Genomic DNA, 278,200 nt, shown 5'->3' on the forward strand with positions numbered 1-278,200 from the left:
AAAAAAACCAAACACTGCATGTTCTCACTCATAGGTGGGAATTGAATAATGAGAACACATGGACACAGGAAGGGGAACATCACACTCTGGGGACTGTTGTGGGGTGGGGGGAGGGGGGAGGGATAGCATTGGGAGATATACCTAATGCTAGATGACGAGTTAGTGGGTGCAGCGCACCAGCATGGCACATGTATACATATGTAACTAACCTGCACATTGTGCACATGTACCCTAAAACTTAAAGTATAATAATAATAATAAATAAATAAAAATAATCAAATTGCCAAAAGCAAAAGACAAATGGAGAGTCTTTAATGCAGCAAGAGAGAAGTGACCCATTACACACATGTGAATAAGATTTATGGCCAATTTCTCATCAGAAACTATGGAGGCCAGAGATGGCAGTATGACATTTGAAGGGCTGAAAGAAAAAAAAAAACTGTCATCCATATAGAAGAATTCTATATCCATCAAAGCCGTCCTTCAAAAATGAGGAAGAAGTTAAGACATTTCCAGATAAAATTAGAGGGAGTTTGTTACCACTAGCCTTGCCCTACAAGAAATGCTAAAAGGAGTCCTTCAGATTAAAAGGAAAAGATGCTATATTAAAACATCACATTGTGCACTGTGAATATACAAAATTTGTATTCGTTAATTATACCTTAATAAAGCGGGGGACAGGGAGGAAAGATGCCAGACAGTTGCTTAAAGTCATATGAAGAAGTAAAGATCTCCAGTAAAGGTAAACATATGGGCAAATATAAAAGTAGGTATTATTATAACATTAGTTTGTAATTCCACTTTTTATTTCCTGTAGAATTTAAATGTATAAAAATAATTATAAATCAATACTGAGCACACAATATATAAACATGTTAATTGTGATGACAACAGCAGCATCATGAAGGAGGACAGAATGGAGCTCTCCAGGAGCCAAGTTTTTATATGCTATTAAAGTTAGGTTGGTATTAATTTAAAATAGACTGTTATAAATTGAGGATGCCAAATGTAATACCCATGCTAATCACAAAGAAAATATCTAAAAATTATACAAAAAAGTAAATGAGAAGGGAATCACATGGTTCACTACAAATAGTCAACCAAACATAAAAGAAGGCAGTAATGGAGGAAATGAAGGACAAAAAAATGTATAAGATATAACAAAACCAAATAGCAAAATGGCAGAATTAAGTTTTTCCTTATCAATAATTACTTTAAATAGCTTAAACTTTCCAGTCAAAAAGAAGATTGGCAGAATGGATAAAAAAAATGATTCAACTATATACTGTCTAAAGAGTCACTTTAGATTCAAAAATACAAATAGACTGAAATTGAAATGATAGGAAAAGATATTTCATGCAAATAGTAACCAAAAGAGAGCAGGGGTGGCTATACTAATACCAGAAAAAAATTGACTTTAAATGCAAATTGTTACAAGAGACAAAGACATTATATATTAATAAAATGGTTAATTCATTAAGAATGTATTAGTATAACAATTATAAACATATATGCCCCAAATAAGAGGTCACCCAAATATATGAAGCAACACTGACAGAATAATCGGGAGTAAAAAATTCTACAATAATAATTGGAGACTTCAATACTCTACTTTCAGTAATAGGGAGAATAACTGGACAGAATAGCAATAAGAAAACGCTACTTTCGGCCGGGCATGTTGGCTCATGCCTGTAATCCCAGCACTTTGAGCGGCTGAGGTGGGTGGATCACCTGAGGTCAGGAGTTCACAACCAGCCTGGCCAACACGATGAAACCCTGTCTCTACTAAAAATACAAAAAATAAGCTGGGAGTGGTGCGCATGCCTTAATCCCAGCTACTCAGGAGGCTGAGGCAGGAAAAACGCTTGAACCTGGGAAGCAGAGGTTGCAGTGAGCCGAGATCGCACCATTGCACTCCAGCCTGGGTGACAGAGCAAGACTGTCTCAAAAAAAAAAAAAAAAAACCCCAAAAAACTCTATTTTCAATAATAGAATATCTAGACAGAATAGCAATAAGGAAATAGAGGATGTGAACAACAAAATAGACCAATAGGACCTAACACACATATACAGAGCATTCCATTCAACAGCAGCAGAATGCACATTCTTAAGTACACATGGAATATTCTCCAAGGTAAACCATATAGTAGGCCATGCAGTTGACTGAATGTTCCCCCCAAATTCATATGTTGAAAGCTTAATCCCAGTGTGATGACATTTGGAGGCGAGGCCTTTGGGAGGTAATTAGGTCATGAGGGTGGAGCCCTCATAAATAGGATTAAGTGTCCTTATAAGAAGAGACCAGAGAGCTAGAGAGATAGCTAGCCCTCTTTCCATCATGTGAGGATACAATGAGAAGTTGGCAGTCAGTTTGCAACTTAGATGACCAGAATCCAATCTTGCTGGTACCTAGAGCTCAGATTTCTAGCCTCCAAACTGTGAGAAATAAATTTCTGTTGCATAAAAGCCACCCAGTCTATGGTCCTTTGTTATAGCAATTCAAACTGACTGTGACAGGCAAAAAAACAGTTCTCAGTAAATTTAAAAGTATTTAAATCAAGCCAGGCATTCATGCATGTAGTCCCAGCTACCTGGGAGACTGAGGTGGGAGGATTGCTTGAGCCCAGGAGTTTGAGGCTGCAGTGAGCTATGATTGTGCCACTGCACTCCAGTCTGGGTGATGGAGCAAGACGCTGTCTCTTAAAATTCTTTTTAAATACTGAAATAATATCTTCTCTGACCACAATTAATAAAGCTAAAATCAATAGAAGAAAAATTGGAAAATGTAAAAATATGTGGAAATTAAAACACTTTAAAATCAACCAGTCATCAAAGAAGAAATCACAAGGGAAATTAGAATTGCTGAGGGAAAGATATAGCTGTAAATGCCTACATTTAAAAAGAAGAAAGATCTCAAATCAATAACCTAACTCTATAGCTTGAAGCAGTAGGAAAAGAAGAAAAAACTGTACTTAAAGCTACCAGGAGGGAGGAAATAATGAGAATTAGAGTAGAGATAAATAAGAGAATAGAAAACCCAGCTGGGCGTGGTGGTTCACACCTGTAATCCCAGCACTTTGGGAGGCCTAGATGGGTGGATCACAAGGTCAGGAGATCAAGACCATCCTGGCTAACATGGTGAAACCCCATCTCTACTAAAAATACAAAAAAATTAGCTGGGCATGGTGGTGGGTGCCTGTAGTCCCAGCTACTTGGGAGGTTGAGGCAGGAGAATGGTGTGAACCCGGGAGGCGGAGCTTGCAGTGAGCCTAGATCGCACCACTGCACTCCAGCCTGGGTGACTGAGCAAGAATCCGTCTCAAAAAAAAAAAAAAAAAAAAAAGAAAAGAAAACAATAGAGGGAATCAACACAACCAAAGATTGGTTCTTTGAATAGATCAACAAAATTGGTAAACCTTTAGTTAGACTTAGTAAAAATGAGAGAAGACACAAATAACTGAAATCAGAAATGAAAGTGGGAACAGTAACAGTTCTATTACTACCAACCTAATTAAACAAAGGATTATAAGAGAATGCTACGAACAATTGTATGCCAACAAACTGGATAACCTAGATGAAATGGATAAAATCCTAGAAACACACAACTCCTCAAAAGTGTATCATGAAGAAAATCCTGGATAATCTGGATAGATCTATAACTAATAGGAGATTGAAACAATAAAGAAAAGAACAAAGAAAAGTCTAGGATCAGATGGTGTCACTGCTGAATTCTATCAAACATTTAAAGAAGAATTAACACCAGTCCTTCTAAAATCTTCCAAAAAAATAGAAGAGGAGGGAATACTTCCTAATTCATTCTATGAGGCCAACATTGCCCTGATACCAGAATCAGATAAAGAAAATCATAAGAAAATTACAGACCAATATCCCTTAAGAATATAGATACAGAAATCCTCATATGAATATTAGCAAACTGAAGCTGAGCACGGTGGCTCATGCCTGTAATCCCAGCACTTTGGGAGGCCAAGGCGGGCAGATCATGAGGTCAAGAGATCGAGACCATCTTGGCTAACACGGTGAAATCCCGTCCCTACTAAAAATACAAAAATTAGCCGGGCATGGTGGCGCACGCCTGTAGTCCCAGCTACTTGGGAGGCTGAGGCAGGAGAATCGCTTAAACCCAGGAGGCGGAGGTTGCAGTGAGCCGAGATCACACCATTGCACTCCAGCCTGGGTGACAGAGCAAGACTCTGTCTCAAAAAAAAAAAAAAAAAGAAATATTAGAAACTGAATCCAACAGCATATTAAAATGATCACACACAATGACTAAGTGGAATTTATCCAAGAATGCAAGGGTGGTTCAACATCAGAAACTTAATCAAAATAATACATCACATTAGTAGAATGAAAAAAAAAATCACAGAATCATCTCAATTGACACAGAAATGGCCTTTGACAAAAGCTAACACTGTTTCATGATAAAAACACTTAGAAGTCCAGGCACGGTGGCTCATGCCTGTAATCCCAGCACTTTAGGAGGCCAAGGCGGGCAGATCACTTGAGGTCAGAAGTTCGAGACCGGCCTGGCCAACATGGTGAAACCCCGTCTCTACTAAAAATACAAAAATTAGCCATGCATGGTGGCACATGCCTGTAATTCCAGCTTCTTGGGAGCCTGAGGCATGAGAATTCCTTGAACTTGGAGGTAGCAGTTGCAGTGATCTGAGACCACGACACTGCACTCCAGCCTGGGCAACAGAGTGAGACTGTGTCTCAAAAAACCAACCAACCAACCAAACAAGCAAACAAACAAAAAAACCCACTCAGAAAACGAGAAGTATATGGAAACTTCTTCAACATGGCAAAAGCCATATATGAAATACCTAGAGCTAACATCATACTCAATGGTGAAAGACTGAAAGATTTTTCTCTAAGATCAGGGTCAAAACAAAGATGTGCACTTTACCACTGCTATTCCACGATGTACTGGAAGTTCTTGCCAGAGCAATTAGACAAGAAAAAGAAATGAAGGGCATCCAAATTGGAGAGGAAGAAGTAAAACTCAATTCGCAGATGAAAACTCCCATATATAGAAAATCCCAAAGAATCTATAAGAAAGCCACTAGCACTAATAAATGAATTCATCAAAGTTCAAGGGTACAAGATCAACACACAAAAATCAATTGTGGTTCTATATATCTGCAAGGAACAATCTGCAAATGAAATTTAGAAAATAATTGTACTTAATAATACCATCTAAAAGAATAAAATACCTAGAAACAAATTTTACCCAAAAGATGACTTTAACCAAGAAGATGAAAACTTACACAGTGAAAAATTTTAAAAATGGCTAAAAGAAATTAAAGAAGACCTAATGAAATGGAAAGACATCATATGGTCATAGGAAGATTTGATATTGTTGTCAGTACTACCCAATGCTATCTACAGAGTCAATGCAATCCTACTCAAATACCAACAGCGTTTTTGCAGAAATAGAAAAACTGATCCTCAAATTCATTAAAAAAAAAAAATCCCCGCAAGGCATTAAAACACACACACACACACACACACACACACACACAAACTTGAAGTTGCCAAAACAATCTGTAAAGGCAGCACAAAGTCGGACTCACACTTCCCAATGTCAGAACTTACTACAAAGCTACAATAATCAAAACAGGTTTGGCATAAGGATATATGGTCCAATGGAACTGAGAGTCCAGAAATAAGCTCATATGTCTATGACTGATTTTTGACATGAGTGCCAAATGGTGAAAGAACTATCTTTTCAACAAGTGGTACTGTGACAACTGGATTTCCACTTGAAAAAGAATGAGGTTGGCCTCTCCCCTACATGGTTCATAAAATCATGTAAATAAAATATTCATAGAATTATTGATCAATGGATCAACAATCTAAATATAAGAACTAAACTTGAAACACCTGGAAGAAAGCATAGGGGTAAATCAGGTCCTTGGAGCTGGCAATGGGTTCCTACATATGACACCAAAAGCATGAGCAACACCAACAAAGAAAAATTGGGCTTTATCAAAATTAAAAACTTTTGTACATGAACGGACATTACCAAGAAAAGTTAAAAGACAAAGTACAGATGGGATAAAATATGCAAAATATATAATTGATAAGAGATGAATCTCCAAAATACATAAAGAACAACGCTCAACAAAAAAAGATAAACAATCCAATTAAAACACAGGCAAAGGTCTTGAATAGACATTTCTCTAAAGAAGATATGCAAATGGCCAATAAGCACATAAAAGATGTCAATATCCTTAATCATTAGGATAATACAAGTCAAAACCACAGTAATACAACTGCATCATCTACTAGGATAGCTATACATTTTATTTTATTTATTTTATTTTATTTATTTTATTTTATTTTATTTTTGAGATGGAGTCTTGCTCTGTCGCCAGGCTGGAGTGCAGTGGCGTGATCTCAGCTCACTGCAACCTCTGCCTCCCAGGTTTAAGGGACTCTCCTGCCTCAGCCTGCCACATAGCTGGCATTACAGGCACGCGCCACCAGGCCCAGCTAATTTTTTGAATTTTAGTAGAGATCGGGTTTTACCATGTTGGCCATCATGAGGTCTCGATCTCCTGACCTCATGATCCGCCCACCTCGGCCTCCCAAAGTGCTGGGATTATAGGCGTGAGCCACCAGGCCCAGCCGCTATACATTTTAAAAAAGGAAAATGTTGATGAAGACATGGAGAAATGGGAAACCTCATACATTGCTGGTAGTAATGTAAAATGGTGCAGGTGCAGCCAGTGTGGGAAAGAGTTTGGCAGTTCCCTAAAAAGCTAAACATAGAATTTCCATATGATTCAGCAATCCTCCCCCAAAGCATATGTTCACTAGAGTTTAAAACAAGGACTCAAACAGATACTTGTAAGTCAATGTTCACTGCAGCATTATTCATAATAACCAAAAGGTAAGAACAACCCAAATGTCCATTAATGGATGGATGGATAAATATACAATGGATATACCACATGTACATCCTACAATGTGTGTGAATCTTGAGGACATTATGCTAAGTGTGATAAACCTTATACGAAATGACAAATACTCTATTATTCCACGTGTCTGAAATATCTAGAATAGTGAAATTCATAGCGATGGAAAGTAGAATAGAGGTTACCAGGGGTTGGGGAAGGAAGGGAATGGGAAGTTGTTGTTTGATGGGAACCCAGTTTCTGTGTGGGATGATGAAAGGGTTTAGAAGTGGATAGTGCTGATAGTCGCACAACAATGTGAATAGAATCAATGCCACAGAATCATACGCTTAAAATGCTTAAAATGGCAAATTTCATAATTATATATATACACACACACACACATACACACATATACATATATACATGAGTGTGTATATATAAAACTACTCGGCCAGGCACGGTGGCTCATGCCTGTAATCCCAGCACTTTGGGAGGCTGAGGCGGTTGGATCACCTGAGGTCAGGAGTTCGAGACCAGCCTGGCCAACAGGGTGAAACCCCGTCTCTACTAAAAATACAAAAAATTAGCTGGGTGTGGTGGTGCTCACCTGTATTTCCAGCTACACGGGAGGCTGAGGCAGAAGAATTGCTTGAACCCCAGAGGCAGAGGTTGCAATGAGCCAAGATCATGCCATTGCACTCCAGTCTGGATGACAGAATGAGACTCCATCTCAAAAAAAAAAAAAAAAATACACACACACAAGCACGCTTACAATGGTATGTGACCCAGTTGAGGCCAGTGAGATGGGAGAAACTGGCTAAGGGCTTCGGGGGAACATTTCCTCATTCCTAGTGAGAGCTGATGGATGAGACGTGGTCTCTCCTGTTTCTCTGGACCTGGTCTCTGGAACTGCTGCAGCCATCTTGTGAACAGACTGAGAATTAAGCCAACAGGGGGCCACAGACAGATAGATGTGGGTACCTGAGGATGTCATGGAGCTACTGGACAGCCTAGGAAACATGGTGAGACCTGTGTCTACTAAAAATCAAAAGCATTAGCTGGGCATGGTGGCATGCACCTGTGGTCCCAGCTACTTGGGATACTGAGGTAGGGGAATTGCTTCAGCCTAGGAGGTTGAGGCTGCAGTGAGCCATGATCACATTGCTGCACTCCAGCCTGAGCGACAGAGCAAGATCCTATGAAAAACAAAAACAAAAAAATGCTACTGGACCAGCGGACTGCTATGAAGTCAGTCCTATCTGGGCTTTACAGTTTCATGAGATGATTTTCTTATTTAAAAAAAAAGGAAGTGTTGGAGGCAATTAATAAAGAGCTCGGCCGGGGGCGGTAGCTCACGCCTGTAATCCCAGCACTTTGGGAGGCCAAGGTGGGCGGATCACGAGGTCAAGAGATCGAGACCATCCTGGCCAACATGGTGAAACCCTGTGTCTACTAAAAATATAAATAAAACTAGCCAGGCGTGGTGGCACATGCCTGTAGTCTTAGCTACATGGGAGGCTGAGACATGGTCTCTCCTGTTGGGGAGAGGCTGAGGCAGGAGAATCGCTTGAACTCAGGAGGCGGAGGTTGCAGTGAGCTGAGATCACGCCACTGCACTCCAGTCTGGTGACAGAGCGAAACTCCGACTCAAAAAAATAAATAAAAATAAAGAACTCAAAAAGTCCAACTCTTTCCTTAAGCTTAAAATAGATAATTTAGAAAAAAACCTGAAAGATGAGAAATCTAAATGTTTAGACAAATTGGTCTGATGTCTGACCTTACCAGATCAAGAAGATGAATGAAAACCTCCTATTTCAAGTAGCTGCAACCAAAGCAACCTTCAAAATCCATCAAAAGAAAGAGCAAGTGCACTTTGAGAGGCTGAGATGGGCAGACCACCTGAGGTCAGGAGTTCAAGACCAGCCTGGCCAACAGGGTGAAACCCCGTCTCCACTAAAAATACAAAAATTAGCTGGGCGTGGTGGTGCATCCCTGTAGTCCCAGCTACTCGGGAGGCTGAGGCAGGAGAATTGCTTGAACCCAGGAGGCAGAGGTTGCCATGAGCCGAGGTCACACCACTGCACTCTAGCCTGGGCAACAGAGTAAGACTCTGTCTCAAAAAAAAAAAAAAAAAGCAAGTGTAGACAACATTAGAAGATGCTTTGGAGGCCAAGTTCTTTCTTCAGGGAAGCCTGGCACTGCCCTCTGGCAAGGCCAAAGAATGGAGAGGAAGAATGAGCAAGCTTACGCCCCAGAAGGAATGGCTAGGAGGTAGGAGCTTGGGTTTAGATGTATCGAAGGAGAGATGACCTAGAAAATGAACCAAAAGCAGTTTTAAAAAAATATGTGTAGGCTGGGCGCAGTGGCTCATGCCTGTAATCCCAGCACTTTGGGAGGCCAAGGCGGGCGGATCATGAGGTCAGGAGATTGAGACCATCCTGGCTAACACAGTGAAACCCCATCTCTACAAAAAATACAAACAAAATTAGCCGAGCGTGGTGGTGGGCGCCTGTAGTCCCAGCTACTCAGGAGACTGAGGCAGGAGAATGGCGTGAACCCAGGAGGTGGAGCTTGCAGTGAGCCGAGATCGCACCACTGCACTTCCAGCCTGGGCAACAGAGCGAGACTCCGTCAAAAAAAAAAAAAAGTGTTGATGTGGCTGAGTTATATACTTATTTGAAAACTCTTAGGGGAAAAAAAGAAACTCAAGGAATACTAAATTAACTGAAGCAGCTAAAATAATGGATTGCTTCAAGACCACGTGAAAAAAAATCTCCAAACCGAGAAATCCATACTGCAGTCAGAAAAGCACAGTTAGAAGGGGAGGGGCAGAAACAATTCTGGCAGAAACTTCAAGTCCTTTCTGAACTCGTGAAAAAGAAATGAATTTTCACCCAATACTCAGTCTTTCCAAAGCAGCAAGCAGTCCCTGCATTCCCAGAGTGACTTTGGGGGAAGTCAGAAATTGCACAAGTGATTATGGTAAAGACTGAAGAGTGTTCCAGAAAGAGGACCTATAGGGCACCCCGCGGATGAAGTGCAATTATGTAACTTCCTAGCGTGCACGTCATGGATCATTACAGGGACCCGGGCACCTGGACAGGGCTGAGTGGCTCTGGGGCACCTTGTTTCTCTAGGCTGCAGGAAGCCTCCAGGAGTGCCGCTGCTCAGCCCTCCACTGCAGGCACTGACCCGCCTCCCCTGGCTGAAGTGGGAAAGACTGAGGTTAGCCAAGGGTCTCTGTCCTGAACTTGCCTCAGTGACCAGGAAGTCAGTCCAGCCCCTCCAAGTCACAGGCAGCAGCAGGACTTCCTGCCTGGGCTTGTGTGGTGGGGAACACACAGCCTTTCCCTCCCTTTCCAGGTCCCAGCCATCACTTTCCCATGCTTTGCTTGTGCTTTTGAACTGAGCCCATCCTGTCACATAAAAACACATCAGGACGGCCTGTGAGCCCAAAGAGGGTACAGTAAGTCCCCCTGGGGTAGCACTGGGGTGAGGAGGGGCTGCTGCAGTTGGTCCAGGTCCCCACACCACTGCACTGAGCCAAGGTTCCATGATTCCAGCCTCCTGGTACTTCTGGGATGAGAGGGCCACTGGGAAACGAAGGTGCTCGGCCTGCGAGGGTGACAGTTTGTGTCTGCTCTAGAGAGGGTGGAAGGCAAAGATGTAGCCCCAGGGCTTGAGGGCAGCCAGGACCTGCCGCTGGGGGAGCTAAGGAGCCTCAGGCCACCCTGGGCTGGAGAGCCCAGGAGTTCTCAGCCATGGCTAACAGGTGGGTGACACGTTCTGGAGGACTGGGTTGTGCTGTCCAGGCCAGGCTCCTGCTGGTCAGAGGGCCAGCTCCGCTCATGGCCCCAGCCACAGCTCCCTCTGGCTGAAAAGGTGTATGTCCCTCTGGCAGAGACTGCACTGTCCAGGGAGAGGGAAGGTCTGGGCCATGCCAAGAAGGCACTGGGCTTTGTCTGCTGTGGGTGTGGAGCAGAGCTTTCTATTTCTGGCTGGCCTCTTGGGGGTAGAAGCAGTGAGCCCCAGGGTCCAGAGCCATGCTGGCTACAGCTCTGCACCCTCTGACCCCAGCCATGGGATGAGGTCCCCTGGTTGTGCCCAGCATGTATGTGTCCATGGTCCAGCAAGCACAGTGGCTCTGGCTGGCCTTTGTCTATCTCTGTGGCCTTGGAAACTTTGCCCTTCTACTGCCACTCCCAGCAGCTGCCCTGCTGTGGCTGCCCAGCCCAACTTCTCTGCCAAGGGGCTTCCGGGTGCTTCTCACTGCACCCATGCCGCGGCTGGCCACCAACTTCCCTTCTCTATGCTCCAGAGTCTCCACCTTTATCCCCTTTGGACAATCCAGAAGCTGGCTCAGGAGGATGGGCAGACACACTCATTCACCCATCCATTTTTTTCTTACATTTACAATATGCCAGGCCTATCAGGGACCCAGGGAAAACCAGCGCAGCCCAACCCTCAAGGAAGTCACAGTCCTGTGATGGAATCAGACGTAGAAACAGACCGTGCTGAGGCCGCAGGGTAAGGGCTATGACATGGAAGCCAGGGACTCCCCCGCCACCCATCCATCCCCATGAGATTGGAGGTGTCAAGGAAAGCCTCCTGAAGGAGGTGGCACTGTAACTAAGACTTGAAGGAAGAGCAGGAATTTTACCATCAGCTACAGACCTTCATAGAACCCCAAACAGAGAGATGGACTAGGGTGAGGACTGCAAGTTTAGCTTGGTCCTTGAAGGCATGGCCAGATTCTGGAAGCTGCCAGCATTCACAAAGGGGAGAGGCTGCTGAGAACCCCACGGAGGAAGAGTTCAGAGGGCATCTCCTCCCTCTGCTAACAGAAGCTCCCACTGCCACTGGCACCGAGTGGTGCTGGGGATGTATGTGATGGCGTTTTTCCATTCTGGTGCTTCCAGAGCTTCTGTGGACACGCTGCCGTCAGTCACTGACTCTCGGGGAAGGGACCAGTCGGGGGGTTTCTGGGTCAGCTGTGCATTCCTCTGTCAGGCAAGCCTCCCGCTCAGCGCTCTGTGACCCCACACTGCCATGAGGGATTCTTGGTAGCAGAAGGACCCTGGTCACCCTGCCCCGAAGTCTGGGAGAGAAGTCCTGAGAGGCAGCAGGGAGGCTCCCAGATGACCCTGGAGGGCAGTGGCTGTTCCAGTGGCTGAGAAAGTGTCCTCAGGCTGGCAGGAATCCTCCTGCTTTGGATTTAGGCCCGCTCATACTGGGCTAAGGTAGGGCTGATAGTGGGCAGGTTCTAGGGCAGCTGCCCTGTGACCCTTATTGCTGGGGTTGAATTGTGTTCCCTCCCCACCCCCAACAAAAGATGTATCCAAGTCCAGCCCCTGATACTTACATTTGTAACCTTGTTTGGAAATGGGGTCTTTATTGATATAATCAAGGTAAAATGAGGTCATACTGGATTCGTTTGGGCCCTACTTTAGAGACTGGTGTCTTTATAGGAGGAAGATTTGGACACAAATGCAGACATATGGGGGGAGAAGGCCATGTGAGGATGGAGGCAGAGATTGGAGTGTTGCAGCCACAAGGCAAGAATGACAAGGATTGCCAGAAGCCACCACAAACGAGGAGAGAGTGGGAGAGGATCCTCGTCCAGGGCCTGACAAGGAAGCAGGGCCTTGCTGACACCTTGATATTGGACTTTTACCCTCCAGAACTGTGGGAGAACAAACCTGTGTTCAGTCACCCAGTTTATGGTATTGCTGTGGCCGCTACAGGAGACCAACACACTGTATCCCTCCCTGGGTGAACTGCCTTTGGCTTGTGCCTCTGTCCCTTGTCCTAGCAGCCAGGGGTTGGGGGTGTGTCTATCAGTGAGTCACCTGGGGGCCCACACCCAGTGCTTGCTTCCCTTGCTTAGGAATCATTTGTTGATCACCTACCAGGCACCAGGCACAGTGGGGTTATAAACAGGCAGGGCCCAGCTGACACTCAGGCTCGGGGAGGAGAGCATGAGAAACCCAGTGATGTCTGTGGCCCACCCAGGGCAAGCCACTTGGGGGCGCCTGTGAGCAAGTGCAGGGATGCTCTGACCCACGGCATCATGGACCACCAGCGTGGCTGCACGCTGAGGGCGGGCACAGCTGCAGGGGATGCCTGTAAGGCTGGCAGGGGGAGCTTGGTGGGAAACCCTTGGGGTACTCCAGCCCCACTCAGGAACACTGGAGTTCAGCCTGGCTCCTCTGTGTCTCAGGCCGTCTTTGCTCACAATGGTGACCACGCTGGTGATTTCACAAAGTTCACCCCCCAAAGATGACCCTGGGAGAGGTCAGTGGCCTGTCCTGGGTCGCACAGCTCCCCTGTGGGTATTTAAACCCAGGCCTCATCCCCTGAGCAGAGAGCTCTTTTTCCCGGGACCTTTGCTGTCAAGGTGTGTTCTGGCTCTGGCTCTAGGATGGTGCCAGTGCATTCTGATAGCCACATCTGTGTGATTTCAAAGTGCCAGAGTGAATGGAGGGGAACAGCCAGTCTGCACCAGAGAACCGTACACCCTAGATTCTCTCACTCTGAAAGTGCTGACAACCATGGCAGCCACTTCCTCCAGAGCCGAAACAAGCCCCATGGCTGGACCTGGGAGCAGTCTTTGTTGGGGCAGGGGGCCACTGCCCACAGGGCTTGTAAGAATCTGAGGCTGCTCAGGGTGGGCTCAGGTTCCAGGTGACACCACACAGGAAGTAATAGGGCCTATGGGGAGACCCCCTTTCAGCTATTGAATGTGGGCTGTGACCAGGCGTAGTGGCTCATGCCTGTAATCCCAGCACTTTGGGAGGCCGAGGTGGGAGGATCACTTGAGCCTGGGAGTTCAAGACTAGCCTGGGCAACATAGGAAGATCCCGTCTCTACTGAAAATTAATACAAAAGAATAAAAAAAAAAAATGAATGCAGGCTGTCACCAGGGGGGCTGGCTGTGTTAGGCGCAGTGCAGGGGGAGAGGAAAGCCCTGCTGTGAGCGGAAGGGGAAGCCTGAGGCAAGGACCGAGGGCCCGGGGGCCTGGGGCGGGGCTGCTGCTGCCCTCTGTCCTCCTGGAGGTGGTCCCTCTGGAGGCCCCTTTGCCTCCCCACCAGGAAGTGCTCCTGAATTGTCCCCCGCCTCAGCACCTGGGTCACATCTCAGTCTCAGCTTGTGCTAAATTCCTCATTCTTCCTACCCTGCCCCCTCCACCTTATTAGATCCGCCACACACGTGGCTCAGACCTTCTTCCTCTGTGTGCTCACTGGCCCTGGAGCAGTCTTAGAAATTACCCTCCTGAATATAAAAGTTAGACATGCTCATTGTAGAAAAATGGTTCAATACAGAAAAGTCGAAAAATAAAGCACCGGTGTCACTTTGGCTTATTTTCTTCCAGACTTCTCTTTCCCACACACCTTAACAGAGTGTTTCAGGCCGCATTTCCCTCTTAGCCCCTGTCTTGCCTCCCCCAGCTCCACTTAGTATAATATTGAGTTTTCTTGGACTCAGTATTCAAAGAATTTACTCAATATTCAATATTCAAAGAATTTACCAAATTCTGTGTAAAACATCTTTTTAAAAGACTGCCTAGGCAGGGCACGGTGGCTCACACCTGTAATTCCAATGCTTTGGGAGGCCAAGGCAGAAGGATCACTTGAGTTTGAGACCAGCCTGTGCAACAAAGCAAGACCCTGTCTCTACAAAAAATGAAAAATAAAAATTTAACTGGGTATAGTGGTAAAGTCCCAGCTACTCAGTAGGCTGAGGTGGGAGGATCACTTGAGCCTGGGAGTTCAAGACCAGCCTGGACAACATAGAGACCTCGTCTCTACCAGAAAGACAAAAATTAGTCAGGCATGATGGCACATGCCTGTAGACCCAGCTACTTGGAAGGCTTAGGTGGGAGGATCATGAGCCCAGGAGGTTCCAGGCTGCAGTAAGCTATAACTGTGCCACTGCACTCCAGCCTGGGTGACAGAGCAAGACCCTGACTCAAAAACAAACAAACAAAAAATTCCAGCATATGTATGTATAATATATTTAACTAATCCCCAATTCCTGGGCATTTAGGTTCTTTTCCTTTTTTTTTTTTTTTTTTTTTTTTTTGGCAGTCCCCACTCTTCCCCTGCCATGCATGGAAGCCCTCAGCTTGGGAGCTCATCTTCCACACCGTCAGGTGGGAACCATGGCAGGCCTGCACCCTTGTGGCGGCTGCACCCCGTTTGCCAGGATTTGTCTGAGCCCTGACCTCAACCTAGGGGAATAAAGGAAGAGTCCCCAGGGGTTCTGCGGAGGGTTTTCCTCCCTGATTAAAGGAGATGCTTGGGTAAACTGTTCCCTTCTACTGGCCATCCCCTCATCTGTAGGGGACACCTGCAGCTGTGTCAGGTGACTTGGGCAGCTATCACCAACAACTGAGGATGAGGGTGACACGACAGAGAGGTGGGAGACAGCACTGAGACCCCTGGTGAATTGTTGAACAAGGGACCCTGCTCACTGGCCACTCTGCCTCTGGATTTCTTGTAACGTTCCTTATTGTTTAAGTCACTGTCAGTGATCTCCAAAGGTACCCTGACTGATGCGTTCATCGTCCATCTCTACTGTCCTGGGCCTGCCCATGCTGCGACACCCCATTTCTGCACCAAGCTCACCTCACACTCAAGCACTACCTCTTCCTCCTCCCTGGGGCAGCTGTCCACAGGTCCTGCTTGGTTCCAGGTGGTCCCTCCCATACTTGTATCACTGGATATCCCTCCAGTACTTGTATCACTGGAGGCTCACAGGCCTGGCTGCCCTCCTGAGGGCCGCACCTGTACCTTTTTCCTTTCTGGACAGGCCAGCCATGGACCCCTGGGTGGCCTGCATGAAATGTCTCAGCTTGTGCTAAATTCTGCCAATGGCCCTCAAACAGTTCTCCAGGGACCTCCCAGGCAAGGCCCTCCTTCCCACTAATGGCTTCTGCCTGATGCCTGTTGGGAGGATGGTAGCCATCAGGGACTATGCTAGACCAGACACCCTGGCCCTGTCTGGCCTCCCGAGGCTGAGACTTGGGTCTAGGTGGCCCCAGCTGATCCCTCAGCTATTGAGAGTGTGGTTAACACTTTCAGAGCCCCTGTGGGTCATAGCATGCACCCCTGGGCTAGAGCAGAGTCCAGTCTGGTTCTCAGGGTCAGCTGGGAGGCCAGGTTCAGGTGTCCCATCCAAGGGGATAAGAAGTGGGCAGGGAACAAGGACTGGATGTGAGGCTGAGCCCAGCTGGAACCCAGAGGAGAGCAGGGCAGGCCTTGAGTACAGCAAGGAGCCTTAAGTGATGTTCAAGACAGCAAGGGCCCCAACCAGGGAGTCCTGTCACTGAACAGGCTGCAGAGTGGGAGATGGGGTGGCGGGAGTGGCGGGCAGCTGGGTGGTGGGGGTTTGGGTGCTGAGGGGCAGCCCTGGCTGGATGTGTCACACTGGCCTGGAACCCTGGCCTGTTCTCACTGGTTACTGCTTACGGAGTGTGTAGGGGGCTGGCCTGGGAGGGTCTCAGGCTGGTGAACGAGTCTGAACTTCCCACACTACTGCCGGCACTGGGTTAAAGCCTGAAAGGGCCAGGTCAAAATGCCAGCATGGCCGTGAGGGATGGGACTTCTGCCATGCATGAGTGGCCAGTCATATTTCAGCTCTGCTGCCTAGGTCAAGAGGGGGCCAGTGTAGGAGGCTTGGTGTGGAGAGAAGAAGGAAGGCAGCTACACGTCCAAGAGGGCAGGCCTATGACAGGGCTGGGAGGGGACAAGAGACATGATGGAACATGTCGTCCAAGATCCTGTCCCAGAGTGTTGCTGATGCTCTGCTGGAAGCACACGGCCCAGCTTCGAGGGCCCAGCATGGCCACACCGCAGGGTACCGGGGCTCCAGAGCCAGGGGCGAAGCAGGGGTACAGGCAGAGGGACTGGGAGGGAGCGAGAGAGCTGCTGCGGTGGAGGAAGGTTTCAAAACCCACTTCCACCCTCCCTTCCCTGCAGTGATGCTGTTTAACAAACAGGACATCCTGAAAACAGAGAAGGTGGCTGGTGAGCTTTGGGTGTGACTGTCCACCCGTTTCCCCGTGGTAGTCAGGATCAACTACCCCAGCCCACGGGAAAACCCCCACCTCCCCCTTTGACAGACCATCATGGGGAAAAGGCGTTGCCACTGCAAAACAAGGACAGAGGCTCATGGCCAGCTTCCAGGGGATCCCCCAGGCTCCTCTGAGCACGTCCATGTCTCGTGCTGAGATTAGATGGAAGATGCCAACAGGACCAGCAAAGGGTTCAGGCCCCCGAATGAAGGTGTGAGTTATCCTGCTGTGTTCAGTGACCTGACTAACCGAGGTGCTGCAGAGGACAAGGATCAGGAGTGGAGAGAGGCTGTCCTGTGCTATGTTGCAGAAATAAGGACAGTCACCTGTGTTTTTCCTTCCCTGCTAGGCCCTGAATAATTAACCTTTGAAGTTAAAGACTGAAGGGATCTATACCCCTCTGCAGTGAATGCCTCAACTAGACACTTTCACGTGATCCATTATTATCCTGTCATAAATTTATTCACCATTATTCAGTTAAAATTATCAAATTTCATTTATCATATTACCCCTGCACCAAAAATAGTCAAAACACAAAAGCATAAGACCCCCTGAGAATTAAAATGAACAAAAATCTATTCACCTCTTTTACTACCCCAACAATTCTAGGTCTACCCACAGTAATATTAATCATTCTATTTCCTGCCATGCTATTTCCAATTTCCAGTCATCTAATTAGTAATCGATTAACTTCCATTCAACAGTGATAATTCAACTTGCACTAAAACAAATAATAATTACCCATAACATTAAAGGATGAACCTGATCCCTTATACTGATATCCCTAATTATCTTCATTGCCTCAACCAACCTCCTCCAGCTTCTACCCCATTCATTTATATCAACTACCCAATTATCAATAAATCTAGGTATAGCAGTCCCCTGTGAGCAGGTGCAGTAATTACAGGCTTCCACTTTAAAACTAAAATCTCCTTAGCTCACTTTTTACCACAAGGCATACCTATGCCACTTATCCCTATACTAGTACTCATTGAAACCATTAGCCTATCCATTCACCGATAGCATTAGCTGTGCAATTAACAGCCAACATTACAGCCGACCACCTGCTAATACATTTAATCAGGGGACCCACACTGGTACTATCAACTATTAGTCTTCCCATAGCTTCAATTGCTTTCATTATTCTAATACTACTAACCATTCTCGAATTCACCATAGCCCTTATTCAGGCTTATGTCTTGACACTACTAGTAAGCCTTTATATGACAACACATAATGACCCACCAAACACATGCCTACCGTATAGTCAAACCCAGCCCCTGACGACTGACAGGAGCTCTCTCAGCTCTCCTAATAACATCTGGCCTGGCCATGTGATTTCACTTTAATTCTATCACTCTTTTAACCCTAGACCTACTAACCAACACACTAACGATACACCAATGATGACATGACATTATCCAAGAAAGTACATTTCAAGGCCACCATACAACAGTTGTCCAAAAAGGCCTCCAATAGGGAATAATTCTATTTATTATCTCAGAAATATTCTTCTTTGCTGGTTTCTTCTGGGCATTCTACCACTCTAGTCTAGCCCCGACTCCAGAATTAGGGGGACATTGACCTCCAACAGGCATTTTTCCCCTCAACTCCTTAGAAGTACCCCTCCTAAATACGTCTGTATTACTTGCATCAGGAGTTTCAATTACTTGGGCCCACCACAGCCTAACAGAAGGTAATCAAAAGCAAATAATTCAAGCATTCTCCATCACAGTCACCTTAGGTATTTCCTTCACCCTCCTACAAATCTCAGAATATTTTGAGACCGCTTTTACTCTTCACCCTCCTACAAATCTCAGAATATTTCGAGACCCCTTTTACTATCTCTTATGGAATCTACAGCTCAACATTCTCTTTTTTTTTTTTTTTTTTGAGAGGGAGTCTCACTGTGTTGCCCAGGCTGGAGTGCAGCGACGCAATCTCAGCTCACTGCAAGCTCCGCCTCCCGGGTTCACACCATTCTCCTGCCTCAGCCTCCCGAGTAGCTGGGACTACAGGTGCCCGCCACCACACCTTGCTAATCTTTTTGTATTTTTAGTAGAGACGGGGTTTCACTGTGTTAGCCAGTATGGTCTTGATCTCCTGACCTCGTGATCCACCTGCCTCAGCCTCCCAAAGTGCTGGGGTTACAGGTGTGAGCCACGGTGCCCGGCCCAACATTCTTTATAGTCACAGGTTTTCACGGACTTCATGTTATTATCAGATCAACATTTCTCACTATCTGCCTCCTCCGCCCATTAAAATTCCACTTTACATCCAACCACCACTTTGGCTTTGAAGCCGCTGCCTGATATTGACACTTCATAGATGTAGTAGGACTATTCTTATACGTCTCTTTCTACTGATGAGGATCCTACTCTTTTAGTATAAATAGTACCATTGACTTCCAAACAATTAGTTTCCATAGTATCCAAAAGAGAGTAATTAACCTGACACTAGCCCTAGTAACCGACACCTTAATGGCCCTATTACTACTAATAATTACATTTTGGCTCCCACAACTTAACATTTATATAGAAAAATATAGCCTCTATGAATGCGGATTTGACCCAATAACCTCCACCCACCTCCCCTTTTCCATAAAATTTTTCCTAGTAGCCATCACATTTCTCCTCTTTGACTTAGAAATCGCTCTACTACTGCTCCTACCATGAGCCCATCAAACAACCTGACACTAACAATCAGCACAGCCCTTCTACTAGTTATCATTTTAATCCTAGGCTTAACTTATGAATGAACCCAAAAAGGATTAGACTGAGTTGAATTGGTAAGTAGTTTAAGTCAAAATAAGTGATTTTGACGCATTAGATTATGATAGGCCATATTTGCCAAATGCCCTCTATTTATATCAATATTATATTGGCATATACCATAGCACTACTGGGAGTATTAGTCTATCGATCCCACCTAATATCATCCCTATTATGCCTAGAAGCCATCATACTATCAATATTTATCATAATTACTCTTACAACTTTAAATATACATTTCATTCTAGCATCCATAACACCCATCATCCTCCTAGTATTTGCTGCCTGTGAAGCCGCAGTTCTTGCCTTACTAGTTTCAATCTCTAACACATATGGTCTAGATTACGTACAAAACCTACACTTACTTCAATACTAAAAATTATTATTCCAACAATTATACTGTTACCAATAACATGATTCTCTAAAAATTCTATAATCTGAATCAACATGACTACCCACAGTCTACTCATCAGCCTCATTACCCTATTATTTGTTAATCAATTCAACGATAACTCACCCAACTTCTCATTAATCTTTTCTGACCCGCTGACATCCCCCCTTCTAATCTCAACAGCCTGACTACAAACTCCAGCAAGCCAATATCACCTGCCCAATGAATCACCCCCATGAAAAAAAGCTCTATATTTCTATATTGGTTTCCCTGCAGATTTTAATTATAGCATTCACAGCCACAGAACTAATTATATTTTATATCCTCTTTGAAGCTACACTAATTCCTACCCTGATTATCATCACCCGCTGAGGTAGGCAACCAGAGCGCCTCAATGCCAGCTCATATTTCCTATTTATACACTAGTAGGATCCGTCCCTCTACTTGTTACACTTGTCTACATTCAAAATACCTCAGTTTCACTAAATATTCTAGTAATGATATTTACCACCCAAGAACTATTAGCCTCCTGATCCAATAATCTTATATGACTAGCATGTATTATGGCTTTTATAGTGAAAATACCTCTATACGGACTTCACCTGTGACTCCCTAAAGCCCACGTAGAAGCCCCTATTGACGGCTCAATAGTACTTGCAGCAGTTCTCCTAAAGCTAGGCGGCTGTGGTGTAATATGGCTTACCCTTATCCTCAGCCCCCTAACAGAATATATAGCCTACCCATTCCTCATATTATCCCTATGAGGAATGGTTATGACAAGCTCTATTTGTCTACGACAAACCAATCTAAAATCACTTATTGCCTACTCCTGCATAAGCCATATAGCACTTGTTATCACAGCTATCCTCATCCAAAACCCTTGAAGCTTTACAGGTGCAGTCACCCTTATAATTGCCCACGGACTTACTTCATCCTTATTATTCTGCCTAGCAAATTTGAACTACGAGCAAATCCATACCCGAACCATATTACTTACCCGAGGCCTTCAAATACTGCTTCCACTAATAGCCTCTTGATGACTTCTAGCAAATCTCACTAACCTTGCCTTACCCCCTACCATTAATCTAGTAGGATAACTCTTTGTGACCATAGCTTCATTCTCCTGATCAAATATCACTATTATGTTTACAGGACTTAACATACTAATTACAGCCCTCTACTCCCTATATGTATTAATCATGATACAACAAGGGACACTCACATATTACATTGACAGTATTAAACCTTCCTTTACACGAGAAAATACATTAATATTTATACATGTCGCACCTATCCTTCTATTACCCTTAAAACCTAAAATTATTATGGGGTTTACATGCTGTAGCTATAGTATAACCGAAACCTTAGACTGTGGATCTAATAATAGAAGCCTGCAACTTATCTACCAAGAAATTACGCAAGGACAGCTAACTTGTGCCCCCATGCCTAACAACATGGCTTTCTCAACTTTTAAAGAATTAGAGTTGTCTATTGGTCTTAGGAACCAAAAACATTGGTGCAACTCCAAATAAAAGTAACAAATATGTATTTTTCCACTACTATAATAGCCCTAATCCCCTTAATCCTACCAACTATTATCACCTTAGTCAACCCCTGCAAAAAAGGTTCATACCCAAACTACGTAAAAATATCTATCGTATGCGCCTTCACCATTAGCCTCATCCCAACAATGTTTATATGTACAGACCAAGAAGTCATTATCTCAAACTGACATTCAATGACAATCCAAACTCTTAAACTCTCACTAAGCTTCAAACTACTTTTCCACAATATTTATCCCAGTAGCACTATTTGTTACCTGATCTGTTGTAGCATTATCAATATGATACATAAACTCAGACCCTAACAATCAATTTTTCAATTATTTACTTATTTTCCTCATCACAGTATTAATTCTGGTCACCACCAACAACCTCTTTCAACTCTTTTTTTTTTTTTTCCAGACGGAGTCTCGCTCTGTCGCCCAGGCTGGAGTGCAGTGGCGCGACACTCACTCACTGCAAGCTCCGCCTCCCGGGTTCCCGCCATTCTCCTGCCTCAGCCTCCCGAGTAGCTGGGACTACAGGCGCCCGCCACCACGCCAGGCTAATTTTTTTGTATTTTTAGTAGAGACGGGGTTTCACCGCGTTAGTCAGGATGGTCTCGATCTCCTGCATAAGCAGTGATCCGCCCGCCTCGGCCTCCCAAAGTGCTGGGATGACAGGCGTGAGCCACCGCGCCCGGCCCTTTCAACTCTTTATCGGATGAGAAGGCGTAGGAATCATGTCTTTCTAACTGGCTGATGATATGGCCGAGCAGATGCTAACAAAAGCAGGCCTCCAAGCAGTTCTGTACAACCGCATCGGCGATACTGGCTTTATTTTTAGCTATAGCATGATTTCTCTTATCCTCCAACACATGAGACTTTCAACAAGCGTTTACTCTAAACCCTATCCCCGACACCCTTCCATTACTTACTTAGCAGCAGCAGGAAAGTCAGCTAAATTCAACCTCCATCCCTGACTCCCATCCGCCATAGAAGGCCCAACCCCAGTCTCGGCCCTGCTCCACTCCAGCACTGTAGTTGTAGCAGTTTTCCTACTCATCCGTTTCTACTCTTTAATAGAAAATAACCTATTCATCCAAACCTTTACATTATGTCTAGGGGCTATTACCACCCTACTTACAGCAATCTGCCCTTCAGCGCCAGGGGAATGCCCGACAGCTACCTTCTCCCCCGTGACCGCCGGGCTCCGTATCCTGGGCGAGCCGCCCGGCTCCGGATAGCAGGAAACTGGGGAGGGCTCCGGCCTCGCCTCGTCAGCCCCGGAGCCTTCACCAATCCCGGGCCCGGAAAGACCACGCCCACTGCTGGCCCCGCCTAGCACCTGCGCAGGTGCAGTCTCCACCTCAAGCCAGCTGGGCCTTATGATAGTCAAAATTGGTATTAATCAGCCACACCTAGCATTCCTTCACATCTGCATCCACGCCTTTTAAAAAGCTATATTATTTATATGTTCAGGCTCCATTATCCATAACCTCAATGATGAACAAGATATCCGTAAAATAGGAGGACTATTCAAGACTTTACCCTTCACTTCCTCTTCCCTTATTATTGGCAGCCTTGCACCTACAGATATGCCTTTCCTCACAGGCTTTTACTCTAAAGACCTTATCATCGAAACCGCAAATACATCATACACCAACGCCTGAGCCCTTTCTATTACTCTTATTGCCACCTTTTTAACAGCTGTCTATAGTACCCGAATTATTTTCTTCACTCTAATAGGACAACCTCACTTCATAACTCTATTATTAATGAAAATAATCCCTTCCTAATTAACTCAATTAAGCACCTAACAATCGGCAGTATCTTTGCTGGATTCCTCATGACCAACAGTATTATTCCTGCTTCATCCCCCCCAAACAACTATACCACTTCACCTAAAGCTCACAGCCCTAGGTGTAACCACCTTAGGCCTCTTACTAGCAATAGAGCTCAAGCTCATAACTAATAATCTTAAACTAAAGTACCCATTACAGATATTTAACTTCTCCAATATGCTAGGTTTTTATTCAGCCACAATTCATCGTTCAACCCCCCACTCAAGCCTATTCAGGGGTTAGGCTAAAGGTTAAAGCACAGATTTTAATTCATTAAACTTCTATTTTCTTTATCCTCTCTTTCCCCCATGATAATATAGGACAGCAGTTCTCAAATGCTTTGGTCACAAGACCCCCTCACACTCTTGAAATGACCGAGGACCTCAACGGGCTTTTGTTTATGAGCTACGTCAACATTTAGCATCTTAGAAGTTAAAGCCAATAACTCTGAAAAACATTTATTCATCCATTTGAAGACTATACATCCATTACATGTTACCTTAAAAAAATTTTTAAACCTATATTTTCCAAAACAATATATTTCATCAGTAGGAGTGGCATCGTTTTACATTTTTGCAGATCCTTAAAGCCTGGCTTAACAGAAGGCTGCTGCATCCTCATAGCTGCTTCCGCCTTCGGTCTGTTGCAGTATGGTATCCTGACTGAAGAAAACCACGTGGGGTTGGGAAAGGAAGGACCTTGAGGACCCTCAGGGGTCCTTGGACCACACTGCCGAGGGCATGGTGTGGCAGCCGACTTTAACCCATACATTCTAGAACAGAGAGAGCCATGACCAAACCAGAGGGAGAGACACCTGCAGATATCCTGGGTTGCGGGCTGGAAGAAGTATTAACAGTTGATGAAGCAGCTTGGCATTGCCTCTCTTTTCTCCTAGGGAAGGGATAAACCACTGTCTTTTTGTGAGGCATGGTTGTGTTATGTCAGGTGGGAGCCTGATTTCTGAGGTGCGCGCATGGGAAGATGGGGGTGCATCAGATAGCCAAGGAAAGTGGTGTAGTGGACTTTTGTCATCTGAACACCCTTCCTTTTGGGAAAATCTTTTATCGAGTGAGTTCTGGCAGAGTCCTGCCCCCTCCTCCTCGAGACAAAGGAGCCAGATGCTCTCTCCTCGCATGTTCTGGAAGCTACAGAATGAACACATGCCTGAGGTTTGCCCAATCATATCCTCCCTCCTGGTACTTAACCTTAAGCTCATGGCAGACAGCTGAGGAAGTACTCGCAGCAGCAGGGGTGCAGCTGGAGGCTCCCTTTTTGTGGGTGTCATGCTGTCAGTGGTGGTGGCTGTGGCAAGTGCTGCATCTCCAGCAAATGGTCCCTGTGGTGCAGCCCTGCCTGGGTTTCCAGCCACACAACTTCCCGGATCCCTGTGAACTTGCTGGGCTTCATCCCATCTTTCCTGCCCGGCTGAATGACCTGTATCCCAACAGCTTCCTTCACTGAGTCAGGGCCCTGGCAGGGCCAGGTGGGGATGGCCTCCCTCACCGTCTGCTGCTTCTACCTACATGGCTGGGCTCCCTGCGCCCAGGCTTCGCCTTTCCAAAGCGCCTTGCATAGCCCTCCGGAGAAACTTTGGATTCCAGCACTTTCCTAAAACTGTCCCGTGTGGAGTACTCCGGCCTCACCACTGCTAACTGAGGGGCTGGAATGCAGGGTCTTTCTCATCTCACCTCAAATCCCCAACAGATCCCTTCTAATGGAAACAGCTTTTAAAAATTTCAGGATATTCGTAAAGCACACGGGAAACAAATCATGGATGATCTGCCACACATTTTGCGACTCCTTGAGAACCATTTTGTAATACTGAGGTCACGGAGTGACAGCCCCCTGTGTGGACTGTGCTTGTTCCTTGGCCATGCACTGCCTCACCCCACAGAGGTCAGGCATGGCCATGTGTTGTGGCCAACAGAAAGTGAGCAGGGGCTGTATTTGTGCTTGCAAGGTAGGGCTTGGCCTCCTGTGCTTCTGCCATGAGAAAGAACACGGCCCAAGGTAAGCTGCTGCTTCAACCAGGGACCCAGAATACGGGACATGTTGTGGAGCAGACGTGATCAGACCCCCAGCCTGGAGCATAACCTAGAAGCCAACTTGTAGACTACCCAAGAATGGGAATCTAGTTGTAGACCACTGAGATTTCTGATGCTGTTTTGCAGCAAAAGCTGACTGATACATCACAGGAGAAATAGTTACAGAATCTGACACATGCTGAATGCTGGATAATCAGTGTTTCATGGCAGTTAGGTAAATCCCAGGCACTGAAGTGCTCGCAGCCTCACAGATCGAACGACTTCCTACAACCTGTCACTTCTGTTTTTACCTAATGGTCCTGACAGCGGATGGCCTACCTGGTGAGAAAGCTTGTTTCCACACTAGATGCTGGCTTTCCAACACCAGATAGCTTGGGGGAAGAGGAAGTTAAGATGGGCTGGGGGGTTGTGGGGACCCCTCAGGTTTGGGAGTTTGCACCAGGTGCCAACAAGCTCCTGGCCTGAAACTGTAGCCAGGAGGGGCCAGTGGTCCCACTGCAGCCTCCAAACCTGCCTCCCAGTTCCTCCAGCACTGCCTGCCCATGCACCCCTAAATCTTACTGAAATGAAAATCCACGTCTTTGAGATATTCTTTAGGGGTGGAGGGGAGGCACTGGGCTCCTGAAAACAAAGATGAGCTTAAAGTTCTAGGTCACCCTGAGGCTAGCAGCATCCTTCCCTGCATTTTGCAAAAGCTGCACTGGGCTCTTTCCCTTTGTGGGTGCAGCTCACACTTCTCACCGTACAGGACACTTTGCATGGGCAGGGCTGTTTGCTCTCCACTGCATCCCCACTGCCTGGCACCATGCTTGGCTCGGGGTAGGTCTTCAAGAAATATTGAGAATATGAATGAATCAATGAATCCTTATTTATAAAAAGTTACACCCACTGCTGCTCAGGGCTGCCGGCTGGTGTAAACTGCCAGTGTGAGAGAGACAGAGCGAGCTCCCTCAGACAGCGAGCTCAATCCCAGCCAACTAAGCCCAGCTGTAGCTCCCTCAGGCATTCTGGCACTCAGGTTCCTAGAGCTGGCTTTTGTTGACAGCATGTGTACAGAGCATGTTATTTTAATGTTTTATATAGGGCAAAAATAGTGAATTTAGGGTTATGTGTTTTTCTCCAAACCCAACAAGTTTGCCTCATGGCCAGGGCAAAGTGTGTGGAGCCCATTTGAGATCATTTTTAGTAAGTTACTAATAAGAAAAGTGGACTCCATTCAGTCTTCTCTGCAGTAATAACACCTACACTCCTTTTTGTTTCGACCTCCTTTCGAAAGTATTTATTTGTTCTCAAACATTACTCTTGCAGGATCCAGCTTCTGCCCTGATTCCCTGGTGTACCACCAGCACCTAAAGAAACACTGTACCTGCCGGGTGCAGTGGTTCCCGCCTGTAATCCCAGCACTTTGGGAGGCCAAGGCGGGCAGATCACCTCAAGTCAGGAGTTTGAGACCAGCCTGACCAACATGGAGAAACCCTGTCTCTATTAAAAATACGAAATTAGCCAGGCGTGGTGGTGCATGCCTGTAATCCCAGCTACTCGCGAGGCTGAGGCAGAAGAATCGCTTGAACCGGGAGGCGGAGGCTGCGGCGAGCTGAGATCAAGATTGTGCCATTGCACTCCAGCCTGGGCAACAAGAGTGAAACTCTGTCTCAAAACAAAACAAAACAAACAAACAAAAAAACAAAAGAAAAGAAAAAAGAAACACTGTTCTTATCTACAAAGATAATTTGAACAGTTGTTTCCCTATTGCTGACAGATTAAAGTTTGGCCCTTAAAATGACACCTGCTTCTACTGACCACTTCCGGTTAAGGCCACTCTCTCCATCTTTCCAATGACAAGTAATGCTTCACACTACAGCCAACTAATAGTTTAAGATTCTTAGAAATGGACAAACCACTTGTTGCTTATTTCCACACAGTTACTACCTGTGTGGAAAAATTCAAGTTGCTAAATAACAGTGTCACTTTATGGCCTGGTACCACACTAGAGCCTGTCACAAGTTCCCAAGGGCAGTGGCCTCTTCCTCTACTAACGGGTACTACCAGAGACCTTGGTTACTAACACCTAAATATTAAGACCCATGGGATTTGCAGTCCCTACATTCATGCCTAGTACTTTGGTAAGATCCACACCAGGCACATACTGTTTTATGCAGTTTTCAAGGACATCTGCAATAGACACATATCTTCACACCTAAGCTTTAAAAAATACTTTAACGTAATAATGGTAATGCAGAGAACTAGAATTCAACATATTACACTGCTAAAATATTCATATAAATACTATATATGCATGGGTTCATTCCATTAGAAAAATTCACCTATCAGAATATTAAAGACCAGTATCAGCAAAGCCCAAGGAGAGAGTATTTTAACAGTAGGAACACTAAAAATATCAACTATGAGGTTTATAAACAAGTGGTGGGAAAGAGAACTTTTTACATTTGCTATTGTTATGACAGGCACAATCTGAAATACAATTTTAGATTAGCAGTGTATAAAAATACTTTTTAAACAATAGTTTTGATAGGTACAGTAGCATTTAAACAAACAGCTGTGTGGTTATTCCTTTTGAGGACCTACTAAAACAATTCGACTTACTGCCCCCAGCTACACCTGAAAGTGCGAACCTGGAAAGCAAGTCTCTTACCCAGGTACACATCACACACACCCACATACTGAAACCACCTCCATCTATGATGCATACTGATGAGGCGGTGATCTCAAACACGGCGTGAGACGAGTGTTTGAAGCCTGTTTCCATTTCCAGGTTTGGGATGAATGAACAAGAGGCGAAGGCCAAGTGGAGTCTGTGTGTGCCTGGGTCCTCTCTAGGAGTTTAATCTGGCATATCAATATTTAACTTGGGAGGGGGGGGAACGTATTTCCCAGGGCTCTGGGTTATAACTACTCTGGCCTTCTTTCCAAATATTGGAGCAATTTTCGGAGCTTCTGGAACTGATGTTTCTTCAGCATCTTCACTATCTTCGTGATGGAGATCATATGAAATGTTCCCATATTCTCTTAAAAATGGGAAAATTTCAAGCAGAAACTGACAGAAGTCTCTGCGAATGCCAAACCACCAATGATTGCCCCCCTTTCGCCTAAATGTTGTGGCCATTAAAGTTAGTAAGGAAAGCCAAAGGGGGACAAATATGGAGACGTAGGAGAATGTATTGTGGCCATCCAATCTGTGAACCAGCAGGACCTCAAAAGTGAGCAGAGGCACGACAATCGTTATCCAACTGATAGCCATGGTCACGTGTGTTCTCCGCTGCTCGGCAACCACATCCAGGGACCGCAGGAACAGGAGGGACCAGACGATGTAATAGAGGACGACCAGGCAAAGGAACGACATGAGGATCCACAGGGGCACAAACACCACCAGCCACGGCCAGTGAATAATCCTGTCCAGCTTTAGGGCGATGAAGATGAACTGCAGGATGTTGACCGAGCACAGGATCTCCAGCTCCAGCGACCTATCGTGTCGAAAGCCCCAGACGCAGGCAGCCACGGACACGGGGGACACGAAGAAGAGAGGCATGAAGACCAGCAGCCAGAAGTGGGTGCCCCTCTCCACCCTGTCGCAGACCAGGACTTCGAACATGAGCAGCAGCAGGTGGATGCCCACAGCGATCAGCATGGCTTTGAACTCCACACAGGCCTCTCCCTCGGTGCGGTAGCGAGGGTTGCGGGCCCAAACGCCCGCGCCCACGGAGGCGCCTGCGACGACTAGAAGCTTCCACAGCCATATGGGGGCAAAGACGGCCCAGTAGCTCCATTGGATGATGCCGTCCAGGCGGAGGGGCAGCAGCACCGAGAAGAGCAGCAGGCAGGTGTAGATGAGAAACTTACTGGGGTTGAAGTCCTGGAACAGGCCCCTGGGGTTCATGGCGGAGGCCGCCGCTTGCCTGCCCGGGCCTGCTCCCTCGCGACGCTCGGCGCTCGCGTCTCCGCGGCTTCTCCGGCCGCCGCCTCCCGGGCCCCGCCCAAGCCGGCTCCGCGTGGACGAATGCCGGGACGACCAGGAGGAGGTTCGGAGCGGCGAAGCGGAGAGGCCGGAACACGTGCACGCGCGGTCACGTGGCCCGGCCGGAAGCGCGCTGGGGTGTGGCGCGCGCGGGCACGGGCGGCGCGGCGGTTACAAACTGGGCGCTGCCTCGGTCCCGCCGCCGCCCGCGTTCACTCCGTACCCATCAAGAAGGCACCTAATGCGTGTGGGGCCCGAAGGGGCCTGGCGCGCTGCTGACTCCCCAAGCGGCCCGCGACCTTGGGCGGACGCTTCCAGGCGACTCCGGGAACATGGAGGCGGGAGTGAGCTCACATCCTCCCTGCCGGCCGGGGCGGGCCCTGCGGGGGCGGGGCCGGGTGGAGAGGGCGGGGCCTGGGCGTTGGCACCCTACCCATCTCTGCCGGGATCCTCGCCTCCCCGCGCTCGCCGCGGCTTCCCGGGAACCCGCCCGGGGCTAGAGCGCCCGCGGTGAGGCTCCAGCACCCCGCGCGCGCGAGCAGAGGCGGTGGCCGGGCTAGTGCGGGAGTTTGCGAGCGAGGGAGCGGGTGCCGGTAACTGAACGGATGCAAGGCGATGTGCATGAGCGCAGACCTGTGGGGGCCGGCGGCGGGTGTATCCCTGGCTCAAAGGAAAAGGCCCGCGCGTAGACTCAGGGCACGAGGTGGGGGGGCCTTACCTGGGATGAAGACTCGCGGGGCAGAACTCCGCCTGGTGGAGCAACGGACGTTTCTCAGGCTGCCTGCGAAGTGGCTGTGCAGAGATCCCAGGCGGCAGCGGCGCTCTTGTACCTGTCCCTCTCACTCCAGAGTGGAAGGTGCTGGTGAGGGTGTTAGACCCCACTCGGGAGGAAACTGGATCCAGACCAGGGTTGGGGGTTGCTTTCTGCCCCAGGTCACCCGGCAGGTTAACAGAGAATCGCGTCGCAGATACAGGGCTCCTACCTTCAAGTGTCTAGTCCTCATTTTGACTTATTTGGCCCTGTCTCTGTGTTATTCTCGCAAAACCATGTTTTCCTTTTCCTTTGGAAAAGGGTACTGGACCAGAGGTCAAGAGATTTGGGTTCTTGTCCAGGCCGTGCCACCCATCAGCTGAGAAACCTAGGCAAATTCACCTCTTTCTCTCTGGGCCTCAGTTTCCTGGTCTATGAAGTTGGGGGACAGACCTGGGTGGTGTCTAAGGGCAAGGCTGCAGCGGGTCTGTGATTTGGAGCACCCCTTTCGCCCTCTGGCCATCTGGGCAGACCCTGGAGGATTTCTGTCTTCCCCGCTGTCCCACTGCTCAGCAGAGCCCTGGCTGCCCTCACCAGTCTCTCCTAGTCCTCTTTTCCTGAAGTGGCTGTGGGATGTTGTCACGCAGGTCCTGGGCTCTGAAGTGGGACAGGCCATCAGAGGAACGCATGGCCTGTCAGGGCCTCCGCGGAGTGGCCCTCCCGCACCCTCACAGCACTGCCCCAGGCGGGCATGAGCAGGGTGTCCAGGTGTCGGGCGGACAGTCCCAGCCCCCGAGGCGCTCTCCACAACTTCACTTCAGCCACAGGCAATCTGTGGCCCTGGGGAAGGGAGTCCAGCTGAGTGAGCTTCACCAGTCCTCAGGCTCAGCCCTTAAGGCTGACTTCATAGATGTGTCTTCAGGGCCTCTTGTTTCTGGAGAGCCTTATCTCCCTCCATTCCTCCCCTAAACAGAGTTGCTCCAATCTGTCTGTTTTACACATTGGTCTTTTTTGTACTCTTTTCTCCCAAGAAGGATTTGTCAACTAAAAATTTGTAAAAGTGGAAAACCCCCTCACCAATCCAACCTCTTCATCTGTGAAATGGGCTTGGAAAAGCACACAGGATTGTTTTGAGGATTAGATGAATCAATACATGGAACTTTGCACTTTGCATTTAGAGACCTGCAAGTAATTGATTTGACCCCACTAGGAAAGCAGAGCCCGTGGAGGGGAGGCGCTGCCAGGAGCGCCCCCACCCTCCGGGAGCTGGTGGCAGAGTCAGGTCCTCTGGACCCTGCGAGAACAGTCAGAAGTCCTTCCCAATCACCTATGTAGTCAGATGAACTCAGGGCCTCTGCTGCCATCTTTGTGGCAAAGACAGAGCTCGGAGCTTATTTTCCCACCTTGAGCTCCTCATTCAGAACAAGTGCACCCTCTCCATCCAAGAAGCGGGTATCAAGGTGTCCTGTCACAGTGCAACAGTGGCTCTGCTGCACAGCTCCTGAGGGAGGGCAGACCCAGCTTCCAGGCTTGTGCCACAGGGTGAGGGATGCTGTCTGCCATCTGTCCCCAGCTGGCTTCCTTTGGCCTGCAGGCCTTGACCCCTCCCCCATCATGCCCTGGGCATCAGACACCCCTCCTTCACTGTTTTCCCTGATGCGGCCAGTCTCTCAGACACCCGCCTTTGTCTTTTATTTACCTGTAAAGCTAACATGGATTGTTTGCTATGTGCCAGGTGCTGGCGGCATAGCAGTCCCCAAGGCTGGTACACAAACCAAAGTGTGAATTCATTCACTTACAGGTGGTGTGTGTGGATGTGGTGTTCCAGGCCACCGGCACGGGCTGCTATCCCCCAGTCAGGGTGTGCGGGGGCACATGGCCCCAGAGGGCAGGGGCTGACATGGTTTGAAGGTCACTGTCCTAACGGTTGGGGAAGTCCTGGGATGTGTCCTAACCCCAGCCTCTTTCCCCTGCTTGGCATCCTCAGTCCCAACTTTCCTGTCTGAACTGTAAGGCTCTCCTGAGCTGATCCCGGCACACCTGGTGGCCAGGTCCCTTATGGTCCATGTACCAGCCCAGCCAGTCTGCTGCTTCCCCCTGAGTGTGGCCCACCCCGACATGGCCTCTGTCTCCTTCCTGGGCACCAAGACCCACGACAGGGCTTCAAGCCCTGAGAAACCTCGACCCCTGGTGGACCAGTGACCCTTCTCTCACCTCCCACAGCATCTGGGTGCCAGAGGTGGGGTAGGGGCAGGCGGGGACCTTGTTCCTATCCTGGGACTCATTTCCCTGGGTGTTGTCTGTTTGGCCTTCTGTCCTTTCATGAGATTTGAGCTCCAGACACCCAGCTAGCACTTATATCGTAGCAAATGTTTGAGAGACGTTGGCTGAATGAGTGAAGGAATGCATTTAACACTACTCATGACTGCGATGCTCCTGTCCCAGAGGAGATGCTCCTGTGGCCAGCGTGGCACCGATAGTGGGACCTGTGTCCTTTCATCACCAGCATCCTAGGCCCTGTTCCCTCCACTCTCCAGCCCAGGTGATCTTTCTTCCTCGGTAACCAATTGCCACAGGTGTATCAGTTTAAAGCAGCAGTCAGTTACTGTCCGCCATGAACTGAGAGTCAGAAGTCAGCATCATATGCCCAGCCAGTGCTCCGCTTGAGTCACAAGGCCAAGATCTCGGTGTGGGCACTCCGGCAGTGAACCTGCATTCGAGTTCTGTGTTGGCAGGATGCAGTTCCATCGAGTTGTGGGACTGAGGTTCCTGTTGCCTTGCCAGCCATGGGCCTCGGGGTTCATTCTCAGCCCCTTGTATTTCCTGACTTGTGGCCTCCTTCAAAGCCACCCGTGGTGGGTTAAGTCCTTATGTCTGGAGTCTCTCTTCTGCCTTCCTTGTTTTGAGGGCTTCTGTGATTACTTTGGGTTACTCAGCTAACCCAGGATCACCTCTCTATTTTAAGGTCAGCCTGTTAGTAACCCCAATTCCATCTGCAAATTCCTTAGAATTCTGCTCCGTACCAGCGGTCAGGCCCAGCTCGGCTCTTCCTGCCCCACAACAGCCACTGCTTAGCAAGAGCTGAGCTGGGTTTCCAGGGAGAGCGAACTCTTGCCTGGCACCCTCCACAGCAGACCAGGGTGACAGTGACACCTGGGCATGGTCCCAGTCAGAGCAGCTGGAAGCTGGTGGGAGTTAAGTTTTCCCTGTAGCCCTCTGGCTGCAGGACATGGGATGCCTTTGCTGAATGTCCTCTGAGGGGCTGGCTTGGGACAGGGGGATGACCTGCGCAGAAAGCCCAGGGAAAATTTCCCTTTTGGCCGGATTTGTGGATTTGCTCATATCAACTTCTTCACAAGGAATCCACAGCCCACCTGGCCCTTGTGCCAGCCTCATTGCCCACCATTACCCCTTGGCCCCAGTCTCTAAATGAAGAGCACGCTGTCACCTCTACAATAGCCTCCTCCCATCTCCCTGCCCCCCCCCACTGCCAGCACACACATACCAGTGCAGTAGTATGCCCGTGGGCATGGACTTGAGTCACCCCAGCCCAGGTGCGAGTCCAGACTCTGTGAACTTGACAGATGACTTAGTTTCCAGCCCCGATCTGTGAAATGGAGATAACCTCCCAAAACTGTGACAGCAAAAGGAAACAATGTAGGAAACCTACAATGCCTCCATTATTTCCCCCCAGTGGTGGCTGTTAACTGCCTCTCAGCAGCAGATTGTGTGTCCCCTCCCTCGGGTCCCACAGGGTATCATCCTGTTTGCTCATCTGACTCTCTGGACTCCCTGTGACTTTCTCAAGGACAGGGACCCATCTCTTATCTCTGTTAGCAGTTTCCAGCACAGGCTCGTACATGGTAAGTGAATCTGGAAAGTGCATGCGGGCAGGAAGACAGGAGCTGATGTGACATCTCCTGTGGGCTGAGCAGCGAGCACGGGAACCTTCCTGAGACAAAGCAGCTTGTCTGAAGCTCACAGGTCCCAGTGTTACAGGGAGGTGCTGACAGTTCCCAGTGTTACAGGGAGGTGCTGCTGGGCTCGCATGAGGACCTCCTGGAGCGTGACAGCCCCTCACGCTCGCACGTGGCTTAATATTTCAAAGCACGATATCATCTGGAGCTGACTTCAGAGACAGAGGTGGCAAAGCACTAACCTCATTTGACAGATGGGGAAACAGGCCCAAGACCCACAACCATGGTTCTCTGCTAACTCTGCAGCTGCATACTTTCCACAGGGCCCTGCTGTTGGCCAGGTGGGCGTCCCTGCCCTGTTTATCAGCTCAGTCCAGTGAGAATGGCTCCCTGAAGAGCCAGACTCTGGCTGGGACCCCTTGAGACTTAGGCTCCTGTTTTAGCAGCTTTTTCCTTCCTTAACCCGTGTATTCATTTAACAAATACATATCAAGCATCTTCCCTGTGCCCCAGGTCCTTGTCCTGGATACACATGTAGCAATGAACTCTTCAGGTGGCTTCTCCTGTGCTGGTCCCTTCTCAGTTCAGGTGTCACCTCCTTCAGGGTCACCTCCTTGACTACCCCACCCAAAGTCATTCTCTCACTTGCGTCTCCTTATTTCTCCTTTTTTTATATGGTCACTTTAGAAAAAGCTGGAAAACGCAGACTCGTTTAAAGAAAGAAAATGCTGTAGTCTTAGCACCTACAGAAGATCACTGTGAACATTTTACTGTGTTTTTCCTTCCAGTCGGTCTACTCGGCAAAGAGATGTCATCCTCCACATACCCATTTGATTCTGCTTTTTTACTTATGGTTAATTCTAAAACTCACTTCACATTTTAACGTCTCTGGATCTTGCACTGTACAGTGGCTGATGTTTTACAGGCACTGTCAGCTGGTGTTAACATTCAGTTCTTTCTAGAGGTGGTTGTATTTGTTTCTGCCAGTCACCTGGGGGCACTGCCAACTTGACATAACCTTAAACTTAAATTCAGTTACAGCATTTGCTTGAGGTGTTTCCAGACCATATGTTTGTGCAAATTCAGACTCAAACCAGCATGAGTACTGGCTTGTGCACGTCCTCAGGGGCAGTTTTGTTCCCTCCCTGCATCCGGGTCCATGGCTGGGACACTGGCTCTTTCTGCCTGACGAGGCTGTTTATCATTCTCCTCCCACCAAAGAAATAGCCCTTTAGGATCCCAGCTTTACTTAGACGTCCCTTATTAAATAACCATTCTGGGTATTTTTTTCTTCCTTAAAGGTACGTGAAATGGTGGTGTGTTCTCTAATCAACAGTGTCTTAAATGTGATGAAATGCCATAGATAGAAACACTTCTCAGATTTCCATAAACATGTGAGCATGTTTTCAGTGGCCCCACAATATTACATTAAGGGTAGTGCAATACTTTACTCACCCATTGCATTGTGTATTTGAGTTAGTTTCATTCTTTTATGAAATGAAGGGACTGCGCTCTATCTTACGGCTTCTTTGCATCCAGATTGTTTTTAAGGGTAGATTCTCAGACACAGACATGCCATGGTGAAGGAATGAATACAGTAGTCCCCCCTTATCTGAGGTTTATCTTTCCAAGTTTTCATTTACCTGCAGTACACCGAGGTTTGAAAATATTAAATGGAAAATTCCAGAAATAACTCCTAAATTTTAAATGACACTCTGTTCTGAGTAGCGTGACAAAATCTTGCTCCATCTAGCCTGGGACGTGACCCCTCTCTTTGTCCAGCATCTTCACACCGGGCGTGCTCCCTGGGCGATCACATCAGCTGCCGCCAGATCACTGTCCCTCTGTTCAGGTCACCCGTGTTTGACTTAATAATGGCTCCAAAGCACAAGAGTACTGTGCCTAATTTACAAATTAAACTCTATCGTAGGTGTGTATGCACAGGGAAATACATAGTGTGTATAGGGGTTTGGTACTATCTGCGGCTTTGGGCATCTACTGGGGGTCTTGGAACATATCCCCTATGGATAAGGGGGGACAACTTCATTCTAAAGACCCTTGACACATAAAGCCTAGTGTGTCTTTTTTTTTCCTTTTTTTTTTTTTTTTTTTTTTTAGATGGAGTCACTCTGTCACCCAGGCTGGAGTGCAGTGGACTGATCTCGGCTCACTGCAATCTCCACTTCCTGAGTTCAAGCAATTCTCCTGCCTCAGCCTCCTGAGTAGCTGGGTGGTACAGGTGCACCACTATGCCTAGCTAATTTTTGTATTTTTAGTAGAGATGGGGTTTCACCATCTTAGCCAGGTTGGTCTCAAACTCCTGACCTCAGGTCATCTGTCAGCCTTGGCCTCCCAAAGTGCTGGGATTCCAGGCGTGAGCCACTGTGCCCAGCCTTTTATTCTGTTTTCTGTGTTATCTTTGAGGAAATGGAGTCAGTGCCACCCCGAGTTGTGGTGTGAGTCTGCTTGTATTGATAGCAGCTGGCAGAGCTTATTTAGAAAACTCCACAGGGTTGAAGAATTAAAGAGGCTGAAATCAAAGGTAGACTCAAGTATAGGGCTGTATAATATTAAAAGTCAACTAAAAACAGGGCTAGTGTTGACATGTTTGTGAGTGTGCAAATGCAGAAGTCAGGGTTTTCCGCGTCAGATCACAGCCTTCAAATGTTATGAACAACACAGTGAGCATTGGGATCATTTAATTTGAGGCATTCACATATAATTAAATATAATTAATTCAAACTAATATTTTGTGGAGGTGAGTGGGAAGCTTCCTGAATTATGGAATTAGGCAATCCAGGTATCAATTGTACTTAAGTTGACATTACTAAAATATTTTCAAAAGTTTTCATGTACAATTTAAGTTTTTTCCCCAGTCTTATTTGCACTCTTAATTTACTCAGCAAAACATTTTTTTCTTGGACAAAGGTCATTCCCAGCCCGGCTCTCACCTGGCTTTGTCATAAATTCCAAGAGAGTGTGATGTGGACAAATGATGTGCTTCCTGCGTCAGAAACAGACGTTTGTAAAATTGTAATCCTAATTTCACTCTGGGTTGCCTTTCATTCTTCCATTGCCAGGTGCAAAGCAGCAAAAAAGTAAAATAAAATAAATGCCTCTGCACGCCACTGAGAGCCAGGCCCTGGAGTTACCCCATGAACAGTGTGGGGCTCCTGACTTAAAGGGGCATCCAGCAGTATAGCAGGCAGCACGGCCTGATGACTCGGGCCACAGGAGCATGGCCCTCCCCTGTCAAAGCTGACTTCTCGTTTCTCAGGACAAAATCCATACGCTTTACCGTGCCCTTCAAGGCCCTGGCTGACCGGCCGTGGCCCATCTCCCTGGCCTCACCTCACTGCCCATGGGGCTCCTATGGCCACCTCAGCTTCTTTCTGCTCCTCAGACTCCCAGACTGGAGCCGTTGCTGCCTCAGGGTGTTGCTTTATGTGTTTTCACAGATGCCTTTAGGGGAGATAGACCTAAAAGAGTCTGGGCAACATGCACAGCCTCCAAGCAGTTCACTCATCACTCAGCTACTATGGCCAGACTGCCTGCTAGTGCCCGGTAGGTGCCAGGCCCTGGGGAAGGAAGCAATGCCCTGTGGCCCTTGTTCCCAAGGACCGAGCACTTTTCCACGCAGTTAAGGTGCACAAACACAAAACACCGAATAACGCTGAAAGAGCCCAAGAGAGGACCAGAGGTCACTGGGCTGAATATGATGAAAAGTCAACTAAAAACCAGAAAAAAAAAAAAAAAAACATTGGAAATAAGCTATAGGGCAGCGATCAGGGAGAAGCTTGTGCTCTGAGCTGCAACAGAACCCCAAGGAGACCACTATCAAGAGGGTGCCCTGGTGTAGTTAAGCATGGGCCAAAGAAGGGACCACCTGGGTTCAAACTTGGCCTTGTCATTTCAGCAGCTGTGTGTCCTTGACCAAATGGCTCAGCCTCTCTGAGTCTAGGTTTTCTCATCTGTACAATGGGGATAATAATATCTACTTCACAGGATAGAGGTGAGATAATAGAGATACAGGCCTGGCACATTCAGTAGATGCCCGCATGGGCACGTACTCCCCTCCCACGCCCCACCCTGTGCTGGTGTAGAAGAGAGTGCCCAGGAAGATCTGTGCTCGAGTCAGCTGGGCATAACTAAGGACACCTTAAATTGTGTAACCAGGTGACAGGCACCTCATTCATTCTCCACCCTGGGGCTGGTTCTGCTTTATAAATTAAGGGGGCCAGGGTGGCCCAGAGGTCCCCAGATGCAGGTCCAAATGCAGCATTGCTGGCTACATACAGGCAGATTCTGGGGCCTCACCCCGAGAATCTTGGTGATTCAGACTCACCAAGTCAGAATCCTTGCGGGTGAGGCTCGGAAACCATTTTTGTAAGTCTTCCCAGGTGATTCCAAGTACAGCCAGGTCTTCGCACCCACACAGCCAGACGGCCCCTGAAAAGCTTTCTCAGCCTTTGCAGTCTGTTTCTGGCCGCATCAAATGTGCTGAGCAGTGTGGGTTTGGTTCAGTGTTCATCCCCCACTTTCATCAGAGACAGGGGGCTTCTCTTGGTCCTCACTCATGGGAGGAAGCCGCAAGCGGAGACGACTAAGTGGAGAAATAAATCTCTAGCAGCTGCCTGCTGCCCTGCTCTGGAGGTTGTCTGCGAGGAGGAGAAACGGCTAACTTCCAAGAACTGGGGTGCTTTCTCCCCACCTATCAGCTGAATCGAAACTGAAAATATGCCTCCGAGGCTGGAGATCCGTGACAGGCTTGAAACCTTGACAAGCCAACCCTTCTCATGTGGCTGCTTTCCACCTAAGAAAGAAAATGAAACTCCTCGGAGTTCCTGCTGGTTTTAGATTTTTCTCTGGTACAAACAAAAATTATTTACTGTCACTGAGGTTCTTTCCAGATTACCCCAAACAGCCATAACTTTCCCAGCTTTATCTGGGGGGTATTTGGTGTGGTGAATTGCTGTTCATATAGTGAATTCCTATTGCATATCCAGCGTTACTAGATTTCCCCCGTGAAGACAGGTCATCTCTTGAGCTCTGAGTGCTCTTACAGAGCAGGGGGGTTGAAGAAAGAGGTTCTCCCTGATGGTTTCTGAGTGGGTGCTTTAAAAAGCTCAGTAAGAGCCTGGCACAGTGGCTCATGCCTATAATCCCAGCACTTTGGGAGGCCAAGGTGGGTGGATCACCTGAGGTCAGGAGTTCGAGACCAGCCTGGCCAACATGGTGAAACCCCGTCTCTACTAAAAATACAAAAATTAGTTGAGCATGGTGGTGCATGCCTGTAATGCCAGCTACTCAGGAGGCTGAGGCTGGAGAATCACTTGAACCTGGGAGGCAGAGGTTGTAGTGAGCCAAAATTGTGCCATTGTACTCCAGCATGAGCAACGAGCGAAACGCCATCTAAACAAAACAAAACAAAACACCTCAGTAAGAGTGGAAGTGGTTTACGACTATTGATGCCACAACAACAGATACATCAGCAAAAGGAAACTTCAGGAACAATATGGTCGGGATGGAGGTGTTGGACGTTGTTTTTTCTTTTAATTAACAAAAAAACAGGAACACATTTAGTAGTAAACAGAGGGCCCAGTTTTCTCTTTTTGGTCTGAAAGGGGCTTCAAAAAATTGTATTCAGTGTTAAATAGAATAACAATGGCAATGAAGATAGTGAGAAGCGCTACCATCTGTTTAGCATGATGTCCGCGTGGGGACTGGGGGAGAGATTTGCTCCCATTACGGGGGAGACTGAGGCTCAGAAGGGTCAAGTGCCTGGCCTAGGCACCTCGTCCTGTTAGAGGAGGGCACAGCTGCCTGCTGCCCCTCCTTCCCCATCTCTGCCTCTCTAATCTTCCTTGAGGAAGATTCCATCAGAGGTTTTAGTTACATATTCCTACACCATGCCTGGAACATAGTAGGTACTCAATAAATCCAACTTTTCCTGAGTTAGTGGTGAGGAAAAGCTGGACTCAGGATCAGGCTGCCTGTGAAGTCTGGCCTGTAGCTTGCCAGCTGTCCCAGCTTCAGGGTCCTCACACCCAGATGTGTGTGTAGTAACAGAGCACTTCTTGCCTGCAACAGTGCCTGGTTCCCAGTGTATGCCAGTTGACTGATCCGTATTATTATTTTATCTTAAGAGGACTTCCAGCCTCCAGAACTGTTGATGAATAAATGTTTGCTGTTTAAGCTACCAGTGTGTGATACTTTGTTATGGCAGCTTGAACAGACCAGAATATTTAGAAAATAATTATTTAAAAAGGACCTTTTTTTTTTTTTGAGTTGGAGTCTCGCTCTGTCGCCCAGGCTGGAGTGCAGTGGTGCAGTCTCAGCTCACTGCACGCTCCACCTCCTGGGTTCACGCCATTCTCCTGCCTCAGCCTCCCGAGTAGCTGGGACTACAGGTGCATGCCACCACGCCCGGCTAATTTTGTTTTTGTATTTTTAGTAGAGACGGGGTTTCACTGTGTTAGCCAGGATGGTCTCGATCTCCTGACCTCATGATCCGCCCACCTCGGCCTCCCAAAGTGCTGGGATTACAGGCGTGAGCCACCGCGCCTGGCCTAAAAAGAACTTCTAAGCAGACATTTGATAGAGCACTGACATGGGTGGACGTTCATTCTGACCCATCTCTGTGCTGCGGTGGAGGCAGGCTGCTCTGGGAATGGCCGTGTGCAGGATTGCTGATGCCCGGGGTGGGGTGCCCTCCTGTTTAGAGAGGGGTGCTGTTACAGCAGTCAGGCTCTCTTTGATCTTTACCCATTGGTCTGCAGACTCCCCGTTAACCCTGGCAATGCTTCGCCATCTTATCTGCCCCCTTTCTTTCTTGGATTAAAAAGAGGCCCTAGGCAATACCATTCAGGACATAGGCATGGGCAAAGACTTCATGACTAAAACACCAAAAGCAATGGCCACAAAAGCCAAAATTGACAAATGGGATCTAATTAAACTAAAGAGCTTCTGCACAGCAAAAGAAACTATCATCAGAGTGAACAGACAACCTACAGAATGGGAGAAAATTTTTGCAATCTATCCATCTGACAAAGGGCTAATATCCAGAATCTATAAGGAACTTTAACAAGTTTATAAGAAAAAAGCAACCCCACTCAAAAAATGGGCAAAAGATATGAATGGACACTTCTCAAAAGAAGACATTTTTGCAGCCAACAAACATATGAAAAAAAGCTCATCATTAGAGAAATGGTCATTAGAGAAATGCAAATCAAAACCATAATGAGATACCATCTCATGCTAGTTAGAATGGTGATCATTAAAAAGTCAGGCAACAACAGATGCTGGAGAGGATGTGGAAAAATAGGCATGCTTTTACACTGTTGGTGGGAGTGTAAACCAGTTCAACCATTGTGAAAGACAGTGTGGCGATTCCTCAAGGATCTAGAACAAGAAATACCATTTGACCCAACAATGCCATTACTGGGTATATAACAAAAGGATTATCAATTATTCTACTATAAAGACGCATGCACACGTATGTTTATTGCAGCACTGTTCACAATAACAAAGACTTGGAACCAACCCAAATGCCCATCAATGATAGACTGGATAAAGAAAACATGGCACATATACACCATGGAATACTATACAGCCATCAAAAAGGATGACTTCATGTCCTTTGCAGGGACATGGATGAAGCTGGAAACCATCATTCTCAGCAAACTAACACAGGAACAGAAAACCAAACACTGCTTGTTCTCCCTCATAAGTGGGAGTTGAACAGTGAGAGCACATGAACACAGGGAGGGGAACATCACACACTGGGGCCTGCCAGGGGGTTGGGGGTTAGGGGAGGGATAGCATTAGGAGAAATACGTAATGTAGATGACGGGTTGATGGGTGCAGCAAACCACCATGGCTCTTGTATACCTATGTAACAAACCTGCATGTTCTGCACATGTATCTCAGAACTTAAAGTATAATAATAAAAAAAAAAAAGGGAGAAAAAAAAAAAAAAGAAAGAGGCCTTCTGGAAGTTGTGTTCTAACCCCTGTGAAGATCAGTGTTTTGCATGTAGCTTTGGAGATGCGATGGGAGTGTGAAAAGTCACTTACTGTTTGGGTCTGTGCTAAGAGCCCACCCACTTCGTGCCAGTGGAGCACCTCCTGCAGCATTCCACAAGGAGTGCCGTCTCTAGATAGCATGTGAGAGGGTGGGCAGCACGGGTCAGTGTGGAGACCCAGGTGCCATGTCCCCACCTGCAAGACTGGATTCTAGCTTTTATTTTGTCCCAACCCCTCATTTGGACACAGCTGGATTCCTCTCTTAAGATAAAATAATAATACGGATCACTTAATAATAATACGGATCCCAGTGGCATACACTGGGAACCAGGCACTGTTGCAGGCAAGAAGTGCTCTGTTACTGCACACACGTGTGGGTGTGAGGACCCTGAGGCTGGGAGAGCTGGCAGGCTACAGGCCAGGCTTCACAGGCAGCCTGATCCTGAGTCCAGCTTTTCCTCACCACTAACTCAGGAAAAGTTGGATTTATTGAGTACCTACTATGTTCCAGGCATGGTGTAGGAATATGTAAGTAAAACCTCTGATGGAATCTTCCTCAAGGAAGATTAGAGAGGCAGAGATGGGGAAGGAGGGGCGTCAGGCAGCTGTGCCCTCCTGTATCAGAACGAGGGGCTGTCGGGCCAGGCTGAGGAGGACAGAGGCTGCAGAACCCCAGAGAGTCTCAGCTCTCCAGCCCAGGTGCAGCTGCCCCTTGGGCAGACAGCCTGGAACACATCTGCTCATTAGTAGCCTACCCAGGCAGCTGGCCGAGCGCCTGTCCCTGAAGGCCTCCCTGAGCTCAGAGGCTCCCGAGCCCTGGCACTGTGGGTGCAATCCCCAGAGCTGCTTTCCCAGGCTCGTTGCACAGGCAAGTGCAGCCCAGGTGTCTGACAACTTTGGCTTCAGCGTCATGGCCTCCACATCGAAGCCGTTGTGGGACACCCAGGAGTCTGAGCTCAGCAGTGAGCTCGGAGCTTGAGCTTGAGCTTGGGTTGCAGAATCCAAAAATCAATTAATGTGGGGCTTGGGGGGAAATCTGTCTGACCGGTGGTTTGGCAAAATCTTCAATCACTGTGAGACAGAAGATGTGTGCTGCGTGCTGTGGCTATGGTGCGCATGGCTGCAGCTGCTGCCAAATAGGAAAGGCCCCCACAGTGCCTCCATCCCCCAGCCCTGCCTTTCCTCCCAAGTGCAGTGGGGGTGTCTTGAGGCGAGGGGCTCTCTAGGCACTATGCCTCCTCCATAGTCCTCCAGACCCCCTTTACTTGAAGACTAAGCAACTAGCCCTTTGGCAGTCAGTTCTAAGGGTGAGGGGCCTGAAGTGTCAGCAAGGGTCAGAGCCAGGCGCCTGGCAGAGGCTGGAGGGGCAGAGGCAATGGTGATGGGAGCCAGTGAGGCCAGAGCATGAGCCAAATCTCCCCTCTGATCATTTTGGACCAAGTGCAGTGAGCATGAGTTGGAGGTGTCCTCAAATTGCAATCCTCTGGGGTCTTCCTCTGTCTCTTCTTTTCGGGTGAGTTTGGCAGCGGATGTGAGGAAGGTGCTCTTCATCAGTCGCTGGGTTCATGAATGGTCCTCATTTCCTGAATCCTTCTGGATCATTCTCTGAATTCAGCAGGGGCATGTCTCCCTGGGCTGACGGGTGGGGCTCCAGGTGCATCTGGCTGCAGCACTCTGGGAGGGGGCCCGAGGTGCATGCAGATCTTGAGTGGGTCTCAGAGAAAGAGACACACAGGCCCCACATGCGTGTGCACACGCACACATGGGCATGAATGTGGGTACGAGGCATGTGTGCTCCACACGCTGACTTCACTGGGAACACTGACCCCAGCTGCAGAGAGACCGGAGCAAGGGCTGAGGGAGGCAGAGTGAAGGAGCGCTCATCCCTGGGAGGGCGCCTGGGAGGAGAAGTGAGTCATTGACCAGTGGTCATGGTGAGTTTGCCTTACGGAGCCATCTCTGGAGCCTGAGGTCACAGGGTCTCTGGAACTGGCCCTTCAAGTTCCTGGGAAGGGTTTTGACAGGGAAGTCGTCCACAAGGGCTTTCCCCCACTGGAACACTGCCTAGCCTTCTCAGAAACGCCCCATGTCTGTGGCAGGCTTGGTGTTCCTCCTGCCATTCCAGGCTTTCTGCTGCCCCTCCCCTCCCCTCCCCTCCCTTCCCCTCCCCTCTCCTCTCCTTTCCTTTCCTTTTTTTAAATAGAGATGGGGTCTCCTCATGTTTTCCAAACTGGTCGCAAACTCCTGGGCTCAAGCAGTCCTCCCACCTTGGCCTCCCAAAGTGCTGGGATTACAGGTGTGAGTCACCTTGCCCAGTAATTTGTGTAAGCATATACCTTGGATTCTCTACTAAACCGCCTAGTCTTGCCAGTCACTTCCTAGTCTTTCCTGCCTCCTGGCCTTCCTTTATCTCAGTCCCCTGCTGCCTGGAATGCTCTAATTCTCTCTCTTTCTCTCCCTCTTTTGTGTTTGTCAGAATCCTCATTGTTTTTTAAGCCCACTCAAGCCTCAAGCTCCACCTCTCCCAGGAAACATGGGGGCCTACTTTAGTCGAAGAAGACTCTTAGCTCTGAAGTTCTTTGAAATCATCTCTTCGCCTGAGGCTTCAGTTTCCTTACCTGTAAAAATGAGACAATACCATGTCATGGTTTGTTGTGAACATTCCCTGTGATGACCTTCATAACAGTGGCCAGCACGCAGTAGGTTCTCAGTGAAATCCTCATTCCTTTCCTGCTTTACGCCAGGCACAAAAATACAGATGTGAGGTGCACCCCTGGCTTCTCAGGAGGGAGCAGGGCTGGGGTGGAGGAGGCCTGGGTGAGGGGTTCCATACCTACCCAGGGAAGGGAAGGGATGGCAGGAAGCCTTTGAGAAGACCTGCTACTGGGCTGGGTTTGAAGGACAGTTAGAGGCCATCAGGAGCACCCGAGGAGCAGGAGTACGGTGAGGCAGTGGGGCAGGAGGAGGACAGGCTGGGAAGATGGGAGACAGGTGGTGGGAGGGGCTGGGTGCGGGGCACTGTCGGGGGCAGCCGGAGAGAAGACGAGAGCCTGGACTTTATGAAGAGGTGAGGAAGTCACTGAAGGAGTTGAGGGCGGAGGCAACAAGTGGGAGAGGCTGAGCCAGGAGAGGCGGCTCAGTGGCCTGCAAGGGTGGGTGGGGACCAGTGGAAGGCAGCCCTGACTCAGGCTTAGTCAGAGGTCCTGGTCCAAGGTCCCCTGCCCGCTCCCCGCTCCCCGCTGCAGCCTCACAGTGCCCTTCCTGGAATAAAAGGTGGAAAATGAGAGTTTGCTGTTTGGGGCTGCCATTCAACTTGCCTGGGCAGGGAGGATGATGGCTGAGGGCCGCCAGCATCCACGGCCCTGCTCAGTCCCCATCTCCTTGCACCCACTGTGGTAACCAAGCTCCCCACCCTGACACCTGGCTTGTCTTTTCTGGGGTGGTTTCTCCCTCAGGGACTTCGCTCCTCTGTTCAGTCTCCGCCATTTGCACAGCCCCTCAGCTGAGTCGGTTTCAAGTGAGCAGAGCACACAGGGGCTTTGAACACCAGCCATGCCGGGCTGGGGAGGAGGGCAGGGAGGAGGAGTGTGGCAAAGGCAGCCACGTGCTCCACGTGTTCCTCTGGATGCCCCCGCTCCTCCTGGCGCCCCGTGAGGGTCTGTGTTGGTCCCTGTTGTGCCCTGATCCCCAGCACCATGCCTGGGGAACCGTTAAATGAATGCTTATTGAACGCCAGGGTCACTGTCTCCAAGTCTCAGGTGTATCGCAGGTGCACAGTACCTGCCTCCGCCTTGGATGCCTCTACCCCACCACAGTAGTATAATTGCCCAGGATGTGGGGCAGGGGCAGAGCGACAAGGGTTGGGGGAGATGACTCTCTCAGCCCTCCCCTCAGCAAGCCCTCTGCCAGAGTCTCACTCTGTCCTCCTCCGTGCATTCCGAGAGGTAAGCGCGACTAGGAGTGTGGGCCCAGGTGACCTACGACTGTTCGCGGGGGATGGGGCCGTCAGGAGGGGCGTGGCCTCCACTCCATGCCTCTGAAATGTGCTGGCCTCTGTCTGGAAATTGCTCATTTTTCTTACCACTGAGCTTGGCAGTCATTGGGGAATTTCTGGAGGGAGGGGGGATCCTGGAAGGAAACTACCGTGGGACCTGTTGTTTCCCCAGAAGCTCAAACACAAAGAGAGGATGGAGTGGAGGTGGTGCTGCAGAGGGGGCTGTTTTTTCCCTTAAGAACAAGCTGCCTCCTGTCGGAAAAAGGAAGGCCGTTATCCTTTCATCTCATGTTTTTTTCCTCCAACCCCGGGTCTCTGTGTGGGATTTCAGCAGCGGGAGAGCGGGTGGCAGGAGGAGGTCTCTGCATGAAACAGCGGCAGTCAGGTGGGTGCCCGCCCTCGGTGTGGATTGCACTTCGAAGCCCCACAGTGACCTTGTGACTTGCCTGTTGTTATCCTCATTTGCCAAAGGAAGCTCAGAGAGGTAAACAGACTTGCCTGGGGTCACACAGCATGTACTCATGGAGCTGCTACTTTTTTATTTTTATTTTTATTTTTTTTTGAGACAGGGTCTCCCTCTGTCACCCAGGCTGGAGTGCAGTGGCGTGATCTTGGTTCACTGCAACCTCCACCTCCCAGATTCAAGTGGTCCTCCCACCTCAGTCTCTTGAGTAGCTGGGACTACAGGTGCATGCCACCACATCTGGCTATTTTTTTTTCTTTTTTGTATTTTGTATTTTGTAGAGACAGGGTTTCACCATGTTGCTCAGGCTGGTCTCGAACTCCTGGGCTCAAGGATCCGCCTGCCTTGGCCTCCCAAAGTGCTGGGATCACAGGTGTGAGCCACCGCACCTGGCAGGAGCTGCTATTTGAACCCAGGTCTGTGTGGTGCCAAAGTGATGTTAAAGCTTCCCCCTGGATGGGAAGAATGGCAGGCCTACACAGGCCTGCTATCCCCAGTCTTATTCTAGATCATGCCAGGCCTTCCCTCCATCAGAGCTTACTGTTTCCATGACCTCCTGGGTGTCTTTCCTCTCATGCCTTCTCCTGCATGTGCTGCTGAGTCAGTGTGAGGTTGGCTTCTGGGCACCTGGGTGAGTGTGTGGGGACTTGGGGAGACAGCATCTGGTGGGATTTCAGGCTGCCACATACTCAGCCTTTGGGTAGACAGAGAGAGCTGGGTTTTGGGGGACCGGAGGCCTACTGCTAGGAACTGGGAACAGAAGCAAAGTCGGTGCCTACAGCTGGAAAGGAGGCAGCAGTCACAAGGACCCCAGATCCACTGTCACGGGGTGTGCGTTTGTCCTTAGTCCTGTGGGAGCTGACGGACGGGTTAACTTGGATGCACCAGCAGAAAGCCACAAGGCTGAGACTGCCCAGTGGCGAAAATCATGCACCATGTGTCTGGGCCCCTGCCTCCCACTCTCCCAGAAGGGCTCATCCTCGAGCCTGCCCAAGGGGAGAACAGAGGTGGCCCTGGCTGTAAATAATCCCCAAGAGCCACAAGGCCCAAGGTCCCCTGCAGGGAGAGAAACAGCCTGTTTGCCTCCTAGGAGCCAGAAAGCTCAGGAGAGAATCTAGTTCACAGGGTGAAGATCCATGGAGTGCCTGCTATGAGCGGGGCTCGAAGGTGTGTGGGTCCAAAGAGGAAGGAAACAGCCTCCTCACACCCTCAGGATGGCTGCTATTAAAAGAGCAGAGAGGGCCAGGCATGGTGGCTCATGCCTGTAATCCCAGCACTTTGGGTGGCCAAGGTGGGCGGATCACCTGAGGTCAGGAGTTCGAGACCAGCCTGGCCAACATGGCAAAACCCCGCTGCTACTAAAAATATAAAAATTATCTGGGCATGGTGGTGTGCACCTGTAATCCCAGCTACTTGGCAGGCTGAGGCAGGAGAATCACTTGAACCCAGGAAGTGGAGGTTGCAGTGAGCTGAGATCGTGCCATTGTACTCCAGCCTGGGCAACAAGAGCGAAACTCCATCTCAAAAAAAACAAAAAAACAAAACAAAACAAAAAAACAGAGAAGAGCAAGTGTTGGAGGACATGGAGAAATTGGAACCTTTGTGCACTGCGGGTGGGAATGCGTAATGGTGCAGTTGCTATGGAAAACAATATGATGGTTCCTCAAAAAATGAAGCAGAATTAACATAAGATCTGGCAGTTCCACTTCTGAGTGTATACCCGACAGAATTGAAAGCAGAGTCTCAGATATATTTGCACACCCACATTCACAGCAACATTCTCACGATAGGCCAGAGGTGGAAGCAACCCCAGTGTCCATGGGCAGGTGAGTGGATAAACAGAGTGTGGCACACGTGATGGAATGATCCCTCAGCTTCAACAAGGAAGGAAGGACAGGCCATAACACAGGTGAACCTTGAGGACATTATGCTAAGTGGAATAAGCCAGTCATGAAAAGACAAATACTGTATGATTCCACTGAAACCTGGTACCTGGAGTCGTCAAATTCACAGAGACAGAAAGTAGATTGGTGGTTGCCAGGGGCTGGGGGCAGAGGAGGGAAGGGCAGTGAGTGTTCAATGGGTGTAGTGTTTAGACTTCTAGGGATGGATGGTGATGATGGCTGCACGACACTGGGAATTTACTTCATACCACTGAACTATACACTTAACAGCTAAGATGGTGACTTTTATATCATATATATTTTACCACAATTAAAAATAATTTTAGGCCAGGCGCAGTGGCTCACGCCTATAATCCCTTTGGGGGCTGATGCCTATAATCACTTTGGGAGGCTGAGGCGGGTTGATCACGAGGTCAGGAGATCGAGACCATCCTGGTTAACATGGTGAAACCCCGTCTCTACTAAAAATACAAAAACAAAATTAGCCGGGCGTGGTGGCAGGCGCCTGTTGTCCCAGCAACTTGGGAGGCTGAGTTGGGAGAATGGCGTGAACCAGGGAGGCAGAGCTTGCCGTGAGCTGAGATCGCACCACTGCACTCCAGCCTGGGCGACAGAGCAAGACTGCATCTCAAAAAATAGTAATAATAATAATAATTTTAAAATTAAAACAAAACAAAAAATAAAGTGGCCTGGTGTAGTAGCTCATGCCTATAATCCCAGCACTTTGGGAGGCCGAGGTGGGAGGATCACTTGAGGCCATGAGTTCGAGACTAGCCTGGGCAACACAGCAAGACCACCATCTCTGTTTTTTTAAAAAGTAAATAAAAAAATAAACAAAATGGACGCGGACTAACTGGCTTCCAGGGGCCAAATTGGCATGGTGCCCTTGGCATTGTATTATGTAATCTTTCCATCAACCTCTGTGAGAGAGAGCTCCCTTCGTTCTGATGCAGAAACCAAGGCTCAGAGGCATGCCTTTTCTCGCCCAAGGCTTTCACTGGTCTTTATGTCTCAGGTGAGCACTGATTTGGTGCATTGTGCTGGGCTGTAGCATTGGCACTCCGTCTGCCAGGGCTTCTGATTTCAGCTGGGGCCCCTCATGCACTCAAAACAAGAGAAGAGGACAAGGGCCATGTAATTGGTCGTGAAAATGCGTGGACAGATCAGGGAGGCCTGAGTCATCAAGAAGGCTTCTTAGAGGAGGAAGTGGGAGAAGTCCAGAGGCTATGGCTGGGCCACCACTCTCGCCCCAGCCCTTACCAGGACTCTGCTGGGTGGGAACAGGCTGTGTGGGATTCCTCAGGAGAAGGGCACATGCCACTGGAGCCATGGGGAGGAGCAGGGCCTGGGGAGCACCTCCCTCCATCCTCCTGGTGCAGGAGAGCTGCCACACACTGTCTCATTGGAGTCCCCAGCTGTCCTCACTGGGGGATCTTTTCACACCTGGGGAGGGAGTCCTTCTGCCTGAGAGCTGTGTCTTGGGCCTGCCACTCTGGCCTCCTCTCTCAGCAGCTGGGGGATTTGATGCTGTTGGTGGGTGTGGGCCCCTGAGATTTGCCCACCTGGAGATTCCTGGGCTTGGGTAGGGTTGTCAGATTTTGCAAATAAAAATACAACATGCCCAGTTAAATTTGAATTTCAGATATAAAAATGCATCATTCTTCATATAAGTATGGCCCCTGTATTGCATCGGTATTTCATGTGGCAAGTCTAGTCTTAGGGCTGTGTCCATTAGAGAAGGGGCAGTGGATGATGCTCTGGGTGTTCCAGGGCCTGCCACAGACATTGGCTGTATTAGTCTGTTCTCACACTACTATAAAGAACTACCCGAGACTGGGTAATTTATGAAGAAAAGAGGTTTAATTGACTCGCAGTTCCACAGGCTGTACAGGAACTATGGCTGGGGAGGCCTTGGGAAACTTACAATCATGGCAGGAAGTGAAGGGGAAGCAGGCACATCTTCACATGGCAACAGGAGACAGAGAGAAAAGGGGGAAGAGCAACACACTTGCAAACAACCAGATCTCGTGAAAACTCACTATCATGAGAACAGCAAGGGGGAAATCTGCACCCATGATTCAATCACCTCCTACCAGATCTCAACCCCAATATGGAGATTGCAATTCCACATGAGATTTGGGTGGGGACACAGAGCCAAACCATATCATTGGACATCCAGGCCCAGGCCCAGGCTCAGGCCCAGCCCGTCCCGGCTCTGCCGAGACACATGAGGCAGCCTTGGTTGGAGCTGCCGCTCAGCTCAGTGGGAGCTGACCAGGCAGGTAGCAGGGGCTCATCATTACCTGCTGTGATGGCTCACAGCCTCTGTTCCTGCCAGTGTGCTGTGTGTCTCGCAGAGCCTCAGCGGGAGACTGGCACTGTCAGTAAGCTGGGGTCAGTAAGCTGAGCTCTGCATGGGCCTCCCCCATCTCCTGCCTGTGTCACCAAGGCCTCCTGAATAGCACCCCTTCATCCTTGAGTCTCCTAATCACCCTTCTAGCCATTCCCTCATCCATCCATCCATCCATCCATCCATTTATCTGTCCATCCGTCCATGGACAGATACTTGTTAAGACCTACTGTGGGCCAGATGCTGTGGCAGCCACTTTGATGTATAACACCCCAGCTGCTAGGAGGGATGAAAAGAATTCACAGATATGACCTCTGGTTAGCCAGAGGACCCAATTTCCCATGCTCAGGCATCAGGTGATCTGGGGAGAGATTGTCCAGAGGCAACCTTTAGACACCAGCCACTCTAGGAAAGTTCCTGGAAGTAGCTTCAGGCTGTGATACAGTGGGAGCAGGAGCGCTGGGAGGCCAGGAGTCCCAAAAGTCAGGGAGCTGAGCTGGTTCTGCCAAAGGTGTGTGAGATGCTTCCCCCAGTGTTCTCTGTCTCTTTCGTCAGCCCTGGTGCCGAGTGCCCACTCAGGAAGAGGGAGAGCCGTGGGACCTTCGAGCCACGCTTATCTGGCTGCTGGTGCCTGGCACAGCTCCTGCAGATAGCAGAGGCTCAGCATGGGCTCGTTGACTGACTGTCACTTTATAGATGAGAACACAAAGGTCCAGAGAGTGGAGGTAACCTGTTAGAGGTCACACAGCTTTGCAGCATGGGTGGGAAGGTGGTGGACTGGGACAGGGAGCACGGATATGGTTGTCAGGCATTCTTGCTTTCAGGCTTGGTCTGCCTCTCACCAGCTGCGTGATTTTGGAAAGACATTGAACTCTCAACCTGATAGGCCTCACCTGTAAAGAGGACGTCACAGCTCCCTCTCAGGCTGTGAGATCCTGAACTGCTGAGGGGAGGGGAGGAGTGCTCTGCAATGTCACTTGAGAGAGTCCTCATGGCCACACCTGCCCTAAACAAGCCCCTCAGGGCCTGCCGAGCCCTGGGCCTCTTCTACCTGTCTGGGGTCAAGGCAGGGAGCAGTGGGCCCCAGCAGCAGACAGCAGGAATCGGACCTCCTGCTAGTTGGCCTTCCTGGCGCCCTGCAGGAACCAGGAGGCCTTGCTCCGGGGTGTGTACAGCTGCCTGGAGAGCTTTCTGTGATTTATGGCCTGAGTGCCAAGGCTGGATTTACTGCCTGCACGGGTTGTGCAAGGAGGCCCCTCCCCCGGGGCAGGGTGTGGAGGGGAGGGAGCCCTGAGCCCCTGCCTCTGGAGCTTTCCCAGTGGGGACCAGGCCTTGGTGGGGACCTGCCAGAGATGCTGCCTTCCCACTGTGGAGCCCACCCCAATGTCATTGCTGCTTTATTTTCGTTCCTGTCTGCCAGAGTTCTTCTTAGCCATGGTAAAAAATTAAAACCCGATAGAAAATAGGGAATCGCCCTTTGATCCCCACCCCAGAGATGCGCATTTTAATGGTTTGGTGGTCTTACCTCCTGGTGGAGCGAGGGTCTGGGGCCTTCTCAGGTATGTCCTTTTACCCCCCGACACCACCCCGCATTCCTCGAGCCTCTGACCCTTTGGCCTTGCCCTGCTCTCTAGCAGATGCGGGGAAGGAATGGGGCTGTCTATAAAAAAATCCACAGTTTAAAAAATGCTGCTCATAAAAATTCACCAGGGCGGGGTTTGGCATTTGTGGGTGGGACAGAGTGACAGAGGCTGCATGGTGCTTTGGTGAGGGGCCAGTCCCAGTCCTGGGGTGGCCCATGGCACTGCCCCTCCTGAGGGCTGGAGGAGGAAGGGGGATGGGCTTGGGAGACAGAGGGGCATCCACTTGCCCTTTGAAGTGCACCCCATCCCTGCCCCCATCCTAGAATCAGCCTCCAACAGTAAGCAGTGACTAAAGGGCCCTGAGGCCTCTGTGACCTCTTGACTCTCTGAGACCGGGGGTCTCCTCTATGAAGTGAGAATTGCTGTGAGGGGCCAGGAGAGCACAGCCGAACGTCTAACAGTGCCAAGCCCACCACCAACATCCTTTCCTTCCTCCTCCCCCTTCCTAACTCGGGTCTTCATGTCCTCTTTGTCTGTCTGTCCAGCCATCCAGAGCTAGCTGGCTGCTAGCGTCATGTGCATCTGCAGATCAGGAGCACCCCTGGGCCAAGGACCTGGATCCGCCTGGGTGCGGTCAGCATGTAGGATAGGTGGGCTGCAGTGTGGCTGTGGTTCCCCAGGGAAGGGCAGGTGTCTGTGACTGGACCTTCAGGTGCTCTGCCGTTTAAAGGGCAGCAGAGGTCACGGGGACTGTGAGGGAGAGCCTGTGGCTGAGTGCAGTCCCCGCTGCGTCTGGTGTGGAGGCAGCATCCAAGGAAGCCCTTGTGATGCTGTCAAGAGGACAGCTTAGCTGGGGAGGGAGGGAGGGGCTGAGCAGGGTCCTGTCATGCCCTTGGATGAGGTTGGCTTCCTGGTAGGCTGCAAATCATATTTCACTTTGGAAAGAGCTCAGCGCGGAATCTAGACACTTGAATCTCATTTTATCTCGCAATGGAGTACTTCGCAGCTGTCACCCCGTGGCGGCTTTTATCTGGTTACCTGGAGGTCGGTACCAGATCTGCAGCTGTTGTTCCCGTGCAGGTTGTGGGAAGCCCAGAGCATGCGTCTGCGGGAAGAGGGAAGGGGGAGGACACGAGAGGACATGCAGTGGGGATGAGCAATAGTGAGGAAGGCGTATGTCTCAGTTACAAGACAGACTTGACTTCACTTCTGGGAGATAACTCTTTGTAAACTATGACAGCAGAAAGATAAGTCCAGCTAATTAAATAATTTAAAATTGAAATTGAGATGCATGGGTTTTTTTCCTAATGTGTTTCCCAAGTAGCTTTGTTCCTGTTGGAAGATGAAAGCTTCTCCTTTAGCAAATGACTTGGGCCTCTGACTTTCTAAGAGAGCAATTCCCAGGAACATCTGGTGAGTGCCTGCTGGCTGGCTGGGCTGTAGGGACCACCTTGAGAGATGGTGATGGGGAAAGAGAAGCCCTCAATACCACACTTAGGGAAAAGTGGTTTTTAAAGTCCCTCGTAAAGTCCTGACTTACCACAGTTTAGTGGCAATGACTTACCACAGTTTAGTGACAATGACTAAACTGAGAAACAGAGTCAAGCGTTTGAATATGTTTGGGAATCAGTAAAGGGCAAGAGCTTTTTTTGGTAGCTGCCTGCAAAAGGCTGCAAGGAAAGGAAGGCTCAGGGCTACTGCTTAGGCGCTCCACGAGGGTTCCCGCGACGCATTGCCCTTACCTGGTGCTTTGCATGAGAACTCAGGAGTCTGAGCTTTTTTTGGATGAGGGGTAGATCCCTCCATCCTAGTGATGTGAATTAAAGATCTTAGGTCCTCCTCTAAAGACCTCCCACAGCCTGGAACTTCAGGTTTTCATCAAGTGCCCAGGACGGAATGGGAATGGAGCTGTAACTAGCCATTTATTCCTGCACGGGAATGAGCCTGTGCAACCCATGCCTGAGAACAGGACCAGACAGCAGGAAGTGAGGCGAGAACCTCTGGGCAGTGAGGGGTGGTGAAACGCAGAGGGGAAAGCTGAGAGAAGGGCCGAGGGCAAGCTCCTCTTGCTGTGGCTGCTTGGAATAGTGTCTGTCCAGAATCATCAGCAGGTGAGAATGGCTGTTCCCCCATCTGTAGATTGGCAGCCTTTTTTCTTTTCTAATTGATGCGGTTACCAAAGATCAAATGCCCCCAGGGATGCCCACAGAAGCTTGCCGGGCCTCTTTCTAATAATACGGTCTATGAATACACTCCTGCCAGCTCATGGAAGCAAGTCTCCACTGCTGGCTGATGTTCTGGGAAATCCATACCCTCCCCCATTTCCTTCCTGGCTTTTGAGTACCCATGTCCCTGGTGTCAAAGCACCTCTAGGGATCTAAACTTCAAACCTTGCCTCTGGTTCCTCTGGGGTTTGGCAGGAAGACTGTTCTGTTTGGTCTTCAGCTCTCTTCAGCTCTCTTGCTCCCTTCCTCCTGCAATCTCTCCAAATCTCTGATCTGAGAGCTGATTACCCTGTCTAGGACCCCACTGTGCGTGGACCCCCGGAACAGCATCCTAACCTCGGTTCCACATCCAACCCTCACAGCCCAATCTCCCCACCACAGCCAGAGTAATGTTTTTTCTTTTTTCTGACAGCTTCTTGCTGTGTCGTCCAGGCTAGGGTGCAGTGGCACGATCTCAGCTCATTGCAACCTCTGCCTCCTGGGCTCAGCCTCCGCCTCCTGGACTCACTCAATCTCCTACCTCAGCCTCCCTGGTAGCTGGCACCAGAGGTGTGCACCACTGTCTGGCTAATTTTTTTATTTTTTATAGAAATGGGGTCTCGCCATGTTGCCCAGGCTGTTCTTGAACTCCTGACCCCAGGAGATTCACCCTCCTTGGCCTCTCAAAGTGCTGGGATTATAGGCATGAGTTACCATGCCTGACCCAGAGTAATCTTTTTAAAACCAAAATCAAAGCATGTCAGCCTCCTGTTTGAACCTTGTGTTAGTCTTTTTTTTTTTTTTTTTTAAGACGGAGTCTTGCTCTGTTGCCCAGGCTGGAGTGCAGTGGCATGATCTTGGCTCACTGCAACTTCTGCCTCCTGGGTTCAAGCAACTCTCTTCTCAGCCTCCCGAGTAGCTGGGATTACAGGCATCTGCCACCACGCCTGGCTAATTTTTTTGTATTTTTAGTAGAGATGGGGTTTCACCATGTTGGCCAGGCTGGTCTCAAACTCCTGACCTCATGATCCACCCACCTTCACCTCCTAAAGTGCTGGAATTACAGGCGTGAGCCACCGCGCCCGTCCGTGTTAGTCCATTTTGTGTTGCTATAAAGAAATACCTGAGACTGGGTAATTGATAAAGAAAAGAGGCTTAATTATTAATTAGCTCATGTTTCTGTAGGCTGTACAGGAGGCATAGCACTGGCATCTGTTCCTGGGGAGGCTTCAGGAAGCTTCCAGTCATGGCGGAAGGCATAGTGGGAGCAGGTGCATCTCATACTGAGAGCGGGGATAAGAATAGGCGGGGAGGTGCCACGCACTCTTAAACAACCAGACCTTGTGTGAACTCAGAGCAAGAACTCACTCATTGCCAAGGAGTAGCACTAAGCCATTCATGAGGGATCTGTCCCTATGATCAAAACAGCCCCCCACCAGGCCCCGCCTCCAACAGTGGGGATTACATTTCAACATGAGATTTGGAGGGGACACACATCCAAACCATATCAAACCTCTTCAGCAGTTTCTACCGCACTAGGAGTAAATTTCAAACTCCTCTGTATAACCGAGAAGCCCCTGCATCATCTGGCTCTTGCCTCCCCTTCCAGCCCTGTGTGACTCACTTTCCCCTGCTCACCATTCCAGGCCTCCTGGCCATTCTCAGCAGTACCAAGCTTTCTTCTGCCTCAGGACTTTGCACAGGCTTATGCCTCTGCCTGAAATACTCTCCTGTCCTTCCTCCTACCCCCATCTTTTGCTAAGATTGATTTTTCTCATCCTTGAGGTCCTAGCTTAAATGTCACTTCCCAAGAGAGATCTTTTTTGACCACCCAGTCTAAAATAATTTGTAATGACATAATTTGTAATTTTTGGGGTGCTTGTCTGTTTACTGGCCTCTTCTCTGTCCTTTTGTGTGAGTTGTTCACCTTGCATCCGTCAGAGCAGGCTAAGCTATGTGCAGTAACAAACAACTCCCACATCGTAGTGTCTTCAAACCATAAGGGCTTATTTCTCAGTCATTCTAAATGTCCATCACAGGTTGGTAGGGGGCCTGTGCTCATTGTAGAAACCCTGGCTGATGGAGCAGTCACATTTCCTAACATTCTCAGTAGCCATACCAAGGACAAGAGAGCTCTGGAGGGTCTTATATTGGCAATTAATTTCTCCAGCCTAGAAATGATTATGTGTCATTTCTGCTCACAAGTGATCGGTTAGAGCTAGTCACATGGCTCCACCCAACTACAGGGCTAGGAAGTTTCCAGTGCTCACAAGAGAGGAGTAGAAATGTTTGTCAGACAGCACTAAAGACTCCCACAGTAATCAATAAATACTTTAGAAGGATGGAGTGTCTAGAATGCTCTTTCCATGGCAGCAGTCGTTTACAGCATCCTTAAGGAGTCCTGCTGGGGATCTTGTATTTCTGCTGCTCAAGCCCCTGGCTCTGCTGGGAGTCAGAGTTCTGGTAGGGAAACTCAGCAGACAAGAGGTCCCCTGAGACCTGGAATGAGCCACCTTAGAGGCAGCTGAGGCTGGTGGCCTCTTGGTTCCCTTCTCCCGTTGGGACACGTTTCCCCTATTGGTGTCCTGTGTGAGACAGCCCCGCCAAAAGGGTCCTGCCACTCCTCTCTGAATATACTGCACAGCTCAGGGTCTGGCATGTCCAGGATCTGAATAGATGATCCTGCTGGAGGAGTCCCAGTAGGACCCCTCCGAGTTCTAGGCAGGCAGAGAATGAAAGCAGCATTTCTCAGAAAGCCCTGTGCATCCTGTTACCAATGCAAAGGAATGGCACTTCAGCACCCCAGAAAAGGTGGGGAAACCTCCTGCATCTGCTGTGGGTCCTAGGGGATGGGGGGCAGGTGGGAACAGTAGAATCCTGGCCTGTGGCCTGATTTCTGACCCTGTTCCCTCAACTATCATACCCTTTTCACTTGGGTAGGCTGCTGCAGCTGCTCTCCTCTCTATACTTGCATTTGACAAAGGGTACCACCACAGCAGGCCCTTTCCACCAGGCTGCACGCGGTCACACTTGATACAGATGGGCTTTGGGAGATAAGGCTGTACCAGATTGGTGATCACACACTTGACTGTACATCGTGGCCTCTGGTGGCAATCACTAATGTAAGCTCACATTCCTGAGGCACTCACCAAGTTCCTAGCACTGTACTGAGAGCTCTATGTGGACTTGCATGTACATCTTCTTACCTATAGCATGGAGGTGCTGCTATTGGGCAGCTGGTGAAACTAAAGCCCACAGAAGTAGTTTCCTAATTAAGTAACTGCTAGTCACAAGGTAGAGCCCTCCTTTAATCCTATGCTTCCAGACTCCAAACCTGTGCACTTAACTGTTACTCCGTAAGAAAAGGTTTGGGTCTGATTCCTCTTCTAGGTTATAAATACTAGGGAGCTTCCTCTTTGAGAAGCCTCCTACCCCATCTCCTTACTGTACCTAGCAAAGTGTCTGTCATACGATTAGCACTCAATAAAAGTTTTAAATGTGAATGAGAATGGTAAAAACAGAATACTTAGTAGGCTAACACTAGGATATTCTTCTGATTGCACTTTTTTGTTAAGTTGGTCACTTAAGACTAAGGTAAAGCTTCTGTGCTTTTTGATATAGATGCTGATGGAGGGACTGGATCTGGTAGATACATAGCAATCTAATCATGGCCCAAAGCCTCCAATATAGTATACACATGCATCCTAACTTACAATGATCAACAATGAAAGAATTAATTACACTGTGCTAGCAGCCATGGATATCACATTGCATAAGAGATAGTTCCCTCCCTTAGAGATAAGAGGCAGACGTTTAAACTGTCAGTTGCGATGGCTTGTGACTCTCATGAGGTCTGCGTAGGGGTCAGCACGGTCACAAAACCTGTGGAGGAGGAGGTGGTTAGGAAGGAAAATCCACCGAGATGAAGCTGTACTGGATACAAAATCACACGTTCCTGGGCTTTGGCAGGGAGCTTGCCCACTGCACTTCCTGCCTCGAGGCTATGGCTGGGGTGGGATTCTGGCCCTTGTAGGCGGCCTGGGTCCAGTCTCCGCCATGCACTCACTAACTCCATTACTGCTAATGGGATGTCATCAGCGAAGCGAGTGGTGGCGGCAGGTGGAGTCCCGCCCCAAGACCCCCGGGCGGCATCCCCATCGCCGCGCTCCAGCACTCTTCGCCACCTCGTAATTTTCTTCTGTTTCTGTATGATCAGGTCTGTCCTTCGCTTTTGCTTTCCATTACTTCGTCCTAGCCCTGGCCTGAATCCCACAACTGGCGCCCCACCTTGTGCACCCGCACCCGCCCTCAATACCGGCGGGCAGCTCCTCCACTGCCGCAGGGTTACCAGCTGCGTGTCCGAGGGGCAGAGAGAGAAACAGAGGGGGACGGGGCAGGCGCGCTGGGCCCGCCCCCCCGTGCCTGGGGCAGCTTCTCATTGGTGAAACCTCCTCCCCGGCCGCCCGCTGCTTGGAAAATCAGCCTCGGATTGGCTGACAGCCCCCCGACGGGCGTGGCTTCCGAGGAGAGGGCAAGAACGGAAGCGAGGGCGCGCTCTCGAGAGGAGGGGTTGCCTAGGCGACGCCGGAGGCGCGCTCGGGGGGTGGGAAAGCGAGCCCGGCAGCTCAATGACAAATCGGTGGAGGACGGCTGGGGTCCGGCCCCGGGAGGGGGCGGGGCGCGTTTAAGAGCTGCGGGCCGGGTGCGGACGGCGGAGGCGGCGGGACTGGTCCCTGGTAAGGGCGCGGCGCCCGCGGGCCCCGGGCGGGGTGGGGCGCGGGCTGGGGAGTGGGGTACGCCGCACGCCCGCAGCCTCTTGCTCCCTCCGTGCCGGGCTGTGGCCGGGCGGCGGCAGGACATGTCGCGCCCCGAGGCCGGCGGAGGGCGACGCCCCGGCAGCGGCCCCGCTCCGCTCCGGGAGGACTCCCTGGGGGAGTCTCGGCTTCCTGGGCTGCCTGGGGCTGAGGAAGTGGGGGCGGCCTCCGCCTCTCCCTTGTAGCCGCGGTTCCTTCCCTATCCCGCAGATGGCTCTGCTTCCACTTCCTGCCGCGGGCCTCCCGCTCGGGACCGTCCACTTCCTCAGTCCTCCGGCCGCGGCTTGGGCAGGGTCAGGGCTGGGAAGTGTTGCAAAAACTTAACTGCCCTCGGAACTTGCACGCGCCGTGAACTGGGCGGTGTTCCTAAAGGGCTTCGGTTTGCTGGTTTTGTTTTGGTCCTGTCTTGCAAATGAGCATAAAGTTGTTTCTCCCCCAGCCTCCTCCCCTTTCCTTTCTGATAGGGGCCAGCGGCGAAGGGGCTTCTAAGGGGAAGCGCCTGGACTGGGCATCGCCGTCCCGGTTCTTGCCGCCTGTGGGAGTGTGAGGTTAACCGTGCTCGGTGCAGGGTTGCGGGGCGCGGAGCTTGCTGCGTCCACACTGCTTGTGTGAGCAGTGTCCTCTCTGTGCTCATTTCCAACGAGAAACGTTGGAACTTTGGTGTTCTTATCAGGTGAGTCTTCGGGAGAGAAGTGCTTGTGCCTGGCGGACTGAATGAATTGGCCGTGGAAGAGACTTGGCTGATTGCTCATCTGGGTTACCTGTGACTCATCTTCAGCCCTTGTAGAACAGTGCACTTTCTGCTCTGTCCTGGTTTCCTAACCTCATTTCTTCTGAAGTTTTGGGGATGGATGGTGGGCATGGAGTATCAGAGGGGATAGTGAATCTTTTAGAGGTGTCAATGACTGATGTTCCAAGCAGAGCCATAAGATTGTTGGATGTCAAAGCTCAGAACCGGTCAAGGCTCAGAATGCTCCTTAAACCTGGAGCAATAGAAGCACAGTATCGAAGTTCCCAGAAATGGGCCGACCATGAAAGGTAGCACTGCATATTGGGAAAAACAGGAGGGGTGAGTTTGAAGACCTGGGTTTGATGCAGGTTCTGAGAGTTTACCGGTGTTGTGATGTGGAGCACGATCTTTCCCCCTCTGAGCTCCAGAGTCAGCAACTGTAGAAGGGTGATGATAGTTATCCTAATTGTTAGGATTAAACGAAATAGGAGCGGGGGAGAAGAAGGCCAGGGAGACATATCCTTTGTGCGTGGCTTTAGTTGTCAGCCGGTCTGCTTTATTCTGACCACATCTGGGGCTTTCCTTCCTTGCCCATTCACATTGCTTCCCATTGGAAACAGCACTCTTATCGGAGATCTCAGCCAGATTTCCCTCTGCCCGAGGAATAGAACATTTTCCCAGGATTGTGTGTGGAAAATAGTGTAAGTTATTAGATATCTTTTGGGAACTTGGGACCTAGACCATAAGGATAAACAGGATTTAGAGTCTTCCACGGCATATGAAGAGATTTTGGTAGAAGATGAGGGTAGAAAAGTTCTAAATTCTTGCCTTGACTGAAGATGGCTTGAGATTCCATGAAAAATTTTAAGCCTGAGAATTGAGATAATCCTTTTTTTGTTTGTTTTTGGGGGCAGAGTCTTGCGCTATTTCCCAGGCTGGAGTGGAGTGGTGTGATCACCGCTCACTGCAGCCCCCACCTCCCAGGCTCAGGTGAGTCTCCCACCTCAGCCTCCCGAGTAGCTTGGTACAGTCTTGCACCACCATGCCAAGCTAATTTTTGTATTTTTTGTAGAGATGGGGTTTCACCATGTTGCCCAGGCTGGTCTCGAACTGCTGGGCTCAAGCCATCCTACCACCTTGGCCTCTCAAAGTGCTGGGGATCACAGGTGTGAGCCACCCCGTCTGGCAGGGATAATTCTTTCTTCCAAATCACGTAATCCTACTATGCCTCTTTGCATTTAGTTGCTAAATTCTTACCCCCCTCATGTAACTTATGGAAGTTAGAAACATCATTAGAGACCTTTCTTGAAAGCTAAATTTGGAGACAATGTAAGACTAGAGTGCGAAGAGATCTAGGTGAACTCTGTAGTTTTCCAGTGTAACTTGTCTCCAGATGGTATACAGGAGTCCCACTTTTCCTTGGCTCCAGTTACTGCTAAACAGCCCCTGCTCTAGACATGCAAGACGCTTGGTTTTTTTTTCGTTTTGTTTTTTTAAATGAATGTATGTTCTGAATGTTATCGCAAAGAGAGCCGAGCACAGAGGAAAAGGAACTCTTCCTTCATCACATGGCGGAGTAGTTAAGGAGGAGAAAAACTAACAGTTACTGAGCATCAGCTGTCTGCTTGGCACAGACCACTGATCCAAGCCATACCAGTTAAATATGTGGCCTTGGAGATTTGACCATGGGCTGTCTCCTTTAGCTCCTCAGTTCTTTTGGTACCTAGGAATATAAATATTGGTGTATGTGTACATATATTCTTAGATATTCCAAAAAGCAGAGGGGCCAGTAGGCAAGAGGGTTGATGAGTCTTGGATAGGTGACAGTGGAAAGAAAGATGAAGAGGATGTGGAAGTGAGTGTCAAAGAGGGACGGTATATGTGCTTACTAGAAGCAATTGCAAAATTCTAGCCAGGTCTCAATTTCAAGTTTGTCACTTTAAAAAAAGTAGCTGCTTATAATTTTCCTTAGTGTTCTCCTGGCTGTTTTTGTTTTTGGTGATGGTGGCTAGTTGTTTTTTAGTTGAAATCTAAATGCAGAAAAGAAAAATGCCATTAATTGATAATTACCAATATATTGTTTTCATTGTTGCTTTTGTCAGTGCTTTGTGGGCATTTTTTATATATAGCATTGTTCCAAGCTATACGGCATGAGATGAAGGAAATATAGTAGTTTGGTCCTGCGTGCCTGGCTGCCTGTAAAGTTTGCCTACCTTTTGAATGAGTTTTCTGTTGCTGCATAACAAATTTCCCCAAACTTAGCAGCTTAAAACAACAGACATTTATGATCTCACACAGTTTCTGAAGTTGAAATCTGGGGACAGCTTGGCTGGGTGCTTCTGGCTCATGGTCTCTCCTGAGGTTGCAGTCATCTGAAGCTCGACTGGGACCAGAGGATCTGTTTCCAAAATGGCACGTTCACATGGCTGTTGGCTGGAGGCCTCAGTTCTACACCATGTGGGCCTATGCACAGGGCTTTTCACAACATAGCTTTTCTCCCCAGAGCAAGTGATCTGACGGGGGTGGGGAGAGAGGGAGAGAATGAATATGATAATGATCAAGATGGAAGCAGCAGTATATTCGTGGCTGATATGGTTTGGCTGTGTCCCTACCCAAATCTCACCTTGAATTGTAATCCCCATAATCCCCATACGTTGTGGGAGGGACTCGGTGGGAGGTAATTGAATCATGAGGGCAGTTTCTCCCATACTGTTCTCCTGATAGTGAGTTCTCACGTGATCTGATGGTTTTACAAGCGTCTGGCATTTCCCCTGCTGGCACTCATTCTCTCTCCTGCTGCCCTGTGAAGTGGTTCCTTCTGCCATGATTGTAAGTTTCCTGAGGCCTCCCCAGCCCTGCGGAACTGTGAGTCAATTAAACCCCTTTCCTTTATAAATTACCCAGTCTCGGATATTTCTTCATAGCAGCATGAGAACAGACTAATCCAGTGTCTAATCTTGGAGATGGCATACCATCCCTTCTACCAGCATTCAGACCAGACCTGGCACAATGTGGGAAAGGACTACAAGAGGGGAGGTCAGGGCACATCAGTATTCTTGGAGGCTAGCCACCACAACTTTTTTAAGGTTTAGTCCAGACATCATTGAGAAAATCTTTCTTTCAGATGTTTACTGAAGTATACTGTAGGAGATGGAAAGACAGCTGAGGTCTTTAGTATTGTAGAAGCTTTAATACTATATGTGAAACTTTTATGTTCTTTCTTCCGGTTCTTTGTTAGATGCTGGAATTAGCCAAGTATGCAGTAGCTTTGGAAATAGAAATTCAGATCTTGCTGGTCCCTAAACCAAAAGGAACATCTGAATTTTTTTCTTTAACCCCAAAACAAGTTGGTAAAAAAATATTGCCAAAGTAATCTCCTTTGATGAATGGCTTAAAATTAGTCATTCATTATCTGTGTGTTCTTAAAAATAAAACTCATTGGCAAAGTAGCTGAAAAATTTTGGGGAACCTAAACCCTCTTACTCCTCCCCATTATTTTAAAACTTTGGATACTGCTTGTTTGCCTAGCAGTTCTTCAGTTCACTTTTGAGACCCTCATACATTTTAATTATTGACCTGGATAGAAGGGCGCTATTCTTTTAGCTCCAGATGAAATCTTCCTGAAGTGCCTATAGGTGGAGAGAAGAGTTTCTGGATCCTGAGCCTGAGCCTGGCTAAATGACCTCTAAGTCCCTTCCATCTCTGAAAATTCTATGATCCTTATTTTTTTTTTATAACGAATATCCTTTGAGTTGTGCATATTTATAACAAAATATTTCATTGATCATGTTAAATTGCAACCTCAGAAGACAAGCTTTTCTGAGAATAGCTTTTGTTCTTCCCAATCCAGTTGAAGGTTGTTAGAGTCACTGTTAGGCAGAGTTGAAAAGTCAGCACTATTTGCACTTCCTCTGCTTCCTATTTTTGGCCCCTTGCCCATCCTCTGCCCTAATTTATGAGCTAGTATCTTTCTTTTCTTTCATTCTACTTTCCTTGTAATCCCCCTCCTTCCTCCCACAGGAAGGATTGGTGGCCAGTCCTTTACTGCTGATAGCTGATGCTATTGTTAGGAATGAATTTTAGCCAATGTGTTACCTCTAGTAATACTTGCATGGCAAACCTTTTAAAAATCTCAAATTATATGTGTTCATGTAGTAAACACTGCCATTTTTTAACATCCTAAGTAGCCCTAAAATTTAGTCACTTTCCTCATGTGCATTGTTGTCTCCTTAGTCCCCACCGTGTTGCCGGCCTGGCCTGGTGCATACCCACATCTGCTCTTGACCCCTCTGTTTTTCTACTCTGTAGCCAGAATTACCTTTTCAACATTCAAGCCTAATTATGTTACCCATTGACTTGAAACACTTCAGTGGCTTTCCAGTGCTTTCAGTCAAAGGTCCCAAATCCCTCAACTTGGCCTACACTGGGGTCTTGAATGATCCCGCCCTTCCTTACCTCCTCAGTGTCATCTTGTACTGGGCTCTGCCTCTTTCTCTCTGCTGCAGATAGCTGTGAAGGTCTTTCTCGAGTTTCTTGAGTGGACTTTGCTTCCTCTTGCTTCAGGCCTTCCTGAATGCAGTGTGTGTGTGTGCAGGCACGCGTGATTGGGGGTGGGGGAGTGTGGAGGAGTCCTAGGTAGGAAAGCGCTTGGCACATTCACAGGGCTGGAAGAAGGCAAGGAAAAGGCCACGGAGGCCACGGCCAGTGGAGGGTTTAGCTGCCGCTCATGGTGAGCCTTTAAGGAGCGTTAAGCACAGTTTCATGTGCAGTGTTAGAAGCCCCATTGGAAGGGCTGTGTGGAGAACAGATTGAAGAGGGGCTGGAGTGGTAATGAGGGGTCACTTAGGAAGCTGGGGCTGTTGAATGAATGGTGGCAGAGAAGATGGAAGAAGTGCATGGCTTTGAAATGTATGTTGGAGATGGAATAGCTAGAAATGGTCATGAATTGAGCTGGGGAGAGGCAATGGGAGTCAAAAATGACTTCCAGGTCCCTGGCTTTGGTAACGATACGGATACTAGCGTGTCCGGAATTGGTGGGTTCTTGGGCTCACTGACTTCAAGAATGAAGCCGCGGACCCTCGCGGTGAGTGTTACAGCTCTTAAGGTGGCACGTCTGGAGTCTGTCCCTTCTGATGTTCAGATGTGTTCGGAGTTTCTTCCTTCTGGTGGGTTCGTGGTCTCGCTGGCTCAGGAGTGAAGCTGCAGACCTTCGCGGTGAGTGTTACAGCTCTTAAGGTAGCGCGTCTGGAGTTGTTCGTTCCTCCCGGTGGGCTCGTGGTCTTGCTGGGCTCGGGAGTGAAGCTGCAGATCTTCGCGGTGAGTGTTACAGCTCATAAAAGCAGCGTGGACCCAAAGAGTGAGCAGTAGCAAGATTTATTGCAAAGAGTGAAAGAACAAAGCTTCCACAGCGTAGAAAGGGACCCCAGCGAGTTGCCAATGCTGGCTCGGGCAGCCTGCTTTTATTCTCTTATCTGGCCCCACCCACATCCTGCTGATTGGTAGAGCCGAATGGCCTGTTTTGTCAGGGCGCTGATTGGTGCGTTTACAATCCCTGAGCTAGATACAAAGGTTCTCCACGTCCCCATCAGATTAGTTAGATACAGAGTTTCCACACACAGGTTCTCCAGGGCCCCACCAGAGCAGCTAGATACAGAGTGTCAATTGGTGCATTCACAAACCTTGAGCTAAACACAGGGTGCTGATTGGTGTATTTACAATCCCTGAGCTAGACGTAAAGACTCTCCACGTCCTCACCAGAGCAGCTAGATACAGAGTGTCGATTGGTGCACTCACAAACCTTGAGCTAAACACAGGGTGCTGATTGGTGTATTTACAATCCACGAGCTAGATATAAAGACTCTCCACGTCCCCACCAGACTCAGGAGCCCAGCTGGCTTCACCTAGTGGATCCCGCACCGGGGCTGCAGGTGGAGCTGCCTGCCAGTCCTGCGCCATGCACTTGCATTCCTCAGCCCTTGGGTGGTCGATGGGACTGGGCGCCGTGGAGCAGGGGGTGGCGCTCGTCGGGGAGGCTCGGGCCGCACAGGAGCCCATGGAGTGGGTGGGAGGCTCAGGCATGGTGGGCTGCAGGTCCCAAGCCCTGCCCCGTGGGAAGGCAGCCAAGGCCCGGCGAGAAATCGAGCGCAGTGCCGGTGGGCCAGCACTGCTGGGGGACTCAGTACACCCTCCGCAGCCACTGGCCTGGCTGCTAAGTCCCTCATTGCCCGGGGCCAGCAGGGCTGGCTGGCTGCTCCGAGTGCGGGGCCCACCAAGCCCACGCCCACCCGGAACTCCAGCTGGCCCGCAAGTGCCGCACACAGCCCCGGTTCCTGCTCGTGCCTCTCCCTCCACACCTCCCTGCAAGCCGAGGGAGTGGGCTCCGGCCTTGGCCAGCCCAGAAAGGGGTTCCCGCAGTGCAGTGGGGGGACTGAAGGGCTCCTCAAATGCCACCAAAGTGGGAGCCCAGGCAGGGGAGGTGCCTAGAGCAAGCGAGGGCTCTGAGGATTTCCAGCATGCTGTCACCTCTCACTAGTAGTGACTTCAGTAGCTAATAAATGGGGGATAGTGAAGGAGCAGATTTTAAGAGGGAAGAATCAAGAATTCTATTTTGGGAATAAGTTGAGAATCTTGTGGCAGCCCAGTGGGCAGGGGCAGCAGCAAGGCTGTGAGCCTGGGGCCAGGAGAGCGGTCAGGGCTGCATCCTCAGGTTCGTAAGTTGTCTGTACAGCCACTGGGCTGTATGTGGTGCAGATGAGGAGGGAGCAAGACTGAGCTCCGAGAAGTGCTGACATCTAGATGGGGAGGAGGAATGCCTGGCAAGTGGCGCCGAGAAAGGGCCCAGAGAGCCACCCGGGAAGCACTCAGCCTGTGGGAGAATGTGGGCTGTGGAAGCCAGGAGGGATGGCCTCAGGAGGGGGACGCTGGAAGGGGCCCTATACAGGCCTGCTGCGGGCCTTCCCTTTCCAGGCAGCGTTTTGTCACTCTTGCTACTTGCTCATTTTAAAGAGGAGGAGGGCATGGGAAGGAAGAAAGAAGAGTTTTTATTGGAGCTAGCTACGTGGAGTTTGTGGGTGATCTTGATCTCACAAATTTCTGTGAGCTTATATTGGGAGGAAGTTGGATTGGAATGGTTTCCGTAAATAGTGAGGGAAGGAAACAAAGGCTTTTGCTACACAGTGTGGGGTCTGTGGGTCAGGAACATGATTAGAGACTAGGTTAGTGGTGCCAAATCTTGGGCTCCACTCCAGACCTACTGAATCAGAATATGCGTTTTCACAAGATTCCCAGGTAAACTATGCATTAAAGTTTGAGAAGCATTAGCACAGATAATTCCTATAGAGGAATTGTGTCATTAGCTAGAAGGATATATGGGGGTCAAAGGCACACACGCATGTGTGAATCTTTAGGGTGAAGATTCAATAGAACGTGTCTACATGCTGTTGGGGATGATCCTGTAGCAAAGTAAAGACTGATTGATGCTGCAGGAAGAAGGGTAGTGGTAGGAATTAAGTTCTTGGGCATGGTGGTGGTGGAGGGCTTGGCCTTTGCTAAGAGCAGGAATGTGTACTCCATGAGGCTGGAGACAAGGAGAAGAAGGGCGTGGAAGGTTTGTAGATTTGTTGAAGGAGCTCTGAGGGAGTTAGGGTTTGATGGCTTGGTGTTCTCTGGGACAAATGAGGTTAGGTTATCTGTCAAGAGTAAGCAGAGGGAGGGCACAGGGGAGAGTCACAGCGAGATTACTAGGAAGTGTGGGGGAATGCCCATTCGTGGTTTGTGATCATAAGTGCATTGAGAGTGGAGTGCTGGGAGGCTGCTTTCTTGAGTTTCTTTCCCTCGACAGCAGCATTTGCATGCTGGGTGCAGGTGCTGAAAACAGTGAGTGAGATGGAGGGGAAGGGAGCAGGGAGATGAGGTATCTGCAAGAGGGCTTTTCTCATGTCAGGCTTTGGGATCTAAGCTGGTGAAGGGAGGCAGTGCAGCCCAGAGGGTCTTGTTATGCAGAGAGAGAGTGCTGGAGGCCAATGCTTGCAGGTGTCAAGAGGGCAGAGAATTGTGTGTGGGGGTGGTATTTGAACAAGTGAGCAAGAAGGATGGAGGCTGAGGCTAGAGGGTTAGAGGAGATAACTGTTTCTGGTGACGGTGAAGTTCAGGTAATGACCATGATAATGTTAGATAGAAGGAAAGAAAGGGTTTTCGGAGAAGAGAGGATCAAGGACTTGAGAGGGGCCGAGCTTGGCTGGGACATCCACATGCACAGATGTCATTGGGGAGGACGACAGGAGTTGGGTAGAATGGAAGTCTGCAGACCAGAAGCAGATGTCCTCAATAAATGAGGGAAGTGACCAGGAAGTCTGTAGCTGATAGTAACAAGGTGAAGGACAGGCTATTATGGCTGGAAAGGCCAGGCCTCAAAGGTATGGGGGCTTTTGTAAGACGGATGGGGCTAACAGAGGTACTGAAGTGCAGGTGACATTGGGGAGGGAGGAAGGACACATATCTGGTCTGTCTGGCCCTGAAGCACATGGCATGGGAGGAGAAATAGCATCTGCTTGATGTGGTGTCCCCAGGGCACACCCAGGTCTCAGAGCTAGAAGGTAGAGGAACATTCTTAGAAGAGGTGGAGGCTCTCGAAGGGTTTGCTGGTGTGCCTGAGGTTGCAGGGACCAGGTGGGTTAGCCATTTCAGGAGATGGATGCAGTTCTGTTGGGTTGAGAGCCCTAGTCATAGGAAAGAGTGGGGACACCTGCACTTCTGGTGGTGACTGTTCAGGACAGATGTTCAGCAGTGTGCTCCCCTTAAGAGGAGGGTGGTCCTGTTCTAGCACCGTAGTTCCCAAACGTGGCTGGGGAGGTGGCAGCTTCCTTGTGTGATCCTCTCAGCCTTCACATACTGACACAGCAGGGAAGAGAAGGCAAGACTGTTTCTGTTAGAGCCGTTTCGGGAGTTGCTGGGGAGATTTAGGACAGGGACATCCTGAAATGCCCATTGGTTATGCCTCTAAGGCAAATTACGCTGTGTTTTGGGTGATGAAGAAAGAAGGGTGTGAAGGGCTTCTGTTGATGAAAATCTGCCTGTGCTTGTTTCCAGGTGGAGTATGCCTTTGGTACGCGTTTTCCACGTGTCCCTCTCCACTGCCCTGAGACGTAGGCAGGGCAGATATTGTCAGTGAGTGGGAGTGACTTGCCTAATCCTCTAGTGAGTCAGTGGCTGAAGGAGGACTCAAAGCCAGGCCCCTTCATTCCTCAGGACAAGGGGGACTGCGTCTGAGCAAAAAGTATCTTGCCTTATCTCTTTCTTATGGACTGGCAGCTTTTCCTACTTTACCATATATTTGGCTCTGAGGCCAGTTTCTTTCTCAAGACTTTCTAGAGTATTAGAGTGATATTTATTTATTTATTTTGAGGTAAGTTCTCACTGTCGCCCAGGCTGGAGTGCAGCGGTGAGATCACAGCTCACTGGAGCCTTGACCTCCCTGGGCTCAGTGGTCCTCCCACCTCAGCCTCCTGAGTAGCTGGGACTACAGACACATGCCACTACACCCAGCTAATTTTTGTAGAGATGGGTTTTGCCACGTTGCCCAGGCTGGTCTTAAACTCCTGGGCTCAAGCGATCTGCTTCTTTGGCCTCCCAAAATGTTGGGATTACAGGCATAAGCCACTGTGCCCAGGCTAGAATGATATTTAAAAAGCAGCTAAGTGCTTACTGAGAACTTCTTTTAATAGGTATTCCTTCGTTTAATCTTCATAACAGTCCTAAGGATATAGCCCTCCTGTATTTCATTTTATTTTTGAGACGAAGTCTCGCTCTGTCACCCAGGCTGGAGTGCAGTGGCGTGATCTTGGCTCACTGCAGCCTCTGCCTCCCAGGCTCAAGCAATCCTCCCACCTCAGCCTCCAAACCCAGCTAATTTTTTGTATTTTTGGTAGAGATGGGGTTTCACCATGTTGCCCAGGATGGTCTCGAACTCCTGAGCTCAAGCATTCCGCCCGCCTCAGCCTCCTAAAGTGCTGGGATTATAGGCATGAGCCACTGCGCCTGGCCTGTCCTATATTTTATTTTATTATTTATTTATTTTTTGATACAGAGTCTTGCTCTGTCGCCCAGGCTGGAGTGCAATGGTGCGATCTCGGCTCACTGCAACCTCTGCCTCCAGGGTTCTAGCGATTCTCCCTGCCTAAGCCTCCCTGGGAGCTGGGATTACAGATGCACGCCACCACGCCCGGCTAATTTTTGTATTTTTAGTAGAGATGGGGTTTTACCATGTTGGCCAGGTTGGGCTCGAACTCCTGACCTCAGGTGATCCACCTGCCTCAGCCTCCCAAAGTGCTGAGATTACAAGTGTGAGCCACTGCGCTAGCCTATTTATTTATTTATTTATTTGAGATAGAGTCTCACTCTGTTGCTCAGGCTGGAGTGTAGTGGTGTGATCTCGGCTCACTGCAAGCTCTGCCTTCTGGGTTCAAGCAATTCTCCCTGCCTCAGCCTCTTGAATAGCTTGGATTACAGGCACCCACCATCACACCCAGCTAATTTTTGTGTTTTTAGTAGAGACGGGGTTTCACCATGTTGGCCAGGCTGGTCTGGAACTCCTGACCTCAAGTGATCCATCCACCTCCGCCCCTCAAAGTGCTGGGATTACAGGCGTGAGCCACCACACCTGGCCTTGTCCTGTATTTTGTAGATCAGACTGAGGACAAGAAATGTTAACTAAAGCTGTTAGCTTCTTAATGGCAGAATTCAAGTCAAGGGTTTGTTTTCCTGTCCCACAACTGTAGTTGGTATATAACTACTTTTTAAAAATTCTGGTAAAATGTACATAAGATAAAATTCAACATTTTACCTATTTTCAGGGGTACAGTTCAGTGACATTAAGCATGTTTACTTTGTTGTGCAGCCATCACCACCATCCATCTCCAGAACTTCCTCATCCCAAACTGAACCTCTGCACCCATTAAACACTGACTCCCCACTCCCCTCTTCCCCCACCCCCTGGCAGCCGCCATTCTATCCTGCTTTCTGTCTCCCATTGTGATTGTTTTGGGTACCTCATATCAGTGGAATCATAGTATTTGTGCTTTTGTGTCTTGCTTATTTCACTTAGTATAACGTCTTTAAGGGTGATCCATGTTATAGCATGTGTCAGCTTCCTTCCTTTGTAAGGCTGAATATTCTACATTTACACCACATCTGATTTATCTGTTTATCTATTGATGGACATTTGGGTTGTTTCCGCCTCTTGGTTATTGTGAATAATGCTGATGTGAACATGGGTGTATAAATATCTGTTCAAGTCCTTGCTTTCAGTTCTTTTGTATATACAGCCACGCATCACTTAATGACACCTATGTTCTGAGAAATGCTTTTAAGCAATGTCAGTGTTTTGCAAACGTCGGGGTATACTTACACAAGCCTAGATGGTGTAGCTTACTACTCACCTAGCCCGTACGGTACAGCCTTTTGCTCATGGGCTGCAAATCTGCACGTCATGTTACTGTACCGAATACCGTGGGCAGTTGTAACACAATGGGGAAGTATTTGTGTAAACATATCGAAACGTAGGAAAGGCCCAGTAACAGTACAGTACTATAATCTTATGGGACCACCGTTGTATTATGTGGTCTGTCATTGACTGAAACTTCTTTATTTGGTGCATGACTGTATAACAACTATTTTTGTTGTATATTTTCTCTCAGGTCTTTGTTTTAGAGCTTGTGCTCTGTGTTGCCTGCCTATGCATTTTTCTCCCTCTTTAGTGAGCTTTCTGACCCATAGATCTGTGTCCTTGAAATAAGTTTCAACATTTCACATCATACTTGAAGCTCTTCCCCACCCCACTCTAATCCACTCATAGAGCACAGACCATGTAGTGGCTCAGAGTATGGACTGCTAGGGCTCCAGTCCCAGCCCTGCCATCCGCTAGTTAAGTGACCCTGGACAAATCATACAAACTCTGTTTGAGTGTATGCAATATACTAGAGATGCTATAGAAGTAGAAGTAGAAGTAGTAGTAGAATCTGTTTAAGTCTCTAAATAGGTTTTATTTGAATAAATAATTCAGGATAGGGACATGTATGCTAATTCCAAATTTGCCTTCAGCTGTTAGGAGTCCAGTAGCTCTAATGTCTCCACGGCTGCCTCTTCAGGTAGCAGGAACTTCAGAGTGAATCTGTATAAATGTGTAACCATCTGTAAGGCTAGCAGAATCCCAGATTCCATGGGTGGGTGGAGGAGGACTTTATTTCAGAAATATATTAAAATAAGCTTCCAATTTCCTCCCACCATTTATTGTTGCTTTATAGTTCAGGAAAGTTATCAGATAAATGAATTAATGTTTCAGAGCTTACTCGTCTGCACAGTGGCTCATGCCTGTAATCCCAACACTTTGGGAGGCTGAGGCAGGAGAGTCACTTGAGGCTAGGAGTTTGAGACCAGCCTGGACAACATAGTCTCTACAAAATTTTTATTTTATTTTTTGAGATGGAGTCTTGCTCTGTCGCCTGGGCTGGAGTGCAGTGGCGCGATCTCGGCTCACTGCAACCTCCACCTCCCGGGTTCAAGCGATTATCCTGCCTCAGCCTCCCAAGTAGCTGGGACTACAGGTGTGTGCCACTACGCCCAGCTAATTTTTATATTTTTAGTAGAGACGCAGTTTCACTATGTTGGTTGGCCAGGATGGTCTCAATCTCTTGACCTCGTGATCTGCCCACCTTGGCCTCCCAAAGTGCTGGGATTACAGGCGTGAGCCACTGTGCCCTGCCAAAATTTTTTTTAAATTAGGTGGGCGTGGTGGTGTGTGCCTGTAGTCCCAGTTACTTGGGAAGCTGAGGTGGGAGGGTTGCTCGAGTCCCAAAGGTTGAGGCTGTAGTGAGTCATGATCACGCCACTGTACTCCAGTCTGGGCGACAGAATGAGACCTTGTCTTAAAAAAGAAAATAAATAAATAAAAAGCTTACCAGTTACCATTTATCCTTTTGAGGCCTCACAACCCAGGTGGAGAACACCAGCTCTGGTGTTTTATCTACCAAATATTGAGCGTCCACCAAGTACCAGGCACACTGGGCACACAAAGATGAATGGGCTTGAAGTTTGGTGGGACAAACAGACCTCATCTTGGGGGAAATCACGACTTTCCCTAAGTGAAATGGTAGACAATATTGACAGGCATGGGGGCCCCCTGAGACTGGGAGGATGGGCTGGCCGGGGGATATCTAGGAAGGTGAGGAGGAAATATTGCAGCTGAGTCTTAAATTATAGGTGATCCTCCTCCATCAGGAGGAAGGGCAGTCCTGGCAGTAGGAATAGCATGTGCACAGAGGTACAGACCAGAAGCAGCCTCCTGCTTACAGGAAGGGACTCCAAAGCCTTCTAGTTTTTGTTTTAGTTAACTTCATTTGTTTTTGTTAATTTAGTTTTTCTTTTTTTGGAGGGGGCGCGTGGGAAGGGACAGGTAAAGAGGTATCCATTAGGGAATAGAAATATCTAAAACAAATTTCCTTAGGCATACAGGAGGGCTAATTAGAGTTGTTTTGCATATCTAATGTCAGAAAAAAGTCAAAAATTGAAAGATAATTTAGATCACTTAATTCAACTTTCTGGTTTTTATAGACATGGAAAGTTGAGTCATAACGCGTATGAGCATATGAACATTTTCCATTCCCTGGTGCTAATTAGAATAGCAGCTACACAAGGGAAGGGGAACTTGACCAAGGAGGTCGCTTGACTCAGGCCAGGGTCTGGGTATGAGATCGGGAGGGCTGGGCCTATCATGTCCGAAGCAGGGTCAGGGAGCCAGGCAAATGAGTGAGGCAGGTGGAAGTAAGACTGCAGCAGGCTTACGCTGGCTTTCACATAGTGTATGTCCCTTCCAGAAGCGGCAGCTGCTCCACAGCACCAGCTGAGTGGGACTTAGGAATGTCAGACTTCTTGATTTTTTTAAGCGATGCCAAAAATTTGGACTTTTATGTGAAATCGTTCTTTAAAAAATGTAAGTAACTAAATGAATATATATATATATTTTTTTCCAGATGGAGTCTCGCTGAGTTTGCCAGGTTGGAGTGCAGTGGCGTGATCTGGGGTCACTGCAACTTCTGCCTCCTGGGTTCAAGCGATTCTCCTGCCTCAGCCTCCCAAGTAGCTGGGATTACAGGCACGAGCCACCATGCCCAGCTAATTTTTGTATTTTTAGTAGAGACGGGGTTTCACCATGTGGGCCGGGATGGTCTTGAGCTCCTGACCTCGTGATCTGCCCGCCTTAGCCTCCCAAAGTGCTGGGATTACAGGCATGAGCCACTGCACCTGGCCTAAATGAATTTTTAAAAGCACTATATGAGCAAACAAAGCATGTCTGCAGGCCACCAAATTTTACAAATTGGCATCTCTGCTTTTGCCACATGGTGAAAGCTGGTCCACAGCAAGGAAGAGAGACAGAGCCAGCATGTGGCGAGAATCACAGGGATGGTCTGGCAGCTTTCAGGGCCCTGTGTCCAGTTGCTCCTGAGTCCCAGCCCTATCCTCGGCCTCCTTCCTGTAGCATAGTTTTTCGTTTCGAGTCAGTGACATACATTAGTAGTCTGCTAGTAAATCCCCCTTTGTGGTATAAATTAATTTACCTTACGTTTGTTTTTAGTGGAAATTTTCAAACATATACGAAGGTATAGAGAATAGTACATAATGCGCTACCTTGTCACCATCAGTCAATGAATGGCTAATCCGACCAGATGCCATGGCTTACACCTGTAATCCCAGCTACTCTGGAGTTGGGGGCAGAGGGCCCAGGACGGGAGTGTGTGTGGGGGGTGTTGCTTGAGCCCAAGATGTTGAGACTGTAGTGAGCCATGATCGTACCACTGCACTGCAGCCTAGGTGACAGAGCAAGAACCTATCCTAAAATAAATAATTAAGATCCACTCAGTGTTCAGATTTCCTCAATTTACTTTGTTCAAATTAGGCAAAATAAGGAGTATGTGTTTAAAAAACTTTTTTTAAAGCGGAAGAAGAGGCCGAGGCAAGTTTCAGAGCAGGAGTGAAAGTTTATCAGAATGCTTTAGAACAGGAAGGAAAGGAAAGAAAAGAAGGAAAGTCCAACTTCATTGTTGCCAGTATTAACTCTGTATCCTACAATAATTCTTTGTTTATATATAAACAAACAATTTTTTTAAACAAATGACATTGTATTATATGTTTTCTGCACGTTTCTGATAGAATTTGGATCATTGCCATTTTGTACCTCCTCCTAAATGGATACATCTGGACATTGTTCCTGGTCAGTACATATAGCACTTCTCCATTCTTTTCAATAGCTGGATAATCTAAAATTTGGTTGTAATTTGGTTTGTTCCTTCCGTGGGTTCATCGTCTTGCTGACTTACAGAATGAACCTGCAGACCTTTGTGGTGAGTGTTACAGCTCTTAAACGTGGTGTGTCTGGAGTTTGTTCCCAAGATGTATCCGGAGTTTGTTCCTTCCGGTGGGTTCATGGTCTCACTGACTTCAAGAATGAAGCCGCAAACCTTCGCAGTGAGTGTTATAGCTCTCAAAGGTGGCACAGGCTGAAAGAGTGAACAGCAGTAAGATTTATTGTGAAGAGTGAAAGAACAAAGCTTCCACAGCGTGGAAGGTGACCTGAGCAGGTTGCTGCTGCTGGCTGGGGTGGCCAGTTTTTATTCCCTTATTTGGCCACACCCATGTCCTGCTGATTGGTCCATTTTACAGAGTGCTGATTGGTCCATTTTAGAGAGCACTGATTGGTGCATTTTACAGTGTGCTGATTGGCACATTTTACAAACCTCTAGCCAGCCACAGAGCGCTGATTGGTGCGTTTTACAATCCTAGCTACAGAGGACTGATTGGTGCATTTTACAATCCTCTTGTAAGACAGAAAAGTTCTCCAAGTCTCCACTCGACCCAGGAAGTCCAGCTGGCTTCACCTCTCACTATCATAATTTATGCAAGAATTCCCCATTGATGGAAATTTTAAAGATTATTATAGCATTCTTTTTAGTGACAAAAAATTATTCTTGTAATTATATCCTTATACTTTTGTAGAATAAATTCCTGGAAGAGGTTTACATTCATATAATTCTTTTAGTAGTTGCTTATTTTTTCCCAAAAGGCTGTGGCAGTTAATAATATCAGTAGTATTCATTTCCCCAAACTCTTGATGAACCCAATCTAATGTTTTATTTACATTTCCTTGACTACTAGAGAAATTGGGTTTAGCTTCATATGTTTGTTATCTGTGCCCACTTTTCTGTGAAGTACTTCTTCATTTTTTGCCCGTTTAAAAAAACTAGGTTGTTTGACTTACTGCTTTGCAGGGGCTTTTTATATATTAGGGATATTACTTTGTTTTGTGTTGCAAATATTTTCTCCTTATCTGTTTGTCTTTCAGTTCTTCTTATAATTCTCCTTTGCTTTTCAAATTATTTTCCCGTTTTTTAGCTGTTGAATTAAACATTTCTTACCATATTTTGATTCCCTGCATTTTTCCATTACTGCTTCCTGTTGGGAACGCTTGTTTGAAAAAAATAACAGGAAGTTGAATTTTAACTATACTGTTGAGTTTGAGCTTTTGTAAAGTCAAAAGACAAAATTATCACAAATGTAGTTTAAAGATCTTAACTGGCTTTATTTGCAGTTCTGGTATCGGGCAGCATGTGATTCCATAAGATTGTGTTCGAGTGAGCTGAGGAGAGGAGGCTGGCTTTGTGGAAAGAAAAGGGCTGAAAAATGCAGAAACATAGAACCCAAAATAGGTCGTTTCAAAGTTACTTTCTTTGTAAGGCCGGAACAGGGAGACACAACAATGGAAAATAACTGGTTAAAATCGGTTAGTTTTTGTTGTAAGGATTAAAACAAAGGAAAGGTCATTTCTGTGATTGTAGGAAAATGTGAATTTTCTGACTCAGGTGTGCCCTCCACCTTGACCAGTCTCCCCTTGGTGTTCTCCCGAAGCAGAGCCCTTCCTTCTCCCTTGTTTATTTAATATTCATTATAGTTATGGATTTCTGGATTCCTAATTTTTCAGGGGTCTGTTTTCAATACTGTTCTTGTTTTTGTCCCTACATTGTCCCAGCTTTAGGATTGCCAGACTCAAATATTATGATTATGGCCTACTAGGTGACCTTCAGTTCATACTGTCTGGAGGAGTGCTGAATGCAGTTATTGGCAGGTGTGTAATGTTTGACTGTTTGCTGTGTGCTTCTGTTGCCGTAATACTCAGGACACAGAATTTTAGGAGGGGGACTGAGAGATTAGGTTTCCCCTAGGTTTTCAGATTCTCATTTGTGATTTTCATGACAACCCTATGATACTGCAAGGTGGCATTTGGACACGACTTACCAACGCATTTCCTCTTTGCTCAAGCTTAATAAAAGACTGACTATATTGGCCTATGGGACTAACGCTAGTAGAAACCACCTCTTCCTCCTAACATGTATGGTTTTATGTACTATGATTTGCTTTCAAAATACATTTTACTTCTCAAGTGAATATATGTTCTGGTATTTGGTTTTATGCTAAGTGGTAGAGAGCCCTATCTAATATTAGTGTTTCATATAACATTACATAGAAAAACCATTTCCCAGTGCTCTTGCCCCACTTTCCCGACAAGTCATCTAAGTGGACATCCTTAGTTTGGAGTGTCTTGTTATTCTGTATCCTTGTTGATTCAGTGCCTTACAAGCTAAGATGGGCTGGAGGACCCGCCTAGCAATGACTCCCTGTTTTCTCTAGAATCAAAGTTTCTTAAGATGGCACTTTAGGCCCATTTATAGACAGAGCTATCTTTGGAGACTCATTACCCAGGCACTTCCCCATCCCATACCTTATGCTTCAATATTATGTGACTCCTGAACCCACTGTGATGTTTCATGCCTTTGTTGCTTTGCACATGCTGTGTGTTAAGCTGGAATATGTTCTCACTCCCATCTGCTGAATGGACTATTATTAACCTTTGGAGCCTCCCTGATTCCCTTTTCCTGGAGTTCATTATGCTTTCCATTATATCTTGTACCATCTTTATCTTTGCATGTGAGAAATTACATTAAAATGCTTTATTTATAGAAGTCTTTCATTGGGAAGACTGAATTTTCTAAGGGGAGAAACCCAAAACTTGGCACAAAGTAGAGCCCAAATGTTTTTTGAACAAACTTCAGTCAAACAACAGAGCTTTTGGGTGAGTAGATAGAAACATGTTGAAGGGTGCCATCTTAACTCAGGCTGCCATAACAAAATACCATAGACTGGGTGGCTTAAACAACAGGAATTTATTTTCCCACAGTTCTGAGGCTGGAAGTCTGAGACAGGGCACCAGCATGGTTGGGTTCTGGTGAGGGCTCCCTTCCTGCCTTATAAGAAGAGGAAGAGATACCTGAGCTGCCTTCTCAGTGTGTCCTCACATGGTGGAAAGAGCCCAGGTCTCTCTTCCTTCTCTTATAAGTGCACCCATTGAATAGGATCAGGGCCCTACCCTTATGATCTTATGGTTTGCAAGTGGTCCCCGCCCCACAGATGTAGTTCTGAAATTGTTAGTGAATTCAGTGGGGGAAGTCTAATTGCTTTGGGGAAAATGAATGTCTGTGCTTCATGTTAGGGACAAAGTATACGGATACCTGCAATTTACACTGAAATATATCGGAAAATGAGGTGCACTGATGGGTAGAGAGAGGGACGACAGATGAATGGATTTGTGATAAAGCAAATGGAGCAAAATGTTGATTGTAAAGTCCAGGCAGTGAGTGTATGGATTCACAGGATGGTTGTTTCAACTTTTCTTAGTGTTTGAAACTTTTTGGGATAAAATGTTGGGGAAGATACCTGTATTTTTTTAAGAACACATTTATTGGCTAGGCATTTCCATTATAGGTATTAAATCATTAACGTGAGCTTCCTAAACTTAACTGATTTTTTTTTCCTTCCTGCTCTTTCTCCTCCTGTCTTTATCTAGTCAGTTCCTTCAGCTCTTAGTTCATGCGATGTCCCTCCAGGAAATTTCCCCTGACCTTCCAGCCTGATACAGATATGTCTTTCTGTGTTCCCAGGGCACCACTTGCATACTTCTGCCATAGAATTTATTATCTTGTACTGTAATCATTTACTTACTAATCTGTCTGAACCACTAGTCTTTGAGTTTTTTGAGGGCAAAGACTGTGTTCTGGAATGTTTTTGGTACAAGAAAAAACAAACACAACAGTGGACTCTTTGTGGCTTAAACAGTTAGAAGTTTCTTATCTCTAATACCCTGTGTCATCGCCCGTTGGGTCTTCCTGCCCACTGCACAGACAAAACCAATTCACTGAGACCATGGTATTGCAGTAAAGAGAGTTCAGTGGACTCGAGGCTGGCCACATGGGAGAACTGGAATTATCAGTCAAATCAGTCTCCCTAAAGGCTCAGAGTTTAGAGTTTTTCAAGGATGTTTTGGTAGGCAGGGGGTTAGGGAATGGGTGCTGCTGGTTGGTTGGGGATGCAACTATAGGGGTGTAGAAAATGGTGCTTGTGCCCTTGAGTTCACCTCTGGATGGTGGCGAGGAACCACAGGACTGGTTGAGTCATAAGTCCATGTGGGGTCAGTCTGAAAAACATCTCAAAAGACCAATCTTAGGTTCTGCAATACTGATGTTATCTATAGGAGCAACTGGGGTAGTCCACATCTTGTGACCTCTGACCACATGACTCCTGAGCAGTAAGGGATTATAGGAAGGAGGCCTATATTTTAGCAGAACTCAGGCCCCTCCCATAATTCTAATCTCCTGGCCTTTTACTAGTTTTATAAAGGCCGTTTCAGTCCCTGAACAAGGAAAGGATCAATTTTAGGGAGGGACTATTATTATCCTTGTTAAACTAGAAATTCCTCTCAGGGTTGGTGTGGCCTATGCCCAGGAATAAGAGAAGACGCCGACCTGTAAGACCAGAGGCAAGATGGAGTCAGCACGTTCAGCTTCTTTCACTGTCAGAATCTTTGCAAAGGCAGTTTCACCCAAAGTCTGGAGGTTGCTGTTTCTAGGATTGGTTCAGTGAGGGGCATGTGGTCAGCACCTCTACCTTCCCTGTTCTTTCCCTTAATTATGCCAAGTTGACTGAAGCAGTGATACAGGCTGGAAATATCCACCATGGTTATTTCAGTTTTTGAACTTTAAGCACAGATATTTTGGGAAGTATCGGGGTGTGTTGAATAGTTTTCAATTCATTTATTATTTCTTCTAGAGAAATTGACTTGTTTTTGAAAACAGCAGTTCAGAATTAGATAACTACACGTGTTTGCAAGGATCCCCCCCAACCTGGAAAAATATCCTTTTCAGACAGCCATAATAATTCATAGAACCAGGATTGATTCAGAGAAATTGTGTGACAGGTTGATGGTCTGGAGGTTCCAACCTCATTCACAAACCTCAGCTCTGTAGGAAACAGTGTGGACCAGAAATGAGGCCAGAAGTAGTTTCACCTTCCTAAACTCAAGCCTTTTGGGGAGGTCTGCCTCTTATTCCATTTATTCTATTTTAGCCACATTTCAGATGTGCTTACTTATCTAGTTACTTGCTTAGCTCACTTATTTAAAAAAAAAAAGTACGTAATTTGCAAAGGGGGAGTGGAAAGAACGCCTGGTGTAGGCAGGCGGTCAAGAGTAGGGGGGAGAAGAGCAAATGTGATCTGGACTCCTGGCAGCCAAGGCCTTTCACAAACTGATGAGTGCCCTGAGGTCGTCAAGAGAAAGCTTGGTTATGTTCAGTCTGTGCTGTTTCAGAAGACAGAGAAATCTAATACATGAAAAGTAACTTGCAACACTACATAAATAATGGCCTCAAACAGGTTTTAAATATAGGAAGGTATAGATAAAATTCTGGTATACACAGTTAATAGTGAGTATCTCTGGGTGGTAGGATCATAGGTGCTTTTTATGTGTATTCTGTAAATTTGCTATGAGCATCGTTACTTTTAAAATACTTAAAAAGTATTTTAAGCATTCAGAATGGTTCTTTTTCAACTCCATCAGGTCTTTCAATGATGTCATTTTTTTCACATTTTGCCTTTGTCTTTGTTAAAATTGATCAACTAATACTTTTTATAATATTTGCCTGAAGAGTCCTGCTTGTTACTGCCATTGACTCTCATGAATTGCGATTTGCTTGTGTTTTGTGAGCTGGAATTTTAGGCTTTAGCTGTGAGACTCCCGAACACTCATTGCCCCTTGTTCCCCCAGAGAGGTTTCGTTTAGCATTGCCTGGGCCTCCAGCACTATGAGCAGCCTGGGACCACTTTTCATGTTACTTTATTGGCTTTAGAGGAGTGTTGTGGGTATAGGTTTTCAGGGGAGAATTCCCTACAGCCAGAGCCCAGACAAGCTTCCTTGTCATTTTCCTCTGTTGGCGCACAGATGGTGTGCTCCTTCAAGGGTCTTGACTTCTCAGTTCCCAATTGAAAAGGTGTCTCAATTCTAACTGCTACCTTGTGTGTATGTCTGGTCTCCCAGCCATGTGAATGTGTGTGTGTGCATGCGCACACATGCACATGTACGTTAAATCCTAAATTACCAAGAACAGCAACCATCCAGAACTGCAGGAACTGCCGCTCTTACTGCTCTGATTCTCTCCTGTTTGGGGATCCTTACTTTCTTTTGAGCTCAGCTGTGCATTTAAGAGCAATTCTAAGCCTTGGCTGCTCATGAGGATCACCTGGGAATCTTTTAGAATTTCCCATGCCCAGGTTGCATCTCAGACCAATTATTTCAGAATCTAGGGTGGGACCCAGGTGTAAGGATGTTTCTGAAGCTCCCTGCATGATTCTGTTGTATAGCTAAGAATGGGAACCACTGATTTAAGATGATGTTGTTTTATTTCGCCCAGTGATGTGTGTGTGTGTTGTGTGTGTTTATTTTTCTAGTGGGGATGTTTTCAGGCTATCTCGTCAGCAGTAAGGGAAATAGGAGTCCACCATGTTGTAGTTAGAATGAACACTCTCGTAAAGTGGCCTCGTTGTCTGGAGTGACATCCAGAGTTCTTGGTCTCATGGCCAAGGAAATCAAGGATGCAGACACACCAAGGGTGAGGTTTAGAGCAGAAATTGAATAGGAGAAAGAAAGAGAACGGTTCTCTGCCACAGAGAGTAGTCCTGGAAAAAGGGTTGCCATCCTGCAGTGAAATGCAGGGGTTTTTACAGATGTGCTAGTGGGGAGGCAGTATCTGATCTACATAGGGTGTGGAAAACCAGTTAGGACCAAGTGTGCCATCTGCATAAGGCATGACTCTCTGGCAGCACCCACCACAGTCTTTTATTATGCAGGCGAGTCCTCAGCCTGAGCTACTCTATGTTGCTTATTTCTTTCCTATTGCACATGTGCTAAAAATGGGGGAGGTGGAACCACCATGGTGGACCTGCCTGGCCCCAGGTAGCCCTTCTATTGGTGCAGCCGCTGGCATGCAGCTGTGCAAGCCTCCGGCTTCCTTATCTATGTTTGTAACCTGATCTTCCAGGCTGCTCTTTTTTAGAAAATAATTGATTTCTTGGGCTGTGTTTTGTTAGAAGGGAAGTTCTGGCCAGGTGCAGTGGCTCACACCTGTAGTCCCAGCATTTTGGGAGGCTGAGCAGGGGGTGGATCACTTGAGATCAGGAGTTTGAGACCAGCCTGGCCAACATGGTGAAACCCCATCTCTACTAAAAATACAAAAATTAACTAGGCAGGGTGGTGCGTGCCTGTATTCCCAGCTACTCAGGAGGCTGAGGCAGGAGAATCACTTGAATCCAGGAGGCAGAGGTTGCAGTGAGCCGAGATCGTTCCATTGCACTCCAGCCTGGGTGACACAGTGAGACTCTGTCTCAAAAAAAAGAAAAAAAAAAAAGGAGGAAGTTCTGCCGAGGACTCTTTGCCCTCACTATCTGCCTAAATGGTCTCTTTCTACCTCCTGTATCACTCTTACAATTAGATGGGATGGAAAACAACATTGGTTCATTCCTACTGGGTGCTGGGTCTGTGCCTTGGTGTTTTCCATGTATATCCTATTTAGTCCTCAGAACATTCCTGCAAGGTAGGTGGTGGTTGGTTTTATGCACATAAGAAAACTGGCTTGGAGACATTGAACTAGTTCTAGGGTCACGCAGCTCACAAATGGCAGAACCACACTCATGCCTGCCAGATGCCCAAGCCCTGCCCTTTATTCTTGTGTTTTGGTATATGTGAAATAGATTTTTCCATACAAATTGGTTAAAATAAAGATTGGCACTTGGGTTACGGTAGATTCCAGGTCCCTGTTAAATATACTTACTTGGGATGCTTTGTTGTCCCATAATACTGGAGTTGCTCTACTCATTTTATCTTCCTTCTGATTAGGGCAAATTGATTTTGAGATTTCTCCTTTTAACTCTCATGTCATGAAGGGGTATTTGTTCTTGAACTCACTTCTTTAATCAACCAGAGGGATGTGTGGGGCTGTGTAAGAGTGTGAGAGCATATGTGTGTGTGAGAAAGTGTATGAGAGCATAAGAGTGCATGGGAGCATGTGCGAGAGCGTGTGTGTTCTGTGAACGTGTTACAGCATGTGAGATTGTGTGTGGTGTGAGCATGTGAACATGTGTGTGAGAGCATGTGTGTGGTGGCGTGAACATGTATGTGTGAGAGCATGTGAACACGCATGTGCATGTTAGAGCCTCTGAGCCTGTGATATGAGCATGTGTTAGAGCATGTATGTGGTGTGAGCATGAACATGTATGTGTGGTATGAGCATGTGAACGTTAGAGCGTATGTGAGTGTGTAGTTGTGTGTGTGTGTGAAAGCGTGAGTGCACCTATGAGAGGACAAGTGTGTGATAGTGTATGGAGTGTGTGTTGTGAGAGCATGTGAGCTTGTGAGTGTACATGAGCACAAATTTGAAAGTGTTGTGAGAGCGTTGTGAACGTGTTATGAGTGAAAGTGTGTATGTGGGTGTGTGTGATAGTGCGTGTGTGATAGTGTGTGAGCTTGTGTGTGAATGTGAGCATGTATGACAGCGTGTGCTAGCATGTGTGAGCCTGTGATAGTGTGTGAGAGCGTGTGAGAGCAAGTGTGTGAATATGTGTGTTTGAATGTGAGAACATGAGCATGTGTGAATGTGAGAACATGAGTGTGAAAATGAGTGTGAGCGTGTGTGTGAATGTGAGTTAATGTGAGCGTGTGTGAGCGAGTGTGAATGTGTGAATGTGAGTGAATGTGTGTGAATAAGAGCATGTGTGAATGTGTGTGCGAGTGTGTGAGCATGTGTGAATGTGAATGTGAGAGCGTGAGTGTGTGTGAATGTGAGCGTGTGTGAGTGTGAGCATGTGTGTGAATGTGGGCATGTGTGAGTGTGTTAGTGACCGTTTGTGAGTGTGAATGTGAGAGCGTGTGTGAGCGTGTTGTGAGTGTGTGCGTGTTGTGGGGTAGAGGGTAAGAGGGCAAAGCGAGGAGTAAAGCTAAAGAGCTGGGGATTGAGGTCCCAAGCTGTTCTCCGCGGCAGCCGAGAACCGAGCAGAGAGGTAGGAAACTGGAGCTACGAGCGGTTTGGTCTCTGCCTCAGTGAGGCCCTGCTGAGGGTCTGATGATTTTTGGTGACTGGGTGTCCTCTCCACCCTGCCCAGTGAGGCGGGCGTGGGGTGTGCGCTCCTGTTTCTCCCCTCTAGCCTTGGCTTCGCCCCAGCTGTGCTGGGGTAAGTGACTTCCAGAGTTGTTGGAGGGCTCGCATGTCTGCCCTGAGCCTGAAAGGATTACTTTCCTGTTGGAATGTCTGGGTTAGTTAGGCTTTAATGGAGGATGTGAATGACATTTGGTTTTAGCTAGGTTGAAAGCAAATCGCCTCTAAGTCTTTGTCTTTGTCATCAGCAGCTCTTCAGTGGGTCATCTGTGTGTCACAGCCTCAGAAGACCAGCGAGATGGCTGCCAACAAGAGTAAGGGCCAGAGCTCCTTGGCCCTCCACAAGGTGATCATGGTTGGCAGCGGAGGCGTTGGCAAGTCAGCCCTGACGCTTCAGTTCATGTATGACGAGGTAAGCCCTGCTAGGCACAGACCACCTTCCTTTGGCATTGGCCGTAGCAGTGTCCCTGCTCCCGCTGTTTCTGTGCCGGTCCTCCCGTACACAGGGGTTCACGGAGCAAGTCTGTGTTGAGGTGGCTTCTGAATAGCTTCCTAGGAAGGTCTAATCAGCATAAGATCTGGATTGCTGATTCTAGGTAAATAATTTCAACTCCGGCGGGGATGTGAGAGATCTCTGCTTGCATCGTTTCCATTGTTATACTTCGAGCTTTCTTTCTGACAAAAGCCCAGGGGAGGAGAGAGGAGCCTTTGTACAGATTTTCCAAACAACACAAGCATTTAGCCTTGTGATTGTCAGTCAATCGCGAAGTGAAAGAGAGTGAAAGGGGAGCTGAGCTGTCATACAACTTAATCCTTTCGCAAGTGATAGACATCAGATCCAGTTCTCCCGTGCGGCAAGGTAAAGCTTGCACTATCCTTGCCCAAAATTTACGTCACCTACTTAATGTGGATAACATCACTGGTGTTGAGTTCAGTGTGACAACACAGCCTTGATCCCCGGAGCTACAAAAGTCCCTGCTTGAGCTGTTTGCTAGGATACTTAGCCTACTGTGGGCTCTACATCTGCAGATTCAAGCAATGTAGAATGAAACGTTGCGGAATGAAAATATTCGGGAAAAAAACCCAATGAAAAATAACAATGCAATGATAAAAACAATACAAATTAAAACATGCAATGTAACAACTGTTTGCGTAGCCTTTACATTGTATTATGTATTATAAGTAATCTAGAGATGATTTAAAGTGTACGGGAGGATGTTACATGTAAATGCTGTGCCATTTTAAGTAAAGGACTTGAGCATCTGCAGATTTTGGTATTTGGTGGGGGTCATGGAACCATTTCTCTAGGGATACCGAGGGATGACTGTAGTACAGGCAGGGAGAGTGTTCCGAGCAGAGCTTAAACCTCAGGGCCTCTCACTTGCATTGCGGCCACATGGCTTTATGAGATTTGCGAAAGAAAGCTATCACAACCACGTCAGTTAAGATCACTACCTCTTTTCACTAGACTTTCCCATTGTCCTGCTTCCTCTTATGCTGGGTGCAGCTGGAGTGGCCATGGGCATTTTCGGCCTCTAGCTGAGGGAGTTTGTGTTGGGCTGGGTTAGGTGGGAATAGTGGTATGTGTTGGTGTGGTTTGGAGTCACGCGGCATGTGGCGATTATCGCTGGCTGCAGGAGTACTCCAACCGCCCACTGTGCTGACGTGCGAACATCGTGATGTGAGGTGCAGGGCCAGGGGTGGATCCTGATGCGAACCTGTCCTGTGGCACCTGACACAAGTGTGTGAGAGCTAGAAGCTAGAAACTGGGCCAGAAAAGTCTTTCAGATCTTACAGCTTGTACAGTGAAGCTCAATAGAGGTTTCCTAAATTTGGCAGTAATCCCAAAACTTTCATTACTAGAAATGCCATGTAGTCACATGCACATGTATGTTTATTGCAGCACTATTTACAATAGCAAAGACATGGAACCAACCCAAATGCCCATCAAAGATAGACTGGATAAAGAAAATGTGGCACATATACACCATGGAATACTATGCAGCCATAAAAAAGAATGAGTTCATGTCCTTTGCAGGGACATCGATGAAGCTGGAAACCATCACTCTCAGCAAACACAGGAACAGAAAACCAGACACCACATATTCTCACTCATAAGTGGGAGTTGAACAATGAGAACGCATGGACACAGGGAGGGGAACATCACATGCTGGGGCCTTTTGGGGGGCGGGGGGCAAGGGGAGGGAGAGCATTAGGACAAATACCTAATGCATGTGGGGCTTAAAACCTAGATGATGGGTCGATAGGTGCAGCAAACCACCATGGCACATGTATACCTACATAACCTGCATGTTCTGCACATGTATCCCAGAACTTAAAGTAAAAAGAAAAAAAAAAAAACTCATGTAGTTGTGAAGCTGAAAGAACCTCTTCTAAGCTGTCAGAACAAAAGACATTTTCATTAACCATGCTAAAGGAAAGACTAAATTATTTTTTATTCTCTATAGGAATGTTTCAAAATCATTGGCATATGACAAGAAAAAGTATACAGCAAACAAAAAAGTAGAAGGTATTCTAGAGGTATGTCAGGCAGTTTAATTAATAAAAATATTGTTATTTTGCTGGATTTTGTGATGTCAGTGCTGTTTGTATTAGTTTTTTTTATTACTGTATAATAATCACAAAGTTAGCAGGTTAAAACAACATACATTTGTCATTCCATAGTTTCCATGGGTCCAGAATTGGAGCCTCAGCTGAGTCCTCTGCTCAGAGTCCCACAAGACTCCACTCAAGGTGTCAGCTGGGGCTGTGACCTCTTCTGAGGCGTGGGGGTCCTCTTCCAGGCTCCCTAATTGTTGGTAGAATTTAGTTCCTTGTGGGTGTAGGACACAGGTGCTCGGATTCTACAAGTTGCCCGCAGGCCCCTGCCATGTGCCGTCTCCATAGGCAGCTCATACCACAGTGGCTTGCTTCTCCAAGGCCGGCAGGACAGTCTCCAGCCAGCCTAGACGGTCTTATAAAATGAAATGGAAACATGGGGGTATTCCCTTCGCCTCACTGAGAGTCACCCGGGGGTGAGATCGCTGGAGTACTCATCTTTAAAACTTTATAATGGATTATGATTTCTCATTCAATGTCAACATTTACTTTAATGTCCAGTATTACGTGTGTAATTTTGTATCTTAAGGAAGGGCCCCCATAATGAATAAGCTTCAAACCCAAACCTGGTTATCCTCCTGGGTCATGCTCCCCATGTCTTATAATGAGACACTTTTGTGTTTGGTACCTGCTTTTCTTTATCTTATTCTGGGGGGTCAAACTGGATAAATCTAATGTAATCTGCTGAATTTCCCCAAAACGTTTTTGCATAAGAGAAGCAGGTTGGGAGATCTGCATCTGCTTTGTAGGTCTTTTGTTTGTTTTTGCTCAAAAACTTATAATTTGCTTACGAAAGCTTTTTTCTCCCCTATAACAGAGGTTGGGGAAGAGAGGGGGTGGTGAGTAGGGGAATTAGGATTAGGGAGATAGGATTAGGGAAGTAGTTGTTAACAGAGGTGAGAGAGGGGGATTTTGCTTCCCCAGGGAATATTCGTAAGTGCCTGGAGACATTTTTGGCCATCACAGCTTGGGGGAAGATGCTACCAGCATCTAGTGCGTGGAGGCCAAGGACGCACTCAGCATCCTACATCACACAGGACAGCCCCGAACAAAGTATTAGCCAGCACAAAATATCCACAATGCCACTGTTGAGAAACCTGCATTAGAGGCAGAGCCGTGGCAGATCCAAGGAGAGAAGATTCCCCTACAGTGTTAGTGATTGAGAGGCCCTGGGTTGCCAGTTCCAAGAGCAAGTTCAGATACAGAGCTGGGGCCGGGCGCGGTGGCTCACGCCTGTAATCTCAGCACTTTGGGAGGCCGAGGCGGGCAGATCACCTGAGGTCAGGAGTTCAAGACCAGCCTGACCAACATGGAGAAAACCCATCTCTACTAAAATTACAAAATTAGCCTGGTGTGGTGGTGCATACCTGTAATCCCAGCTACTTGGGAGGCTGAGGCAGGAGAATCGCTTGAACCTGGGAGATGGAGGTTGCAGTGAGCCAAGATCGCACCATTGCATTCCAGCCTGGGGAACAAGAGCGAAACTCCATCTCAAAAAAAAAAAGATAACAGAGCTAGCACTGCTGAGGAGACTAGGAGAGCCTGGTCTGGAGGTTTCTGGGTGTGTGTGTGTTGGGGAGGGGGGCGGGGGTGGGTAAGAGGAGGGGGCAGATGCATGCAGAAGATTCGAGAGTTTTTTCTCTTCTTTCTGTTCTCTTCACAGAGACCAGGGAAAGCTGTGCCTGGCCTTAGTCTGTTTTTCTCATGGGCTAACATACTTGAGAACTGGAAAGTGGCAGTTATTGAAGAAATTGTAAAATAAAATTGGGGCAAGGAAGGAATAGAAATGAAGTGATGTATGTTTGGGGGAGGAGTTCTAATCGATTTTCTAAAACGGTGCTAATAGAAACTTCCATGATGATGAAAATGTTCTGTATCTATACTGTCCAATACAAGTGGCTATTGTGCATTTGAAATGTGGCTGGTGGCTACTATATTGGACAGAATGGTTCTAGAATCATAATTTTTTAGCTCGAAGAGACCTTAGCAGTAATTGTCAAACCTAGCTGATTATAGAATTTCCTGGGAGACTTTAAAAAAAAAAAACACCTCCTGAATAATATTGGTGGAGTTGGAGAACTGGGACTCTTTCAGTGGTGCTCTTCTGGTGGTTCTGCCGCGTGGCCAGGTGTGGCAGCTCCTGCCTGAGAGATCATCTAGTCAGGAAATTGAGCTCTGTGTTCAGGGAGGCCGGCTGTCTAAATCAAGCTTGTCCAACCTGTGGCTCAGGATGACTTTGAATGTGGCCCAACACAGATTTGTAGACTTTCTTAAAACATTCAGAGATTCTTTTTGCAATATATTTTTTTAGCTCATCAGGTATCGTTAGTGTTAGTGTATTTTATGCGTGGCCCAAGACAGTTTTTCCGATGTGGCCCAGGGAAGCCGAAAGATTGGACACCCCTGGTCTAAAGTCTCCTGCACCATTCAGACTCTTTGTTCATAGTGCATGCTTAACCCTTATTTAAAATTGTTTAGCTTATGTGATGGAATTTTCATGAAGATTAGATTATGGAAGGAGCCATAGTCCCAGAGTCTTTATTCTTGTCTAAGTTCTGACTTTGAGAAAAATTGGAGGGAGCTGCCAGGGTGGCAGCAGTCAGATTTTAAGCTCCTTATGCTCGGCCTAACATACTCGTTTTTGCCTTTTTTGGGAGAGTAAGGTTGGGGATGGAGAGGCTTTGGCAGCAACCGTTTCAGACTTTCAGTCTCTGGCAGCTTAGAGGAAAGTCAGCTTAGAAAGAAAGGGTCCACGTGAAGTTTGTCTTAGACTCTTGGGCATCTGAAACTGAGCCATGCAGAGCTCTGCAAGGCCAGTAGGGGATACGTATGGTTCACGCTAATGGATACAAAGACTTTGTGATTTTCTGTTTCCAGCTGAGCAATGTAAATAAACATCAGGGTTGTAATGGAATGTTGGGGTAATCAGCATACTTTTCATTGAGTACAGAGGTATGTAGGTACAGCAGGACATTCTGACTTCTGTGTCAAAGGAGCCAGTGGAACTCTGGCTGGCTTTATCCTTGGAAGCTCAGAAATATACAGTTGAGATAATTTATGGTAGAATTCAGAGATTTTCAGGGGACAGTCGTGTGTTGGATTTTTTTGGCGTGTATTTTTCTTTTTGGAAAGGAGTTAAAAGAAGGACACTTGAAAGCACAGGCAAGTTTTCACATCTCTATTTGGAGATAATTTATTAGTACACGTTGAAGAGAACCTAATACTAAACATGTCTTAATATTTTTATTTTTGAGTAGCTGTTAACTGACAATACAAGGCTCTTTTTAACAGTCTTCCTCAAATAACCTTTAATTCACTTGGACATTTTCAATTCCATTTTTAAGTTAAAAAAATTTTAAATCACAGCCTTATTAAGATGTAATGCACATATGAAATTCGCTCTTTTTAAAGTGTACAATTTTTTTTTTTTGAGATGTAGTTTTTCTCTTGTTGCCTAGGCTGGAGTGCAATGGCACGATCTTGGTTCACTGCAAGCGCCACTTCCCAGGTTCAAGTGATTCTCCTGCCTCAGCCTCCTGAGTAGCTGGGATTACAGGTGTGCACCACCATACCTGGCTAATCTTTTGTATTTTTAGTAGAGATGGGTTTTCACCATGTTAGCCAGGCTGGTCTCGAACTCCTGACCTCAGGTGATCTGCCTGCCCCGGCCTAAAGTGTACAATTTAATAGGTTTTTTTTGTATATTCATACAGATGTGCAACCATCACCATTATCTAATTTTAGATCACTTTCATCACTCCAAAAAAAACCAACCTACGTATTAGTAGTCATTCCCCGTTATTGCTTCCCCGTCCCACCCCTGGCCTCTGGCAACTGCTTTCTGCTTCTATGGATTTGCCTATTCTGGACATTTCATATAGATGGAATCATACAATATGTGGCCTTTATGTCTAACTTCTTTCACTCAGCATCATGTTTTGAAAGTTGTTCCATGTTGCAGCGTGCGTTGGTACTACTTCATTCCTTTCTCAAAAACCCACACCACTGAAAGCCTCTTGGTACACTGTGTTAGTTCATTCTCTTGATGCTGTGAAGAAATACCCAAGACTGGGTAGTTTATAAAGAAAAGAGGTGTATAGCCTCTTTTCTTCCACAGGGCTGGGGAGGCCTCAGGAAACTTACAATCATGGCAGAAGGGGGAGCAAACATGTCCTTCACAAGGCGCCAGGAAGAAGTGCAGAGCGAAGTGGGGAAAAGCCCCTTATGAAACCATCAGGTCCTGTGAGAACGAACTCACTATCACAAGAACAGCATAGGGGTACCGCCCCCATGATCTCATTGTCTCCCATAAGGTCACTTCCCCAACACATTGGGATGATAATTCGGATTACAACCTAAATGATGAGATTTGGGTGGGGATGCAGAACCAGACCATATCATACATCTTGCCAAATTACTTTTCAGATGAATTTTATACTTCCGTTATGAATAAGAACTCCAGTTTTTTGATATACCTAATGTTAAATGACGAGTTAATGGGTGCAGCACACCAACATGACACGTGTATACATGTGTAACAAACCTGCACATTGTGCATATGTACCCTAAAACTTAAAGTATAATTAAAAAAGAATTCCAGTTTCTCACCCTTGCAGGTGTTTGCATTAAAATTTTATACTGACAATAATATTGCCAAGTGTTCTGCTCTGTGCCTGGTTTCCTCATCTGTAAATTGGGATATCTGCCTGTATTGTTTAAAAACAAAAAATGGCAAAACAGAGCTATAAAGAACAGAAGTGTTACGTAAAATGTTGCTTCTGTAGTGTCCTGTTCATAGTGTGAAGTGCCCATATGTGGAATTTTGTTTTTTGGCAGATTTTGTTCCCCTTAAGACTTTGTTAATTACCGATAATGTTTATTTCCTCAGTTTGTAGAAGACTATGAACCTACCAAAGCTGACAGTTATAGAAAGAAAGTGGTTCTTGATGGGGAAGAAGTTCAGATAGATATTCTGGACACCGCTGGGCAAGAGGACTACGCAGCCATTCGAGATAACTACTTTCGGAGTGGGGAAGGGTTTCTTCTTGTGTTCTCAATCACAGAACATGAATCCTTTACAGCAACTGCCGAATTCAGGTATGTCTGAAATGAAATAGCAGAAGCCCCCAGGAAGCTTTTTGCCTTTTCTCATATGTCTTAGGCCTATGAAGAATTTGGGGCTGAGCATACTAGGAGAGGGCTGAGCTTGTTCTCAGGAATAATTCTGTCTAAAGAATCTTCTGGGGCTTTCTGAATCTTGGCACATTATAGACTATGATGATTATAATCTCTTTGGGCTTTCCTGATCTGTGATTTCTGAATAAAATAATTTTAAGAGTCTTACTGTCCCCGAAAACAATGAAGCTATTCCATATAATCAAGAACATATAATTTTGTTCCTATAAATACTCAGAGATTTTCATTGATAAATTAACCATCTATCCTTTAAATAATGTTACTAAAAAAAGTAGCAGGTTTAGTCTGTGTTGAAGGTTATGAAACAATGACTGGAAAGTGAAAGATGGGAGTCAAAATGACCATTTGCTGCTACTTAAGGACTTTCAGCACAGTGGAGGGACGAGAACGCGGCTTTAGAGTCAGGAGACCTGGTTTGAATCCCTGCCTTGCCGCTCACTGACCATGGGCAAGTTTACTTAGTGTCAGGATTTTGTTTCTTTCTCTGGAAATGCACTTGTGAGTTGAGAAATGAAATGAAAGGATGTATTAGACTGTGAATTTCATGTGGGCAAGAACCTGGCTACCCTCCATTGTCCCCTGTCACAGTGTAGACACATGGTGCTTCCATAGTGAGTAGAATATCCATTGTTATTTATTTTAAAATATGGCAACTATTCTCCATGAAGGTGTTAGAGAAGAAAGAAAAAGAAAATATAGCAGTGAAAAAAATACCTTCAGTTCATTTTGTTATAAAGAAATAGCCTTTTGGGCATAATTCTTATGCTCTATAAATGTCTCTTTACCCCATGCCCTTCCCTTTCTCCTACATAATTGAGTTTTAAAAAATCTGTTCTTCTTATAAACATATCTATCTAGATGACTTTTTAAGAAGCAGATCTAGAGTTTAGTAGGGAACTGAAGAGAAAAAACCCAAAAATCAAATCAGTTTTTTTCATTCTTCAGCAAGTTCTGGTCTGACAGTAAGGTGGTCAACCAGAGGTGAAAAGGAGAAAGCTAGCTATCCTTCCAGGACTTGGATGGAAGCATCACTGAGCCAGGGAGGCCTCGGGTGAGCACAGGTCACCCAGCAGGGCTAGTGAAAGATAATAGGGAGGTGCCTCAGTGATGCTTCATAGCTCCAGGCTTCAGAGTCGAAGACCTACTTTTCTGGAAGCAGAGTGCGTGTGGTGCAGTGACTAGTTAAGTGACTATGACTCATTATGAGAAGTTCTGTTAATTTTTAGACATTTCAGACCTTCCTAAGGGCTGCTCTGTTTGAATGTAGCCCATGTATTTATAATTGTTTGCATCTGCGTAGTCCTGTTTTTAATGCCTCATAGAGGGTAAAACAGGACAGATGCACACACTCTCTTCTTTTCTTCCCTGTCCCGAGCCTTTTGATTTCCTGTTGTTCTGTGACTTACTTAGAAGGGAAGTGGGCAGGAGAGTTCTCTGCAGAGGATATGGAGAAATACAGGTATTTCAAGTGCTCCTTGTCCTCTCCTCAGTCACCACACATGCACAGATAGCACTCGGGCGTTCTCACAGAGTTGGAGCAGGGCTCCCCTCAATGTGGAAAAGGGTTTTGGTTGTTAGGTGGAAAGAGAGATCCTTAGAAGAAAAAGGACAGATGAATACCTAAAACCAGAAAGAAGGGGAAGTTGACCTCTGCGTAGGTTTCTCATGTTGTTGGGAACAGAAGAATGCAGGTCAATTATCTGAGCCCTGTGGCTAAACTCAAGTCACTTTACTTCATGTCTGTTAGCAGTTTTAAAACAGCATTTGTGTACTATCTTCCAAATAGAAAGGCCCCAATATAAAATGACATGTGAATATGCTGTCTTCCTTGAAACTTTTTCTGGAAAATATTTTATGAACTAAGATAAGTTCTGTCATAAGAGACCAGAACTTGGTACTCCCATTTTTGGATCGATATGTTTATCAATGAGGTAATTTTGTGTGCCCCTGCAAGACTAATGAGCCAGAAAGCTATCAGTTTTTATTGTTCATAGTTTATAATGATCACATGACTTCAAATGTATCATGTTCTTTGACCCCAGTTCAAATGTAGGCTATAACAAGGCTACACAAAGCCAATTTCAAGCATCTTTTCATCTTTTTTAGTTTGTCTTAAAATATTTGATGTCTGGCACTTAAATTGACTACATGAAAATTTTAGTTTTTTTTTTTGTTTTTTTTTTTGTAGATACAAGGTCTCCCTATGTTGCCCAGGCTGGTCTTGAACTCCTGGGCTCAAGTGTTCCTCCCTCCTCAGGCTCCCAGAGTGCTGGCATTACAGATGTGAGCCACCACGCCTAGAAAATATTTTTATTATTGTGAAATGTTACCCTATACCATATAAAAATCAATACAGATCTCTACAAAATACATTTTTGAAGGGGACTCTTTTTAGAATGTATTGGCATATAAAAGTAGAAATATTCTCATGGGACCAAAATAATGGAAATGGGGTATTTAATTTTTTTAAATATTTAGTTTTGATTAGTACTTTCAGATAGCTGATAATTTTTAGTAGACGTAAAATTTAATATGCTACGAGTAATGGTATTTTTGTAGAAGACACTTTTGAAGTACTTTTCCATAGGGCTTGTCGTATTTCCTTTCATTTTTTTCACTTTGTAGTAGAAAAATGGTACGTATTGGAATGTGATTACTGCCTAACATATCTGTCTCGATTCTGTGGCCTATAACATTACTGTGTCTGCATGGAAACTGGGGATGGGATGACATACTTGTCGTGTACACATGCAGATCTAATCAAAACTGAAGTTTCAAAACAATACAATATTCACCTTTCCTACTTGAGATTCCCTTGGATATTTCTGATCTGGTCAGTTCTGTTCTATAATCTATTTCACTGCAGGGGGGAGAAACTGCTGGTTGCGACCCACTAGATTGGTTTTGTGATCCACTAATAGGCTGCCACCTTCCATATAGAAAACACTGGATTTCATAGCTTTTATGTCACAAACAAATATTTTCAGGGGAATTAAGCATTTTATGGAGATAGTTCCCTTAGCTTGTTTTTATTGCAGAGATTGACCATTTTTCTTCTTTTTGTTTTTTTTTTTGTGTGTGCATAAGTTGGGGACCCTGTTGTGACGTAAAATCCTGGGCTCCTATCCAGACACTTCTGTAAGACTGAGCCCAGAAATCTGCATTTGTGATGAGCATCCCAGGGGATTCTGATGTGGGCAAACTGAGAAGCAGACTTGGAAAACACTTGTCTTGCTCATGACTGCCTCTAGGGAGTGCTTTCTCAGAACATGCCCTAAATCTAGTGATTTTTTTTTTTCCTTCTGCCTTAGGAAAGCCTTTTATTTTAGATGGGTTCACAAAACCAGGGTTCGTTCTTTAGTTTTTTTAGCTGCTGTATTTTTGGTGTAACACCTTAGGGAACAGATTCTCCGTGTGAAGGCTGAAGAAGATAAAATTCCACTGCTCGTCGTGGGAAACAAGTCTGACCTAGAGGAGCGGAGGCAGGTGCCTGTGGAGGAGGCCAGGAGTAAAGCCGAAGAGTGGGGCGTGCAGTACGTGGAGACGTCAGCGAAGACCCGGGCCAACGTGGACAAGGTAGGCGTGAATTCTGTGTATTTCTCAGAAACAGACCTGAGAAACAGCAGAATGGAGGCATCTCATCTGCTGGGTTTTAGGGAACCATTTATGAAAACTAGGTGAAGATTCTGATTCCTATGAATGTCTAAGCCATTATCATGATTATAATGAGAAACATTGAGAGGATGTCACCTTGTATTTCAGACAACTCACAGAACCTTTTACTTTGTCATGAGGCTTCATTAGAGTATGCTTAATGTGTTCTTTTGGGTTTTTCTTTTTTGAGACAAAGTCTCACTGTGACACCAGGCTGGAGTGGTGTGATCTCAGTTCACTGCAACCTCTGCCTCCTGGGCTCAAGCAATCCTCCTACCTCAGCCTCCCAAGTAGCTGGGACTACAGGTGTGCACCACCACACTGGCTGTTTTTTGTGGAGATGGGGTTTCACCATGTTGCCCAGGGTGGTCTCAAATTCCTGGGCTCAAGTGATCTGCCTGCCTCAGCCTCCCAAAGTGCTGGGATTACAGGTGTGAGCCACCACACCCGGCGGACTATGCTTACTGTTGGTGTGGTCCTGGGAAGGATGGTGGGACGAGGCCATTGGTTTGTGAAGGCTGGGCTGGAGGGATGGACGTCATTAGCTTCTGTGTGTGCTCTCACCTTCCACAGCCTTGCTCTTCAGGAGCAGGGTGGGCGGGCCTGGCTGCTTCTAGGAGGTTCCCCTGGAGGTGCCCTTGAAAGATACGTGGAGCTTCTTGATTTTGCTCTCATTGAGTTATTGGTCAGATTTGTTCTTTTCACCTTACTGTTCACTGACAGAGCCACAGTGTTCCATCTTTGTAGTGTAGTCTCTAAATAGTATTTGCTCTCAGAACTCAAATCTCTGGGATCTCTTTTTTTTTTTTATCTCTTATCCCATCCCAGCATACTTTCTCATTCAAATCTCTGAAGCTAATAAAAGGGTGACCTTGAGTGACAATGATGAATGCTGACAATTTGAAAATCCACCTATCAGGGATTGCTATTGTTAGGCCTTTTTTCTTTTTAAAATTAAAGTTCAAGGTGGTTGCCACACAGCTAAAATTTTAACGCTGTGCCTTAAAGATGAGGCTTTCTGCCTTGACCTCATTCACTAGCTCTCACTGCATATCCATGTGCTTGTAGAATCTAAGCACATAGCACTTTGGCAGCCACACAGTGGACACGTCTGCTTTTTGTTCTGCAGCATCAGCATCTGAATCCCCTATATCCTGTCTTCTGTTTCTCTTTCTTGTGCAGAAACATTCCCCTTTGCTTTCATTACCTGACAAGGGAGAGATTTTTATCCAAGCTTTATTTTCACTTGAAGTGATGCTAGAAGAACATTGGTATTTAGAATGTTGGTATTAGAAGGGGTTTGCTTTAGACGCACTTCGGCAAGATACATCTATTTGTATGTATCGTACATAAAAACATGTATCTTAGGAGACATATACATATAGGATAGATATACATATAGGATACATATATTGTACAACCTAAGTCCGTTTAGTTGTAATCTGCAATGGGAAGCGCGTGTTCCGCCGTCAGCTTTTCTTTATATTGTCATCTCTCAACTCTTACACTCTTATATTATTGTGCTACTTAAAATATTTTTATTAAATTATTTTCCAGCTGTGGAAACCACACAGGAAATCCAGAAATATGGCTCATTTTAAAAAAATCAGGGAGACTCTCTCAGCTTGGAACTGTGGATGTGTATTTCCTGGATGGGTTGTCGCGTGGGGGGTCTGTGTTGTCATCTCCCCTTGTCTGCTGGACCAGCTTGACCTGCCAAACAGGAACCAGCAGAGACTTATGACTGGCAGCATGGTATTCACTTGTAAAGAATTTCTATGAAAGGTGTGATAAGATCAGCCCATGAACAACTTTGTCATCATTTTAAGTTGGATGCACTCCATTCCCCTCCTCTTGTCTTTTGCTGTTAGGACAAAAAGACAAACCTGTAGCATTTGAAACTGTTCACTGTTGCTGTCTTGGGCAGTGCTTTCCTGAGAGGCTGGCAAGAAGGGATGTTTGGGTTGGCCTGATCTAGCTGGGGGCTGGGGTTGGGGGTGCTTTTCTGTGCCTGGAGCTAGTGGTAAATGCATGTGGAGCCCCACACTCCAGAGGCTTGATCTTGCTTTTCACCAAGAAGAAGGTGTGGCCATGAAGGAGCTTGTGGTTTTGTGTGAATGTCTGAAGATAAGGGCTGTGCTCAGTCCCACACTTGCAGTCTCTGTCATTCTCTATGAGAAATCTCAAATGTCTCTTCGTAGGATTCATATTTTGTCTGCTTGGGTATAATCAGTCCTCTGGCATGATGGCTGGTAGCAGAGGGCAAAACCCAAACTACTGTGACAAAAGGATAATCCATATCTAAGTAACACACTGACCTTCAAAGGACAAGTCTCATCAGTTCTTGATAAAGTTCCTCTCAGCTGACATCACAAGGGTCGGAGGAGTGGTTGTCCTGAGATTGAGGGTGGGGGAGTGTGTGTGGGGAGGGATAGGGTGGCCAGAAGGACATCTCTCATCCTCCATCTTCTCAGTCGCCTAGTGCAGGAGCTTTAGTTGTTGATGCTTTACGCCCTCCTTCTCCCATCCTACTGCCTCCCCAGGGTGGCTGTTGTGGAGTTAGCTGGGAAAGCTGTCATGCATAATGATGTTCCAACCTCCATGGGGTCCTTGTAAGGATTAAATCAGATGCAGGGGTGTCAAGAGCACCTGGGAGCAGGGACTCATTATGGCATTCTTCCCTTCCCTGGTGGTTGGAAATGCTAGAAAGTCTGCTTGCTGTTATTACTCTCAATATTTGTAAATTTTATAAATGTATAGATCTGTTATATGCAAAAATATGTCTTACCCTTCATCACACTTATTGTAAGATTTTATCATTTTGAAAGCAGCTGTTAGGCCGGGTGCAGTGGCTGACGCCTGTAATCCGAGCACTTGGAAGGCTGAGGTGGGCATTGCTTGAGCTCAGGAGTTCAAGACCCGCCTGGGCAATATGGGGAGACCCTGTCTGAATTTAAAAAAAAAAAAAGCTGCTGCTGCATGGCAGTGACAGTACGATGATTCTGTCCTTGGCTTGAGCAGTTGTGTGATACGAGCAGTTGTATGAGAGATGTTTGCTTTGTATAATTAGAATTTTTTAAGGTTAATTTTTCTTATTTGCCCCAGAGCTATTGTTTCTGTTGACATATGGTTTATAAAAATCAGTTTGACTTTGTGCTTTAAAATGTAACTACATATCCTGCTTAGTCAAATTATTTCATTGAATCCTTAAATGCTGTGTTCACAGTGTCAGGTTAACAAAAGAAAAAAATCATTAAATGGCTCTTTCTTCACTATTCTTTTTACTCTTTACTCCTCACCCCCAGGTGTTCTTTGACCTAATGAGAGAAATCAGAACAAAGAAGATGTCAGAAAACAAAGACAAGAATGGCAAGAAAAGCAGCAAGAACAAGAAAAGTTTTAAAGAAAGATGTTGCTTACTATGAGTGTCAAGGTGACGGATGAAGCCAGCTGCTCCTAAGGACACAGGGCTGGGTTGGTAAAGAGAAGGCTATGGTTGACTTCTTGCTTGTGCTTCCCACTCTCCCCGACTTCATTCACTCAAACTTCTTTAAATGGGGAAAAATATTTGTGACTCTGTGGCTGGCAGAAGAAATAAGCCCATGCAAGTGGAAGGGCTGCTTTGTCAGGAGGTTGTGGAATTTCTTTCTTCTCCCCTTCTTCCCTCCCAAAAGCTTAGCTATGTATAAAGTGCCACAGATAGGAAACAGCTGTTAATTACAAAGAGAAAGAATTGTCATAGCATCTTATTTTGTTCCTAGTTTTATAACATTACCATCCTTCGTTTTGAACTACAGATGTTGTAGTGGGTTTTGGAGGAGGGAGTGGAGTAAGATGCCCTCCCACTTTTATCAGTTTAGTAGTAGTACTGAGAAAAATCCCTTCAGCTCTAAGAACACTGAAAAATCCACCGATTTTTTGGGTAAGCTTCTTGGCAATACCCTGTGGATCTGAAACAGCTAAAAAAATGAATTTGAATTGCGCCAGATAGGTCAATACCAAGCTTCTGATTCCTCCTCACATATGAAAAGTGAAAGTTGTGAGTTGTTTTCCTCTTATTTAAACATTGGCCTATTATAATCTGTGTTGGTTATTTTTCTCCTGTAAGCATCCTGATTTTTCTGTAGGAACTTTTCTTTGGCAGACCAAGTGAAGACTCAGGAATGGTGTGCATTATAAATGACACACATTGCCACTTGTGTAGATATTTTTAAGTTCTTTGGCTAAGTCCTCTCCTAACTGCCTGTCCTCTGGTTAGGCCCCTCCCTCTCCACTAGTGGTGAATGCATGTGTCTGTCTGATCAGCATCACTGCACACGGAGGTCTAGTGAGCCTCTTGCTAAGTGTCACACACACTCTTCCCAAAGACGTGATGAGTTAAAGTTGTATTCTGAAATCATGAAGCCAGAGCCTGTGCCAGACCTTCTGCTACCTCTCATAGAATTGCTCTGTAATTCTAAATTTAAAATTAGAAGTAGAGAGAGATAAGCCATCGCCCCTTTGCCTCTGAGAATTGGCTGCTGTTTCTAATATAATTATTTTCTAAGATAGCCAGATAGTTAGAAAAAGATTTTCATTGATGACATATCTTTAAACTTTCTTGCATCAGTATTCTAAATTGAGCAAACTGAAAGATTTTCATCAGGAAAGGAGCACTGTGGGAAGAGCCCAGTATTCACATTTTTTCCCCATTTTTCAGAAGCGACATTTCATATATAGGTGCCAAAAGTGAATCGGGGTGCGGAGAGTGGGAACCTTTTGAATTTATGATTGTCACAGAGATGGTAGAAATTATGATCTGACTGGAAAACAATCCTGTATCCCCTCCCAAAGAATCATGGGCTTTTTTTTTGAATAAAAAAGCAGACAAATAGACTTTCTCGGGATTTCAGCCTTTTTATTTTATCCTTTTGTCATACATGTGAAATGCAAGTACTGAAGGAATGGCCAGTTATTCATTATTCTTGTCAGGCGTTCTTCAATATCTGACAAACTATTTCAATTAATACTTGAGTTGAGGCAAATAAAATGGTAAGTATTAACCGTCCTTTAAACTTCATCTTTCCTCCATCTCTTCTTAAAATTTAAAAAGTTGATGGTAATGACACTCTTGAATTTTTGAAACAAGCTTTTTGTTTTCATCCTAGTTTGCCATCCATTTGATACCAGTTCTAGTCAAGAGTGGGTAAGTTTGAGCCGATCACAGTGGCTCACGCCTGTAATTCCAGCACTTTGAGAGGCTGAGGTGGGCAGATCACCTGAGGTCAGGAGTTCGTGACCAGCCTGAGGGAAACCCCATCTCTACTAAAAATATACAAAAATTAGCCGGGCATGGTGGCGGGCGCCTGTCATCCCACCTACTTGGGAGGCTGAGGCAGGAGAATCGCTTGAACCCCGGAGACAGAGGTTGCAGTGAGCCGAGGTTGCACCATTGCACTCCAGCCTGGGCAACAAGACTCTGTCTCCAAAAAAAAAAAAAAAAAAAAAAAGGTAAATTTGGAATATGTACAAATGAATTAAAGATGTTATGACTTGTTTCATGCTATAGAAATTATACTTGATATATTCTATTAGTATATTTCTAAAATTTAATTGGATAGCCATTAGAAATGGATCTTCTAACAAAATAACTTATGAGATTCTTAGCTATTGAAAAATAATGAAGCCATGCTGCTTATAGATTTGAAACACAGTCACTAAATGTTTAGATGTTATGTCCATAGCTTAGTGCTATTTTAAAAAATATTTATTTTAGAATTATTTGAGCACCTACTTGGTGTCGAGCTCTATTCTAGGTGCTGGGGATGTGGTGTTGAACAAGATAGGCAAGATGTCCACTCTCCTGGAGCTTAAGCTTTAGTAAGGAAAGAGAAATGAAAACATCAGGATAACTGCTTTGATGAAAATTGGGTAATATGACAGAAAATGTCTCTAAGGTATAGAGCTGATTTAGATTGGGTGGCCAACAGGCTTCTCCGAGAGAGTGATGTGTAAACTGAGACTTGGTGACCAGAAGCAGCCAGCGCTGTGAGGAATGGGTGGGCTGGGTGCAGGAGCTTTCCAGACTAGGAGACAGTTAGTCCCAGGATCCTGGAGTGTTCAGGAAGAAACTAACAACCAGGATACGGCTGGAGTACAAGGGAGCAGAGCAGAGTATTAGAAATAGATGTAACAATCTGATTTCATCAAATAATGTGGGGAAAAGTATGTTGACATAATTTTCTGCAAGTGCCCTATTAAATCTAAGGCACCCTGATTACAAGATAACATAAACAATTTATGTACCACTAGGAACCCTACCAATTAAATGAATTCATCTTGATTCCAATGACATAAAAATGTAGGAGAAAATGTGTCTTTTAGATTAGGTCAATTTTGGCATATAATTTAAATGACAACTGAAATACAAAACTCACCTCTGTTGGTCTATGAGCTACTTTCTAATAAAGCACCATAGAAGCTTAACAGTGTTTGAAAAGTACTAATATGTTAATGTTATAGCAGTAAACTTGACCTCGATATTTTCATTTTAAAAGTTTATTATTATTACTATTTTTTGAGATGGAGTCTCGCTCTGTCGCCCAGACTGGAGTGCAGTGGCACGATCTCAGCTCACTGCAAGCTCCGCCTCCTGGGTTCATGCCATTCTCCCGCCTCAGCCTCCCAAGTAGCTGGGAGTACAGGTGCCCGCCACCATGCCTGGCTAATTTTGTTTTTGTATTTTTTTTTAGTAGAGACGGGGTTTCACTGTGTTAGCCAGGATGGTCTTGATCTCCTGACCTCATGATCCGCCTGCCTTGGCCTCCAGAAGTTCTGGGATTACAGGCATGAGCCACCACGCCTGGCCAAAATTATTATTTTATGTTTGTTTGAGATGGAGTTTTGCTCTTGTTGCCAAGGCTGGAGTGCAATGGTGTGATCTTGGCTCACTGCAACCTCTGCCTCCCGGGTTCAAGCAGTTCTCCTGCCACAGCCTCCCAAGTAGCTGGGATTACAGGCATGCGCCACCACACCTGGCTAATTTTGTATTTTTAGTAGAGGCAGGGTTTCACCATGTTGGTCAGGCTGGTCTCGAACTCCTGACCTCAGGTGATCCGCCTACCTTGGCCTCCCAAAGTGCCAGGATTACAGGCATGAGCCACCACACCCGGCCTAAAATTATGTTATCAAAATTCTAACTGCATGGGCTTTAAAGTCCAGTGGCCTGGAAGTTGTTGTGATGGAAGGTCTTCAGTTTCACTCTTCCCTGCTCCAGCTTCAAAGCTCACATCTAACCCTTCCTACTCTCAGCTCATTCATTGGGTACTCCTGTATTTCTAAATAATCATCTTATGCCATTATTTCTTTTCAACCTCAGACCTTTCCAGTAAGGATTTGACATAACAGACAAGGATTTAGCTCACCTGTTCCCCTCACCCCCAGTTATGACCGTCAGCAGTAATTTCAGTTTTAATTCGTTTCTTGGTGACTGCTATACCTTTAAAACTGTATATTTAAACTTCTGTTTTCTTATTTGGTCAACTCTCAAAAGCGCTGTGTGGTTCTCCACTTGGAAGGGTGAGGGTGTGAGCAGTCCTGCCACCATCTCTTGACCCTGTCTCCTTCCCAGCTCTTGTCAGTTCTTTCTTCTTTATTTACATTATCAGGATGGATGACATGGACATTCCATTCTGTGAGCATAATTCAGGCGTTGGTGCTTCTCTGTACATTAATTCTGAAAGTTGAACACCAATCGCAGATGATACGGTTATTCTCACTTATGTGAACCTGGCTCACTGTCGAGCTGAGCACCATGCAGCAATCATGTCTTTTACCGTGCCGTGCAGGCTGCCACTTGAAGGAGCATTCCTAGTGTCTGGTCCAGCGGACTGTTGTCAGCTGCCTGGATCACGCCATGTGTGGGCTTCAGCTTTGGTTATTTCCTATGCAGTGCCCCTTCACCCCCTCGCCATTTTTCCTGATGTTGGGTTGCTTTTTTTCTTGAGAGAACACTCATGTGCTCTCTTCCCCCTCATGCCAGTTTCTTCCTCTATCGCTTGGAATCTGCTTCCATTCTTCTGAAGATTATTCTGCTTAGAGCTCATGGATCGCGCGATCTCATTTGGACTGGTTACTTTGTAGGAGGTGAGATTTGTATTGGACACTTGGATCAGTTCCACACTTTTCTGAATTTCACGTCTTCCTTTCTTGGTTTTCATCCTCGTTTTGCTGGAGTGCATTTTCGGGAAGGACGTGATGGAGAGCTTTCAGAGCCCCTCGGCATGTATGACAGTATGGGTACTTTTGCCCTTTATTTGATTGCTAGTTCAGCTTGGAGTAAAATTCTGGGTTCAAAATTGTTTTCCCTGGGAATGTGGAAGGCTTGGCTCAGAGTTCAGGAGGGTGCATCATCACTGATCAAATTGGTGCAGCCCTCCCTGGTTGTCCCTTTGCAGTGGGGGCCCTGGCTTTTCCCTCTCTCCCGTTATCGGGGCCTTCTCCTTATCTGCAGGGTCTGAAATGAACACAGCTGTGGATCTTAAGTGTGGCTGTTTTGTGACTCATCCTGCTTGGTAGTCGGCAGAGGCTTCCAATGAAGACTCCTGCCTCTTCAGCTCTAGAAAAAGTATTTTTGAAATTCTTTGATCGCTTCTGTTTTCTCCTTCCAGAGCTCCTGTTACCACCTTTGGAACCTCCTAGATTCATGTCTGCTCCATCCATTTCCTATATTTTCCATCTTTATTTTCTCTCAAATTTATCCTCCCTCCCTGTGTTTTTCCAAGCACTTTGCCAAGCACTGTTGTAAGTTCTTGAGATAGAGCAGTGAGCAAAACAGACAAATTCCTTGCCCTTTGGAAGCTTACACTAGTGGGATCAACTTTGTCTTCTCACTTGCTCACCGTGTGTATGTGTGAACAAAAGCTTTCTTTGTCTTTATTTGTTCCTTTTTCATAGCAACTGTTCTTGGCGGCCTTACGGATTCAATATCTTGACTTTTGAAGGATATTAGATCTTTTGAAAGTTGTATTTTTATTCACTTTTTCTTCTTTATTTTTTAAGCTGCAGTTTTTCTCACGTATCTAATGATTCCTGCTTGTCCAGCCATATTCTTAGGAGGAAATAGAAAGTCGGCCAGGAGTTCCATGTACATGAGTGGGGCTTGTGAAATAGCAGGCTTGACTTTGGGGTGAATGGGTAGAAAACCAGTCATAGTGCTGGGAACCCCTAATGCCTAATCGAGGGAAGGTGTGCTCTGGGGGCCATTGGCCAGGCTGGATGCCTTGGTTCACTCCAGGCAGTTTCTTCCAAGAGAAAAGCACTGGTGATGGACAGAGCTGCCTGCAGGGGTGGGGTGGACCGTGTCCCACACAGACCTCTACCTAGGCTCTCTAGCCACGCACCGTGGTTCTGCTGCTCCATCTGCCGGTTCAGACTGAGCCGGTCCTGTTGCCCTCATCTCAACAGATCCTTCCTTATCGAACGGCTCACGTCTGGGTTTCAGCTTCTGTAAATTTGTCAGATTCACACATCAGCTAGTGACCCTTCCATTCTCTTTGCCCTTTGGGTTTTTTAAATACTATTATTTGAAGAGAGGCTTCAGGGGAGACTAACTTTTGGGCTCAGCTTTCCATTTTGCCCTGGTTTCATTGTCACAAATACTTAAAATTTCCTTTTTTTGCAGATCAATGTTAAATAAAGATTAGAGTGAACACATTGATTTGACTTTATGCAGGGGTCATTTTGAACTTGAGGGCCTATGGCAATCTCTGTTCTCCAGGAGTATGGACCTCAGCATTTGGGGTCAGACCTGGGTCTGGCCAGTTGTCTTTATTTAATTTTTGAGACAGGGTCCTGCTTGGCCACCCACGGTGGAATGCAGTAGTGCAATCATGACTCACTGCAGTCTTGAACTCCTGGGCTCAAGCAATCCTTCCGTCTCAGTCTCCACAGTAGCTGGGAATACAGATGCACGCCACCATGCCTGGCTAATTTTTAAATGCTTTTGCAGAGATGGGGTCTTGCTATGTTGCCAGACTGGTCTTGAACTCCTGGGCTAAAGCGTTCTGCCTGCCTTGGCCTCCCAAAGCGCTGGGATTACAGGTGTGAGCCACCATGACCGGCCTGGTCAGTTGTCTTCTGATACCAACTTTCAAGTGAGGGAATTGTGAGTTTTCACTAAGCCTGTGTTGATTTCACTTATATGTTTTGCTTTTACCTCTTGGTGATCAGTTTATTACCTGTGCAGGTAACAACCTGAACTGCCCGTGTGGAGTAGTACATCCTTTGTCTTATCTTTTTTGAAATGTAGCTGACTTGGGATGTTCTCTTGTTTTTATATGGTCAACAAATCTAAGTTAATTTACCTGTGCTGTTAGCGGTTTTGTAGATTTTTTGTTCTCAGGTTTGGGACGATCCTGCTTGCCAGCTGCAGTTGGTGAGTTACCTGCTCCTTGGTGATGCTGCTTTTTAAAATGCATATTGTCAGTGCAGACTTCCTGATTTCCTTTTGTAAGTTGCTACACGAGGCCCGCTTTGAGGACTTTTTAGAAAGGATGTAGTACAAGTTTTAAAACTAATTTGGGCCCTTGGGTTTAAGGCTGTTCTTCTCTATTTGAGTAGATATGAATGAAAAAAGAGACTTCCTCCAACACCCTTCCGCCCCAGCCTTTGTCTAATTCAAGTGCTAGAGCTTGTCCTGACACACCGCAGCTTGCTGTTCATTTCTACTTGTTCAGTTGTGTGCCACCAAGCTAGACGTGTTCAGTCACACTGACAGTACTGTCAGGATGATTCATTGCCACACACGTAGCTCAAGTCGGAATGGGGCCTCTGGTCGTGTCTGAGAAGCACAGAAACCTGGCTAAGCTGAGGATTCGGCCTCCCACCCAGGTTGGTGAAGGTGCTGCGGCCTGGGAGCAGGAACGGAGCCCCCAGCTGCCAGGAGTGTGAAGCTGCTTCTCCGCAGTGCAGCCTCCACAAGCCTTCTCAGGTGGCAGTGAAGAAGGACCAGATACCTAAACAGTTTTCAAGTTCCGGAATCCTTGGGAAAGTTAGTGTCCATCAACTTCACATGTTAAAACAAGCTTACGGCTGGGCGCGGTGGCTCACACCTGTAATCCCAGCACTTTGGGAGGCTGAGGCGGGTGGATCATGAGGTCAGGCGATCGAGACCATCCTGGCTAACACAGTGAAACCCCGTCTCTACTAAAAATACAAAAAAAAATTAGCCGGGCGTGGTGGCGGGCGCCTGTAGTCCCAGCTACTCAGGAGGCTGAGGCAGGAGAATGGTGTGAACCCGGGAGGCGGAGCTTGCAGTGAGCTGAGATTGCGCCACTGCACTCCAGCCTGGGCGTCAGAGCCAGACTCTGTCTCAAAACAACAACAACAACAACAACAACAACAACAACAACAAACCAAGCTTACTTATTTCTAGTAGTTAAAAACATCTCAAGGTGAGTGTTGCACAGGAATCAAAGGGATGAGCTGGTTAACTTCTTATGGGCTAAGTCATCAGTTACTTCTTGTGTATTTTCAGTAGTTGCAGCTGGGAAAGTTTTCCTAAAATCTGATTTATGTGGCGAAAACACATGTATGATATTATTTTAATCCTGTGGTAAAACTCTGTGAGTCTAGACTGCCTTAATTAGCCACACATTGGTTTGAGTGAGAATCTAAGACAAGAAGATGTCCTGACCCATGAAGTTTCTTCATCCCAGCGCAGCTGGAAACGTAGCCCCAGGCCAGGGTTTCTCAGCCTGGGGGAGGGCTGCGGCATTCTGCAGGGGCTGGCACTCAGTGAAGTGGGGGAAGTGCTGGGGACTCGATTCTGGCTGTGGAGACAGCAGTGGAGTGTGGCTTCCTTAAAGGCCCTGACTTCCTGGGTCAAGGTAACTAAGATACCTGTGTAACTTTAAGTCAGCACTTATCCATGTGCGATTGGCCAACTTATCAACTCATCTGTGCAAATTATGTTCTTTATTAGGGAAAAATTGCTTTTGGTATGTGTATGGATTTTTTTTTTCTCCTGCAGAGATTCTTGAATTGTATGGGTGTAGGAAAATACCCCTTTCTTCTTTTTGTCTTTTCATGGCTAAGTCGTATTCCTTACCTCAGGCACAGGGCAGGGGCTACATGTTCCAGAAACACACATCAGTCGCCATTGCAGCCGCTTCCACTTCTGCCAGGCTGGTTGGGGCAGAGTCACCAGGGACCTCCCCCTGCACAGTCAGTGGCCGTTTCCAGTCTTTACAGTATTGCCAGTGCTCTCGTGCCTGACTGAGCTTTCTCCTGCTTCTCCTTTCACCTCTCTCCCTGCTCGGGGTCTCACTCCTTTACTGCCCACTGTGGTGGTGCGCACCTGTAGTCCCAGCTACTCGGGAGGCTGAGGCAGGAGAATCACTTGAACTCGAGAGGCAGAGGTTGCAGTGAGCCGAGATCGTGCCACCGCACTCCAGCCTGGGTGACAGAGTGAGATGGGAAAAAAAAAAAAAGAATAAAGCTTATTGACGTATAACATACAAACAATAAAAGGTCTTTGTAAAGCCCCGTTCTGACCCTCTGCTCACCCTTAAGTACCGTGTAGCTGCTCTGCAGCCTTTCTGGACGCGCCGAGGACTTTCCCTGACGTGCCTCATGAGCCCCTCACAGCTCCTTCTGCGGCTTCGTGCTCCTCTCAGTCCCTGTTGTCGTGTGAGCCCCATGAGCACAGAGACCACACACTGTTCACTCTGTGTCTCCGGGCCCTCTATTGATGTGGACTCATTGCAGGATCTTGGGTGTTGGCTAAACTGAATGAGTTAGCTTAAATGTAAAATCATGTCGCCTTGAGGAAGTGCTTCAAGTTTCTCTATAAAGCAGGGGCTCTCTTTTGAGGACTGGTACCAAGAGACATAGTGAAATAAGAGCTAGAGCAGTGATCTTAGAAGTCTGACCAGGTTCTGTTTCTCTAAACCCAGATTGGAGGACTGATTGTTTTCTCAGTGAGAAAGTTTTCTGCTAAGTTGAAAGTAGACACTTGCCGTCTGCCTTGCCGCTCCCCACCCTTAAATCCGGTGGTGGTGAGCTCGCCCTCACGTTCTTTTCTGCCCTGTTTTTCTTCCGTTAAACGTTTGCTGGCCGGCATGCCTTCTCCCTGGTATCCCCCAGAACATAGTTTTCCGTTTCTACTTTTCAGCCTCCTCTTCTTCCTTCCTTGTTTTCCTGACCTCACACGCTTTGGAGATGTGGTCTGGTAGTCATGGTGGTCTTCCCACTCAGGTCTCTCCCTGTTTCTGTCCACTGTAGGAACCCCTGCCTTGGCAGCTGGCTTAAGTACTACCCAGATTGCACTCCTGCCCGTCGCCTGCAGAAGTAAGTACAACTGATTTAGCCAGCGTTAGAGCAAACGATGGAACTGCCTCAACTGAACACACACCTAAGTGAGCCATGGCGCACCAATGCTGTGGAAATGCAGCTTTGGATAAGCCTTCTCCATCCCCCACCCCAGCTGTTCCTCCAAACCTCTCCTCTGTAGGGATTCTGGAGCGCTCTATCAGAGCCCCCAGGGACCTCACCCCATCTGGATGCCTGCCATCCCTCCACCTGCACCCTTGCCGTTCAGCACTCTCCTTCTCCCTGAGCAGTGCCTGTACTTGGCATAGAGAGGTTGCTCTGGCTGAGGAATCACACAGAGCTCTGTGAATTTCAGCTCTGCCCCATGTGGGCTTTGTGAGCCAGCAAGTCTGTAGAACGAAGGTGGTTAGAGTGGCCTCACAGGTGATTGTAAAGATGGATGCTATGCAAAGCCCCTTCCTTTCCCCTCATCGCTCTGTGCCTCTTCTCATGCAATTCATTCCGCCTGGACTCTTACTCTCCTCCAATTTCTGACACAGTTCTACCCATCCTTTCAGGGCCACCACCCCGCAAAGGTGCTCCTTCCTCCACACAGATGTCCCACATCTCGAGCTCCACACTGTGCACGGCAGCCTGAACCCCTCCTGGTCATCCCTCCTGGTCACCCTATTGAACTCTTTTCAGATGTCCCCGCTCTTTTCCTAGAACCCCTGGCATGCCTTCTTTGGCTCCTCCTGGTCGTCTGCCTCCACTCTGTGCTCTGATTGCCTTCTGACCATTCTTTTGGGTAGGACTAGGGTCTGCCCCATGTGTCTATCCTTGTCGCACCTGACTCCTTCAACAGAGGGGGCTGTCAGCGTCAACTACAGGTGCTTTCACAAGAAGTTGGCTAAACCTGTGACGGAGCCTCGCGTTCCATATTCTGGCTGTCTTGCATAAAAGTCTTCTAGCAATCTTTCCATGTTATGGGCTGTGAAGAAACTTTATATTTCAAAGAGGCAAGAGACCACTCACCTGTGACTAGAAAGCAACTTTAAGAGTTGAAATTTCTTTCCAAGTCCCTTCTTGAAATGTGTGTGAAATGTACATATCTAGCTATGAGGATAAACCAGCTGAGTGTCTGCACACACAAACTGTGCAAGGAAGCTGTGTTAAGTGTGTGAAACTCACCTCCTGTGTGAACCTGAAGCAGTAATTATTTCTGGATGAAATAATTACTTCATTGCCTTCGATATTGATTTTATAGGCTTTGTGGGTGTCTAATCCAGAGGGTGGGCTTGCTCTGCCAGCCTGTGATCAAAGGCTCAGAGCGCTTTCCAAAGGTTTTACAGATGCTGGGTCCAGGAATCAAACTCAGGCCGAGCTTGCGGCAGAGAAGCTTGGTCCAAGTGGCACTGAGTGGGTGGTTAACGGAAGTGAGTGCCCTAGGTTGGTGAAGAGAATATGTCAGTATATTTCAGAGGCCCTGGGTTTATAAGCAAGCAGTTTATAAGCACCTACAGGAGGTGAACTTTGACTGTTACCACGAAGGTAGTTATGAACTTTAGTTCAGGGCTAAATCAGGGAGAAAGTAATCCTATAGAACTTCTGTTTAACAAAAGAAATTAAACTTTTTATACTCTACCTGTTCATTAGAAAAACAACTGCAGTCCTCCTTCCTCCAAAGAAAACAAGGATAATCAAATCAGAAAATGGGTATATGATGACTGATTTGATCAACTTTGAATTTACATGGTAACAAACTGCCTTTGGGAGAACTGGTATGACGGGATAAGTTAAACGTTTCCATTTAAAGAGAGTGTATGCTGATAGATACAGATCCTTTGTGTGGTTTTGGCAGTACTGGAGCCCTGGTTTTAATAGATTGTTTTTCCAAAATCTCTTACTGCAAAATCATAGTAGTTCTTGCTGGGGTGGGTGGTTGGGGGCAGAGTCTTTTTTTTTTTTTGATGAGTTATTTAAAAAAATATGCCTTTGAAGAACTGTACAATGTGATGTACCTATTGTCTGTATTATTTTGAATGTTCATGAGAGCTTCTTAAAGCATTTTAAGGTTGAAAATTTCATAGACTTTAAAAGATTTATAACATATATTTTATTTACTGCTATATTAGATGGGTTTATTACCAGTAATAAAGAGGTATATCTAATATTTACTCTGTGGTTCTACAGCTGTTTATTCTGTTGCGATTGCCAGAATTCTTGTGTATTGATAAGCGCTCTTTCTGGACAGTTGTCTGAATTACTGCACCCTTTCCCACTGAAAACACCCCTCCCAGTTCCAGTGCTTCATGGATGAACAAAGCCAGCGAGGACCACTAGAGGTCATTCTTCTGCCTCATCAGGTCTGCAGAAGCTCCCCAGGGCACCGGAGTGTGTATCCAGAGGCTTCTCAGTGTCCACCAGGCAGTCCAGCCAACAGGAAAGCATGCGTAGTGGGTGAACGAGGCTGTCAGAGACTCTCCTGGACTCTCCTTCCCTGGAAGGAGGGTGAACCTAGCAAGCTCCTGGGTAGGTCCATAGAGTCAGTTATGCAAACAATATTTGTCCAGTGGTTGTTTGTGGAAACTCCTGTGCCGGGTGACTGCTAACGTGGGTGATAGTAGGGCTTCAAGGATAAGTAAACATTAGCCTCGCCTTTAATTACTTTCCAAACTTCTAGTGCTGCTGGTCATTTCATGGGCAGGAGCATCACTTCGACCAACATCCTGCTCTGTCTCATGCTTTGGGCTAAGCACTGGGATACAAAATGAAATACACACAGCCCTGACTTCAGGAGTCTCCACATTGTTGGAGAAGATGAACATGTATGCTGATAAAAGTAATACCATGCAGTAATGCACTAGGTAGCACAACTATCATCGTGTGCAATAATGCTCTATGCTAGCAGTATGCATTTGTGTTAGGAATAAGTAACCCAGGCTAGAAAGGGAAAGAAGGAGGGCTTCTTAGAGGAAGTGACAAGATGTCTTGAAGGGTGGGAAAGTAGAGAGGAAGACAAAGAAAGGAGGAAGTTTGTTCAAGACAAGAGGAGACTATGAGCAAAATAGAAGCAGCGAAGCAGCCAGCTGTGTGTGGGGAGACACACCATCCTGATGGGAAGATGGGGAGGCCAGATGGCGGCAGGCTCTGGGAAGTCCCATGTGAAGGGGGACCCAACTCTCTTTTGAAGTGCCTTTGGGGAGTGGCTTGTAGTGGACCACACTGGAGCACAAACACATCCAAGCAACCTCTGGTCACACCCGTCCTCCACCTGCTGCCACCTGCAGACTTCATCTTTAAGGGAAGACTCAGAGCTGGCAGGCCAGGTTGTAAGGATTGTTTGTAACGGTCAGGGGCAGCCTGTGGAAAAAACGTAGGCTTTAAAAAGAGCAGCCTGGGCCGGGCGCGGTGGCTCACGCCTGTAATCCCAGCACTTTGGGAGGCCGAGGCGGGCGGATCACGAGGTCAGGAGATCGAGACCATCCCGGCTAAAACGGTGAAACCCCGTCTCTACTAAAAATACAAAAAATTAGCCGGGTGTGGTGGTGGGCGCCTGTAGTCCCAGCTACTTGGGAGGCTGAGGCAGGAGAATGGCGTGAACCCGGGAGGCGGAGCTTGCAGTGAGCCGAGATCCCGCCACTGCACTCCAGCCTGGGCGACAGAGCGAGACTCCGTCTCAAAAAAAAAAAAAAAAAAAAAAAAAAAAAAAAAAAAAGAGCAGCCTGAGTCTTAGCAATGAAGCTCTATGCCCATTTATGAGTTCCTCAATCTCTCTGAGCATCATTTTCTCATAGTTTTTCTTAAGTGGGGATGATGCCATTTTACTTTTTTGTCCTTGGAAAGATGTAATGAGTGTGTATATACATTTATATACAAGATTTAACTTATGGTAGATGCTGAGTAAAACAGTACATGATGATACTCATCTCCACTAGCTACACACACACACACACACACACACACACACACACACACATATTTTTTGAGACAGGGTCTCACTCTGTCACCAGGCTGGAGCGCAGTGGTGCGATATTGGCTCACTACAGCCTCGACCTCTTTTTTTTTTTTTTTGAGACGGAGTTTCACTCTTGTTGCCCAGGCTGGAGTGCAATGGCCCGATCTCGACTCACCACAACCTCTGCCTCCCGGGTTCAAGCGATTCTCCTGCCTTGGCCTCCCAAGTACCTGGGATTACAGGCTCCTGCCACCACGCCTGGCTAATTTTCGTATTTTTAGTAGAGACGGGGTTTCACCATGTTGGCCAGGCTGGTCTCAAACTCCTGACCTCAGGTGATCCGCCCGCCTCGGCCTCCTGAAGTGTTGGAATTACAGGCGTGAGCCACCGCGCCTGGCCTCACAGTGACTTCCATGTTTCCCTGGCAGGTGATTGGAAGGTTCATGGTATGGTGTCTGACACAGAGGCCGCAGGGAGATGAGCAGATTTCTGGAGAAGGAGGGAGTGAATCGTGAGAGGGTGCATGTGAGAGCCAGCCCTGTGTAGGACTGGAATGTCGAGCAGGATGCTTCAGGGCTCTGCTGAACAGGCTGTCCTCCTGCCCCGACAGGGCCAGGCTCCCGGGGCTCCCTTCCCTGCCAGCAGCTCCTCTGGGACTCAGCACCTCCTCCTGCATTTGCCACGTCTGCTCTGCTGCTGTGACTGCTGACTGATTCTCTGTATATGTCAAGTGCCATCTCTGACATCGGACACCCTTGTTTGGTTGATGTATTGGTTACCTCTTGCTGCACAAATTTAGTGGCTCAGAAAACACACATTTATTATTGTATCTTACAGTTTCTGTGGGTCAGGAATGTGTGTACTGCTTGGCTGGGTCCTCTGCTTAAGGTCTCACAAGGCTGCAGCCAAGGTGTCAGCTGGGCTTTTCTCCTCTGGAGGCTCGGCATGGGAAGAACACACTTGCAAGTTCCCAGAATTCAATTCCTTGCAGCTATAAAAGTGAGTTTTAGGCTGGGTGCGGTGGCTCATGCCTGCAATCCCAGCACTTTGGGAGGCTGAGGTGGGCGGATCACCTGAGGTCAGGGGTTTGAACAAGCCTGGCCAACATGGTGAAACCCCATCTCTACTAAAAATGCAAAAAAATTAGCCAGGCGTGGTGGCAGGCGCCAGCTACTCGGGAGGCTGATGCAGGAGAATCACTTCAACCCGGGAGGCGGAAGTTGCAGTGAGCCAAGATCGTGCCATTGCACTCCAGCCTGGGCAACAGAGCAAGACTGTCTCAAAAAAAAACCAACAAAAAAAGTGAGTTTTAGTTTTTTGTTGGCTGTTAGAGGAGCTGCCCTCAAGTCCCTAGGGCCTCCCATGGTTCCCTGCGCTGTGGCCTTCCCCACGGGTCATTCATGACGTGGCAATTGGCTTCTTCATGGCCAGCAAAATGTAACATAATGTAGTCAAGATGGAGTGCCATCCATCACACTGGCCGTATTCCATTGGTTAGAAGTGAGTCACAGGTCCCGCCCACACTAGAGGGGAGAGAATTGCACAAAGGCAGGGGTGAGTACCAGGAGGTGGGGCTCAGGGGGCTGCCCCAGGCTTTGTTGCCACAGTGGGCTAGTCACCCTCCCATGCAAAGCAGACCCCGAACGCCAGGGTGGCTTCTTTTGGGTCAGGACTCAGTTCTGGGGCTGGGCTGCTGTGGCTAGAAGGGGGTTAGTTTGCCCAGCCTGGAGCATGGCAGCCTCTTCGTGCTACCTGCCTCTGGGCACCTGTGCCAAGGGGTCCCTGGCATTGCAGGCCCAGGGCATCATGTCCTGTTCTTTGGGACCCAGGGGCGAGGGGAATTTGCTTGAGTTCACACCGCAGTAAACATTGTACTGGTAAAAACCTGTACGCTACTCATGAGATTCACTTTTTCTAGGTAAGCGGGTGGTTTGGGTAGTCTAAAGATTGACACTGGCATTCTTTGGATGCTGTCTCAGCTTTTCTCATGTTCCATCTCCTCAGAATGGGTAGTAACACATTTATTGATTTTTTTTTTTTTGAAATGGAGTTTCGCTCTTGTTGCCCGGGCTGGAGTGCAATGGCGCAACTCGGCCCACCACAACCTCCGCCTCCTGGGTTCAAGCGATTCTCCTGCCTCAGTCTCTCAGGTAGCTGGGATTACAGGCGTGCACCACCACACCCAGGTAATTTTGTATTTTTAGTAGAGATGGGGTTTCTCCATGTTGGTCAGGATGGTCTCAAACTCCTGACCTCAGGTGATCCGCCCGCCTCGGCCTCCCAAAGTGCTGGGATTACAGACGTGAGCCACCGCGCCCGGCTGATTTTTCTACACTGATTTTCAACACTTAGAATAAATCAACTTTTCAGTAGCTGTTTTCTCATCTCTGTTTAAAATACTCAGCATTCCCCATTTTCTGAACTTACAAAAAGTTTTGACATAAATAATTAACAGTTTAACAAAAATCTTTAACACTGAATATGAGAACTTTGCCTTTCGAATTTAAAGAAAAAAGTCACTTGGCTTTTTTGTTTTCTTTTTTTTTTTTTTTGAGACAGGGTCTCACTTGTCATCCAGGCTGGAATGTTGTGGTGCCATCATAGCTCACTGCAGCCTCAATCTCCTGGACTCCAGCAATCCTCCTGGCTCTGTCTCCCGAGTAGCTGAGACTACAGGTGTGGCCAGCTAATTGCTTGATTTTTTTTGTACAGATGGGGTCTCGCTATGTTGCTTAGTCTAGTCTCAAACTTCTGGGCTCAAGTGATCCTTCTGCCTCAGCTTCCCAAAGCATTGGGATTATGGGCTGGGCATGGTGGCTCACACCTGTAATCTCATCACTTTGGGAGGCCGAGGTGGGTGGATTGCCTGAGGTCAGGAGTTCGAGACCCGCCTGGCCAACATGGTGAAGCCCCATCTCTACTAAAAATATAAAAATTAGCCAGGCGTGGTGGGGCACCTGTAATCCCAGCTACTATGGAGGCTGAGCCAGGAGAATTGCTTGAACCCGGGAGGCAGAGGCTGCAGTGGGCCAACATCGCGCCACTGCACTCCAGGCGGCCTGGGCAACAGAGCGAGACTCAGTATTTTTTTTTAAAAAAACAAAAACCCACAAAGCATTGGGATTATGGGCGCGAGTCACCGTGCCCGGCCTCACTTGACTTTTCTGTGCTTCACCTTCCTCATCTGTAAAATGAGGGGGGTAGTAAGCCATTCTCTGTTTCTGAGGTGCTGAACTTCTGGGGCTACCCTCTCCCAGGCTTGTGGTTAGGATCAAAGGAGGACAAAGCACAGGTGTTGGCTGCCCAAACACACACCAGGGGTGTAATCACACCACAAAGAGTTCCATTGTGATGCTGCAGCTATTTTAAATAGAATTGCTTCTCTTCTGTCTCAGGCTTATTTGCTTATAATGCTTCATTTGTATATGACTTTTCAGAAACCTGTTCTATAGATTGAGATTCCCACATCAATTGCTAAGCCCTAGCACAGAGGCCTAGCTAGGTCACCAAAAAGGTTTAATGACAAATTCGGGGTCTTTGCATTCCTGACTGTACATTTTTGATGGAATCTCCTCTCCATCATGTCTTTGACTTGTTGCTACTGTTTCAACCAAAACAGTACTGTTTTGAACTGGCTGTTCAGCCAACAGCCAGTACTGTTTCTACTGGCTGGTTTGTTTGTTCGTTTGGTTTTTTGTTTGTTTGTTTTAGATGAAGTCTCTGTCGCCCAGGCTGGAGTGCAGTGGCATGATCCTGGCTCACTGCAACCTCCACCTCCCACGTTCAAGCGATTCTCCTGCCTCAGCCTCCCGACTAGCTGGGATTACAGGTGTGCACCATCATGCCCAGCTAATTTTTGTATTTTTAGTATAGACAGGGTTTCACCATGTTGGCCAGGCTGGTTTCCAACTCCTGGCCTCAAGTGGTCCACCCGCCTCGGCCTCCCAAAGTGCTGGAATTACAGGTGTGAGCCACTGCGCCCTGCCTCTCCTGACTGTTTTTACTCAAATGCCAGGAAGTCATTGGTGCCACAATCTGACTTTCCGTCAGCACTGGCCTGCATGTCCCATTGAATTGGGATAGTGTTCTTCAAAAAATATGGCACGAAATACTAGTTCTTAGAAATGCAAATTGGTTTTTCAGGAAACAAGGGTTTTATGACTGAATGTGCTCATGGAACATTGCATGTTCATGTTAGAGTCCTCCTTTCTGGAGGTTCAAAGCCCTTATTAGGACACTTTATTTTTAATCCAATATTTTCTGGGCTTATTTGAATAGGAAACACTTTTTTTTAAATTAAAAAAGTTGAGAACAAAACACTTATTCATATACTACAGGTCAAAACAATCTTTGGCAAATGCTACACATGTGCACAGATATGGTTTCTTTTGAAAGTTTATGTTAGCTCTGGAAGACCCTAGAGCTCCTTGGCTGCTGCCTGAACCCTGTGACCCGATTCCTTTAAAATTACACTTTTTGGCTGGGCGTGGTGGCTGATGCCTGTAATCTCAGCACTTTGGGAGGCAGAGGTGGGAGGATCACTTGAGCTCAGGAGTTTGAGACCAGCCTAGGCAACATGATGAGACCCTGTCTCTATTAAAAAACAATAACTAGAAAAATTAGACATCTTTTTTTTTTTTTTTTGAGATGGAGTCTTGCTCTGTCGCCCAGGCTGGAGTGCAGTGGCACAATCTCAGCTCACTGCAATCTCTGCCTCCCAGGTTTAAGGAATTCTCAGCTTCAGCCTCCTGAATAGCTGGGATTTCAGGGACGTGCCACCACGCCCAGCTAATTTTTTTGTATTTTTAGTAGAGATGAAGTTTCACCATCTTGGCCAGGCTGGTCTTGAACTCCTGACCTCGTGATCCACCTGCCTCGGCCTCCCAAAGTACTGGGATTACAGGCGTGAGCCACCGCGCTCAGCCGAAAAATTAGCCTTCTTTTTAAAAAGCATGCTGCTTTAATAAACTTATCATTTCCTATGTTTTTTCGTGGTTTGTTTGGAAATTAGCAACTAGCTTTCCTCTTCTGGTTCATCATTGATTAGCCATAAACGGATCCAGAGATTCCTATTGGAACCTGTTTGGGGCCCTCTAGCTCTTCCTCTGCCCACCTACAGGAAGAAGCCTCACAGGTGACTCCACTGTGGACTTGCAGACCCTGGCCCTAAGGGTTCATTCACCATCCCTGATGCTGGGGCGGGGCTGCTCTGAGCTCTGGTTATCTTGTGTACTTGATGACCATGTACAAACTTATGCTCCCCGCCATGATTTCTTTCTAAAGTTATCCGAGAAAGAAATTCTTTTTTTCTTTTCTTTCTTTTCTTTTCTTTTTTTTTTTAGATAGACTTTCGCTCTTGTTGCCCAGGCTGGAGTGCAGTGGTGCGATCTTGGCTCACTGCAACCTCCGCCTTGTGGGTTCAAGCAATTCTCCCGCCTCAGCCTCCCAAGTAGCTGGGATTATAGTAGGCGTGTATCACCACACCCGGCTGATTTTTTTGTATTTTTAGTAGAGATGGAGTTTCACTATGTTGGTCAGACTGGTCTCGAACTCCTGACCTCAGGTGATCCACACACCTCGGCCTCCCAAAGTGCTGGGATTACAGGTATGAGCCATCACGCCCGGATGAGAAGGAAATTCTATCAACGAGGATGTGTGTTAAAAAGTGTCAGAAAACATGAGTTTGAAAAAAGACTTATCACACAGCCAATGCTTTATGTCTCCCTCTTCAGTTTACGTCTGTTTCCTGATAATAATAACAAAACAGTCCTAACAACGTCTGAAGATTGCATTATCTTTTCAGAATCCTTTCACATCCCCTGGCAACCCTAGCTGCTGGACAGGGAGGGTGTCAGCATTGCTTCTTGGTACGTGGGTCCCTGGGCGCAGCGACCTAGCACAGCAGGCGGTGAAGTTAGTTGCGCAGTGAATGGTGCCGGTCTCCGCGTTCTCAGGACTGCTCCGGTTGGGAGATGGAGAGAGGCGAATCAGGACTACGTGGCGCCTCAGGTTCTGGAGGGTTCCTCTACCTCCTCCCTTCCTCCCATTCTCCGCACTTAAAATGAGACACGGATTCCTTCCCGACCACATACGGGGGGCTTCCCCCAGCATGAAACTTTCAGGTGCTTCTTATAGCTCCCACTCCATTTCACTTTTATGTGTAAAGGGTAGTTGCATATAAAAATGACATTTTAATATCGTAAGTCCCCAGCGGCACCAAAGCTCAAGCTGCCCTTTTTGGTAAACACCTAGCTCCGCCTAGTGGCCACGGGAAAGTGCGTTTTCCCGAGAAAACGCTGCGTGGCTGGCCTGCCCCGCTCTCGGCGGAGGGAGCTCTGGTAACGCTTTGTAAACTGACTCGGCGAGGAGAGCACCTGCCTGAATCACTCCCTTGAAAAAGGCCCAAGTGCAGTTGTTTCCTTTAATGACCTGCGCTATTACAGGCTTTGGATTTTGTGTGTGCGCCAAGAAGAAGGGTAAACAACACACAAACTCTTGAAGGGAAGGTTTCCTTCGGAGAGCGGGGCAGACAACATAAGCCGCACTGTTTGTGAGGGCCGGTGGTTTCGCTTTTATGGCATCAATCAGTTTGTATTGTAATTGATAGGAATCCTGTTCCCACACTGAGTTTTGTTTACTGAGAAAAGATTTGGAGAGTAAAGGGAGGCCCCAGCCCTTAGCCGGAATCCCAGCCAACTCTTCCTCCAGATGAAACAGAAGCAGGAGGACCCCACAGCCAGGCGGAGCCACGCCCGCCCCGAGGAGCACCGGGCTCCATCGCCTTCCCCCAGATTGCAGCGGACCTTGATTTCAAGAAACATTCCCGCCGTGTCAACAGCAGCCCTGTGCAGCGGCTGCCCCGGGCCCCACCCGCTGTGAACCGACGCAATGGCCTTCACTTCAAGGACTGCCCTCTCACACCCGAGCAAGCTGACCTCAGAGGTCTGGGGCAGCCGGGCAGGGGACGCACCACTCTCACCCGCGGGCAGTCCTCTGGGTGGGTTCTGACCGTGACCTGTGAGCTGGACCACGGGACACTTTTGGCATATTCTGCTTGGGTGCGTGGCAGGTCGTGGTGACCATCTTGTCTTACGCGTCATTTTGTCCTTCTACATTGTTCCAGCCACGTGTGTCTGACCTAGAGCTGTGGTGTGGGGAGACTGTCTCTGACTGCGGGGGTTGTGGAGTCTGGGAAATGGGCTCACCTTCCAGACCCTGTAATTCAGCTTTGCCTCCAGGAGCTCCGGACGGAGCTGGCAGCAGAAAGCCACTTGCACATAATGAAACGGTGACCATATGCTGCCTAAATCTCCACGCAGGCTTGTCGTAGCAGCTCCTTGTCACCCAGCTAACAGTAGCTGGACTCGCCTTGCCATAGATGTTCACACCTCTCCCCTCCTGTCCTGTGCCTTTCCTTCTGCGCTCCCGAAATCACAGATCCTTGGTCTGTGCGGGGAAAGACATCTTTGGGCTTCTGCTCTTCATGGATGCGGGTGCTGTGTCAGCCTCCCCCGGCCCTCCTTCCCTCCCCAGCCTCCTCCTTCCCCACCTGTATGCGGTGGGTCCCTGGAAGAGCTCCAAAGCACTTTCTTTCATCCCTCGACTGAGGTTTTATTTTTAATTAGAAAGCCAAGCACACTTTTAACAGCCACAGCCAGACTGAGCAAGCTCTTCTGAAGCAGCGCAAAGGTGGAAGCCTGTGCTGCTGATGTGGCTGGGCTCACGGAAGATGACGGGCTTCCTGCCAGCTTGCACTAGCCTTGGAGGAAACCTTTGTTGTGTAGGAGGCAAATCACCCAGGGCAGTGTTTTCCTAACTTCTTCTGTCCTTAAACAACTGACCACAATCTGTGCCTTCCTCAGGCCCAGGCTTTCCCATCTCTGTCCTGAACACTCTTCACTCCACGGGCTTCAAGGTAATTTTTTCTCCCTGGTGACATCGTCGGTGCCGCCTCCTGCCCCCGGCACACTCGTCCACACACAGAACAGCAGCTTGTTTCTCCATCACTGTGTCATTCCCTTTGAGCCATAATCCTTTCCTTCCTGCCCTCCAGCGGCTTCTGGGATGGATTCTCTCTCGCCCGCTGGCTGAGGGCGGCCTCCCACCCGAAAGCACCATAGGAGCTTGGCTGCCCGCAGGGTGACACCGCAGGTGTCCTCACTCTTCCCGTTGCCTGGCCCCTGGTGATGGTCACCGAATCGTGCTGTCCTTTCTTGTGGTCTGTCAAGTGTGCTCCTTCTGGGTGGCCTCCACTGCCCCTTGGTGCCACTGTCTGGCTTGTACAGCATCACGCCTTGGCCACTGCGACCGTCTTTTCCCTGACCTCTCACACTGATGCTCTGGTCTCTGGTCTCTAGGACGGTCTTTCACTCTAATACCAGTGTGAGCTCGCTGCTGCACAGGCCTGGCCATGTCACTCCTCAGCTGACAATCCCTGGAGGGTGGGGGACACCACCGTGACCACACAGCCATTGACGAGTGGGTGTGAGGCTGGGGGGCTGCCAGCCCCTTCTGCAGAGGGCACCTCCTCTGTGTCCCTGGCTGCCATCCGCAGAACATCATTTTGTCTGTGCTCCCGGCTGTCATCTGCACACGCTGTGGTCCCATCGTGTGCCTGTTGCCCTTTTCTGCGTGTTCAGCACTGTGCCTTTGGCCCTGGCTGCACCCTTCCCCACCCTGCCGCCACAGCACACAGCACACTTCCCCCAACTGTGCCCTTCTGCTTCTCCAGGCAAAGCCAGACACTGGTTCCCACCCCGGCACAGTGCTGAAATGCCCGCAGCAGCACTGTGGCCCTTGTAACATGATGGTCAACTCCAGCTCACTCCCCTCCCTGAGTTCCTGGGCAGCCCATGCCTTTTTGCTCAGTGAATGATAATGGAATGGCGCAGAAGCAAGCACAGAGGCAGGAGCAGGGACAGAAATAGCAGCGATGTGAGTAACAGCCTTTTGCATCCTCACAGTGGCCTTGGCCCTGGCTGGTGCTGTCGTCATTTTAGAGGTAAGGAAACTGAGGCCCTGTGAGGTGGGCTGACTTGTTTGAGTTCCCACAGCTGCTGTGTGGCCCCAAAACCTCTGCTTGGAACATTCTGCAGAAAGTGGAGACAGGGCCTGACTGTGCTGGGGTGGGGGCCTGGCAAGGGCCGGAGGGGTGGCCTGAATGCCAGGGCCCAGGAAACCGGCTGGTGAGGAAGCCTCTGAGAGCTGCTGCTGGCTGAGCAGATGTGCAGGGCTGCGAGTGAGCGCAGAGGAGGGCTGCTCTGGCTGGGAGACAGGGCAGGGTGGCCAGAGCCAGGGAGGGTATCCAGATGGATTTCAGAAGCACACCTGGAGGTTTGGAGGGACTTGGAGGTGACTTAATGTAAGGTGGGGAAGGAGAAAGAGGCCTCGGGACATGGGAAGGAGAAAGAGGCCTCGGGACGTCTGGTGCTTCTGACTTGGGGGACCGGGTGGTGGAGTCCCCCTAACAGACATTGGGAAACAGGAGAGATCAGTCCTGCTGGGGTGGTGTGGGGAAGGGAGGAGCCAGCTGTGAGGGGACCACTGTTTTCCTGATGGAGGGATCCGACAGCAGCCGGAGCTGCAGTTGGTGGCAAGTCCCTGGCATGGTACAGCAAGGGCAGTAGGAAAGCTGCAGAGGGGTGGGGTTTGCCGGGCAGGGGTGGGGTTTGTGGGTCACGCAGGTCCCAAGGAGCCCAAGCTCAAGGTCCGCGCCTGCCTGCTCTCCCCACTCACCCTTGCCCATGGGAGCGCTGTCCTTTTCTCTGAAAAAGCCTAAACGCGTTGGCCTTCCTCTTTAGCGAAGTCTTTCCTGCCTCAGCTGAGTCTGTGAGGGGCAGCCCAGCGTCCCCTCTGTGCCAGCTGTCTTCTCCCTGTTCTTGGCCCACCCTTTCTGGGCACAGGCCTCAGCTCCCTCCCCATTCCTAAGCCCCGCTTTCTGTATCTCCACAGAGGCCTTCCTCGGCCCTCCCAGCCTGATGCAGGGCTGCCTTGGTTCCTACTGCCAAGAACCTGCGCTTTGCCACCAGCTCCTCCCCACTCACCAAGGGAAGCAGGTGGGAAGCACCCTCCTTTCTCCTTCTGTAAACCTGGGTTGGCAAACCTTTTCTGTAAAGACCAGATGGCAAATAATTTTGGTGTCACAGGCCCCACTGTCTCTGTTGCAACAGCTCAAAGTGAGAAAGCAGCCCCAGATGATATGTAAAGGAACAAGTGTGACTGTTTCAATAAAACTTTATTTAGAAAAACAAGGGGTGGGCCAGCTTTGGCCCACAGGTTGTAGTTTAATGGCTCTGCTCTAAACCAGTCCTCATCCTCCTGCTGGATAACAACCAAACTTTCTAGAACCAACAGGGCTGGGGGTTGGAAGCAGCAGGTGGAGGTGGGGTGTTGGGGAAGGAAGTGGGAGGGGAGGCCTCCACAGAGAGATGGAGAGCTGTCTGCCCAGTCCTTCTTCTCTTCTCTGGGAGAACCGGGCACGGTGCCCCCTCCAGGTTTAGTTGCCCATGACGCAGAGCCCCATTAGTTCCACATCAGGCCTCCGCTTGCCTATGAACTGAAAATCAGTTTCTCTGGCTCCATGATTCCTGCCCCCTTCCCCTCATATATATATATATACTAGGGAGGCTGCCTCAGCCTCCCCAGTAGCTGGGATTACAGGTTCCCACCACCACGCCCAGCTAATTTTTGTATTTTTAGTAGAGACGGGGTTTCACCACGTTGGCCAGGCTGGTCTTGAACTCCTGACCTCAGGTGATCCGCGCACCTCAGCCTCCCAAAGTGCTGGGATTACAGGCATGAGCCACCGCGCCTGGCTCCCCTTCCCTTCATATTAGTTAAACAAAGCATGAGACAGGAGGTCCCTCATCCTCTTCCTGCACTGGAAAATTAGTCTTCAGTTACCACAGCGGTCTGGAAAGACTTGAATGAACTCCACAGTTTAGTTGTCAGGTGGGGAGTGTCCCTGTGTGTGGGCGCTGGTGGTTCCAAGGTAACTGTCTCCGGCCCCTGTCCCCAGGTGTGCAGTGGAGGTCAAGGCCTGGAGTCCCTCCTTTCCTGGAACTTTGAGCCCCAAACCTGGTGACCCCACGAGCACCTCGCACTTCTTCACTTTTCCTCGGTTTTACATCACATGTGTGTAGCCCCTGTTCTTTCTTCTCTAGGCTACAACTGTACCCGCTGCCACCAAGCTAGACCCTCGGAGGTGACCACTTCCTCTGGGGGTAAAGGGCCCCTCCCAACCCATCACCAAAAAAACTTCCCCATTTACCCCAAGTCTCTCCCCAGTTTACCCTAACATGCGAGTTGAAGTTTTCCCTCCTGTGCGGTGGAGGTAAAGCTTATTTCCCGCTGGCCCTGTGGAAAATGCAGGGAGCAGGGACCATTCCCGAAATCCCCACTCAGCACCAACCACGGAAGGAGCAGCACACACTTACTTCTCTGTGCAGTTGGAAGATGCAAAATGGAAGCTCAGTGTTCGATGGTTCATCCAAGGAGAGGTACAGGGATGGGATTTGAGTCCAGGTCCGGGTGACCCGGGTCCTCTCAGAGGCCTGTCTTCTGGGGTTCCACAGCCTTGCCCCTCTGGAACAGAGAACAGGATGCAGGGGTGGGGGCAGATAAAGCGTTCTGTGCAAGAGACAGGCTTGACAGGCCTGGGGGCGGTCTGCTGAAAGGGACCCCTGGAGCAGCCCAGGGCCGACTGGAGGCCCTTGGGGATGGGGAGGACGTTCACTACCAGAGGGAGAGGCAAGGTGGGGAGGCCGCAGGCCCCTTCTCGGCCCCTCTGTCTGCTGTATCTCCACCCTCTCTCCCTGTGACCAGGCCTGGAAGGGATGGGCTCTGGGCCAAGCCCTGCTCTTGGCACAAACTCTCCACCCCACCCTGGAGGCGCTTGTTAGTGCTTTGCTTAAAAGTAGGCTGAGAAGTCCGAGCAAAGATGGGAAGCTTTGTTTTCAAATATAATGGGAAGGGTGTGTGGAAACAGACCTGGCAAAACAAAGGCAGATTGATGTTTCTGTTTGTGATACCAGTGGAGAGAGGAGGGCACAAGCAGGTATGTTGGGGGCTATGGAGGCCAGGGCATTTGTTTTTTTAAGAGGGGGAGAGGGGAGTGTCTGCAGGAGCCGTTCAAGCGTCTACACCGGCTCTGCTGTGAGGGTGGCTCCTGCCGCACAGCTGTGGGCCTGCGCTTCGCCTCCTCAGAGCCGGGAGGCCAGGAATGGTCCTGCTCACATCTGTATTCCAGCCCTGGAGACTGGGCGTGGCAGGCAGAAGGTGCTGTATTGGAATGCGTAGGGCAGCAGAGGAGAATGGAACAGGTTCTGAACCATGGCGATGACCTCTTGGTTCTCAGGGGAGTCACCCTGGTGTCTGGCCCTGGCATGTCAGCCCTTTACCTACATTATCACTCCACTGGGGCCCACACAACTCCTCCAGGTGGGCCCTATTTATTATTTTCAATTTATAGACAAAGAAACAGAGCCACAGAAAACTAAGTCGCCCAGAGTCGCAGAGGCAGCACAAGGTGAAGCTGGCTGGTGTCTGTCTGAGCGTTGGGCACTGGGTGCGTGACCACACAGCCCAGGTGGACCCCCACCTCCTCTGGCCTGTGATCTCCTCAGTGCTCAGCAAATGATCATCAAATTTGGTAACACCAGCAGGACCAGAAGCGATTCCTACAGCCTTTATTGATCCCATAATAAAGAGGTGTTCGTGTTTCAGACCAATGTGAGTGCTTCCGAGCAGGTCTGTGGAGTTCAAAGCCGACAGGATGTTTAGCCATTTCCTGCACTTCCCTGCCCTGTCATTTACAGCCTCATTAGAGCCCCTGGCTTGCCAAAACACCTCTGTCTGATGCCGCAGCTCTGACGGAACGCCTCGATTTTCCCTTTGCGAGCTTTTGCTTGGGCTGCAGGAGTAGTGGGCGGTGGATGTTTTTGGTGGAACTTTGTGGGCCAACATCAGACACGGCCAAAATGTGGCAGAAAGGGAGGGGCGTGTCGGGGAGGTGTCTCTAGAATCTCAGCTTTTCTGTTCCGGGGCAATGCTGCCTGCACCGCAAACGCTGTATGCTAGAAGCCATCAGGCCTGGGTCCTTGTGGGGTAGTAGTTGTTCACTCCAAGTAACTGAAGGAGAAGGGTTAGGCTTTGGGGCAAATAGGGAATGAATGAGCTTCTGTTCTCTAACCTGACCACATGAGTTGGAGGCTTTGCGCCCGTAAACACACCTTGTGCAGGTAGACGCCTGTCTGCTCACCACACTCGCATGGGAGAGATGCCCTTCTCATGCCCTGGCATCGCTGGATCTTTGCTGCTCGAAGGACACTGCAACTTTGAAGCAGCTCCCCAGTTGCTTCCAGCAGGGATGAAACGAGCCATCAGCAGAGCCTGCACCTTTACCACACCTTGGCAAGGCCCCTGGGAAGGCAGGTCACCATTGAGCAACACCCAGACAGAGTCTAGCATTCATTTCCAGATGCCTCTGGGGCTCAATTGTTTTCTTCCCCTCTCCCCACCCCTCTCTCCCTATAGTTAGATTTTGCAAGATCTGCACAACACGTGTGTGTGTTGATTTCCCTCTCCTAAGTCATTCCGATCTATCAGCCCAGTGTTTCTTTTGCTGTCTCCAACGCTGATGGTTTTCAACAGCTGTGTATAGGAAAGCTGCTGGATTAGAGCAACAGGCTATCAACAGCACTCACACGGCTTCCTCTGTGGGATGACAAGAACCTATGCTTTCTTCATGCGGGCAGGATGGCCAGCACAGCTTTCACAAACAGGCCTGGGAAACTTTGGGTTTTTTTTTTTTTTTTGACAGAGGATAATATCCTTGTTTGTGATAAATGGAAGGTTGGGAAACTTAGGGTACCTGTTGGGAAAGCCAATTCCTACAACCAGAGTCAAGGGAAAAATATCCTTGAGATATATAGATTTTCATAAGGGCCTCTTCTTCTTCTTCTTCCTTCTTCTCCCTTCTCCCTTCTTCTCCCTCCTCCTTCTCCCTCCTCCTTCTCCCTCCTCCTTCTCCCTCCTCCTCCTTCTCCCTCCTCCTTCTCCCTCCTCCTCCTTCTCCCTCCTCCTCCTCCTCCCTCCTCCTCCTCCTCCCTCCTCCTCCTCCTCCCTCCTCCTCCTCCTCCCTCCTCCTCCTCCCTCCTCCTCCTCCTCCCTCCTCCTCCTCCTCCCTCCTCCTCCTCCTCCCTCCTCCTCCTCCTCCCTCCTCCTCCTTCTCCCTCCTCCTCCTTCTCCCTCCTCCTCCTTCTCCCTCCTTCTTCTCCCTCCTCCTTCTTCTTCGAGTTTAAACATAGAGACAGGGTCTCGCTCTGTCACTCGGGCTGGAGTGCGCTGGTGTGATCGTAGCTCACTGCAGCCTTGAACTTCTGGGCCCAAGAATCCTCCCTCCTCAGCCTTCCAAGTAACTGGGACTATACAGGCTTGTGCCACCATGCCCAGCTAATTTTTATTTTTTGTAGAGATGGGGTGAGGGGGTTCTCACTATGTTGCCCAGGCTGGTCTCGAACTCCTGGCTTCAAGTTATCCTCCTACCTTGGCCTCCCAAGGTGTTAGGATCATAGGCATGAGCCACATGCCCGGCCATGAAGGCCTTCTTTATACACTGTTCTTTCTGAGCTGTTCTGGCTGTGAGGGACCGGCAGGACCCCCTCCATCTACCTCGGGGGGTTGAAGGTGGGCTGATACCCAGCAATGACTGTGAACTCTAAGTGGGACGCCTGGAATGCCAGTGTTGGGGCTTCATGCCTTTGAATCATGGAAGGCCTTTTGCTGCAAATACTGTACATCTAAAGGTGCTGAGCAATGACAAACCTGAGCCGGGGGCCTTCCTGGGGCAGGGATGCATGGCAAGCGCTCTGTGTCACACGTTGGATGCGCAGGGTGGGCCAGGGAGAACGATATATTCAATGTCTTCAGAGTTTTTGCAAAAGGTTTGCTGCGAGGACCCAGGCTAAAGGGGGTGGTTCATTTCCTGTCACTTCCGGGGGTGGCTGCAGCAACTACTCATGAACTCACACTACTGGAATCTTCTCTTCTTCATTTGAGCCCTTACCTGGTGGCAGAGATGGCTGTGTTTCCATCAAAATCTGTTTCCTTTTCCTCCTGGGAACCCAGTGGAACTACTTTTTCTAGCCTCTTGCCCAGTGTGGCTGTGGCACCCAGGCCTGCCCAGTGAAGTGTGGGCAGAAGTGTGTGCTATTTCCGTGCCTGCCCGGAAAGCTTCTCACACAATTCTCCATGTGCTCGCTCCTCTCCAGGGGATGGCAGGGACACTGGGGGGAAGGAGCCTGGGTCCCTGAATGACGATGTGGAAGCCTGCCACTGCCCTGTGACCTTGGCATTGGACTTTGAATGAGAAACAAACTGTCACTGGGTCAGGCCCCTGAGGCTTGGGTGTTTGTTTGTTACGGCAGCTAGCATTGCGCGCCCTAACTAACGCAGAACCAGCAGCCCTCTCATGTGTTCTGCTGTGCCTGTGCCTCTTGCTTTTCTGGGTTGCTCGGTGTCATCTATGTGAGATTCAGCCCCTCCACCTGAGCACTTCTCATTTCCAGCTCCCTTTCTCTCATCCTTCTCTTCTGTCTTAGAGGATAAAGTGTCTTTTCCCTTCAAATCTAAACCTATCTGCTTGTGGCTGGGTGTGGGGGCTCATGCCTGTAATCCCAGTGCTTCGGGAGGTTGAGGTGGCAGGGTTGCTTGAAGCCAGAATTTGAGACCAGCCTGGAGAACATAGTGAGACCCCATCTCTACGAAAAATAAAAAAATTAGCCAGGTGTGGTGGTATGTGCCTGAGGTCACGCTACTCAGGAGGCTGAGATGGGAGGATCTCTTGAGACCAGGAGGTCGAGGCTGCAGTGAGCAATGATCAGTTCACTGCATTTCAGCCTAGGTGACAGAGAGAGAGAGAGAGAGACCCTGTCTTTAAAAAAATAAAAAGAAAACAAAACCCCGTATCTGCTTGTACCCTTTGTTCTGGGCCCCTGCCCGCCCCTAGCTCCTCGCCAGCTCTGCCCTGTGCACACTTTTTCTCTTGGACAGTTTAAATCTTTATCTCCCTGGCTCAATTCCTTCTTGTCTGCAAATATGTCCCAACTGTCCCTATCTTAAAAACAAAACAAAACAAAAAAACAAAAAAAACCCCTCATCCTGGTTACTCATGTATCCACTTCTCCTCAATGTCAGACTTTTTGAAAAGTGTCTCCCCTGCTGCTGCCTCCCCCCTCCTCCTCCTCCTCTGTTGCAATCAGCCTTGGCTCCACTGCCTTGGGCTCGGCTTGGTGACCAGCCCAGAGCTACCTCGGTCACGGCAGCCCCAGCATCTGCAGTTCCCACGCCTCGGCCTTTTGGCCAGGCTTGAGCCGAGCTAGGCTGTGTCACATTGCCCTTTCCTGGGTCTCTGAGGAGCTCTGCCCTTTCCAGCATGGGCCAGCCTCCGTGGCAGGGTAGAGGGGAAATGTATTCCCCGGGCTCCTGCCTGGGCCTCCCCTCCTCCTCCACGGCCTCTCCTTCCGGAATATGTAGTAGCTGCCGCCTTCATGCCAAACAACAGCAACATCACCTTGTCTTCTGGGTCTGTTCCTTGTGGCCCGGTCCCCACAGCCTACTATATTTTGGGGTGCCAGGGAGGACAGGTATAAGTCAGCCAGCTGCCCCGTCCCTGTTAGTTCTGTCTCCTTGAGGTCTCCCAAGCCCACCTCCCCATGTGTACGGAGTCTCTGTCGTGGGGCAAGCCCTCCTTGTCTCTCTGCTTAATTAAGCCTTCTAAGTGGCTGACCAGCTGCCTCCCTGCTCCTCACCGTCCTCCACCCCACCTCTCTCTCCTGACTGACCTGGGTGCTGAGTGCTTGTGGGGGCACCATGTGCCCAGACGTAGTGCCCAGAAAGGGAAGGGCGTGGGCTGTGGGCTTGGGCAGACCTGGATTCCTGTCCTGGCCTTGCCACCCAGGAGCTGTTGACTGGCAATTGCTAAACCTTCTGGAGGCTCAGGGTTCACTTATAAAATGTGATAGTGCCAACTTTAATGGGGTGATGAAAATCAAATATGAGAAGTCTGTCAGCCCCGAGGGCACACAGCAGGTGTCCAGTGCCCAGTAGCTATCTCCCTCATTTCTCTTGCGGAGCTCTTGGGACCTGCTGGAGGGAAGCCTGGTGTGATAAGTCCAGGGCTTGTGGCCACGAGGAATGCAGGAAGCCACCACGGCTTTATCAGTCCTTCAGGTCAGCCGTGGTTTTCTGCTCTAGGGCCTCGCTAATCTGATGAAGAACCCCAAGATACTGAACCATGTTTTTATCCCTCATGTTTAAGCTCTTTTATTTCTAGGACATTTATAAACAGTGAGCTCTTCTTCCAGACCTTCAGTTTTACTCCCTGGGAGAAAATTAGGCCATTGGAAACTCTTCATCCACTGCAGAGGCACAGGCTGCAAAAGCCTTAGTGAGCAAGACCCCCTCCCCAGGAGTTACCTTTAAGTCGCCCATGGGGCCAGGTCAGGGTGACGTTGCCTTAGGAAGGGCGACCCTGGAGCTGCGTCCAGACCAAGGTCGTGATGGGGGAATATTCCACACAGCTTTTAGGTCTTCTGCCTGAGGGCTGGAAGGCGGGCCCTCAGGTGTCTCTGGAGACCCAGTTGTTACTCTGCTACCAGTGTGGGCAGGGTGAGGAGGTCAGCGCCTTGTGTTTCCAATGCACTTCCACTGCTTAATAAAAGCCCGAAACTCCTGGGCCAGGCCCATTGAGAAGATAAAAAAAAAATAACAAAAATAAGAAATTGTTGAGGCACTCTCAGAAGAAGAGCACCCATAGGTTTGCAGAAAGTCCTGTACGTGCCCAAGGGCCAACACCTGCCCTGTCTCCAACTGACCAACAACTTCCTCTAACCAGCTGTCAAGGACAGTCTGGCCCTGGGGTCACAGACACCAGAGTATTATTTTGGGGATTGCCACTCACCTGCTGGGGTGACCCAGGGCAACTTGACCACTGGATCCCATGTAATCTCCAGTTTAAGCATGGACCATCGTGGCTGGTGCTGGGGAACGCTCGGTGTGCCCTGCTCTCTCAGCCTCACAACAGCTGTTGTGCAGGGAGAAGGGCAGGTGCAGCCCGCCTTGCGCAGATGAGCAAGCTGAGGCCTGGGAGGGGCCCAGCGTCGGCTGCTCTGATGGGGCCAGGCCCCTCATACTGAATGCCTTGGCTCCTAATCCCACCCATCTTTCCAAGGGTGGGTGAGGCATGAAGGTATGATTGATGTCATTCCCCGAGTTACTAGGCTTGGAGGGCAGTCCTGAGACACCCCTTGTTGTTCCTCACTTTGGATCTTTCTTGCTTTCTTTCTCTCCCTCTCTCTCTCTTGCTTTGTTTGTTTTTTTGGTTTTTTTTTGTTTTTTTTTTTTGTTTTTTTTTGAGACTGAATTTCTCTCTGTTGCCCAGGCTGGAGTGCTATGGCACAGTCTCAGCTCACTGCAAACTCTGCCTCCCGGGCTCAAGCAATTCTCCTGCCTCAGCCTCCCGAGCAGCTGGGATTACAGGTACGTGCCACCGCACCTGGCTAATTTTTGTATTTTTAGTAGAGACGGGGTTTCACCATGTTGCCCAGGCTGGTCTTGAACTCCTGACCTCAGGTGATCCACCCACCTAGGCCTCCCAAAGTGCTGGGATTATAGGTGTGAGCCACTGCACCCGGCCCCCACTTTGGATTCCTATGAAGAGCTTAGAAAGACAAAAACTGAAAAACCCATGGATGGAAAGTCAAGCGGCCGTGGATCAGGCAATGTTGACTCCTCGTTGGGTTGTTATCCCTTCTTCACACGGCACAAATTTCCTTTGCATCTAAACCCAACTTCTTTAAGACTCTGGCTTATAAATATCTGCTTTCTCTTAGATTCATGCCAGGCTCAGAGCCTGTCCCGGTGACAGACGCCCAAACACCTTGATGGCTGAGGAAAAGTAGAGCGAGGAGGGCTCTCTGAAGATGCAAGCGTGTGGGTGGGACAAGTACAGGCAGCAGTGGAGATGAATTCACTTGGGATGGATTCCAAGGTTGTCTACACCTGGAGCAGTCACAGACTTCAACATATCTTTAAGTGTGGTGCCACCAGTAGCTGAGTTCAGGCCACTCCACGCCCAGCCACTGTTTCTGTTCAGGCCAAGGGAGCTGATGCGGGAACTCACCAGCATCGTGGGAAGCAGCTGCTCATTGTCCTTTGTCGCTTCTGAAACGTTCGGCAGCAGCACAGAAGAGACATCACCCCTTAATGCTTTATTTACATGAGCTCTTTTGAGAAACTTTTTTTTTTTTTTTGAGACAGACTTTCACTCTTGTTGCCCAGGCTGGAGTGCAATGGAACGATCTCGGCTCACTGCAACCTCTGCCTCCCAGGTTCAAGCAATTCTCCTGCCTCAGCCTCCCTAGGAGCTGGGATTACAAGCGTGCACCACCACGCCCGGCTAATTTTTTTATTTTTAATAGACATGGGGTTTCACCATGTTGGCCAGGCTGGTTTCGAACTCCTGACAACAGGTGATCCACCCACCTCAGCCTCCCAAAGTGCTGGGATTACAGGCGTGAGCCACCGTGCCCCACTGAGAAACATTTTACAAACAGGTGCATTGTGGGAGTGGGTGTGGTTAGTGTCGCATCAGGGACGAGTCTGAACACAGACCTTGGCCGTGGCTGTGGGTCCTGCTCCTCATTTTTCTGCGAGGACATGATACAATCAGGGACTCTTGTGAAACTGCCTGGAAAGGAGCTTGGCTGGGTTGGTGTCATCCCGGGAACACCTGCCAGCCACCTTCCCGCTTTGGGTTCCCTGAGGCGCAACCACAGGCCTATGTGTGGGGCGTCGGGGGACTTGAGGCTTCCTTGTGATGGTCTCCTGAGGCTGCCACACCCTCTGTCTCTGTGTCACTGGGAGCCCCTGAGCTTTGGGTCTGTAGCTGGGTACTCGGGTGCCGGCACAGCTTGTTCGTTTAGGGAGAAGACAAGAGGGCAGGCCTTCTGGGTAGGAGGAGGGTTTTTGTTGTTTTGTCTTGTTTGTGCTGGTTATTATACAAAACTCAAACATGTAGAAGGTCATGTGCCCACTGCCCAGCTCCAACAGCCGCCAGTGTAGACAGGAGTCTTCGGGCGTGAGTGCTGGGGCCAGACATGTGCTTTAGGAAGCTGCCTGGTGGCGCCTGCAGCCCCCATGCCAGAAGCTGGGCTGGAGGCGAGGAGAGATGGTTGGGTCTGTAGGCTTGTTGAGGTGGGTGAGGGTGAGGACCCAGAACAAGGTAGGGGGAAGAGAACAGGGTGGAGAGTTGGGAGAGAGTCTGAAATAGAATCAGTAGGATTTGGTGGCCAGCTGAATGTGGGAGCCGGGGGAGGTGAAGGGGTTCGGTGATTCCACTGACCATGGGGGATTATAGGGGAAGGAAAGGGTTTAGGACAGGGCAGAAGTCCAACCACAGCCCTCAAAGCCCCGTGCGACCTTGTTTTGGGACCTTGCCCACCATGCTCCAGCCCCCTTGGCCATCTCCTGATGCCTTCACTGTACCCGGCGCTGTGCTGCAGGGACTCTGCACATGTGGTCCCTGCTGCCTGGACCGCCCCAGTCCTCACACCTCACTTCCGGAAGCCCCTGTCACCTTGGGTCTCAGCTCCAGCAGTACTTCCATCGGGAGAGCCACCGACTCTTGCTCTGACTCTTGTTTCCTTATTAACTAATCACAACATGCAATTGTTTTGCCTATTTGATTATTTTCATGTTTATTTTCAGTTTGCCTCAACAGAACGTAAGCCCAAGCAGGCCCGTACCGAGAACTCAATAGACACAAGCATGGGAGGAATGAGGGACTCCGGAGGCAAACGTTGGTGGAGGCGCTTGGACGAGGCACTGCAGCCAGCAGCGAGCCAGGGAAGGCTCCGAGCAGAAGAGGGGCCTGAGGGAAGGCACACAGGGGCGCTCAGAGGGAGCCCAGAGTCAGACACAGGAAAAAACCAGCTCAGCCCAGCCTTCTGTTATTCAACCCCTCCATGCTCTGTGGGAAGAGGGTACACAGAATCCCTGAATTCAGTCATTAATAGCAGATGCAGAGACCTTTCTAACTTGGAGGCTTAGATGTCAAATACATGGTTTTAACGAAAGTGAAGTCAATTAGTATGTTCTTGTGTCTTACTCAACTTGTGTGTGCGCAAGCTTGTGTTATTAACCTGTTGAGAAAGCCACAGGCGCTGAAGAACCAGAGAAGCGCCGGGGCTCCCAGGGGCTCTCTTTGGAGCCTTCAGTGCCCTGGACAGTGAAACAGCCTCCATCTCTTTCACAGTTGGTGCTGTACTAGGCGGTTCAATGGTGTGCACATCCATTGAAGGTCTCCTCCACGCCGGAAAATGATGCACATCTGTGTGCAGCAGTCACTTCAGAAATGCTTTCAGGAAGTCCTGCTTTGTGCAGAAACCTTCCCCAGCTCCCAAGCTGTTACAGCATCTGGTGGCAGCTCCCCTCCTTAACCTAGGAGGCCTGCCCCACCCACCTCCTCTGGCTCGTGCCCATTACGTGCTTGTGTCTCCGCCATACCCTTGCTGGTGGCCTAGAATGTCGTTCATCTCCAGCAACTTCTCCTTCGAAGCTGCCCTCCAGGCCTTGCATGTGCCCTGCCTGTTCCCCGGGCCTCCCTGCCTGCCCCAAAGGCCTCTGACTCCTCTGGACACCCAAGTTGCCTGGGTCCTTCATCATGTGAGTCTTGCCTTGGCTACCATTGTTTCTCTTGTATCTGTCTTGAGTTCCCAACATGAAGCTCTTTGAAAGAAGGTATCATTGTTTTCACCACATCTTCTGGGTTCTAGCTCAAGTGTAGACCTTCAAAAATGTATGTAGGTTGGCTGACTGACTGATAAGGTTAGCGGGGGATTGATAAAGTGCTATTCTATACCAGGCTTTAAAAAAATGCCAATCTAATTCCAGAGATGGCTAGAACCAAAAGGTGACTAGAAAGGCCTGGCGACCACAGCAGTAGGTGCAAATGTGCTGGGTTTTGGGCAACTGTGATGTGCTCTTGACCATCTCTTACTCTTTCTTTTCTCCCAGCCATGAAACTGAGGGGGCCCCCATGCTCTCTGCCCCTTAGAGGATATGGTGAGGGAAAATGAGGTGCTATAACCATGTATAGGTCTTGCTTGGAAGCTGTGATTCTTATCAGGCTTGTTAGCGTCTCAGAGGAGAGGCTTCCCAACCAGGCCTCCCATCCCCTTCGCACAGATACTGTCTGTGTGCATGCCTCTTGTGACGCCTGCGGGGACGCACACCCATGCCAGGCAGTCAGGGATCCTGCTCCTGTTTCCTCAGAGGGTGAGCAGTTCCATCCACCGCTTCTTGCTTTGTCAAATGGGTAATCCTGGCAGCTGCCAGGCTCATTGCTATTTGCAACTCTACCTGTTGGTTAGCTCCAGGTGGATTGCCCAGACCGGGCCACCCTGTTACTGCTGGCTTTGGGCCACTGGGATCTCTCAGCTACTGTCACTCCCCAGATGTTAATGTCTGCCTGAAATCCCAGGGCAGGAAGGGACCCAAAAGGTCATCTAGTTCTCCCTCCTGCCTTGAAGTGAGACCACACCTAAGCTGATCCAGACAGCCGAGGGTCAGGCCTGGTGGTAAAACCTGCAGAGAAGCCTCCCCCGGGTAACTTGTTCCAGGCCCCTCCATCGGGAGGCACTGACACTTTCTCACTTCAGATCTGGTTGCTGCTCATTCCCGAGGGGTTTTGGATGCCCCTCTTGAACATCTGCTGGTGTGTTGGGGGAAATAGGAGCCTGCCATCCTCGCTGCAAGGGTGGAGTGAGCCAAGAATGGAGAGTGTGAGTGTGTGTGTGGGGCTTTCGGGAGGTCTTGCTCCCTGTCTGCCAGGGGCCTGACACTCCAGGGGCAGCCCCGACTGGGAAGTGCCCCAGCCCTGCTGGTGGACAGTGAGTCCAGTCCAGAATCCTACTGAGCCCAGCCTCTTGTTCTGGAAGAAATGAAGTTTCAGTAGGAAAGAAATGAGGGCAGAGCAGGAGGAGTGAATCCGTCAGAACTTACATCTCTTCACTCATTCAGCAAATTCTTGCTGGCCCCCGCTACATGCTGCTTGGGGATAGGGGAGAAATGAGAACTGGAGGGTGTCCAGGTTGCTTTGGCTGTCGGAGAGAGGTCCCAGCCCAAGGTTGTAGGGCACCGGGAGAGCCTGCACAGTCTTGTGCTGTCGGCAGGGGTGTGGGGGGTTGAACATATTTGCAGAGCCCCACCTGCCTGCTCTGGCTCTCTGGAATGGCTCCGCTGTGTTGGGAACAGCTGGTCTTCGCTGCACTTTCCTATCCAGGCCATCCCACAGCCACCATGGCCTGCAGTGGAGCAGGCACCCAGTAAAGACAGGTGATGGTTCTTAGAACCTGCTGTACACCATCCCACCCCTGACCCAAGTGAGGCTGCCGGGGGCACATGCAGCTCCAGGCACTCAGCCTACATCATCTCCCCTGACCCTGCCGGCACCTCTGCTGTGAGCCATGTCCCCTCGAAACTCATATGTCCAAGCCTGAACTCCCAGCACTTCAGAAGGTGACTGTATTTGGAGATTTGGAGATAGGGCTTCTAAAGAGATAATCAAAGTAAAAAGAGGTCATATGGTTGGGCCCTAATCCAGTGTGACTGGTGTCCTTATAAGAAGAGGAGATTAAGACACAGACACACACAAAGGGAAGACCGTGTGAAGACACAGGGAGAGGACGGCCACCTGCAAGCCCAGGAGAGAGGCTGCAGGAGACATCAACCGTGCCGACACCTTGATCTTGGACTTCCAGCCTCCAGAACTGTGAGAAAATAAATCTTGTTGTTTGAGCCATCCCGTCTGTGCTACTTTGTAAGGGCAGCCCTAGCAAACTAACACAGCTTCCGCGGAGCGGGATGTCATCCCCATCTAACAGATGAGGTCTGTAGCGCTGCCAGATGCCACACAAGGAATGCCGGGCCAGTTCCTAAACCTCCCTGAGCCTCTGTTTCCTCATCTGCAAAGAGGGATTAATGATAATTTTGTGGTAAGGATTCAGTGAGATAGGACACAATGCATGTTTGTTCCCCACGCATGCCTCGGCCTGATTTGATTAAGAAGCCCATGGGCCTGGGGCAGAGGCTAGCTGTGAGTTCTGCATGTGGTTGACAGCTGGTGTTGATGAATGGTATGTTAAAAATAAAACCCAAACCAAAAAGCCTTTTGCACTCTATGGAGAACCTGAAATCGGAAGCGCTCAGTTTCATTAGTTGGCAGACGTCTCTGACTTGTGAACCTGACCGGGCACCCTGGGACTCCCTATGTCAAAGTCTTCCTACGGCAGCCTCCAGCGAGGTGGGGGAGGGTGAGAGGGCGCGTCTTCCAGGCACTGTCTGCCTGACTTGACCCTGGTAAAGTGTACACGGGAACAGAGCCCTAGGGACCAAGCCCTCAAGCCCAGGGGCAGAGCTAGCTGCCCGCCTGTAGGCACCATTGGTGCAGTGTCAACCCAGTGGATGTTCCCTGTTAAGCCTGTGCCCTGCTCAGCTCAGCTCGGCTGTGGGAGTCAGCTTCCGTCTGCCTGGAGACACCCGAGGGTGCAGAGCAGCACGTGCAGATATGTTCCTGGGGGCGGGTACCACTTTCTCTTTTATTTGGAAGTTGTCTTTCACAATGAAACAGCCTTTAAGCCACATAACCTTTTTCCATCCCTGAACCTGGAGGGGCCATCGAAATCCTCAATGTCACTCTGGGGGAAGCTGATTCTGGGAGGGACCCAAGGGGGAGGGCAGGCAGGGGCCCTTCTTTGGGTTGGTCCAGAGACCTACTCTGTACCACTCAATTATATTTTAAAATCTATCTGTACGCTTTCACACCACAAGTCCTAAAGCATCTTTAATTAGGTCCCACACACAGATACACACACCCAGCTCAACAATGATAGAAAACGCCAAATTCCAGTTGACAAGGAGCCAGAAGCCCAGCCTTTCCTCTGGCTAAACAGAGGGACCCATTATGCTGGAATATTATTTTCTCATGGTTTGGAACCATTACATCAGCCTTGATGTAATAACATTGTTTAACTTCAGAGGTGTATTTATTTTGGTTTGGAGTTCAGATAGTTTAGCCGTTAGCTGGGGATTGAGCAAAACCCAGACAAAGCCACTAAAGTTTGAAATGAACCATTCTGCCGTTCCCCTTCTCTGCTCCCCAGAATAAATATTCTTCAGATGTAGTTTCATCTCACAGCAAAGGTGGTGACCTGGCTGCTGATAAATTTTGGAGGCAATTTTTTTTCCCCTCTGGTGGTTGGCCAACATGATGATGACCAGCTGGGCACTGAGTGGGTAATCAAGCCCCAAACCCAGTAAGGACTTGGGAATTCCACCAGCAGCTTCTCTGAAGATAGCCTGTGATCTTTCCACGGTTCCTCCATAAGCCCAGCTCTTCTCCTTAAATAACTCGCTACAGGTGGCGCTTTGATCGGTCACCGTGGGGACACAGGGGATGGCTCTTGTTAGCGGCTGAGCCCAGAGGGCCAGGTCTCCAGACAGGAGCTCTTAAGAGCCCCAGAGAGTAACTGGAGGCTTCTAATTGTTTCCTCTGAGCCCAATCCTTGGAATGGGTGGAAAAAACTCTGGTATCTGGGCTGTGATATCCTCTGTGCTGGAGTGCAAGTGACAGGAACTGTGAAATGACCACTGAGGCCGGGTGGTGGAGGCGTGGGAGCCCCAGGGCTTGTTGGTTGGGGAGCCCTCCCAACTGCATGTTCCTTCTAGCTCCATGCATTTCTGTCCCACCCTCCACAGCAACACCACCATGGGGAAGAGTTTCCTGGCAGGTCCACTTGCTCATCAGCCATTCTTTCCGAGGCCTTCTTCCCCCACTCTACTGTGATAGCTCTTGGCTCTTATCAGGGTCCCTACCAATCTCCACGTGGCCACGTCCCGGGTGCATTCCTGTTCTCATGGTACTCCATGCTCGCAGCATTTGGCACTCGGCCCTCGTTCCCTCTCCACCATGCTGGCCCGTTTTCCTCCTCCTTTGCTGGCTCTCTGGCCTTCAAAGGCCAAAGTGCCCCAGGGTTCCTCCTTGGCCCTCTTCTCTTCATCAACACCCTCTCACTGAGCGAACTCATCTGGCCCCTGGGTTTCAATACCAGACAGTTACTGGTGGCTCCCCAAACGGTATGACCTCTGCCCTGAATCCCAAACTTCCCCATCCAACTACCTCTTCAGCAGTTGCCCTTGGCACCTAACAGGCCTCTCGAAAGCAATATACCCAAGCAGAACTTTCACTGTCCTAGGTCTCTCCCCATCCCTTCCTGCCCCGTGAATGGCATCCTCCTCCTGGCTCAGCCCCATAACCTGGGATCCATCTTCTTGTGTCTTTCCTTCATATCCACACCCAATCTTTCAGCCAGGTCTGTCAGCTGAGGCAAATCCAGCCACTTCTCACCACCTCCACGCTGAAGCGCTAGCCCAGCCACCCTCATCTCTCACTTGGATTATTGCAACAGCACCTAACTCATCTCCCTGCTTCCACTCCTCCCGGCTCTAGTTCCCCCTCCATCTGTAGCCATAGCGGTCTTCTCACCTGGTAAATCAAATCATAGCAGCACTTTTTAAATCCTTCTCATTGTAGTTAGAATGCAGCTCAGGCTCCTTTCCACACCCTTGGGCACACCCAGTATTTATTCTTATTTATTTATATTTATTTATTTGAGACGGAGTCTCGCTCTGTCACCCAGGCTGAAGTGCAATGGCGCCACCTCAGCTCACTGCAACCTCCACCTCCCGGGTTCAAGCGATTCTCCTGCCTCAGCCTCCTGAGTAGCTGGGACTACAGGTGCATGTCACCACGCCTGGCTAATTTTTGTATTTTTAGTAGAGACGGGGTTTACATCCAGTATTTATTCTGTGTGTCTTACTTTCTGATTGAGCCCTACTTTTATTTGGAGCAGCACAGTACCCAGTTAAATGCCTGTATTTCCCAGCCTCCTTTATAACCTAGGGGTGGCCAATGAGATGAAAGCAGAGCTGTTGAGTGAGACTTCTGGTATTGTCCTTTCAAGGGAGCTGGCTCAGCTGGGAGAATGCAAAATTTTTCCTGTTCCATGCTTTCCTCTTTTCTACTGCTTAGAATACAGATGTGATGGATGGTGCTCCAGCAGCCATCTTGTGATATAAAGCAACCTTGACGATGAAAACTTCATAAGAGAGATAGATGAAGCAGAGCTGCCAGATGACCACAGAGTCATCATACCAGGCTTGGAATTCCTAATTCTGAACTTCTCTGATGTAAGAAATATCTTGTGTTAGCCACTGATTGAGGCTGATTGAATCTAATCCTAAGAAGTAAAACCTGCAAAGCTTGAAGTAATCTGGCCTCGACCTCTCTAATTTCCTTCAACCACTCTATTCTAGCTTTGCCATGTATCATGCATGCTGGTTTTCTCTCAATGCTCCTTGAACATTCTAAGCTTAGTCCCATCTTGAAGCTCTTCCCCCAGATCTCTGTGACTTCTTCTTTTGTATCTTTTGACCTTTTCAGAGAAGCCTTTCCTGACTTATGTAGCCCCTAACCAGTCTGCTTCTCCTTAAGCTCCTTTAACAAATTTCATAGCACTGGCCTGGTGTGGTGGCTCACACCTGTAATCCCAGCACTTTGGGAGGCCAAGGTGGGCAGATCACGAGGTCAGGAGATGGAGACCATCCTGGCTAACACAGTGAAACCCCGTCTCTACAAAAAATACAAAAAATTAGCTGGGTGTGGTGCAGGCGCCTGTAGTCCCAGCTACTCGGGAGGCTGAGATAGGAGAATGGCATGGACCCGGGAGGTGGAGCTTGCAGTTAGCCAAGATCGTGCCACTGCACTCCAGCCTGGGCGACAGAGCGAGACTCCGTCTCAAAAAAAAAAAAATTTCATAGCAGTTTCACTCTTTGAGATTACTTTGTAAAACATGCTTATTGTCTGTTTCCCCCCTTAGATTGTAAGTTTCATGAGGACAGAGGTTTTGACTGTCTTGTTCACTGCTTTATCTCCTAGGCTTTGCATATGATACGTGTTTAGTAAGTTATTTGTTAAATGAATGTGTGGAATGAGATGACTTTTCAGAAGTTTCTGAAAAAAACTGGTCTTGGGTGTGGCCACACATCACAGAATCCCTTCTGCTGTATTTGAAAATAGCCCAGCAAACACTTGTGGCTCACCCATGACTTGCTGGGCCTGCTGCAGCACTGGGATGTAAAGATAGAGTAGCTCCTTGTCTGAGCTCTGGAAGCTCAGAGTGGACAAGAGCGTGTGTAGATAGAAGACTGAGGTACCAAAATACAGGAACACTGCGGCCAGCCTCAGGAGGCTTCAGTAGAGACTTAGAAGGCAGAATCCTAGGGGCTTGTCATTGTCTGGATGAGGAAGAAAGGGAGAAGGGAGAATGGAGAGTGGCAAGTGTCTGGCATCAGGGCCACATTTCAACAGGCATGTGTGACATTAGAGGGCATGACAGAGAATGCAGCACATCTGGACAGTAAAGTATTTTTTTTTTTTTGAGACAGAGTCTTGCTCTGTCCCCCAGGCTGGGGTGCAGTGGCACAATTTTGGCTCACTGCAACCTCCGCCTCCCGGGTTCAAGCTATTCTCCTGCCTCAGCCTCCTGAGTAGCTGGGATTACAGGCGCGTGCCACCACGCCTGGCTGATTTTTGTATTTTTTGTAGAGGCAGTGTTTCCCCATGTTGGCCAGGCTGGTCTCGAACTCCTGACCTCAAGTGATTCGCCCGCTTCAGCCTCCCAAAGTGTTGGGATTACAGGGGTGAGCCACCGCGCCTGGCCTAGACAGTAAAGTATTGAAGTGCTGTGCTGGAGCTCTATGCAGGCTACCAAAAAGGCACAGAGGACCACCTGGCAGGTTCTGTGGTTTTAATAGAGTCAGGGGCTGATTAGGAGAAGCTCTGGGGAGGCAGTGATGCTGGAGGCAAGCTGTCAAGTGTCTTCCTCACAGACAAGGCTCAGGGGAAGGAGCTGCAGACTGAGCAAATAGTAGAAGTAAAGATATGAATGGGCGAGGTATGTAGCATGACCTGGTTTGTCTGGGACTGTCCTGATTTCACCACAGAAAGTCCTATGGCCCAGGAAAACCCTTCATCCCAGGCAAGCTGGGAAGATTGGTCATTTTAGAGACCCGGGGTCTGTTAGGTCCATTGGAGTAGCTTTCAGTGGCTGGAGAAGAGAGAGTCAGTGCGTGAGTTGCGGGGGAGGAGGAAGGGGCTACTTCCTGGGAAGCTGGAGGCAGTAGGGGCTGGATAAAAAGCCTCCTAGGCAGCAGAAGGAATTAGATCTTTTTCCTGAATAGGGGAGAATCACTGAAAAATATTGCAAGATAGGAGTGAGGCAGTAAAGAAATGAATGACATCTCCATTGGAGAATGGTTCTTCCTACTGTAACATAACATAGAGCTGCAGCTCATCAGTCTGTGTGTTTTATGGGCCAGGCTCGGCTGCCACCACTTTTCTCCCAAAGCAGCACACCCCATACCCAGGGCAGACCGGGCATAGGCACCTGCTTGAGGAAATGGCTCCAGTGTTTGCCCGGCTCTGGCATCATCGGTCAGAAGCCAGTTACATCAACCATCCCTTAGCTCCCACTTTTGGGGGCTTCCCAGCTGAAGAGTCTCGCAGCTCTGGGCTCCCTGTGGACCTGAATCAGGAGGGCAGACCACGCCCTTATGCATCCCCAGCGTCTTCCCTGTTCTGGTCACTTTTTACACTCAGAGACCACCCACCTCCTGCCCTCTCTTGCATACTGTCACCTGCAGTGCCCTCTCCTGCCTCCTTCAGAGCCCACGCTGCTGTGCCTGGACTCCCTGCCACCCCCTGGCTGCAGGACACCACCTGTCCTCGTTTCCTTCCACCTCCCTGACTGCCCCTTTCTGTTTCTCATCTTCGTTTTCTCCTGCTTCCCAGCTCCCATCTCAACCCTATGCCTCTTGACTCAGTTACCATTAGGTCTGGCTGCACATAGTGGAAAATCCCAAATAGCGGCGGCTTAAGTGCCCAAGGTTCTCTTCTGTCCCACAAACGCAGAGCAGAGGAAGCAGCTCAGGGCTGGTGTGGCGGCACTGCGAAGTCACCACGACCCCGCGAACTCACCACGACCCCAGTCTGGCCTTTAGGAATCTGCTGTCTGGAAGGCCCTGGCCAGACCCTGTTCCCCGACCCTGACTGGCTGGGCCCTACTTCCTCCAGGGTGGCTCCAGCCCCCAGCGCAGGCCCAGGCAGCTCTCCCACAAGCTCCCGTTGGCCCTCCATCTCCTGCAAGCTCCACTGTGCCAGGGCCTGTCCTGCTCATTTGCTCCCTCCGTACTGCCTTCTGCGGGGCCTAGTGCTTGCTGCCAAGGTGTCTGCCCTCCCTGCTAATTGATCTGAAGTCAGGACAGTGCCGTAGCCCAGTCATTGCCTGGTACAGTGTTCTGTTCCTACTAGGTCCTCTGCGTACATGTGGAATGAATACAAGAACCTTTTTGAACAATAGTTGGAGGCATCAGGAAGGGCTAAAGACCATCCTGAGGGGCCCCGAACCCAGAATATGTTCTGTGGTTGGAGGCCGGGAGTGGTGGCTCATGCCTGTAATCCCAGCACTTTGGGAGGCCAAGGCAGGTGGATCACCTAGGTCAGGAGTTTGAGACCAGCCTGACCAATATGGCAAAACCCCATCTCTACTAAAAATACAATAATCAACCGGGCGTGGTGGCTGGTGCCTGTAGTCCCAGCTATTTGGAAGGCTGAGGCACGAGAGTTGCTTGAACCCGGGAGGTGGAGGTGGCAGTGAGCCGAGATCGTGCCACTGCAGTCCAGCCTGGGTGACAGACAAGACTCTGTCTCAAAAAAAAAAAAGAAAAAAGAAAAAAAAAGAATATATTCTGTGGCTGGAGAGGAGGGCTAGTTATCACCAATGTGTGCAAGATTGGTGAGTGTGTCTGACAGTGTTCATAGATTTAATTACAAAAAGATTCATGGTTAGCTGAGCTCAGGTAAATAACAGTTTGACTACATTATGTACAGATACAAATGATGTCCTAAAGAGGTTGTGTAATAATGCACGTGACACCTCTTTTGACCAGTGTTACTTAATGTCAGTTGATGAGTGTTTCAGTATTTCTATGCCTGGCAGGTTCTTCTTTTTATTTCTAACTAAGTGTCTTGCTCTGTGCTGTTATTTCTGAATCAGTAGGAAGTTGTAGGGGTATGAGAAACATTAGACACCCTAAGGGAGATGAAGGTCAAATGAAATTTTAATGTTTTGTATTTCTTCATCCTAAAGATGCTATCTATTTATCTGGTCTATCTTTACATCTTTCTTTTTTCTTCTTGTTTGGAAAGGTGTCAAAGGGCACATCCTCCAATCCCTGGCTTGAGACCAGTTTGCGTGACAGGCCCTGCTGACAGGTGGAGGGTTGAGGACAGTGCCTGGTGGCTTGGGCTCTGCTCACTGTTCTACTGGCATCACGAATGCATGTGGCTCGACTCTGGGAATCTTGGAGCAACGCAGACGGCAAGTTCACAATAGGTGTTTGCCCTTCAATAGGCCAGAACTAAAACTTTATCCCCTTCACAGTGGGGCCTCCTAATTAGATATAAATAAATCCATCAAGCAAAAATCAAATCCTTCCCTTTCCATTCATTTTTTTTTCCTTTGGCATTTCAACCCATAATCTAATATATGGGGAAGAGAAGGCACTGTAGAGGTTGAATGACCTGGGCTAGGGAGGTAGGTGAGAAATGCCTCCTTTCTCAGACCAGCACCTGACTCGCAGTTTGGGGGCCTGGGTGGGGAAGGAGGAGGAAAGACAGGGAGCATGGTGTGAACCAGGAGCCTGCCCAGTGCCCAGACCAAAAGGGAAGGGGCTGAACATTGAGAGGACTTGAAATTAACAGAGCTTTACCAGCCAGTCAATAGGTCCTGGCTGCAGGAAGCTGAAGCTGCTAATGGCTCTGTTTTTTTCTCCTTCTACAGCCACGGTGGTTCCCCCTGTGGAGTTCCCTTCAATGCGAGACAGAGACCATTTTACTGACTGCGAAAATTCAATTAGAGTCTTATGTCAGGGTGGGGAGAACTTATGCGAAGCCCAACATTCTGGTGGCTCTCTTTTTGATCTGCTTTACCGTGGTACCTTCACAGGAAGTGAGTTCCATGAATACGGAACATATGGGTGCAGCTGGAGGGGGTGTGGGCTGTTGGAGACAGAGGTTCCTCAGTTTTCATATACATGAAATGATTGATGAGTTTCTTGCTTCTGTTTAGAAAGCAAAAAAGGGGAGGCTGAGGTGGGCGGATCACAAGGTCGGATCAAAACCATCCTGGCCAACATGGTGAAACCCTGTCACTACTAAAAATACAAAAATTAGCCGGGCGTGGTGGCGCGCGCCTGTAGTCCCAGCTACTCGGGAGGTTGAGGCAGAATCGCTTGAACCCGGGAGGCAGAGGTTGCAGTGAGTTGAGATCATGCCACTGCACTCCAGCCTGGTGACACAGCGAGACTCCGTCTTAACAACAACAACAACAACAAAAAAGCAAAAAAGATGTCTTGTCTGTAGACAAGCATAATTTCTTTGGTTTCTGTGTTGTCCCTGTCACCCATCAGAACCTCAGAAATGCTATCTGGGGTCAGCTGTGCATTTTTCTTTGTTGGTGGCCCATTGGACAGGCAGGTCACTTCTCGTCCTCCGAGGAGTAGATGGAAAAAAGGTCAGTTTGAAGCTCAAGGACAGCTGAGGACCGAGGCATGCCATTTAAGGGGAGTTTGGTACTTGGACCCAAGTATTCCCAGAGTGGACGCACTTGGGCTTGGAGACCCTAAACAAAGAAACCTTAGAAATGCTCTACTTTTCCTTTGTTAGTAGCAAAATAGCCAGCTCGCTGGGTTCTCGGCCACACATGGGCACCCGGAAGCCATCTACAGGCGCTCCCACGGCAGGAATGGGAGGAGGGGGCTCCTCAGCTTTTCTTGCTCAGCCCCTCCTCCCATGAGCTGCCCAGGCCTGTGTCCTGATGGAAGGACTCCAATCCCTCTCCTTCCTCCCTTTTGGTTCTCATGCTAGCCCTCAGTGCCTCCCCGATAGGCTGGGTCTCTGAGGCACTAGAGTGCTGCCACTGTCCTAAAACACCCCTGCAAGGGGTCACATGTCCTCCTGGCCTTACCACCTCTTTCTGGGCTGACAAACCCAGGCCTAGCTACACTGGACTTGACCTGGTTCCTCCCCTAGACCTACTCTCACGCAGTTCATCCCAGGGACCTCAGTTCCTGTCCACCTTGTCTCTCTCATGTCCACCTGGGGGCCACCTGGAAAATGCCTCCTTGTGCTTCATGGCTCAGTTCAAATCCTGCCTCCCCTGAGACACCTCTGGTAGACTTAGGTGTCTTTCCCCCTCAGCTTTATCCCTGTGGTCTCTCTGGGAGAGGGAGGATCTCCCTGCTCATGCACTGGTCTTCCCAGTAGACTTGGGGGTGGGGGTGTCAGGGCCTGACTTATGCCTTGCTGGATCTCCAGCAGCTATTTCAGTGTGTTTACTGAATGAAAGGGAAGGAATTCTGTGCTAGGAATAGTTTGTGATTAGCAATTTGAAGTGGGTCACTAACCAACTGCTGTATTTAGCACCTCTCTTTTTTTTTCTAGAAAATATACCAACTTGGACAGCCATCCTCAGGGGCCTGCTGTTGAAATATTTCCTGAATGTTCACAAATTTCCTGGATGTTCAAAACATGTTGAATTCTACTCTCACAGAACCTCCAGTAGCCCACGAATTGGTCTGAAGGCCCTTGCTGGATGAACCAGAAGTGGGTCCTCTCTACCTAGCTACATCGAGGCTCCCCAGTCTTACTGAGAATGAGGCCCAGAACACAAGAGTTTGTATGGTTCTTGCTGACGTACAATAGATTTCAGGGGTTGGGGAACTGAGGACATCATCTCAAAAGTACCACAATTGATGAGTAGCCCTATGAAATGCTTTTGTGTTAAAGCCTGTTTAGGAAATAGAATGGGGACATGAGCAGGTATGATATACCTGTGTCCACCTGCTTACACCTGCTGGGAGGGGACAGCAGCACACACCTGGAAGCATGGAGTGGCTTGCCGTCCAAGCTGACCAGAACGCAGGGCCTGTGCTGGAGTCCTGGGCCTGCTGCTGACCTACAGGGTCTTGGCCCAGCCACACTGGGCACCTCAGCTCCTCTGTCTGCCCCATGTGATGCCCCTACTTCATTCAGTCCATAAGCACTCACCAAGGCAGGTGCGGTGCGGGACACTGGACAGTGACAGATGAATAACATAGGTCTTGGCCCCCCGAGCCCATGAGCTACCAGAGATAATAAGCATCCTCACTGAGGCCACTGCTGGGTTTATGGATGCAGATGGCTGCCAGGGCCCTCCTGAGGTAGGAGGCACCCAGCTGCCCTGGTAAGAAATACAGGACTGTCTTATCAAAATAACCCTCCTGTGTTCACTCTTTCATCAAGGACTTGAGTCTGTGACCTCAAAGGCATGAGGTGGCCTTGGGGCATTCTGTGGGGCTCCATGTTGGTCTCTGAGCTCTTACAAAGGCCAGCTTGACCCCCAACCCTAGGAGGCACTCTTGGCTGGGTTCTCCTTCCCACCTGGCTCCAGGCTGAGGCCGTCCATTGCCAGTGTCCAGGGCTGCTGGCTGAGCAGGACACTGCTGCACTGGGCCTGGCACGCACCTCCTCTGTGCAGAGATCGAGTTGCTCTGGAGAGGTGTGACATATGATGGTGAAACTTGGCAAGAGTGGCTTCAGTGACAGAAAAATACATGCCAGGTCCCTAAGCCCAACTCTGCCGAAGGCCTTCTTCCAGCCAGAACCCTAGTGCCTAGTGGTGCAAAGACCTTCTCTCCACTCCACACCTTGCAGGAGCTGCAGGGCCAAGAACTGCACCTGGGTTCTCAATTTGTTTTGCAAATGAGCCCTAAGGCTCACGTATATGGTTTGCCTTGTCACTTTTGGACGTTTCCATCATCCTCAACAGATAGTGATGGGTTATGCAAAAAAAAAAAAAAAAAAAAAAAAAAAAAAAAGGCGTGCGTGAGAGGAAGTGCTCTGTACTCTTCCAACTTCTGCAAGCCCGAATCTACAGTGTCGCCATGTTTCCTTCCTGCCTTCTCCAAGGAGTTCCTTGATGGCAGCAGGGAGCCAGCATCCTGCATTAGGGTGGCCTGGTCTTGCAGCTGCTTGGAGGGTGTTGGCTACGGCACTGATGTGCATTATTGTATTCAAAACTGACAGACGCAGTCACATCCTTAGCCGAGATGGAAGGCTGAGTTTACCAGTACAAGGAGAACCAAGCTCGATGCTAAATGAGGCTTTGAAGCAACAGGAACAGGTCCTTGCCCCTCAGGAGGGGAAGGGGAGCCCCCCCCAGAAACACAAGGTGATTTGGAAGAACTCAATTTACACCCTTGGCTCCCGTGGGCTGGGGGATCAGCAGAGGGCAGGATAATCCCAGCTTCTCGAGCAGATGGTTTCTGACTACCGCTTGACCCAGTTCCCTCCCAGCAGATGACTGGCAGCGGGGCTGACAGCTCCTCCACTAGGGGAGCAAAGTGTGGACCCTCCTCCCAACCTCCTCTTCCCTCCTCCCACCAGCAAGGACACGGCGGCTTTTGCCCCTCCCTGGTGCCAGGTCAATGGGCAGGATGCTGCATCTTCTTGAAGGCTTGAAGGCAGGGAAACCTCACCCATATTCTCTCCCTTTCCACAGCCCTGTCCAGCCCAGGTGGGGCTGACAATGAGAAGGGCTGGCCAGGAACACTCCTGTGAGGGCTTGTGTTGGGGAGTGGGGGTTGTGAACTCCTTCATTGGCTTTATGGCTTCTCTCATTTCTTCATTCAATCATTACTTCAATAAGTTCTCCCTGATCATCTGCCAGGTCTGGCACCAGATAGGGCCCAGGAAGTCTGCTTCCCATGCAGGAGACAGACAAGGGAGGAGATAACAGCCAGGCACTGGGCTGAGAGCCTCACTCAGGTAAAAAACTATACAGGGCACAACCGGGTCAGGGAAGGCTTCGCCAAGGAGGAGAGACTGGGCTGACTCTGAGAGCCTGAGAATGAGTTTGTCAAGTAGCTGGTGGCTGTGGTGACGGAGACAGCCGGGTGGGCAGATGCAAGCAAAACCAGGAGGTGGCCAGCCTGGCTCAAGGCCACCATGCAGGAGGTGCTTCCCAGGAGGCAGAAGCTCCCGGGCCACAGGCTCCCAGGCAGGGCAAGGGCAACCTGATGGGAGAGCAGAGACTCTGGCCCTGGTGGAGATTCTAAGGAGGCAGAAGGGCTGCCATCTCGGGGATCCTCCTGGATCCCTGCTTCTGACTTCGGTCGGCAAACTCACACCCGCCCTAGTTTTGCCCGCCAGCTTCGGGTCGGTTCCTCCGATTGGGAGGGAGGGGGCGCTCGGCTTCCAGACTTGCAGGCCGCCGCGGGCCTGCGGTCCCGGCCGAGCTCCACGGTGGCAGGGCTGGCCCGAGAGACTGGCGGTGGGAGGCGGGGGCAGGAGGCCACGCTCCGCCTCCGACGTCCCCGATTCCCCAATATCCTGGGAAAGCCAGGATGAACTCCCATCGTGCTTCTGCCTTGAGTCTAGCCCGTTGCGAGGGAACGGGGTACGGCTCCGTGTCCTGTGGGCATTGTCATGCGGCCCCAGACCCGGGTGGGGGCGTGAAGAAGGACAGAGGAGCGCATTGCACTTGGGGCCCCGGACGGGTCTGAAAGTCAAGTTTCCACTGACAGTGTTCCTTGTCCGGTGGCCTGAGAACGGTGACCCTAGAACCATCCTTTATCGGGTTGTGTGAAGAGCCTGGCCCAGTTGCCTCGCTGGGCCTCCCACCCAGCCCCTGTGATACAGGTGTTACTGTCCCTTCACAGAAGAAGAGGTAGGCGATAGGAAAGGTGAGGACTCTATCCAAGGTCACTCCTGCAAAGCTGGCAGTGGCTGAGCCCGAGTGGAACCCGGGTCTGAGTGAAGCCAAAGTTTGTCTGCTGGCGAAAGTGGGAATTCCCTGGGGGTGGGGGTGGGGGTGGGGTACTGTAGACCCTGCCAGCCCCTCAAGCCCTGAGGCTCAGTGGCCTCCGGGCCGCGCGCCTGGGATCCCGCACAATCGGGGCGTTCCTCCTGGCCCAGCAGACGCAGCCGCTGGCCAGGCCTCCAGTGGCTACTGCCTTCCCGCCCTCCAGCTCGCAGGGTCCACGCCTCGGCCAGTGCGACGGCGGCCCGGGGAGCTGGGTGAGGGCACTGCAGCCCCAGAGCGGCAGCCGCCGGCGGAGCCTGCCTCTGGCATCCCAGGCCGCGCCGCACCCCGCTCGCCTCGCCAGGCTCGGCCGCGAGGGAGCGCCCCGGGAGGGCCGGGGGCGGCCACGGCGGCGGGAGTCGCCTCTGCTGGTTGGGGAGGGCGGCAGCTGGGACAGAGGCAGGGCCTGCGCGGCGGCGGGGAGGCGGGAGTGGGCCGGGAGGAGCGCCTGGGTCCAGCGCCTGGAACCCGTCGGTGCCGCCGGCCGCCCAGCTGGGCAAGGGTCCGGGGCGCCCACGTGGTGGGAAAGTTTCGAGGTAGCAAAAGTAGCCCGGCATTGCGGGGGGTGGGAGGGGAGAGGAGGGGAGGGGAGAGGGCCGGCTCGCCCCTCCTTCTCGGGAAGGCAGAAAGGAAAAAAGCGGTGGGAAGCAGGGGTGAGCGCGGGGAGCGGGCAGCCCCAACCTGAACAGATTCCGCTTTCTCCTCCTCCCCCCACCCCGGGAAGCTCGAGCGGGGAGGTACGGACCGTCTCCTCTCGCACGGGCAGGACGACACCCTCCCTCCCCCCCTTTTTTCTGCCAACGTCTATCTCAACGCGCGCGCACATACGGAGATTGTGCGGCTTTTTTCCCCCTTGGGAGAAAAAACGGGGAGAGTAAAAGAAGAGAGACCAAAGAGAAGAACTCCTCCTCGGCGAGCTCCGCACTCCGTGCCGCGGCCCGGCGCGGGGACGCCGCCGCCGCCCGCCCGCTCTCTCCCGGCCCTGCGGCGGGTGCCAGTACGAGCGCGAGCGAGGGCACTGCACCCGGGGACGCTGCGAGACTTTTCGGCGCTCGAGCCGACCTCGCCGCCGCCGCGGCAGGCAGAAGAGACAGGAGCGAGAAGGGCCCTGCCTCCCCCTCGCCTTCCTCGCCCGGCGCCCCGCGCCCGGCCGGGCCGCGCAGGCAGGCGGAGGGAAGGAGGGAGGCTGCGAGGAGGCGGGCGGAGCAGAGGCCCCGGCGAAGCGCGCTGCGGCCGCCCGCCCGTGGATGCGGCGCCCAGGGATCCTGGAGACAACTTTGCCGTGTGACGCGCCGGGAGGACTGCAGGGCCCGCGGCCGAGGGCTCGGCGCCGCCTGTGAGCGGGCCCGCGCGGCCGGCTCTCCCGGGCACCAAGCTTGCTCCGCGCCACTGCCCGCCGGCCCGCGGCGAGGACGACCTGCCCGTCTCCGCCGCCGGCGGCCCTTCCTGGCGCGAGGCAGTGAGGGCGAGGCGCTCAGGTGCGAGCGCGGGGCCCCGCCGCAGCGCCCGCCGCAGCGCCGCGCCAAGCCGCGCCCGGCTCCGCTCCGGGGGGCTCCAGCGCCTTCGCTTCCGTCTCAGCCAAGTTGCGTGGACCCGCTCTTTCGCCACCTTCCCCAGCCGCCGGCCGAACCGCCGCTCCCACTGACGCTGCTTTCGCTTCACCCGAACCGGGGCTGCGGGGCCCCCGACGCGGAAAGGATGGGGAGAAGGCTGCAGATGCCGAGGCGCCCCGAGACGCCCGTGCGGCAGTGACCCGCGACCTCCGCCCCGCCCGGCGCGCCCCTCGGGCCCCCGGGGCCCTCGGCGCCCCTTCCCTGCCGCGCGGGAACCCCCGAGGCCCGGCCGGCCCCCTCCCCCTGCGAGCCGGCGGCAGCCCTCCCGGCGGGCGGGCGGGCGGAGGCCCGGGCGGGCGCGGGCGCGGGCGGGGGCGGGGCGGGGCGGCGCGCCCGGAGCCCGGAGCCCGGCCCTGCGCTCGGCTCGACTCGGCTCGCCTCGCGGCGGGCGCCCTCGTCGCCAGCGGCGCACCATGGACGGGCTGCCCGGTCGGGCGCTGGGGGCCGCCTGCCTTCTGCTGCTGGCGGCCGGCTGGCTGGGGCCTGAGGCCTGGGGCTCACCCACGCCCCCGCCGACGCCTGCCGCGCCGCCGCCACCCCCGCCACCCGGATCCCCGGGTGGCTCGCAGGACACCTGTACGTCGTGCGGCGGCTTCCGGCGGCCAGAGGAGCTCGGCCGAGTGGACGGCGACTTCCTGGAGGCGGTGAAGCGGCACATCTTGAGCCGCCTGCAGATGCGGGGCCGGCCCAACATCACGCACGCCGTGCCTAAGGCCGCCATGGTCACGGCCCTGCGCAAGCTGCACGCGGGCAAGGTGCGCGAGGACGGCCGCGTGGAGATCCCGCACCTCGACGGCCACGCCAGCCCGGGCGCCGACGGCCAGGAGCGCGTTTCCGAAATCATCAGCTTCGCCGAGACAGGTGGGTCCGGCCCTCCGGCTGTCTGCCGCGGTCCCCGCTCGCTCCCGCTCTCCCTCTCCTTGCTAGCTCCGGCTGCCACCGCCGCCACCGCAGCCCGCGCGCCCTGGGGCAGCCTGGACTCCCGGCAGAGCTCCTTCGGCCGTGGCCCTGCGCGCTCCGCCCGGGTTGCAGTCCTCTTCCCCCAGGCCGCAGACCCTTGCCTGCTGCCTCAACCCCCCGCCGCCGATCGCCTGGCCCTCCACCCCTGCTCTCCGGAATCGGGCCCCAGCGCCTCTGGGCGCGCGTCCCCCTCCCGGCAGATGCGCGCGGCCCTGGCTCTGCGGGCACTTGCTTGGTGATTGCTTAATGTTTTTGTTTCCCACGATCGGAGTGTAGGCTTAGCAGTGTGGATGGAGATGTGTGTGCTTGTTGATATACGTGGGCCGGAGGAGAGAGAGAGTGTGTGTGTATCTGTGTGTGTGTCTGTGTGTGTGTGTGCCTGCGTGAGAGGCCCCTGGGGCCGCTTCCATCACCGGCGGCGTGGGCTTGCCAGGATTGCTGAAGCCTCGCTGGGGAGAGCTAGGCAACCTCTCTTCCGATTGTGTGGGCACCGGAATCGGGCGGAAGGCAGGCTTCTCAACAGGTCCATCATTTACACAGAGAAAGCCGCGGTTCGGGGACAGCCCCGTGCCTCTCGGCTTGCCTGGCAGCTGCAGCAGACCCCTCGCCCGAGAGGCAGAGTCGTAGTTAACAAAGGGTATGGCTCCTTTCTGGAATCCGCCCCCCCCCCCGGCCCCAGATTGCAAATCTCTAACACTGTCTAAATATAAAAATCAGGGAGAGAAAAATCTTTCGGAACTTTAAAAGAAGGAGAAAAATGTGCCCGCGCCAAAATGCTGCAAGTGCTTTCGACTCCGCTGTCCTTTTCAGGACTTGAATGAGCCAGGCTGGCTTTTGTGCCTGGAGCTCGGCCCCATTTGTGCCGAGGGGACTGCGGAGAAGGTCGCAGAGGGGGAAGCCCCGGTGCAGTTAGGGCGGGGGCAAGCGGGGAGCCTCGGTGGGGGGAGCGGTTGTGCCCCTGGCTGCAAATGCCCCCCACCCCACCAGGCAGCAGGCAGCCCGGGGATGAAAAGGGATGAAAAGTTTTGCATGGCCGGGTGTGGAGAAAAGCAGAGACAATCGGGGCTGGTTTGTGCTTAGAAAGAAATGCATTGCCGTTTTAGCTGTCCACTAAAGTGAGTCAGGGAAAGCTCGCCATGCAATTAGAGGGCTCGGATTAAAAGGTGCTTTGGGGCCCAGAGTTAGAAATGTGATTCTGGAAGGTCGAGGAGGCCTTTTGGTCCCGGTGGCACAAAATGACAGCGGGGGCTGTTATATTTCTGGTCCGTTTCACGGAGCCAGCTCTTTGACTTATAAATAACAGATTCAGGTCACAGGCAGCTCGTCCAAGACCAGCTTTTAAGGCTGCAGTTTCCCCCATTTCAAAGTCAGATGTCAGTGTTATTAGAGGAGCCAGGCGAGGCCTGAGGTAGGGGCTTGGGAGGGGCATGGTGGGAGGTTTGATAAAACCAGCCCTGACCACAGAGTTTCATTATTTGTTCTTCCTGAAAAAAAAAAAAAAAAAAAAAAGGAAAGAAAAACGTAGATTGTCAGAGGCAAGGGTCACCGGAATGTAGGATGAGAGGGGAGTCATCTCTTGATTGGCACAGCCTCCTTCTTGTTGAGCTGAATTATTGAGAAAATTAACTAGCCAGCTCCCCTACTCCTTGGGGATTTTGAACGTGCCATTAACAGGGAGCCAGAGTCTTGTCAAAGGATTGGACCTCAAGTTTTAAGGCTGAATGTCCTGTCCCTTGAAACTATTCTATAAGGGCTAGGCTCTGCAGCCTGCAAAGCACACGTTCCTATGTCAGAAACCTGAGCAGAGCCTGCTTGTTTGCAGTGGAGGTTCCACTGGGGGTTGGATCACATCATACTTAGGTAAACACTGGAAAGAGGCGGTAGGTGGCTCAGCTTGATTTTGCAATGCGCTAAGTTAACCAAAAAAAAAAAAAAAAAAAAAAGCCCTACTAAAACCACCCACCCCAAAATCCTCCCTGCGATCCTGGTTTTGTTTTTCAGATTTCACAGATACCCATAACAACTTGTTAAGATCTTGGCCCCCTGACAAGTTCTTCTGTTGTGCTTTGAGGCCTGACAGCCTGTCTCCAGGGAGCCCTGGCCTGGGAGAGGTGAGGCAGGATTTTATAGGCGCGGACCCTCCAGCCCCAGCCTGGTCCGGGTTTCTCAATGAGAAACGATTTTCTCTGCCTCTCCCAGGTTACAGTCAGAGGCCCTGGCCCCAAGAATGGTATTTCTGGTCAGTAACGTTTTCCAGCTGTGTGGCGAGTTGCATTCCAGCATCCTGCAGCAGAGAGTGTGTTTCCCCCATTGCCTTGTGTTCTCCTTGAATTAACTTGGCTCGCCCTTCCCCTTTTCCGCAGATGGCCTCGCCTCCTCCCGGGTCCGCCTATACTTCTTCATCTCCAACGAAGGCAACCAGAACCTGTTTGTGGTCCAGGCCAGCCTGTGGCTTTACCTGAAACTCCTGCCCTACGTCCTGGAGAAGGGCAGCCGGCGGAAGGTGCGGGTCAAAGTGTACTTCCAGGAGCAGGGCCACGGTGACAGGTGGAACATGGTGGAGAAGAGGGTGGACCTCAAGCGCAGCGGCTGGCATACCTTCCCACTCACGGAGGCCATCCAGGCCTTGTTTGAGCGGGGCGAGCGGCGACTCAACCTAGACGTGCAGTGTGACAGCTGCCAGGAGCTGGCCGTGGTGCCGGTGTTCGTGGACCCAGGCGAAGAGTCGCACCGGCCCTTTGTGGTGGTGCAGGCTCGGCTGGGCGACAGCAGGCACCGCATTCGCAAGCGAGGCCTGGAGTGCGATGGCCGGACCAACCTCTGTTGCAGGCAACAGTTCTTCATTGACTTCCGCCTCATCGGCTGGAACGACTGGATCATAGCACCCACCGGCTACTACGGGAACTACTGTGAGGGCAGCTGCCCAGCCTACCTGGCAGGGGTCCCCGGCTCTGCCTCCTCCTTCCACACGGCTGTGGTGAACCAGTACCGCATGCGGGGTCTGAACCCCGGCACGGTGAACTCCTGCTGCATTCCCACCAAGCTGAGCACCATGTCCATGCTGTACTTCGATGATGAGTACAACATCGTCAAGCGGGACGTGCCCAACATGATTGTGGAGGAGTGCGGCTGCGCCTGACAGTGCAAGGCAGGGGCACGGTGGTGGGGCACGGAGGGCAGTCCCGGGTGGGCTTCTTCCAGCCCCCGCGGGAACGGGGGTACACGGTGGGCTGAGTACAGTCATTCTGTTGGGCTGTGGAGATAGTGCCAGGGTGCGGCCTGAGATATTTTTCTACAGCTTCATAGAGCAACCAGTCAAAACCAGAGCGAGAACCCTCAACTGACATGAAATACTTTAAAATGCACACGTAGCCACGCACAGCCAGACGCATCCTGCCACCCACACAGCAGCCTCCAGGATACCAGCAAATGGATGCGGTGACAAATGGCAGCTTAGCTACAAATGCCTGTCAGTCGGAGAGAATGGGGTGAGCAGCCACCATTCCCACCAGCTGGCCCGGCCACTCTGAATTGCGCCTTCCGAGCACACATAAAAGCACAAAGACAGAGACGCAGAGAGAGAGAGAGAGCCACGGAGAGGAAAAGCAGATGCAGGGGTGGGGAGCGCAGCTCGGCGGAGGCTGCGTGTGCCCCGTGGCTTTTACCAGGCCTGCTCTGCCTGGCTCGATGTCTGCTTCTTCCCCAGCCTGGGATCCTTCGTGCTTCAAGGCCTGGGGAGCCTGTCCTTCCATGCCCTTGTCGAGGGAAAGAGACCCAGAAAGGACACAACCCGTCAGAGACCTGGGAGCAGGGGCAATGACCGTTTGACTGTTTGTGGCTTGGGCCTCTGACATGACTTATGTGTGTGTGTGTTTTTGGGGTGGGGAGGGAGGGAGAGAAGAGGGGGCTAAATTTGATGCTTTAACTGATCTCCAACAGTTGACAGGTCATCCTTGCCAGTTGTATAACTGAAAAAGGACTTTTCTACCAGGTATGACCTTTTAAGTGAAAATCTGAATTGTTCTAAATGGAAAGAAAAAAAGTTGCAATCTGTGCCCTTCATTGGGGACATTCCTCTAGGACTGGTTTGGGGACGGGTGGGAATGACCCCTAGGCAAGGGGATGAGACCGCAGGAGGAAATGGCGGGGAGGAGGCATTCTTGAACTGCTGAGGATGGGGGGTGTCCCCTCAGCGGAGGCCAAGGGAGGGGAGCAGCCTAGTTGGTCTTGGAGAGATGGGGAAGGCTTTCAGCTGATTTGCAGAAGTTGCCCATGTGGGCCCCAGCCATCAGGGCTGGCCGTGGACGTGGCCCCTGCCCACTCACCTGCCCGCCTGCCCGCCCGCCCGCATAGCACTTGCAGACCTGCCTGAACGCACATGACATAGCACTTGCCGATCTGCGTGTGTCCAGAAGTGGCCCTTGGCCGAGCGCCGAACTCGCTCGCCCTCTAGATGTCCAAGTGCCACGTGAACTATGCAATTTAAAGGGTTGACCCACACTAGACGAAACTGGACTCGTACGACTCTTTTTATATTTTTTATACTTGAAATGAAATCCTTTGCTTCTTTTTTAAGCGAATGATTGCTTTTAATGTTTGCACTGATTTAGTTGCATGATTAGTCAGAAACTGCCATTTGAAAAAAAGTTATTTTTATAGCAGCAAAAAAAAAAAAAAAAGAATACAGTTAAATGTATTATACATAATTTTGGAACCAAAGAGGCCAACAGATCAGTTTTAATTTTATTAGACGGTGAGGCCATCTGAGATGAGGTGGACGTTCTGAGCAGTCCCTTGAGTGGCCTGCCAACGTTTCAGGGTATGAATGGATTTTGTTTATTCGGTTTGATGTGTCTTTTCCATCCTTACACACCCAGAAGGTAGAGTAAAAATGACTATGATAGAATGCAGGTGTGTATCCTTAAATCCTCATCTTTATGTTTATTTAATAAAGCTCCCCTTAGATTCTGTTTCATAATAATTTAAAACCAAACAATTTTCCCATAGACTTGCTGTTAAAGTATTGTACGTTTGTGTACAGTTTAAGAAAATAAAAGATTGAGTGCCACGGGCCTCCTGCCTTGCGTGATGTCTGGGGCAGGGAGGCCTGGGCTGGAGGTGGGCAGCTGGGAGGAAGGCCAGTCCAGGTGTCCAGGTTGGATGCCAGCAGCTTCCACGGCCTGCTCCTGGCATCTCTGCGTCCTTGCCATGAGATGTATGTCGGGCAGAGATTCCAGGAAAAATGGCTGAAGATCAAAATGAAGGACAATTAGCAAATTCATGAATTACACATTTGTTTATCCTGCTAGTCCCAAGATTGATTATGTTTCACCAAGGCCACATCCATTACCATTTGCAAGTGCTGGGTAAGCCCCCGTCCCCAGGTGGAAATGTAAAACCCTGAAGGCTGAAGTCCAGCTAACCTCTGCTCACCTCTATTTGGAGGTGACTGGGACCTAGAAGTGGCTTGGTATCTTGGGATAGAAGGGTAAACAGAGTCAGGCTGTGAGTGTACGAAGGAGCCCTTCCTGAGGGGGTTTTCCCGGTGGAGAGTGGTGGTAGGGGCGGTGTAGTAATAATGGCCCACTGCGCAGGTGTAACTGGGATACCCGCCGAGTCCTGCTGTTACCATGCAGCATCGCATCTTTGTGGAAAGTGGCTTTGTCTGCATTTCCCAGAGTTTGAAAATCTGAGGCTTAGAGAGTTCAGAGCCTGCCTGAGGTCAGACATCCAGGACAGGGACCCTGGTGTTTGAGCCCACCCGTTTCCTTGGAGGACTGCAGCCCTGTGCCCTTGCCTTTGTCTGAGGCCCTGCAGGGCTGCTGGGGCTCCGCCCTGGGGTTTGGGTAGCATGTGGTCTTCCCAGAGCACATGGCACTTTAGAGAGCATGTAACCTCATCAAGGTAGTGGGAAACCGAGGGAGGCCCAGACAGCTAGAGGGGTATAGCTCAATCAGCACAGCCAGCTGGTGGCAGGAGGCAGCCTTCTAGCCTTTTCTTTTTCCATTCTTTGCCCAACCAAGGGAGCTACTGCCCTGCCAGGCTTTCAGCCCGAGGGGAAGACTGGTCATCTGTGAAGTTGTGAGACAGTATTACTGTAATTCACAGGGGCAAAGAAGAAAGTGTCATAAAGACAGGTCTGGCCTGTGCATTTCAGGCAGTGAGTCACGACGTCTCTGCCCTCTGCTCTGCGGGGGGCTGGGCCTAGCTGCTGGTGGCACTAGGCCCTCAGCCCAGCCCTGCCTCCCCGCTGCCCTGGGACTTTTTTCAGGTAGCGGCCAGGAGGTGCGATGTGAGCCACTGAGTTGCTTCTGCTGTTTGGACATTGAGCACCTACCAAAGCCCTTCTGGACTGAGCATCCCAGGATGGCCCCATGAGTAGCCCCAGGAAGGGCCTGGGGACCCCAGGGGCACAAGGCCTTGGGGCTGGCTGACCTGGTCCCTGAGTGACTTTGCTGCCCTATGCTGGCTCCTGTCCCTGTGGGGTCTGGCCCCCGGGGGCACTGGTGGGCAGCAGTTCCTGTTGCTGAGAGAGGCAGTGAGGACAGGCACTGGTCTCCTGTCCCAGCTGGGTGTCCCCTCTCCAGCAGGGCCCTGCAGCCTCCTGTGCTGCTGTGGTCACCGCTCCCCTTGCTCTGCTTCCCCCCACTCGATGCTCCAGCCTCTCCCGTCTGCTCTTCTTATATCCCCAGTGGCCCGGCCCAACGGCCCTGCCTTTCTCTGAAAATGTCCCTGGAGCCCAGCTCTGCCCCCAGGTCCAGTTCCTCTGGCTGGACTCCCCGCTGCTGGACTTCAAGGTCCCCAGCCCTTCTTCCCTCCAGCCCTCCCTGCCTCTTCCGGCTTCCAGGCTGCTGGCTTCTCATACTCATCCCCAGCCCCACCTGGGACCAGTGGGACAGGAAGGGCCTGCCTGAGCCGGAAGGCCGCCATCCCCACCCACCTCAAATGCCTCCCCCACCTATCTACCACCATGCCTGGGATCCCACCATGCGGGGGTCACCCTGGCCTTCAAACATGCCCCAAGTCCTCAGCGACTCAGTGGAGCCCATGGCCTGGGCTGGGGCACTGGGGTCAGGACAGCACCCACACCTGCCTCACCTCTGCTCCCCCCATTTCCCAGACAGGCGGCTGAGGGGCTCAGTACTTGGAGGCTCCAACTGTATGCTCTGTCTGTGTTTTCTCTCCCAGCCCTCCCTCCCAGGGTCTGGCTTAGAGTGGGGCACACAGGGTGCCCTGTGGCGCAGCCCAGAGGTGGGGCCAGCATTTAGGAGGGGCTACTAGGTGTCCGAGCTTTATACCTGTTACCTGTGACATGGCGTGATACTATTGCCTCGGGCTTTACCAGAGCTCCAGGCCATGGTGTCCCTGCAGCCTCTTGCGCTGTGGCCGGGCTCCTGACTCACCTGGAGCTCAGGCCAGCCCAGCATCACGCCTGCCCAGACCCGCCGCAAGGGACTTGTAGGCCATCACAACTTGGAGAATCCTGCAGCTGCCTAGAGCTCCCTTGAGGACCAAGAGCGAGGATAGGAATGGGGGTGGGAGGTCACAGGTGGCCACCAAGCCATGAAAACTGCTGAGGGCTTAAGAAAGTGTGGCTTTGCAGGCAAAAAGTAGAACTCAAACACCGTTCTGCGGGGAGAGGCCCTGGGAGCGCCCCCAGCCCTGTTTCTAGGCTTTCGATGGGAGCAAATGACAAATTAACGGGGTAGGCTTTGAAAGACCTGCTGATGGTGGTTGGCTGTAGATGAGGCGTGGAGTGTGAGCATGGTGGCTGTGGGGGCTCTGTGTCGTGTGGGGACTGTGGGCGGGCAGTCACTGGTGTGTGAGGCTGTGCGTGTGTGAGGTGGGCGTTGCTGCTCATGGGTGTGGCCTGGGTATCGTGGGTGTGTGAGTGTTGGTGATGCACTGTTTTGTGATTGTAGGTGTTACTGTGTATGCTGAGCCACGTGGGGCTTGAGACTGTGATCGTGGGCGTGCGCGGTTGGCTGTGAGTTTGTAGTGTACGGTTGGCTGGCCTTGAGGTTGTGAGGCTGCGTGGGTGAGTGTGTGAGACTGTGTGTGGGGTTTGAGACTGTGATTGTAGGGGTGTGGTTGCATGGCTGGCTGTGTGCGTGTCTTGCCATGTTCGTTTTCTTCCTTACGGAGAGGTGATGCACCTAGCCAGTTATGTACGTTGTGATTGGGGTAGTTATCATCTTGCAGTTAGAATCTGTGATCACCCTCAAACCCGGCAGATCCTGAGAAGGTCTGGTGCAGGCACTATTTCTGTGGTCTGTGCAGTTGTCCTCAGTATGGTTTCACAGTACCTGATGCTCTGCTCTGTCTACACAGTGTGCTAGGGGTCACCTCAAAGCCAGAGCACTTTAAAGGGAGAAAGGTACCATCTGGTCAGTCATTCAGTCACTCAACAAACATTCCCACGGTGCCTGCTGTTATGTGCAGGGCTTCATCCCTCATCTCAGTGTAGTGCTCACAACAACCTGGAGGTGGGGGAGCAGGTATCATTATCCCCATTGTGTAAATGAGAAAACAAAGGCCGAGAGCAAGGCAGCCGTTCACTGAAGGTTGCGCAGCTCTAGGACTTGTCCCCAGCCAGCTGTTTCCAGAGTCACTCACAGCCCCCGGGCTGCCCAGGAGGAGGGATAAGGGGAGGGGCAGCTGTTCTGGGGTCTACCTGGAAGACAGGGGAGGCTGCGGTCCCGGGTGTTCTCAGCGTTCTTTTGGGAGGGGCCTGCTCCCCAACTCCTGCCCTTGGCTCTGGCCTCAGGCATCAGTGGCAACTGTGCACTGAGACGTTCTTCTCTGCGGCTGTGGGGAAGCCAAACACCCAGCCGTCCATGCACCATCTCTGGCCAGGTGGATGAGATGGCTGCTGCACCCAGGGTTGGGGGGTGGGGGCTGAACAACTGTCATTGTGACTAGTCACTGGGAGCATGGGCTGTGGGTCGGCCTCCCTGGCTTTGCGATCGTAGCCTGGTCCAGCCTCTCAGAGTCATCCTCTGTAAAATGGAGCAATGACAGTGCCTACCTTAAGGGGGTTGTTAGCATTCACCTGGTTAGAAGGGCCATGCTCTTGAGTTGTTTTGCTGTTTTCTGGCACATTCTCTGTGTCAGGAATAGTGCTGGGTGCCCAGCCAGAGCCCTGCCCTTCCTCTGAGAGGCCCTCTTTCATTCTCAGCTATTCATTCAATGAATATTCACAGAGGTGCAGCGATGATGATGTTGACTACCATTTATTGTTTACTGTGGTCAGATACAGCGCTTTGCAGCAGCTTTGTAGTTAATCTCTATAATCTCCCTCTTGGGCAGGTGAGATGTACCCATTTTACTGATGAGGAAGTTGAGGCTCAGGGAAGTTGAGTATCTTGCTTGAGGCCTCATAGCTATTCGAGGGGAAGACCCGGGCCTGGCTCTTCTTGAGCTCGCAACCCAGTTTTGAGGCCACTGGGAAAGTCACGTACCCAGAGGGGAGCCACCCTAGGCCCTCAGAGGAGCAGGCCCTCCAGATACTGCCTTCTCTCCCTTCAATGTTTCCAAGAAACTCGTGGTTCCCTGAACCCTGGGGGACTTGGGGTAGGAGAGAGAGCTGCTGTCATGGCAGAGGGGACCTGGGAGCTGCTGGGGTTGCCCTGGGGGGAGCCTTTCAGAGCCCCTCAGCTGCCCTGCAGCTCTCCTCCTACCCCATCCCCATAGGGGCCCCTGAGGGTCTGGCTACCTTCAGAATCAGGTGTGCACACCTGCAGGTCCCACCAGGTGAGAATGGCCATTCTGCCAGCAGGAAGAGGGAACTGTCTGAGGTCATGGCAGACCTGCAGGGAATCTGATGAGGGTGAGGACCCTCTGAGTGTCTGAGAAAAACACTGACCACATTTTCAAGTGGGATTTCAGGGAAGGGTTTTTGGACTACTTGGGATACATAACCATGTGTGGGGAGGAGTAGGGGAGTGGGGCGGAGACAGGCATTGTGGAATGAACCAACTACTCCCTCCCAGGGAGGAGCTTCTCGTGACCTTCTCTCCTCTGGGGGAGGGGCTGCCAGGGTGGGGACAGCGGTCTTCGCTCGGGAGGCAGAGGCAGATGGGCAGCTGGACGTGCCAGGCTGCCTGCGCCTCCCCTCCTGTGCAGAGCAGGGTCTTGTTCTGCCCTCTTTTCTTCTGGCGTCTCATCTCCCTCTTTCCTTATACCTTCCATCCCACCTCTGCTCCCGGGGTCTGCTCTGCCCAGCCCCAGGGACAGAGGTGAGGCATGGGGTGGGGTGGGTTTCCCAGTGCCAGTTCCAGCCCTTGCCTGGAATGATGGGGGCTTGGTTTGCCTGCTCAGCCCCCTCCCCACCTCTTCCTGTGGGGTCTGTGTGTGGAGCACAAGTCAGGCCCCAGGGTCCCCAGGGGCCAGGGTCAGGCAGGGAGGGAGACTCTTCCTGGCCACCCTGGGCACCTGTGTGTGTGTGTGTGTGTGTGTGTGTGTGTGTGTGTGTGTCAGTGGGTGTGTGTGTGTGTGTGGATCTGGAGGATTCTCCTAGGCAGCTCCCGGTCTCATGGAAACAGCGCTGGCTCTTCTTGAGCTCACAACCCAGTTTTGAGGCCAATGGGAAAGTCACATACCCAGTGGGGAACCACTCCAGGCCCTCAGAAAAGCGTTGTGAGCTTGTCCAGCCTTCGAGGGGCTTTCTGGGTGTCCTCTCACTCCTCACAGGAACCACAGAAGGGAGATAAGTTAGAACTATTATCCACATTTGCATGGGAAGCTCCTGGCGGGCGACTCTCCTGGCAGGGCCGCAGAGCTTAACCCCACTCTGCGACAGCTCTCCCTGCCTGGGAGGGGCCCTGAGTGGCCTTGCTCTTCTAGGGAGGGGTTTCAGTGACCCTCTCAGCACAAATAGCCTGACCCCCAGCCCTCAACCGTGATGGCCTGAAGTTGTAGAAACCGGTTCTTTTGGGAACCTTACTCCTTCACCTGCTTTACTTGCTTTACTCCTGGGAAGGATGATGCCTCAGACGCTTTTTAGGCAAGTCGTGCCTATTAGAATGGCTGGGAATGGGAGCGTGGAAGGGGCACAGCCCAGGTCCTGCTCTGGGCTGCACTGCAGCTGGGGGATCGCAGAAGATCCTTTTCCAAAACATGCCTGTGGCATTCTCCTGCCCCTTCCGGGTCATGCTGTCAGTGACCCTGTCCCTCTCATCCATGCACCTGGGAAGAAGGAGTCTGATGTCCCCTGGGCTGCCCACGGCCCCCGGCCCTGCTTACCTCCCCACTTGGAGCTGGTGGATCCCTCCTCCTGAAAACCAGGCTTGGGCATCGGGTCCCACCCACAGCTCACCATCCTCCACCTCTGCACCTTTCAAATGCCCTTCCTTTCCCTGAACTCCTTTCCCCCACCTTTGCTTGGCTGATTGTGATTTATCCTTCAGGGCTCTGGGCTAGAAGCCCTGACTCCCACAGCTCGTGGAACCCGTCTCCTGTCTTGCCTGCAAGATCACTTGCGGTGTGCACACCCGCTCCCCTGAGAGTCTGCAGGCCTGGATTTTAGGGGAGCTAGAGTCTGTGTTGCTCACCACACCAGTCTCCTGAGACTGGGGCAGATGAAGTGCTCAATACAAATTTTAAAAATTTGTTTCTGCTTTTATAGTTTTAAAGTCTTAGATCTTTTTGTATTACTTTAGATCTGGGGTTGGGGGGTGCGAGACACGTGCAGATTTGTTCCATGGGCGTTTGCAGGTAGTGAGTGTGGTCACCAATAGGCAGTTTTTCAGCCCACTCCCCCACACCGCCCCCTGCTCCCCCGACGCTGGTCATCCTCAGTGTGTGTTGTTCTGTGTTTATGTCCATGTCAATACACACTTATTCAATGAACGAAGGCACATCCATCTCAGGGTGAGAAGTTAACACCCCTCACCCATTTTCCTGCTGGAGCAACTGAGGCTGAGGGGGTCAGCAGGACCCAGGGAGAGGCTCAGCCCTGGCTAAGACCAAAGCCAGCACTCTCGACCACGCCTTTGCTATTTTTCTTTCTTTTAGGAGCACCTCATGCCCCGCAGGTGATTCATGTAATAGCATTTTCAAAAGCCTATAATTTGCGCCAGCGTTTGCGCTTCATGGTGAAGCTCAGCCTCATCCGTGCCGCAGGCAAAGGCAATGCCAATCCAAACGGGTGGCAAGCTGGGCCCGGGCACCAGGGAAGATCAGCCTTCCCGCTTCCTCCCTGCACCTCAAGGAAGGCAGCCCTTCCCGCCGGCATCTTCCACCTTCAGGAGAGTGTGGTTTGTCACCCGAGGGTGTCTCATAGAAGCTCAGCTTAATTAATCAATCGCCGACTGATGCATTGGTTAACGCGGGGCCCCACTCCCCCGTGAATGATGGGCGCATTAATGAATGCCAATTATTTCAGCATTAATAATTAATCTCCAACCATGCCGGAGAAGGAGTGGAAAGTACACAAGCCTCGAGTCAGCTCCACGAGCCAGCCTGCCACCCCGTGCTGCTCACCGCCTTGCCCAGAGTATCTGAGCGGGGCCTCTTTGCTACTGCGGGGCGAAAAAGCACCTTGGACTGGGCGTCCGGGGCCTGGACTCTGGTTAGGAGCAAGGCTGTGAGCTCCATGGGGGCAGGGGCTGGGCCTGCTTGTGCATTGCTCTATGCCAGCACTGGGATCAGTAGCTGGCACACAGCAGGTGCTCAAGAGATGCTTGCTGGTGGCTGGCTGTACCCAGGCCCTGCCCCTCAGTGGTTGTGTGATCTCAGGCAAGTTTTTCACCCTCTCTGGCCTATAGTTTTCTCGTTTGAAAAGTGAGTGGGTTGGACTAGAGGGTTCATTTATTTGTTCATTCATTTCTCTAGTAGGCACAGAGTCTGTTCCCTACACAGAAGGCAGCATCCCTTTCCCTCTGAGGACAGTTATCTGCAGCCCATAAGGATTTGTGCTGTGGCTGCTGGTCATTCCTGTAGGAGAGGCTGGGCTTCTGCCGGCCTGGGAGGGCATCAGGAGTGGCCAGTTGTCCTGAGCTGGCATCATGTCAACTTCAGGTCCCAGGCGAGACCTCGGTGTGCTCACTGGCCCGCACCTACAGGATTATGCTGTGGGCCTTGGTGGCTGGGGTGGTGACTCCAGCCATGGTGGTGGGACAGACTGTTGGCTTCCACACAGCATTTCCCCTCTTCTGAGCTCCAGTCCAGGATGGTCCCTCACTGCCCAGGGCCTGGCACCTGTCCCAGGTAGGTAGGGGGTGGTGGCCAGCACAGCGAGATTTGGAAAGGGTGGTGGTCTCGCCAGCAGGGGGGCTCTTCTGGGTAAAAGTTTAAAAAGAAAGCTTCTGTCCTGTCATCGATGAGTTGTGGGAAGGCAGACACTCCGAGGTTTAGTGGCTTTGGGGGTGGGGTGAAAGTGGAAGACCTTTCACAGGCTGGTTAGATCTGAGAACTATGGAGAAGCCCATCTCACCTCTTTTCTCTAGGTGGGGAAACTGAGGCCCAGAGAGGAGACTTGCCTGAGGGCCCACAGCTAACGGGCACAGGACTACGGGGCCCCTCCTAAGCAGAGGCGGAACCCCCAGGTGTCATCCTCACCTGGCATGTGGTCCACATGAGTGTGAACTTGGCTCTAGAGGATGAGAGGTGGTCACCAGGAGGGCTTCCTGGGGGAAATAGGCCTCTGCTGGATGACCTTCAGGCACCTTCCTGCAGGGTCTGTCCCGGGCCCGGGCTCCCTGCTCCTGGGCCTGCTCTATGGCTTCCCAAGAGGGTGCACAGGCCAGGGTCTAAGAGGGTGGGTCTGCCCATGGACCAGACATGGCTCTGCAGACCCCACCCTGTCCTAGCTGTGGGCCTTAAGGCTGGTGACTTAACTTTTCTGTGCCTGAGTTCGCTCATCATACAATGGAGCTAAAAATAGTATTCACCTCCTGGGTTTGTTGTTCAGATTAGATGAACTAATAATACCCACAGCTACTACTGAGTCAGTGCTCACCATGTGCCAAGAATCTTTCTAAGCTCTTTACGTGTTTTAATCCACCTGACCCACACAGCTCTGGGAGCTGTTGGCATTTCTGTTCCACAGATGAAGAAACTCAGGTGCACACAGAGGAAGCGACTTGCCCAGGGTCACACAGCATGGCAGGGAGGGGCTAGAATTAAATCCCCTGCGTCCTGGGTCACATGCTGAGTCCCCAGCCCTGGTCTTTGGGGTCTGTACCCTGCTGACCTTGTGAGGTGGGCTCGCCCCAGGGAGGGAGGGGGTGCACCCTCTCTCTCCTCCCGCCTGTCCTCTCAGGGCCACCAGAGTGACTGTGATCCTCCTTCCAGGACAAAGCTGAGACAGGGCTCCGGAGTTGTTTTAGGAAATAGTGAAGCAAGCCGACAGCACTGATTCCTCCGGAGTTCATGTCATCTTATTCCCTATCTTTGGCCCAAAGATCCTTCTGCATCAGCGGGTGCGCATGGATTCTGTCTGCCGACACCAGAGCCGCAGAGCCAGACACAGATTGGTGAGCAGTGCTTATGCGTTGAAGGCACTCAGGTTCCATCATGGAACCAGGTCGCCCGAGGATGCTGACCCCATGGAGGCAATCAGGCTGCAGAGAGCTCGAGGAACGCCTGTCCCTGTGAGCTGCTCAGGGACCTAAGCTCTCAGAGTGTCACTGCCGTTGATTCTGGAACAGAGTTTGCAGGCCAAGTCCACAAGCTAAGAATAGTTTTTTACATTTTTAAATGGTTAAAAACAAATCAAAAGAAGAAGAATATTGCATGATGTGAAAATGATATGACATTCAAACTAAATGCCTATACATACAGTTTTATTGGGATGCAGTGACCTCATTCATTTATACGTTAGTTAGGACAGGGACCCATATGGCCTGCAAGGCCTTTAGGGACTTTGGCTGACCCTTTGCAGAAGAAGTTTGCTGGCCACTGATCCAGAGGCTTCCTTGGCTGGCAGATGTCCCAGCAGACCACCACTGCTCCCCTTCTGTCCTCCTCCTGGGACTCTCTCCTGGGTGGCCATGCTGCTTCCATGACCCTCCTCAGCTGACGGGTTCACCTGTGGCCCTGACCAAGACCATCACAGTTTCCTGAACATCAAAATGCATTATCAGTGAGTCTGTTGAAGACATTTAGAGAGTGAGGATCTGGAAGGCTGAGGGTGGCACTCTGTGATTCTTCAGAGCCCTTCTCATGCCCAGCACAGGACAGGACTAAATAAATAAGGGAAACAGATGGGCATTAAGACCAGCAATACCGGCCGGGCACTGTGGCTTATGCCTGTAATCCCAGCACTTTGGGATGCCGAGGCGGGAGGATCACGAGGTCAAGAGATCGAGACCATCCTGGCTAACATAGTGAAACCCCATCTCTACTAAAAATACAAAAAATTAGCCTGGCGTGGTGGCAGGCGCCTGTAGTCCCAGCTACTCGGGAGGCTGAGGCAGGAGAATGGCGTGAACCCGGGAGGCAGAGCTTACAGTGAGCCGAGATAGGGCCACTGCGCTCCAGCCTGGGCGACAGAGCAAGATTCCGTCTCAGAACAAACAAACAAACAAACAAAGACCAGCAATACCACCTTACACCCCTTAGGGTTGGCTACTATCAAAAACATAGACAGTAACAACTGTTGGTGAGGATGTGGAGAAATTGGGACCCTTCTGCCTTGCTGGTGGGAGTGCAAAATGGTACAGTCCTTGTGGAAAACAGTATGGAAGTTCCTCAAAAAATTAAAAAAGGTATTACTATGTGATCCGGCAATTCCACTTCTAGGTATATATCCCCCCAAAACTGAAAGAAGAGCCTTGGAGAGAGATTTGTACGCTGATGTGCGTAGCAGCATTCTTCACGTAACCAAAAGGTAGAAGCAACACCTTTGAACACAGTGTCCCTCAGCAGGTGAACGAATAAACAAACGTGGCATCTCCATACAACAGAATATGATTCCGCCTTCAAATGGAAGGCATTCTGTCAACTGCTACAACATGCATGACCCCTGAGGACATTATATTGAGTGAAACAAGCCAGTCACAAAAAGGCAAACTGCATGATTCCACTTGTGTAAGGAAGTCAACGTGGAGTAGTGAGATTCACAGAGATGCAAAGTAGAATGACGGTTGCCGGGGGTGTGGGCAGGGGAATGCAGAGTTGATTTTAATGGTACAGAATTTCAGTTTTGGGAACATGAAAAAATTCTGAAGCAAGATGGTGGTGATGGTTGCACGACGATGTAAATGTGTTTAATGCAACTGAAGAATACACTCAGAAATGGTTAAGATGGTAAATTTTATGTTAGGTATGTTTTACCACAACTAAAAATTTTAAAAACACCATAAAACGCAGCAGCAGAAGCGCCTTCCCCCGCGGGCAGCCCCGTCTCCAGCCTCACTGGCGGCCGCCATCCATGTCCTCTAGCCCCACGGTCCTCATCCCTTCTCCAGGGTGGGGTGCTCCAGAGCTCCCTCACCTTCCCCAGCCCATGAGGTTCCTCTGTGAGTGAGTGGGTGTGTGTGACCTCTTCCCTGAGATGCCAGGCCTCACCTGAGGCAGAGCTGGAGGCAGGTGTCATAACCACCCCAGAAACCTTAAAAACGGTGCCCAGGATGGTCCCTGAGAGAGTAGGCTGCCTCAGGAGCCTCTCCAGAAAAGGTTGACATGCTCAGCTATGATGTTAGGCCCTGGCCTAAGGCTGGGCCACCTCAAAGAGCAGTCTGGCCAGCTCACCTGGTTGGGTACAGTCCTCAGGACTCAGAGACTCACGTGGGCCACATCTAGAATGGCCACCACCTTTCCCTTGCAGGCCCACAGCGAGTGTGAAGCAGGACTTTGAGCGTGTTCTCTTGGCCACGCATGGAACAGGCACTCTCTCATCTCATTTCATTCTTACACAGCTGTTCAGTGAGACCTGGGCACCATGAGTGCCTGCCCAGCCTTGGATTGCTGCCAGGCTTCAGACCGAGGGGCTTGGGGGGATCTGGACAGGTCTGGAGCCTGGGGCCTTGCCAATTGGGGCTCTGAGACCCAAGGGCTGATGTGGGGGTCAGGAGGGCACCAGGGCCTGCCAGGAACACTTGGCTTTTTTCCCTAAATGTTTTTCTGAAACTGCTCTGCTTGGGCCTTGCATGTCGGCCCTTTGTAACTGATGGGTAGAACCCAGAGGAGAGGGCAGTGCCCAGGCCAGAGCCGGTAGCTGCAGGAACATCAGTGGACACACACGGCAGGGGTGCCCAGGTGAGTGGGGAATAGGACGAGAACTGTGGTCCTCTCAGGGGCTGGTGACTGAGGGGTCCTGTGTGCTAGACAAAGCCATGACGCGTGTCTGAAACATCTTCCATCACATGTTCACAGTTCTTTGTAGGGCGCCCAAGAGGTTATTGCGGGAGCCCAGTGTTCTGGGGGTGGGGGTATCTGAGAGGTCTTCCTGGAAGAGGTGGTCCCTGAGCCAAATCTTGCAGGACAGATGGGAGTTGGTCAGAAAAGAAGGGCAGAGGGAAAGGTATTTTCGGAAGTGGACACAGCTGCGGCAAAGGCCCAGAGCATGTGGCCTTGACCTGCAGTGCCCCCCACTCCCCAAATGTCCCCCCAAGCCAGGCCTCTGGGAGGTGCCTGTGCTGCCCCTGCCCCTCATACCTGCTTCACGACACATCCCCTCCTCCCACTCTCCCACCTCAAGGCCTTGGGAAGCGTCTGAAACCTCATTTGCAAGGCCCTTCAGCGGATGAATTGAATGTGAGCATCTGTTTAAAGGGACACTCACATTTTCATTTTTAAATAAGAATATCATTCATTGGTGGCTTCACTATCATGATTGTAAGGCATATCCATGGAGAGAATTAGGAAAACCCAGGAAAGTAAAAGGAAACAAAAAATCACCCATAATCCCAGCAACCATAAGGTGCCCACAGTTAACATGTTGGTGAATTTGCACACGTGTGCGACTGCCGTACGTGACTGTGTGTGCGCTGCTACGCTTGTCTTCTCCATATAATATTACAGTATGAGCGCTGCCCCTGTGCCGTCATTCTTCAAAAAGAGCATTTTGGTGGCTGTCTTTTAATTTAGGACCCTTTCTCCTTATTGTTGGATATTTAGGATATTTCCAGTTTTTGCCCTTGATAAACAACGCTGCAGTGACCATCTTTGTCAATTGCACCATTGATGGGTATGCTTGCTGACCGCCAGGAATGGTACTATAATGGTGAGGAGAGGTGCCTGGACAAGCAGGCTGGAGATTTTCAAGCTTGACTGTGACACAGAAGCCCTGGGTGTCTTGCTAAAGCAGATTAAGGCTTTGTGGGTCTGGGCTGGGCTGGAGAGAACATTTCTAACAAGCTCCCAGGGGAAGCAGAGATGCTGGGAGAACCATACTTTGAGTAGTGTGACCTCTTTGAAAAGTCTTCCCTGAGGTGACCACCAACTGGGGTGTGGGCTCTGGGGAGAGACTTGCCGGTCAGGACTTCTGTGCCCTGGGCACTTGGAAAGTGCAAACCACTGGGGCTTACCTGAGGGCACCAGGCAGTTTGCAGCCAATTGGCTCTGCCCTGAGCCCTGCAATGGCTCTCTCAGAGCTGCACGGAGGTCCCTGACTCTCAGCCGTCCTTGGGGGTCCCTGAGACTTCTGTGCGGCCAGCCTCATTCTGGCTTCAAGCCGTGGTCTGCAACACAGAGGTTGGCCAGCCAGGGTCACTCTTCTCTAGCCCCTTGGTCCCCCCTGTGCCTCTGTGCCTTGGCCTGCTCTGTGGCTGCCGGGGGCTACGGGGACTCCTTCCTCTGCTAAGGGTTGCTCTTCTGTGACAGAGGTGCCTCTTTTTTCCCATCAGCAAAGTGGGCTAATAATAGCTCCCACGTCACAGGAACAGTGTGTAGATTGACAAGGCGATCCGAGGGTGGCGGGTGGCCCGTGGCAGCACTCAGCACTGTGGACTCTTATTCCCATGAGCAGTGAGCAGGTGGCCAAGGGGGCTGGGACAGGCAGAGCTGACTCCAGTGCTGGCTTCCCATTTGTGACTTCGTGTCTGTGTTCATCTGTGAGACCCTCTGTTCATTCCACAGCTCCTTACTGAATGTCTACAAGGTGTCCGTTCTGTAGTAGGGACTGGGTCCATAGTGGCTGATGAAGCAGACATAGTTCCTGTTCTTACAGAGCTCATTATCTAGTGAGAGTGACAGATACGGACAAGTAAATCGACGCTGCAGTCAGGGAGGCCTGCTTCAGATGGGGTAGTGGGGAACGCCGAGCTTCAGAGGGAACAATTCAGCTGAGTGCTAAAGAAGGAGCTGATTATAGAAGTGGCTGTGTCAGGGTGGGCTGGGTCAGGCATTCCAGACAGAGGGGACAGCATGTGCAAAGGCCCTGAGGTAGTAAAGGGCTTCTCTAGTGGAGAAACTGCAGAAGCCTGGTAGAGTCAAGCTGGGGTGATCTAGGAGAGGACACAACTGTCACAGGTCACAGGGGCAGCGGCCTTTGTGGGGAGGAACACTGAGGGGACTTTGGCAAGGGTGTGGGAATCTGACTTATTCTTTCAAGGGATCCCCTGGCTGCTGTGTAGGGAATGGACCTTGGCAGGGGGAGAGAGGGGCAGCGAGCCCAGCCAGAGGCTCCTGCAATGTCCAGGTGGTGTGGAGATGTGCAGAAGAGCCCAGACTTAGCTGGACTCCAAAGACAGACAGGCAGGGCAGCGAGGGGCAGGCAGGCTCAGGGCCACATAGCTGTGGGCTGTGCTATGGAGGGGCGATAGGGAGGTCCAAGCAGGAGACTGACCAGGGTCTCTGGGGCAGGCCAGAACTGAATGGCTAACCTCCAAGGGCTGAATGTGGGAGGCTGTGTTGCTGCCCTCCAGGGTGACATGTGGGACCTACCTGCACAGCCCTGACCTTCCCTGCCCAGGCTGCCCTGGAGCCATGCCACAGAATCAGCTGGGGCTCTTTGTCTTTGCCGTCTTAGGCCTCTTGTCCTTGGGGCTGGGAGATGGGGGACAGTCTCCATTAGGTCATGAAGTGGGTTTACAGGTCTTGTCCCATTGCTTCCTCCCCATGGCCTCATTTCTCATGAAAGAGGATACAGAGCCGTCTATGGGCCAGAACTCCCGGACACCTGCGGGGCTAGTTCCCATGAGTGGAGGCTGGCATGTGCGTGTGTGCATGCTCATGTGTGTATGCGTGTGTGCATGTGTGTGTGTGCACGCTTGTGTGTGTATGCGTGTGTGCATGTGTGTGTGCATGTGTGTGTGTGCACGCTTGTGTGTGTATGCGTGTGTGCATGGGTGTGTGTGTGTAGGAGGATGCTCTGGGGGATGCTGCATGGGGTGGGGCAAGCCGCATGCTGGGAGTGAGCTGGCTGAAGCTCATCCTTCCCAGATGAGGGCCCCACAGGCGTCAGCACAGCCTCCAAACTCACACAATGATGAGAGCCATTGGATTTCCCATGCTCAGGCTATGGTTAAGGGGCTGAAGTCTGCCTGCCAGCAGCCTGGGTCACCAGGGGAATGGGATGGGCAGGGGGAGCCATGAGTCAATGAAGTGGGGAATTTGTAGAAACTGTGCATGGGGGTCGGGGGGAGGTTCTAGATGCAAGCAGACTGGGAAACTGGCAGTTCTGGCCAAGCGTCCTGAAGGTCTGAAGGGCAGGGAGTCCCCATGCCCTACCTGAGCAAATGGGCCCAGTCCCATGGGTTGCCTCGGGGGTGGTGTTCTCCGAGCCACTCTCCTGCATCTTGTGGGCTGCCTGGCAAGAATGTCGGCAGGTGACAATGGGTGGGGAGGGAGATGGCTGTCAAGAGGAGGTCCACCTTGCTGGCTCCCAGATTCTCAGAAGGCTTTGCAAACGCCCCTGTTCCTGGGATCGCATCACTGAAGTCTCAGGAGGTATGCAAGGGCCGAATCTTACTTACTCTAACCTTTTCACTGGCTGCCAGTGAAAGGAGGTCCGGAGACACTGCTTACTTCCCCAAGGTCACACAGTGACTAGGAGACAAGCAAGAGTAAACTCAGCCAACAAATGCAAGGACGCTCAATGAACCAGGGGCCTCTGGAATCTCTCCTCCCTCTCTCCCTCCCTGTCTTCCTTCCTCTCTCCTTCCTTCCTTGTCACTCAAGAAAAATTTATTTGACTATCACCCAAGGCCGGCTGTGCCCTCAGAAATTCCTAGCCCATGATACTCTCTTCCTGGGGGTGGGGGGCCCTCCGCCCTCAGGAGGGCTTGTGGGTTAACTGTTGTGATGAGCTATTTCCAAGGTAGGAAAAGAGAAACTAGATCATTGAGCCCTGGGGAAGGGCTGTGGTTGGCACAGAAAATGACAGATCCCGTCAGCAGGCAGGCGGGGCCAGGGGCTCCTCCCCATGGCTGGGATTGGGGGCTGGTCCTGGGGGGTTTGTAGGGTCCCAGGGACAGGAGCAGGGCTTGTCCTCAGAACCTAATTCCTGAGCATGTGAGCTCAGACAGGTCCTGCATAGGACCCAAGGCATCTGCGGTCTGAGGACCATGCACTCCAGCTTTCATGTTCTGCCTGTCTGTCTGTCTGTCAGTGTGTCTGTCAGGCTGCATGTCTGCCTTGCTTATCTGGGCCCTGAATCACCTCATATCAAAATGTTGCCCGATTCCTAGAACACAGCTGGGCATCAGGGGGTGGGCCTGAGTCATTTCTGCCTTGTGGACCTGCCTGCCCTGTGAACCCAGGAGGCACTGAAGGCCTGAATGGTGCAGCCCCATGGCCACCTAGAAGCCTGAGGGGATTCAGGGTCTGTTTCAGCCTTAAAAGAGTATAGATAAGGGCCCGGAGGGCTTTCAGGGTGAGGGAAGAGTCGGGGAGGAACAGCCAGGGTGGACACTCGGGAGGAGAACCCATGCCAGGCAGTGGCTGGGTGAGGGGAAGAGGGAGGAGGGTGGAGGGAGGCTGGAGGGGTGGCCAAGGGGATGAGTTGAGTGTTGGAGTGTGAGAACCCAGCATGGCGCTTAAAGGTGTGGGCCCCAGCGCCAGCTGCCTGGGTTTCAATCCCGTCTCCTCCATTTCCCAGGCTGTGTGTCTTTGGGCAAGTGACGCCCCCTCTTTTAGTCTCAGTTTCCTTATCTGTGAAATGGGATATAAGTAGCAGTGTTGGCCGCTTCGGGTTGTGGTGAGCATTCAATGAGATAATGCATATAAAGGGACTTGGTGCATAATAAATGCCCAATAAATGTTAGCAAGCTTCGACATCACCATCATCATAGTCACGGTCTCCATCATCGTCATTGTCCTTGTCATTGTGATCAGAAGAGATGGAAATGGGCCTGGCACCCAGACACTCAGGAGAGAGGTCCTGGATGGAAGGAGGGAACTGGAAGCTTTCTGCACACTGGGAGCATATAGGTGGGAGTGCAGGCGAGGAGTGTCTAAAACTTACAACTTCATCCCCTACTCCTCCCTCACCCTGAAGCCTTTGGGCCCTGAGGTCACCTGGGGTGACTGTGTGCAGAGGAGCAGAGGCAAGGCTGAGGAAGAGACTCCCCAGAAGGTGAACACGTAAGGGTCAGGTGGATTGACAGGAGGCCAGAAAGGGTGGTGTACAACTGAAGAGTCTTGTGCCCACCTCCCCAGCTCCAATGCCAGGCTTTATGAGTCCACAGCTGCTTTGTTTTTCAATTACAACAGAGAAATTGAAATATAATTCACATCCCATCCAATTCACTTATCTAAGTGTACAATTCAATGGTTTTTAATATGTTCAGAGTTGTGCAATCATCACCACAATTTCAGAACATTTTTGTCACCCATGTTCATCAGCAGCCACTCCCTTCTCCCGACCCCTCAGCAACCTCCACACCCCCAGGCAACCACTCGTTTATTTTCTGTCGCTGTAGATTTGTCTCTTCTGGACATTTTATGGAAATGCAATCATACAATGTGTGGCCTTTTGTGTCTGGCTTCTTTCACTTGGCATGGCGTGTTCAAGGTTCATCCATGTTGCAGCAGGTATTAGGCCTTCATTTCTTTTTACAGCTAAATCATATTCCCTTGTGTGGATAGACCACGTTTTGTGTATCCACTCATTCATTGCTGGACATTTAGGTTATTTCTACTTTTTTTGCTATTTTGAAGAATGCTGCGTGAGTATTCATGTATAAGTTTTCGTGTGAACGTTTGTTTTCCATTCTCTTGGACATACACCTAAGAGTGGAATTGCCAGGTCATATGGTAACTCTATGTTTAACTTTTTGAGGAGCCACCTAACTGGTTTCCAAAGTGGCTGTACCATTTTGCATCTCCACCAGCAAAGCACAAGGATCCCAATTTCTCCACATTTTCTTCAACGCACTCATTAGAATCTTTCTTTCTGATGATAGTCATCCTAGTGGGTATGCAGTGGTACCTCATGGTGTTTTTGATTTGCATTCTCCTGGAGGCTGGCGATGTTGTTCATTCTTCCTGTGCTTCTTGGCCACTTGTATATTTTCTTTGGAGAAATGTCTATTCAGATCATTTGCCCATTTTTAAGTTAGATTATTTGTCTTTTTATTACCAAGATGTAAGAGGTCTTTATATAGTCTGATGACAAGTCCCTTATCAGAGGTATAATTTGCAAATGCTTTCTCCCCTTCTGCTTTTTTTCCTGCTTTTTTGATAATGTTCTTTGATGCATGAATGTTTTAAATTTGTGTAAAATGCAATTTATCTGTTTTCTTTTGTTCTTTTGTTGCTTGTGCTACTGGTGTCATATCTAAGAACCCATTGCCTAATCCAAAGTCATGAATATTTATATGTATGTTTTCTTTTTTCTTTTTTTTTGAGATGGAGTCTCGCTCTGTCACCCAGGCTGGAGTGCAGTGATGCAATGTTGGCTCACTGCAACCTCTGCCTCCCAGGTTCAAGCGATTTTCCTGCCTCAGCCTCCCGAGAGGCAGGTGCCACCACGCCCGGCTAATTTTTTGTGTTTTTAATAGAGATGGGGCTTCACCGTGGTAGCCAGGATGGTCTCAATCTCCTGACCTTGGGATCCACCCACCTTGGCCTCCTAAAGTGCTGGGATTACAGGTGTGAGCCACTGCGCCAGGCCTATATGTGTTTTCTTATAAGAGTTTTATAGTTTAGTTCTCACATTTAGGTCTTTGGCTTGATTTTCCTATCCAGCTTCATTCTTTTGCATGTGGATAGTCACTTGCCCCAGTACCATTTGTTCAAAAGACAATTCTTTCTCCATTGAATTATCTTGGCACAGTTTAAAAAAATTAGTTGACTGGAAATGCGAAGGTTTATTTCTGAACTTTCAACTTATTCCATTGCTCTATATATCTATCCTTGTGCTGGTAACAAACTCTCTTAATTGCTGTAGTTTTGTAGTAAGTTTTGAAATCAGGAATTGTGAACCCTCTAATTTTGTTTTGGTTATTCTAGAGTCTTTAAATATCTGTGTGAATTTCAGGATTAGCCTATTACTTTTTGCAAAGATGCCAGCTGGAATTTTAATGGAGATTACATTGAATGTGCAGAACAATCTGGGGAGTATTGTCATCTCATCCATGAACATAGGATGTATTTCTATTTGTTTACATCGTCCTTTATGTCTTTTAACACATTTTTGTAGTTTTCAGGGTATGATTTTTGTAATGTTTTGGTTAAATTTATTCATAAGTATACTTTGATACCATTGTAAATGGAATGTTTTAAAATGTTTATTTTCATATTGTTCATTGCAAGTGCATAGAAATAGAATAGATTTTTGTGGATTGCTCTTGTATTCTACAACCTTGCTGAACTCATTTATTAGTTCTAATAGATTTTTAGTGGATTCCTTAGAATTTTCTATATACAAGATTATGTCAGCTGCAAATAGAGACAGTTTTACTTCTTCTTTTCCAAATTGGATGCCTTTATTTTAGGCATGTCTAAGGGCCCTGGCCGGAACCTTCAGCACATCCACTTTTGCACAGAAAAGGGGCCCACACTCCATCTGTCCACAGATTCTAGAGCTTCTCCACTCAGCTTCTGGGGCCCTCACTCAATTCCCTCCCTTTTATTGCCGACCTGTACTGGTGCCTCCTCACTTCCCTTGACTCCAATGCCATCCTCTGTTTTCCCAGACCCTGTTTCCTCCCACCCCCCAGAATGCCCCTCTTGGTTCAACCCAGCTCCTGCACCCTTCCACCCCAATCGTGCCATTGAGGGCAGTTACTTCCTCCTCACTTCCCCTGGTGTGGCTGGACAGGGCTGCTGGTCAGGAGGCATGTAGTCATGTTGGAAGGCAGCAGTCCCAGAGCCAGGAAAGGGGTTAAGGCCATCACAAAGTTCAGCAAGAGGCGGGCTCTGTGTGGGTCTGGGGCCACCAGAACTCGTTGCTCAGAGGTCCCCAGTGCTGGGAGCAGGAGGTAAGTCCTGAAATCAGTAGGGCAGGGGTGAGACTGCTGCCAGCTGGTCCTGATGGTGACCCATGAGGCAGGCAGGAGTGAAGCCTCCACCAGCAGACCGCTGCCTCCCCGTGTGGGGGAAGCCTGGCCCAGCAGGCTGAGAACCGCGCAGGTAAGCTCTGGGGACTCCCCAGGCCAGGAGGGCAGCCAGGAGGTTGGAGATCAGCAAGAGTCCCAGGTTAGAATGAAGCAAATAACCCCTGAAACTAAATGGGGAGAAATGCAGTGTTGCGCTTTGCAGCTTCCAGTTCTCAGGCGAGGTCAGTGCTTTGAGAGAAAGCAGGAGAGAGGGAGGTGACCAACGGGAGCCAGCCAGCGGTCAGCAAGCACGAACCAAGTGGCCTGACTCGTGTTTGCTTTCTTCATGGGTTAGCATGGGGACGGCCACGGTGCGGAGGCTGCGAGGTGCTTTAGGCAGGACATGATAAATTATCCTAAGGCAGCCTTGTGAACTTGATGGAGAAACAAGGAGGGTGAGGGACTCAGTTTAAAGATGGTGGCTTCCTTTTTTTTTTTTTTTTTTTAATCAGAGAATTCAGCACCTCCATGTTGACCTGGAAGGAACTCTCCAGGGCTTCAGAGCCTGCTCTACACGGTCTTACCTGGTGTGAAGTAAATATCCTCAAGGCCTCCACCATCTCCTGAGCCTGCACATCCTGGGTTAAGGAAAGTCAAATATGCTTCCTCCCCACAGGGCTGCATTGTGTTTTGTTCTCTGGGAGTGTTTCAGACACAGACATGCATACACAGACACACACATACAGACCCATACAGACATGCAAACACAGACACACACACAGACACACATAGACACACAGACATACAGACACATAGACACAGACATACACACACACAGACACACATGCAGACACAGACATAGACACACACACCGAGACACACAGACACACAGTCATACACACATAGACATACACACACACACACACGGACACATACATGCAGACATACGTAGACATACAGACATAGACACACAGACATAGACACACATACTGAAACACACAGACACACAGTCATACAGACATACACACACACAGAGGCACACACATAGACACACAGACGTACACACACACAGACACACACAGAGTTCTGCATGTTTCCTGTGGACACACATTTACATGTATGAAGGAGGAAAAGAGGTTGGCTCTCCCCAGTGCCTACGGTTCTCTCTGGGGAGGGAGAGAAGAAGGCCTTGGATGGGCTTGATTTCTGAGGGGATCTTAGTCATATCTATGCATAGTTTTTGCTTTTTTCTTTTATAAGGATAATGTATTCATGAATTTACTTGCAGAAAAATTAATTGCAATGCAAAAAGAATGTTTTTTAAAGAACTAAAACGACTTCCAGGGTCTGGCAGCAGAACCATTACAATAAGACATCAACTCCCACAGTTGGCTTTGGTGATGCAAATGTTTCCTGGGACCCGGCCCTTGCCAAGCCCATACTAGAGAAAGCCCCAGAGTGAAATAAACCCCTGGCCTCAGTGCTTCCAGGACAGCGGGGAGGCCTGCATGGAAACTTTCCCTTTGATGGGGAAGAAACCCCAGCTGCCCAGAGGGAGGGGGAGGGATGGTGACGCTGGGTGGGGGCTGGGTGACGTGAATGGTGGCTCTACGGAGGAGACGGTGCCCGGGCCAGGTCCTGAGAGATGAGCCGGAGTTACTCCCGTGAAGGAAGGGCATTCAGGGAGAGAAGGGCAAGGTGGAGGCTGAGGGGAGCTGTGATCAAGTGCTCAGAGTGCTTACCAAGGCGGGTCTCTGCTCCATGCACTTTACACTGACTTCATAGCAGGATCATGTGGTGGGTCCTAAATTGTCCTAATTTACAGATGAGCAAATCCAAGCACAGAGAGATTAAGAAACCTGAGTAAGGTCCCACAGCAGGCACCTGTGTCTGAGCTCTTAAGTACTGTGATTCTCAGGGAATGGGACTTGTGTGAGAGTGGGAGGGGAAGCACAATTAGAATAGTGACAAGGAGTCCTAGGTGGGGCTGGAGGAGGGGCCAGTTGTCTTTACTTCAAAACCTCCCTGGGGGCCGGGCGCAGTGGCTCACGCCTGTAATCCCAGCACTTTGGGAGGCCGAGGGTGGGCGGATCACGAAGTCAGGAGATCAAGACCATCCTGGCCAACATGGTGAAGCCTTGTCTCTACTAAAAATACAAAAATTAGCTGGGCGTGGTTATGCCCACCTATAATCCCAGCTACTCCGGAGGCTGAGACAGGAGAATTACTTGAACCCGGGAGGCGGAAGTTGCAGTAAGCCGAGATCGTGCTACTGCACTCTGACCTGGGTGACAGAGTGAGACTCTGTATCAAAAAAAAAAAAAAATCCCCCTGGGGCCTGGAAGGGGATGTGACCCCTTTCTTGGGGCTGTGCTGTCTCAGAAGGTGTGCCCTGTCTGGGGGTCCACTGAGATCCCGGTCCTCAGCACCAGCCTGTCCCCAGCACAGAGTAGCCCATCCCAGCCTCCCGGTCTTCTGGTTCCTAGTCTGTGGAATGGAGAGGAAAACCTCAATCAAAGACTTTGTAGGGCTGTTGGATAGGACAGTGGCTCTGACAGTTCTTAGATGTATAGGAGAGCTTCGATCCAGGCAAAGAGGAAAGCTGGACAGACCCGGGACTCCCTGGGAAGGGGAGGGGAGGAGGCCAGCCCTGAGGAACCACTCATGTCTCCTCCACCACTGAGACCAGAAGGCAGTCAGCAGACTCCCCACATAGCCCCATTGAGTCCCCGCAGCAACCCCTGGAAAGGGGATGTTCTTGTCTGAGGTACCAAGGCTGGAAGTGAGCTGCCTGTGGTCATCATACTTGTGGAGTGGGGGTTGGGCCTGGGCTGGGCGACCCCAGGCCTCCATAGTGGAAGTCAGTCCCCAGCACCTCCAAGAGAGATGGGCTGTCTCAAGGGGTGTCCCACTCCTGTCCAGGCTGCCTCCTGGCTACAGCGCCTCACCCCCACCAGGAGACATTTCTGAACCTGAAGACAGGCTTGGGGCTGGTGCCATGTGCTGAAGGCAGTATCCTTCTCCCTGGCTGGGAAGTCTACCGTTCACATAAGACACCTGCCCCTGTGGCTGCCGAGGAGCTGAGGGTGTGGCCAGCCCAGAATTTGGACAGGGCCAAGTGTCTGGGTCACTTTGGTCCCGTTGACAACTTTTGGGGCATCTATTCTGAGAAGGGATATCCCCAGGTTGCCCCTCACTGCCTCCCCAAGGAGAATCCCCCACCCCCAGTCCCCAGGCCCAGAGCCTGCGCCAGCTCCTTCCCTTGCCCCAGCTGTCGGCCGATACCCCTTATCGCTGTTGTGTCTTGAGGCTGGCCGGGGGCTTCTTGATCTCCAGCTGCGGCTGTGGGCTGGCCAGGGCAGGCTTGAGCTCCCCTTTGCCCCAGCTCCTTGAGAGGCTCCCGCCCCCCAGGGGCTGGAGAACCAGCTCATGAGTCTTTCTCAACTGGCAGAGCCTTGGGGGCTGCCACAGAGCCTGTCAACCCTGGACTTCCACCAAGCCTGACTTCACTGCCTCCTGGCAAGCTGGGCGCCCCCAAGTCCTCACTGCCTTATCTGTCCTTTGGGCACAGGAGGTCTTCCTGCAGGGTTGGGTGGTACGAATGGGGACCCCTTGCTGGCATGTGGCTTTGAGCAGCCTCAGTGCTGGGTCTCACTCCTGCCCACCAGGGCTTAGTGAACCCTAGGTCCTTCCTGGGCAGAGCCAGTCCAGCTACACGGCCAGCAGGTCAGGTGCCTGGAGGCCGGGTGAGGGCCTCAGCCACTGCCCTGTTGTGTGGTCCTGGGCAGGACAGCCCCAACCCCCTGCCCAACCCCACCTCGGTTGGCTTCAGTTTGTCCCATGAGACGTGAGCAGGTTGGACTGAGGGTGTTTGAATGCCTTTTCTGTCACCCACCCCTGGCAATGCAGCGACCCTCCCTGCAAACCCCACGTGGCACTTCACCCCAGGAGACAGTTTTGAGTGGCAGGGGTGCTGAGGAACATCAGAATCACAGAGCCCAGAGGCCAGGTGGAAGGTAGACGTTGAAAGCAGGAGGGTCCTGGCCTTCGGGGTGAGGAAGCAGAGGCTAAGCCCTGGGCAGGCCCAGGTGACCTGAGTTCGTACTCAGCCTCCGCCACTGACTGCTTCAGCACGAATGGTGGAAACTGGGGCACTGGTAGAACCACAGAGGGGGGTCTTTCCCCAGGGACGAGGGACTTTCTGGCGCCCCTCCTCCAGTTGAACCGCATAGGTGACTTAGCCCAGAGAGCATGGTCATGATCCACGTCTCAGGCGGTCTTGGCGGCCCCAGGCAGCCTAACCCTGGTGACCTTGGCATTCCTTCCTCTCTAGTGTCTAATCTCCCCTCTCACCCGCTGTGGACTCCTCTTCCCTCTGCTCTGCTGCCTGGGGGGCCCACCCTCCTTCCTCCCTTCTCCTCTGGGCCCCACTCCCTCCTGCCTTTCTCACTCCCACTGCTTCAATGACTTCAAAATAAACCAACACAAAGAAATGCTGTCTTGGAAAGACTGGTGCCACAGGTGGATGCGATTGAGCCCAGCACAAGGACAAGGTATGAGCTTCAGGCTCCATCCCCCGGGCATCCCTCTGCTCAGCGAGCCCTCGTGGTGTGCCTGGCACCCGCAGTGATGGTTTTCTGTGACCCGCATAGCAACCCGAGGAGGAGGAATTGTTAGGATTTCCATTTTACAGCTAAGAAAATTGAGGCACAGCTGTTAAGTAAAATGCCCCAAGCCACAGCTGCTTAGAGCCAGTCCACTGGCCCAGATCTCAACCTTTGAACTACGATGCTGATGCAGCAGGGGCCAATCCCTCAGCCTCCCTAGGCCTCAGCTCTTCCATCTGTAAAATGGAGTCATAGCATGTTCCTCAAAGGGCTGTTTTAGAGGTTTGATGGCATCCTAATTTCAGAGTCTGGCATAGCACCTGCTGTGTAGTGGATGCTCAATGAACATGTACGCCTTTCCTCTTCTGTTCTCTCTGCAATGAGGTTGAATGCCCCAGTGTCACCTGGCTATGACCCAACAAAGTCAGGCTCTATGACTGGTTTGAATGGAGGTTTGAGGCGGAGGGGAGGCCCCATAGGAGGCACCATGTACCCCTGCCCCTGGCTCGAGGGTCTGGCCACTCCCGTTCCCACCCACACCCTCTGTGGGCCACCTAATGTGGGGAGTGGGAATACCACCCTGCAGACCCCTCCCTTCTCCGGCCACAGGCAGCTAGTCCCACGTCCAGCCTGCCAAAGCCCTCTGCAGCCCCCACCCCTGCCCGCCCCTACTCCCAGGAGTGGAGGGCTCTCTTTGCAGGAGCCCAGAAGTTCATTTCCTGTTCCAGCAGCTCCTGAGGTTGGGGTGAGAGGAATCGAGCCTGGTGGGGAGGGGCCCTTGAACACCCTCTGCCCCAGCACGTGCCAGCTGCATACCAGCGCCTCTCTACTCCTTGCGTCCCCTCTGTCCCCAGCAGCCTCTGACCCCATGGGATGCCCTCCTTACACCCTCCCCTGAGAAAACGGGAGCCATTTGTCAGGGATCTTTCTCTTCCCACACCCCGGTCTGCACTCCTGCATCTGGCTCCTCTCTTTGGCTCCTGCCTGGATTGCCGTTGCTCCCTTTGCTCCCTGCCTGGGATCTGGGGCTGCCTCAATGGCTCTGCTGCTCTGTCTCTCACAGTCTCCCATGGCTGCAGCTGGCTGACCGGCCCCATGCTGCGCTCTCCTCTCTGGCCTCAACTCGCTATGACTCTAGCATGGTTTAGTGGATCCAGTCTCACTCCATTTACAGGTAGAACAATGGAGGCCTCATACAAGAGTCCGAAGACCTGATGAGCCTTCGGCCAGCCTGGAGCTCCATTTTTCTGCTCCCCCGGGGGCCCACTGTCCAGGGCATCAAGGGTTATCGGGTGCTGCCCCTCACCAGGGAGAGCTGGGGTCTGCCCCCTTCAGCCTGTGCCTCCGCATGGCTGCAGGTGCACAGGCTAAACATCAGAGCCAGACAGATCTTGGCTTCTATCTGACTCACTGTTTCTGGCTGGGCACTCTTGGCCACTTACCCAAGCTCTCTGAGCCTTAGTTTCCTCATCTGTAAAATGGGGTTGATAAGTACTTATACTTGGGCTGTGAGGATTCAGTGAGTCAGGATTGTAAAATGCCTGACGCGTGGAAGGCAGGAAACTAACGATCATTTTCATCATGATGATGGGGCCCTTGGTTGGAGACGATGTCCCGACATGGGTGGTGGCTGGGGCTGGGATGTCAGGTCAGCAGATGCACCTGCCAATACACAGCCCAGGACTTCTGCAGGAGAAGCGGAAATTGCATCCCTGCCTTCTGACAGCCAGCTCTCTGACTGGGGTAGGGGGTAGGCTCTGGGTAACTGGAGGGGCAGGAGAAGGGCTCAGCACAGGCCAAAGGCTAGGGGAGAACATGGCTGGGTAGAAGTGGGGAGCAGCTAGGACGCTAGCTTGGGGAGAAGTGGGAGGCGAGGCTGGCAGGAAGAAGCCAGCGAGGGTGATGTTGGCTTTTACTGCCCTGACAAGGGGAAAGGGAAGGAAGGGTGGAAGAGGACAGTGCCCTTTATAAACATGGTCTCCAACCATTCCTCTGAGTAGGAGAGATCTTTACCACCACTTACATTTGAGGAAACCAAGGCTCAGAGAGGTTAAGTGACTTGCCCAAGGACACACAGCTGCCCTAAATTGTGGACTCCAGGTTTAATTGGAAGGCTAGGACCACTGTGGGCAGGTGTTCAGGCTGAGGCAGAGCACGGATAAGCACGTCTAGAGGATGGGGCAGAGGAGAGGGGTAGGTGGGTTGGGCTAGGCAGGGGTCTTAGGGCACCTGTGCAGGCTAGAGGGGAGGGGCGGAGGGAGGGATGAAAATCTGGGAGAGGACTGACCTTTGCACCTTCAAAAAGGGTCAGGTAACCCAGACTTATTGATTTCTGGCACCCCCAGTTCCAACTCCGTGGCCTGGGGCTCTGATGTTCTCCTTCCTTCTCCCCACTGTGCCCCCACTCCCATCCTCGCCACCTAGCCGGGCTTGTTCCCTGAACTTAAAGCCCTGGGGGGAGAGAACAAGGCTGAGGGGTCTACACCTCTGCTGATCCTCCTATTTCTCAGCCTGGCCGGTGACTCCAGAGCTGAGGCTGCACGCACCCCGGGCCCAGCAGTGTGGCTGTGGGTCCTGCGGCAGGCTGCAGGCAGACAGGGCCACTTCAAGGGGTCCCAGCAAGTGTGTGTGCTTCAGGCAGCCCCCAACAGGGCGCCACCAAGCTCAGGCCCTACCAAGCCTGCCCCAGGTTGGTCTCTGCTCTAGGAAGACCAGAGGTTTATTGAATTCCACATAGGGGCTAGTTTGTAAAGAGGCTGGTGGCCACCTTGCCTAACCTGGACAATGCTGAATCCAAAAAGCAAGTGGGTAGAAAGACTGGGGAGGGTGGTAAAGTGGGGGTGGGGTGTGCCCCAGCAGAGAGTCAACAATTCAGAGCGAAGACTGGGCACCAGGCTCCCGAGTGGGTAGAGAGGACAGGGAGGCCTGGGAGGGGTAGGGGCCTCCCCACTTCTTACCATAGGGCAGGTCGGCAGAGGAGAGCAAGGAGCTGATTAGGGCAGGTGTCCTTGCATCTCCAATACCATCCACACGTCAGTGGGTCTGTCCTCCAGTAGGTGGTGTGTCCAACCCTGTGCCAGAAGCGTCCCCTAGAAGCCACTATGGTTACAAGTGGACACTTACAGGGCGTAGGGGAAACAGACCCTCATCAAGACATCCCTGTTGCATGTGTGTTCATATTTGCTCTGGACACTTCTAGGAGGACAAAATGCACCAGCGCATTCGTTCGTTTCATAAACCTTTGCTGAGCACTTACTCTAGACCCCGCACCAGGGTTTCAGAAATACAAAAAATGGAAGGAAAGAATCTCGTGTGTATTGATTTTCCAACTCTGTGCCGCAGGCAAAACACGTGTGCTTGTACTGCTCTGCAGGAGCCCCGCGTGCCCGCCACCGTCCTCTGCATCTCAGCTCTGACTTGGCAGCCCTCCGACCTCAGCCTGGTTACTTCGCCTTTCAGCAGCTTCTTTATGTGGCTGCAGTGAGAATTAAGTGACATAATCCATGTACAGTGCCAGGCACAGAGAAGGTCATTCAGGAAAGATGATTAAACTACTCACCCAGGGACGCTGACTGGTAAGTGGCAGAGCCTGGGTTTGAACCCAGGTCTGCTGAGTGCTAGAACCTGCGGAAACTGGAGCCTTCATGGCCACTTCTTCTGTCCCCCTTGGCCTGTCCATTTGGCTGAGCTGGCCAGCTTGGCTATTGGGGAGCCACGCCCTGCAGCATCCACGGGTATCCCAGCATCCTGCAGGGCCCCCAGGGTGCACCAATCCTAAGCGGGATGTGGGTGCCTCCTGTTTAGGGACCAGGTGCCTCCCCTAACTCCTCCAAGCAGAGGGAGCAATGCTTTCTGCCTGTTGCACATGGGTTGCTCCCATGGCTGGCAGCTGGGTTGAACTGTTTGTTTTGAACTTGACTGTGTTTGGAGCAGGAAAATGCTTTAAAAGAAAGGCAGGTGAGGCAGTGAGTCAGGTAGAGGGTGGCCCACCCGGCTCCACCTGTGTGCTGAGCTTCCCACTACAAAGCTGTTCTGCCACGTGAGCTTTCCATTCCCCAGCCACGTGCAGACCCAGCTGCTGGAGCCAAGAGGAACAGGTGTCAGGAGCCTCTGGCAGGTGACAGACCCTGAGAGGCAGGAAGACCAACAGGGATCTTGGGCTGATTCCACTCTTGACTTGCTCTGCAACCTTAGGAGTGAATCCCTCAGCCTTCCCTCCTCAACTCAGAGATTTAAAACACACATGTTTCGTCCTTGTCAAGGCCTCTCAGGCAGGATGGCCAATCATCTCTTTTTGCCTGGGTCTGTCCCAATTTTAGCACTGACAGTCCTATACCCCGGGAAACTCACCAGTCCTGGGAAAAGCGGGACATTTGATCACCCCATGGATCTCATATGCAGAATCTCCTAGGCCCTCAAGCTCCCCACAAGGCAGACTGAGTTGTGGGTTATCATCCCATTTCACAGGTGTGGAAAGCAAGTCGGCAGAATTTCAGTTTTAGATGGTGAGACATTCTGCTCTCATTGTCGTAAGACAAAGTGTTTTGCAAAGCAGAGGTGCACGCCAGAGGACAGGGCAGGCAGCATGTCGGGCCTGCTCAGATCTCCTGGGCTCATCTGAGGCAGAAACAGTGACCAGGCATGAGAACCCGCAGGGTGGGCTATAGGCTGTGGGCTCTGGGGATGTGCCCAAGGCTTGGGCTTGGCCAGGTCAGGAAGTCCCTGGGGAATGACATGCCTGAGCTCCCAGGCCCCAAGCTCCCACCTGTAAAGGTGCTCAGGGGGAAGCAGATGCCCAGAGTCTCCACCTCCCCATGGGTCTGCCACCGAGCTGGGTGCCCCAGGCAGTGCTGTGGCATCACTGGGCTCATTCATTTTTCAGGAAACAGATGCTTAGGGAGAGCCCACTTGGTGCCAGGCTCTGGGGACTGGGTGAGAAGCAAGAAGTACAGCCCCTGCCTTCATTAAGCTGGCATGCCTGTGGGAGAGACAGATATACAAATTGCCAGACAGAGACTGGTTTAACCGCAGCTGTGGTCAGTATCATGAAGGAGAAAAGATCAGAGCTTATGCGGGGGCCTTAGCCCTGGCCTGGGGGACCTTGAGTGCACTTGAATGGGACCCCAAGGGTGACCAGGGAGCAGCCGGGGGAGCTCTCTGGGGGTTGTGACTAGGCTGGCCCCTTTTTGGCTGTGCGGCCTTGGGCAAGTTGCTTGGCCTCTCTGAGCCTCAGGTGTTTCCTCTGTACTATGGGGATGGTATATATCTACTTTTCCCACCTGATGGGAGGCTTCAGTGGGAATGAGAGAAGCAGCTGGCAGAGGTAGGCACTTCATTAGAGGAGGAGCTCCCTTTGATCTGCTGCCTGAGTGCGTGGCTGTGTCCTGGGAGGAAGGATGAAAGAGGCCTGGCCAGGACCCCCAACCCAAAGTTCTGGGCTCAAGGGCAACCTCCAGTTCAGAAGAGGCACTTGGCTTCACTCCAGCCCACAACTGGGGACAGGGGACAACTGAGGTAAGTGGAAGCATGAGGCTGGCTCACCAATCAAAGGACAACTGTGGGCTTGACTCTGCCCTTCTGCTTTGGGGCCTGCAGGGATCTACCCAGAGCTGTCTCTCCTGAGCCCAGCAGCCAGATTTTCACTCCTGCCCATGAGGTTCTCCATGAACATTAAACATCCTGCAAGTTCTATGCTGTGGCCCTCCAAGTGTGGACCCCAGACCAGCAGCCTCAGTATCACCCAGGAACTTTCAGAAATGCAAATCCCTGGGTCCCACCCCAGACACGGGAGTTGGAGATGGGGGGTGAGGCCAGCCCCCAGGTAAACTGATGCACACTGAAGTTGGAGAACCCCTGGGCTATAAGGTGTCAGACTTTCAAAGCCCCACTCAAGCTGTGTCATCACCATGTAACTGTCATGGCAATAGCAGCACTGGATGTGTGCTGGTCATTTTCTGTGCGTTGCCTTGTCCCCAGCATTTGACCTGTGTTGTGTCATTTGGGCCTCGTAACAGCCTGTGAGGCAGTCATGGGCATTACTCCATGTCACAGATGGGCAAACTGAAACTTGCCCAGGTCACACAGCAGACGGTCGCAGACCCAGGGCTCACACCCAGGCACTGGGCTCACAACTCAAAGCATGAGCTGCCAGGCCACCCTGAGGTTCAGCTGGCTGCGGCGACACGGCCAAAGCCATGGCCCATAAGCCCGCTGTGACCTTGGATGGCCAGCTCTGCCATTCACCTGGCACTGCAACTGAGGACAGATCACTTCACTGGCCTCAGTTTTCCCATCTGTAGAAAGGAACAATAGCACCCACCACATGAGATCGTTGTGAGGATTCCATGAAATAATGAAGGGAACGCTTGGGAGGCAGAAGGCATATAGGAGATACCCAGTGTGTGCCGGCAGCTCCCCTTTTTCTTAGGGATTGCAAAGAGAGGTAATTGGCCTGTGCCTCAGTTTACCCATTAGCAAGGGAAGGAAGTCCTCTTCACAAGGTGGGTGAAGCGAGCATTGCTGACCTGGAGAGGCGGTGGGGTGTGCTGGAGTGTGCAGGTCCTAAACCCTGGAGGCTGGGTTTAAGCCTCACTCTCCTGGGCCTGCTATGCAGCATTGGGCAGGTTACTACACCTGCTGGGCTCATTGTCCTCATCTGCATGAAAGGGCTGAACCTGAGCCTCCCAGCAAGGCTTAGTGGGCTATGGTGATGTGGCCGGGGTCAAGCTGCTGCTGAGCATGCTGGCATGTGGTATTTAGGCCCACTGTGTAGCGCGTCCTCCCGGTGCCCCCCGCCCCCCACCCACACCATCAAACACTCCTCCCTTCAATCACCAGGAGTTTGCAAAACTCCCAGGCATGAAGCTTCATCTCTTTGTACCTCAGTGTCCATCTGAAGAACGGGCGTGAGAATCAGATCGTGAATGCAGACCCGCCTAGTGCAGCGCCAGCCTGCATCACGCACTCAGCCAGTGGGCTGCCTGCAGCCAGGACATTCCCTTGGCTCTCAGGGCTGTCTCTAAAAAGGGCCCTGGGTTCTCAGGGTCTCTTGGGTGAGCCTCAGGGCTCCCATTCATCTCCTGTGGCCCTGGGGGGTGGCCGCATGGCCAGAAGGTTGTAGCCGGTCTGCAGGGACAAGAGGCTAAGGTGAAGCCGTCCTGGGGCTGTAGCTGACTGGGAGGGAGCTCAGGCCCATTCCTCCCCAGCCCAGGCACCTCTGGCCTTAAGATGGCAAGATACTGAGTTGAGTCTATTCGCCTGTGGCAGACACAACAGAGGGGCCCAGGAGGGCAGAGCTGGGGTGAGGGGCGAGGAGCCCCTGCTGACCTCACCGTGTCTACTGCCCGATAAGGCCCAGCTGAGCTCTAGCGTAAACTGCTCTTCCCTCTCCCTGCTTCCCTCCAAGCAGCCGTGTCTGGCTGGGAGCTTGGCCTTGGGATGGGGCTGGTAGGAAGGGATTCTCCTCCACTAGGAATGTGAATCTCTCCCTTCTCCCCTTTCTTGAGGCCTGGAGTGGGACAGGAGGAGTGAGGATTTTCCACTGAACTGGACTTGAGCCCGGGCTCTGTCATCTCCCAGCTGTGTCACTTAGAACTGGCTTTGGTGTCACCTCTCAGAACTGGTCTTTTTCATGTGCAAAATGGGGCTGGAGCTTGAGGCCTGCTGCCCTGAAGGATACCTGGCATGCAGCAGGCACTTAGTGCATGGTGGTGATTTTGAAGACTGAGCACCTAGTGTGTGCCATGATGAGGATGGAGAGGACAGGAGCCTCGCCCTCAGAGACCCCCTTCTCCACATTGGGCAGTCTGGCTCTCCCCATGATCAGCCATACCAAGGCACTTGTTCTGGGTGGCTGAGCCCATGTATGTCCCTATGAGCCTCCATAATGTCCCAGAGGAAGCTTCCATGTCCTGATGCCTGTCCATTCTGGGAGCCCCATTTAGGGGATGGGCCTATGCCTGGTTCCTGGGGCTTGCCAGGCCCCTGGATGGGGGAGTCTGGCCTGGAAGCTCCCTGCACTGGACCAGTCTGGGGTCTCCCACTGGGGCAGTCCTTGGTGGTGTTGTCTCCCCCTTGCATCTCCTCCCGGGGGGAAGGCTGGCTCATGAAGGCTCAGGCTAGCAGGTGAGGACACAGAGTCAAGGCCACACCCTCCCCAGGCCTCAGCCAAATCATCTACAGGAGTTTGGGACCTCCCCTAGGGCCTGTGCACAGAGGCAGTGTGGACTTTGGACTCAACCAGACCCATATTCTCATCTGAGGACAAGCTCTGACAGGTCGGCTGGGGGTCAGCAAACCTGACCTTGGGCACCCTGTGGTTTGGGCCAAAATGGAGCGTGAGATATACCTTCCACAGAGGGACGATGACAAGAATCCTTGCACGTGGGCTTGCTTTAAATGCCATGCGCACATTTTCCTCCTGCCCCCACTGCCATTCTGACCGGGACTTGACCCAGAGGTCCTCGAGGACCTGCCACAGGATCGATCTGACAAGGCCCTCGGGGCAAGGAAGTGCTTACAATCCACAGAGTATTTCCAGCTCTGTGAGATCCTATCCCTGGGATGGGCTTCCAGAACCACTGCTGCTAGAAAAATGTCACTGGGAACGCAGATGCTCGATCTGGGAGGATCGGCTGGGCTGGGCTGGGGGCGGTGGGGGAGGAGGCTGGAGGCCTGGCACAGGGAATGCAAATTGGCATCATGAATTATGCATCAGCCCAAGCTTCTCACACGTTTGGGGCTGAATGAAATCATGTTTGCCTGGGAAAGGGGGAGGGGAAGACAGGACAAAGATGAGCAGGGCCTAGTCCTGGGAAGTGGGAGAGGATGTCTTGCTAGGTTTCAGGAGGGGCCTTAGGAAGGTGCCTGGGCAGGAGGTGGTGGTGTCTTTCTGATACCACCTTTTTTGCTGTGTGACCTCAGGCTAGCCTCTCACCCTTTCTGATCAGCCTGTTTCCTTAGGGACATAATTTGAATGAGAGCCTCTGCTCTGTCTCACTGTGATTGTGAGGGCCTAATTAATTTTACAATTGAGAATGATCTACCTGAGGAGAATTGTTATTTTAGGAAACTAATAATAATTATTACTACACTTACTATTTACTGAATTCATGCTCTCTGCGTGTGGAGCTAAATGTTTTACAGTTATTTTTCGTGAGATCCTCACAACCATCCTTGTACTCACATGCTATTTTTGCTCCTGTTTTACAGATGAGAAGAGTGGTGCTCAGAGAGGTTAAGTCACTGGCCTAAGGTCACACAGCTGGGTAAGGAGCAGAGCCAGCATTGGATGCAGACCTTTTGGTTGCAGGGTGGTTGTGCTGTGGGCCATGGGAGAGGCTGCTCTCCCACCCTGCAGACAGTCTGGCTTCAGAGAAGTAATTTCTCTTTTCCTGAATCTTGAGAATCTGGGGGCTTGGTGGGGGACGTGGTAAGGCTAATGTGGTTGTGGTTGTTCTGGGTTGGTCCCCAGAATGACTGGCAAGATGCTAGCTCTAGAAAAACTACTCAGTTAGGACTCATGAAATGTGTGATGATTTCACCTGAAAAGTAAAATAAGAGCCAGCATTTATTGAGCAACTACTGTGTTCTGGGCCTGTCCCAGGTACTCCGTGTGGACGAATAGACCAACACACCATGGAGGGTAGTTATTGTCACACACATCTTACAGGTGCAAAAATCATTTCTTTGTACTTTACTCATTGCATTAGACCAACGTTGTGCAGTCACACTTGTGTGAGGAACAACTCTAACTACGCTGTTACTTCAAGTCAAGGACCTGGGAGTAATAAATTAAAATGGTGAGGGTTCTCAGATTGCAACTGGGAGAAACATTTGGATTCTGTAATGAAAATAGTGATGATCAACTCAGAGAAAAATGCTGGAGGATTTTTAGTGATTTTCTGTATTTATAGGAAAACATATCATGTTTAAGTGTTTCTGTTTTTTTTTTCAAAATATTCCTGTGATCTGAGTGGTCACTTATCCACTGCCCCCAAACCATATATCCCCAAAATGTTTCATCTATGCAACCACCCATCCACCAATCTACCCATCTATCCACCCATCCATCTATACACCAATCCACCCATTCGTCTACCCACCCATCCACTCACTTATATACTTACCAATTCATTCACCCATCTCCACCCATCTATCCATTCATTCGTTCCTTTATCTACCCAGCTTCCCACCCACCCTTACAACCACCACTCATACATACCCCAATTCATTTATTCATATCTAACTATCCATCCATCCATCCATCCATCCATCCACCTATCCATCCATCTACCTATCCATCCATCCACCCATCCATCCATCCATCCATCTATCCATCCACCTATCCATTTATCCGTCCGTCCATCCATCCATCCATCCATCCATCCATCCATCCATCTATCCATCCACCTATCCATTTATCCATCCATCCATCCATCCATCCATCCATCCATCCATCCATCCCCTTTTCAATAATTGAGTGCCTACTCTTTGCCAGACACAGCTCTAGGCAAACAAAACAGACACAAATTCTTTCATTTCTCCAGTTTGCACTCTAGTGGGGGAGACAAGCCATAAAGAAAATAAAATAAGTAAATGGCATATCAGATGGTGGTAAGAGCTATGGAGAAAGATAAGGCGAGGAAAGGGGATCAGGAGTGGCAGAGGTGGGGCTACAATATTCCTTGCAAATTAATTCGATTTGCTCATTGGACATTAAAATGCCCTCATTCTAAGAAATCTTTTAAATTGGACCAGTTTGTTGTGGGTGGAGTTTATGCCTGTGAATTCTCCACAGAGTCATGATGGGGCCTTGCTTTGCTCATGCCTGGATTCCTGGTCCCGAGCACAGTGCCTGGCCCAAGCAGCTGCTCAGTAAAGATGTGTTGAATGAACGATGGACACATTATTAATCTAGTAGTGAAACAAGTGTGCCATGTTTGTGGTGCTTCTGTCTCTCCCATGAATCTTCTGAAAACACTACATCCCTCCCTTCTAGAATCTGCCCTTCTTATGCTCTGAAGACCTGCCTGATCCTCCTTGCCTGCCCAGGCCAGCCTGCTCTCTATACCTCTCTGATCTTGGCCTCAGATGCTGGAGTCATCTGGTCTCGGCAAGACTGTCGGTGGATTGGGCTTTGTCTACCCCACTCCATCTCTAGCCTGTGTGCTGCAAGAACATATCTGACCCTGGGCATGTGGTTGGTGGAAGGTAGGGGAGGGTGGAGTGCAGGGGTGCTGCTAGTTATCAAGCACACAACTACTGGTTAAAGCAGGCCCTAGGCTAGGAGGTCTAGGAAGGAGCAGGAAGAGGTCCAGGAGCAGAGCACTTCAGCATTTATCCCCCGATGGGGAGCCAGGCATTCTGGTTAATAGAGGTTTTTACTCATTTTCTCCCTCCTTCCCTTTGTCCTTCCTTTCACAAATTAGTTTAATAGTCTGCTAAGCATCTTCTACTCTTCTGGCACTACCGTAGGCCATGGAGACTCTGATAAGAGATGCACGTAGTAGCAAGACGGCTCCCTCCCCAAACCAGCTGGGGACAGGAAGGACCAGAAGGCGAAAGTCAGGGACAGCTTCCTAGAAGAGGGGACATCTGAACACACCTTGAAGGATAATGAGGAGGAAGGAGGCAGATGGAGAAGGCAGAGAAGGGTGTTTCTGGAGCAGGACCAGCCTGGGCAGAGAGCACTGGGCAAGTTCCCAGAGCACCCTTTGGCTAGGAGGCAGGGATGGGGCTGGAGAGCCAGCTGCCAGCCCTCTATGGCACACACAGGCTCACCTCCAGGACAATGCAGGGGGATCTTCTTGTCACTCTTCACTCAATTGCTTCTAGCTAGTTTTGGATTTCTAAAAGTTCAATTTTTCTAAGTTCATTTATCATTAGCATTTTATCCATCTGTCCATTCATCCAACTGACCATCCATCCATCCATTCATCTATTCATCCAAACATCTGTCCATCTGTCCATCCATCCATCCGTGATGCATGCCCAATCCACCTTCCCAAGTGTCTGCACTAACTTAGGACATCGAGGCACACTGGAGTTACAACCAGAGAGTGCTTCAAGTCCTGACCTGGGTGCCCAGCGGGGCTGGACTTCAGACATGGTGCACTTGAAAGGCAGAACCTTTGTGTCCTTGGAAGTGGCTGCCCTGCCTTGCCTTGGGTAATTGAGGTGGGGTGGGGATGGGGTGGGTGCAGGGCTCAGCCACCTGCACTGGGCCCTCCGTGCTTGAGAACTCCCAGGCCTCGCTGCCTGCCCACCATATCTCACTGTTTGATGTTCCTAGTTATCTCTTCTCGTGGGAGCACCTCTCCCGCTTTGCTAGCTTCTACTCCCGCTGCCTGGCCCCCCACAGCTGCCTCCTGCCCTCCCACTGCCTGACAGCCACTGCCAAGGTCGCTGATGACCTCCTAATTGCCAGATCTGACAGGCACTTGGGGGCTTTTATCGCGGTTGCCCTCTCTGTGGCATCTGACGGGCTGACCTGCCCGCCCGGCTCCTCGGCTGGTCTGGCTCCTGGCATCTGCTGCTCCCTGAGGTGCTGTGCTCCAGAGCCCTTGGCCTCTGCAGGCCTCCTCCTCCACCCCTGTGGGGTTCTCAGGGCTAGGGCTCGCCTCTACTGGCTGCTCTCCTGGGGCTGCACTGTTCCCAAGCTCATCTCCTCCTCTGAAAGTGCTAGGACAGAGCCTGTGCTCCTTAGCCCCTCACCCCTCCCTGGCCTCTGGCCCCGGGCCCCTGGCCCCGTCTCCTGACATACTGCAGCTGGCCAGCATGCTAAACTTCCTATGAATCAGACCCTTGGCTAGCCCACCCCATGAGATGGGTCTCACTAGTTCCATTTTACATATGAGAACCTGAGGTTCCTCAATTAAAAGACTTGCCCAAAGCCACTGGGAAAGAGAATGGTCAAGTGGACGTGCTCAGGCCTGGGGACTTCCCAGCCTGCACACCCGTCCATTTCCCAAGACTGCCTCCCTCAGGGAGAAAGGGCAGGGTATCCCCATTTACATACAAAAAAAAAAAAGATGTAAAGCTCTGTTGCTCAGATCTCCGGTCTATCATTAGGATTTTATATCTCCATTCACAGTGGAGAAGACAGAGGCTCAGCCTGTCAAATGACTTGCCCAAGGTGACATGATGGGATTCAGAGTGGAAAGAGTCTGGACTCTTCCCAGGGGCTTGACTGGGAATCTGAGCTCTGCCACTTACCAGCTGCGCAGCCTCGGGCAAGTTATTTACCCTCTCTGTGCCTCAATTTTCTTCACGGGTATAAAGCTAATTATTAACCTCAAATAGAGATCATGTCTGTATGTCCCCATAGATCACTGTGGGGTCAGCATCCATGCTAGGATTCCACTCCTCCCTTCACCCTGAAGGACTTAGGCTTGTTGAAGTTTCATGATCCTCCTCATGCCACTCCTTTTACCTGGAATGGTCTTCCTTGCTTATCCTTTTGGCAAATTCATGCCCATCTCATAAAACTCTGCCTAAACGTCTCTTTCTCCAGGCAGAGAATCTCTCCTTCTGTTGTAGCCTCTAGGTGGCCACTTTGAGGGAGTGACTTCTGTGTGAGACACAAGAACCCCACTCTGGTAGGCTTATGCCCTGGTGCTCTGGGTTCCACAGAACTGCAGGTCAGGAGCACAGAGGGGTCTGGGGGTGACTTGGTGCACGTTGCCTACAGTCCTCCACTCTGCCTGTGGGCTGCAGCCCCTCTGGGTAGAGTGAGATCCTGCAGCAGCTCTAGGTTCATGTCTCTGCAGGACAGCAGCCAGGAGAGGAGGGAGCAAGTCGCTTCTGATTCTGGAAGAGAGGGACAATGGGGCAGAGGCCCCCCGGAACCTCTGGTCCAGTGTTTTGGCCCCATTGATCGCCAGCAAGGAGTGGGGTGGGCCATTAATGGGTCATCAGCCAGGCCCCCCTTGGAGCTGGCGTGGGGCCAGCTTGCAAGGGGAAGGGACACAGGGGTAGCTTGTGGGGTGGTGGAATGTGGGCACAACATCAGGGCCTTGGTTGGTGGGGAGGATGAGACAGTTACGCCTGGAGAAAAGCGAGGCATGGCTGCAGGGTCTGTTATTTAAGTACTTTCTACTTTTTCATAGGCTTGTCTTCCTCCCCTGATAGACTGCCTCTTAGAACACAAGTCCCCCCCTGGGATGGTGGCCAAGGCGGGGTCTTTTCCTTTTGGTACCCCCTGCCGTCTGCACAGGTGCTGTTCGTGTTATAGGCACCACTTACACACTGGGTACCCATTTAATAAGTGCTTGTGCAATAGATCACAATGCTTTCCTAGCACATGGCTGTCAGCCATTCATTCATTCACTGGTTTACTCATTCGTGCATTCATTCACTCATTTATTCCTGCATTCATTTTTAGTTGGGAGCCTGTTCTTCAGATGAAATAATTTGAAATAATGAGGCAAGCATGAGGAACATGCTGGAGAGGAGAAGCTCGACTCAAGGAGGGGTGGAGGTTCTGAAGCCCCAGCTTGGCAGGACCTTCCATCTCTGGGCACCCCTGGGACTCTGACACAGACTATTCATTCCACATGGGTAGGGCTCGTGCCCTAGAATTCTTGGCCTTTGCTGGCTCAGAGCTCTTCTGCCTGACATCAGCTAAGAGCTTGGCCCCAGGGGCCTCATGAGGCATGAGACATTGACATGAGCCATGAGACATGAGACATGAGACATTGACATGAGCCATGAGACATGAGACATGAGACATTGACATGAGCCATGAGACATGAGACATGAGACATTGACATGAGACATGAGACATGAGACATTGACATGAGACATGAGACATGAGACATTGACATGAGACATGAGACATGAGACATGAGACATTGACATGAGACATGAGACATGAGACATTGACATGAGACATGAGACATGAGACATTGACATGAGACATGAGACATGAGACATTGACATGAGACATGAGACATGAGACATGAGACATTGACATGAGACATTGACATGAGACGTGAGACATTGACATGAGACATGAAACATGAGACATGAGACATTGACATGAGACACGAGACATGAGACATTGACATGAGACACGAGACATGAGACATTGACATGAGACACGAGACATGAGACATTGACATGAGACACGAGACATGAGACATTGACATGAGACATGAGACATTGACATGAGACATGAGACATTGACATGAGACATGAGACATGAGACATTGGGACATGGCCGAGGAAGGGGGCTCCGATGGTTGCCTGGTCCATACCCAATTGCATGAGCAATGGTGCAAACTTCACTTTTCCCTGGGCTGGGGGAAGAACGCCCCCCACAGAGCGGCCACCTGCTTGCCCAGGGCTCTGATGCCCGATGCTCACCCTGAGGCTGAGTGCCCAGCCCACTCTGTCCCCTCTCCCCTGGCCCAGCCCCTTTTCTGAGGTGTCACGGCTCAGTGGAGGCCAGGGAAAATCGCTCTCGGGCAGGAAGCTGTAATGGGGCCTGTATGTCTGGGCCAGACCAGAGCGGCCTTGTCTGCATTTTATGTTTTATCGCCTCCTTCTGACATCAGCCTTTCCTGACATTTATTGTTCTCTTTGGGGCCTCAGAGAGCCCATCTGGAGTCAGTGAGGCTTGTGAGAGGGATGGCGGGGGGTGGGGGGGTACCGCTAAGCCTGGCCCAGTTCTAGGGTGCAAGCGGTGAAGAGGAGCTGCCCTGAGGTGCGGCAGCAGCACCAGGGGGTGGCCGCAGGTGCTGTCCAGATAGACAAGGTGGGCTGTGCTTGGGACTGGGGCTCCCACCCAGGGTTCTCCACTGGTGGAAGTGGAGGACGTGGTGGGGAGATGCACTATGTAGGGGTGCCCTCCTGCAGGAGGGGTGAGAGGAGGACAGGTCCTGGATCTGCAGGCTCTATTGATGGGACAGTGACTGATAATTCTCTCTTGCCCTTAGGGTACATGGATGTTTATTTTCGTTAATGAATGTACAGATACATTTAGTACATATTTGCACACACTTCTGTATATTTAACATAATTTCACAAGTGAAATGATTGAAAAAGAGTGCTTCCCTGCTTTCTAGATAGATGTTACTCAGTCCTTTAGTTAAAATGCCAAGAAGGGGGAGTGAGTCACCTTCAACTCCTTTTGGGACATCTCCCCCTCTTTTCCCTCTGCCTCTCTTCCCTGTGGCAGACTCTGCTGTTTTCATACCCAATATTCATTCTCCACATCTTCATTTCTAAGAAAACTGATTTTATTCCATATGGCAAAGTTCTCAATTTGAGGACTCCCTTGATAGCTAGTGTCAACCAAGGAGACAGAAGTTTTTGGGTGAAGCTGATTCAGCTGGAAGGTATGCCCATTAGTGGCCACTGCCTTTCCTCCCCACCCAACTGTTTCTGCTTTCTGCCTGGAATGAGGACTTGATGGCTGGAGCCTCAACAGCAATTTTGCAACACAAGGCAACCTTAAGGGGTAGAAGCAGCATTGAGGTGGCAGAACAGAAAGACAGAAAATGTCAGTATCTGAACACTTTGAAGAGCTGCCATGCTACTTCTGGACAGCCATTTCAGATAGTTGAGGGACAGATAAATCCCTAGCTTGTTTAAGTCAATTACGTATGTTTACTATTTGTGGTAGAGTGATTAAAAATTGTTGTAATCACCTCCTCCTTCCTATACCCACATCCTTTGCAATGTGACTTTGCAGCTTCCCCATCAGAGGTGGGGGTGATTTCCTCACCCTTTTTATCTGTTTTGCAGAGGTGACTGGAGCAATTCTGAGCCTAGGTCTCAAGAAGTCTTGCACTCTTCTGCTCGATTTCTTGGAAGCCTGCACGGCAGGCCTGTTGGAGGATCACAGATACACGGCTCAGTCCCCACCACTGCCCTAGCAGCCCACCAGCCAACCCCCAGACATGTGAGAGATGCCATCTTAGACCAGCCAGCCCCCAGCCCCCAGCTGATCCTTCACTGATACAGATGCAGGAGCTAGCCCAGCCAAGATGAGCCCCCAGCCTGCCAAGACCAGCAGAACCTCCCATTGAGCCTAACCTTAATGACTGACCTGCATAATCGTGAGCTAGAAATGTGGTTGTTGTTTTAATCCTCTAAGTTTTGGTCTGGGTTGTTATGCATCGTTAACTAAATGATGTACTTTTATACCCACCATACTTCACCATCACAGATATGGTGAGATATTCAAAAGGCAGCCACATTTGACCCCTTACTCTCGCCACAAGGTCTCCAGGATACATCTTCCCTTCAGCTCGACTTCTTTCCTTCTTTCCCTCCTTTCTCCCTCCTTCTTTTCCATTTTTTATTCATAGGAGCCCAGAATCTTAGTGCTGGGATGGGCCTTCTCACTTAGTTTGGTTTTCTCAGTTTACCTGTGAGCAGGAAAGTCACTTGAGCAAATGGTCACACCCCTTCATGTGTCTTCTATACCTAGGGCCCTACTGCAGGGCCAGACACGTTGGGTAACTGTTGGAAACAGGTCTTGTTGCCTAAGAACCTGGCATCTGAAAGCTGGAAGGGACATCATCCAGGCAAACAAAATCAAAGACCCACGGGAATTGACAGTAAAAGTAATGAGTGGGCCGGGCACAGTGGCTCATGCCTGTAATCCCAGCACTGTGGGAGGGTGAGACGGGCAGACCACTTGAGGTCAGGAGTTAGAGACCAGCCTGGCCAACATGGTGAAACCCTGTCTCTACTAAAAATACAAAAATTAGCCAGGCATGGTGGCGAGCACCTGTAATCCCAGCTACTTGGGAGGCTGAGGCCGGAGAATTGCTTGAACCTGGGAGGCGGAGGTGGCAGTGAGCCAAGATGGTGCCACTGCACTCCAGCCTGGGCGACAGAGCATACTCCAACTCAAAAAAAAAAAAAAAAAAAAAAAGTGCAGAAGCCAGGTGTGGGTGAAAGGGAGGGGTGGGGACTGTGGTGAGCAATACAGGCCTTTCCAGACCAAATTCATGTCTTGTAGGATTGTTGGATCTTCAACAATCTCCTGGTTTTCAAATGTAGGCAACTCATTTGATTTTTGAAATATCATTAGTGAGACAGAGGTGTATTGGCCAAGAAAATCCCCCAAAACACACCTGAGGGTCAAATTCAGCCTTCGGGCCCTCAGTGTGTGACCTCTAATCTAGTGTAAACCTCTCTCCAATTCAAGCCTCTCAGCCTCAGCTTCTCGACGGCTCTGGCTGCTGGCATCAGCCCTCCCCAGAGAACAGGACCTCAGCTGAAAGGACAGCCGTCCCTCTAGGGGTCCACCCATGAGCACTTCTCCGGGACCTGCTTTGGTTAGAAAATACTTTCTGAAGAGGTGCCCCTAGCGGTTTGTGCCTCCATGCCCTCTTACTGCTCCCTTCTTGGGGTATACCTGGTATCCAGCGAGTGCCCATACACAACCCCCCAATTTCAACCTTGAGCAACGAATGTTGTGGAGCCAGGTAGACCCAAGCTCAAGTTCCAGCTCTGTGTCGACTTGGAGATGCTGCCTGACTGTCTCCAAAAGGAATGGGATGAAATGCTTTCCGGGTGATGAGCTGATGTAGGCAACGTGCCTGGCACTGGCCTGGCTTGAGGCGGGGGCCCTGGAGAGTGTGCTGAGGTGGTGGAAGCCGTATGGGGAGGCCAGGGAGTAGGGTGTGGGGCACGTGTCCAGCATCGAGCTCTGTCCACAGGCCTGTTCCACAGTCCTGCTCCGGAGCGCTCCCCCGCCCCTACCCACCGGATCCCTCAGCTGCAGACCTTTCCTTCTTCGTGGAGTTAACCTTGACACACGCACATGCGCATATGGGTGCCCACACCCATACGTGTGCCTGTGTGTCTGCACACACACCTCTGGTGACAGCACGTCTCTGGCCACCTCTAGGTTTTACTGCTTCAAATAGCTGCAAGATGCTCCAGTTGAACTGCAAAGTCTAGAGGCTTCCTCAGGCCTCCCCCACACCCTCAGTTGCACTTTGAAGCTCCTCTCCCTTTCACTTCCTGGGATTCTGCCCCGGCCTCATGGGGTTCCTTGTTTTGACCCAGGCTCCAAGTCCTGAAGGGCCTGGTCGCTGGATTCTCCTCTTAGCCTGAAGGGGTAAGAAGTGAAAAAGACCCAGGACCCTAGGCTTTCCTTGCTAGCTCTGCCACTTCCTATTTGAGCAGCTCCCTCCGCCTTCCTCACCTCTAACCAAGAGCATGGTGGCCTCTGCGTTAATATCTACCTTGTGGGGTTGTTGGAGAGAGGCAATGAGAGGGTGTACAGGTCACTCAGCACAGCCACCAATCCCCACCCCCCCACACACCGTCGGCCTCCTGCTGGAGTTCCCTCCCCTCCTGGATCTCAGCCAGGTCTTGGGAAGGCCGGGCAGGCAGACAGGCAGGGGTGGGGGAGGTTCCTGAGGGGTAAGCAGCTCCCGGGAGCCCTTCAAATCATTCCCAGAGGCAGCTGCCTGTGCAGAAGGCTGGGGCTGACGCCGCGCCAAGAGTGGAGGGCTCTGCGGGCTCCAGAGCCTCTCGCCGGGAAGCTGCTCCCCAGGCACCCACCCACGCGCACACGGCCCTCAGGAGCCCTGGCGGAGGGCGGGCTGGGTGTGCACATGCGTGTGTGTGTGTCCAAGAGTGTGCGCGGAAACGCTAAGTGACTTGTACAAGCTCATCCTGCAGGTGGGCCTCCATGCTACCCTCCAACCCGACTCCAGGACTCTCATTGGAGGAAGGGCAGTCCCATCCTTTCCTGGGTTCCACTGTAGCATTCCCTGGGGAGCTCCGCCCGCCACTGGCACGCCGGGGACAACAGGGGCTCGCCATAGCCAGGCTAGGGACCATCCTAGTATCATCTACTTCTGCCTCTTTCCTGAGGACAGTGGTGGGTCGGGGGATGATGTTGGGGGCTCGGGACGGCGGGCAGGAGTTCTTAGCACTGCTCTCAGCTTTGACACTGGCCTTGTGATGACTTCAGTCTCAGATTCCCCAACTGTCAAGTGGGGACGACAATCCAAAGCTGTTGTGAGGACCCCATGGGTCTTGCACAAGAAATTACCCAGCAAAGGCTGCCCCTCGGGATATGAAGATGGAAGAAGCTCCTGTCTTCTCACCCCTGTCTTGGCAGGGCCGGGGGAGAGCTGAGCCCGAGGAGGGACTGAGCCCAAGGAAGGACTTCCTCTCCTGGCCCTGAGGGTGGTTGGACCCACAGCTGCAGATGAAGTTCTTGGCCACACAGAAAATTGGGGCTGACCCCCACCCGTGCAGGCCCCAGGTTGGAAGTGGGCCACATACATGGGAACTGTCCACTGAAGTACAGGTGACCTCAGAGGAGGACCAAGGTGATCCGGCTGGGGCAAGGACAGCATCTGTAGCCCGCGTGTCCACAGGGAGCATCTGAGTCCTGGAGAAGTGTGGTGGTTTCTGGGCCGGGAAAGTAGGGCTAGGGTGGAGAGTGTGGGTGTGGGGGAGGAGGATGCCGTAAACCCTGCCCTGCCCTGCCCTGGGGGTCTCACTCACAGGCACAGAGCTGGACAGCATTTTCACTAACGTAATCTTTCTACTTGCCTGGAAGAATCTGAGGAAGGTTATCTGAGCCTAGTCTCACCAGATGCCACGCAATTCAGTATGGCCTTGCTGAGGGTTCTCTCCATGGCCCCCAGCCTGTGAGGGACACACAATATTTACTAACTCACTGGTGGCTGAGTCATCATCCACTCGTTCATTTATTCCACAAAGACGGCTCTGATCACACCCGCGGCAAGTGGCCGGCACTCCCTGGAGCTCCAGGCATCTTGTCTCTCGCATGCACCAGGCTCTCTGCAGCAGATGCTCTTGGGTGTTCCTGTGGGCAGGGCACACCCCGTCCTCCACACAGCCCAGCTCCCAGCTCGGTGCCTGACCTAGGCCAGCCCTTGGTGAAGAGCAGGGAAACGGACGGCAGACATGGGGGCAGGCATGGGGCGCAGAGGGGACCCCACCTGCCTCCCACAAGCTGCCCGTAGCTGGAGGGCTGTTCATAAATAATTCGAGCTCAGGTGTGAGGGGTGTATCGCTTCCCTCATCCCAGTGGGGCTGCAACACACAAGGGTGAAACTGACTTCAGCGACAGGAGCCCGGGGTGGGGGAGGGCCGGATGTCCTGAGTCCCGGGGTCACAGATGTCTCGGATGGTGGGATATTCTCAGAGCCCTCAAGCCACGTGGAAAACACATCCTGAGCCTTTCCAGCAGGAAGAGCAGGTGAAGAAGGTTGGAGAACCTAGATGCCAGATTGAGGCTTAGCTCTGTTCTCTGCTGGCAACTGGCAAGCCGTTTAATGTCTCTGAGCCTCAGTTTCCCATTTGTAAAATGGGAACCATGGCAGTGCCTACCCCTCAGGTTGCTGTGAAGACTAAACGAGATGATATAGGTAAAGGGGACGGAACAGGGCCTGGTGTATAGTAGATAAGTATTTGTTATTTTTAGCATTTATTTCTTCATTCTTTCCTTCCCACAAGTGTTTGTCAAGCACAAACTATGTGCTAGGCCCTGGGGATGTAGCTGAAAGTAAGGATCCCAGTGCCTTGGAGCATATTGGTTCCAGCCCAAGATACCTACTGCAGCAGCTGCTCTGTGGGTGACGTGAGTTCCAGGGCATGAGCCTGATTTTTAAATTGCAAAGTAATAATGATGATACCAAATCTGGGGCCAGGATGGGAAGCAGGTATCCTTCTCCCCAAAGGCCTCCCGGCAGCTGGCTGAGAGACACATTCTATGTGGGAGGCAGGAGGCAGGAGCCCCAAGTGTTGGAGCCGTGGGTCCCCTGAATGCAGAGTGAGTTACTATGGTCAGGAATGGGGTGGGTGCTTGCTGGCAGGGCTGTTTTTGTCGTGAGCACAGAGATGCAGCCATTTGCCCGGAGTAACTATGCACACTGGACTGGGGCTGCAGCAGTCACGCCTACCCAACCCCTGCTCCCCTGCTTGCCCTCGGTCTGGTGGTGTCCCTGTTTCCCTTTCCCTGCACGGCTTCCGTCCCCTCCTCCAGCATGCAGGGGCTCCTTGAAGCCACGTCTGTGGCCTTCTTGACCTTCAGCCCCGTAGCCAGCCATCCCCAGCCCTCAGATCAGACTGGTCCAGCCCTTTTATTCCCGGGGCCCTCTGGACGCTGCCTTCCCCACTTGGCCATGTCAGGGTTATCTCCAACTGAGCACCACCTACCCTCACCCCACCCCCAGCCTAGCTGGCAGGTGGCCCCGAGGCAAGCCCAGGAGGATGCCTGCTCATCTGGGTGCAACACCATCCAAGCCTCCCCCGCGACTTGAAATCCCCCTCCCCATCAGCAAGGGTGCAATGCTGGGGCACTCAGAGACGTGAACCCCTTGACAGGACCCTGCCCGGCCTTAGGAAGCTTGGGGGCCCCCGGATGATGATAAGCTGGATGCTAAGAAGCCAGGTGGTCTGGGCAGGGCTGGACTCTCTGTGACCTGGGAGGCCAGGACATCCAGGGCCCTGGCAGAGTCGTCCACCAGGTGTCCATCCTCATGGGCCCCACTGTGGGGGCAGTGGAGCCACCCAGCATGGAGTGTGTGCTGTCCACTGCTATGGGTCAACAGGCACAGGAATGAAGCCCCGGGAGGTGCTGTTTGTCCTGGTGTTTGTAGAAAGCAAACAATGGGATGCCTTTGTGAGTGCTCACACCGCACTGGGTGCCCGGGAGCGTTTGGCTTTCATGCCTGGCTTTCATGTCCCCACTGAGCAGGCTTCTACCACCCCACCCTCAGGTGAGATCACATCTCCCCAGTCCTCGCCACTGCCACACCCTGGTTCAGAGGTCCCTCGGGGCACCCGGAAGCTGGCCCTTCGTCCCAGCCTGGGCTGGGGCTGACTCTCAGAGCTGCGGGTCCTCACGTGGAAGATGGACATGAGACTCGTGTTCTGACCGAAAGAGTTGCTGTCAGGGTCCGAGGAACTTGCGGGAAGTGACTGTATCAATATAACCACACTGTCACAGTGGCTCATTTTTGTCGTAATGATTAAGAATGCTGTTGCTCTGATTTGGTAGTTAACTGTCACTCCGAGGTTCTCGAAAAGACAGTAAAAACAAGCCAGTCAGAGTGACATTCCTTCATTCACTCAAAAATATTGGTTGACTACCTACAGTGTGTCAGGCACTGTTCTGGGCCCTGTAGACCAGACACTCAAGGCTAGGGACGAAGCCTCCTTTACCAGGCCTGCCACGTGGTCAGACAGCAGTGTCCAGAGATAGGCGGTGGGTGTGTGGGGCACTGTTTGGAGACTGACTGTCCCAGAAGAAACCAGGACAGCCAGAGGACAGAGGTCCTGGCACGTCCAGTGGAGGGGAGGAGGTGTCATCCCATGGTCGACCTGGAGACTGCAGTTCAGGGAGGGGGACTGGTCCATGAGGTCAGCAGTGGCAGGGCTACCACCTGTGCCTCTCGCCTTCACACTCACCATGCCCACTGCCTCTCGGGTAGATGGAGGCACAGCTGGCCCTCCCGGGTCCAGCGGGAGAGCAGGGAGAGGGAGAGGATGAAAAAGCAAGTCACATGGATTTGCTAGCTCCGACCCTCCAAGTCGTCACTGGCCATCTGCTGGCATGGTGTCCACTCCTGTGCGGGGAGAGACTCCACAGGTCCCAGATGGAGCTGCTTTTCTTCCCTTGCAAATGGATTTCCCTTTCTGTCTTCCTAAATACCAATATAGCACATTCATTTACAGATCCTTTATTCATTCATCATATTTTGTCAAACAAGGCAGAGTGCTAGGCACTGGGATCAGCAGGGAACAAAGTAGATCAAACCCCTGCCCTCCAGGGATTCACATTTTGGCGTGTGGGTGGCGCGGGTTTGGGAGGGGTGAAACTTGGAGAAATCTGTGTACATGTCAGGTGGGGCCGAGGGGTAGGGAGGAGAAAGCGAGTGCCAGGTCCCTGAGCTGCTCAGCAGGGAAGCTCCCAGCCTTTCTGGCTTCCTCTATTGGCCTCAGAATACCCAGCTCCCGCTAATTCTGCCCAGGCTGTGAGTCCTCATCCCTGGTTGCCCTGCTGCCTGGGTTTGTCCCTAGTCCTTTCCTGCCTGGCCTGGTGCATCCCCCTCCATCCAGCCTCCTGAGACACCTGTGCCCCTGCCTCTCTGCACGTGAATCCCCCTTTAGGCAGCTGCTGCTCCCCTAGTGGTCCGACTCCAGCTCGTTGGGCCCCGGAAGCTCTTCTCAGCCAGGCCTCGACTTCCTTCCTGGCCTCACCCCTGCTCGGCGCTGATCCCCCGGTTCCAGTCCCACTCAACCTTTTCCAACGTGCACAGTGCCCATGTACCCTTGTGCCATTTTGTACACAATTCTCTCCACGTGATTGTCTTTTCCCCACTACCTCCTTCGGGGATTGACTTAGCTTCTCTGAGTCTCAGTTTCCTCATCTGTAAAACACGATTAACAAAAGGCTGTTGTGCAGATTAAACAAGGTGCTATATGGAGAACACGTGCCTAGCTATAAACCTGAAGCTTATGGCAGGGGCTTCATAAATGTTGGTGTCCAAACTTCTCTTCCCTGTGAGTGATGGGGAGCCACGGTGGGCTGAAGAGGGAGTGCTTGATTGGAACTGTGCGGGGTGGGGGTTCTTCAGGGCAGAGGGGCTGTCGATGGGCAGAGCTGCTCAAAGGGCGAGCTGATGGTTCTGGGAGGCAGTGAGCAGAGTCTGAGGCAAGGTGGTTACAGCAGGAGGGAGGCACAAGCCGCAGGCCTGATGATCCTGCCTGGGAGGGGAGGCTGAGGGAGGGAGAGATGGCCAGTGCCACCGAGCTGTCCATTAGGGGCATTGAGGTGGGACTGGGGAGGAGGGAGGCTGGTGGCAGGTCTGGAAAGAAGCAGGAAGGTTTGGGAGGAGCAGGGGAGGGGACCATCCCAGTGGAGGATCTGGCAGGCAGCAGGGAATGTGGGTCAGGACCCAGGACAGAGGCCAAGGCTTTCAGAGAGAAGAAGTAGCCTGCCCAAGGTCCCAGGCCATGGCTGGGCAAAGTGCCTCTGGACTGGGAACTGACCCATCAGACGAGGCTGTGTCCAGAAATGGTAGAAACCTCCCATCTTTGCTGTTCTAGGGCGTGGATGGGTGGCCAGATTTGGGCAGAGCACAGGGTACCAGGGCTAGAGGCGTTCACCCCATGGGACCAAGCACTGACCTGGCAAAGCCAAAGCACCAGGCCTGGATGGGTTCTGGGGCCACAAGCTTGGCCAATGTGTAAACACATGGTCACCATGATAACACAGGTGTCCAGTATGTGGGACACTCCAGAGAGCAGGAAGGTCAGGGAGGGCCTCTTGAAGGTGACCCCTAAGACAAATCTTGCCACCTGTGCTATTTTCTGAAACTTTCTATACCATTATTAATGTAGTATTTTTCTTTAATTCACTTAAAAAAGGCCCTCTTGCATTTATTGTACAGGAAACCGTACCACTACCATCAACAGAAAAGCACATCATCTGCCCTGAGTAGAAGGCAATACACACAAGAAAGGCTAGCCAGCTCCCTCCTGACGCTGCTGCCTGCAGGACAGCTCTGAGGCCTGCTCTCTGCGAATAAGTGAGATTAATGAGTGCTAGAAAGATGTTAGAGCTTGCTAGCATCAAACTCCTTGATATAATTAGCAGCTGTTGAAAAGGAACTTATTGAAAAGGGAATAACTTTCTTCCGGTGGAGTTCATGTTATTTAACTGGGGTACCAGCCTCACACAGAGGGCAAAATCGTCTTACAGGGTGAGTTGAAATTTGCCAGCCTTGCATGAGTGTGCATGTGAATGAGTGTGTGTGCGTGTGTGCTGGTGTGTATTGGTGTATGTGTGTGTGTGTGTGTGTGTTGATGAGAGTGTGAGGGTGGGAGTGGAGGGCTCCAGGGAATGTGTCTGTGGCAGAGTTGAGAAATTGCTTGGGTGCATGGAGGTGACGTTGCTCCTTCCAGTGAGGCTGCAGTGACAGGTGCCAGGGGATCATGGCCGGGATGAGACGGGGTGCAGACCTAAGGCCCTGAAACCGACTGTCCCAGGAAACCTTGCTCTGCTGGAAACCTGGGAGACCTGGGCCTCATCAGCTGATGGACTGACTCAAGGTGGCCTCAGGCTGGTGGATCAGTGGGTTTGGGGGAGCGGGAGCCCCTCCCCCAACTGACTCCAGTGTGTGTTGTTCCCTTCCCTGTGTCTAAGTGTTCACATTGTTCAGCTCCCACGTATAAGTGAGAACATGCGGTGCTTGGTTTTCTGTTCCTGTGTAAGTTTGCTGAGGATAATGGCTTCCAGCTTACCATCCATGTCCTTGCAAAGAACATGATCTTGTTCCTTTTTATGGCTGCATAATATTCCATGGTGTATATGTACCATATTTTCTTTATCCAGTCTATCATTGATGGGCATTTGGGTTGATTTCATGTCTTTGCTATTGTAAATAGTGCTGCAATGAACATACACATACATACACACACACATACATGTATTTTTTAATAGAATGATTTATAATCCTTTGGGTATATACCCATTAATGGGATTGCAGGGTCAAATGGTATTTCTGGTTCTAGGTCTTTGAGGAATCACCACACTGTCTTCCACAGTGGTTAAACTAACTTACATTCCCACCAACGGTGTAAAAGAGGTCCTATTTCTCCACACCCTGCTTTCACTCTCCTGCCTCTAGAGGCCTCCCCCAGGGTCCCTGAGCCCAACCCATGCCCCTTCTCAGGAGAAGTGCCAGGCTTGGGGAGGCATTTCCCTCAACTGTGTCCAATGACTGCCCCCTGCCCTGCCCCGGGGGTTCTGTGACTGCGTGCACAAGCATGTGTGGGCATTTATTTGGGCCCCTGCAATTATGGCATGTGTTTGTGTGTGCATCCGAGTGCATCTGTGGGTGCATGTGTGCAGTGCATGTGTACCCCTATGTGTACACACACGCACACATGCAGTTGGACACACAGGGCCATCTTGCATCAGCCTAGGCAGCTAAGTCCCTGAGTGGAGGGACCTCTACTGCTCAGGAAGCTTCCTGACCACACCTGCTTCTCTCTGTCCATATTCACAGAGGCTGCACAACCTGCCCAGGTCCCTTGGTGCACACCTTATGTCTTTTTGCAGGAAGTTTATTTGAAAAATTCTGGAATTTCAGGAATTCATGGGGTTATTTAAGGCTTCGAGGCAGAAAGAGCAAATAAGAAAATGAGCTTGGGACAGGGCTTCCACCTGAGTCACAACTTCTCAGGGAGCAGGGTTGTGGGGGCTGGGAGATGATGGGGGAGGCAAGGAAATTCCAGGCACTGACTCCTCCCTATGCCAGGCCCCGGGGAAAGTGCACAGCATGGAGTCAGGGTTATTAGACAGAGCCATGGAGACAGAATTCAGCCAGCGATGCAGACGGATTCGAAAAGTCCAGCCTTCTAAGGGATGAGTACTTGGTCCTCTTGGAATTTTAGTTTCCTCATCTATAAAATGGGGCCAGGTGACAGAGCCTGCCCCTGGAGCTTGTGGGGATTGGATGAAATAGGCATGAGATGACTTGGCACAGTGCCTGGCACACAGCAAACTGTAGATAAAGAAACAGAGACCCAGAGAGGTTAAAAAACCTGTCTAGGGTCACGCTGCCCTGAGAAAGAGCTGGACTTCAAGGTCAGTTTGTCTCAACTCCCAGGCCCCCAGCCACCTACATTATTAGGTTGTTACGGGCCAAGATTGGTTCGCCAAAGCCCCTGGCAGGGTGTGTTCTGGACTTCCTGTGAGCCCCCTGGCTGCTCCTATGTCTTCAGCTGCCATAACAGAGAGCCCCCAAGGCTCCAAAGGGGAACATGTAGACCCCCAGGACTCTGAGGGAGGCCAGGCATCCCTCTGTGTCTTAGGAGAGACTGAGCCTGTGTGGTCAGCACACAGAGGCCTTCTGTGGGAAGCCTTCAGGTCAGCTGGGCCTTCTCTGATATCAGTCAGGGTCCACCTTTGGACTCACAGAAAGTAGCTCTTGAATACCTGGACAGTGGAGGTGGTTGCTAAGCACATCTAGACCATTGAAAGGGAAAGTGTCCCCAAGGACCAGAGAACCGGGCACCCATTCATCACCCAGTCGTGCTGATTCTCTTTCCAGGAGAGCTCCCCATCACCTGGCCCATAGCTTCCGGCCTGCATTTCTGGGCTGGGCCCCCCTGTCCAGTGTCCACATGGCCTTTGTAAGGCTGGAAGCCATGGGGGTCCCCATTGCCCACAGAATGAAGTTGAAGCTTCACAGGATCCTTCAAGTCCTTCCAGTCTCTCTGCGCCCATTGCCTTGAGCTTTATGCTCCCATCCAAGGGACCTAATTGGCATTTGCTCATGTTCTAGGATGCTCGTACCTCCGTGCCTCTGCCAGCTGGTCCCACTCCCTGGAGCGCCCTTCTCCCTAGCATTCTGGCATCTGCATGAGCAAATACTGTCACTGCTCAAGACATGGCTTGCCAACGATCCCTGCTCTGAAATTCTTTCCTGAAACCCCTCTTCCAGCGCTGAGGCCCCTACACACCCAGACACTTTAGGGCAGATGTTCCTTGGTGTGTCTACCGCTCCCATCCCCTGGCGGTTGTTTCCTTAGTGACTGGGACAGCCCCTCACACGCAGTAGGTGCCTGGTGAATGCATGTTGGCTGAATGAGCAGCTTACATATCAGCATGGGGCGTGGCATGCCTGGCTTGGTAGGGCCCCACTGGTACAGCCCTACCCACTTGGTAGGGCTCAGATCTGGTGCAGGGGGGCCCAGGTTATACCTGTTCTCACATCAGCAGAACCGAGCTCGGTCAACCTGAGTGCCTCTCTTCTGTCCGCTTGTGCTTGTGCCTTCCAATAATTTCCTATCCTGCCTCTCCTGAAAAGCAGAGAGCTCCATTGAACACAAAAGACAAAACAGCCGAGCCAGGCACACACCCCCGCTGGGGCTGGCCAGCCAGGGAGTATACTTCGGAGATCACTTCCCTCTTTGAGTCTCTGATCCACCTGTCTCTTGGGCTGTCCTGGTCGAGCAGGGCCGCACTCCACAACCTCCTCCCCGGATGCTCATGGAAGGAGGAGGCTGCCCTCCAGCAGGGATGTGCTTGGTCTGTGAAGGGGGTGCCCTCATCCTTTGCCATCTCCAAAGCCACCTCCGTCTCCACCCAGTGGACCTCACACTGGTCCTGGCCTCGGGTACTTGAATGTGGCTTCCCCTGGAATCAGCCCAGGCCTGGCAAAGGGGACTGTGACTCTTCCTCCCCTTGGTCAGTTTGGGACTCCTCCTGTGGAGAGTTGCCAGCCAAGGGGTCAGGGTGGGCTGTCCTCTGTGTAGCCTGCAGTGGAAAAGCAGGCTCCTGGGGAGGCGGGGCAAGGCCTTCCCTGCCCCTGCGTGGATGGGGTGGAGCACTCATCGTAACAACCAGGGCCATCATTTGGCCTCTTGTTCCTCTTCCTGGAACATTCTTCCCAGCTCTTTCTGCAGGTTCCTCACGCTCATGGCTCAGCACTCTGCCCAAGTGGCTTCTCCCCTGGGAGCCACTCCTGTGGCTGAGTTAGATGCTCTCTTGATGTGCCTCCAGACCAGAGGCCGAAGCCTGGGCAGCCACTGGTTACACCTGGCCCCTGGCTGGCAGGCTTGCTCTGCTTGTCCAGCACTGTGTTTCAAAAACGTTTGAATTAGTTACCAATGTGGTAAAATGTATACCTTCTCTTGAAAACTCAGGCAAGTGGGTAAGCAGGGCCTACGTTTCCAAACACTACCAATGGAGGGGCTGAGCCACAACTGTGGCCTTTGGATGGGGCAGAGTCTCACAGTCCCTGGGCAGCTGCTAACGTGTTCCTAGGACCTTCCTGAACCCTGTGAACATTTGAGTTTGCCACTCAGGCTCCAGAATGTAACTCTCGGGGAGAGCTGAGGTTGACCCCACGTGCAGCACAGCCACAGCACACAGGCAGCACCCAGTGTTTGCAGGATTATTGGAAGGAGGCATCCCAAACAGACCAAAGTGGAGAGATATTTTTAGGGGAAGGGGATTGAGCTGAGTCCTGGAGTGGCAGAGACGAGGGCCATCCAAGAAGTGCCTCTGGGTGGAGGGAACAGCTTGGGCAAAGGCTCAGAGGCGGGAGAGGGTGTGGCACAGCAGGGGTGCTGGAGATGGCACGGCCTGGCAGGAGTCCAGGTGTCTGTGGGGTCACGGCGACGGATGAGGTTGGAAAAACCTGAGCTGAATCTTGAAGGGCAAGTGGGCACTTACGAGAAGCTAGGTTAGTTTCAGGAGAAAATTCCAGAAGCAGGAGTCACGGTGCCTAAACACAGAGAGTGAGAGGGAGCGTGGTACTCCAGTTCATGCACGGCAAGGAATTCACTGTGACCATGGGGTGTGGGTCAGGGAGGCGGCGCTGGTGGAGGACAGATGACCTGATGGAGGTCTCATGTCAGGCCTGGGCAAAGAGGGCCTTACTGCAGTCTGAGCTGCACATGTTTTTTATTTCTAATTTTTTTTTTCTTGAAAGCAACGGGAATGATGTGGTTGAATTTTTGTGTTAGAAAGATTGCTTTGGTAAACAATTGTAGTAGTCAGTTTTAACATATACTTCACTGAACAGGTCAAGCAGACCAAGAAAGATATGATAGACACAATTAATAAACTCCAATTTACATAGGCATATAAAATGTTGCACAAGCAGAGAATGCAAATTTTTTCTAAGCACGCGTGATGCACTCAACAAAAATTGACTTCATCCTGGGCCTCAAAGGATGTCTTGATGCATTTGAAGGAACCAGCATCACATAATTTATGTTTTCTGATTACCACATAATAAAATCATAAATCAGCGGCAAAAGGATAACTGCAAATATTCTGTATGTCTGGAAATATGTAACATACTAGTAAATTACACCTGGATTAAAGAGGAAATCACCAGGGACAATTATAAAATACTTAGACCTGAACGACCATAAAAATGCCATATGCCCAAATTTTGAGACACAGCTAAAGTAAGTACTCACGGGAAAATATATAGCTTTAGGTACCTTTATCAAGAAGCAAGATATAATGAAACAAATGAGCTAAGGTTGGAAAATAGCAATAAAGCAAAACAAAGGAAAGAAGGAAAGAAATAATAAAATAAGGATAGAGAGTAAAAAAGATAAACTGCTGGAAACCAAAAGCTGTTTCACTAAATAAATATGTGGATCAAAGAAAAAAGAATAAATATGCAAACATAATGTGTAATCAAAAATAAAAATAACTATAAAGAAATGATATTCTAAGAATATAATAGTATAAATAATCACATGGTAATAAATTGATAAACCTAAGCAAAATGAATAAAGTCCTGGAAAACACAAAATGGAGAAAAAAGTCAAGAGGGAAAAGAAAACTTGAATAGATCAATAGTTACTATTTTAAAAATTAAAAGGCTTATCACAGGTCTTCCTTCAAAAAATGATAGGCCCAGACAGTCTGTTTTTTTTTTTTTTTTGAGTTGGAGTCTTGCTCTGTCGCCCAGGCTGGAGCGCAGTGGCACAATCTCGGCTCACTGCAACCTCCGCCTCCTGGGTTCATGCCATTCTCCTCCCTCAGCCTCCCGAGTAGCTGGGACTACAGGTGCCCGCCATCATGCCTGGCTAATGTTTTGTATTTTTAGTAGAGATGGGGTTTCACCATGTTAGCCAGGATGGCCAGACAGTCTTATAGATGAATTTTATCAGGCTTTCAAAGAATAAATTATTAGTCTCTTAGAAAATTTATACCAGAATTTGATAAAGGAGGAAAGGTGCCAATTCACTTAATGAATCTAGTTAGTATAATCTAGATTCTGAAACCTGAAAAAGATAGTACAGGAAATTATAGACATTTCACTTACAGCATAGTGAACATGGGGTTTGTCCTAGGAATGCAAGGATAGCTTAACATCAGAAAATCTGTCCTTGCACTTCTTCCCTTTAATGAATGAAATGACAAAATTATGATTATTTCAGTAGCACTTGAGAAATTTCAATACATTTTTCTGATGAAAAATCTCTTAGAAGACCAAGAATAGAAGGCAATTTCTTTAATTTGATAAAGGCTATATACCCAAAACCTACAGCAAAGTAATAATTAATAGAGAAACTTTAGGCTCATTTCCATTACGATTTAGAACAAGGCAGCTGTACTTACATTATCATTACTATTTTTTTAAAGGATAGTATTTTAGGGCCTGTCCAAAGATTTAAAACAAGGAAAAGTTTCAAGAGGGATTAAAAGGAAGATAAATGACTGTCATTTGTGGGAGATATCATCAACTGCATAGAAAGCCTAAGGAAGTCAACAGAAAAATTATTAGAAAACTGATTGGAGGTGGTGGCTCACGCCTTGGGAGCCACCCCAAGTGGCTCAGCACTTTGGGAGGCTGAGGCAGGCAGATCACTTGAGGTCAAGAATCACAAGAGGCCAGCCTGGCCAATATGGTAAAACCCCGTATCTAGTAGAAGTGCAAAAATTAGCTGGGTGTGGTAGTGCACACCTGTAATCCCAGCTACTTAGGAGGCTGAGGCAGGAGAATTGCTTGAACCTGGGAGACGGAGGTTGCAGTGAGCCAAGATCGCATCACTGCATGCCCAACCTGGGTGACAGAGCAAGACTCTGTCTCAAAGAAAAAAAAATATTAGAAAACTCATCAAGGTTACAAGATAAAAGATCAACTTAAAACATTAATAGCATTCCTTTATACCAGGGTTGTCAAAGTTTATCTATAAGTGGGCAGATAGTTAACAATTTTAGGTTTTGTAGGCCATATATGGTTTCTATAACACATACTTTTTTCTTTTTTTTCCTGTTTTTATTTTTTTAAACAAAAAACCCTCTAAAAGTATAAAAACAATTTTTAGCTTATGGGTCATAGAGTAACAGGGCATGGCTGAATTTCACCTGTGGGACATAGTTGCCACTCTCTGTTCTATAACTGCAACACTATGCACTGTATCATATGAACTATAAACTATCTAGGAATTAACTTTACAAAAAATCAACAAAACCTTTGAGAAAACATTCTCTACTAAAGAAAACGTAAAAAGATTTGAAAAAACAAACAGATATTCTATAAGTATACATGGGATGAGTTAACCTAATAAAGATGTTAACAACTTGCAAAGTAATCTACACATTAAAATCAATCCTAATAAGAAATTTAGTTGGATTTCTCAAAGATACCAACAAAGTCATTCTAAAGTTTATGTGGAAGAATAAAGATCCACGAATAGTAAGTCAATTTTAGACTTTTTCTTCTACTGTAGAACCTTTCAGTCTTAGCTAAGCACACAGTTGCCTAGCCTGCTGCCATATTTCCCAGCATCTCTTGCAGCTAGGTGTGGCTTGTAACCAAGTTCAGACCAATGGAACATTAGCAGAAGTGTGAGTAACTTACAAACATCTCTCTCTCCTTTCCACATGCTAGAACATTCAGCTATCCCCACCTGGTGAATGGGGATCATGTCCAAGGGAACAGAGGAGCAAGTTTGGTGAAACTTTTGTGAGTAACTTACAAACATCTCTCTCTCCTTTTCACATGCTATCCTCACCTGGTGAATGGGGATCATGTCCAAGGGAAACAGAGGAGCAAAAGTTTGGAAATTTGGGTGATCAGTGCAGTAGAATCATAGTCCTACCCTGGGAAAGAATGAACTTTGGTAAACCATATTGGGGCACCTGACTCACTCCATGGAGAAAGATAAAAGCTATATCCCTGCCCTTAACCATATACAAATGTAAACTGCAGATGAATATTTAAACGAAACGGTAAAATTACAAAGTTAATAGTCAAAAGTACACAATATTTTTTGTGTGCCTTAGCATAGGAAAATATTATTTTATATTTTAAAATTTTTATATGTACACAAAGAATGATGAGTGCAGTATAATGAACCTTTCTGTACTCATTACATCAACACATCCATCAATATTTCGCCAGTCTTCCATTCAGGCAGGTAAATAGCTACTGTCCTAAGATCCCTGCCACAACCTTGTTTTATTGATCTTTTCACTTTGTTTTGCTGTATTATTTATTTATTTAAAGTTCCAGGGTACATGTGCAGGATGTGGAGGTTTGTTATATAGGTAAACATGTGCCATGGTCATTTGCTGCATCTGTCAACCCGTCACCTAGGTATTAAGTCCAGAATGAATTAGCTCTTTTTCCTGATGCTCTCTCTCCCCACGCCCCCACCCCCCACTGCCCCAGTGCATGTTGTTCCCTTCCCTGTGTCTAAGTGTTCACATTGTTCAGCTCCCACTTATAAGTGAGAACATGTGGTGCTTGGTTTTCTGTTCCTGGGTTAGTTTGCTGAGGATAATGGCTTCCAGCTCCATCCATGTCCTTGCAAAGAACATGATCTTGTTCCTTTTTATGGCTGCATAATATTCCATGGTGTGTATGTACCACATTTTCTTTATCCAGTCTATCATTGATGGGCATTTGGGTTGATTTCATGTCTTTGCTATTATAAATAGTGCTGTAATGAACATACACATACAAGTATTTTTTAATAGAATGATTTATATTCCTTTGGGTATATACCCATTAATGGGATTGCAGGGTCAAATGGTATTTCTGGTTCTAGGTCTTTGAGGAATTGCCACACTGTCTTCCACAATGGTTAAACTAATTTACATTCCCACCAAGAGTGTGAAAGAGGTCCTATTTCTCCATAGCCTCATCAGCATCTGTTGTTTCTTGACTTTTTAATAATCACCATTCTGATGGTATTCATGTGGCATGAGATGGTAGCTCATTGTGGTTTTGATTTGCATTTCTCTAATAATCAGTGATGTTGGGCTTTTTTTCATATGTTTGTTGGTCGCATAAATGTCTTCTTTAGAAGTGTCAGTTTATGTCCTTTGCCTACCACTTTTTAATAAGGTTGTTTGTTTTTTTCTTGCAAATTTGTTTAAGTTCCTTGTAAATTCCAGACTTTGGTCGGGTGAATAGATTACAAAAATATTCTCTCATTCTGTAGGTTGTCTGTTCACTCTGATGTTAGTTTCTTTTGCTGGGCAGAAGCTCTCTAATTTAATTAGATCCCATTTGTCAAATTTTGCTTTTGTTGCAATTGCTTTTAATGTTTTTGTCATGAAATCTTTGCCTATGTCTATGTCCTGAATGGTATCTCCTAGATTTTCTTCTAGGGTTTCTATAGTTTTGGGTTTTACATGTAAATCTTTAATACACCTTGAGTTAATTTTTGTATAAGGTGTGAGGAAGGGGCCTAGTTTCACTTTTCTGCATATGGCTAGCCAGTTCTCCCAGCACCATTTATTAAATAGGGAATCCTTTCCCCATTGCTTGTTTTTGTCAGGTTTGTCAGAGGTCAGATGGTTATAGATGTGTGGTCTTATTTCCGAGTTCTCTATTCTGTTCCATTGGTCTATGAGTCTTATTTCTGAGTTCTTTATCCTGTTCTATTGGTTTTTGTACCAGTACCTTGCTGTTTTGGTTACTGTAGCCTTGTAGTATAGTTTGAAGTCAGGTAGCATGATGTCTCCAGCTTTGTTCTTTTTGCTTAGGATTGTCTTGTCTATTCAGGCTCTTTTTTGGTTCCATATGAATTTTAAATTAGTTTTTGCTAATTCTGTGAAGAATGTCAATGATAGTTTAATGGGAATAGCTCTGACTCTATAAATTACTTTGGGCTGTATGGCCATTTTCATCATATTGATTCTTTCTATCCATGAGCACGGAATATTCTTCCATTTGTTTGTGACCTCTCTGATTTCTTTGAGCAGTGGTTTGTAGTTCTTGAAGATGTCCTTCACTTCCCTTGTTAGCTGTATTCTTAGGTATTTTATTCTCTTTGTAGCAATTGTGAATGGAAATTCATTCAAAATTTGGCTCTCTCTTGTCTGTTGTTGGTGTATGGGAATGCTTGTGATTTTTGCACATTGATTTTGTATCCTGAGACTTCGCTGAAGTTGCTTATCCGCTTAAGAAGCTTTTGGGCTGAGACGATGGGGTTTTCTAGATATGGGATCATGTCATCTACAAATAGACAATTTGACTTTCTGTCTTCCTATTTGAATATGGTTTATTTCTTTATCTTGACTGATTGCCCTGGCCAGAACTTCCAATACTATATTGAATAGTAGTGGTGAGAGAGAGCATCCCTGTCTTGTGCTGATTTTCAAAGGGAATGTTTCCAGCTTTTGCCTATTCAGTATGAAATTGACTGTGGGTTTGTCATAAATGGCTCTTATTATTTTGAGGTATGTTCCTTCAATACCTAGTTTATTGAGAATTTTTACACATGAAGGGATGTTAAATTTTATCAAAGGCCTTTTCTGTGTCTATTGAGATAATCATGGTTTTTGTCTTTAGTTCTGTTTATGTGATGAATTATGTTTATTGACTTGCGTACGTTGAATCTTTTCCTCTAATATTTTAAAACAAACCAAGACACCGATTATTTCACCCATAAATACTTCAGTAGTTATCTCTAACAGATAAGGACTAAAAAATATTATAAACATAATATCATTACACACCTAGAAAAATTAAGAATTATTGCTCAATATTATTATCTCATAATCAGTCTGTGTTCAAAATGACAAGGACTTTTTAAAACAAGATGTAACTTCCTGTTCCTGGATTATTTCACTTAATATATTGCCCTCTAGATCCATCCGTGACATTGCATGTTCTCACTCACATGTTGAAGCTGAAAAAAACAAAAAACAAAAACTGATCTCTTAGAAGTAAGGAGGAGAACAAAGGATACCGGAGGCTGGGAAGGGTAGAGGGAAGAGAGGGGTAGGGAGAGATTTGTTGAAGGATACAAAATTACAGCTAGATTGGAGGAATGAGTTCTGGTGTTCTATACCGCTGCAGGATGACTAGAGTTAATAATACATTACATAGTTTCAGATAGCTAGAAGGAAGATACCGAATGTTCCTAAAACAAAGGCATGATAAACGTTTGAGATCATGATATGCTAAATACCCTGATCTGATCACTATACATTATCTGTATTGAAACATCACTATGTAACCCCTAAATATGTATAATCATGTGTCAATTTACATTTTTATAAAAGTAAAAAATTTTGAAACCCCAAGATCTAAAAAGCACAAACCATGAAGCAGAAGAAAAGGCTTGACAATATCGAAATTAAAGATTTATATGCAATAAAGGACATCAAAGTCACAATTAAAGAAAAATGGCAGGTTGGTAAAATCAATTAATATCTCAACCCATTGCTATTCAAAGCACGGGTCTGTGAGCACATGAGGAGTTGCATTGGAATGCCAGTCAACTATAGTCTGTAAGCACGTTGTTTAGTTTATCAGAGATTTTTGGTTGTTGAAGCAAGAAATTTGTTGATTGAAGAAGTGGTACTTTGATTTAACAAACTGTTCTTAGATAGGCGGCTAGTCCCCACTTTGAGCAACACTGATTAACACTATTCAAAGAACTCCAAATCAACGAGATAAAGGCAAAAAACCCAACAGAAAAAGGGATGATGCCTATGAATAGGCAATTCTCAGAAGACGAATCCCAAATGACTAAGACTTGTAGAGATGTTTCAGCTCACCAGTAATCAGTGAAATGCAAATCAAAACAAGGAGTTGCCACTTTGTATCCATCAGAATGGCAAATTAGAAGGGTGGATAATGGAAACCAGGTGTTGACAGGTGCGTGGGGAGACAGGTACACTCTGTAGGAGTGGAGACAGGAGTAGGAGTGTGAACAGGTACAGTCAGTCTGGAAAATATTCTTTATTTTGATTAAGTTTGCATATATTCTTTGTCCTGGAAATTCCATTCCTGGGTATATGTCCCAGAAAAATTTGTCAAACAGGGGCATGAATGAGGATGTTCACGATGGCTGGAAGTCACAGGCAAGCCAGGTGTGCATTCCGAGGGAGTGGGTATGTGCAATGTGATGGCCCACTGTGGAAGTGGAAGCAAGCTTGCAAGCAGTGAACGAGGCCTACGTAGAGTGCACAGAGGCCTCTGGAAGCACAGGGGAGTGAGGAGGGTCATCACGTTATGCCAGCAACTCTCAGACTTCCCTCTCAGAACCCCTTTCTAACTTTTCACAGTAATGGATGACACCAAAGAGCTTTTGTTTATGTGGGCCGTCATCTCTATCTGTATCATCTCAGAAATTAAAACAGAAATTTTAAAACAATTTCTTAATTCATTAAAAAGACAAGTCAGTTACATGTTAGCACATATAACATATTTTAAGACAAACAGTTATATTTTCCAAAATAAAAAGTGTAATGAGAAGTAGCATTAACTTTTTTTTTTTTTTTTTTGCAAATCTTTTAAATATCTGGCTTAGGAGAAGATAGCTGGATTCCCATATCTGCTTCTGCATCCAGTCTGTTGTGATATCACGTGTCATGTCGCCTCTGGAAAGTGCCACTCTACACTTAGAAGTTCAAGAATGAGAAGAAAAAGGCGGATAATGTCTCAGTGTTATTATGAAAATATTTTTGACCTTGTGGATCCCCCAGGGATTCCTTGGCCACACTTTGAGAACTGCTGCACTATGCCATTAATGTTCATTGATGACACATCAATATACACAATGTATCACCACTACACATTTTATAAAGTCTCAGGCATATTCAAGGCTGTATATCAAATACATTGACTCAGCCCCTGTGGAATACAGGAAGGGAATGGGATAAAAGGGGGAATGAAATAAATAAGATAAAGCAAGAAAGAATCTGTATGTGCTTTACTAAGAATTATGATTAACTCTGGTCTCTGCACTTGAGGTTCAGTGTGTGTGTGTGTGTGTGTGTGTGTGTGTGTGCGTGTGTACACGTGTGTTTGGAGGCAGGAGTGAGAAGTGGTGAGGCCTAAATTGAGGCAACACTGAGAATTCATGTGGACTCAAACCCAGGATGGTGAGCGGTGAGTGAGGCAGTGCCACTTCCATCGATCTCCTCTCCTGCCATCGCTGACACCCTCCAAGCTCCAAGCAAGGACTCCTACTACCCTAAGACAGACCCTACAGGCTTCTCATTCCCACTACAGGGAGGAGGGAAGATGTCTGGGTGACCCCAAAGGTCCTTCCAGACCTTCCAGGCCATGACACAATGATCATCTGGTGGACTTTGAGTGGTGGACCAAGCTCTAGGCTGTACACCAGTGCCAGGAGTTTGAGCCTCTCCTCCTGGCCTCCACCTGCCAGGTGAGACTCAGGCAGGGGCGGCACCATGAGTCCCTGTGTCTAGCTGTGAGCAGTACCCTCTGTGAGCCGACCACCTCACTTGCCTCAGAGCAGTGCCACAGCCTCTGCCCACCTCCTGGGAGGCCTTGAGGGCCCTCCCTGGCACTCAGGGGTGGGCAGAATTGAACTGAAGGTCCCTAGCAGATGTCCTGCTCTAAGGCTCACCCCAAACCTGGCCCACGAATCCATCCCTGGCTAGCTGGCTTGCCATCCCTGCCCTGCCCTCTGATTCTCTGATTGAGAGGCCCTGCCGGGAGATACCCTTCTGTGTGCTATACTCTAACCCCCTGCAAGCCCTTCATGGCTCTGTCCAGCTGTGCCCCTCTTTCTGGACCCACAGCTCCTGCTCCTGTTCTCTCGGTCCGTAGCCCACAGGTGTCGGTGTTTGGGGGCTCGTCTGTCCCTGGCTGCTGGGAGCGATTGTGAGCAGGGACGTTCTTTCACTCATTCCTGTGACCCTGGGCCAAGCCCTCGGTAGGGGCTCAGTATTGGAGAAATGAATGAGAGAGTTAGAGACTTGAGCAGGAGACCTTTGAATACCACATTTCCGGAAACCAGGGCCCTTCCCCAAACCTCCCTAGACATTTCCGCCATCTGACAATGAAAAAGTTAATGCCTGGCCCAGCCCCAGGTGGAATGTAGGGGTACAGATAGTTCAAGCTGTTTGAAATTTGAAACATCCCCCTGTAGTACCCACCTTCCCGCTTTGTCTGGGCTGAATCTATTTTATTTTATTTCATTTCGTTTATTTATTTAGAGACGGAGTCTCACTCTTGTTGCCCAGGCTGGAGTGCAACAGCGCAATCTCAGCTCACTGCAACCTCCGCCTCCTGAGTTCAAGTGATTCTCCTGCCTCAGCCTCCCAAGTAGCTGGGATTATAGGTGCCTGCAACCAGCCTGGCTAATTTTGTATTTTTCTTTTTTTTTAGTAGAGATGGGGTTTCACCATGTTGTTCAGGCTGGTCTCGAACTCCTGACCTCATGTGATCCACCTGCCTCAGCCTCCCAAAGTGCTAGGATTACAGGCATGAGCCACCACACCTGGCCAGGGCTGAATCTATTTTCATATTTATTTCAGATTTTCTTAAAAGAAAGACAACAACAGGGAACAGTGAAGCTCCCTGCAGACCCTTCCGCATCCTCTCCCTCCCTCTCTCCCCAGAAGTAACCACCATAATGAATTTGTTGTTCTTCATTCCCTTGCATGTGGTTATATTTTTGCTATATAGATAAGTATCCATAAACAAAATATTGTAGTTTTACATAATTTAAAACTTTACATCAATGTTCCCAAGCTGTACATATCCTTCTGCCATTTGTTTTTTGGCCCAACATTGTTTTGAAATCGCCCGTGTTGACACACGTAGCTACAATTTATTCGTTCTCACTGCTGAAATATATTCCATTGTATGAATATACCATGATCTTCAAAATCTGTTTTTCTGTTGATGGAGGTTTAGGTTGTTTCCAATTTTTTGCTTTTGCAAACAATGATACAGTAAACACTGTTGTACATATCTTTCGGTGCACATGTGCATAGATTTCTGTTGGATATGATTCCAGTTATCTGTGGCTGCATAACAAATTATCCCCAAACTTAGCGCCTTAAGTCAAACACCATTTTATTATATCTCACAATGTTGCATGTCAGGAATTTGGGGCAGGACCCAGCTGGGAGATGCTTTGCAATAGGATGGGGCCCTGGGGGGTGAGTAGGGAGGGGGCTGTGTGTGTGTCGAGGTCATTTGACAATAAAGGCCCTTTTTGCTCTAGTATTCTAAGATTCTTCAAGGCTGTGGCTAGCAAGGGAAATTCAGAGTTCCAGTTTGGAGGAAGGACAAGATATCAGATGTGGTCTTGTCCACTTTGACAGGGGAAAAGCCTGGGAATGTGTGAGGGACATTTGTTAGTTCCCCATATCTTTCTGTGATATTGGTGGCTCAGCATTCATTTGAGAATCCACCCCTCTGATGAAGCTGATCCCACACTGCCCCCACCCTCCCATATTTAAGGGTGGGCATGTGACCTCCAACCCAAACAGCACATTGCGCACCCCACCCCCCAACTTTCCCAGCCCCCCAAGAAAACTGAAGTCCAGGGCTTCCGTTTGAGACATTAAGGAAGTTGTCCAGCACCACTGGGCAAGGCACTGTGAGTCTGGGAGACGGGAGATGTGGGGTTCCATGAAGAGGGAGGGAGACATTGAGTTTGAGTCCTGGATCAAGTTATACCCGAATCCAAAATGACCCCCTGATTTTTCCAGATTTTTGAATGAATACATTTCCTTATTTGTGGAAGTCAGCTTGGGCTGGACTTCTATATTTGCAACCGTAAAGTTTTGGCTGTTACAGAAGTGAGCCTTGAGGGCTCGCAGCTCCACCAGAATGGGCAGGCAAGTCTTGAGGACAGGAGGCAAAGTGGCTACAACAGGCGTCTGGGGGCTGCGCTCCTGAATGACCGCAGGCCCCCATCCTGGAGACTTGGAGAGGGATGGCAAAGCGGGGGAAGGTTTGGGCTTCCAAGAGGAGGGGATGGAGGCGATGGAGCCTGCTGACCCTTCCTCTGTGCCTGGGAGTCAGGCAGTTGCTTATGGAATTGTCAGGCGTTCGGGAGAAGCACAGGATGGCAAGGAGAGAAGGCCCAGGCAGGAGTGTGGATGAAGGGGGCTGAACAGGCTCAGTGGAAGGACTTTGAAGAGGCGTGGGCAGGCCACTGCTGCAGAAAGCGGCTGTCCTCATCGTCAGAGGGGTGTGGGAGGCTGAGGAGGGGCAGAATGAGAATCCCTGGGCGTGAGGGGGCTGGGGCCAGGCAGTGAAGAGTGTAGCATTGGTTTGGGTCCAGAGTGGAGTTAGCCTAGCCAGGTGTTAGGAACACAACTCCTGGGCCACACCACCCAGGTTGGAATGCTCTTGTTCTTTTGGGCCTTGGTTGATTATCCATAAAATGGGACAATGATAATATGACCTACTTCTCAAGGTTTTGTGAAAATTAAACTTTTATTTGTAGAGCGATTAGAGCAATGACCAGCACAGAATAAGAGCAATTTAAGTTAGGCTTTTTTTTCCTTGAAAAACAAGGATCAATTACTCCGGAGAGGTAGATGGGGCAGGTTATATTCCTTACTTAATCGGTGGGGAACCTGAAGCCCTGGGATTAGATGGTGCTCTTCAGAGAGAGCTGGAAGCCACAGTCCTGTTGGGGCTGGCCAGAGGGCTTTCCCACGAGGGAGGGTGGGGAGGAGGCATTCTTGCCCGAGGTGGCTGCTGGGCACTGTGCGAGCTTCCATGTGCCGCCTGGCGTGATAACACAGAGTGACACCCAGTCTTCTGGCAGCAGGAAAGCTGAGAGCAGAGGGAGGGGCTGCCATCCGGTTTGCTCACACTGAGGCTGCCTGTTTTCCATTTTTCACTCTCCCCCAGGAGTGTGAGGACCCTGCTGCTTGGGAGAGAGACATTGCTGGCCTAGGGAAGGAAACCTTCTCAGTGCAGGGAGGGGATACTCCCACATCCTCCCAGCTCAGGGGTTGCCCTCAGCTCCCTGTTCCCAGCACTGTCCTTCCCAGAGCCCAGAGAGGGCACATTTGGTGCATGATTACCACAAGCTCAGACTACAAAGGGGTCCCTCCCACAGGCTTTGCCGTTTAACAGTGGGCTGCTGAGGGCAATGCTTACGCTGAAGGAATAAACTGGGAATTGTGAGATTTCAGGCAGCAGCAGAAAGCCTGAAGAGTGGCGGGTGGGGAGGAGCATTGGTTTCCAGGCATCTATTACCATTATATTTTTAACTCCTGACTCCTGCCCTCCTGGCAGACACCTTGGAACCAATTATTGATTGGCCTCAGTCATCAGCCCACTTCCTGCAGTTATCCATGCTTACCCATTCACCTATTCATTATTTTTTTTCGTGCTGTATCCATCCATCTACCTACCTAGCTATCCATCCACCCATCCACCCACCCATCCATCCACCCCTCTACCCACCTATCCATCCATCCCTCTACCCACCTATCCATCCATCCACCCACTCACCCATCCATCCCTCCTTACATCCATCCATTCAGCCACCCAATCATTCATCCATCCATTCACCCATCTACCCATTTACCTTTCCACACACACCCATCTATTCATCTACCCCTCCACCTATCCACACACACATTCATCTACCCACCTATTCACCCATCCACCCTTCCACATACATTCATCTATTCATCTATGCATTCACCCACCCACCCATCCATCTATCCATCCATCCATCCATCCATCCATCCATCCATCCATCCATCCATTTGTCCACCCATCCAGCCATCCAGTTACCCACCCACCAATCCATCCACCCACATATCCATCTGTTCATCTACTCAGCAACCCATCCATCCATCCATCCATCCATCCATCCATCCATCCATCCATCCATCCAATTCATCTCATCAAGGGACAGTAAGGACAAGGCTTCCAGAGCCAGCAGCCTGGGTTTGCAATCCTGGCCCCAGCACTTATACGATTTGACTGCCCTTAAGCATGTCACTTTACCTCTCTGTGCCTCTGTCTCTTGAAATATAAATGGGGATAAAACTAGTACCTACTTCCTAGAGCTTTCTGTGAGGCTTAAATAAGGTGTGCACCTGTAAGAGTGTCTTAAGTGTGAACTGTTATTCTTTCTATTGTTCCTCAATTCACTCATTTTTTCAGTTTCTCTGTTCCCTCAGTTCACTTATTCATCTGTTTATAATCACTGCCCTAGTCCAAGGAAACAAGCTTTGTTTTCTTCCCAGCCCTTAAAAAGTACTTTCCCACCTCCAGCTTTTGGTTTGAGGACGGGGGATTTTCTTAAGAAGCATTGCTCCAAGCTGATCCTGGAAGCCAGATTTTAACAGACACCAGAAGAGGGGAGGACCTCTTAGCAAACCCCCAGCACACTGCCCACCAGTCTTGGTGGAGGAGCAACTTGAGGCTGCTCTTGGGTTCCTGGGCCTCATACTCCTACCTTTGTCCTGTCTCTTCCAATGGGCAAAGATCCAAAGGCAAGAAGGACAAGAGGAGAATTACCAGTCCCTTTTGTATGCTGGGCTTTTTGTAGACATTCTATGATTTAATCTTCTTTATAGCCTTTTAAAGTATAGGGCCAGTCTCATTTTCCAATAAGAAAATGAGGTTCAGAGAAGTGAAGTGACTTGCTCAAAGTCACACAGCAAGTAAATAGCAGAGTTGGGATTCATAACCGAGTCTGGTAGGCTTCAAATTGCAATGCTCTCCTCACAACTCCCACCAGCCCTGCCTGCTGCCGCTGGTTAGGAGAGGTGCTGAGTTGGATTCCTAACCTCTGCTCTATCCCCCTGCCCAACCTCCTTTCTGTCTCTCTGAGCCAAGTCTTCATGCCCCTTGACTGGCCCATGCCTGAAGTCCCAGCCACAGATGAAGATCTGCAACAGTTTCAACTACGGTGGGTGGAGCCGGGAGAGTGGGTGACTCCAGGCTCTCCTGGGAAAAAGAGGCCACTGGAGTTCTCACCACGATGGAGAAGGGGGTGGCCAGCTGGCCTGAGAAGCTGATGGGAGGGAGTCTAGAGAGATTGTTTCTCTGCTTTTCCTCCTCACTCTCAGATAGGCCAGGTTTCAAGGGCCTGGCCCCAGGGAACAGAGACATGGTCTTCTGTCGACTGTAGCAAAAAGTGGCTCAGCATCCATTTCTGTCCTTGCCAGGCCGGAACCTGGCCTCAGGCCCAGGCGGATCCAGGCCTCTGGGAGCTTGGAAGTTATGTCCTTCTCATCGTCTTCCAGCCTGGGGCAGCATCTCTGTGTCAACTCAATTCAATCTCGTCCATTCCACACATATTTCTGGGGCCCTATCCATGTGCCAGTCCCGTGCCAGGTACGGACAGTGCCTGCTCTTGGGGGATCAACATCATCCCTGGGTCTGCAGGAGACCCCGATGTATGCACTGGGTGGTCAAGAATAGAACTTTCCATGGGCAGTCATCAGGAGAGGTTCCAGGAGCACTGCGCCAGGAGCCCAGGATGAGGCTGGATTTGCCTCGTCTATCTCACAACACATGCAACACCCACAGGTTCAAGACGCTGGGCCGGGGCTGGGCTGGGGTTGGCTCCAGGACACAGAAGGAAACGTGATGCCGGCAAGAACTGAAAAGCCAGGCTCCTCCTACTGCCCCGGTGCCTCCTAAAACAGTTTGGTTCAGTTTGACAATAAATGGAGCCCACATCACAAATTCCCATCACTAGAAGAACTGGTTAAAAAAAAGGGTGGTATATTCACACCATGAATATACACAGAAGCAAAAGAAAAAAAAAAGAACAAATGATTGTTACACATCACAGCACGAGGGACTCTCGCAGGCACAGCAATGAGCCAAGGCAGCCAGGTGCATGTCTACCCTTCCTGATTGCCTCTCTGTGTGGTTCAAAAGCAGATGCACTAGAATATGGGATGGAGGGAGGAAGAGTGGGGAGCTTTGGGGGTGTCTAGACTGAGAAGATTCATGAGGGGAATGTTTCTGGTGCCAGCCATCTATATCTTGACCAGGGTGCTGGTATAATTCTCTGAAAAAATATTGAGATGTACACTTGGCGTATGTACTTTAATGCATGTTTGTTTTATCTCAGTTAAAAAAAAAGAACAAATAGACGAAAAAAAAAAAGAACAAATAGACAAACAAAAAGAAAGCCCAAGCCCAGCCAGCTTGTGAAGAATGGCAGGGACATTTGCAGTGCTTGGCTTCCCAGTGCCCCTTTTCTGATCGCAGTGCCCTGATTTTCTCTGGGGAAGTCCTACCTGCCCCCGGTGGACACAGCCTCAGGGTAGGCACATGACGATACGTGGCCAACTGGACACTTTCTCCTGGAATGCACACTGTGGCAGAGTAAGGAAAGCAATCAAAATGCTGGGAACTGCCTCACTCTAGAGGCTGACTGTCAGTGGGTCTTGCTCTTGGAGAAGGATGAGGTCTCCTGGACAAACAGACTTCCCAGCCTGCCCTCCAGCATGGGGAACCATGAACTTCCAACCAACCCCACTGGCTTGGGTCAGATAGCCAGGTTCAGAGGCCCTGCCCAGTGGCACCTCTGCACAAGTGCCAGGCCTTGTCGGGGGCCTGTGCTAGGGATGGGTACTCCTGGACTGGATTCTGTAGCCTTTGGGACATCAGTTGCTGAGGAATAAAATCAGAGCCTTTCTGAGGTGTCTGTCTAGGATCCCACCTAACCCGCCAAGGACGTGGCATGAGTGAGAAATGAGCCTTTGCGGTTACAAGCTGCTCAGATTTGGGGGTTGTTTGTTGCTAGGTATAACCTGGCCTGCCTGACTCTACTGACAGCAGTAATTTGGTATCTCCGGCCCAGACCTCTTTTTTGTACTCCACACAGACATAGGCAAAGGCAACAGGGCATCTCCACTTCCAGCCCCACGAGCTCCTGGTCTTCTCCTCCCTCACCCCCTGCTGCTCATCAAGCAAAGAACACCACAGCCTTCCTCATCTCCAAGCCAGAAACCTTGCATCACCCCTGGCACCTCCCTCCTCCTCTTTCCATTGGTCCTTCACCAGCCTGTCCCTGGTGCTGGCTGTGCTGCTCCTAAGCCCTCATGAGCCCCTCATTCCCTTCTTCCCATCCCCACCACCTCTGCCTTGGCCAAACTCCACCACCTCTCTCTTAGATTGTTGGGACATTTTCTTATTCCCTGCTCTCAGCCATTCTCCTCTCCTTGGCCAGAGCGGGCTTTGTGAAATTCAAATGTCATCGTGTTACCTGCCTGTCCCAATCCCATCAGTGGGGTCCCTTTCCTCTCAGCTCCCACTAATGCAAGTGTCTCCAGCCTGGTGCCATCCAGCCCTGCTCTGCCCTTACTGGTCCTCTTTCCATCTGTCTCCTGGGCACATCCTGGTCCCTCAATGCCTGGCCAGCTCCTTCGCCTCCTCTAACCTCATCTTGGGTGTCCCACCTATCGTGCCCTCCCTCAGACCAGCACCAGAAACTTCCCCTCTTCCCTGTCAGCTGAGACACCCTGCACAGTTTGCATCATATTTTACTACCATTGATTGTTTTCAAACTCTGTCTTCCCGGGAAGGATCTAACCTCTCATGGAGCCACAGCTATGTTTCCTTGCTCATTGACAGTTTGCCTAGTTCCAAGCACAGGGTGAGTGCTCAATAAACACTAGCTGTCGAATGATGAAATGAACAAATGAGCATTGATCATAAGCCATGTTGTACTTAGAGCTTAGCTAATCCACACACCCTGGCCAAGAAGGGGCAGAAATGAGAATGTAGATCTCTATGATGGTGGACGAATGACAGCTGCAAAATTCTTTGCTCCTCTCCTCATCAAAAGATTGGGTCTATTTCCGCTCCCCTTGGATCTAGGCTACCTTTTGACCAGTAGATCAAGCCAATTCCAGTCCTTAAGAGAGCTGCAGCTCCTTTTTTGCATCTTGAAACACCCCTTCTTGGAACCCAGCAGCTACTTGAAGAGTCCCACTTGCAGGAGAGCTGAAGCCCCCACCTGACAACCACCGCTGAGTTCCTACTGGCTGCGGCATCGCCTGCCTGCCCACCCTGTGACTGAGACCACTCTGGACCTTCCAGCTCAGCTGAGGACCTGCTGAAGCAGCCGAGGAAGCCTGCATGGATGCTGCGTGGAGCCGAAGAACCGCTTAGCCAAGCCCTGCTAAAATCCCTGACTCATGTGAATCATGAGCGAGTAAGATAGCTGCTGTTGTAAGCCCGTTGGGTTTGGGGTAGATGGTTGGCTAGGCAGTGACAGGTGATGGGCACAGCCACCCTGAGGTGGGGTAGGGTGTATTCTCGCTTTATTTACGAAGCTCATAACAATCCTGCACTGAAGATACGATCACCATTTTACGGATGAAGGAGACTGAGGATCAGTGATTAAAGAACTTGCCTAACTTCACAGAATTAGAGAAGTGACAGAGCAGGATTTTGTCTGGCGCTAAGCCTGCCCTCTTTTCATTCCACCCTCCAGCTTCTCTCTGGGGCAGAGATGGCTCCAGACCTAGTGGATGAGCCTAGGGGTGTAACTGGGGCTAGGACCCAACAGCCACGTTGGTGGGAAGATGATGGGGAGAGGGTGCTGGGGGGAGACACCCCAGTGGTCGGGGCCACTTTGAACCAGCCAGTTCAAAGTGGCCCCGACCCTGGACGGGCATGAATGCTTGGCTGTAGGCCTGGGTGTGAAATCACATTTTCCCCACCAGGCCAATGCTTGGTCGCAGCGTGCCCCTGGCCTCACACCGCCTTGCTCTCGTCGGCTTTGTCTGGGAACAGACGCTGTCAGCCGGCAAGGGAACACCCCAAGGCTCGGCCACGCTTGTCGGGAGGCATTAGTGTGCGGCTTTGAAGTGGGGACCTCCGGGCCTTGCTCAGATGGTCTTTGCTGGGGTTTGCCCAGGACCCCTTTCTTCTGGCTCATGGGGGTGGAGGCTGGTCCAGGGCCTCTGTGGGCACTTGCGAGCAATGCTGGCTTCCTCAGATGCTCTTGGACGCCCCACCTCCCTTCAATCCCCAGCAGGGTCTTTGAGGGCTTGGTATTTCATCAGCCAGGACAGGCTGCCAGGCAGTCTTCACTGGCTCCTTAGTCTCCAGTGAAACCAAAAGTAATAGAGGCTGACTGTCAAGACTTGGACTCAACTGAGAAGAACAAAAAAGAAGAAAATCTACCTGTCATCTCTTCACCTTGAGGTGACCACTATTGAGAGGAACTTCCCTCCAGTCTTTTTTCTTTTTCTTTCTTTTCTTTTCTTCTCTCTGTCCCTTCCTTCCTATTTTTTTGTTTCAATTAAAATAAAATCATTGTTACACATGCACATAGTTTAGAATCAACGAGTTTTACAAGACTTGTTTGAAAAACAACAATCCCAGACTGTCCTTCCATTTCTTCTCTCCAAAAGATGTTTACTTCAACTATTTAAACTGATTACTTTGCTACCTATCTCCCTATCTCTAAATGGCATATGTATATTTTGTATGGTAATTAATTTTTCAGTTCATCCATCATCTATTAACTTCCACAATGCAAGAAGAAAGTTTAACTTTCTTTTCCTTGCCTGAGCACACACACAACACATGCACATTCATACACACACATTCCACCTCATCCTCAAAGTATAGTTACTTCATTATTTCGCTTATATTATTATTATTGTTAAATTATTATAACCGTGAACACTGGTTAGGCCTGAACTATGTAGAACGTTACAGATACTTTTCCTTTATTGAAGAACTTTGTTTTCCCTGATGTTAATAACTCCCTATCTCCCTCCATCTCTGTCTTTTTTTTGTCCCTGGCTCTCTCTGTCTCTGTCCCTAGCACGCTCTCTCTCTCTGTCTCTCTGTTTCTCTCTCTTTTGCTCTCAATGTTTGCTTAGTTTACTTTGAAATGCTTAGTTTACTTTGAATTATATCGGGAACTCTGCTAACGGCACATCTAAATCTTGTATCAAGATGTTCATTTACATCAGGTATTTTCCAATTTTTTCAAGGTGGAGAAGTCCCTTCAGAGCCTTCTGACTTGCTCTAGGCTGGACTGGCTGCCTCCTCCGCTGGGTACATAGCCGCCATCTTGCTGTCTCCCTTTGCTATCATCCTGGAGAATCCCCGGCCCCTGTCCTGGCTTGGATCTTTTGCTTCCTGAATCCCATCTCTTCCTTTTTCTTGGCTTACTTCCTCTTTTTGGTGGAACACATCTTCCAGTTCTTTCTGAAGAAAGCATGCATGGTAGGTAAACTTGCCGAGACTTCATGTCGCTGAAAATGCACTAGCTCTTGATTGGCGCTTTGGTTGTGTATCAGATTCTAGGCTGGAAATCATTTCCCTTCAGAATTTTGAAGACATTACTCCTCTGTATTGTGGCTTCCAAATAGTTGAGAAGACTGAAGCCATTCATATTCCTAATCTTTTGTATGATTTTTTTTTCTCCTTAGAGGAGAGGATCTTTTATTTGTCTTAGCGTTTGGAACTTCCAACTTAATGCACCTTGGGGTGGGTGTCTTTTGAACTATTGGGCTGGGCATGTGGTGGACCTTTGTTTTGTTGTTGTTATTGGTCTAGACACTCCTATTCTTCAGTTCTAGGAAATTTTCTTGAATTATTTCAGTGATAATTTCTTCTTCTCTGTTTCCCACGTTCTCCGTTCCTGGGATAGCTATTTTCTAACAGTATTGTGAGATAGGCGTCAGCTTTTCAGATTTTTCTTTTCTATCTGCTCTCTCCTTGCTTTGTGCTCTGCTTCCTGAGGGAAGGTCATCAACCTGATTTTCTAAGTTCTGCCCTCAAGTTTTTAATTTCTAAGAGTTTGTTTTTGCTCTTGGAATGTTCCCGTTCATGACATCCTTTTCTTGCTTCCAGGATGTCATGGGATCTCTTCTTTCTTCGAGGACATTAATGAAAGTTCCTTGGTATTTGGTGTTCCCTGCCAAGTTGCCCCTTCTCCCCATGTTTGGTTTGGTGACTTTTCCATGAGAGGTGAGTCTCAGGTGTCTGGAATCCACAGTTTCCTGCCCATATTTAACATGGAGGATTAACAAGCTGAGCAGAGTCATAGAGCACATGGTGTGGTTGAACACTGGGCCTTTTTTTTTTTTTTTTTGAGACAGGGTCTCACTCTGTTGCCCAGGCTGGAGTGCAGTGATGTGATCTCAGCTCACTGCAGCCTCGATCTCCCAAGCTCAAGGGATCCTCCTACCTCAGCCTCCTGAGTAGCTGGGACTACAGGTGCATGCCACCACACCTGGCTAATTTTTTTTAAGTTTCTTGTAGAGACAGGGTCTCACCATGTTGCCCGGGCTGGTCTTAAACTCCTGGGCTCGAGTGATCCTCCCATCTTGGCCTCCCAAAGTGCTGGGATTACAGGCATGAGCCACTGTGCCCTGCTCTCTGTGTCTTTCTTCTTCAGATTCCACAGAGAAGATTCTTCTGATTCCCTTCCTAGAGGATAAAGGACTGGCTACCAGTATTCAAGAAGAAAACTAAGGCACCAAGAGATTGAGTGACTTGTCCAAGGTCACACAGCTAGTAAATCACCCAGATAGACTGCTCGTGACCACCCTGGGTGACCTCAGGGTTGCACGTGGGAAGGATCGATACTGTACTAAAGGAGATGGATTTTTTTGTTTTGTTTTGTTTTTGAGATAGAGTCTTGCCCTGTCGCCCAGGCTAGAGTGTAATGGGGTGATCTCAGCTCACTGCAACCTCTGCCTCCCGGGTTCAAGCAATTCTCCTGCCTCAGCCTCCCGAGTAGCGGGGACTACAGGTGCGTGCCACCATGCCAGGCTAATTTTTTTTTTTTTTTTGTATCTTTAGTAGAGACAGGGTTTCACCATGTTGGTCAGGCTGGTCTCGAACTCCTGACCTCGTGATCCGCCCGCCTTGGCCTCCCAAAGTGCTGGGATTACAGGCGTGAGCCACTGCACCTGGCCAGGAGATGGATGTTTTTAAGGCTCTTCAAACTGACCTTCAAGTTAATGTTTAGGAGTTATAAAGTTTATACTCACATCTCTCTCTCCTTTTCTTCACTCTTGCCACCATTGAATATTAGTAGTAAAACAAACCAAACTTTGATAGCATACCTAAAACAATTAGAAAGATGGAGAACGTGCAAAGAAAAAAAATGCAGATTTTATAGATTGGATTCGTATTGCATCTGTGTATCTACTGAACCTCTTCAGAGAGGTTAATTCAGCTGCCCAGGGCCACACAGTGTGTAATCGGTGTGTGTAGCAGGGCTGGGGTCTGGATCTCGTGCTCCCAGCCACTGCCTTATCCATTCAGAAAGCAATTTTTTCATATAGTTCTCATTTGCCTCAAACAATCTGTCTTTTTTCCTCCTGGGGTGCATCTCACTTATCTTTGAACTCACCGAACTCCATGTAGCACCTGACACATAGTATGTGTTTAGGCCCTCAGTAGGTGTTTCTTGACGTGAACAGAGCCCATGTAGAGATGGAAAGAAGAGGCCCATGGAGGCCAGTGGCCTATTGCAGGCAGTTATATCACAGGGACTGTGTCCCATCACTCCAGGACGGGCCCAGGCACCGTCCCAGAGGCCAGATCAACACACTGAAACCTGTGTAAAACCCAGCAAGGGTCAATGGTTTAGCCAACAAAGGCCTTGAGTGCTCAGAGAACACCTGATTGGGTAGATTCTCTGGTAAGGAGAGAGCCCAGAGAAGTTGCACCAGCTCCTGGAAGCGGTGGCTTAGCATGGGGCCCAGAAGGAGGGGCGGAAGAGAGAGAGTTGTTCTTTTCGTTTTCCTAAGTTGTCAGCTTGGCTCTGCTGCTAGGGTTGCCAAATAAAATACAGGGCACCCAGTGAAATATGAATTTCAAATAAACAACAAATAATTTTTAGTACGAGTATATCCTGAATATTGCCTGGGATATATTTATACTAAAAAAAAATCATTATTTAAATGCAATTCCAATTTAGCAGCGTGTTCTGTTTTTTATTTGCTAAACATGGTAACCCTACCTGGTGCCAGCTGCCCCCAGGATGGTGAATGGGGCACCCCTGGGGAGAGCAGGGGTCTAGGTTTGTGGTGTGGTGCTGCTGTGACTTGGCTGTAGAGGCTCAGGCAGATTCATAGTCTGAGTCCTCACTGTACCTGAGGAGTCTGACCAGTTGTTCTGTGGAATCTCTTCCAGGCCCAGGAGGTGAGGTGGACCCTGATCAGGACCCAGGTGTGAGCTTTGCTCCTGGCCTGGGAGGGGCCTTTCTTCAGTTTTAGAGACTTACCTTCCAATCGGGCCCCCATTCCAGTTGTTTCTCACTCCTCCAACACTGCCATCGCTCTCATCTGAGCCTCTCCTTCCTGCAGCCCTCCCTGGCCACCACCCACCTCTGACAGCCAACCCTAAGTGGCAGAAAAGACCCCTAACCAGGGAAGTCAGACCTTGCCACTCCTCCAAACAAACCCTGGAAGGGCTTCCACCTCACTCAGCAAAGAGCCCAGAAATCCTTCCAGGGGCCTCTGCCTTCTGTTGCCTCCCTCTGGCCAGCAGTCTCTGCTCAGGCCACCCAGGGCTCCTTGCTGTTCTTCAGTCAGCACGCCCCTGCACTCACTGTTCAAGACTCTGCTCACGTGAGCCTCCCCGGAGGCTCTCCTGTCACTTCGCTGCCTCCTGCCTCATCTCACTCTCTGTGATCACCTTGCTTGCCTTTTTTTCCATGGCAAGCATCACTCCTTGCAGTACATTTGCATTTGTTTGCCGTGGTTTTCAGTCTCCCCCAAGAGGGAAATCAGCAGGAAGACAGGGCTTTGTTTTTTTCTTTTTTTTTTCTATCTGAGCATCTATCATTGATCTGTGCACAGCTGTGCCCCCACAACCCAGTACACACAGCAGGACACATAGTAGGGCTGATTATAAATTGTCAAAGAAAGGAATCAGGAAGTTTTAGCTCCAAGAGTCATGCTTGTCTGTCCAAGGCCACGCAGTCAGCAAATGCCAGTGGGGTGCCCTTGGTCTGTCTGACTCCAGAGCCAGTGCACATTGATGCATTTCAGTTGCCCTTGAGGACTTCCAAATCTGACATTGGAGGAGAGAGTGTGCCCTTCTGGGATTCAGTCTGCCTGTCTGTGGCAGACTGGCATGATGCTCTCCAGCCTCTCCCAGTTGCCTCCTCTGGGATTCCTTACAGCAGATTGGCCGATGGCTGATCCCAACCTCCCAGACAGCAAGAAGGCAGAGGGGAGCTGCAGGGCTTTTCAGGAGGCCAGCCTGGGGCTGTCTAGACACCAGCCACTCCTGTGGACAGTGCAGCAGCAGCAATGGCAGAGCCGGGTGACTCTGATCAGAAGGGGTGACCTCCTCGGGGGCAGCACCCCAGGACTGACAGAGGAAGGCAAGTCAGGATATTGCCGAAGCCCGGTCCCCTCCCTCCTTTTAGGATGCCCTGGGGCATCCCCTGAGGCCCAGCAGCATGGGTCACAAACCCTGTCATGCAAAATTTCCCACTCCTAGGGTGTTGGGGGAGAGGGTGCCTGGACTGAGTTGTGGTCATGCTCACTTACTGCGGTGAAACACTTCCTCGCATGTGGGCACAGAGGCTGTCGAATATCCATCCCAGAGTCAGTGAATGACATTGCCAGAGGCTGCTGCAGGGGAGGTAATGGACTGTAGCCACTGAGGGGTCTGAGGGGCAGCCTAGCTGTGAGGGGTGTTTAGCCGCTTCCATGGAGCAGGTGGGGGCTGGGGCAGCCCCTGTGGTGGGATGTCAGTGGGGTCCAGACCAGGCTCTGGGTCAAAGCCATGTGAGGAGCTCTGGCACCAGAGTGTGGCTTGAGGGCAGTATCCAGCCTTCCCTCAGTAAAGCCTCGGCACCACAGGGACGGTGGTGGGAGTGTTGGATGAGGATCTCTGTGTCAGACCACGGCACACACATTTGCACCATCTATCCGATGACATGAAAGGCCTCACCAACCACGTCTGGGTGCAAGTGAAGGGAAATGTAGATGGAATTGGCAAGCAATCTGTTATAACTTGCATCACCGGGTAAGCAGTTTGGTGATCGGTATAGTGTATTTGGCAAATAAAAGGGAAAATATTTTAAAACTTTAGGTGGATATTATAATTTACGCAACAGTCCCAGGTGTTAAGCATTTTGAGTATTACACCTGCTGTAACTTAGCCTGTCCCTGTGGAGGCTGCATGGGCGGTGCCCAGGTCGCAGTGGTGCCCACAGAGTGCAGATCAGCCGGGGCTGCAGGCACTGCATCAGGGAACCCTGTGCCATTGTAACCCTGGGGCTTGGCAGTAGCTCAGGAGGCCTCTGGGAGCCTGTAGGTGGAATCATGAACCCCAATTCCCAGCACTGGGGTCTGGCAGAGAAAAACTGGCAGGCTGAGGCATCCTTGGTCAAATACCTTGGAGTACAGTCAAACCGAGGCCCAGGCTCCTTGTCCCGTCTCTGTGTCCAAGGTGTGGGTAGAGGCAGGGGACGGTCTGAACTTCTGAGGCAGAAAGCTCCCTCCCTGGACTCCTTCATGTCGGGGGCAGCCCAGCCTAAAATCCCCACCCCGAACTTTCAGCCTGCTGAGGGGCAGCTCTAAAGTCCCAAAGTCTTGGGGGAAATCCCAAGACTCGTGAACTTAGGAATGTGCCATCACCTTGTGGAGCCTCGGCTTCCTCATCGGTAAATGTGGTGACTCCCTAAATCATGGCGCCAACTGCTCAGGAGGGTTCTGAGAACCAGAGCCGAAAACCCTGCACAGGGCAGGAACTCCATCATGGCACAATTTTGTTTCAAACATCCGTTCACAGGTCTGCTGCCCTATCCTCACCCGTGGGAATGAGTGAAGTCCCTTCCAGTGGCTTCTCCCCTGCGTGTGATATAGTCTCAAGCTCTGACCCGGCCCCCAGGGCTCACCTCCTCTGCCCTGCACCCCTCTGAGCTCCCTTCCTCCCCCGGGCCCTGTCTGCGCTCCACTCCTCCCCGGGACGCCCCCGCCCCCACCCCCACAGGCTTGCTCTGCTGCAGCCACACAGGCCACCTCCTCATGGCGCTCAAGCCCGCCAGGCCACGCCGCCCCACGCCACCCCAGAGCCTTCACACCTGCTGTTCCCTCTGCCTGGAATGCCTGCCTCCTGGCTCTCCCTGAGGGCCGTCAGCCCTCCTCAGGCCTCTGCTGTGTGCCCCCCCGAGAGGACCTCACCAATAGCAAACATGTTGGGGGCTTGCTTGTGCCCCCACACCCAAATGTGTGCTCTGGCACAGGAGCGACCCTGCCTCACTCACTACCTGCCAGGGCCAGGAGGAGCAGAGCCAGCCCTCAGCAGGTGTCAAGGAAGTGAGAGGCTGGCCCTCTGATTGAGGAAGGAGTGGCTGGCTGCATCCAAGGGGGCAGTCGCAGGCACCCTGGCATGGCTGGGCAGGCCTGCAGCCCAGTGCTAGGCCGAGCGAGGAAGCTGGCACTTTGGCCGCGAGATCTGGAAGGAATGGAGGGAGGCTGGGTCTGCATGTGGGGCAGTGGCGGCTGTGAAGCTAGAAGTCTCAGGGTCGCCGCCAAATGCGGCAGGCCCCAAATGAGCACGCTGGGCTCATAAAGCTGGCGGCTGGCAGGGTGGTGTCCCCTTCACAGCCACAACTCTTCAAGAGCACTCGTGGCTCTGGCCTGCCTGGCCTGGCCACACAGCGCTTGCACCACAGCTCCAGGGCAGCGTCTGCCCTACTCCCTGATGGGGCCAGCCTGGAAGGAGGGCAGCCTGTGGGACCCGCAGTCAGGGGGTGGGTGGTGGTTGGGCCTGCAGTAGGGAGGGCGAGGCTTGGAGGACCTGGGGCTGGGACTTCCGATTGCTCTGCAGGTAGCCCTGCCCCTACCCCAGGGGACGTGCTGCCTTTCCAGGGGCACGCAGCCTGTGGCACCACCACGTTCTGCACAGCTGTCCCTAGGACCAAAGGCCCTGGGCACTTACAGCCGAGGGTACCACCTTCTGTGGTCACTGTGAACCGGACTCTGCAGCCTGACTTTGCCACATGGCCGAGGGTCTCCGCATCTCTGGCATAACCACCTCTCCCTTTTCCACTCTCCTCCCCTGCCCCTGTTGCCAAGGACTGAATAAAATGGGCAGGTTGTAGATGTCAAGGTTTCATGGAGACCTAAAGGCCCTCCAAAAACATAAGCAGGGGAGTAGGCCAGTGCTCACTGTCGTCCAGGACATGCAGGCCCTGAGAATAAAGGGGCCCGAGGTGGCACCGTGTCCCTGGGCCCCCAGTGACAACCAGGCATGTACCCCCAGAAGACAGGCCCACACTCTGGGCCTGAGGCTGCAGAGAGGCTGCGTGGGTCTCCTTGTGGGACACCTAGTGGGTGGCACAGTATCTCTTGGGCCCCCCAACAGTTGCCCTGCTTTGGGAGGGGGTTGGAAGGGGCTCTGGGGTCTGGACCCTGCCCTTGGACAATGTCCTCTGGATACTGCCTTTGGATTCTGTGTTGGACACTTACCTTCTACGGTGACCGCCGGCACAATCAACTGCCCCCAGTGGGCATACAGAGGCTTGGACAAAGGAAGGCTCCTGGTCACAAGTGGCAGGGCTAGGTCTGCCCAAAGCCAGGACTCTTTGAGCCTCCTTCAAGGTGGTTGAGCCCATGCCCCTCATTCTACGGAGCTCAAAAAGGAGACCCAGAGACCTGAATCACCTGCTCCAGGCCCTCTGCAAGAGAGGGCTGAGCCAGCCTGGCCACTGAAGCCTCCCAACCCATGGTGATGTCGCTGGGAGGGAAACCGAGACACCACTCTCTGATCTTACCCCATTCCTGGACCCGCTACATCCCTTCAAGGCAGCCAGTGCAGGCTTGGTTCTCACCCCCATTTTGCAGGTGAGGAAACTGGGGCCTAGAAAGGTAAAGTGACTTGTTCATGATCACACAGCAAGTCAACTGCCTCTGTTCCCAGGATGCTTTCTGTTTTGTGGCCATGGTTAAGAACAGGGCCTTTGGACAGAAACCTAAATCAGTAATCTTGACTCTGCAACCAACTAGCTCTGTAGACTTTGGCAAGTTGTTTGAAGTCAGTTTCTCCCTCTTTAAAATGGAAAAGGATGTTATAGGGTGGTGCTGGGGTCCTTAGCCTGGTACGTCTGCCTGGTACTTTGAAGCACCCCACAAGCAATGACCATTACCATTCCCCGGGAGCCAGCCAGGGCCAGGGTGGGCGCTGGGTCTGCCTGGCTCAATTCCCTCTCTGAATCCAGGCCCCCACTGGACAGAGGCTGCCCCGGGTCTGGAGCTCCTGGCGGAGGTGCACCGCCTGTCTCTCCCAGGAGCGGGAGCGCGCTGAGCCTCTCCGGGGGCCATGCCATTGTTTTCTTCTGCCCCAATCTGTTTTGAATAAACCACGTTTTCATCATCTTGAGCAGTAATCCCCAGCATGAGAGGAATATTGTGAAATGTCAGCCCTTTCTGGAGGAATCTCAGCAACATGTTTTTTAATGTTCAGCATCACATATGGGGACAATAAATACTGAAAATATGTGGAACAGAACAGAATGGAAGAGTGCTTGGCACTCGGCTCTGCTTCCTGCCGCCCTGAGTCTGATTTTTGCATCACAATAAATTAGCCAAGGGTAGGAGAGCCCCAGAGGCTCCCTCATGAGCCCCCTGACCCCAGGAACCAGGCTTTGAATTCCCGGGCTCCAGTCTCCGGGCCCATCCCCAGGTGTTCCCAGGAGAACTACATGCTGGTCCCTCACAGGCCATGCCCCACGGGTGTCACCTGCATCAGCGCTTGGCACACCTGCTAAGCCGAAGCCATCTCCCCGCCTGCAGATGCGGTGCTGAGACTCATGAAAGGGGCGCTGGCTGCTGGTCACAGAGCTGGGGCCAAGCCTGGCTGTGAGGACACAGCGCCTGGTGCTCTTTTCCGGTGAGGGCACAGGCTTCCAAACTGCCAGAGCTGGGAGGACCTCAATGATAAATTCACCTTGTCCATCCTCCTCATCCCAGAGGTGAGGAGGTGGAGGCTGGGGGAGGGAGGAACTCACGCAAGGTCACATAGCATGCTAGAGAGCCCATGTTTGAATCGAGTCTAGACCCTGATGAGATGCTTGACCTTGGACCAGGCATCCAAGCTCTCTAAGCCTCAGTCTCCTTATCTGCAAAATGGGGATGATACTCACCCTTCAGAGCTCCTGGGAGGATGAGGGGAACCACCCACAAGAGGCTCCCAGAACTGAGCTTGTGGCAGGAAGGTCAGCTTCTCTTCCTTCCCCACCTGCATTCTTGTCTGCAGCACGGGATATGAATATTTGCCCTGCCTGCCCTGTGGAAAAGCAGTTGAGGGAAGGGGATGTTCCTCATCAGTGATAAAGCAGTGGCCTACCTGTACATTTGCATCAGCATCATGGCCGGCTCTCCAAGGTGTCCGGGCCCTGGGCAGTTGGCGTCAGCCAGCTGGACAGGCTGACCAGAAAGCACAAATGACCCCAGGGAGGGCCGGCAAGGAGGGCAGGCGAGCTTCTGCTGCTGACTGCATCCAGCCCAGTGGACAGAAGGTCACTCTGGGAGCGTGTGTTCTGCCTTTTAAAGATGCAGAAGTTCAGGTTCAGAGAGGGGAAGCCACTCACCTGTGACTGTCCAGAGGGAGTACCAACCCCACAGGCAAAACCCAGGCATCCCCAGAGGCCAGGCCTCCCGCACTGGGGTGTCTTGGCCACCCAGTGGTTCTTCCCTGCTGGCTTATGCTCTGCAGGCACCTGGGAGGCTGCCCTGCTGCCCACCTCCCTCCATCGTCTGTTCCATGCTGGTCACCATCTCCTTGGGTCTCTCCAAGAATGCATGCGCTAGCTGACAGAGGGGCAGGTCCCAGCCAAGAGAGGACTTGGGTCAGTCTCGACTCTGGCCCTTGCTGTTGGGTGGCTGTGGATCAGTCATTTTACCACTCAGCTTCTCTTTTTCTTTTCTGCAAGGTGAGGGTAACTCTCCTGCCCAGGACTGTTGGGGCTTAGGACTGATTTATAGGACATCCCTGGCAGCTAGTAGGTGCTCAATAAATGAGTCACTGCTGCTTTCTGGGATGAGTCTTCAGGCTTTTCTTCCTAATCTGCACCGGTTTCCATCTGTGCAGGGCCTGTTTTGACCTTGTCTCAAGCTCCCCAGGGTGCCCCCACAGCACAATTTTGGTTCCAGCACCCCCCTCTGCCCCGCCCCTCCCCTGCAGCAGCTGGTTCTCCAAGGCCTTACATATAAGTGAGTCATCTGTTTTGGTCTGGGTCCTGTTGGGGACACTGCCTCTCTCAATCCCTGGCCAAGTGACCTGGCTCTTCCCCAGCAAATCATGAGAAGCACTCACCTACCCACCCCTCCAGCCAGCCACCCACCCCTCTGCTGGTCCCCTCCTCTGCTCCGTTTCTCCAGCCATTCCTGTGTTTGGGCTTTCACATCCCCCTTTACTTCTCTTCTTCACTGATTCATTCACCTCCTGGGCCAGCACAGGGCCTGGCACATAATAGGTGCCCAGTAAAAATGTGTCCACCGATTAGTCCCTCAGCCATGTGTTTGCCCCTTTCCCAATCTTTCATTCAGCAAACCTTTATTGACCTGCCTCCCGACTGCTCAGGGAATTTTTGGGACTGGATCTTGGCAGGGGGAGTCCCATGAAAATGGCCAGAAGAGGAGAGGAGGAGTCCCAGGGCTGGGGGAAGGCAGCAGGGGAGGTGGTTTGAGGTGCTGGCCAGGAGTGGAGGAAGCGCTCAGCCTCTCAGGGAAGCTCAGCTGGGCAGGGCTGGGATGAGCCTGGGAGGGGCAGAGTGGAGCTTCGGCTTGTTTCGGATTAGGAACTCCTGACCCTAGGATGAGTGGGGTAGATGGGGCTACAAAGAGAGAGAGATAAAAGAGCAGGAGAAGGGGCTGGGGGATACCCAGGCGGAGGAGGCCTGGTGTTCAGGTGCCCACAAGGGGCCAGCATGAGTAAGGAGAGAAGCCCAACATCCTCTCTTCTAGGACAGAATCCAAGGTTTGCTCAGTAGTTGAGGAGAGAGGGCCTTAAAGGGGAGCCACCTGGTGGCAGCATACCCAAATTACCGACTAAGCCCTCAGATGAAATGGTATCTGGAGTGGGAGGTGTCATCCCTGCCACACCTGGGCAGTGCTGAGCAGCTGGACTTCCTCTGAAAGCCTGAAGGGACAGTGTCCACACAGCCCTCCCTGCTCTTATCTGTGTTACCCCGGAGGCCTGAGGCAGTGACTGGTGATGGCTATGTTCACAGGGCTCCTGTATAGCCCTGAAGCGTCTGTCTGGCCCTGAAATCTTCCCCATACTACAAAATGACTACCCTTCAATCCCCCACACACAGAGCTCCTGGAAACCAGGCCAAGGAGCCCGGGGACGTGGGTGGGACAGAGTGATGGGGAAATCATGCCAGGGAGGGCGTGCCGGGTTGTAAACGCTTCCACCCTGGATCCCCATTGGGTGGATCCCTCGGAAAGGGCTATCCCCCACCACATACTGAAGGATAGCAGGAAGGCAGGTGGCCCCAGTGTGGGGTAGGGTCCCCTTGGCCAGGGTAGGAACTCTGACGAGTCAGAACCCAAACCCGATCAAGCCCACTGCTGTCCACGGCCCCCTAGAAATTGTGACTGTGACTTCCTTCCAATCAGCATGGCTTCTGGGCTGGGTCTCTGGACAGGCCTTGAGGACATGGGATCCCATCCGGCCAGGCCACAGAGGAGAGCGAGACCCTGCAAAGCTGCATGGTCAGTCCAGGCCACGCAAACTCTTGGATCTCCACTTTTTGGCTCAGCTGCCCCCAAAGTCATCCTTGGCTCTATTTGCTCTCTAAGCCTCAGCAGTAATATTAATAAGGATAATGATAGCAATGGCTCCCTGGGTTCTGGGCTCTATTCTAAACTCTTACCCCATTCAGATTCATTTCATCCTCACAACCACCCCAGCAGGCAGGAGCTACTGTAAATCCCATTTTACAGGTTGAGAAGTGGAGGTAATTTGCCTGGGTTGCACGCTGTTGCTACGTGCCGGCGCTCCACACCCAGCCCTCTTAAACATGGTGTGGCTGGCAGTGGGGGGTGGGAGCCAGGTGGTGACCCCAGTTGCATTCTCAAACAGTGGCTTTATTTCACAGGGTGAAAGGCAGGGCACTGGGTGGTAAGACAGCCTGGAGGATGATGAAATGTCATTGGGAGCCTTGGGCCTCGGGGTCTGGCTCCACTTTGGTCCAGTGGTCCAGGAGCAGTGTGGAGTGGGTCCTGCAGGCCCAGGATGGGGCCACCCAGGGGCTTTAAAGCGGGTGGCTCTATGCCCTGGTGACCACCCAGTCCCTCTGCCCTGCTCAGAGCCTTCCTCTCCTGGGAAATTTAACAGACAGCTGGGCTTCTGCCCAGTCCCTCCAACCCAACAGTCTTCACTCTGGCTCGCCCACACCTCTCAGGAGGCCCCTTGTGACGTGGTGTTTTCACACGTGATCTCATCAGCGCCCAGACCCAGCCTGGAGACCTGCGTTCCCTCTGCCTTGGCCCCCTTCCTGGGGGCCCCTCCAGCCTCTCTCATCTCCCAGCCCTAGGGCCCCTCTTCACGGTCCTTCAGGCCTGTAGAATTATGTCCTGATTCCTTGCCATTCAAAGCCTGCTGTGGTCAGGCCCCAGCCAACTGCATCTCTCCCTGTTTCCACCAAACCAGTGGCAAGACAACCCTGAACCCCCTCCCCTAGCGCCCTGCCAGAGCCAATGCTGTTCCCATTACCCAGAAATTCTCCTTGCTCCATCCCCCACCTTAACTCACTGACACCCTGCCCATCCCTTGAGATCCATTCCAAATGCCCCCTCCTCCAGGAAGCCTTCCTTCACTGAGGATTCTGAACCTCTGCTACATCTTTTTAGCTTTCCCAAAGCCTCCCTCATCCTTCAGTAGTTTCTTGAGAAAGAGTATATGGGAGGTAAATTTTTGAGAAGTTTTATGACCCACATTTTTATTCTACCCTTATGCTTGATTAATTTACCTGCATACAAAATTTCAAAATTTTGCTCCACTGTCTTTAAGCAACCATTGTCCAGTGCTACTCTTTTGCCTGATCCTTCATAGGCAAAGTAATTTTTTTAAAAATCTCTGTACATGTCTCCAATTTAGGAGCTTTTTTGGGGTTCTGGCCGGCTTTTTGGACTTCCTGTTTTTCTATAAACCTCGGTTTCAGCTTTCTCCACAGGGCTAAAGAAACGACCCTTCTCCTATCTGCATTCAAGCTTCTGAAATTTTACTGATGCCTCCTCTATCATACTCTTTGTCTTAGCAGATTTTCACCTTTAAACATCTCTTTACTGTCATGCCAGGGTGTCTCAGGAGTAGGCAGGGATAAATTCGTGTGCCCCATTAGCCCTATTTGAGAAGTCCCTTGGGAGCTAGCTTTGAAGTGCCTCCTGGCTACAAAGGCTTGGCGCTTTGCTCCCAGGCACCCGGGCTGCCCTCTTGAGTCACCTATGTAGGGCCCTGGTCTACGTGGTGAACGTCCCTAACCAGGAGCAACTACAACAAATCAATGAGGGCCTGTTTGTGGGTCTGCCGTGACGTAAGCGACGTGCTTGTTTAAGTGAGGCCCTCCACAACCTGCATCATAGCCGTTCTTATGGTGAAATGTTGACTGAGGCTGGATCCCAGTACTCAGGGAAAGACAAAAGTCTCAGGCCTGGATGGGTAGGGAATCACTTTGCAATAGGGGAGGAAGGGCTTGTCCACACAAAAGAACGATTCCAATGGACAGTGGATGCAGAAACACGGCCCTACCCTGTTGTTTGTCAGTAGTAGCCCACGGTCATAGGGGTGTCGAAGGCCTTACTTCTCTTCCTATGCCCTGCCCTGCTCTAAACCCAGCGGGCAGAGGGCAGTCCGCTGCACCCAGAGTCCCTGAGGCAGCTCTATTCCCGGGCAGCTGTTAAGCCACTGAGTGTCTGTTGCGCATTAACTACTATTACTGTTGCACATGGTGTGACGGACATCAGGGAACTCCAGGAGTTTCATGCCAGGAGTGCAGAGAGGGTTGGAGTAGTGGAGCAGTGCGTCAATCAGACAATCAAAGAGGGAAGGCAAGGAGGAAGGGGAGAGAAGAAGAGTTATTGCGGCCCCACTTATATTTGGGGTAGCCATATAATTTGTAATCCAAAGCGGGACATGTTTGAGAGTGTGGGGCACTATGAATAATAATGCAGGACCCCAGGCGTAACCTGGGCGGTCCCAGGCAAGCTGGGCTGTAGTATGGACTCCCTCCCACTTCAGTACAAGATCTCACTGAAGCCCTAAAACAGTCCTATAATTGGATGGCATTGTCTCCTCATGAGGGGACAGTCTCTCCGAGAGCACAGGCTCCCTGGTTCTGGGCTGTGTGTGAGTGAGGTTATGTGTGTGAGGTCATGAAGCCGGAGCTGGCACTGGATCTCAGGTTGGTATGATTCTGTCTTTTCAGCCTAAAACCTGCCTGTTCAGAGACGAGGTTGTTTGACGGGCTAGGTTAGGGGGTCAGGGCCTAATGGAAATAGGGGACTGGAAAGATTGGGAAGATTTTCCAGGCAGCTCAGGTACCCAGCGAGCCTGGGGGTTAGTTCCAGGTCCAGGCTCCTTAGGGCCACAGGAAACCTCGAGGCCATGGCCTGCCTGTGCTGGTGGGATCGAGTCAGCAAATCCACATCCCCCTGACCCAGCCATGCTCTTGGGCCCCATCAGAGAGGCCCCACGGGATTTTCCCCACTGTCTTTTCACACCTACATAAATCTGTGCACATGGTCACAACACAGAGAGTTAGGCCAACACAAGCTATACAGGTGCAATCCACTTGAAATGTGGATGTCTGCAACTTCACAGATATGACAAGAATACGCACGCGCAGACGTCAACATGCTCCATACACACACCCAGTAACCCTTACTTCGGCTTCATGTGCAATGTGTGCATAGGGGCCTCGGGCGGAGACTTTCAACAGTTACCATGTGCCTCACCCCCATGACACTCCCAACCTCTCTCCTGGGAACCCCTGCCCCCCTCTCGAAGGGTGGCAGCTTTGGGGCCCAGCCTTTATGCAAATGCCAAGCCACAGCTCACTCCATCTTTTCTCTCCTCTCTAATTGACTGTTTTCCCTCCTTGCTGGGACTGCGGGAGCCCCGGGTCGGCATTCAGAAGGGCTCTCCCCCCACTGCCCGGCCCCTCCAACCCGAGCTCCCGGCCCTTTTAATCTAGTTACTTTTCCATCAACACACTGGGAGAAAGACACAAAGGGGCATAATCGTATCTGTGGCTGTTGATGTTCAATTAACCACATAACCTTTAGGCGCTCTCTCTCTCTCTCTCTCTCTCTCTCTCTCCCCCCCCTCCCTCTCTCTCTCTCTCTTTCTTCCCCCCTCTCACCTCACCCCGCTTCTTCAACCCAGCTGCCCCTCTGGTCCTGACACTGGCTCAGAAGCCCTCCAACACCCCATACCAAAGACCTGGCCTCCTGGCCCCTGGGAGATGCCCCACCTTTTAGGGAAGGTAAGCCATCAACCCCAATTCCAGCTGCACTCCCCATCTGACCCCTGCCTGCCCTTGCCCTGCCGGCCCCTTCTGCCACCCCTCCGTCCCTCTCCAGGCCTGGAGGGAGGGGTGCCTCTGGGAGCGGGCACCCCGCAAAACTCCGCTTTCTGGACCTTGTCTGGGGCCAGCAGCTGTCATTTGCCGGGCGTTCCGCTTTCTCCACTGTACCATGCTAATTTTTCGAGGGACAATTTTTTGACAATGAGTCCTCCAGCCCGAACAGAAACCCTTTATGGGGCCGGCCCCAGGGAGGCCGCGGCGCTGCCAAGGCAAACAAAGGCTCATTGCTGCCGCGGAACATGCCTGCGCCTTTCAGGGCCGGGTTCGCAGAGCGCGCCGCCTCCAGCCCGCGCCGAGGTAACACCTGGTCCGCCAACTCCTGGCGCCTAATCAAGATATCAATCACGGCGCGGGGGCAGGGGGGCGCACGGGCCCCGAAGGCTCCAGAACCCGGCAAGTGCAGGTAGCCGGCCGCCTGGCCGGCCAGGGCTGCTTGGCAGGGAGCGCCGGGATCTGGGGGGAAAGAAATCAAGCCCCGAAGCTGAAGGCTTAATTAGGCTGATATCATCCCGCACAAATGTTCCTCCGAGAGGAAGGCTTCTGGGCACCAAAATTATTTTGTGATTAAAAGCGAAAAGGAAGGAGAAATGATTCGGCCTTTGGAGGAGTTCGGAGGGCTGGGGGTGGCAGCAGGAGGCTGGGGCGCAGCGCAGCGCCAGGGGCGCGGGACCCAGCCAAGCTCCCCACTCTGCCCCCACTGGGACAGAGAGGCGCAAGAGTCCACCAACCCCTGCCACTTGTGGCCTTTCCTGACTGCCCAGGGCTTCCAACAATGTAGAAGAGTGACAGTAAATGTCCAGGTCCCTGCATATAGGTGTTTCTTTAATCTGCACACCAGGCCGGAAAGGCCATGCACGTCGTCGTCATCCCATTTCGTAGATGGGGAAAATTAGCTCGGAGAGGTGACATCTTGCCCGAAGTCCCACGGCTGGTCAGTGGCAAGTGGACAGTGGCAACTGCGCCTGGAAAACGCCGTCCGTGGCGCGGTCGCGGCGCCAGGGGCATGCCTGACAGCCACCTTCTCTCCCGTGACCGCCGGGCTCCGCATCAGGGCGAGCCACTCGGCTCGGGAGAGCAGGAAACTGGGGAGGGCCGAGCCTCCGGCCACGCCTTGTCAGCCCCGGAGCCTCCACCAATCCCGGGCCCGGAAAGACCAGGCCCACTGCCGGCCCCGCCCAGCACCTGCGCAGGTAGCGCGCGCAGGCGAACCGCAGGCCCGGGCTTCTGGGGCCTCACGCTGCGCGGAGAGGCTGCCCAGCAGTTGCTAGGCAGTCCTGGGCCAGGTCGTGGTTCCGCCACTTACTCGCTGTGCGACCTCTTGTGCCTCACTGTAACATGGGACAACGGTAGTCCCAACCTCATGGTGCTCTTTGAGGATGGAATGAGCTCCTGCAAGTCAAGCTCAGCCCAGGGCTGGCCGTGGATATGCTCAGAAAACTCCACATGCGGGCCTGCATCCGCCAGCAGGCCCCGGTGCGCCACACTGACATGCTCCCGCAAGGTTGATAAGGGGCTGTGCGCGAGCTTCTCCAGTGCCGCCTGTGCCCTCCGCCATGTTAGTTTTCTCCTGGGACACGCCCCCAGCCTCCCAGGATCTGGCACTGAAGGGGCCCAACGGGAGACCCTCTGCCTGACCCAGCCTATGGAGGCATCCATCCTGAGCGGTTGGTGCCCATGGTGTACTGTTTGTTAAATATTTTGAATACTATTCTCGATCATCTATGTAATAAAATATTTTGCTGTTGGCAAAGACACATATACAGTCTCAGGACCCTAAATCTAGGCAGTGTCCTATTCAATCAACCCATCATTCATTCATGACGTAAGCCACACATTTAGAAAGCTTTTCATTATTGATTCATTGAATCACTGATTTCTGAGCATATTCACTCATAGACTCAGTTATTAATTATGTGACAGTCACTCCACCCACATACGTAAATCCTTTCCCATGGGTCTGTGTGCACCAAGTGGGCCTTGGGCGGTCTCTCCTTTGAGAACCCCACTGTCTCCTGTGGGAGATGGAATGTGTGCCCATCTCTAAACCAAGAGCAAATGGGTAATTACCAGGAGAGAAGATGGTGTTCAATGAGAGGTGTCAGGCACAAGGAGCAGCAACTGACCTGAGCTTGAAGGATGGACAGGACAGGGGCACTGGGGTGGGGGACTTTTGTCGGCTTTTAAGCAGGGCAGGACAGATGGTCGGATCTGCATTTTAGCCAGAGCTGAGCTGCCTTGCCTCGGTGCCCACTGGTGAAAGCACATGGGCTTTGGGGCAAAATGGTATTCTAGTTTGATTCTCTAATTAACCTGCTGGGGAGGGGTTGGGCACTCAGGCAAGTTACTGAGCATCTCAGAGTCTCAGGTGTCTCCACTCTAAAAACAGGGACAACAAACTTATTTCTTCCAGTTGTTGTGACTTTCTGTGAGCAAACTCAGCACCAAAAACAGGGCATGAAGTAGGTACTTTGTCACATGATGAGTGTCCAGTAAAAGGCTGTTATTGCTCCAAGAGTAATGGGACAAGAGAACAGAGGCTGGCATCAAGAGATGTCCAATCAGCAGATTGGATGCAGCAAAGAAATGAGACTGCAGTGAGTGAGCTTTTGGGATGAGGAGGAAGGGAATGGCATTCCCTGGAACAAGGACGTGTTAGGACAGACAGGTTTATATAGTGTGTTAATTTGCTGTGGCAAATTACTTCAACATGTAGTGGCTGAAAGCAACAATCAACATTTTATATGACTCCCAGTTTCTGTGGGTTAGAAATTTCGAAGCAGCTTAGCTGTGTAGTCCTGGCTCGGGGTCTCTCATGGGGTTAAATCAGGATGTTGGCCAGGGCTGTGGTCACCTGAAAGCTTGACCGAGGCTGGAAGGTCCGCTTCTGAGATGGTGCACTCACATGGCTCCCAAGGCAGTGCTAGGTGTTGGCAGGAGGCCTCAAGTTCTCCCCACTTGGCCTCTCCACAGGGCTGCTTGAGTGTCCTCATGAGATGGTGTCTGGTTCCCCTCATGAGATCCAGGAGACTCCCTCATACTTACTTGGTCCTGCAGACCAGCTCTGATTCACTGTGAGAGGAGGGCACTCAGCGCTGGAGTACAGAAGGCTGGGGGCTTGGGGCCACCTTGGAGGCTGGCTACCAGAGATGGCGATGTAATGGGGTCACTTTCTGCCATACAGACTTGGAAGTGTTGCTCGGGGATCCAGACAGGGAAGATCAGCAGGCCGTTGGCGATGCCAAAAAGTAATAATATTATTATGATGATTGCAACTACTATCATCGCTGCTGCTGCTACATCAAATGCTACTCCCATTTTTAGCATCTAACAGGTGCCAGTGGCTATGCTGGGCACTTTGTGTGCATCCTTCCATTTCATCCTCACAGTGACCCTTTCTGCTCAGTCTAGTCTCCTGCTGTGCTAGATAAGAAAACTGAGGCTCACTCTGGCCTCTGGCTCAAGTTCATATAATAAGGAGGGTGGAGCTGAGGTTAGAACATCAGGAAGGTTGGAATCAGGGCAGCTCTGGAGACCTGGGCAAGAGCAGTTGTGATCTTTCCCATCAAGCAAGGCCATCCAGTACCTGATGCTTGGTTTCACATTTCTGTGACAAAGAATCTGATTGGTTCAGCCTGAGTCAAGTGCATTCTCCAAGACCAATGAATCATGGCCAGAACACTAAATACAGCACGGGAATGACACTGTGTGCTGTCCCTGTGCGTGCCTCTGTGTGTGTGTGTGTGTGTGTGTGTGTGTGTGGTGTGAACTCCTAAAGGAATCATCATGAGCTAGGCTTCCATCCCCAAAGGAGTCAACTAGAGCAGGGGTCAGCACACTTTATAAAAGGCCAGTTTGTGGTTATTTTTGTCCTTGTGGGCCATATGGTCTCTCTCGAAACGACTCACCTCTACCTTTGTAACACCAGAGCAGCCAAAGACCATAGACATCCACCAGAGAAAAAGAGCGCGACTGTGTCCCAATAAAACTTTATTTTTAAAAACAGGCAGGGGGCTGGATTTGGCTTGGGAGCCATAGTTTGGCAATCCCTGAACTGAGTGCTAAAATTGTTCCCTGGTTGTTTTAATTTTAATTTTTATTTTTGAGATGGAGTCTTGCTCTCTTTCCTAGGCCAGAGTGCAGTGGTGCGATCTCAGCTCACTGCAACCTCCTCCTCCCAGGTTCCACCTCAGCCTCCAGAGAAGCTGGGATTGCAGGTGTGCTCCACGACACTCGGCTAATTTTGTAGTTTTAGTAGAGATGGGGTTTCACCATATTGGCCAGGCTGGTCTTGAACTCCTGATCTTAAGTGATCTGCCCTCCTCGGTCTCCCAAAATGCTGGGATTACAGGCGTGAGCCACTGCACCTGGCCCTTGGTTGTTTTAAAATCTTCCTTTCCTGTCTGTGGTGGACATGACATGCATCACCAAGAGCCCCGCCTCTGCCACGGAAGTCCTTGCTGCCCAGCTGCAGCGAGTAAGGCCAGGACACAGCTCCAGCTGTCAATTTCCTGGGAGGCCTCTGCTGTGGAGGGCCACCTCATCCAAGGCCACAGCCTTGCTGGGCCCGCCAGCAACAGGTTACAGTGCTGTGTCTGGAGGCTCAGCTATTTTGGTCCGCAGCTCCCCGCTAGTCCTCCTAGTACATCATCCACCTCTGTCCAACCCTGTTTTTACTATCAAACATGCATTTCTTGGGCCAAATGGGGAAAAAAACCCCAATCTTGTAATATGGTACATTAATTGATAAATATCACACAAGCGTGGTACAAAGACTAGTTTCTGTCAGGGGCTGGGGGAGGAAGAGATCTCTAAGGGCCAAAGCAGTCCGGGATGGCTTCCTAGAAGAAGGTCATGGGAGCTGCCTGTCAAGGATTCCTTCCCGAGTTAATTTGCTGTGCCAGGTGCTGGGTGGGCTGGCACTGGGTGGGCAGGGTGGCTGGGGCAGTCAGTCTTAATCGGGGGGTGGCCATGTGGGCAGATACTGCTGCAGAGATGAGAAGGCCAAGCTGGCCTGAAAGAAGGGCCTGTTTCAAGAGGGAAACAGGTAGAGTGCGCAGAGGGAAAGTGAGGGGCTTGTCCCAGCTCAGGGCATAGTTCTGGAAGGGGCCTGGCAATGGCTTTGCCCACATCTCAGAATTCTGCACGTTTCCACCATGAGTGAGGTCTTGGTGGCTAAGAATCTTCTACCCTTGAGTCTTCAGTTCTGTGTGCATTTCTGTGCTTCTGGCTTTGTAGTGTCACTGGGACCGGTTTGGGAAAACAACAGACAAAACAAACCCCAGCACACTGCCCTCCCCCATCATTCTTGGTCATTCAGTCCCTGCCAGGGAACCCAGCCATGGCCACTGCTTTCAAAGAGAGGTGACACATCTGTACACTCACCAGGGATGCTGTCATAGGGGCCATGGCTTAAAACGCAAACCAGGTTCCCTGAAAGTGGTGCCTTCAGAAAGGCTTTGCGGAGCAAGGGGTGATGTGGAAGGATGGGTGGGATTTCTACAGGCAGGCAGATGGGGGCACCTTGGAGAGAAAAGTGGCCAGCCTTGGACCCGCCAGGCGATGGGGGCAGCTGTGTGGCCAGCCTGCTTTTGACCTTCAGGAAGGGTGCTGCAGAAGATGAGGCTGGAAGAGCAGGTTAGCACCAGGTCACACCGGCCTGGCCACCATGCGGAGGGCCCCAGTTGTGTTTCCTGCTAGAGCCTGAGCCCCTGAGCTGTCAAAGAGGCAGCTGGGGTCACACTCAGGGGCAGTGGCAGCCACAGAAAGAGGAGCTGCATGTTTCATCGTGCACATTTTATGAATGTGGAAAATGAGTCCAGAGGGGAGAGGAAGCTGCTTCAGGCCATGCAGCCAGGCGGTGGCCAGGCCAGTTCTGCCTCAGGTAGTGTGGGCCCCACTTCTTTGGCTCTGTAGGGTTGGGACTCCGAGCTCTGCAGCTTGGGACTTTCTGAGCAGCACCCTCCAATCACACAGGAACAGGGACAGTCTGCCCTTGCCCCAAATCCTCTGGGTTCAGGCACACCTGAGGGCCCAAGACATCTGTCCCCAAGATCATCATACCCCTGATTCATCTATTGTCCAGTTGCATACCATTTCAATTGTACAGCCAAGTGGGGGCCGGGGGGAGGCACGTTTGGCAATAATCCATTATTCAGCAGAGGGTTACTAAGTGCAGGTGTGTGACAGGTGATGGATTCTGTGGTGAGCGGGCAGATGCAATGGACCACAAAGCCCTACACTTGGAGAACCCTTGATCCTGATATTCCTTCTCCTGAAAATTACCCAGAGGTAATAGTCATAGCTATGCAGAGACATCAGAAAGAACTAGCCTATGCGGGAGGTGCCAGCAGAGCAGGGCTATCCCCCAAAAGCAAGAAATACATTTGAAAATTAATGTAATACCTCAAGCAAAGCAGAATAGCCCTTGTATTTAATGGTGCACCTTGTTGCGGGACTGCACCAAATAATTCCAGTGCTTGGAGGCCTCTCGGTTCTTAATCTGGCTCTGAGGAGGACCTCAAGGATGCAGCTACAACCGTGGCTGGGGAGTATTGTGTAAAATAATGAAAATTAGAAACGACTCCAATGCCCAGCAAGGGGGGATTGATTAGCTACCTCAGGGGATGTTGTATGATTTCACTCTGGGTAATTGCTAGAAAACATGAGGAATACTTAAAGGCTTAGGGGAATAGTATCACACAGAGCTGCCTCGGCTTAGCAGGTATCAAAACAGTGCTTAATATAATCCGCTTTGGTGTTCGTTTATTTGTTTGTTTTTAAAGTATAGAGGCATAGAAACACCTGAAAGAAAAGATCCCAGAATGTAAGAAGCAGACATCTATAGCTGGTGGAATTATAGGTGATGCTTCTTATGTGATATTACATTTTTGCTTTTATGCATTTTCCAAATTTTCTTTAATGAGTATATGTTACTTTGGAAATGAATTACAAACTTCAAGTGTGTCATGTAGAGCACCAGCCCAGCATTTGCTGAGTTCTCTGGAGCGGATCAGATGGAGTCCCAACCTGCAGTAACTCCCAGCCTGGTGCTGTGGGCCGGGCAGGGCCCAGCTCTAAGAGCAGAACTGCCCAGAGCCCTTCCTTGCGTGAGAGCTCCTGGCAAAGGGGTTGGGATTCCCAGTATGAGGTGCCCCTCAAGGGAAAATGAAGGAAAACGTGAAACCAAAAACTGCCTGAGTTGGTTGTGATCACAAACGCATGAGGCTGCAGCCCCCGCCGGCAGGTTTTCACTCACCTGCCCAGGGGAGCTCAGGGCACCTTGCCAGGCCCCCTGCAGCCAGACTGCAGCCATGATTGGTAGTTCCGCCCACTGCATCCCTGATGGAGCAGGCCCGAGGGAGGTTCCTAGGAAAGCCATGGCACACCCAGACTGGGATCTGGAGGATGCGGAATCCAGTGGGAGGAAGTGAAGGCAGGGAGGTGAGGGGCCAGTCCAAGGCCTCAGCGCTGGGCAAGCACAGCTCAGAGCACCAGCCACCCATTCCCCACTGCTCACCAACCTTCATTTATCCTTGGAGTCTCAGCTAGTGCCTTTGAGACATGATGTTTACGTCGTCATCATAGTTAATGTTCACTGAGGGCCTCCCTGACTTGTGATCCCTGGGATGCAGGGAATCCTTCCCTCCTGGGGCCTCCTGGCCAGGAGCAAAGAGCCCTGGCCGGTCTCTTCATGTGGAGCTGTCAGGTAAAGGCACTTAGACTGCAGCCCCAAATCGGCTTCTCTTCATGCCTGCCTTGGTTTCAGGCTGAAGTCCTTGATGCAAGAAGGTGGCAGAAGAAAGGGGATGAATTTTAGTTCAAGTCCAAAGAATAGTTATGGACTACTTGCTGTATGCCCACTGTTATTACAGATACCTGGTAGAGTTCAGGGGAGTGATTTAATAGGAGAAACTTTTGGAAAATAATGTAGGATTGTGTATACTCTGGGGGTGGGTGGTGTGTGTGTGTGTGTGTGTGTATGTAGGAGTATCAATATCTAATACCTGTTATGATGAGCAGGGAGGGCTTCCTGAAGGAGGTGGGCTTAAAGTGTGAGATGAGTGGAAAAGGCAGGGGAGACCTGGCCAAGCAGGCAGATTGGTGAATGCCATGTGGGAGGCCAAGGAGGTTGAAGCAGGCCGGGAAAGGCGGGCCTGTGTAAGGCCATGGATGCTCTGGGAAGGGCATGGGTTTCTGGGGTCAGGCAGATCCTGTTCCCATCCCTCCTCTGCCCATTGTCAGCTCTGTGATCATGGCCAAGTTTCCGGGCATGTCTGAGCCACATTTCACTCATCTGCCAAATGAGGCTGGTGATCTGGAGAAAGCCCCTGGCTTGGTGTGGTTCAGAGCAGGACCCTTCTCCCAGAGAATGACAGGTCCAGGAATCTGGAATTGGTGCCCAAGACCTGCAAGGAAGTAGCAAGTGGAGCCGGGAAACGAGTGCTTGGAGTGAGACAAATGAGTCAGTGGGAGTGAGTCTGCATGACCTGGATCACTTTCCAGCTGTGAATTCAGGGAGGCAGAAGGCAGGATGCCCCCTGCCCCGCTGATGCTGTCATTTAGGTGAGTGCTCAGCACTCCAAGTTCATGCTCACGGGCCCCCAGGCCTCTCTCACCTTCGTTCCCATCTTCCCTCCCTCCCACCTGGTTCACAGCAAACCTGTGCAGGGGTGGGTTTGGATCCCCCCAGACCCTCTGGGGCTTGCTGTCTGGTCAGGATGCTGCTCTCAGCCAGTAGAGGCCTCCGAGGTGCCTCGTTCCTGCGGAAGTTGCTCCATCCAGCCCACCAACGGGGTCGGGATGATCTCTTCTCTTGCCATTCCTCTTGCGTAGGTGTATATTCCACAGCTGGTGCCCTGTTATTTGAATTCCAGGTTTTAAAATATTGCTTCCAGCCGGTCACAGTGGTTCACACCTGTGATCTCAGCACTTTGGGAAGCTGAGGTGGGAGGATTACTTGAGCCCAGGAGTTTGGGACCAGCAAGGTGAGACCCCATCTCTACAAAAAATAAAAACAATTAGCTGGGCATGGTGGTGCACGCCTGTGGTCTTAACTACTTGGGAGGCTGAGGCAGGAGGAGTGCTTGAGCCCAGGAGTTTGAGGCTGAGCGAGACCCTGTCTCAAAAGAAAAAAAAATTGTTTCAGTTTCATTATCTGTAAAATAATATTCAACTCAGTTATCCGGGGGTCCCAATGGGGATTTGTAGAAGTTCACCACCTGGTGAGTCCCCTGGGACACCTGGGGCCTGAATGGATGTGGGGAGGACTCCGGTTTAGAAGCCAGGTGGATACAGAGGTAGAGCCAGAGTGTGGGGGTGGGGCTCTTGGAGGGACCTAGGGTACTGCGGGAGCATGTGGGGACAGCACTGTGGTGTGGACGTTGCAACACTCATGGCAAGGGGGTCAGCATGAGGGGTGGACAAGGACCCTTGATGAGGAGTCCAAGTGGAGGAACAGGGCAGGTGTGCTGCTGAGGGCTGGGGACCCCCTGAGTTACTGGGGCAGCGGGCGGCAGGCTGAGGTCTTCAGGCATGCAGAGGCAGCTCAGAACCATTCTGTCTTGGCCCTCAATGCCAGCAGGGTGTCACCAATGAGGCTGGAGGCTGTTCAGCTTGCGTGGGTCGGAGAGACATGAGATGATGCACCAGCCAATAGCAGCTCCCATTTCTGAAAATCTGCCTGGTTCTGGAATGTGTGAAGTCTCTGTGGCCTGTGTGGAAATTACTCCAGGCTACAAGAGAGGGTCTTTCGGCTGTGCTGGGCCCAAACCTGGGATCCTCAGGGGAGCGGCCTATCTGACTCTTGGCAGCAGGGACCTGAACAGTATGAGGCTCCCGGCCTCCAGAAGGAGGGACCTGGAAGAAAATAGGGAGAAAGAGGCAGAGAATAGAATGTGGGGAGACTTAGAGTTTCTGGGAAAGCCGGCTTGCTCAGCAGGGCTAGCGTGGGCCTGGAAGATGGGGAAGAAGGGAAGGTTCTATTGTATTGTTACTGTTTGGAACTAATTTGAACTTTCGTATCGTTAGTTCAATCCTGCAAAAATACATTGCCCAGGGCCATAGAAGGGGATTTGGGCAATGGGGTTCAGGGCACCTTGGCTGGAATCCCAGGAGAGAATTGTCCTCTGTCCCCCAGTGGCCTCCTGGCAAGGCAGCACAGAAGGGCTGTGAACCTCAGTGTTGGTCAGAAATGAGACTCTGGGTAGAAAGGGGCCTGGGAGCCCCGCACCAGGGACAAGAAGAGCTTCTCCCCACTTTCACTCCATCCCCACTGCCCAAGCAGATGCAAGGGCCCTCTCTGAAGCAGGGAGTGCTCTTCAGGACACGGAGCCAAGCCCAGCTCCACAGGTGCCAGGTCAGGGCGGGTTCTCCACCAGCAGCTGAGCTGCAGCACGCAGGGGTGCCCACCAGGGCTGGGGGTCGGCTGGCAGTGCCACAAAGCTGAGTCCCCCCACCACCCCTGCCACATGGGAAGGAGCCAGTACCTCCCAGACGCTGCAGGCACAGATGTCAGGGCCACAGCCAGCATGAGAGGGACAGCGCTGCAATCATATCCTGCCTCAAAGAGTGAGGGTAGCACTTTACTTGGATGAGATCTGCTTTTGACCGCAGATGTGTGTAGCTGGTCTCTTGCCCCTCTATGTAAATTTTGTAATTTTCTCATTAACTTCTTGTCCCTTCCGACGTGGGGCTGCCTCTTCAGGCCCTGCAGGTCTAAAGAAAAGAGGAGGAGAGGATATGTTCACTGCTGTATTTCTAACACAAAATAATGCTTGGTGGATGATTTGAATGAATGAAGTCACAGCCCAAGCTGGCCTTGGAGGATTCGGTTTACAGGTTGGCTCCCAGCTCCCCTGGGTTAAGCACAGTTCTTGCATTCATTAGAGGGAGGGAAAAGGAGTCTCTGAAAAGACAGCCTCTCTTCCCCCTTACCAGATCATCACACTTTACTGTGACTTTGTTTTGCACGGAGCTCTAAACTCAGGAGTATCCAATCCCACCCTCCTTTTTCTAGAAGGTCCAGAGACAAAGGTGACACAATCCCAATTGTGCAGCAAGAGAGTGAAGCCCTGGGATTCCTTGTGGGCATTTGGAGGGTCCGAGGGCAGCATGGGCCACAGCTGCCTGCTGGGATAGGGGCTGGGTAGCTGTGAGCTGGGCGGCCCTGGCCTCACTTTACTGTAAGGATTGAGAGAGGGACGCAGCAAGTTGTCGTGAGGAAGGTGAAGGTGGGGCCTGCCTGTGGAGACCCCTTCGCCCTCCACTCCCACCCCCACCCTAGCCAATGCCTCCTTCTCTACATGAGCGTTTGGGCCAGTCACAGTGATCTTTGAGTGGGGCCTGCTGGGTGGACAGGGTCTGCACTGGACGTTGAACTTCCTGTGAGCGATTCTGGATCTTACCTCCTCTGAGTCCCCAACCCTCACCCCACATGCCTGGCCCCAGGCGGGGGCTGTGGAATCAATGAATCAATGAATGAATGCATGCATGGATTGTTGTAGGTGGAGAATGGGGACAATTCACAGACCGGCATTTACAGATGACTGAGCAGGTGGTCACCGTGTCCCCAGGCACATAACCATGTCTCGTTAATGACAAAGCTTCCACCTCACATCACAACATGGGCGGCAGTTCAGAAGATCATGTGGCAGCCCATGTTCTTTCAACACAAGGATCCGTCCCACTGCTTACTGGAAAGATTTCAGACGTGGCTTGTCCATAACTATATGAACTAGGCCGTGAGGCCACAGCAACTGTACCAGGGTATCAGTCAGGCTTAGAGTCTGTCTGGGCCCACAGTACAGAGGGTGGCCTGAATGTGGCTCTGATAAGGCATGACATCTTCACTGCAGGTGATGAGTCACCCTGGGGTGCTGGTCAAGAGGAAATTCCTCAACCCCACCAAGTCATAGTAGGAGACCTGAAAATAGCCAACATGATCTGCTGTAAGGAATTCCACTTGACCAGGGTGGAGAAGACAGCCAGAAGATAGTGGGAAAAGCAGGGTTTCTGCAGAGAAGCTTCTACCCTCCCTGTACCCCATCCCTCCAGGTCAGCTCCACTGCTGCACTTTGGCCACAAGGATGGTTGTCAGAGGAGACACAGCCAGGGTCAAATCTAGTCTCTCTGGTTTGAGACCAGCCTGGGCAACATGGCGAAACCACGTCTCCACAAAAATGAGCCAGGTATGGTGGTGCACCTGTAGTCCTGGTTACTCAGGAGGCTGAGATGAGAGGATTGCTTGAGCCCAGGAGTTGGAGATCATGCCACTGCACTCCAGCCTGGGTGATGGACAGAGGCCCTGTCTCAAAAACAAACAAAAAACAACAGACACATGGGCAAAGAAGATAAGCAGTTGGCAAATCAGCACATAAAAAGATGATCAACACAATTAGTTGTCAGAGACGTGCAAATTATAACCACAGTGAGATACCACTACACCCATATGAGGACACCTGAAATACACAAGCAAACCTGACCATACTGAGGGCTGACAAGAATGTGAAACAACTGGCTCTCTCATACATTACCAGGAGGACCACAGAAAGGTACAACCACTTTGGAAGATAGCTTGAAAGCTTCTTAAAAAGCTAAACAAAACACACCATATGATCCAGCCATTTCACTTCTAGATATTTGCCCAAGTAAAATGACTTACGTCCACACAAAAACCTGCATGTGAGTATTTACCGCAGCTGTATTCATGATCAACAAAAACTGGAAACAACCCAGAGGCCCTTCAAAAGGAGACAGAGAAACAAACCCTGGCACATCCATAGGATGGCATGCTACTCAGCAACCGGAAGGAAGAAACTGCTGATTCACAAAACAACAAGGATGAATCTTAAATGCATTTTGCTAAGTGAATGAAGCCAGAAAGAAAAGACAACATATTGTGTGACTCCATTTATATGACATCCTGTAAAAGATAAAACCAGTGGAATAAAAAGAAAATCAGTGGTTGCCAGAGTCGGGAGAAGGCGCTGACTACAAAGGAGCCTGGCGAGGGAAGTTTGAGGGTGATGGAGCTGTTCTGTTTGATGCGGTGGGGGTTGGATGCATGACTGTAAGTACGTGCTAAAACCTATAGAACTATTTGCCACTAAGAGTGAATTTTGCACTATGCAAATTTAAAAAAATCAACTACAGTGTGGGGGTGGGGGAGCCAAAATGGAATGCAGACGTGACCAGTGAATCACGCTTATCACAAGTGAGTAACACTGAAGGAGGTGAGGAACGAGGAGGCAACCTCAGTAACGTTGGAAAATAGTGTTTTGTTTGACAACAGTAAGGCTAAGTAAAAAAGGACTGTTCACAAACACTGCCTTCTAGTTGGTAAATTTGTTTCTCACGGGGGTACAAATTAGCATTCTGAAACTACTGTACATGTATGCTAGGGTTGAACAAATAAGTAAATCTATTGTAGATATTGAAAGCCAGGTGTCTCATTTCAGAGAAATAACCTACAAATAATCAAAAGGAGAATGCTATAATGAATCCCGTGATGTTGGATTGGATAATGAATTCTGTACATACACAGATGCACAGAGAGAGAGAGAGACAGAAATAAATGTAAACACATGTGTGTATGTGGGTTAGTGTATAAACATGTGTTTCCTAACTCTGTCCACTATGAGGGCCTAGAAGCCATTGCAATGAGCACATGTAGCCCACAGTCCTTGGTTTCTAAATACAATTCTCCAGTAAAAGCTACCAGGGCTCCTTGAAGAAGTGGTTGACTTCAGGGTTGAGGCAGAAAAAATATAGTACTGAAAAAAAAAAGAGTGCATATAAAAAGAACACAGGAGACAGGAGGGGCTTCAGATCCTCCTGTAGAGGAAAATGGGGTAGAGGTACTTGCCCAATTCCTCCTGCTAAGTATAACAAAAAACCCTGGACATGATATGTAAAACAAACATAAAAGGATTCTGAAATGTGGAGAGGTGGCAGACTGTCCAGGGACCTCTGGATGACATGGTGGTAAGTCCCATGGATTTTTTATTTTTTTCCTCATATATCTCAGACTTGGAGATAAAGAGCCTTCCAGCCCAGAAACCCTAACTGGCACAGTAAAAAAAAAAAAAAAAAAAAGCCCCTCTAGCCAAAGGATCAGAAAAGGGGCCAACTAACAAGACAAACTTGTTTTCTATTTTTCTTTTCTGGTTTTTTTTTTTTTTTGAGATGGAGTCTTGCTCTGTCACCCAGGCTGGAGTGCAATGGCGCAGTCTCGGCTCACTCAACCTCTGCCTCCCGGGTTCAAGCAATTCTCCCGCCTCAGCCTCCTGAGTAGCTGGGATTACAGGTGCCCACCACCATACCTGGCTAACTTTTGTATTTTTAGTAGAGATGGGGTTTCACTATGTTAGCCAGGCTGGTCTTGAACTCCTGACCACATGATCCACCCGCCTTGGCCTCCCAAAGTCCTGGGATTACAGCTGTGAGCCACTATGCCTGGCCTGTTTTTTATTTTTCTTATTTATTTATCTTACTTGTATTTTAAGTTCAGGGGTACATGCGCAGAATGTGCAGGTTTATTACATAGGTAAATGTGTGTCATGGGTGTTTGTTGTACATATTATTTCATCACCCAGGTATTAAGTCTAGTGTCCATTAGTTATTTTTCCTGATCTTCTCCCTCCTCCCACCCTCCACCCTCCAAACACTCACACCCAGTGTGTGTCATTCCCCTCTGTGTATCCACGTGTTCTCATCATTTAACTCTCATGTATAAGTGAGAACATGCAATATCTGGTTTAAGATGAAAAAATTTTCAACGGTAACCCCCTACTCCAGCCAAACATCACAGAAGGAAAATGTGGTTCCGTCTCCAGCCCTCTAGCAAAGGCCAAGGGGCCTTCAGACTAGCAGTCTTGCAAGGCTGTAATAAGGCACCCCAACATTCTCTCTGAGTGGTGTTAGAGAAGGTCTAGTGAGGGTGGGGACTTTCGTCCCCACTCATCCATAAAGAGATGCCTCACTTTCTTCCCCTTCCCCACACTGGGGTGATGCAAGAGGATGCCTACTGGAAATTCATGGCTTTCACATTCTCCATGACAATGATGCCACCATCACCTCAGTAGCAGTGGAGACCTCATGGGACACAGAACTCCCACTCCACCACTGGAGGCCAAGGGAGGAACCTGGACTTCTATCTCCACCTGGTGGTAACAAGGTATTGCCCCCTACTGTTGCTGATAGAGTGGTGTCAGAGAAAGCCAACTAAAACAAATGGTTTAAAAACCAGGAAGATCTCAGATGAGTGACAAAAGACATTCAATAGATACCAACACCAAGATGACAGAGACGTTAGAATAATCTGACAAAGATTTTAAAGCAGCCATGGTAAAAATGCTTCAATAAGCAATTACAAACACAGTTGAAACAAATTTAAAGATGGCAAGCCTCAGCAAAGAAATAAAGGTATAAAAAAGAGCCAAATGGAAAATTTTCAAACTCAAAAAGTGAATAACTGAAATTTAAAAACTCAGTGGATGAGCTCAACAGTAGAATGGAAGTGGCAGAGGAAAGAATCAGTGAACTTAATGGTAGAACCTATCTGCATAATGGAGACAAAATAGACTAAAGAAACAAAAAATACAGAGCCTCGAGAACCTGTGGGACTATATGGAAGTTCTAACATTTTTGTCATTGGAATTCCAGAAAAAAAAGAGCAAGAGGATGGGGCTGAAAAAATTACTCAAAGAAATAATGGCTAAAAACTGCTCAGGTTTATCAAAAGACAAGTCTGCAGAATCAAGAAGATGACAAAATCCTTGTCATAGACAGAATGTGTGTTTCCCAAACTTCGTGTGTTGAAACCCTGCCTCCTAACATGATGGTATTAGGTGGTAGGGCTTTGGGGAGCTAATTAAGATTAGATGAGGTCATGAGGGCAGCACCACTATGAATGGGATTAGTGTCCTTACAAGTGTTCTGCAAGAGCTTGCTTTCTCTCTCTGAGTAACATGTGAAGACATAGTGAGAAGACTGCTGTCTATGAGCCAGGAAGCAGGCCCTCAGTAGACACTGAATCTGCTGGTGCCCTGGTCTTGGACTTCTCAGCTTCTGTAACGGTGAGAAACAAATTGTTGTTTAAGCCACCCAGTATGTAGTATTTTGTTATAACATCCTGAGCTACTAAGACAACCTCAAATTGAAAAAAAAAAATCAATGCCAGTTGTAATTAAATTTCTGAAAACTAAAGACAAAAAAAAGTTGAAAGCAGTCAGGGGAAAAATGACACCTTAACTATAGAGGAAAAACAATTTGAATGACAGTAGAATTACCATCAGAAACTATAGAAGCCAGAAGTGGCATAATATATTTTAAGTGCTACAAGAAAAGAACTGTCAACCCATAATTCTATACCCAGTGAAAATATCCTTCAGGAATAAAGGGGAAATCAAGACATTTCTGGATGAAGAAAAACTAAAAGAATTTGTCATCAGCACATCTACCCTAAAAGAATGGCTAAAGGAATTTCTCTAAACAGAAAGAAAATGATAAAGTAAAGAATCTTGAAACATCAGGAAGGAAGAACATAGTAAACAAAAACATGAATAAATATAATGAACTTTCTTTCTCCTCTTGTGTTTTCTAAATTATGCTTGATGATGGAAGCAAAACTATAACATTGTCCGGTATTGTTCTAAATGTATTTAGAGGAAAAATTTAAGACATTTACAAACAGGATGTAAAGAAAAGTAAGGTCTCTATACTTCACTCAAACTGATAAAACGATGATACAAATAGATGGTGATGAGTTATGTATATAAAATGTAATACCTACAGGAACTATTAACGTTGCTATACAAAAAGATACATACTCAAAAACACTATATGTAAATCAAAATGGAATTGTAAAAAATGTTCCAGTGACCCAGGAACTTTTTTTTCATTCCAGGAATGATGGTAATAGAAAACACACATCTGAGAAACAGAGTATTAACAGAGAACAGAAATAAAATGATGGAATGAAGTCCAAAATATTAATAATTACATTAAATATAAAAGATCTAAATACAGCCATTAAAAAAACAGAGATTGGTAGAGTGGATTATAAAGCACAACTCAGCTATGTGTTATAGGCAAGAAACTCCCTAATAATAATGATACAGGTAAGTTAAAAGTAAAAGAATGCAAAAGCATAAATCATGAAAGCATTTATCATGGGAAAGTAGGAGTGGCTATATTAGTATCAGATAAAGTATTTCAGAGCAAAGAATATTTCCAGACACAGAGAGGGATATTACATAGTGATAAAAAGTTCAATACACCAAAAACGCATCGCAATCTTAAACATGCATAGCAATGGAGCTGCAAAATAAGTGAAACAAAAACAACTGAAAGAAGAAAAAGACAAATCTACAATTATAGTTGGAGATTTCAACACTCCCTCACTAAACAATGGATAGAACAACTAAACAGAAAATCAGCAAGAATAACTCAATGACACTATCAACCAATAGGATTCAACTGACGTTTATAAAACACACCACCTAAAGGCAGCAGAATACATATTATTTTTTAATGCTCAAGGAATATATGTCAAGATAGATTACACCCTGGACCATAAAACAAACCTCAACAAATTTAAAATAATTCAAATCCTACAGAATGTCTCCTCCAATGGCAATGGAATCAAATTAGAAAGCAATAAATAATTCATGAGAACATCTCAATGGGGAGTAAAAGTGCTGGCTCCCCACTGGGCCTTCTCTGATACCACCCAGTGGGGTATTGAGGCTCCTCCGTATAGCTTGGGTGGAAATCTAGGCTCCCACTCAGCTATTGATGATGGGTTTGGGGTGGGGCCACACTTTTTCTTTGTTGTTTGACTAGAATGGAGTGGTTATTGACTAAAAGTTTTCTGTCTTGCTAGGCTTCTCCCTTGTATTTCCTTTGGGGCATGTGTTAGGCCGTTCTTGCATTGCTCTAAAGGAATACCTGCAGCTGGATAATTTATAAAGAAAAGAGGTTTAATCAGCTCACAGTTCCGAAGGCTGTGTAGAAAGCATGGCACCGATACCTGCTCACTCCTGAGGAGGCCTCAGGAAGCTTCCAATGATGGCAGCAGGCGAACAGGGAGCCATGGTGGCATCTCACATGGTGGGAGTGGGAGCAAGAGAGAGTGAGTGAGGGGGAGGTGACACACACCTTTAAACAACCAGATCTCGTGAGAATTCACTCGCTATCATGAAGACAACACCAAGGGGATGGTGTTACAGCATTCATGAGATAGATTCTGCCTCCATGACCCAGTCACCTGTTTCCATCAGGCCTTACCTCCAGCATTGGGGATTGCAATTCCACCTGAGATTTGGCAAGGACACAGATCCAAACTGTATCAGGGCTTTTTTCTTTTTTCCATCTGTGTTCATTGGTGTTTCTGGGTTGCTGGCTTGTTTAGCTCCAAGTCTGGAATTTATAAGGCAAAAGAAAACCCAGGCAATTCACCACCATCTTGTTTCTTGGGTTCCGAGGTCCCAAGCCAGTGCACCTACTTCTTTTCACCTTTCAGAAGTGAAATTCTTGGTCTGCTGTATTTTGAGCAGTTCTCTAAGTAACGCCGATTTCACTGAAATTCGAGGACTACTGAATTTGCATCTGAGTCCCATGTTCCCTGGGTCAAGGCCTGAGTCTCCCGTGTTTACAACACATGCCCTGAGCAGAGCACAGGCGGTCCTGGTCAGTCCTCACAAGGGTCCCCCAAACCCTTGCAGGGTCTCCCAAGCAGCCTCGCCCATGCTCAGTGCTGCACACATTCAGCGGCTGACTCGCCCACTCCTCAGTCCCCTCCTGCTGAGCTTCTTCTTGTTTCCTCAAGCAAGAGCTCAGACTCTCCCCTGAGGCCTTCAGAAGGTGCTTGAAAGCTCTGCATCAAATGCACTGTGGAGAAACCCCTTTCTACTTCTCCCCAAAAAGCCAGCCCTCATCCCTCAGCCAGGGCCACTCCCTAGGCCCCAGCCTTCAGCCCAGCACCCCTCCTGTCTTCTGCGTCCTTTTGGTGCCTGTCTACCACCCACCTTTCCTGATAGAGGGAGGATGGGCCAGTCCGGGGAAAGCACAGCACTGCCCAGGCTCAGCCATTCAGCAAGCTCTGTGGAGGGAAGTGACTACTCCATGGGTCTTCTCTGTCCCAGGCTTTTAGTGAGTACAGCCTCACTGAATCCTCCCAATTCTTCAAAGATAGGACTCAATAGTGCCGATTAACAGAGGAGGAAATGGGGACTCAGGGAGGTTCAGTCACCTGCAAAGTTCACACAGCTGATGAGTGGCAGGTCTGAGACCAGGAGCCAGGTGGCCTGACTCAAGCCCAGGCTCTTCCACATATGAAACGTCCCAGATGTACTCTTCCCTTAGACACCCCAAGCCTCACCGAGGCTCTGAGTGTCAGTCTAGAGACCATGATCAGACCCCAAGGGACAGCAGGCACAGGCCCTGATCTGACCTAAGCCCTCTTGGTGGTAACCCTCGTTCTGGCCCATTTGGGCAGCAGAGGAGTACCCAGTAACTTGAAACGGAGAAGCAAGAAGCTGGCTGACATCAGATTTTCTGAGGGGCTTATGGGTTTCTATTTTCCCCTCATTTGAAAAGCCAAGTTGGGTTTATAGTTAGAACCACCCTTTCCTCTACAACACGATTAAGCTGCTTCAGAGAAAAATTGCTTTGTTTGGCCCTTGGATACCATTTCTTAGAAATGATGGTAGCAGATAATGTAGGTTCAGCAGACGTCCTGTCTCTGGTGCCTGGCTGGGTTTGGATGTGGGCCGAGAACTGGTGTGTCGTTGGTTTCCAGACCAAGCTGGTCCCGGCTGCTGTGGGTGAAGGCTTTAGCTAGGTGGGATTCTTAGGACTTGATTTAGTACATACCGAGTTGTTTGGGTCTTCAGAAAAAGAAATAAAAATAAAAAAGAGAGAGAGAAAGAGAAACATTTCCAGGATTTCAGTTATAGTCCTCATGTTAATGATACTAACGATAATGACAAACCAATTTTCACTGAGGTCCACAGTGTGCCAGGTCGCTCTAGCGTCTGTCTGCTGGTCGTGTGAAGTAGGCACTGTTATTGTCCCACCCATTTTACAGATGTAAAAGTGAAGGTCAAGAGCAACTTCAAAGTAGCCCTGTTTTCATTAAATGCTTCCGAAAATCAGATTCTTTTCTTAGTGTGAACTGCATACCCAGGAGAATAAATGGCACAGAGGTCGGTGTGGCTAGGAATGCAACAATGAATATGTGTTGAATGAGGGAAGGAATGAACTTGTTTCTTCTTTGTGATGAGCTTACATCTTTGACGTCATTTAGTTCAACTTTCCACTCAGTGTGAAAATCCTTTCTATAACACCCCTGGTGGGTGATCATCCACCTTGAATGCCTCCAGAGATGGGGAGCTCATTACCTCCCAAGGCAGCCCTTTCTACCCTTGGACAGCTTTAAGCCTCAGGAAGGACAAAGGTTTATTATTCTGAGCAGAACTCCGCCTCTCCATGCTGGGTAATGATTGGTTCCCATTCTACTCTTTGCTGTGGTCAAGCTTCTCTCAGTTCTGTAGATTTGTCCTAAAAATCAAAAGAGGCCTCCTCCTTCTCCTCCAGATTTTCCCTTTGGGGGACTTGAGTAAAGTCTGGCCAGAGAGGTGAGAGTCTGAGACCTGGACACAGAGTGGGTATTTGAAGGAAGGGGCTGTATGTTCAGCCTAAAGAAGCTAAATTGTCACAGAGGTGAGGGCGCATGAGTGGAGCCCTCAGCTATTTTTAAGGCATTGCAGATGCTTAATGAACAAATAGCAACAGCAATAATAACAAAAAGTAATTTACTGTGGTTCTGGGTGCCGGGCTGAAAGCTTTCCTCGTATCATCTCATTTGAACCCCTCAACAACCCTCTGGGGTGACTGTCAAACTCCCCACCTTACAGAGACAGGAACTGAACCCCCAGAAGCTCAATGCCCCCAGCTGGGATGCAGACCCCAGGGGATCTGGCTGGAGTCGCCCTTGTGCCCCCCACACCCCTGCTCTGTGGCTGACAGGTAGAAGCTGCAGGAAGACAGGCAAGTGTCTGCTTAACTGAAGCTCTTTCTAGAATGATAAATGGTGGGCAGGGAGAACCAGCTGCCTGGCAAGGAAGCGAGTGCCCAGGTGGCATCGCAGTTGGGAAGGACCTGTGGTGTGGACGGCCTTTGGGCCACATGAATCCAGTTGAATCTGATGGAAATTGAATTGCTGAGGCAGCCTTCGTGAGAAAAAAAGGAGGCTGAGGAGTGGTGTGTGTGGCTGTGGGGTGGGGTGGGGTGGGAGTGGTGCTTGCTATGAGTCTCCCGACCAGGTGTGCTTCAGCTGCAGCTGGAAACTCCTTCTCCTTTGGTGCCTACATCTTTAGGTCTCCCCGAGATGCCGGGATTCCCCAAAATGGTAGTCCTCAGGGGGCAGTCTTGACCTTGTTTCCAGGAGCCAGTTGTCAGAAGCCAGGAAGGGTAGAAGGGTCGATGGGCATTTGGGGTAACGGGTCATTTCCTTGGGGACGTCCAGGCCTCCCATCTATGTCTGTTCATACCCCAATCCCCTACCTGGAAGGAATCCTCACCCCTCTTTCCAACCAGGGTGCCCCTTGGAGCCCCCTGTTCATCCTCACGACAGGCAACTCCAGGGAGGCAGGTTGTGTGGGCGCCTGGAGACGGAAAGGAAGTGCCAGGGTGCATCGTTGGTGAGGGCTTCCCGGCTCACAGGGAGCCTGGTCCTGCCATTGGCAGGGCACTGACAGCTCCCTGGGAACGATGCGTCTATGGTGGCAGCAGCGAGCAGGAAGGGAATCCCAGAGCATGCAGGACTGAGTCCCTTCCCTGCCGGCTTCCCGGGTCAGTCACCACCCAGACCTCCCATGCATCCACGCACACTCAGTGGGGGACACTGAGTCTTTCTGGGCTGAAGTTTTGTCCTCTCTGTGGCAGGGACCGCAGTGCCCAGCATGTGGAATTCAGGAGGTGATGAACCTGGCACACAGTTTTGCTCTGTAAGTCAGAGTTGTTTATCACCCTAGAGAGCACAGCTAAGGGCATCTAAACTGGGTTCATTCAAATCCTGACTCTATCCCTTCCTAGCTGGGGGCATCTAAGTGCTCTGTGCCTCAGTTGCCTTCTCTATATAATGGAGATAAAACACTTATTAGCACATGGCCTGGCTCATAGTATGTTTGTAATAAATGGTTACTATGGTCATTGTGATTCCCATGATGTTTGCCCCCAAAAACACTGCAGCTTCAGTTGGAGGCTTGGGAAGCTTAACGGGAAAAGGGAAAGAGCAGGAAAAGGGGACATGAAAGCAGTGTGGGGGACTCAGACACCACAAATATTCATGGAGCCACTGATGTTTGCCAGGCACTTTTATAAACATGTGACTTAATCTTTCCCAAAACCCATGCAAAGGGCATCCTTTTGTCTCCATTTTCTATTATATGTGCTGAGATGAGCCTCAGGGAAGGCAAGTAACTCACCCAGGGCCACACAGCCCGTCACAGCTCAGTCAGGGCCCCAGGAAGGACAATCCCATGGCTTGGGGTGTTGGGAAGTTTGCCTTCATTCAGTCCTGCGAAGCCTCGGAGGAAAGGCTGAGCTTGGTGCTGTCACCCTGTCTCCCTCCAGGTCACCTCCAGGTCACAGTGTGGCTGGGGCTCTTGGGCCTTCAGTTTTCTTCCTGCCGAGTGGGTTCAGGAAGAGCAGGCTCTGAGTCACTGGGGCCCCGGCTGGTGATGGGGGCTTAGACACGTGTATGGTCCATTGCTGCCCTCCAGGGATGAGGCTCATCTCAGGACCGTGCCCTGGCTTCTGTCAAGGCGGCTCTGTGGTTGTTCGGGGCCTACTCTGTCCGGCCACAGCTCTGGGCCTTTTTCCACCAGCCTTCTTTGAGCTCTCCCTTGGCTTTGGGAGCAGCATGAGATTTTTCCATGCTTCCGGCTCCGTTGCCCACAAGCTGAACAGTGACTTGGTGTCAGGGTGGCAAAGAGAATAGGTGCCTTACTGGGAATGGGCAGTGGTGGGGGATCAGGGAGAGGGAGGCTAGAGGGTGGACAGGACCTCCCAGCAGCGGCAAGAACAGCTCCAGCTCCTGCCTTCTTGGAACCCTTCTGCCATGGAGCCCCCCAGGCTGAGGAGGCCTCATGGGGGCCATTTCGCACACCAAGAGGCTGAGTCACTTGCCCAAGATTGGGCCTCTGGTGAGTGACAGGCAATTGGACCGGTCAGGGTGACCCGGGGCATGCGGTCTCACCACCTCACCACAGTGCTCTCTTCCCACGGCAGCACCCTGCCTAGAGGATGGTGGCTGGGCCAGGCGCTGCCCCCACTGCCTCACAGGCCTCTTGGGGGTCAGAGATGGACAGGGGTTTAGGTAGTCCCTCCTCCATCCTGTCCTCATGGATGGATGCCTGTGCCCTCCCTAGATTTTTCTCACGGTCCGAAGGAAGGGCTAGCCCCTGGAGAGCATCTTATCTCTTGTTTGATGGATGGCCCAGAGAGGGTGAGTGGCTTGCCTGGGGCCACAGAGCAAACTGGAGTCAGGGCCACCCAAACACAGGAGTCCTGACTCCCAGACACTCATGCACTGGCGGGGCAGGGCCTACACTGTCTTCCCTGCTTCCCAGGAAGATACCTTGTGGGTAGATGTGGGAGGGAACAGGCCGGCCTTGACCAGTGCCATCCACTCAGCTGTTAAATATTCTGGGAATCCATAAAACTGACAGCCAACTCGTGGGGATGGTCGTGGCTCCTGTGTTCCCCACCAACCAGCAGGGGCACCTGGGGAAACCTCCAGTGCAGAAATCGTACTCTGCCATTTCCTGTATCTCCAGCTATTCCCCATCTGAAGAGTGAGGTGGTTAGACCAGGTCCCTGGTTTTCTTCCAGTCACCCCCTGCTGGAATGCCAGGAGCTCTCTTCTGTGCTGGGGGAAGCTGCCGCTGGCCTCAGCTTCCCCATCTGTGAGATCGGGCTCCATGCCCGTCTTGTTGGACTCATCAAGAGACCCATGGGGAGGAAAGAGCTTGCAAGGAGAGCAGCTAAGGAAAGACCGGAATCGTCCGAGCCCTTTGTCCCTTCCTGTATCAGCAGCAGGCGACCTGCCCACCAGCCGGGGCCTCCCGTTCCGTTCCATTCCGTTTAAGTAAGCTCTTTCCCTGTGCAAGGGAGCAACCGACCTCAAAGGCCCGGCCCACAAAGGGGCCCCCGACATGGCTGGGAACAATGCGGCCTGTTTACCTGACAGATTGTCCGCTTTCTTTTCATCTCGTAGGAAAAGAACTCCCACGGGGAGCCGCTAATCCCAGAGTAAACAGATGACCTCGTGGTGCCTTTCTCCCGGAGGTGGGGTTCCTAGCGCAGCACCCCAACTGTGCAAACAGACCCTGGAGGGCTCGATGCGCCTGCGGGGGCGTGGCTGGGGACCTGGGCCTGGGCCAGGAGGGGCCTTTCCCTCTCGCCAGCCCTCTTTTCTTCCTTTGTGATTTCAATTGAATGGGGAGAAGCTCAAAGGCAGGGGCATGAAAGGTCAAAGCCAATTTGCAGGGCCAAGTGTGGGGGAGGAGAGAAGGGCCCAGACCAAGCATTCTTTTTGGAGGCCTGACCTTGACCTGGAAGCAACTCCTCCCTCTCTCGGCTCTTCTGAGGACACTGCCCTGGCAGAGCTGGCTTTGCCTTCTGGCCACCCCCCTTACTAGCTGTGTGACAGAGGCCAGAAAATGCTCCTTTCTGAGCCTCAGTTTCCTCATCTGGAAAGCAGAGATACAGGGACCTGTCGGGTAGGACTGCTGTAAAATATTGTGGTGTGCTTTCCATAAGTGATGGCTGTTTATGATTAGGGAGGGAGTGAGGCTGAGTCTTGAAGCTGGAATGCCAGTGGAGGCCAGAGGGTATTCCAGGCTGGAGGGACAGGCAGAGCTGGGACAAAGGCACTCAGATGGCAATGAATAGTGTTTGTCTGGGAGACTGAATAAAATAGGCTCTGAAGCAACATATTATTGTAGGGTGGTTATTTCTGGGAAGGAAACAGAATTCCCCCTCTTCCCAGCAGTGTGACCTTGGGCGAACCATTTGACCTCTTGATCCTTCAGTTTCCTCGTTTATAAATGGGGATGCAAAGTCTTGTATCGAAGGACTTTCATGAAGATGAAAAGAACCTGATGTACAGCAGACACTCAAACATTAGCTTTTAGGGCTTTAGAAAGGTCAAGTTCTCCCAGTACTTTGGGAGGCTGAGGCAGGTAGATCGCCTGAGGTCAGGAGTTTGAGACCAGGCTAGCCAACACGGTGAAACCCCCTCTCTACTAAAAATACAAAAAATTAGCTGGGTATGGTGGCACATGCCTGTAATACCAGCTACTTGGGAGGCTGAGGCAGGAGAATTGCTTAAACCCGGGAGGCGGAGGTTGCAGTGAGCCGAGATTGTGCCATTGCACTCCCGCCTGGGCAACAGAGTGAGACTCTGTCTTGAAAAAAAAAAAAGAAAGGGCAGGTTGTAGGTTCTTTATGCCCTGAATGAGGCTGTGGGAGTCTGGTGGAGTCAAAGACACAGGAGACCCATCACGCCCACTTGGTCACTAGCAGACAGCCCTTTCCCTTGGGCTGCAGGGAGCCAGGGTGGGAGCCTCACAAAGGGTGTAGCCTTGAGCACCCAGCTGGCCCAAGGGCCTGAGCCTGCAACCCCCCTTTCCTGGGCTGTATCTTCTGGTCTGTTCCTTGGATCTCCTGGGCCTGCTCCTCTCATCTTAGCCCTCAGGAAGTCCTTGATCCCCAGCCCCTATTTGGGGTAGAGAAGGTGAGAAATGCTTAGGGTAAGTTATACTGCCACTGGCTTCTTCAGCATCAGACCCCTGATTCAAACATGTGGTGAGTTCCTGGGCCCCTTGGCTTTCCCTAAGGGCCAGCAAAGGGCCTTTTAAAGAGAAAGAAGAAAAGGTAAGTAGGGAGCATAATATTTGATGAGCACGTTAAAGCGTTCATTCATGGGTATCAGATAGAAACGTTTGGCTTCACTTAAGGGGAATCTCAACTCACTGTGGCTTAAACAAAATTAGGTTTATTTTTCTGACATCATAATTCTGAAAACGAGTGGTTGATGGCCTTGGTCAGCTGCTGGTGATGCCAAGTACTGGGCTCTTCCCAGCTTTCTGTTCATCGTCCTTAGCACGTGGGCCTCCTCGTTGCCTTGTGGTGGCAAGATGGCAGCCTCGACTCCCTGGGAAAGTAGAGGGTCTCCCAGGAGCACCCTGTTGGTGTCTCATCGGCCAAAAGTGGGTCACATGGCCAACCCTGGCAGCAAGGGATGCTGGGAATGCAAACACTTGGATGTTCTTCTGCAGTGTTAATGGCAGGGCCAGGCAAGCATGGGTGGGAGGTGTGGGAGTGAGCGAATGGGAGTGGAGTCATCCAAGCAGCCACCTGCCGGAGAAGATAGTACTGTAGTACTCACAGCCCAGTCTTACATATGGAAAGCTGGTGCCAAGGGCAGAGAAATGCTTACTCAATAGCAGTTTGATTGATCTACTTAGATATTCTGGGCCCACAACCAGAGATCCAGAGATAAAAGTAATTTCCTTGCCTTCCAGAGAGAGAAGGAGAATAATAATAGTAATAATAACAGTATAATAGCTTAAGTTCACTAAGTGTGTAGTGCTGGGTGCTTATTGAGCACTTTCCAGACTTTATCTTGCCTCATGCCCACCCAACCCCAAGCGACAGGCACCATTCTAACTGCTGTGGAGGAAACAGAGGCTCTTTGAGGCTCAGTGAGGACTGAGGCACACAGGCCTGCCCCCCTCCCACAGCATGAGGTGGTGGATTTGATAATCCAGGTATGAATCAGGCCATTGGGCAGCCTCCTTGCTAGGGACTGCATCGAGGATTTCTGAAGGTGGGGAGACACGGAAGCACCAATTAGAATTTCCCAGTCAAAGAGGGAAAGGTGTCTTGGGTGAGAAAAGACACCTGGAAGGACACATTATTAGTGACCTAGTAAAATCTAAGGCATCCCTAGGGTCTATCTACTCACACTGTAACAGGAATTTCTGTATTTAAAGGGAGTGTTGGAAATAAAATACTTGTAAAATCAGTAAGTGACATGAATGCAAATATTTTGAAAATAAAGTTCTTTAGTTTACAAAATACTCAAAGATGGAAAAAATAAAATATCCTAACATTTGATGCTGGTGATAGTGTGGTGAACTAGACAACATTTGCACATTGCTGGCGGGAGGGTAAATTGGTATAAACCTTTAGAAAAGCAGCTTGAAAAACATTCTTCAAAATGTGCTGATCTCTTGGTTTTACTCCTGGAAATATGTCCTAAAGAAATGATAAACAAAATTAGACAGTTATTTCTGTGCAAGGCAGATAATTTGTTGAAATATGAATTTATGGCGTTTTCCCTTTGTATTTTTCCTTTCAATGTCCCGTATATGTAGCCAGACTTCTTTCTGTTTCCTAGTCTCAGGGGCATTTGCAGATATTTGCCTGAATCTACTTGCAGGAAACATCTTTTCCTGTCCTTTGTGAAAGAAGAAGGCCAAGAAAGAAAACACCAAAAAAAAAAAAAAAAAAAAAAAAAGATGAGTGGGAAGGAAAAGGGAAGAAGGAAGGTTTCTAGTATCTGGGAAGAACGCCCAAGTCCCAGAGGCCTGACCTAAGCCCTTTCCATAGCAGTGCCTTGGGATGTGGCATGGTTTTCCAAAAGTTGCTGTCTGTCCAGAGAAGCTGGAGTCAAAACACAGCTATGCTCCAGCATTCTGAGCCCTCAACCTGGCCCCAGCCACTGGGCGTCAAGGAGCATGCTAAGTGGGAGAACAGGGACCTCTGAGGAACCCTCCCTGGTGCCTAGCAAACTGTGCAAACCCCAGGCCCTTTGCTTGGCCTCAGAACCTGGGAGTCCTGAAAGTAACTAAGGTGGTTTTTTCCGGCCAGGCTTCAAATAGGATTTAAAGAAAACTTTGAATGTGACATTTTCACATATCCGCGTTCATGAGAAAACATATTTCCAAAGACAATTGAGTACAGAGTTATTATCTTATTTGATTTTTCAACTAGTGGTTAAATATTTTCCATAGGAAGATACCGAAGTCTCCTGCCCTGTGTTCCCTGAACTCCAAGCACATAACTCATTGTACCAACCTGGCCGGGAGAGTCATTCTCTATATTTAGTGTCTCACTGTTCTTCGAGGTTCTTGGGTCCTGGAGACTTCTCAGAGCGTTATCTTGTTTACCTCTGTGTCCCCAGTGCCTTACACAATGCCTGGCAAACACTATGGGAATGAATGAGGAAATGAACATGTATGTGAATGAATGAATGAATGAACAAATGGGTGTCTGGTGTCTGAGATAAAGGGCCTGGTGAGATCCGTTCCTGTTGTCTCCACATAGACGCTGCTGGCAGCCCTGAGGGCTGTGCACACGGGCCAGGCGGATGGAGTTAACTGCAAACACACTTGGGAAGTGTAAACAGCCCTCCTCCGGGCCAGGCCGACTGGCAGCCTCACGGGCAGCTTGCACAATCCTGTGGGCTGCTATGATACTCATTTTTTGGGCATGGAGTCATCTCTGCTTTGGGCCTCTCCCTCCTTGCCCTGGATTGTCTTGGCAACACAGATGGAACTGCGTGTCTGTTGTCAGTGGGAGGAAGTTCAGACCCCCAGCCCCTCCAGGAACTCCATTCTGATTTAGAGCTGCCCAAGGACCCAAGGAGGCTGGAGCTGAGAGGGAGCTTGGGGATTACCTAGCCCAACCTCTTCATTTTCCAGATGAAGGATCTGAGACCTAAAGAGGTGGGGACACTAAGGCCACTGTAAGTGTGTCAAAGCTTGCCACAGAGCTGGGTGTCCTGGGATGGCAGCTGGTTTCAGAACCAGCCAAGCAAGGCCTGTAAATCCTGGCACAACAGACTGTCCAGCCATGTGAACTTGGATCAGGGACTTCTTCCCGAGTCTCAGTCCCTTCATCTGCAGGGCACTGCGTGCAAGGGTGTTGTGCAGACCTTAGGGAGCGCTGATGGTAAAATGCCTAGCACAGTGCCTGGCTCAGACTAAGGGCTTCCTTCTGCCTCCCTCTGCCCTTTCTTTCCACACTTTTCGTGCTCACCATTCCTCCATATCTGGGCATGAAACGCCGCTGCTTCCCTCAGAACCTCCACTTCAGGGCCACCCCCTTCCCCTGTTGGCTCTGTGTGATGTGGTTGCCTCTGTATTCGTTAGAATCCACTTTCTTTCATGCTTTTTCTGTCTTCACACAACTGTTGATCCTGCCAAAATCATTCATTCATATTTTTCTTCTTTTCTCCCTTCTTACAGGCCTTCCCAGGCCCCTGCTATCTGCCAGCCATCTGCTGGGCAGAGATGCTCATGGCCGGCGCCTGCCCCTACAGAGCGCGACTGCTTCTCTGGAGAGGCTGCATGGGCAATGACAGTGCAGGGGAGGAGAGCTGGATGGCAGGGGCAGTGCTGTGTGTCCTCAAAACCCTGTGCCATCTCTCTCCTTTCTGGAATGCTGTGCTAGGCAGAATAATGTGCCACACCAAGAGGGTGCCTTAGTTCAGACTGCTAGAACAGAATATTATAGACTGGGTGGCTTAAACAGCAGGTATTTATGTCTCACGATTCTGGAGGCTGGAAGTCTGAGGTCAGGGTGCCAGGATGGTTGGGTTCTGGGGAGGGTCTCTTCTGGGCTCACAGATGGCTGCCTTCTTGCTATGC

General features: G+C 50.0%; 4 protein-coding genes, 3 long non-coding RNA genes and 6 pseudogenes across 18 annotated transcripts, besides 31 other annotated features; 9 read left to right on the forward strand and 4 right to left on the reverse strand.

Annotated features, from left to right (window-relative positions):
• Positions 17,563 to 18,224, forward strand: MTATP6P26 (MT-ATP6 pseudogene 26; annotated as a pseudogene).
• Positions 18,236 to 19,371, forward strand: MTCO3P43 (MT-CO3 pseudogene 43; annotated as a pseudogene).
• On the forward strand, positions 19,456 to 19,784 carry MTND3P10 (MT-ND3 pseudogene 10; annotated as a pseudogene).
• MTND4LP14 (MT-ND4L pseudogene 14) lies at positions 19,853 to 20,146 on the forward strand (annotated as a pseudogene).
• On the forward strand, positions 20,140 to 21,498 carry MTND4P26 (MT-ND4 pseudogene 26; annotated as a pseudogene).
• On the forward strand, positions 21,847 to 23,721 carry MTND5P28 (MT-ND5 pseudogene 28; annotated as a pseudogene).
• On the reverse strand, positions 23,988 to 29,909 carry TMEM185B (transmembrane protein 185B). The gene has a single exon (NM_024121.3). It carries the CDS (start codon positions 29,483 to 29,485, stop codon positions 28,433 to 28,435), a length of 1,053 nt encoding a protein of 350 aa, NP_077026.2. The 5' UTR covers positions 29,486 to 29,909; the 3' UTR covers positions 23,988 to 28,432.
• Positions 29,508 to 29,707: a silencer, noted in NCBI's record as "silent region_11916". NCBI's record gives its function as "represses an Ori minimal core promoter by ATAC-STARR-seq in GM12878 lymphoblastoid cells {active_cell/tissue: GM12878}" and the evidence as "EXISTENCE:reporter gene assay evidence [ECO:0000049][PMID:35858748]".
• Positions 29,858 to 30,227: a silencer, noted in NCBI's record as "silent region_11917". NCBI's record gives its function as "represses an Ori minimal core promoter by ATAC-STARR-seq in GM12878 lymphoblastoid cells {active_cell/tissue: GM12878}" and the evidence as "EXISTENCE:reporter gene assay evidence [ECO:0000049][PMID:35858748]".
• Positions 29,947 to 30,107: a silencer, noted in NCBI's record as "fragment chr2:120981014-120981174 (GRCh37/hg19 assembly coordinates)". NCBI's record gives its function as "represses an EF-1alpha promoter that drives an FKBP-Casp9 reporter gene in an ReSE screen in K562 erythroleukemia cells {active_cell/tissue: K562}" and the evidence as "EXISTENCE:reporter gene assay evidence [ECO:0000049][PMID:32094911]".
• Positions 30,202 to 30,865: an enhancer, noted in NCBI's record as "H3K4me1 hESC enhancer chr2:120981269-120981932 (GRCh37/hg19 assembly coordinates)". NCBI's record gives its function as "activates a minimal SCP1, AML or CMV promoter by ChIP-STARR-seq in primed H9 embryonic stem cells {active_cell/tissue: H9 hESC(primed)}" and the evidence as "EXISTENCE:reporter gene assay evidence [ECO:0000049][PMID:30033119]".
• Positions 37,667 to 37,716: an enhancer, noted in NCBI's record as "active region_16456". NCBI's record gives its function as "activates an Ori minimal core promoter by ATAC-STARR-seq in GM12878 lymphoblastoid cells {active_cell/tissue: GM12878}" and the evidence as "EXISTENCE:reporter gene assay evidence [ECO:0000049][PMID:35858748]".
• Positions 38,449 to 38,658: an enhancer, noted in NCBI's record as "active region_16457". NCBI's record gives its function as "activates an Ori minimal core promoter by ATAC-STARR-seq in GM12878 lymphoblastoid cells {active_cell/tissue: GM12878}" and the evidence as "EXISTENCE:reporter gene assay evidence [ECO:0000049][PMID:35858748]".
• Positions 38,899 to 39,248: an enhancer, noted in NCBI's record as "active region_16458". NCBI's record gives its function as "activates an Ori minimal core promoter by ATAC-STARR-seq in GM12878 lymphoblastoid cells {active_cell/tissue: GM12878}" and the evidence as "EXISTENCE:reporter gene assay evidence [ECO:0000049][PMID:35858748]".
• Positions 41,705 to 52,618, reverse strand: LOC105373583 (uncharacterized). The gene is made up of 3 exons (XR_923259.3): positions 52,492 to 52,618; positions 44,801 to 44,873; positions 41,705 to 44,260 (listed from the first exon to the last, which is right to left on the reverse strand). It is a non-coding gene; the product is annotated as an uncharacterized LOC105373583 (long non-coding RNA).
• Positions 44,412 to 45,611: an enhancer, noted in NCBI's record as "CDK7 strongly-dependent group 2 enhancer chr2:120995479-120996678 (GRCh37/hg19 assembly coordinates)". NCBI's record gives its function as "activates an origin of replication core promoter dependent on BRD2, BRD4, P300/CBP, MED14 and CDK7 cofactors, with strong dependence on CDK7, by STARR-seq in HCT116 cells {active_cell/tissue: HCT116}" and the evidence as "EXISTENCE:reporter gene assay evidence [ECO:0000049][PMID:35650434]".
• RALB (RAS like proto-oncogene B) lies at positions 46,579 to 101,219 on the forward strand. 12 transcript variants are annotated; one of them, XM_047445358.1, is made up of 7 exons: positions 59,361 to 59,489; positions 75,499 to 75,559; positions 77,372 to 77,467; positions 85,124 to 85,287; positions 92,383 to 92,591; positions 96,089 to 96,266; positions 99,650 to 101,219. In XM_047445358.1, exons 3-7 carry the CDS (start codon positions 77,452 to 77,454, stop codon positions 99,767 to 99,769), a joined length of 687 nt encoding a protein of 228 aa, XP_047301314.1. In that variant the 5' UTR covers positions 59,361 to 59,489; positions 75,499 to 75,559; positions 77,372 to 77,451; the 3' UTR covers positions 99,770 to 101,219. The 12 variants fall into 12 exon arrangements, with proteins under 12 accessions (XP_047301315.1, XP_047301313.1, XP_047301314.1 ...); XM_047445361.1 differs by having other exon boundaries at positions 85,127 to 85,287; XM_047445365.1 differs by lacking the exon at positions 77,372 to 77,467 and adding an exon at positions 87,344 to 87,416 and having other exon boundaries at positions 85,127 to 85,287.
• Positions 49,483 to 50,433: an enhancer, noted in NCBI's record as "H3K4me1 hESC enhancer chr2:121000550-121001500 (GRCh37/hg19 assembly coordinates)". NCBI's record gives its function as "activates a minimal SCP1, AML or CMV promoter by ChIP-STARR-seq in primed H9 embryonic stem cells {active_cell/tissue: H9 hESC(primed)}" and the evidence as "EXISTENCE:reporter gene assay evidence [ECO:0000049][PMID:30033119]".
• Positions 51,998 to 52,573: an enhancer, noted in NCBI's record as "H3K4me1 hESC enhancer chr2:121003065-121003640 (GRCh37/hg19 assembly coordinates)". NCBI's record gives its function as "activates a minimal SCP1, AML or CMV promoter by ChIP-STARR-seq in naive and primed H9 embryonic stem cells {active_cell/tissue: H9 hESC(naive and primed)}" and the evidence as "EXISTENCE:reporter gene assay evidence [ECO:0000049][PMID:30033119]".
• Positions 52,574 to 53,150: an enhancer, noted in NCBI's record as "H3K4me1 hESC enhancer chr2:121003641-121004217 (GRCh37/hg19 assembly coordinates)". NCBI's record gives its function as "activates a minimal SCP1, AML or CMV promoter by ChIP-STARR-seq in primed H9 embryonic stem cells {active_cell/tissue: H9 hESC(primed)}" and the evidence as "EXISTENCE:reporter gene assay evidence [ECO:0000049][PMID:30033119]".
• Positions 59,054 to 59,643: a silencer, noted in NCBI's record as "silent region_11918". NCBI's record gives its function as "represses an Ori minimal core promoter by ATAC-STARR-seq in GM12878 lymphoblastoid cells {active_cell/tissue: GM12878}" and the evidence as "EXISTENCE:reporter gene assay evidence [ECO:0000049][PMID:35858748]".
• Positions 60,144 to 60,413: an enhancer, noted in NCBI's record as "active region_16459". NCBI's record gives its function as "activates an Ori minimal core promoter by ATAC-STARR-seq in GM12878 lymphoblastoid cells {active_cell/tissue: GM12878}" and the evidence as "EXISTENCE:reporter gene assay evidence [ECO:0000049][PMID:35858748]".
• Positions 90,142 to 90,655: an enhancer, noted in NCBI's record as "OCT4-NANOG hESC enhancer chr2:121041209-121041722 (GRCh37/hg19 assembly coordinates)". NCBI's record gives its function as "activates a minimal SCP1, AML or CMV promoter by ChIP-STARR-seq in naive H9 embryonic stem cells {active_cell/tissue: H9 hESC(naive)}" and the evidence as "EXISTENCE:reporter gene assay evidence [ECO:0000049][PMID:30033119]".
• Positions 94,049 to 94,218: an enhancer, noted in NCBI's record as "active region_16460". NCBI's record gives its function as "activates an Ori minimal core promoter by ATAC-STARR-seq in GM12878 lymphoblastoid cells {active_cell/tissue: GM12878}" and the evidence as "EXISTENCE:reporter gene assay evidence [ECO:0000049][PMID:35858748]".
• Positions 97,020 to 97,715: an enhancer, noted in NCBI's record as "NANOG-H3K4me1 hESC enhancer chr2:121048087-121048782 (GRCh37/hg19 assembly coordinates)". NCBI's record gives its function as "activates a minimal SCP1, AML or CMV promoter by ChIP-STARR-seq in naive H9 embryonic stem cells {active_cell/tissue: H9 hESC(naive)}" and the evidence as "EXISTENCE:reporter gene assay evidence [ECO:0000049][PMID:30033119]".
• Positions 119,924 to 120,447: an enhancer, noted in NCBI's record as "H3K4me1 hESC enhancer chr2:121070991-121071514 (GRCh37/hg19 assembly coordinates)". NCBI's record gives its function as "activates a minimal SCP1, AML or CMV promoter by ChIP-STARR-seq in primed H9 embryonic stem cells {active_cell/tissue: H9 hESC(primed)}" and the evidence as "EXISTENCE:reporter gene assay evidence [ECO:0000049][PMID:30033119]".
• On the reverse strand, positions 123,812 to 125,850 carry LOC105373584 (uncharacterized). The gene is made up of 3 exons (XR_923260.3): positions 125,581 to 125,850; positions 125,028 to 125,175; positions 123,812 to 124,147 (listed from the first exon to the last, which is right to left on the reverse strand). It is a non-coding gene; the product is annotated as an uncharacterized LOC105373584 (long non-coding RNA).
• Positions 131,668 to 132,168: an enhancer, noted in NCBI's record as "H3K4me1 hESC enhancer chr2:121082735-121083235 (GRCh37/hg19 assembly coordinates)". NCBI's record gives its function as "activates a minimal SCP1, AML or CMV promoter by ChIP-STARR-seq in primed H9 embryonic stem cells {active_cell/tissue: H9 hESC(primed)}" and the evidence as "EXISTENCE:reporter gene assay evidence [ECO:0000049][PMID:30033119]".
• Positions 135,175 to 152,502, forward strand: LOC105373989 (putative cuticle collagen 91). The gene is made up of 3 exons (XM_047446882.1): positions 135,175 to 135,315; positions 150,431 to 150,536; positions 151,396 to 152,502. The coding sequence occupies exons 1-3, from the start codon at positions 135,175 to 135,177 to the stop codon at positions 152,421 to 152,423; spliced, it is 1,275 nt and encodes a 424-aa protein (XP_047302838.1). The 3' UTR covers positions 152,424 to 152,502.
• Positions 149,797 to 150,287: a transcriptional cis regulatory region, noted in NCBI's record as "candidate enhancer chr2.4367 targeted for multiplex CRISPR interference". NCBI's record gives its function as "positively regulates RALB gene expression with high confidence in K562 cells {active_cell/tissue: K562}" and the evidence as "EXISTENCE:mutant phenotype evidence [ECO:0000015][PMID:30612741]".
• Positions 152,503 to 152,644: 142 nt separating the features above from the next.
• On the forward strand, positions 152,645 to 158,312 carry INHBB (inhibin subunit beta B). The gene is made up of 2 exons (NM_002193.4): positions 152,645 to 153,145; positions 155,608 to 158,312. The coding sequence occupies exons 1-2, from the start codon at positions 152,698 to 152,700 to the stop codon at positions 156,381 to 156,383; spliced, it is 1,224 nt and encodes a 407-aa protein (NP_002184.2). The 5' UTR covers positions 152,645 to 152,697; the 3' UTR covers positions 156,384 to 158,312.
• Positions 159,092 to 159,795: an enhancer, noted in NCBI's record as "H3K4me1 hESC enhancer chr2:121110159-121110862 (GRCh37/hg19 assembly coordinates)". NCBI's record gives its function as "activates a minimal SCP1, AML or CMV promoter by ChIP-STARR-seq in naive H9 embryonic stem cells {active_cell/tissue: H9 hESC(naive)}" and the evidence as "EXISTENCE:reporter gene assay evidence [ECO:0000049][PMID:30033119]".
• Positions 159,796 to 160,497: an enhancer, noted in NCBI's record as "H3K4me1 hESC enhancer chr2:121110863-121111564 (GRCh37/hg19 assembly coordinates)". NCBI's record gives its function as "activates a minimal SCP1, AML or CMV promoter by ChIP-STARR-seq in naive H9 embryonic stem cells {active_cell/tissue: H9 hESC(naive)}" and the evidence as "EXISTENCE:reporter gene assay evidence [ECO:0000049][PMID:30033119]".
• Positions 163,027 to 163,602: an enhancer, noted in NCBI's record as "H3K4me1 hESC enhancer chr2:121114094-121114669 (GRCh37/hg19 assembly coordinates)". NCBI's record gives its function as "activates a minimal SCP1, AML or CMV promoter by ChIP-STARR-seq in naive and primed H9 embryonic stem cells {active_cell/tissue: H9 hESC(naive and primed)}" and the evidence as "EXISTENCE:reporter gene assay evidence [ECO:0000049][PMID:30033119]".
• Positions 179,716 to 180,609: an enhancer, noted in NCBI's record as "OCT4-NANOG-H3K4me1 hESC enhancer chr2:121130783-121131676 (GRCh37/hg19 assembly coordinates)". NCBI's record gives its function as "activates a minimal SCP1, AML or CMV promoter by ChIP-STARR-seq in primed H9 embryonic stem cells {active_cell/tissue: H9 hESC(primed)}" and the evidence as "EXISTENCE:reporter gene assay evidence [ECO:0000049][PMID:30033119]".
• Positions 182,394 to 183,285: an enhancer, noted in NCBI's record as "H3K4me1 hESC enhancer chr2:121133461-121134352 (GRCh37/hg19 assembly coordinates)". NCBI's record gives its function as "activates a minimal SCP1, AML or CMV promoter by ChIP-STARR-seq in naive and primed H9 embryonic stem cells {active_cell/tissue: H9 hESC(naive and primed)}" and the evidence as "EXISTENCE:reporter gene assay evidence [ECO:0000049][PMID:30033119]".
• Positions 201,343 to 202,156: an enhancer, noted in NCBI's record as "H3K4me1 hESC enhancer chr2:121152410-121153223 (GRCh37/hg19 assembly coordinates)". NCBI's record gives its function as "activates a minimal SCP1, AML or CMV promoter by ChIP-STARR-seq in naive H9 embryonic stem cells {active_cell/tissue: H9 hESC(naive)}" and the evidence as "EXISTENCE:reporter gene assay evidence [ECO:0000049][PMID:30033119]".
• Positions 236,782 to 237,770: an enhancer, noted in NCBI's record as "H3K4me1 hESC enhancer chr2:121187849-121188837 (GRCh37/hg19 assembly coordinates)". NCBI's record gives its function as "activates a minimal SCP1, AML or CMV promoter by ChIP-STARR-seq in naive H9 embryonic stem cells {active_cell/tissue: H9 hESC(naive)}" and the evidence as "EXISTENCE:reporter gene assay evidence [ECO:0000049][PMID:30033119]".
• Positions 248,624 to 249,249: an enhancer, noted in NCBI's record as "H3K4me1 hESC enhancer chr2:121199691-121200316 (GRCh37/hg19 assembly coordinates)". NCBI's record gives its function as "activates a minimal SCP1, AML or CMV promoter by ChIP-STARR-seq in primed H9 embryonic stem cells {active_cell/tissue: H9 hESC(primed)}" and the evidence as "EXISTENCE:reporter gene assay evidence [ECO:0000049][PMID:30033119]".
• Positions 257,944 to 258,100: a silencer, noted in NCBI's record as "fragment chr2:121209011-121209167 (GRCh37/hg19 assembly coordinates)". NCBI's record gives its function as "represses an EF-1alpha promoter that drives an FKBP-Casp9 reporter gene in an ReSE screen in K562 erythroleukemia cells {active_cell/tissue: K562}" and the evidence as "EXISTENCE:reporter gene assay evidence [ECO:0000049][PMID:32094911]".
• Positions 259,736 to 260,935: an enhancer, noted in NCBI's record as "MED14-independent group 3 enhancer chr2:121210803-121212002 (GRCh37/hg19 assembly coordinates)". NCBI's record gives its function as "activates an origin of replication core promoter dependent on BRD2, BRD4, P300/CBP and CDK7 cofactors, and independent of MED14, by STARR-seq in HCT116 cells {active_cell/tissue: HCT116}" and the evidence as "EXISTENCE:reporter gene assay evidence [ECO:0000049][PMID:35650434]".
• Positions 263,266 to 263,827: an enhancer, noted in NCBI's record as "NANOG hESC enhancer chr2:121214333-121214894 (GRCh37/hg19 assembly coordinates)". NCBI's record gives its function as "activates a minimal SCP1, AML or CMV promoter by ChIP-STARR-seq in primed H9 embryonic stem cells {active_cell/tissue: H9 hESC(primed)}" and the evidence as "EXISTENCE:reporter gene assay evidence [ECO:0000049][PMID:30033119]".
• LINC01101 (long intergenic non-protein coding RNA 1101) lies at positions 270,844 to 272,858 on the reverse strand. Its single transcript, NR_027181.1, has one exon. It is a non-coding gene; the product is annotated as a long intergenic non-protein coding RNA 1101 (long non-coding RNA).
• Positions 272,612 to 273,154: an enhancer, noted in NCBI's record as "OCT4-NANOG-H3K4me1 hESC enhancer chr2:121223679-121224221 (GRCh37/hg19 assembly coordinates)". NCBI's record gives its function as "activates a minimal SCP1, AML or CMV promoter by ChIP-STARR-seq in naive and primed H9 embryonic stem cells {active_cell/tissue: H9 hESC(naive and primed)}" and the evidence as "EXISTENCE:reporter gene assay evidence [ECO:0000049][PMID:30033119]".

This window comes from Homo sapiens, chromosome 2 (assembly GCF_000001405.40).
Source record: "Homo sapiens chromosome 2, GRCh38.p14 Primary Assembly".
In the NCBI taxonomy this organism is placed as follows: domain Eukaryota; kingdom Metazoa; phylum Chordata; class Mammalia; order Primates; family Hominidae; genus Homo; species Homo sapiens.

Excerpts from the sequence above, each read along its gene's own strand:
- TMEM185B (NM_024121.3), bottom strand. The coding sequence starts at position 29,485 with ATGAACCCCAGGGGCCTGTTCCAGGACTTCAACCCCAGTAAGTTTCTC.
- RALB (XM_047445357.1), top strand. Across the intron at positions 85,288-92,382 it reads TTCAGTTCATGTATGACGAG|TTTGTAGAAGACTATGAACC; the intron begins GTAAGCCCTGCT and ends TTATTTCCTCAG. Across the intron at positions 92,592-96,088 it reads ACAGCAACTGCCGAATTCAG|GGAACAGATTCTCCGTGTGA; the intron begins GTATGTCTGAAA and ends GTAACACCTTAG.
- LOC105373989 (XM_047446882.1), top strand. The coding sequence starts at position 135,175 with ATGTCGTTCATCTCCAGCAACTTCTCCTTCGAAGCTGCCCTCCAGGCC. Across the intron at positions 135,316-150,430 it reads TTGCCTGGGTCCTTCATCAT|AACCATCCTTTATCGGGTTG; the intron begins GTGAGTCTTGCC and ends CGGTGACCCTAG. Across the intron at positions 150,537-151,395 it reads GTCCCTTCACAGAAGAAGAG|CTCGAGCGGGGAGGTACGGA; the intron begins GTAGGCGATAGG and ends CACCCCGGGAAG.
- INHBB (NM_002193.4), top strand. The coding sequence starts at position 152,698 with ATGGACGGGCTGCCCGGTCGGGCGCTGGGGGCCGCCTGCCTTCTGCTG. Across the intron at positions 153,146-155,607 it reads CATCAGCTTCGCCGAGACAG|ATGGCCTCGCCTCCTCCCGG; the intron begins GTGGGTCCGGCC and ends CCTTTTCCGCAG.